The sequence below is a fragment of the Oryzias latipes genome, chromosome 14 (genome assembly GCF_053564925.1).
Source record: "Oryzias latipes strain Hd-rR chromosome 14, Olatipes_Hd-rR_3.1".
Classification (NCBI taxonomy): domain Eukaryota; kingdom Metazoa; phylum Chordata; class Actinopteri; order Beloniformes; family Adrianichthyidae; genus Oryzias; species Oryzias latipes.
Genome location: NC_136250.1, coordinates 8,097,703 through 8,386,060, shown reverse-complemented (window position 1 = coordinate 8,386,060; position 288,358 = coordinate 8,097,703). Strand labels below are relative to the sequence as shown.

At 38.9% G+C, this 288,358-nt stretch overlaps 8 protein-coding genes and 5 long non-coding RNA genes across 22 annotated transcripts; 7 read left to right on the top strand and 6 right to left on the bottom strand.

The window, feature by feature from the left end:
• Positions 1-44,644: 44,644 nt before the first annotated feature.
• On the bottom strand, positions 44,645-52,787 carry LOC144983612 (uncharacterized). Its single transcript, XR_013647339.1, has 4 exons — positions 52,588-52,787; positions 50,786-50,874; positions 44,902-45,033; positions 44,645-44,818 (listed from the first exon to the last, which is right to left on the bottom strand). It is a non-coding gene; the product is annotated as an uncharacterized LOC144983612 (long non-coding RNA).
• Positions 52,788-72,734: 19,947 nt separating this feature from the next.
• On the top strand, positions 72,735-78,781 carry LOC144983754 (uncharacterized). Of its 2 annotated transcripts, XR_013647553.1 has the most exons (3): positions 72,755-73,170; positions 77,067-78,385; positions 78,490-78,781. It is a non-coding gene; the product is annotated as an uncharacterized LOC144983754 (long non-coding RNA). The 2 variants fall into 2 exon arrangements; XR_013647552.1 differs by having other exon boundaries at positions 72,735-78,385.
• Positions 78,782-79,944: 1,163 nt separating this feature from the next.
• On the bottom strand, positions 79,945-85,232 carry LOC111948634 (uncharacterized). Of its 3 annotated transcripts, none has more exons than XR_002874594.2 (5): positions 83,255-85,232; positions 82,290-82,518; positions 81,708-82,161; positions 81,454-81,610; positions 79,945-80,413 (listed from the first exon to the last, which is right to left on the bottom strand). It is a non-coding gene; the product is annotated as an uncharacterized LOC111948634 (long non-coding RNA). The 3 variants fall into 3 exon arrangements; XR_013647551.1 differs by having other exon boundaries at positions 81,454-81,588; XR_013647550.1 differs by lacking the exon at positions 79,945-80,413 and adding an exon at positions 81,262-81,349.
• Positions 85,233-97,146: 11,914 nt separating this feature from the next.
• Positions 97,147-104,100, bottom strand: drd1b (dopamine receptor D1b). Its single transcript, XM_004076133.5, has one exon. The coding sequence runs from the start codon at positions 102,078-102,080 to the stop codon at positions 100,689-100,691; it is 1,392 nt and encodes a 463-aa protein (XP_004076181.1). The 5' UTR covers positions 102,081-104,100; the 3' UTR covers positions 97,147-100,688.
• A 60,738-nt stretch (positions 104,101-164,838) lies between these two features.
• rad50 (RAD50 homolog, double strand break repair protein) lies at positions 164,839-193,140 on the top strand. Of its 2 annotated transcripts, XM_004076132.5 has the most exons (28): positions 164,839-164,919; positions 165,217-165,350; positions 166,184-166,267; positions 166,388-166,539; positions 166,653-166,838; positions 166,987-167,191; positions 167,326-167,454; positions 167,790-167,955; positions 169,118-169,176; positions 169,302-169,436; positions 169,550-169,756; positions 170,532-170,714; positions 170,897-171,054; positions 171,147-171,322; positions 172,009-172,246; positions 173,451-173,640; positions 173,829-173,955; positions 175,338-175,531; positions 177,083-177,193; positions 177,369-177,461; positions 177,640-177,753; positions 178,064-178,191; positions 178,626-178,727; positions 178,936-179,058; positions 190,031-190,116; positions 190,207-190,349; positions 192,124-192,257; positions 192,485-193,140. In XM_004076132.5, the coding sequence occupies exons 2-28, from the start codon at positions 165,222-165,224 to the stop codon at positions 192,666-192,668; spliced, it is 3,936 nt and encodes a 1,311-aa protein (XP_004076180.1). In that variant the 5' UTR covers positions 164,839-164,919; positions 165,217-165,221; the 3' UTR covers positions 192,669-193,140. The 2 variants fall into 2 exon arrangements, with proteins under 2 accessions (XP_004076180.1, XP_078787145.1); XM_078931019.1 differs by lacking the exon at positions 192,485-193,140 and having other exon boundaries at positions 190,207-190,372.
• A 406-nt stretch (positions 193,141-193,546) lies between these two features.
• LOC144983757 (uncharacterized) lies at positions 193,547-194,970 on the top strand. The gene is made up of 4 exons (XM_078931027.1): positions 193,547-193,822; positions 193,929-193,973; positions 194,312-194,425; positions 194,598-194,970. The coding sequence occupies exons 1-4, from the start codon at positions 193,688-193,690 to the stop codon at positions 194,724-194,726; spliced, it is 423 nt and encodes a 140-aa protein (XP_078787153.1). The 5' UTR covers positions 193,547-193,687; the 3' UTR covers positions 194,727-194,970.
• A 7,049-nt stretch (positions 194,971-202,019) lies between these two features.
• On the top strand, positions 202,020-203,548 carry LOC144983789 (uncharacterized). Its single transcript, XR_013647598.1, has 4 exons — positions 202,020-202,223; positions 202,319-202,366; positions 202,784-202,900; positions 203,054-203,548. It is a non-coding gene; the product is annotated as an uncharacterized LOC144983789 (long non-coding RNA).
• A 7,126-nt stretch (positions 203,549-210,674) lies between these two features.
• On the top strand, positions 210,675-211,613 carry LOC100216003 (uncharacterized). Its single transcript, XM_004076236.4, has 4 exons — positions 210,675-210,938; positions 211,043-211,093; positions 211,188-211,307; positions 211,485-211,613. Exons 1-4 carry the CDS (start codon positions 210,807-210,809, stop codon positions 211,599-211,601), a joined length of 420 nt encoding a protein of 139 aa, XP_004076284.1. The 5' UTR covers positions 210,675-210,806; the 3' UTR covers positions 211,602-211,613.
• A 2,214-nt stretch (positions 211,614-213,827) lies between these two features.
• Positions 213,828-223,443, bottom strand: LOC144983758 (uncharacterized). The gene is made up of 3 exons (XR_013647557.1): positions 223,313-223,443; positions 215,217-215,398; positions 213,828-213,921 (listed from the first exon to the last, which is right to left on the bottom strand). It is a non-coding gene; the product is annotated as an uncharacterized LOC144983758 (long non-coding RNA).
• Positions 223,444-223,805: 362 nt separating this feature from the next.
• On the bottom strand, positions 223,806-226,324 carry pou4f3 (POU class 4 homeobox 3). The gene is made up of 2 exons (XM_004076131.5): positions 226,019-226,324; positions 223,806-225,690 (listed from the first exon to the last, which is right to left on the bottom strand). Exons 1-2 carry the CDS (start codon positions 226,169-226,171, stop codon positions 224,761-224,763), a joined length of 1,083 nt encoding a protein of 360 aa, XP_004076179.2. The 5' UTR covers positions 226,172-226,324; the 3' UTR covers positions 223,806-224,760.
• A 4,479-nt stretch (positions 226,325-230,803) lies between these two features.
• rbm27 (RNA binding motif protein 27) lies at positions 230,804-247,959 on the bottom strand. Of its 6 annotated transcripts, none has more exons than XM_078931021.1 (21): positions 247,728-247,959; positions 245,436-245,554; positions 244,184-244,320; positions 243,966-244,045; positions 243,653-243,843; positions 242,952-243,263; positions 242,224-242,448; positions 240,799-240,981; positions 240,217-240,363; positions 239,941-240,094; positions 239,132-239,285; positions 238,700-238,933; positions 238,484-238,615; positions 238,155-238,284; positions 237,949-238,019; positions 237,662-237,838; positions 237,344-237,451; positions 234,152-234,370; positions 233,610-233,693; positions 233,414-233,533; positions 230,804-233,013 (listed from the first exon to the last, which is right to left on the bottom strand). In XM_078931021.1, the coding sequence occupies exons 1-21, from the start codon at positions 247,784-247,786 to the stop codon at positions 232,909-232,911; spliced, it is 3,141 nt and encodes a 1,046-aa protein (XP_078787147.1). In that variant the 5' UTR covers positions 247,787-247,959; the 3' UTR covers positions 230,804-232,908. The 6 variants fall into 6 exon arrangements, with proteins under 6 accessions (XP_078787147.1, XP_078787149.1, XP_078787148.1 ...); XM_078931023.1 differs by having other exon boundaries at positions 230,804-233,010; XM_078931022.1 differs by having other exon boundaries at positions 237,344-237,448.
• lars1b (leucyl-tRNA synthetase 1b) lies at positions 247,899-268,677 on the top strand. The gene is made up of 32 exons (XM_023962133.2): positions 247,899-248,288; positions 248,582-248,703; positions 248,884-248,971; positions 249,393-249,473; positions 249,840-249,977; positions 250,087-250,248; positions 250,913-251,025; positions 251,230-251,293; positions 251,436-251,524; positions 251,675-251,900; positions 252,127-252,214; positions 252,733-252,809; positions 253,027-253,080; positions 253,188-253,328; positions 254,544-254,621; positions 254,756-254,841; positions 255,026-255,091; positions 255,178-255,260; positions 256,525-256,663; positions 256,894-257,106; positions 258,577-258,634; positions 258,815-258,878; positions 259,194-259,377; positions 259,856-259,946; positions 261,352-261,492; positions 262,084-262,224; positions 262,908-263,018; positions 263,172-263,282; positions 264,538-264,642; positions 265,502-265,597; positions 265,826-265,958; positions 267,809-268,677. Exons 1-32 carry the CDS (start codon positions 248,283-248,285, stop codon positions 268,012-268,014), a joined length of 3,555 nt encoding a protein of 1,184 aa, XP_023817901.1. The 5' UTR covers positions 247,899-248,282; the 3' UTR covers positions 268,015-268,677.
• A 3,850-nt stretch (positions 268,678-272,527) lies between these two features.
• On the top strand, positions 272,528-274,666 carry plac8l1 (PLAC8 like 1). Its single transcript, XM_004076233.4, has 4 exons — positions 272,528-272,685; positions 273,062-273,288; positions 274,126-274,262; positions 274,399-274,666. The coding sequence occupies exons 1-4, from the start codon at positions 272,660-272,662 to the stop codon at positions 274,528-274,530; spliced, it is 522 nt and encodes a 173-aa protein (XP_004076281.1). The 5' UTR covers positions 272,528-272,659; the 3' UTR covers positions 274,531-274,666.
• The last annotated feature ends 13,692 nt before the right edge of the window (positions 274,667-288,358 follow it).

Sequence of the window (288,358 nt, the reverse complement as noted above, 5' to 3'; positions counted from 1 at the left end):
AAAACTGCTGATGTTTAAATGAAGATGATCCACCTTGCAGCCTGTTTTTTTTATGCTCATTCAGTCAAAATGGGGAGTAACATAAATAAACCAATGGGGAGGAAAAAATAGATGTTGTCCTCACTTAAGCACAGCAAGCATGAAACTGCTGCGTTGCTGTGCCTCAGACTAACAAGCCTAAATATTCTATTTTCGTGGTAAAAAAAAAGCTCATCTCCTACCGTTTGTTTTGGCTGGCAGATGTTTTCTCACTCGTGGGAACAGCCGGTTCATATTCCTCCTGTTGTGCCTTGAAGAGGAAAGCCACAGCTTCCAAATTTAGACACAATATATCTCAGTAATTGACTATTTGTGTTCTCCATAAGTATTTCTTGTTTCATCCGTGTGCGTGCCGTGCATACGCTGTATAGACTACGATGAGTATCAGAAGCAGTAATTACTGTACAGCATCACTGATTCTGGTTGTTTGGTGCAATTAATGGTTTAATGAAATCAACTTTGAGGACTATATCAATACTTCAATACCTCTAAACTAATTAAAAGAGGATTATTTATTGGTGAAAAATGAATTCCGCTAAAACCCCAAATAATTTTGGAAACAGTTTTGAAAAATGTATGCCTCTTGTCAAAGCACTTAAAAGACTCTGTCAAATGCAGGGGGGTAAACGGGGAACTTTCCATGTTATTTTGTTCCAATTTCACCACAAACAAGTTCTGAAATGAGCAAAATTAGCTTGGCATTTATGTTTTTTTTTCCCCGCTAGAATTTTGGTTTAATGGGGACAAGTTGCTGCAGTTCCGAACCAGAGGCACTCTGTTACACAACGTGTCTTTTGAGTGCTTTTGGTGGCTGTCAAATGAAACAACAGCAAGAAAAACAAACCCACGCTATTCAAAGTGTCTAAGAAACTTTGACAAACTTTGAACTTTAATTTTTTACTTTATAAATAATTAGATTCCTTTGAAAGTATTTTTCTTTCAGGAAAAAAATGAAGGCTTTTATTTTTTTAACTTGTCATAATTGGGGTATTAAATAAGCAGTGAACAGTAACCTTGGAGATCCAACCCCTGCAACGTTTCACTTGGAGCAGTTTGACAGCCTTAGAGTGAAAACCTGGATTGTGGTAACCCAAAGTGGCACTTATCATCATCTCCTCATTCAGCCTTCAATACAACTAGTCTCCTGGAAATAAAACATAGGTGCACTACGATAACCTTATATGGACAATGTTCTTAATAATAACCACTCATTATTTTGCACTTGATCAATACAAGCAGGAGGTTTCCAGGAACATTTTCTTCACAATATTACTCCTTAACAGATCAACATGAAGTTACTCTGGGAAAATGATTCAAGAGGTGAAGAGATGTTGATCAAAATTTAAATCTAAAAAAATAAAAAAACAGTTGACGTACATTACTATACTTTTTTTGTTCTCCAAATTTTGTAATTACTTACTTAGAAAATTGCTTATAGGGACCAATGTTATTGTCCTCAAACGTTTCTAATGTTTTTATTTCCTCATGTTGTTTTCACCCTAAATTTTAGTGTGCAATTTGGACCACAGCACAACTGAGGTCTTTTTTTTTTTAAAGTCTCAGGTTAAATGACAAACCTCTTAAAATAGTTTCATAAATGAAAAGGCACATACCTACATTTTAGCATGCTGCTGGTAGGTGATTTAACCTGGAAGCAAAATCTTGAATAACTGAATTATTTCTGAACTTCTCCAGTGACATCCTGAAGTTTGGAAGAACAATTAAAGAAAAAAAATGGTCAGCTTTAAGACACATGTCAGAAGAAAATTGTGTTTTTGTGTTCTTGTGGCATTTTTCTGATGATGAAGGACATATGTAAAGAAAATTAAGATGAAAATTGCATTTGGGATTATTTATTTATCCAAATCACTGGAAACCAGGAGCAGACGATGCAGTTTGAAAAAAGATTGTAGTTGAAATGTGGAAAACTCAGCAATGGAGAGGTAGGGGGGCAAGGTTATCCCCTACCAACGGTCCCACCCACAACTAACTGAGAGGGAAATTTCTAATGAACTCCTGCCTCTTTGCAGAAACCATGTCCTAGAAAACAAGACCTATTTTTTTGTCTTTGACTAAAAATAACTATAATTAAAAGACCACTGGGAATGCTTTTACAATAGATCAAAATATGATCAGCGTGGGACTTGAAAAAGAAGGATGGAGGACATTAACAAACCCATCTGTAAATGTGTTCCTCCACTGGCTTAATGCTCATAATTTTGTAGTAATGTGATTTATCTTTTCATAGTCATGAATAATTAATCACATTTTAAAGGGGGGGGGCTTCCCTCTTATAGCCATTTTTTGCATTGACAAAATAATTATCGTCAATGCTAAAGAAAAACAATGAATATTTATTAGATGCTGACAACTATTGTTAGTAATATGCTAAAAAATAGCACAGTTTGCAAAAAGGAAGGGCAAAAGACAGTGACAGATCAACAAACACACACACACACACAAAGATACACAAAAAGAACTGATAGAAAAGTTATGGGACAGCCTGCAGGAATCTCAGCACACCGCCTGCTACACTCCCGAGATACAGACAACTGCAGGTCCCATATTGTGCCTCTCCAACCTGTTTGCTCAGTGAACTAAAGAGAAATACACCCTGCAGACTGACTGGAGGCAGACAGAATGGAGAGTAGTGTGGGCTTAAGAGAGAAAGGCTGAAGGAGAGCCAAAAGTGGGATGGGCTAAACTGAGAGGACAGATTGGCTCAAACTAATTTATCCAGGCAGAATGCTTATTTCCAATGGCCAAGGGGGGTTCATCAGATGGTCAAAGCCAAAAAGTAACAATATAAACGATGTCCCCCTCTTTACCCCATCCTAAATGCAAACTTCAGCTGTGCTTTATTAGGCCAAAAAGTCACTGAGTTACCATGAAGAAATGCAGAACAGATTGTTAATGTTCATGAGTTCTTCCACATTGAGCGTATCAGTTATGCCGTGAATGGAAGACAGTTCAGAGCTGCGTGTCAATGTGCCGGATCTAATATGGAGCAGGACTTTGACCTCCTGATGTCTGCAGAGGGAAAATTAAACTCATCCTTCCTCTGACTCTTACGTGAACAGAAATGTGAAAAATGTCTATGGCCACTGTTTGGTTGGAAAAAGATTTTTTTGCTTTTCTTCTGAGTACTTTCCACTTCTGACTAGAGGAGGAGTAAAGATTGTGGTCCTAAAGATCGGCTATGAGATGTTATATACAATCAGAAAACTTCCATTTGTAAACCTAATACTTATATTTTATTGTGAATGGAAAAAAATAATAAAAATGTATGTATAACGAAAGAAGAGGAAACTGAGGCTACAGTTCATACAGGCTCACCAAAATTTGACAATAAAAGATTGTGAAAATTAAACCACAAAACATAGAGCATATTGATGTATCTTTACCTTAGTAGAGAAAAAGAAAGAACATGCAAACAATTTCTTTGCTTTTTACAAATATTAAAGAAGTTATGTCAATTTAGAAAATGTGTCAATGTAAATTAAAATAATATTGAAGGAAATATAAGACTAAAAATGACTTTTATAACCATGTTATGTAGAGAAAAAATAGTTTTTGCATCCATTTTTTTTTCCTGCAGAAAGACAATTTTCTTTTTTTTCAAGATGGCGACTGTTAATTTCACCATGTGCTATGTTCTGCTTAAACTACTAAATGTGATGAGCATTCTGATAGAAACCTACCTGAAATGGACACTTCATTTAGCCACAGTTAAACAATCTTTTGAAATTACAGGAAAAAAACAAGTGACTTTGCAGCTGTACTTAATCCCCCCCTTAATTATAGGTGATGCATGGTGTGTGCAGTAAGAACAGACCATTAAACTGCCAGTGTGTGACAAGTAGATAAGTTGGCTGGCTAAAGGGTGCCCAAAGGGGGCAAGAGATGATGCAAGAAGATTGAGTGGATAATGATAATGCGTTTTCTGAGACAAGGACAAGAGAAGTACAAAGAGTTTCACCATGTCAGCTGAAAAGTGAGCCATCTTTCACTCTGTTATGCTGAACTGAGCTATCAGCTGACCGATCAGGCATAAGAAATCTTATAAATGAACCGTAACCCATGACAAATGTGTGGATCTCTACTTAACCAATTAAGTAAACCACAATGTAAGGCAGAGAGGAGAACAATCACATCTAAACCTACCGTTAAAGGTCAGTAAAAGTTATTAAATAACTGATCCTGTATTTCATTTTGCAATGAAATAAAAAGAAAACAAATGATGCAGTGAAGGCAAACAAACACAATTGCATGTCAGAGCTGCTTAGCGGCACTGATCAGAGTGATCATGATGACATAATGGAAAGAGATGACTTTAATATATTTAAAACTACAGTCAAAACTTAGGACAGGATATTTGGAAACTCAAAGAAAAACCTTTAACTTAAGGCTTGCTCGAAAACAACATTAACTGCAATCAGCTCATTTCACTGTAATGCACATTATCTCTAAAAAGTGTGTAAAGGATACTGATTCATATCAAAAATTCTATTTAGTGTTGACAGTAACAGCAGTATCAGTTGAAAACAACTTAGAGAACAAGATTATGTTGTTAAAATGCATACAACCAGTGGGTGAGTCAATGATAATTTTGTGGCCAACTTTGTCAGTTTCTCTTCCTGTTGTGTCTCTACTCTCTTTCCCTTTTTACCTGTGATGGATGCAAAAAAAGACGTCCAACCACAAGCTTGCTTCTACCACGTTGGGTCAATTACAATTGGCTGAAGGTGAACCACAGCAAGGGATGTGTGTTGTGTGCACTAATGATAACCCCTTTTTTTTCACAGCACTTCAGACATTGCATGGACAAAATAAAATGACACTTTTTTTAGAACGACTGCGCCACACAAGCTCAGAAACATTAAAAACAACAACTAATTAAACTAATTAGTAACAATTAAAGGTAAAAAGTACAAATAAGTGTCTCAAAAACATAAAAACACCAGATAAAAGCAAAGCAAAACAGAAAAATGCACCAGCAGAGTAGCCTCATGTTGTGTCAAAAGCCTGCCGAATGCACAGTGGTACGCAATTCACAGCTTCAGTGCACATAATGAAAATGTTCGCTCTCCTCTGAGCTTCGTCTCGGACATCGGTACCTCCAGGAGAACTTGATCGGCTGATCTGAGGCACAGAGGAAATACAGTGGTGCATGACTGTTGAAAGATTTAAAAACAAATAAAAGAATCTTAAAATGAACACAAATTCACAGGCAGCCCGGAAGAGTTAGGATGGGGGTAATGTGGTCCCTCTTCGGCGCTCCAACCAGAACCCAAAGAACAAAACCGTCTAAAAGACCTGAAATGCCTGGTTTTTATGTTAGAAGCTGTTTTGTCACAGACATTTTGTTATTGTTGCTTATTTTGTTTCCCTGTTAAAATGCATTTTTATTCAAAGTTTTAAATGTCAAATAAATAATATACATATCTAGATTGTATCCAAATAATTGGACTGTATTGTATCATAACAAAGTTAATTTAATCTTTTTATGTATTTGTGGAGTATTTCAAGATGCTTGTGAAATCATGTTAGAGGGAAAAATACACAACCGTGTTGAAAAGGCTCAAGTTTACAACATCAAAACAAATGTTCACACAATTGCAGTGTATATGTAGCTGCATTAACAAGTTAAGGGTAACTTTTTTAATTACTGTAATAACTGTTTTTCATCTTTGTTGTGTGCTGAAAAAATGCTCCTGAAACACAGGTGACTGTTAAATCCTAATTTCCAGATTGGCCATATTTGGTGCGTTTTAATAGCATATGTCAGGTGTTTTAGCCCCAGTAATATTCCTGGATGGATTTCATAATGTCATAGCCAAGATGACACTGACAATCTGGCTCCATATCTGGTCATAACAGACCTCAGCACCCACTTTGTCTATTCTATGTACTTGATCAGAGTATGACCAAAATGCATGAGCAAACTGCAATTATCAGATTCATTTTTTCTAAATTTCTGTTGAGTTTTATTTAATCAACCCTTTCTGGGATATTCCTAACACTTACAGCTATGAGCTTTTGCATGTGTCATCTCAGGATTATCAGTCAAATGTTTTTGAAGATTAAAAAGATGAATCCTAAATTAAGAGACAGGGATTTTGCAGCATGCCCAAATTGTGTGCTTTTCCTCAAGTTGAGACACATCAAATCACGGATTGATTATTTTAAAAAAGTACCTGGAAGAGAAGTAGCAGTACAAGGAACTTGAAAGCCTCTGTAGGATGAAGGTCTGACCTCAGAGCTTGTTCATCAAAACAAATGACATTCCACAACAATCACAGGAATGCAGGAGGCATAATAAGTCTACAAATAGTTCTTTGTGCCAGCCTCATTCATTTTACTAATGAAAAAGACACAAATGTGCAACAAGCAACTGGAAACAAACAGGAGATTATCAACCATTACAACATATTAAAAAGTCTGCTTATCAGTACACTCCACCGGGGTGACAGCAATGTTCTTATTACTGCAGTGTGTTGCTGACAATAGTTGTATTAATAAATACATGGAGGCTGCTGATTGTCTTTTAACAATTTGAAACATTTAATTAAGAAAAATATGCAAGAAGATTTTTTTAAGCCTATATCTTTTTTTAAATTTCTAATAGTGTCAGGTTGGGGAGGGCTGGGGAGCATGAAGGACTCAAAATGCAGAGACGGGAGCACACGGTTCCAAGGCAAGGGGTTTATTCTAAATAACAAAAGGTGCTGCGGAGCAGGAAAACAAAACTAAACTCACTGTGGGCAAAACATGAACATGGCAGAAGGGAAGAGCCGATAAAGACGTTAGAGACATTACATGAGAGACATTAATGGACCAGCACAAGAGGAAGGCAGAGACGAGACTTAAATACAGACAGGACAGACAAGACACAGGTGAACATGATCAGGACAATTGGGACCAAGGAAGTAAAACTCAAGAACATGACAAAACAGGAAACCTTTCAAAATAAAACAGGAAACAGAACTCAAACATGACAGAACAAGATAGAACGCAAAAACCAATACAAAGAAACCCAAACCATGACAAACAGCTGCTTTAAAAAAACACAATATTGAGGGCTTTGTTTTCTTTTTCCATCGATCCATTATTGTGAAAGGTTAGAATTGTAGTCGGTTTTTCTCTATTCACACATATCTAAGTACAAAAACCGACGGAAATTCAAATTGCGCATTGCCGCTGTGCACTTACTAACTCTGCCCTAATTAAGTGCAAACAGTCAGTTACTTTGATAAAAAGTGGCTCCTCTTTGAGCTCCACCATCTGAACAACTTTCTTTTTTCCTTCTCTTAACCCTTGTGCTCTCCTAGGCACTTTAACATTGGGAGTGGGGTCATCTAGACCCACTAGACTTTTTTCTTCAATGATTCGTGATTTTCGCTGGTGTCCATGGATTACATGAAATCCTTTTCACCTTTATCCACCTTTGTCATGGTAGGGAGAACACGTCAATGTAAGGGTGGGGTCATCTGGACCCCATAGGATAGCACAAGGGTTAATCTAGGCCAGTTGGTGACAAATCCAAAATAGGTGGAGTAAACCAACACAATAAAAGATTGAAGAAAATAAAGAAAATTAAGAAAATAAAAGAGTTGTAATCAGTGAGGTGCACATTTAACAGTCAGATTGGGACTAGGCGACAAGACCTTTCTTCTAATGCCGCTGACAAATGCATCCTTGAATTATCAGCAGCATGCAGGGCATTGGGTTTGTGAGATCAGTTTGAACCCAGGTGGTCACAGCCTGGTTGTGTCAGGAACCACCGATGCCTATTCATTTCTTAAGTGTTACATCCATGTTATGCAAAGCAAGTTATTATCCTCTCTAGAAATGAAGTGGCACAGCTGCATTTTAGCAGCAGGGCCTCATGCAAAAGCCCCTACACCCCCATTCCTTATTTTATTGTTTTTATGGATAAATAAAGGGTTATTAACAAACCTGTTTTCAGAATGTTTATAATTTTGCAAAACAAAGGAAGATTATTAGTAACTTCAATAACCACCATTCATGATTGATCATTTTTTTGTACAAACAAAGAAAAGGCTATAATAACTCCTTTAGTTCTTCACAGCGACTTTATTTTTCACGCATTAACTTTGTGAACTGCTTTTAAAGTTGACACATTTATAACCCGACTGAATACAGATCATTCATCACTGGGCACTACTAATCCATTTCATATTGACTTACAGGAGCTACATTTGTTACCAAGATAAATTCCAGGTAAAACATTTTCAATAAAAGACAACAGAGCAACAGAGGCCCTATTTTAAGGCTCTTGGAGAATCTGACAAATCTTCATCAATATCGATGGAGGACAACAAAGTATATAAAAAATCCAACATGTCAATAGATTAATGGTAGTAAAATAATGGTGTAAACAAAGCACTGTGAGAACAAATATTTCATGAAAAGGGCAATTTCAGGAAAGCACAAGGATCGTTACTTTACTTTACTTTAGGCTATTTTTCTTAGATCAACTTAGACTCAGCTAATAAACTGAAGATACACAGAAGTGTTGATGTTACTTGAAAATGATGTTCCTTTTATATAAGGCAGTAAAGTTTGTATTTATTAGTAATTTTTTTTTCTTTTTTGTCAGCTGTTTTTTTTCTTTTTTGAATGAATCCATAATGTTTTTATGTTGACGAAAACGTGTGTGAATTAAGTAACACGTGTGACTTAAACTTAAATCCCCACTTGCTCCTCTAAATATTTATATGCAAGGATAAGATTTATTATTAATAATTCAATTTAATAATTAATAATTAGTAAGTAATACATTTTTACATTGTCATTGAAAATGCCAAAAACAAACAAACAGTAAAGCTAAAATCTATACAGGCAAAAAAAACAAAAATCAAACTCACATTCATGTTAGAGTTTATTTGCAGTTTTGTTGATAGTGATTTTACTTGGCAGTTTTAAAAAAAAAATTAAATTTAGTTTATTATTGAAAAAAAATATTTTGAAAAGCAGGTATTACCACACTATCAAAATTGGGTTTGACATCTTTTTTTTTCCAGTTCTTAACAATGCTGTAAATAACATGCATTTGTGCAGCAGAGCGGGTTATTTTAAACGTATGGGTCTCTCTGACATGAACCTGACTGATCCCACTAGTGTTTAGTGGGTTGTAATTAGTACTTATTTTATCAACTTGCAAATTCTGCCTGTGGTCTGTAGTAAATCATGGTCTAGGAGCGCAACTTTGTTATCTTGAAAGAAGTTGGTCCCAGACTGAGAAAATATGCCCCTGGTTGCAGAATCTTATCGTAATATCTCTTTGCATTTGGTGTTCTTCATTAGATAAGCTTTGTTTTCTTTGCTTGGAGAGGTTGTGGCCCACATTATAACACCTCCTCCATCTAAATATTCTATTCTTTAAGGCTGGCAAAATTAAATACATTTTCAGCTCATGATTTTCCTTTTTTAGAAATGCTTCAATACATTTATGCAATATTTCAGTCAGTGAAATCAATTAAGCCATTCTTAAGCTCTCTCTAAATTTTTACTCATGATATCAGTTAAATAAATGTATGTGTTTCATGTCAGATAGCTACAACGGTCAGATGAGACATATGTGCAACCCCCCATTGGCTGCTTATACTCCTGCTCACTCAGCATGAAGAGCATCTCCTGCAGCCAGAAAGCATGAAGGTATGCGCAAGCTGGTCTGCAGAAGGCACAGAAGGTCAGAGGCTTACAAGCTTGTGAAGGGCCACCAACAGGAGAGACATTCAAATCAGCCAAATATTGTTGTAAGGTGGTGGGAAACTTCAAAAAACAAAACAAACAAGGGAAAGACTGCGACAAGAGGACATTTACAAGAATCCCTTTGGTCAGTCAAAGAGTCAAAGAGAGTTTCAAGGACAAAAGCCAAAGGGTAAAACAAGGAATACATTTTGGCAAAATCTATAGCTAACAGTATTATGAGGCGACAAACCAATGACTTTCCAGTTAAAGCAAATGCTAAAGCAAAAGCAACTGAAACTAGGTCAACAGTTTCTATGGTGATAAATTTAAAAATCCATGAAAACTGCACATAAAAAGTCCATGTTTCCATTTATCTCGCCATATGACATTTTACTTACAAATTGCACTCTAATGAGGGCTTTGATTAACGAGGACTCTTCAATCTTCAATTGTACAACGGTCTGAATAAGCACATTTTAGCAACTGCCCCTGTTGTTTGTTCTTCTTATTATACTATTTTTTAAGGCTTTAGGTTCTTGGGAATTTCCTATAGAGTAAAAAAAAAACAAAATGAAGAATTTACCCCATTAAAATATTTGGTCGTATGACCACATCTTTACTTACATTGTCTTTTGTGGTAATGCTAACTTCTATTTCAAGTATGAACCCTTTAACTGCCTGCTTAACCAAATGGTTGAGCAAACTTTGAGTCACCATATTTTTATGAAAGAAGTTTCTAGCTTAACTCAAACTGTTTCAGCCATCTCAACCAGAGGGTAGAAGCATGCAAAGCTAAAGAAAACCACCAGATGGCGCTGTGTCAGTCAATGGTTGCTCGCCCAACCTCTTTGACTGACAAGCAAGTCACAACTTGAAAATGATCATACACACTTTCTTTCTTTTTATGAAAAGTTGAAAGGTAGGAATACTTTTCTTATTTGGTATTACTAGTAAGGGCTTTAATGAACAAAAATAGGTTCCTACATAGACAAAAATAAACAAATTTCTGTTATAATTCTTTCAAAACATGCTCAACCAAACGGTTGATTTGTCACTTCATGGTATATGCAGTAAAATCAAGCCAATGTTAAATAAAGGGACTGTTTGTCATGAAATCCGTCAAATCAACCTTCTAAATCATCCATTACTGAAGAAATTAATCATTAACACACCATGAATAATAATTTAAAATAACTATTACTGTATAGTTTTTGTCAATTTTTCAGATTATCACAGCTAATTCACTAAGCACTAAGCAAAGATAAAGCTGCAATAAAAATATAACCAACATTTACAATAGTTTTCTTTTATAATCTTTTGCTTTACAACTACCAGATAGACACCAAAACATTCTACAGTGTAAGACCATGAGTTTATCTAGCTCTGGTACCAGAAAGGCCACATGACTCAGATGTAGATCTGTGTGACAGTCATGATGACCCAACAGAGGATCCTGATTATCAGCCCACACATGCAAAGGGTACTGGTGACCGTTCTTTTGAATTCCTGAATGAAGAAGAAACTCTTTCAACAAGCAGATCATCTACACAGCCATAAGAACAACAGAAAAAGCAAACACACGGCTTTCTGCCCCACCAAGAATAGCCTGTCTCCTCCAATTTTGTTGCCAAGAATGCTTTGTGAAATACCATCAGAAGTAAGTCAGTATCTAAAATCTTTGTACCGTCAAACAACTTCCAGGAAAATAGTTCAAAGTTTGCTTTGTTTTTAAAAAAAAAATCATTGTTTTGAGGCATGATAAAAAGAATGGAGACAAATGCCCTTAACATTGACAGTTAATGATGTCTAAATTAATTTGTTTACATGATTTTTTTAGTTATTTGTTGTATCTGTATGAAATTTTGTAGTCTTACCATTAAATGACATCTCAACCATTTGGTAGAGGTCATTATTTAAAAAATTAAAAGGTGAGTTAAAAACCTAAATACTTACCTAAATTAATAAGAAATGCAAGCAAATAATTTTTTAGAGCTTTTTTCTTGGTGGGGTAGTTAAAGTTAGTGAAAAAAATACAATTCTTCCTTCATTATACTAAAATAAACTATCTATTAATTTGTTTTACGTCCCTTAAGACTTTTCAGCGTTACAGTTTAAAGCTGAGGTTTCAAACTCATTTTCACCAAGGGCCACTTCAGTATAGCGGCTGTCCTCAAAGGGCCAGATATAACTTATACATGTAACTAAATGTCATGAAAAATAAACGTAACTACTTCTTAATGTTAAATAACTCATTTATTTATTTATTATAACATTTTAAAGGGACAATTGCTGTTGCATGGAAAACACATGTTTGCTTGTTACTCTAGCATGAATCCTTTTAAATTTGATTCTGTCAGGTTAGGTTATGTGGACAGTGTTCAAGTAATGTATAGTTGACCAATCCGATATTTCAAGTCCGATTCCTGGACTAGGAATAATTACACACCAATTTTTTATTTTTTTTAAACTTTTTTTGCTCTCGCGGGCCACATAATTTGAAATGGAGGGCCACATTTGGCCCCCGGGCCTTGAGTTTGACTCATGTGGTTTAAAGCTTCGGGTCAATTCACAGCACGTTCAGTTGTCATTTCTCTTTTATACAAAATTGAAGAAAAAAGAGGTTATTCCCAAAAGTAGAGAAGAATAATGGGACTGCAGATTACCAGAAAGTTTACCCACCCTCATTCCATCAGTCACAGCAATTATGCATATCACCATGACAGATTGAGCGTTAAGAAGAGGGGAGGAAAAAATGCCCTCTGGATCAGTGTAATTACAAATGGCACTCTTCATCTTCCCATGTGTGCAGGCATCCCACTGTTGCTGAAAGTGTGTATTTATCTCACACAGGCTTTTTTCATTCAAGCAGATGCAAATGCACACACGCATATGCTTTTTATGAAACGATGGTGCTACAAAACATAATGCTGATGGAAATTGCTTTTTCAGGTCAGCCAGAAATTGGAGCAGATGCCACATTTTTGTTGTTTATGCTTCAATCTGTCTGTCTGTCTGTCTGTTTTCGAGTTTCAGAATCAACGTTGAAAGAGTTACGGTAGTTGAGAAAAAAGAGCTAAATCTCTAGTGTTCAGGGGTTAAGTAAAAGTGGGTAAATTAGGCTACGTTCACACTGCAGGGCCTAAAGCTCAATTCCGATTTTTTGAAAAAATCAGATTTTTTTGCAAGGCCATTCACATTTCCAATTAAATGCAAATTTTTGTGATCTCCTGTGTGACCGTGAAATGACCCAGAATTGACCCGCATGCGCAGAAGAGTCTTCAACGGAGAACGACGTCACTCGTTGTTTGCGGAAGTGGGTAAACTCAACAATGGATGTCAAAAACAGTGGTGTCAACAGCGGAGCTCTTTTGCATTATTACATTTATTTTCACAAAGGAGCAAGCACAATTACCATCTTATCATTTTAAGAAGGCATTGGAGCCAGGATTATGAGGTGCCGTGTAGGACATTATTCAGAATTAGCATTCATAAACACGTATGAAATCCTCTCACACTCACTACTCAAAATCCTCTCACACATACTACTAAAAATTTCGATAGAAAAGGAAGGCATTTCAGTAGAAACGGAAGTTGGCTGTTTATCATGAGATTTAACGGCAGTCAAAAGCGTTGCCATGGTGATGTGTATCGGCATACAACTCGGACCAAAGTAACAACTTTAAACTATAATAGACTGGCTAAGGCAGAGAGCCCTGCGCGGGACTATTTTCTTCATCCCGCTCCGGCCCGCCCCCGCAAAACTCTGAGAATTTATTCCCGCACAATAATAGAGATGCATTGATTTTGTATCTTCTCCTGTCCCGCAGGTTAAAAAACAAGGATTTGTTTTGATATTAAGGGTAAGATCTTAAGCCCGAGCCCGAGTCAGAACCTGACCCGGCCCGAAATTCGGGTCGGGTCGGGGACCAAAATGACAATCATTACGTACGGGTCGGGTCGGGCCGGGCTTCTCTCTCGCTGACTTTTTTAATAAATATATTTTAATGGCTGCAAAGAAGCTCCTTAGGCGGGCGGTTGTCAAACAGCTCTTCATTAATCCTGAATGTCAGAACGGTTACCGCACGAACCAAAAGGCACAGCCAGCTTCTTCTCACTCAGAGGGAGAACGTTCACCGAACGCACACACACACACAGGTAGACCCCGCCCCCTCTATCCCACCAGTCACCAGCCCACCGTTGATTGACATACACTGTGGTCCAGCAACTGGCAGGAAGAGGGGGGGGGGCGCCGGCCACCCGCAGCTCTGTCCCAACTCTGGGTCATTACAATATGTTTATAAAATGTATACTAAAATGATGTGTTGATACTAAACTAAGGAATACTTGTTATAAATAAATAATTTGGTTAAAACGGAGAAGCGCATTCATGTTGTGTGTTAGGGAGGAAAGAGAGAAGAAGGCTTCCCCCAGAATAAATGCTATGGACTCTTTATTAACATGAATTCAAGAATCCTGGAGAATGTAAGGGTCCAAACAGGGAAGTGAACCCCGGAGGAGAATCCGCCTTCGGTCCCCCGCGCTTCTGTCCACGGTCGGAAAGGGAGAACAAAAAAAAGTAATCACGGGAAAGGTTCCACACCTGGTGGAACCTTTCCACGCCTGGTTGCGATAAGAGCCCTTGAGTTTGGCCTGAATGGAGCGGTAACCCCAAATATTAATCCAATCGGTGACCTCGCTTCCCTTCCACTGACTGGTCTCAGCAGCATCGTCCGCCATGGTTGATGTTTACGTTCTCGTTCCCGCCTACTTCAACGCAGAATTATGAAGTTTGTAGCGTATCGATGACGCACGGGTCGGATTTATGTGGCCTGGCCGTTCAGACGGCGGGCGCATTTGAAAAGATCCAATACGTATCGGATTCAGGACCACATACCCAAGTGGCCTGGGTCGCATTTGAAAAGATCGGATCTGTGTCGTTCAGACTGTCGTGAAAAGATCAGATACAGGTCGCATACGGGCAAAAAAAAAAATCGGAATTAGGTCGTTTCAGCCTGCGGTGTGAACGTAGCCTTAGTGTTACAGAAGCTGCAAAACTGACAAATTCTCACAACAGAGACACAAAATATAACCAAAACCACCCAGAAAGAAACATATTAGCAAATGAGTCTTTTTAAAGTCCCACTCTGATCATCTTTCGATCTATTGTAACAGTGTTCCCAATGGTCTTTTAAATATGATTATGTTGTTTTTAGCCAAAATAAAAAAGCGTGTCGTTTTCTGGGGCAACGTTTCTGCAGAGCGGCATTAGTTGCCTAAGTAAGTCCGCCCTCATTTCCTATCATCATCTGTTTACACTCTGTTTTTTCTCACTAGCATACAGTCCCTTACATCCCCGAACTAACATTAACTGTGAAACTAAAACCACGAGCAATATTGAAGCTATCCAGGCGTACAGTTTTGAGCCAGATGCCAAGACGAGGAAAACAAAGACGTACTTGGATTTAGTCATCTTTAAGTGGGTGAATCAGAATGAAGTTGGGCAGAGGGCTTGGGGCTCGCAGACTGTAGTACATAGGTCACAGCTGCAAGCTTTTTCCAATGACTTTTCTTTTCTTCTGGTTCTGATTCACAACAATTTGAATATATAAATAACTAGAAATGCAGTTTTAAGCTCAATGTTCCTTACATATGTCCTCTACCATGAGAAAAATGCCACAAGAACATTTTAAGAACGCCATTTTCATTGGAGTAGGTCTTTAATTCTAAGAGAAGAGAAGAAAAAAAGGTTAGATGAGAATAAAGGAAATAAAAACTCATAGATCAGGAAAAAAAATGTTAAAAACAAATGTAAAAGCAATGTGTCTCAAATATTGCATAGAGTTAGCTTACTTTTTTGTTTTTGTATGAAATTCAGCGTGTGTGTGTTTGTTTTATAGAGTAGGTGCTCTTGAGTGCACTGGAATGTCACTGAACACAACGATGGCACACCTGATGCTAGAACAGCCAAATGAGTTTCTCAATAAACTCTGCTGTTTTTAATTACCTGGGTCTTTTATCCTCCAGCCAAGCCTAACCATCCTGCCAATCACAACAACAACTTTTGACGTTCCTTGAATTGTTTCCTTGCTCAGTGATTTCTATTGTGTGAGCTGCCAACATTTGCAGTCGGATTCTTTTTAGCCAAGCACATTTCTCCTTTCATTTGAAGGCCAATCGTGATATTTACTGGATGGTTAACAGAGTTAGAATCAGAATGATTTTGTCAACTTAAAAGGCATCCAGGAGGCTCTCCTGTGTTTGAAATACTTTAAAATATGCGAGAAAAAACAAACAAGCAAAAAAACAAACAGACTCTAAAATGTCAAGATTTCCAAAAACTGATTGTGCGGTATAATGTGGACCCAAAATAGTAACGGTGAATTTACAAAAGAGTGTGGTCACAATGGAAAGTCCCATACTAGGGGTTGTCTGGTAGCTTTATAATAACAGATTCAAAAGAAATATGTATCTCAAGTTTGGGGATGGTGTTCAAACACATTTAGTGATAACACTACAATGCCAAGCTGAATGAATTTTGGTGGAGCCAGTTGCCTAATTAGGCTTAACTGCTGAAAAGAGCAATTGCCCTATAAGACAAATTAGACTCGACTTAAGGGTAAAAGATTTCTTTGTTTAGAGACACCCTAACACGCCATCCAAAAACTAAGTGGTGTGGCTGTTTCAGTGAATACATTTGAAACAAAATATGGTAAAAATAAATAAAAAAATAAATAAACTTAGACAGTTACACAGTTTTACAGCTGAAAGAATGCTGAAAATTATTTGTCATTTGTCAACAGGCCAAGGAGTCTGTAGTTTACTGAGTTATCTTTACTTCACATAAGGGGCAATCCAAGATAGTCAACAGCTTTAGTGAGAAAATGTTTTCCAACTCATGAAAAACTGTTGTTCTTGTAAAGCACACAAAAAGATTTACCAGGTGCACAGCAAAAGCAAAAATGGTTCCTGCATAAGAAGAATCAGGGAAGAATGATGTAAAAAAAAAGCGTTTTAGGCCACTGCATGCTATTTAGCATATTAAAGGAAGGAAGCTTGTTTAAATGTTTATTGGACACTCTGGCCTCTTTACATCCAGCTGCCCACACAGGAGAGCAATCACAAATGTCTAGTTTACATATGTGAGAAGAAACAGAAACATAACATTACTTTTTCCTTAGTTAAGAAGCAGTTTTTTCCAGCCAATAAAGGGTGTTGTGGGTATTAAGCCTTTCATAATGGTAAATATGGCTAAAAGCTGGGAAATGCAGAAGAAACGTGTAAAAATGAGAGTATTAAGTGCAGTACCGTAGTACTGTTGATTGATCAGGGATGTCCCAATCCTCAAAGTGAACACAGACTTTAATGACTCAAAGTTATTGCTGTAGAGTGGTTATTATAGCTCAAACTCAGTCGAAGTGACTTTAGTGTAATGAGGAAGCCCATTATAAAATCCATTGGAGTGGTGCTGTGGAACTTGGCGTAAAATCCCAATGTGTACATATGAGAATTGACCATCCATTTAATTTAAGAAAAGCTTAGTCACGCACATAACTAAGGTTAGCTATGCAGCTCCTGACACACTACACTCCAAACAATAACAAGTGTTTAAAATCTGCCTTTGTTGTCATTAATAAGGTGCTTGTTAAGTGTCTGCAACTTTACAGAAAACAAGGAAGACGGAGATGGTTCCAGGCCCTCAATCTACAATTGAACGGTTAGTTAAAAAGGGGCCCAAGTCCACAATTTTTCAAAATAGAGATATTATATGTTCTATGGTCTTCTTTCTCTTTCGGCTTTTCCCATCAGGGGTCGCCACAGCGAATCATCCTTTTCCACCTCACTCTATCATGAACATCTTCTACCCTAACGTTAGCCAACTTCATGTCCTCTGTTAAGACATCCATGTATCTCCTCTTTGGCCGTCCTCTTGCCCTCCGGCCAGGCAGCTCCATCTCCAACATCCTTCTACCAATATATCCACTATCCCTCCTCTGAACATGTCCAAACCATCTCAGTCTGGCTTCTCTGACTTTGTCGCTAACACAGGCAACATGAGCCGTCCTTCTGATATACTCGTTCCTTATCCTGTCTAACCTGGTCACTCCTAAGGAGAACCTCAACATCTTCATCTCTGCTACCTCCATCTCAGCCTCTTGTCTCTGTCTCACTGCTACCGTCTCTAACCCATAGAGCAGAGCTGGTCTCACCACTGTCTTGTACACCTTTCCTTTGAGTCTTGCTGGCACTCTTCTGTCACACAACACTCCTGACACTTTCCTCCAACCGCTCCAACCTGCCTGCACTCGCCTCTTCACCTCTTTTCCACAATCCCCATCGCACTGAACTGTTGACCCCAAGTACTTAAACTCCTGCACCTTCTTCACCTCAGCCCCCTGTAACCTAACGCTTCTACCTTGATCCCTGTCGTTCAGACACATGTATTCTGTCTTACTACGACTGACCTTCATACCTCTTCTTTCCAGAGCAAACCTCCACCTCTCTAGCTGTTCCTCCACCTGCTCTCTACTCTCACTGCAAATTACAATGTCATCCGCAAACATCATTGTCCAGGGAGATTCCTGTCTTACCTCGTCTGTCAGCCTGTCCATCAGCATAGCAAACAAAAAAGGACTCAAAGCTGATCCTTGGTGTAGTCCCACCTCCACCTTGAACTCCTCTGTCTGACCTACAGCACATCTCACCACCGTCATACTTCTCTCATACATGTCCTGAACTACTCTGACATACTTCTCTGCCACTCCAGACGACCTCATACAGTACCACAGCTCCTCCCTCGGCACCCTGTCATACGCCTTCTCTAAATCTACGAACACACAATGCAGCTCCTTCTGACCTTCTCTGTACTTTTCCATCAACATTCTCAAAGCAAAAATGGCATCAGTGGTGCTCTTACGGGGCATGAAACCATACTGCTGCTCACAAATCTCCACCTTCTTCCTAAGCCTGGCTTCCACTACTCTTTCCCACAGCTTCATTGTGTGGCTCATCAACTTTATTCCTCTATAGTTGCTGCAGTTCTGCATGTCACCCTTGTTTTTAAAGATCGGGACCAGAACGCTTCTCCTCCATTCCTCAGGCATCTTCTCACTCTCTAAAATCCTATTGAACAACCTTGTTAGAAATTCCACTGCTGTCTCTCCTAGGCACTTCCATACCTCCACAGGTACGTCATCAGGACCAACGGCCTTTCCGCTCTTCATCCTTTTCAGAGCCTTCCTAACCTCATCCTTTCCAATCTCTGCTACTTCCTGCTCCACAACAACCACATCTTCCTCCCTTCTTTCCCTGTCATTTTCCACGTTCATCAGCTCCTCAAAATACTCCTTCCATCTTTTCTGTACACTCTCTTGGGTTGTTAGCACCTTTCCATCTCTGTCCTTAATCACCCTTATCTGTTGCACGTCCTTCCCATCTCTGTCTCTCTGTCTGGCTAGCCTGTACAAGTCCTTCTCTCCTTCCTTTGTGTCTAACCTGTCATAAAGCTCATCGTAAGCTTTCTGTTTGGCCTTTGCCACCTCTCTCTTCACTCTACGCTGCGCTTCCTTGTACTCCTGTCTACCTTCCTCAGTCCTTTCTACATCCCACTTCCTTTTAGCCAACCTCTTCCTCTGGACGCATTCCTGTACTTCCTCATTCCACCACCAAGTCTCTTTACCGTCTTTCCTCTTTCCAGATGACACACCTAGCACCTTCCTACCTGTTTCCCTGATAATCTCTGCTGTAGTTTCCCAGTCCTCTGGGAGCTCATCCTGACCACCCAGGACCTGCCTCAACTTCTGCCTAAATTCCTCACAAGTTTCTTCATTCTGTAGCTTCCACCACTTGGTCTTCTTTTCCGTTTTCCCTCTCTTCTTCTTCCTGACCTCCAGAGTCATCTTACACACCACCATGCGGTGCTGTCTGGCTACACTCTCTCCTACCACCACTTTGCAGTCATTAACCTCTCTCAAATGACCTCGTCTACATAGGATGTAGTCCACCTGAGTACTCCTACCTCCACTTCTGTATGTCACTCTATGTTCCTCTCTCTTCTGGAAGTAAGTGTTGACTACAGCCATTTCCATCCTCTTCGCAAAGTCCACCACCATCTGTCCCTCCAGATTCCTTTCCTTCACACCAAACCTGCCCATCACCTCCTCATCACCTCTGTTGCCCTCACCAACATGCCCATTAAAGTCTGCTCCAATAACAACTCTCTCTCCTCTGGGAAAACTCTCTATGACCTCATCCAACTCACTCCAGAATCTCTCCTTCACTTCTAACTCACAGCCAACCTGTGGCGCATACCCACTGACTACATTCACCATCACCCCTTCAATTTCTAACTTTAGGCTCATCATCCTGTCTGAGACTCTTTTCACCTCTAGAACACTGTTTACAAACTCCCCCTTCAGAATCACTCCTACCCCGTTTCTCTTCCTATCAACACCATGATAGAACAGTTTGTATCCTCCTCCAATACTACGTGCCTTGCTGCCCTTCCACCTTGTCTCCTGCACACACAGTACATCTACCTTCCTTCTCTCCATCATGTCTGCCAGCTCTCTGCCTTTCCCTGTCATTGTGCCAACGTTAAGAGTCCCTATTCTCAAACCTATGTTCCTGCCTTTTCCCTTCTCTCTCTGGCAACGGACCCTTCTGCCTCCCCTCTTTCTTCCACCAACAGTAGTCAAATTTCCACCGACACCCTGTAGGTTAACAGCATCGGTGGCGGTCGTTGTTAACCCGGGCCTCGACCGATCCGGTATGTTTAAAGTGTTGTGGATGATTCGCATGGTTATTTTGGCAATTTTTTACGCCGGATGCCCTTCCTGACGCAACCCTCTCTATTTATCCGGGCTTGGGACTGGCACAGAAGTTACTGGCTTGCAACCCCTGTGGCTAGATTATTATATGTTCTATGGTCTTCAAGGGAAAAGGTATCTGATTATGTGCAAAAAAGTACCAAGTCTGTTTTAATGTCTTGACTATGCTTGACATTTAAAATGCATTAAGTGCAAAATTCCTGGACGTGGGCCTCTCTTGCATGGGTTTTGCTTTATCCCATAGATGGCAGCACTAGTTATCCAATATGGCAGTGCCCCTGTTTAATTCAAGAAGGGCCCAAGTCCAGCGACTTTAGTTTGCTAGTCCTCTGAAATTATAAAAGTGAGGTGCTTCATATTACAGCATTTGTAAGCTATGAACTGGTGCTAAGTATTAATCAATAGGTGGAGCCTACCTTTAAGCTATGCAATTAAAATCATTTCCTGGAAAGACAAACCTCTTGGACTTGGGCCCCTTTTGAACCAACCGATTCAATTGATCAATCTGGAAAACCTCTCCTGCACTGTTCTATAACCAGGTATTTATCTCTGAGTCACACTAGTTGAAGTTTTGGCTAAAGATGAACTGGATCGACCTTAGATCAGTGAATCGGATCGAATTGGACTGTTCAACAACCACAATTATTAAACAGTTGTTAAACAGTTGAATCGTTACACCCCTACTAACAAGGTTATAGTTAGCATGGTCCCAGTAACGTTTCATTTAGCAGTATCAGTCTGGTTTTCATTTGTTGCAAACAAGGTTGGAAGTTATAGGCATTGTGAATATTCAACTGTGGCTAGCATTTGAAATGGGGCAAACATTAAGTGTGTGTTCCAATCAGGTTCTAGAATTAAAGTGAACGCAGTTAATAAATTCGGACTGACGGACTTATCTATGACTCTTTTGTCTCGCTCAATGAGGCCTATAGGTCGGTGCATCTCATATATCCATCGATCCATCCAGTCATTGAAAGTGCGCTGTATACAGTAATCCAGTGAGCCCTATGGTGCAGAAAATAGAGTTTTGTTCAATCTTTTTGTAAAACGCTTTTATGAATTGTCAAACACAGATTTTAGCTTTTTATACCCAAAATAGACATTTTAAACATATCTGTTTCTAAAGTGCAAAATTATTTTCCCCGAGTTCCCATCTTAGCGTGAATATTTTAATGCGTTAGTCTTTTAGATCTGCTTTCCAAGACCCAAGACGATGCCGGGCTTTCGTGTACTGTTAAGAGGTGAGTAAATGTGCTTCAGGAAACTCCAGAGTGCTGCCCTCAGTCATCCTGTTTTCTGTCAAATCGGTTTTGTTCATCTTCAGCCAAACCTTACCACTGCACACATCCCCGGGATGAAAGTGGATGAAAAATTCAGTAGAGGGTTCAGATAAAATGTGCATCACATGCATTGACCTCCCGCTATTCCCGGACTTTAAATATAGCACCAGGATGATCACATTGTTCCTAAATATGGATTTAGACATGATCTGTAATTATCCACTTAAACATGTAGTCCCTTGGAAATGTTTTGGTACAATCTCCCTTAGGAGTTTAGTTTCCTTAAACAAATGGGGGCATACAGTGCAATGGGCATTCAGATTTTGCTCAGTACTTCGAGATATAACAACACAAAGTGAGCATCGAGGTACTTGAAGTGTTTTTGTGTCTGTGGATTTCTTTCAAAGCATAGTCAAACACCCGTAGTGGTTGACTGCTATAACATTCTATCAGATTTGTTTGGATTCGCTTTCAGACTGTGTTTGACACTGTAATGTGTAACGTTCACAGGTTTTGCAAAAGACCACGGGAGCTCAGTTGAGAGAAAAAGTCAAGATGTCAGCCAAAAAAGTCACAAATACGTGGATTCTGGCGCTCCAACAGTTTTCATCGCTGTTGGAGCCCTTGTAAAGCCCAGTTGAACAGCTACTGTCTCAAATTATACATAAATAAAACAGGAGGTGCGCAACCAGAGTATCACAATCTAAAAAAAAAGGTCCTTTAATGATGACTGAAAGTTCCAAAGGAGCTACTCCACCACCTTGACCATTACAAATGCCATGCTTTTACAATGATTGCTTGTTTGGATGAAATATGACCTGAATGAAAAAAAGCACAAAAATCAATCTAACAAAGCATAATGAAAACCATCTTTACCTCTTAGATCAGGCCTTGAAGGCTAGCCTCCAGCTGGCTTTCAAAAAATCCTGCCTCATCTGCTGCTGATTACCGGGATCAGGTGTATTTAGCAAAGAATGAGCTTCTACGGCAGGTTGGTCAGAAAACCCGGGATTCTGACACCCCTTTTTAGATACAACACTCCACTCTTTGGGATTTGTGTTTATATATTTATATTCAAAATGCTGAATTTGTGTTACCTTCTTTCTTGTGCTTACTTCCACTCTTTGTTATAAGGATCAGTTTTTCTCAAACTTTATGGTGCAAAACACTGAAACTTCCATTCTTCAGGCTTTTTAGGGATTTCACCAGTTTGGTTTTAAATTAGCATTTATAACTGCCAAACGAAGTGAACTGTTTGAAGAAGCAAAGTGAAAGTGCTTAAATCCAAAAGAAAAAACAAAAGTCCTTTGCAGTAGTTAGACAGGTTAGCTGTAGGAGGTGTAAAGGTATTGTTTTTATGCTTTCTGGCTGTAAAGCTTATCCTCATTCTTTTACTTTTTAAATAGTTTTGTTCTATTTGCCTCAAAAATTGAAATAATCATCAAAATTAGATGCCTCATTTACATGGCCAAAAAACAAAGAAAAAACCCATCATGAATCCAGCAGTTCCTGAAAGTCTGCGGTTTAAACAACAAACGTAAACGCTAATTAGCATCTGCATGACTTCCTCTGTATGATTGTCTCTGAGCATGCTTGAAAAGAAACACTGCAACAGAGGATGCTGCGAAACAAGCGCCTGTGCATGAATGACAAAAAATATCCTACAATCATTCATGCAAAAAAGGTTAATTTCTTTTTTGTTTTGTAGATTTTTAAAGGCTTAGGTAAATGAGGACAAAGAGATTCACATTGGCATAAGATGGGACGCATTCTAGATTGTTTTGTGTGGAGTTGCAGGCTGTCAGTCGTGTTACGCAGTGAGATGTAAAGCTAAAGCCATTAAAGCATGCTTTTAAAGAGCTATACACTGCCATAGCCAGCTGTGGCAATGTACTGGTCAAACAAATACATTTGTCTGCCTTCGGCATGCCATCTTGCATTATTTGTATGTTCAAGCATGACATATTCAGTGAAGCAGTCAATGTACATTATATATTTACTTGTGTGTGTTACAGAAATTGCGGGATGTGGCATTGACCCATTTAAGAAGCACGCTGTGGACGGAAAATGCTGTTTCGTTTTTTTTGTCCATTTAAATACTTTTGTTTTGCATAAGAAATCCCTTTATCTTATTATTTTTCACTGAACAAGTAAACTACAGCATTTTTTTCATAAAATATCTTGCCAACCAATAACAAATCCTTTCACGTGTGTTGAGACAGTTAAGTTTATTTGCCATGTGAATCCATACAGTCCTTGCATTTTTTTTGCCTCCTCTTCACATATCACATGGTGCTGTTGTCACCCCTCTGCCCTCTGCCAGTGCCTGTCCTAATAACTTGCCAACGCTTCAGAAGGAAGGATGATGGCATGCTTCATAGAGCCTGGGGCTCACAGGTCTGCTCCACTCTCAGCGGTAATACTATTGGCAGTTCATCCACGTTAAAGGATAAATGTTTCAGCATAAACACCCTGGAGCATTCAGGTTGTCACAAACACTCTCCTCCAGTCTTTACGCGTGTAAGTGAGTCATAAAAATATTCTTTCTAAAGCTTCATCCTCATCTGTACTTGTAGGAAACAGTTTCTGGTGCTTTATTAATTTGGTTTAGCTTGATGGCCAGAGTTTACTCCAAACCGTTCATGCAAGTTTGGATTATCTGCCAGGGTTACGGAGTGTACTATGCAAATTCATGAAATAAGTTTTGCTTTCCTTGCCCTTCCGTTTAAATTCTGCAACACATCTTCTAAATTTCCTTATCCAAATTTATATTTGTTTATAGTCATAATTCAAGAAATACAAATTCTCAAAGCAAGGCTTTGAGGCATATCCTTTTTAATAGACAAAAAAATGTATTGATCACTCTATTAGTGACATTAATTTGTGAGGAAATATTTTTAAAACTTGGTGAAATTAGAGATGTTTTTCATCATTTCTTCTGATTCTACAAAAGCCTCTGGCACTCAAACAAACCAGAATTTATTAAGTATTGATTATTAAGTGATTTTTTTGGTTCAATGTTTACAAAAAACCTGTTTTAAAAGTTCTAGCCAACCGGTGATCACAAGTAATAAAGTTTACAAAGAACAGCTTTTTGTTGTCACTTTTACTGATGGTAACATGTGCGTGGAGTGGGATGGCGGGTGAGTTTTAAAATAAACTGTTCAAAATTTCAATAAAGCTGATATAAAGCTGAAGAAGTGCTTTTTTTCTTTTTTCTTATTTGTTGATGGGTTCAACACAATCTCTATTTACTATTTTTGTGCAGTTTTCTACTTGTAGAATTTTTTTTTGAGTTGCTCTGACAGTGTTAACAGACATTATTGGTCCACTTTGTATGAGGTCTATAGCAATAAATGACTCATTAGACCTTTATGCTGCTAAGTTTTTACCAAAGCTTTGTGCTGGTTTTTAGGATTTCTATTTTTAACAGCAAACCAAAATAAATTAAGTTATGTACTGGACTACACAACTAGAGCCACAGCTACTTTGCGCTGTTTTCTCCTTTGTCACTTAATCTTTGAAATCCATATCCACTCTTCCACACATTGATTAAAATAATCCACCACAATGAGAAGTATAGTTTAATTTTCAATCACAGGTTCCTTTTTAGAATGCACAGGTATTTACTCTGAATTGGAATATTCCATCTGAGTTTATTGTGGCCACGGAAACAAGAATGTGTCACGATGTCCTTGCTGTTAACTGTGCATATCTGACATTTCCCCTTAACTTACATTTTGGAGGCAGATTCACACCGACAGCAGACACAGGGACACAGCACCGCAGCGCATGGATTGTCAGTGAGCTCATAGCTTCTAGCACCCGTGGACCAATGTCAGTTACTTTAACTGCACATAGCGGTCAACCACTGTGTCTGTGGGAAAAGGGTGCTTGAGCACAAACACCTGCACACATCTCTTTCTCCAGATAGAAAAAGAAAATCCTGTCTGAAGATTTCATTAATAAATGAATATGAAATCAGTGGGGGAGAAGAAGAAAGCGCATCATTTGTTGTGTCTCATATTTATGCACAAATTCTACGTAGCAGAATCCCATGTCCTTTGATGGAAACTCTAATGAGCTACAGAGACCACAGGGGCATTGCTTGCTAAGGCAGAATTTCACCATTCTTGTAACAAAATGATAAAGTTTCTGTAAAAACACAACCAGAAAAAGTAAAGTTGGACAATATTTAATAATAAATAAAAGTACAAACTGTTAAAGTTTAAGGAAACATGAAAAGCAACTTCCTCTTTTGCGTTAACGGGTCATCACATTTACATTATAATTGTTTTATTTTTGATTTAGTCAATTGATTAGCAAGTTTTAAAATTTAACATAGTTTTCAACAAAATTTACATTTATAAAAGACAGTTGAATACCATTTTATTGCATGTTTGTTATTTATAAAACGCAACTTTTCATTGGAAACATGTAGTTCTCCCTTGACTAGGAGTAGATGTAAAACTGGAAGATTGGGCCATCACTAATTAAGTGCTGGCAGTAATAGATGCCCCATTGCGTTTGTGATGATTTATCACCACAATTGGATCCACATTTCGTAGGGACCTGGAGGCCTGCAGGGTGGCTCAAGTAGATGTCAAAACCTCTCAGTAAACATGACAGACTTGTCACAGACAAAACAGTCTGTGGTTCGAGGAGCTGCTGTTAGCCCCGCGTCTCCTTTTAAATTCCTTTTTATTTTTTTTAGCTGTCTTTATATAAATTTTATTGCTTGAAAAATATTTCTACAGTCTGACTGTACTTTCAAATGACATTCATTTGGTTTACATATTTATGTAAAACCAAAAAAGTCAGGAAAGACTTTTATTTCAGAATATGGGATCTGCTTTAGAAACAGATGGTGCACGGTGAAGCGTACGCTCTCCCTTTAAACTCACCTGAGTCTACTTTTCTATTTAAAGCAACCAAAGCTAAGCGCAGATGTCCTTACATGGACATACAAACGCGTCAACACACTTATCCAGGAATATAGTTATGAACAAAGAGTGTGCTATGTCGCTCGTGTTCTTAAAAGAGTGCAGCATGGAAAGAATATGAACCTGGAAATTCACTTTGATGAAGAATCAAACCAACATGTTTTTGAAAGCCTTTTAAAAATGGAAAATCTAGTGTTTTGGGCCTTTTTTTGCTGACTAAAAAATTAATCCATCATTACCTGAAAAAAATTATTTTTTCACCGCTGGTTAGATGATCAAATGAGCAGCTGCTGTGATAAAGTCAAACCCAAATACGAGCCTATGGTTTAAATACTTGTTGGTCTGTGTAATGAGTTTTCCAAAAAGGTTCTGCTCAAGTCACTTTCGCCAGTTTAGCACTTTGCAGCTGACACTTCATTCTATAAGAATCAATACTAAATCCAATGCAGACATTTCAGTGAGGTATCAGACATCATTTAATCACATCATTGATATCAACAGACTTGTTTGGATTTTGCCATAATTTACCTTAGGACTGCCAAAATGATCTATTTAACTTTATTAATGGAAATTAAATTAAGCAGTTTAGTGTTTTTAGAAACCTGCTTTAAAACTGCTACTAGATCTTTTGACTATTGAAAAGGCTTTTATTCTGAAAAAACCTAACCCACAATAAAGGAGTTCTAAGGGTGTAACACACCCAACGAAACGGGTATAGTAAAAATGTGTATTCTTTGCGCAACATTTTTCTTTTGCATCTTTAGTTGAAGTGCACCAATGTATTATTGAAAAAACATCACAAAACTGTTTTTTAAACAAAAGTTTAAAAAAAAGTGATTCCCCTTGACTTCAAGGGATTTTTGGAAATGTTAACAATGTTACAATCACATTTTGCTATGAAACATAATGAAACCTTATGATTAAATGAACATTTAAATGAATACATTAATGAATTGTAGGTTAAGTATAGACAGATTTATTTTTGTTATACATGTAAAGTTAGGGAGTTACAAATATCTAGTTTTCATTGATCTCAGCAGCCCTTTCTTCTATAGATCTAATTATAGTTTTTTGAATATGAGAGCTCAAAATCCAATATGAATGATTTGTTGAAAAAATTACAGTAAAAGCTAAGTTCTTTTAAACAAAACATGTATAGTGAACAATACAACTCATGATGATTTAGACAGTATGTGTAAGCATTTATAGAGATTTTCTTCTGTTTATTTGGATCATTTTAAGTTGTTTATTTAATACATTTACAATCGTGACATGCAAATAATGCAATTTCTGTACCCCAATTGTTTGTTCTTTATTTAGCTGTCTGATAATTCAACGTTTGATCATATCAGCAACTGCTGTGATAAAGTCCAACCATCTGGTGTTTGTAAGTGAACTGGAAAAAACAAAGGATTCTATTAAAATCTCTCTTTGCTCCACGCTTGATTTCCAGTACATGTGGAGCTTGACCTTTAGCATAAAATGCAACTGTGTGTTTTATTTTTTCCTCTTGATTCTCCTGACAGATCACTTTCTAACAACCCAGGCACTTGAACCACCTGTGTCCTGGGAGCTATTCTAATTACAATGGCACAATGTGTCCTGGAAGAGGCATAAATAGAAATGAAACATAAGTGCAGTAAAGATTTATATACCATTTGTTTTAGCCAATGTACATTCTTGACAAATAACTTTTTTATGTCATTATTTCCTCTACACTAAACATGAGAGTGTTGATAAATAAAAAATAATACTGCAAACTAATTTCTGCATTTTCCTGAAAATGGGTATTATAAAAAAAAAAAAGAGCAAATGTTGCTGAAACTTGCTGATGTAGTTTCTTGGCCTAACCCATGCATTTGGAAAATACTGCACTAATTGTTTTAGTGTGCAAACATGCTCCTTTAGTACAGCGACCAAAGGATTACAAATTGGGCAGGCAGCCCTAGAATGAGTTAGAATTTACAATTTATAAAGATATACTTGCCTTTCCACAATCTGCTATTCTTTTGGTCAGTGTCCCACTTTTGGCAACCCTGAGATTACTGCAAATCAGGCCAAATGAAATAAAGTGGGGTCCAATGACACACCCAAGAACATTTCAGCACATGGGTTTGCAGGACAGGAACCAAACATTTGATCTTTAATCCGAGGATGTCTGCTTATTTATGAAGGTAGTCGTATTTCTTTAAACTGCTGTTGGCTTCTGAAACATCTTGTCATGGCTGACAACGAGAACAGACCCAGACGCTGAAACCTGGAAAGATCACGCTCAAAGCCTGTTGGCCATGAAGGATTTTGTCCTAAAGACAGGAATGACAACTTGAGTCAAAAGTTCAGTCGTAATGAGAGGTTCACTAGAAAACGAGGAACATGAGACCAGGTACTTCACCATAGTTGGCAACGAACTGGCGATGAATACTGGAAACCGGCCATCTGATATAGTCCAGGGTTAAAGATGGAAGTGCCAGCAGCTGGGTCCAATCAAGGGAAGGGGAGAGGACTCCCTGGGATACCATGACACATCTTGGTTTATGAAAATTCATAGGTTGCATCTTTGGATGTTTGAGACCTATTTGAAGCAGTAAATTCTAGATGTAAAACTTTGTTTTAAACTTATTTGTTTCTTAAGACACTAGAGCAAAGTATTTCTAAAGACCCACTTCGATCATCTTTTGAGTTATTTTCAAAGCATTCCCAGTGGTCTTTGAATTATGATTATGCCATTTTTTTTTTAGCTCAAATCAATAAACCTGTGCTGTTTTAGAGCAAAGTTTCTCTGCAAAACAACTTAGTTGTGGGCGGGACTGTTGGTGTGAAGTAACCTTGTCCCCATTTTCTATCATCCATCTGCTTATATGTGTTTCTCCCGCTACTTAAAACACCATTTTCATCAGAGTGGGCAAAAAAAAAATGTTTATTTGTATGTCTCTTTTATTTTGTTTTGCAAAATAACGTTTCCAAATAAATTGAATTACAACTAGCCAATTGAGACTTTATGTTTGTGGAGTATATATACATCACAATATATTTCAGTCAGATAACTCATGAATAAAGAATATTTATTCCATATTTCTTTTAGTTATGCATAAGGCTCCGTTCAGATACATAAAACAAAGATCTCCATTGAAAACTTTGGGTATTAAACTACCCCTAACGGAGCTCACAGGTGAAAGCCGGGGAGGAGGGTGGGGTGAAGAACGCAGAGCTCGCAGAAATGGAGGAGGAGGATTGGACCGCACCTGGAGCTTAAATAGGATGTTGAACAAGTGAGTTGATTAGACTGACCCGCCCGCAGGGAGGAGCAACCAGCTAAACGCATTGCTCGACTTGCCTGGGAGTAGGGGTCGCAGGTTCAGAAAGCGATGCATAGGTAAAGACAAAAGCAGTATTTGTCTTGGCAATGAATATATAAATAACTTAGCAGAACTGATAAGTTTTAGAATGCTTGAGAGAAAGGGAATAAAGGTGCTTTTAAAGAACAAATCTGAGAAAGTGAAATCAAGTGAGTTTATAGAGATGGTTCCATTTGTGTATTCACCGCACCATTGAAAGCCATCAGAAGCACAGATTCCAACAGAGAATCGACAGTGAAATATGGAACCTGCACGTAATCTTAACACCAAAATTTTACATGCACCAATGGTAAGAGAAAAGTAACTTTTTGTCATTTCTCGAGGGACGCACCTTGAGAAGGCCATCGAGGAGCAGGCGTATGGAAGAGTATCCAGGACCAAGGAGATTCGTAGATGAGGAAGTTCGACATCTCACATAACAATGGACTGCAGCTCGGCTGGATTTGCTGAATTATACTTGAAATCAGCGGTTCTCAAATAGGTGGACAGCAAAAGCACAGACTACTGACTTATCAATTGGCAAAGGGGTGTCTGGATAATGCAAAGGAAGAACAACTTGAGATCCATGAGGGATCGAAGGTTTTGATAGTATTTTAGCTGGGCTGAACCTCATGCGTTTAGAGGCGGAGTACAACAAGTCTCTAAATCGAGATACTCTTAGTCGAGTGTAATCTGTATGAAAGCAGGCCAGACTGAGGATTGGCTTGTGGACACCAAATTTAACTCTTGGAACTGAAGCTAGAGAGCTTCAGTGATATTGTTTCTTTGCCAGTGATGAAATGTGCTCATAGTGTAAAGTTATTTAAACACTAAACCATGTCAACCGATGACGCATTAAACTATTTATCATCACACTTCTTGAAACAACCTTTGTAATAATCTCCACGGTTGAATTCTCTCAGAACACCATGATCCGTTAATGGACCATTAGAGCTGTGGATTTGGGTTCAACATGTCATGGCTACAGAACAATTTCGAACCAAGACGCTGGAACCCGGAAGAAACACAGAAGCGGACGAGTGTGGCAGGTAAGTAGATTTAATGGACAGGTAAGTTAGCCGAGCGTGAGCAGGATTCGTGGAGATCACTACACGTGAGGCAGACTTCGGTGGCGTCACTGGTGGGCTCCTCCGCAGGTCTTGGAAAATGTTGTCGTCGTCAGTGGAGATCCGGGGTACAGGAGAAACGGCAGAGGCTCGAGGTGTGTCCAGAGGAGTAGGCAGAATGAGGGTTCCAGGCTGAGGCTCATTCAGGCGACCACTTGTGGCTATGGATTCCTGGGGGTAAGTAGACAGAGAGCTTGGTGTAACGAGAGAATATAGAACTTGACTTGGAGACCAAATATGCACCATCAGGGGCAACAGACTGGCGAAGAATACTGATCCAGGAGCTCCTTATGAAGGCAGGTGATGAGATGAGGTAAGTGGTCGCAGCTGGGCTGAATCAGGAGCCAAGCGGAGAGGAAAGGGGGAGGAGTCTGACAGAGGCACCATATCACAACATCCTAAATTTCTGGCGGCCGGACATTCATAAAATTCCCCCCAAAACCAACGGAGGTGCACTAAAACTCAGGTCTGAGTTTTTATTTCTTCTGGAAAAGAGTGGAAGAGTGTAATTTAAATCATTCTGTTATATCCAGCTACATTCTCAACACAATCAAGAGGAAGAAAGGAAACAGTTTGTCTGAAAACAAACTTTTAAAGCTTTTTTTTTAATTATGTTTTTGCTATCAGTGTAAAAGGACAAAAAACAGTTATTATGTCATAACAAAGGATCTTCAATAAGATATACCAGCATGGATGTTAGAATGAACAAAAAAGTAATTAACTCATGAATGGCAGCCAATTAAAGTAAATAAAAAAAACAGGAAAACACTAATTAACAGTGACAACAGGAGCTGAGAAAGAAAGAAATCCTGAAAAGTAAAGCTGAGAGGAATGCAGTGAAGAAACTGACAGATAAACAACAGTTTATTGGAGAATAGAAAATCCATTAACAGTTCCTGTTTGAAAGTCACAAAGTCCTACCTGTATGTATGGTAAGACAACTTTCTTCTCTGTAAAAAAAAAACAAAAGAAATCTTAAGAAACACCATGTCAGAAAAGTAATGTCAGAAAATCAAAACGAAATGTTAAAAAAAACAAAATCCAAAAAAAACAGGATGGCACTACCTCTTTTGGCAAGAGATTTTTCTTTTTAAATCCATCTCCAATGTTTGGTTACTAATAAAAACGTGAAAATATGTATAGAGAATATTCAGTATCTGTTATCATGTTTGGTATTTTAACGTTTTATTTTAATATCTATCTATCTTTAATATTTTAATATCATTTGCAATGTTGATTTCTGAAATAGTTATTTTTACATAATAGTTAAGTAATTCATCTTTGTCATGTGCTTTATTGATACTTTACGATTCTTAATTCTGTCTGATAAAAGTTATGAACCAGATATTGATAAATCATGTAATAAAATGGTTACGGTATAACGGGATGGGATTATATAACTTCAATTTCTTCCACTCCCTTTCAAGCAATATTTATTAATATGCCTAATTATCTTAAGTTTGATTACTTACTGTATGAATGTATAACTGATGATTGTATTGCTTTTGTGTATCATTTCTATTTGATTGCTTGAAATAAACCATTTCAAGTCAAATCAAATATCTGGAAATACCTTTAGTTTCTAAAATGTTTTATTTTCTTTACACTTCATTTTTTAGAGTTGTGTTTTGGTTACTGGAAGATTGTTTTTAATTCTAAAAAGTAATTATTATTTTTGTGGGGTTTTTTGTGTGTCCCTTTTACGTCCGTTTGGAACTTTAAAAAATGTTTTTGCGTCAAGTGATTTTTTTGATGTGATTTGGACTTCAGGGCAACCATACTTTAGGACAGAGGCGGTTTAGTGTCCATAAAAGGAAGTCATTCCAGACAGGAGAGGATTAGAAACGCAGTCGTCAGTGTCAAAATCTTCCCAGATGTGGTCGTGGGAAAGTTGCACGTAAACAGGATGTAGGCAATATTGTACAGATAAACAGACAAACGGCCTGTTTATTTATTTTCGCTTAAAGTGTACATATAAGGAAACCTCTTTTTTTAACATATAAAAGGACCACAGACTTTCCTCTTTAATCAATGAGTTGTGTGCATTAGTAGCACACGTTTTCAGCACACAACTGATTAAGAGTTATAGAAATAATATTATATAATATATGACTATAAATAATATAGTCAAATTTTCTCCAATAATCTAAGTTTTGTAAAAATCAGGACTTTTTCTTAACAGATAGATGTGACAAACTCTATGCTATCAATTAAAAAGGTAATGCAAGGGCTGGACTGTTGGCGCAGAGTCAGCCCGCTCCCATTTCCTGTCACCCATCTGTTTACATGCTATTTTTCTTCAAAGTTTGTGTGCTCATCTTTGATGTGAGAGTGTAACAAGTTATATAATATCAAATTTGCATGTGTGTATCAATATGTGTCACAAAGCAAGCGCAAAAAAAGGAGCTTGCCTTTTTGCATTACTGTCTGTCTCTCTGTGGGGCTCAACCTAACAGTGTGACCAGATTGTGTCACCAGCGACAGTGAGCTTTAACATGTGCTGACAGCTAATCAATAACAAATAGAGTTTTTCAGCTTTTAGAGGGAACTATTTATAACAGACTGCACCATCACTCTCTTGATCAAATCAGATATTTCCATGGCAAGTACTGCACAATTTTGCTTCAAAAAGAGCACATGCATGAGTTTGTGTTTCTCTGTCATTTCAGACGGATCCAAATGAGATGGAATGGAGGAAATGTTTTTAGCATACTATATTTTGCTCAATTACGTATTTTAGGAACTGGAATAGAGCTTCAGAGGGAATATTATTTTAATTACTAAGCTTTTTTGTCATTTTATTCCAGACTTGTCTAATATCTGAATTTATTAGCATTTATTTCAACAGTAAGAGAGAGGCAAAACATGAGCGGGCCCAAGGTTCCTTTTGAACAAACAGCATAAACTGTTCTAAAATTAGAAGCAGCTAATTTCCAGTCCAATTTTGTAAATCTAGTATGGCCATAGTGATCTGCTTGTTTCTGACAATGCAAATATTTTGTCTTTCATTGTTTTTTTTGTTTTTTGGTGACATTAAAAATGGGTTTGTGGGTTTTTTGGTAGAAATGTGTGGTCTTAAAGATCCACTCCTATCAAACATGTTTTTGGTATTTTTAGCATGTTCATGAGGCATTTTTCTGATGATGGAAGACAAAGAATGTTAGGCTTAAAATTGAATTTTTGGGTTTTCCTTCTTTTAAACTGTTGTGAATCAGGAGCTGATGAAAAAAATGCTGTTTGACAAAGCTTGTAGCAGAAGTATAGAAAGTACAATCGTCAGACCACAAGCTCCCTGTTCAGTTTCATACTGATGCATTCATTCACATGCATTAACATCTTCATTTTCCTTGTCTGAGCTGGGCATCTGGCTCATACCTCCAATATTGCTCACCATTTTTGTTGCACCAGTAACATTAAGTTGGGGCTGTGAAGGGCTGTGAGCTAGAGGGAGAGCATGTAAACAGATGGGTGACAGGAAATGGGAGCGGGCTGACTCTGCGCCAACAGTCCAGCCCACAACTCAGATGAATTTCTGATAAACTCATGCTGCTCTGCAGAAACTACTTTATGTCCTAGAAAACGACACAGTTTTTTTAAATTTTTGCCTTAAAATGGAATAACCACAATTGAAAGACCACCTGGAACACTTTCAAAATAAATCAAAAAATGATTGGAGTGAGTTTTTAAACTGGTAGAGTAAAATGCTCCAACCTTAACCCTTGTGCTGTCCTAGGCACTTTAACATTGGGAGTGGGGTCATGTAGACCCACACAAGACTTTTTCTTCAATGATTTGTGATCTTCGCTGGTGTCCATGGATTACATGAAATCCTCTTCACCTTTATCCACCTTTGTCATGGTAGGGAAAACACGTCAATGTGAGGATCAGGTCATCTGGACCCCATAGGATAGCACAAGGGTTAAACAACCTTAAATAAAGATATTTTCTGCCTTATTTCAAACACATGTTTTATCTCTCTGCTGTACTTTATGCACATTTTGATGCACCATATTTATTTTTTCTACATTTAACCTTGACAAGCACCTCACTGGGTTGTTTTTTTGTCATCTTTCTTAGTCCGTTGAAACACTTTGTTTGTCCCAACTCTTAGCTAATTTTTGGAAATACCAAAAATGCAAAATATTTAACTGAGATACTGAAAAGGCATAAACTACGTTCATAGTAGCATTCAAAAAATTAAATGTATAGAAGAAAGAAAAAACAAACAAACATGCAAACTCCACACAGAGTTAGAACCCAGTTGGGATTTGAACCAGGACACTCTTTTGTTGACACTCTTTTCAATTGTTTGTCTATTTTTCCCAGCCCAGTAAAAGTATATAGTTTCCACCGGACACGAATTTAAAATAGACGGATAAAACTAAACTTGAAAAGGAGTGGGTAGGAGAACATTTCTTGTACAGTCCCTTTCTGTCTAATTGATTTTGTTTCAAACTTAATTCTGTATTTCATTTGTTACAGTCTTGTAATGTTTAAGAATCGTCCAGGTTGCAAGGTAGGAATTTCTTTTAAAGAAATGTGTGGTGAATTGGCCAGTGGGAGGGGCTAAGCCTTTAAAAGGGGTGAACTTTTCCCAGCAGGGAGAGAGCCGTCTTGGTTGCAGAAGAGGCCACAAGTTGTAGTCTTTCTTTGATTTATGCGTTAAGAAGAACCCCGTCACACGTTACACCACTGCACATCTTACAGTCCAATATCTAAAATATTTTTAAGTCCAAAAGCAGGCTTGCATTAGGTCTTATCTAGTTAACCCCCCCGTAGCTCTTCCTTCCTACTTCCGTCCCCATCAATCAAGGTTGTAGACACTGTCGTGTCACCCTGTCTCACTTTACAAGTGACCCCCTCTAATTAGTAGGTGCACTAAGCCATGAATTTTTCTTTTCTGACACCTGCAGTGATGACTCTTGACATGAGTTTGTCCAATCAGAGCCATTCGGGGCAGCCAGATGTACGTTTGCTCTTTAATGACCTATTCAGTAACTCAAATTTGGGGTGGGGAAAAGTCATTTGGATGTAATTGCCAGAAATGCTGTCAGATTCAAAGAATGACCCACTTCTGAACAGAATTCCCAAATCGTACAGCTAACATGTTACATTAATAACTGCCAGACATGATTGTTTGCTGTCCACACAGCACAGCTGTTTTTCTTAATAAAGCAACGTCATTTTTCATTATAAGGTTGCCAGAAATTAAAAATTACAATGAAATGACAAATTACATTTGCTCTACTTCTTTCTGTGAATAATTTTTAATACAGCTTGTGTGCTCATGATCTAAAAATAGATTCCTTCTCAGGAAAAACAAAACAAGGAAAAATGATTTTTATGGAGAATGACAGATTATCCATGACACTTGTTAATGTTTTCACATCAGTTTGCAATGTCTTCCAGATAATCATTTGTCTAAATGAAGCACAGTTTTTCTTGATTGTTAGTCGTCTAGTTGTCACTGCTGAACCAACAGGACGGCTGAGCATCAAACATTAATCCAATCATCACTCACGCTGCCTGCCTAATCAAATGGCTCAGACTGATCATGAAGCATGCCACTGCTGTGCATGCTTCAACCCAGAAGTGACATAATATACATTACATAAGTTACACAAGAGTTTGTCATGGATTTGTTTGTTTTCAGTTTCTGTACGGTAACATTTCTCTTAAGTCTAACCGGTTGGACAGCACATTCAACAGGAAGCATTACACTTTTCAAAATAAAACAGTTGGTGTTCAACAGAATTTAATTGAAAATCTGCACAAAGCATGGGCTATACAGGTACACCATTTACCATTTAGTCGGAGTATTACTGCTAAACTGATTCCACTTTAGTTTTCAAAATTCACAATTTGAATCAACTTCTAAATCAGCACAATTCATTTATATTGATTCATTTTTCACTTTTCTATACTGCAACCAATTTCTGGTTTGGTTTAAAAGAACACATGAAAAAAAGTGAATAAAAGTAAAACTAAAATGAATAAAAGCTGTTAATTTTGCTAGAAATAAAACAAGAATTATTATTAATAATAATTATAACAATGTTTGGAATAATTTGAATAATTCTTATCTGATTTTCTATAGGTTTAACTCAATTCTTTTTTGTTTGTTTGTTTGTTTTAAAACAAAGCTATAAGTGTGCAGATTTGACTGGAGTGGTTTGGATGAGAAAATGCCCCTTCAAGACTGAGGGTTGAGTTCTTATTTAAATAGAAAAAGGAATGTGGAATGAGGAACTTTCCCAGGTAAAGGATTATAGGCATCTGGACAGCTCTTTGACAAGTAAGAAAATAAAAAGTAACACAAATTGATGTGTCATCTATCATAATGTGTCGTGGTGAATGCAGTTAACAGGTGGTAAATGATACCATCACACATATGGAAAATGGCTTTTTTTGCAGAGAAGTTTGGGTCCAGAAAAATCAGATATTATGCTAGAAATAGTTATTATGTGGGAAACATTTGGATCCTACATTGAGTTTTTCTTCAGCTCCCGAACCGACAAAAGAAATTTGTGTCATCACCATAACAAGGTAGTGGTGTCACAGTTTTCCCAACTGTCCCAACAAATTGTGAGCCTCATGCGCATCATGGAAACACATAAAGTGGCCAGTCTGGATTAAACACCCTTTTTTATGCAAAAGTCAAACGCAACTACCGAAACAATGTAAAAAATAAAAAAATAAATGGCAAAAGCTGAACTTTTAAAGAAAGCTTTAAAGAAAAAAAACATGACATTTTAAGACAAATATTAAACATAGCAAGATTGTAATCAAATTCCATATTCAAATGTTTTTTTATTTGTCCAGGAACACATTAAAGTGTTTTTCTTTGAAAAAGCTGAAAATGACAAAGTGTATCAAACAAGATCCTAATATGTTTCTACACAACCTGTCCTTTTACAAGGTAATTCAAGATGATCTTGTCAGTCCAAAAATAACCTAATCTGCAATATTACAGGTTTTCCTTCAGTGTGTGTGTGTGCGATCTGGTCCATCCGAAAGTAGTTTATTTTGTTGCACCTGCACAGTTTTCTGAACTTTCCGCTGAGTGTGTGTCTTAAAAATAGCCTCGTCATTATTTCTTGTCAGCTGCACCTGTGATAGGGTCACACAGCTGAAATGAAACCATGTAAAAACATCTCAACGCAGCATTTTTAAACAAATGATGTCTCCTTCTCGACCCATTGTTTCACACTCTGATGACCCTCATGGAGCTTTTCCTTTGAAAAAAATAACACTTCTGGTAGAAGAATTAGTTTTTTTATTGCCAATTATTAAAGTCAAATATGTTCAAAAACTAAAAAAACAAAACAAACAGCATTATTGGTCTAAAGACTTACATTTAAACTGTTTAAAGTTTTTGAATAATGCCTAGATTTGGAGTGAATGCTTTACTCTGTTAGTCAAGCAACTCGCAGCAGATTATTTTTATGTGCTCCAAAAAGTTTCTAAATGTGCACACATCTGCCCACGAAAAGACACCAAGACTCTGAGATTTGTGACTTTCATTAACAGGCAATTCTGTTGAGGAAAGCAGGCAAAGCTGCTTCTAAACCAAGGAATATTGATACGCAGCATGTGGTTTTATAGTTTCTGTTTACAATTTCTGTGCAACACTACTGCTTTCACACTGACATTGGTGGCTCATTTTGTTTTTAATAAAATGGCTCATGCACAATAAAGTATGAACGGATCCATGTGGACTTTTGAATAATCCCATCAAAAGATATGTTTTGAAGAAAAAACGACTTAATAATACAAATGAAATAGAAAAGTTTTAACTTCTTATGTATCAAGGTCAAGGTTTAGAACTGAAAAACGAATTAAAAGTAACTGAAAACAATTGTTCCTTCTGATTAGGGAATTTATGCTAGACAATAAAACCAACTTAAAACAATTTGGAGGAATAAGTCAGCAAAACATACTGTAGTTACCCTTCTTTACTGTTTAAGACAAAGCACATTCAAATGCTCTGGATTTTTTTGCTTGGCTGTAGGCAGCGTTTTTCCTCTGCCATCAGATCCAACATAACTCCAGGTGTGTTCCCGGAGGTGGTGTGCAAAGCAAAAACTTTGCCTGCAAGGCCAAATGTCCTATCGGCTTAAATTCATTGGCAAGGTCTGTGGAGTGAGGTTTGTTTCCCAAAGAAACAAGATTTCATCAATAATATGGCATTAATTTGGAGTAATTAAAACAAATAAAAATGGGTTAGAGATCAACTGTAATTTGTTTGTACTTAGAGCCTTCAGAATGTCTTTCAGAATGCATCTGTTCATAGATGGACAATCCTTTATTTTTTAAATCTGAAATGTCATAATGATTTTGGCTTTAAAGTGCACAAAATCAATACACCCACAAATGCAATGTCTCAAATTCAGAAGAATCCAGAAAAATACAGTAAGGTTTCCCTGGGAGGTAATTTCTATGTTTCATACTTTATTCTAATCACTTACCGTAATTTCCGGATTATAAGGCGCTACTTTTGTCACACGCTTTCAACCCTGCGGCTTATTCAATGATGCAGCTTTTTTTTAATGCATTTTTGCTACTGACCCCTAGGGGCGCTCGAGCAGAAAAGGAAAGAGTGAGACAGGGGAAATACGGCATATGTGTCGAAGAAGACGCAAGTTTAATGTAAATTCCATGCTTCGTGAATGAATAGCACAAACAGACCCTCATCAAAATGCAAGGAGAAATGCATATGACGCAACTTTCAAGTTAAAAGCAATCGTTAAAAGCAGTGTAAAAAATCCACCGTCACCAACGGGTTTGGAAAAGCCGGTCTGTTGCGTGATGGAGAGGACAGCGCAAGCTCAGGAGAGAATTTAACTCAGGATGAGAGTGACACTGAGAGCGACAACAAAGGAGACACTGAGAGAGTGTGTGGCAAAGACTATCTGACGCTATTCCAATCCAACACTAAGAAAGAAGACTTCCATGGTGTCAGTGCACAGAAGGAAGATGAAGAAAGCTCTCAGTGACTTTTACGTTTATGTTTTTTAAACCAGCCCTGCTGGCGCTGGGTTACGGTGTGTCACTGTTGTGAAAGAAAACTTCTGGCGCACGCTCTGAGCAGCGCTTGCCTCTGCGCGGCACGCACCTCTGCGCAGAGGCGCGTGCTACACAGAGGTGCATGCTTTTCTTTTTTTTTTTCTCTCTCAGTGACTCTTACCGGTATGTTTTTTTAACCAGCCCTGTTACTACCATATTGCTGCCGTGTTACTGCTGTGTCACAGGCACTGTTTGAAAAGAAAAGCTCAGGTATGTTATAAAAACGTTGAAAACTCTTTCTGTGTACCGTCTTTCTTTGTAAATACATCATGTGTTGAACCTTTCCTGCAATTACTTTTTTCTTTCTTTCCTCTGCGCCGAAGGCGGATCTTCCTTCGGGGTTTACTTCCACGTTCGGACCCTCAGAGCCTCCAGAGTGGGTTAATAAAGAATCATTCATCTTCTTCTGGGGGAAACCTTTTATCACAGTTCTCCTTCACTCTGTATATCAAACATGAACGCACACCCCCAACACACTTCTGCTGCACGCTCTCACTCCCTCTTGCGCTGCACGCGCTCCCTCCTCTTTCTTACACACGCCCACGGTTTCAGCACACACACATCCTCATTCAACAACACATGTTTTAATGTGGGCACATGCGTCTTATAGACAGGTGCGGCTTATGTATGTACAAAATGATTTATTCTTTAAAAATGTAATGTGCGGCTTGAAATCAGGTGCACTCTACAGTCCGGAAATTACGGTACATTTTTAGATAACAACTGTTTGGAATATTATTATGGAGTTTCAAAGAGGGGCATCATTTTGATGTTTCAGTTCATGCAACCCCGGCGAGGCTGCTGAAGGATTTCGTCAAACCTTGAATTATGGTATTTGTCAGTTTGTTGGAAAAAAAAAATGTGTCTCATATTAATGACAGCAGCTGCTATAAAACCCAATTAGCCTGTATGGAAAAAATACATTTTTTATTGTGAAAAGTCTAAAATCCTGTGATAGAAAATTGCTCCTTACAAAAAGAAGATGAAACATTCAGTTTTTGGAATGATCTCTCAGCCTCTCCGTATTGTGTTTCCCTTGCAAAAAAACAAACAAAAATAAAATAGAAAATTGAATGAAATAAAAAATGAATTTTGCATTTTGAACATAAAAAATGTATATATTTAACTGGAACAAAATTTGATAAAAATATATGTTGAACAGAATTTTGTTTTTCTTTCGACTAAAAGTGCCCTTGATATCCCCTGAAATCACTGTTAAATATTGATTATTGCACAATTAATTAAAGTAATTGAAATTAAAAAAGGTACCTTGATTCAAATGGGGCAAAAAGACTTGCATAAGGAATCCTAACACATCAGGAAGTTCCGATTCAAACTCTGTTATAGTTTATGATTAGAAAAATATATATATAAAAAAAACATGATTGGAAAGCAATATAAATGAGAATTGTTTGAGTGAATCATTAGCAGTTTAGTTACTATTCTTTAAATATATGTTTGCCGCTGGAAGAGCCAAAGAACCTAAATAGTAATATTTGACACGACTGACCTGCTCATACCTGATAAATACTTCATACATCCATCCATCTTACCCCAGCTTATCCGGGACAGCAGTCTAAGCAAGAATACTTGCATAAAATATTTTTAAGAGACTAAAACTAAATAATCTTTAATTGAAATCCTTAATTGGATAAAGATAAATATCCTGCTTGTGAACCTGAAATACAATATACTGTTTTTCATTAAAGCTTTTGATCTGTTCAGTAGCCAACTGCTAAGCGGAGAGCTAATTGCTGCTGAACCATATGGACTCCTGCTAATTTGTGATAGAACAGATGAGTGGAAACACACTGTGCACCAAGCGCAAGGTCCTAATTAAAAACTAACTAACTAACTTGCTCTTATTAAACTAATTATTAATCTTTTACTCATTAAAAGAAATAATGTGCACAGCTTTTGTGGGTGGGAGTCCAGTTCAAAAGGTGATTGCAATTCAGACAAAACTGCAGGGATTATTTGGAAGACTTTCAAATGATGAGCAGAAAAAAAGTAGAAAAGAGCGCAAAAACATCAAAAGAAATTTATTATTGCAGTTATGTAAAGTAGATGTTACAAGATATTAGATATTAATCTAAGAATCTATGCACCACATGCATTTGAGGGATCTGATTGTTTAGTTTATAATTTAAATAGCTTGTGATACGGGAAAAATGTCAGGAAAAAAATGGATTAGCAAGAATTTGTTAAGAAAAAGGTATCAGAGCAAGAATGGTTGCTCTGAAAAACAGAATGCTACCACTGGAGTTAAAAAAATGTATGCACATTTGATTATTGGTTAATTGTCTTAATAATTACCTTATTAGATTTTTTCAAAAAACTCTCACACTTGGTCAGCCTGGATATTTACTTCTTTTGGGATTTGGTGACACCATTTATGGCCATTAAGGCCATAAAGCAGAAAACCGCCTTCAAAGTAGTTCAAAGCAAGCCAGCGGATCCCGTGACCATAAGCTCTGTCCATCTTTTATACAGTTATTTGTCTAACCCTATATGCACTGAGTGTTGACCTTGGTGTCTCCCAATGCCGGCACTCAGGATGTGATGCCACAAATTACTAGTGCCAAACATTGATTACCACTAGCACACAATGCTGCACAGTGCAGTGTAGAAAAAGGACATGGACAGAGATATTGGCTGCTCAGTTAACAATTATTTCCCTGTCTCCATGTCTCTTTGTCTTTCAAGCCATGTGCTATGCAGCTCTTTCCATTCAGACACTATATAGGTTATTAGCAACTCTGTAATTCAGTCAAACCCAATCCTTGCACTTGAGTAAAAGAGACTGCTTTGCTTATGTTTCCCCAAGTGTCCACTGCAAAGTAGTTAAATTGTGATGAAACAGATTTGTTCTGTGGAGACCTGTGCATGAACTTGTAAGTTGATTAGTGCCCTGCATGTGATCCTGATCATTCTGCAGCTATCCACTATCAGTTGAACAAACAGGAAACGACTTAACAAATTCTTTACTTAACACATAAATCTCCAAGTCTCCATCCTTGTTTGTATTTAAGCTCCTGCTGGCACTCATTCTGAGGTCCCCTGCAATGTTTACAGACGTGTCCTCCCTAATTTTAGGAATGCAGGCGAGGCTGTAATGGAAAGTGACACCATCCGGCCAGCACTCTTACTCCCCAGAGGGCATATAAAAGCAGACACTGTAGCTGCCCAGATCCAAAATGCACCCAAAATGTTGATATTTCCTAAATGTACTTCAGTGGTAGCAGGAATATAAACATTCTTTCCTTTTCTTCAGTTTTCCTTTTTATGTCTACTGAAAAAAAAAACAAGAGTTATAGCATAACTAAAACTTAATGCAGTTTTAGTACAATCATTGTCTGGAAAGTTACAGCTCTGTGAGATGAGGGAAACTCAGCACTTCAGTTTTCAAATGGGGAAATAAAATAGGCAGAAATGACGGCCTGAGAAACTAATTAGGAAAATGATGTGGCAGAGCTGTTAAAATACATATGGATTCAGTGGGGAACTTTCTAGTATATACATCTGTTTTTTACTTTTTATTTTAGCATAGGAAGCTAGCAACATTGAAAACTTTCAAAGGGAAGACTATGTATGGGTTGTTTATGGAGACAACAGTCATGGCACTTTTCCAATATGTCATTTTTTAAAATTCCTTTTATGTCTCATCGAAGCATTTTGTCAATTTTCTGACATCATTTGTTTTAGTAACGAAAAGTAACTACAAGAAAAAGTAAAGACCCATAGATTTAGTTTTGTAGGATTAACTGCTGACAGGACAAAGGTGCAGAGGTTTTAATTATATCTAAATGTGTGCACTTGTTAAAAAAATAAAATAAGATAACAAAAACACTTGTCTGCGTCTTTGTGGTTTAATGAGGATAAAAATGATTTTTTTTTTCTTAAGGAAGAGCATTTTGTTTTCTAAAAAAACATTTTTACACTGTGTACATTTTTATATTTTTATATCTGCAGTCTGCATTCTTTAAAGATGCAGACATGTTTACATAAGCAACATCTATTATTTTACAACTGCAAAATACTTATCAAATAATAGTAACTCCATACTAAACCATTTAGGAACAGAATTCTAATATTCTAAAGACCAAAGCAGTCATTTTATGTATAAACAATGGGGTTGTAAGGATTTATCAACTTAATTGGTTAATATGATCCAACCAAATTAATCTGTTTGGGGCGAGTTGGTAATAGAATCAATCTATACCATTATAAAGTAATTTCAAACTGAAATAACTGTCATGATTTCAAGGCGAGCGAACCCAGATGCTGGAACCCAGAAAGAGGACCGGGACGTGGCAGGTAAGAAGGATTTATTATTTTCTTCGAGGCTGGCAAAGAGAGTTGGCGAGAAGTGATCCAGATAGTGATAGGCTGTGGCACGGCTGGAGGTACAGACGCGGCGGTCCTCGGGTTCTCCCGGACAGCAGGCTTTGGTGTCTGCGCTGACGTCACTCTTGAGCAGGATTCCTGGGACAAGGAGACAAGATTTAGAGCCAGAACTATAAACTAGACAAGAAGTGCTAGAACTAAGACAAGACCAGGCTAGTCACCATAATGGGCAACGATCTGGCGTTGATTTCTGGCGTTGGGTCTCCTTTTAAGCAGCAGAGGTTGATGTGTGAAGTGACGGCAGCTGGAGAGTAATCAGGAGCAGAGTGGAGCCAATCTGGAGGGGGAGGAGTCTGACAGAGGCACCATGACAATAACTCAAATATGATAAACAATAGAATATACTATTTGGATTAAGGCAGAGTAGGTTTATTTCAAAGTAAAAACAACTAAGTGCATCATAGCGGACAACACTGATGACAGCAAAAAATGATCAGTCCATCATTAAAGTCCAATGTGTGGAACACTTTGCGTTTTGCAAAGACAAGTGACCATACCATTTGGTAGAATGTTCTAATAATGTTATATTTGTATTATTTTGATATGGAAAAACAACAGTGTTGCCGAACTTTATGAAGTTTTGAGATGTCCTGGATCACTTTTGAGTCAGTGAATCGGATTCTTAAAAATAAACCACCATCGACGATGTATCGTATCAGCAACTGCAAATTATGACATTAATCAAATCATTAAAATGAATTGTAATGCCCTTATATAACAAATAGATTGATGCAATCAAAACCAAGATTCAGTGTACCACCAGGAGTTCATTCCCCCCTTAAGTTCCTCCCCCTTAAACGTATATGTCCAGTTACCAGTCCATTACCTGCACCTTCTTCATCCTCTGTCTGCACTAGTGTACTTATATTTAATGTTCAGAATTTTAAGTTATTTTTTTGCTTACTGTTATTTATTTTTTTATCCTTAAGTGTTGTATGTGGCACTTTGGCACCTGTCACCGGCTGGCCTTTGAGCAGTGGGAGTGTAGGAAGTTTTCAGAGGTCAGGTCAAATTAGTAAAGATCTTTACTAGTATAGCTCTGTTCATAGGTATTTTCCTCTGACTTGGCCCCAACACATTCACAAACCAAAGAGGCGCTCGCCACTAAAATTACAGGTGGTTTAAATACTAATTAAACATTCCATCTCGTCCTTCCTGGAGGGAGGTCTACTAAATTCTTTATTCTAAATTTCATAAATAAATTCTAAAATCCGATTCATCTTTATTACTCTAATTTAAAATATCAAGTAGAAACATTAAAACAACAAATATCGCCCAAATACAATGACTTCCCCCCTCAGGCTTCTGAATAGTTTCACCCGAAACATTAGATATAGCTCTGTTCCTAGGGGAAGTGTTTTGCCGGAGCACTCTGTAACTTTAATAAAGTAACCAAGGAGCTCTTCATTACATTTCCTTCCCCTTCAGTCCTTTAGTCCATCCTTCTTGACAAGCAGTCCGCCACCACATTTGATCTTCCTGGCTTGTAGTGGACCGTGAAGTTGTATGGCTGCAAAGCCAGGTACCATCCTGATATCCGCCCTATCGCATCCTTCATCCGGTTCAGCCACTGCAACGCCCGATGATCCGTCTCCAAAATGAAGTGACGTCCCAACAAGTCATATTTGAGGGTCTCAATAGCCCACTTCATCGCCAGGCACTCCTTCTCCACTGTTGAGTACCTCGCCTCCCGGTCCAACAGCCTTCGGCTTAGGAACACCACCGGTCGTCTCTCCTCATCCACCTCCTGGAGAAGCACCGCTCCAAGGCCCACCCCTGATGTGTCTGTCTGCAGTATAAATGGTTTATATAAGTTGGGAGTATGTAAAAGTGAATGTGCGCAAACCGCTTCCTTTAGTTCCTTAAATGCTCTGTCGCATTCCTCTGTCCAGCACACTTTGTTGGGGGCAGAACTCTTTGTCAAGTCATTTGACACTGCTGCCCTGTCTGAGAAATGGGGAACAAACTTTCTGGACCAGCCCACCAGTCCAAGGAAGCTCCTCACCTTCCTCTTTGCTGTAAGAATGGATGGCCCCCACTTTCCCTATTTGGGGTTTGATTTTCCCAAACCCGATGACAAATACTCCACTTCTTTTTGCGCCACAGCACACTTCCTTGGGTTGATTGTCAGTCCAGCTAACTTAAGTCATTCCAACACCGCTTGAAGATGAGTCACATGGTCCTCCCATAAATGTCTGTACACCACCAAGTCATCCAGATATGCTTCAGAAAACTCAGGAAGAACAAAATTAAAACCAACCTGCTGCTGACCTTCTACCAGTCATCCATCCAGAGCCTGCTCACGTACTGCACAACTGTTTGGTTCGGCAGCTGCACGGCCACGGATAAAAAGAGACTGCAGAGAGTTGTAGAGACAGCTGAGAAAATCATTGGGTGCCCTCTCCCCACCCTGACGGACATCTACTTCGCGCGCTGTCTCACCAGGGCTCAGAACATCATTAAGGACAGTTCACACCCCGGCTCAGACCTGTTCAACCTGATGCCCTCCGGGAGGCGCTACAGAGGCATCAGAAGCAAAACGAACAGACTAAAAAACAGCTTCTTTCCAAAGGCCATAACAATACTCAATTCCCAAATGCACAGATAAGAAAAAAAAAAGAAAAGAAAAAAAACATTCCTGTTAACTCTGTCCACAGTGTCATCTATCTACCTCATTGCCACCTCTGCACTTTGACATGTCTACGCACAATTTTTTCATACGCAATATTTGCACTATTATCTCGGCACTCTCGAATACAGTTTACAGCTTGTATTGCACACTTGTATATACTGTTTGTTTGCTTGTTTGATTTTATTATATTACAATGTTATCTTTACTACTTTTCCCTTCCTTACTGTTCTTGCACTGATGGTGATGCTTAAATCTCATTGTACTATGCACAATGACAATAAAGCCATTCTATTCTATACGTGTTTTTACCAACTTGTTTGGTGATCTCATATAGGCCATGCCATCTCGTCAGCAACTTATTCTCACTGATATGGAGCAAAAGCATAACCTTTTGGCCTGGATTAAGAACTCTGTCTCTGGCTTTTTGGTCATACCAGGTCTTTTGACGTACCTGGGCCACTTTGCCATCTCCTCCAGCAGTCCCTCATCTTGATCACGTATGACAGAACACTCTCACTGTCTTGCCTTGGCTCTTCCCAGAACTCTCAATAGATCCAGTGGTCCCCTCACTTGGTGTCCATACAGCAGTTCAAACGGTTAAAATCCTGTTGACTCCTGCTGCACCTTCCGGTAAGCAAACAGTAAATATGGCACCCACTGGTCCCAGTCAGCCCCTGTTTTGGAGACAAACTAGCGCAGCATGGTTTTAAGAGTCTGGTTGCATCTTTGCACCAACCGGTCCATTTGGGGATGATAAAGGGTTGGTCCCAAGTCCTTTAACCCCTAACAACTTATAAACCTGTTGCAATAAGTTAGACAGAAAATTTGTGCCACAGACAATGAGAATTTCTCTGGGTAGTCCCACCCTTGAAAAAAGTTGCAAAAGACAGCAACATGCTTTGTCTTAATAGAGCGGAGGGCAAAAGCTTCAGGACAACGGGTGGCTTAATCACAAACAATTTATATGTATTGGTTACCTATTGAGCTTTTCTCTAAAGGACCGACAACATCCATTCCTATTCCCTCAAAGGGCGTTTCAATAACTGGCATAGGCTGCAACCATGCTCGAGTTACCCCTTTTCCTGAGGCCAACCGACACACCTCACAAGAATTGCAAAATTCTGGGATTTGCACATACATTCCAGGCCAGACAAAACAGTAACTGATCCTGTGTGATGTCTTTTGAAACCCCATATGACCTGCCCATGGAATAGAATGGCCCATATCCATAACAGTTGCCCTAAACTGCTGTGGAAGTACTAATGCTTTGACTGGTCCCTTTTTCCGATACAAAATGCCTCCCTTCATCACATATTGCACCTCGTCCAGGCAGCTAACCTGTCCTTGTGGTAGGCCATTGGTCTCTGTTATTTTATCCCACCAAGCTTTCAGTGTTGGATCTACTTTTTGGACTGTACCTATATATGAGGGGATATTAAACTCCATTCCATCTATTGGTTTTGACAACTCTGACTGTAACCTCATCCACTGACCTTTGAACTTCTCCCGTTGCTTTTCTAATCGCGTCTTCCTGGGCTTAAACTGGGCCTCAAGCTCCTCATCAAAAAAAATGGCATCTCCCTCGGTGCTTCCTTTACACTCTGGGATCTGGTGACTACAAAACAGGAGTTTTATGACTCCGGTTCTTGACCTGTTTTTATTTCTACCCCAAATGGCTAACTCAGTCTTTCACTCGCACACTCATTGTTACTGGTTCCAGCAGTCAGGTTGGTGTCGGAGTGATGGATAAGATCACACAGAGTAGGAAGATCTTTTCCCAGTATTACTGGATATGGTAGTAGTGGTAACACACCTACTGGCAACACATAAGTCTGACCACCCACTGTCAGGTACACCTCTGCAGTATGATAATCATGCTCATCTCTATGTATGCACCTTATTGTAGTTGTTTGCTGGCTTAGCTTTTCCTCTGAAATCAGCTTGGCAGAGACTAGAGACTGAAAACTTCCTGGGTCAAGTAAGGCTTCACCCCGCCGTCCATTTACCAATACTGGAACCATACAACTATTCTTCTCAACCGGCATTTTGTTTTCATGTCTTAGGACTAGACAGAGAGAAGGTTTGGATTTCAATGCTGGACAAAAGCACTGAGTGTGACCCAAACCATTACAATTGTAACGTCTCACTTCTTTTTTAATTGGCTTGAAGGGCTTAGCGGGTCCCCCGGCTATAAGGATGATGTTGAGTCCCTCTTCTGGCTGATATGAAGAGTTCTGCCAGGCGAGTTGCTTCCTCTTCTGTTTTTGTGTCATGCTCCTGGATCCAGACCTCCAGCTCGGGATGTACCATCCTCAAAAATTGTTCAAGAATTATCTGGTCTGATATTTCCTTGACTGACAATTTTTCTGGTTATATCCATCTCAGTAACAGATCCTTCAAGCGCACGTAGAGTTCTTTTTGTGTTTCTCCTTCCTCGATCATTAAATATCGAAATCGATGGCGATAAGTGTCTGCTGTAATTCCATATTAAGCTAAAATGGAGTCCTTACCTTTTTCATAATCAACTGAGTCAGTAATGTCCATGAGCACATAAGCAGTCCGCACTTTCCCAGTCAGCAGTGGAACCAGTCGAATAGCCCAGTCCTCTTTAGGCCAGCTACACACCTGGGCCACTCTTTCAAACGTAGCCAGACAGTGTTCAATATCATCTTCTGGAGTAAATTGAGAAAGTCTTGGTTCTCTTTGAGGCACCCCACCCAGAGCTACTGGACCGCTCCTTGGCTCTGCATCATCATCATCATCATCATCGTCGTCGTCGTCCTCCATTTCACCATGTTGCATCCCATGTTCTAGTTTCTGCTCTGTTAAGTGATTAACTTGACCCTGAAGTTGTTGAAATTGATGTTGCATACTTTTCTATCTCTGTTCTTGGCGGGAAAAATCTTTGTCAAGTTTCTGATCCCGAGTGGCTTGAGCTTTAATCAGTGACTTTACTAGTCCTTTTAACTCTTCCATTTGCTCTTCAGGGTTAAATGTAAATGTAGTGCTTACAGAACCTCTGGTCTGCCAGTTGGTGAGTGGTCTGCCAATATTAGATATTAGCAACTCTGACAGAGCATATGATTGAAATTCAGAATTCATAATTACATTCCTTCCCTGGATAATTTCTGTGTCCAACATGTTGACAGAACGGTCAAAACTTCTTGTTGAATACATACTGTAACACCGTAGACTGCAAATACAGTTTTGACACAAATAAAATGAAATCTAGTGCTTTCATTTATAAGCTTCCCTCAGGCTGTGACAATGTCAAATTAGCTTCAGACAAGAGAACAATGAGGCCATTTCAAAGCCCATGTAAGGCTCCATTGATCAATATAAGTGTGGACTTATCCAACTTTACACGCTTCAAAAAATCCCATCGTCTTTCTGATGCATTTTATTGCTCTTACCTGTGGCTTTTCATTGTATAAAGAAATGACTGTCGTTTGACTACACGCTGACATTTCCCTTTGTGGCTGATGGACATGCTGCACCTACACTGAAACAAATGAAAAACATGCTGTTATGGCCACTTTTGAGAAACAAAGGCTAAGTTTCTTTTCATTTAAGTTGTTTTTGGTACATCTTTGTGATCACAGGCTTAAGCAGCAGGGCCTGCTTTGCTGAATCATACAGTGGTCGATTTGCTCTCAAATAAAAAAAAAAAATCAGGGGGACTTTTTTGGGAAAGAAATTTTCCTTTTCTTTATTTTAGTTAATTGTTTATAAAGACATCTTTTTGATATTCTCATTTAGTTTTTCTTTTTTTAATTCATGGAACGGAGACCAAAGTTCTATAGAAATTCACTGTAAAAACAGAAATGTAAGAAAAAGCCCCTGCACAAGTGAAAGCTTTAGTCACAACTGCCCTTACAGGTGGATGTGGGCTGTCTGTTGGTGAAACATAGACAAACATGTAGGGGGCACTCAGGAAAAAGCAAGGTGGTTTAGACTGCTCTGTGAGACCATAGAACCACAATATTAATTTACATTTTCCCATAGGCACGCTGCAGACAACACTTACACAACATACAAGGTTAAACTAGGGTAAAGTTGGTGAGACGCAGGCATTTCAATGGATTTTTCTTTTAATTCGACTGTCCCAAAATCCTTTGGACTGCTCAGGGCGCACTATTAGTTGTAGATTTAGATAACTGCTGTAGATTTAGCAGAACTGTATGTGTGCGTTTCTGTTGTACGTCTGATCTGGTATGGGTTGTACTGGAACCTAATATCTCCATCGTGGGATTATTTAAGTAAATTCAATTTAATTCAATGAGAATTCTTTTTTTAACGGTACATCGCCTGCCCGTCCAAGCAGAGCCTCCCTCCTTCATGTGGACATCCCTGAGGTGTCTTCTTTTTTGCCCCCTGGAATCTGTTTTTTTTGTGGGGGGGAGTTTTTCCTTACCGAGAAGGAGGGTGTGTAATAATATTGGGCTATATAAACAAAACTTAATTAAATAGAGTACTGTTCAGAAGTTGGGTGTGTTCCTCTAAAAACCTGCACTCTGAGCTCCAGTCCCTCCCAACCCACGAAAACGAGCGAGTTCTCGTGAGCTGACGTAGACCAGTGAGACACCCCCTTCCTGGAAGAGTCTATGGCTAACAGACACCCATGTTTTTCGCGGAGATAAAGAGCAAAAAAGGTTTCCTTTTATATGCACAAAACATCCTTCTTTATAATCACAAAAGTGATTGTTTTCATGAGCGAAACGCAGACACGCTGTCAACTCTAGGTTGACATCATGAAATGGGCGGTACTCAAACCCAGAGCCTCAGAGATCAAGTCATCTTACTTCCGGGTAGGACAAGAACTTGTGAAAATAACTAATATTTAATAATACAATTTGTTCTTTTGTTTGGCAAAGGTAATATATATCATATACAAGGATACTGTTTACTATAAAAAAGCTTAAGCATGGCATGGGAGGCCCTTTAAGATGTGTTCGCTTCTCCATACCACCCTCCAAGCACCCAGACAACCCCAAAACTCACAGCACCTGTTCATAACTATATGGCCTTAACCACCATAAAACAACCGTTTTGCAAGATTTGAAGTTTTAAAAACCTTTGTCATGTGTGGGGGGTAGCTCGAGAGCCGGTTGGACCCAGAAGCAGAGGCGGAGGATCAGGGACTAGTGGGTTTAATACAAGGAAACAAACAAAAAGTGCTGCAGAGCAGGTTCACAAAACAAAACCAAAAACTTACTTGGCGAGGCATGAAACGTGGACGAAGCAAGAGACAGGACCATGGACTAGACAGGAAATGAACACCATAACAGAGGTAATGAACCAGCACAGGAGGAAGGCAAAGACAAGACTTAAATACAGACAGGGCAGACAAGACACAGGTGGACACGATCAAGGCTGATGGGGACCAAAGGAAGTAAAACTCAAGAAACAAGACAAGACAGGACATTTCAAAATAAAACAGGAAACAGAAAACAAGACAGAACAAGAACTAAGACGAAAAACAAGACAACAAACTCAAAACCATGACAACCTTAGATCTTTATGATTTTTTCTTTTGAAGTTTAAAGTTGTTTTTTATAACAACCTTTATTTTACAGAAGAAAATGTCTAGGAAGCTAAAGTCCTTATTTTTGATATATTCTTTTTTTTTATACACCCTGTATTATTTCAAGAATGTATAATGTTTGATTGACTGTGGTCAAAAATGCTTGTTATAGTTTTTTACAAGCTTCTTTTTTTCACCAAATGTTCGTTTCCTCGAATGTTAACTACAGTAAAACACTTGTACATGCACTGATCAAAAAAATGCTTTGAAATGAAAGCACTGCAACTCTTCATATTTGGAAAGATTCATTATCGGACTGCAAACAATTAGACAGCTTGATTAAATCTACTGAACTTCTGTATATTTTAACTTAATTAAAAGCATATTTGCTTAAGAGTCACACAGAGGAGACATATAATCCTTATACACTCAAAGCACCACATGAACAAGCATAATTTTTCCCATTGAGGATTTGAAAGCAATTAAGATTGGGTCATGGGGAAGTCAGATTCCACCAGTGTGACTGGAAGATTAGGGAAAAGAAATGACATTCTTTGGAAACTAATAATGAAAACACTAATTAAAAAAGGTAAACTCATAACTGTTGGGGGTTCAAACTGACTGCTATAGTTAATAAAAGAAAAGTCCTGAATATTATTATTCCTATTCGACCCTAAACTACAATATCAGCTGTCTGTCAATGGACCAGCCAGTTGCCCAAATGCCTGCATACATCAAAGAGCTCTGCGGCGGCGCTAGTAGTAGCCTAGCAGGAGCTATCGTATGACAAAGCAGCCTAGTTATCATAAATGTTTTGATATTTTTCTTATATTCATTGAGACAGTAATAAAGTGATCATTTTTGTTTTTCATGTTCCTTTTTTAAACGAATATGGGTCACAGAGACACGGAAGTTACCGCTGAAAGCGGCTTTTGCCGGCGTACAGAGAGCATATCCGCGTGTATGACTTATGACGTGAAAAATTATTGCGTTCGAACGGATTAATTATTGCGTTCGAACGACATAATTATTGCGTTTGCACGAGTTAATCATTTCGAGGGAACGGAATAGTATTTTGAGGGAACAAGATAATAATCTGTGGGAAATAGATATATTTTTGATATATTTTTATATCTTAATGTCAGGACACGGGCTCCGTAATATTCAGTTCTACTATCAGTTTATTATTAATTTCCAGAGAGAATGACCAATACATCAAAAAATACTCTGAAGCATTAAGCCAAATTCCTTTGTGCTTATGTGCAGCATGACAATAAAACCACAAAAAAGCCATTAGAAGTAGAATTATTATAAGATGTTTATGAAATACAGAAATGATACAGACTTGCCATCTATTATTGTAATGATATTTTACTTTATTTTAATAAATATGTGTACACAATGCATTTTTTTCTTAATGGTACTTCATTTAGGCCTTGTATCAAAAGTTAAAAGAAGGGGGCAGCGGGGAAAAAACACACAATAACTGTCTGTTGGATGACTGAGTAAAAAACCTTAAGGAACAAACCACTGTGCTGATAACGGCAAATTGAGTTTTTTCTAAAGCTTTTCAGCCACCTTACTGTTACAAATGTTGGAATTCTTATACATTTTCAGTTCTATTCAAAACGACAATGTCCTCTTTAACTGGTTCAGTGATATATAATAAGAAAAAAAAACAGTTAATAAAAACAATTTAAAAATAAATAACTTTAGCCTACCTGGCAGATTTATTATTACAGTATATTCTCATTCTGCATCTGTTTTAGGCAGTTATTTTCTCTATGGCTTAAATCTGTTTCTGTGGGTGTGTATTGTGTGTGCTTGTGTTGATCTTTGTGAAACACAGAAATGCAACTCATTTATCTCAGCTGATGTTTTTCAGCTATTGAATCTAGCCTCTGTCATTAATCTTGGAAAATATAGAAATGAGACAAAAACTTGCAGAAGCCACACACAACGCAATAGATGGGCCAGTTTAACAGGATGCCAGACACGGACCTTTGGGTTTATTCAGTTTATCAGTTAGTTCCGACGTCTGAGAAGCCTGGTAGGTTGAAAGATGGTATATAGATATAAAGCTCACCTGTCAGCTCTTCTTAGTTTACCTAGATGACAAAAAAACATTATGCAAAGGGAGCATCCACCTTAAACTATACTTCATACTTTTTTTTACTGTTTTTAAAGTCAACTTTGGAACTAAGCCTTTGGAGCAGCAGCTGCTAAAGATTTTGTCAGCAAAAATATTTTTTGTGTTTTTTGGGCCATCATCCAAAGCCATGCAGGATAATATTTTGTTTAAGAGAAAACTTAGCATACGTGTTAACAATGACTGTAAAAAAGTTGAGGGGACCTTTTTGTGTTTGTAGGGGGCTGATTTGAAACCACTGTTTTATCTTTAAAATATTGGTGCTTAAAGCAGATGTTTTATTAGTATTTCTATTCAAAATTAGTTTTGCAATGATAAAACATAAGGTATTTCACCCTGAAACACTCAGGAAACCCTTTTTTTGAGAAAGTGGGTTACGCTTTTTTTGTTTTCTGGAAAAATGTAAATCTAACTAACATTTCCTTTTTTCAACGACCTACTTCTTGCATGTAAGCATCATCTTACAGAGAGGACCTCAGACGTATCATTAGAGGGCACGTGCTGGTTGGCTTAAAACGACACGTGACAAATTGATCATGTTAACCATTGTTTAAAATAGAGCTGAATGGAATGGTAACCTTGTGGAATAAATTCTGCTGGGACTGGCTGCCCCAGTCTGGTTCTTGCAGTTGTTTTTCAGGTCAGTAACACCCTTAAGTTCTCATCATCCAGTTTCATACATTTTAATAAGCCTTTCCAGTTTGGCATTGGTTTGGAAATTCCTGACGTGAACGAATATTTGTCCCCAATACCTCATTTTTGAGCAACTAGGAAATCATACAAGTAGGAGTGAAAAAAGTCCATTACATCAAAGAGATTTGTCTATATTCAAATATTAGGTATTTTCAAATGATCATCATCTACATTGTATGGCAAAGAGATTATAGTTTAACATTCTGAGAATGGAGCAAGAAGGGATAATTTATCTTTAATGCAATTACTTTCAAGAAATGATGAAACCCCGGAGAGAGATTTACTTTTTGCTCCTTGTATACCATTACAGCAGGCATCTACCCCTATGTCATAAATTCAGCAAGGACTGAACAAAGACATTTTTTTTGTCTCCTGGGGCTGAGAGATTTTTGTTTTTTCTGGCTGCTCCAATTCTGGAGTTATTGTAGGCTGTTCTCAAGACATCACCTGCTCAGTTTATTTTTCTTTTGCCTTTTTTCTGAAAACAAATGTGTGATAAGGTCTAAAAACTGAAGTAGCTGCTGTTAATATGAAAAGCAGAGTTCTGTGCTGACTGAACATCATGTGTCAGTTGAGAAGGTCGTGGAAACTGATCTATGAAACTGCACCCGCTCAGGAGTCTTCATCCACCTCTGCTTCACTTCTCATACTTGCACTTTTAGCTGCCTTTTTTTTCTCCAATACAGTTTGAAATTGACTGTTAGTTGCTCATTACCATTTTCTGTTTTTACGGGTTCTTTGCTTTGTTTCTTGTTTATCATTCAATTTTTTTTTTAGTCTGTTTACTCAATCTTGCTTTTTGGAGAGTTATGACAATTTTTTGTTTTGGACTAGTTTGGGGATTCTACTTCTACATTACCTTTTTTTTAAATCATCATAGCTCTCAGTATAGGATGTTTAGTATCAGCTTTGTTCAGTGTGACCCATTTTATCCGAAGTCTGATGACACCTCATCTGACAAATAGTCTTCATATCTTAAAATATATATGTATCTATTTATTTATTTTTTATTTTTGGGGAATGGGGGTACAAAATGCTTATGTTTGATCAGCTCTTTCTTTTTTCTGTCTTGGATTAAAAACAAGTATTTCAATTGATGGTTACTGTTAAGAAAATGTATTTCCATAGTCATTATTTTCTATTTGTTCAAAGTCTTTGAGTTTGTTAGTTAAAATCCTACTATGATACCAAACCATAGTTCGTAGGCATGCTGACTGTGCATGGTTTTTCTTTTACTCTTATAGACATAGTGTAACATAGTTGAATTTATTCTTTTATATCATAGAACTGTTAGACACTATATTCTTTGTTTTTATTAAATGACACCCGCATGCTCAGACACCTGTCTGCACCCACTCCCAGCAGCTTTGACTTCACCTCACTGGGAAGTTGGCAGACATGCAGCTGAGGGGAGGCTGAATTCTTGTATGTGTATACAAAACGGTATAACTGACTGTGATTTACGAATGCGCCTCGATGCGTACAGATTGAATGTATCCATTGTCTGTCCGCTCCTTGCTTGCAAGTAAAACTTCAAAAGATACGTTTTTGACTCTCAAGTTTTAATTAATCTTTTTGTATGTCTGGAAATCTGGGCATCCAAACTAACAACATTTCTTTACATTATGTTTTCAAAAAATGTTTTCTGACAGTTAACTGGAAACTAAATGGAATGCCTCACAGGCAGACATTAATAGAAATGGAAAAAAATGCAGATCTTATCAGAGAAATGCAAACTCTTTTCATATTTCTTGGTCATTTTTCCCCCCATTCAGGCTCATCTTTTTTGTTCACCTTTGCTCAACAATCTGCATGGAAAGCTAAAAACACAAACTGTTATAAAAAGCAAGAAAAGTGTTGGCATTGTTTAGAATAATGTTCTATGTTTGTGTAGGTAGATGACGGAAAAAACATAAGGTATTTCGACAGCAGGTTGACACTAATTAAATCAAATTCTGAAGGAGCTTACATAACCAGATTAAAAAACACACACACAAGGAAAGGGATTTGGTTTAAAAGGGTTTCACCTTCAACTTTTGAAAAATACTCAAGGCCAAAGCAATTAGGTGTATCACTTATTTTGGCAGACATTTAGACTTTGTAATATTTTATGCATTTATAAGAGTATTCACACAATAACAGGTAAAAGCATTTAAAAAAAAAAAAGGAACACACTCTTGAAATCATCTTTCAAGAGTGTATTTCAAAATATGTTTGCCATTTTTTTCCGGAAAGGAAACACTTATGCAATGCAATCGTCCAACGATAAAACACAACAGTGTTTTGACTACTGAAAAATATTCTCCTTATGTCGGCGATGCTTCCGGCATAATAGTGTTTGCGTGACTCAACGGCAGATTCAGATTTACTCACATAGCCCACAGTAGTGAGCCAAAAACCACTTGTCTTACTAAACAGCATCCACCAACTCATGAGCAGCACTGAGACATAATGAGGCAGACATCATTAGCAGACCTCACGAGGGAAACCCGTGAGTCACACACAGACCTAACGTGCTTGTCATTCAAAACAGCCGCAGCTGCGCCATGTTTCATTACATCTTCATTCAGGTCTGTACCTAAAAGCAAAAAATGCTCCCTACGGTCAGTGAGAGGATCCTGAATGAAATGACCTCTGTCCGTGAGCATGGATGTTGAGCAGATGGAAAGTGATGGTGTTCTCATAATAACAGTAGCATTAGCCAACCTTGAAAGGATGACTGTCACGTGTTTTGATCTACTGGAGTTTAGACATGTTGAATCTGTCATGACACACATTTAAATAAGGAGAGAGACTTGGTATGCAAATAAAGCTGTATTTGTGTTGCATAAAAATGTGTATAAATAAGTCCAGAGGCGGTTAGGCTCTGGGCAGATGATGTCTTGTGTGCTTGGGATGACCGTTGAAGGAAAGAGAAATCTGTAGCTTTGAGATTTCTTCCATGCGTGTTCTTAAGTTGGGAGAATGACCAGAAAATGTGAACGTAATAAAATTAAGAGTTTTTATTGAGCTCTAAACAAAATAAAACAGATCGATCTGGGTGCCTGAATCCAATGCCTGCAAGACGTAAGAAGTTACATTCGAATTTACATGCAGCTTGTCTGAGAACCACGCTTCTTCCAAAGCATGGCCCTTTTAAGATGTGGTCAGATTCTCCTCCCCCGGAAGCATGATGGAGGCCGAATCTCCGCCTCTGGCCGCTCGGATTGGCTGACAGAGGAGCCCGCCCACTTCCTTCAGCCCATACTTGGAATCACAGCATCTGGTCTCTGCTCCACCTGTGGTCCTCCATAGGTGTCAGGAACTTTCACCGCAGGGAGTCGATCCCAGAGCTTTGTTCTCCACACGTGAACGGATGCCTGAAGTGGTTCCCACAGATTGAATCATTCCCAGAGTCTTCCCAATGGCCTTAGAAGATCAAAGAATCCCTTTCTTTCCCCTGACAGGGGATGAGCGTGGAGCTGCAGTCCTGAAACCTCCTTACATATGCAATTTTAGAATGTCCCTTCAAAGTTCAAAGGACGTAAAAGCCCACACTTCAACACAAGACTAAACTACAATGTAATAAAAAGTAAGACTGAAAACCCTAATGAAATGACCAAAAATATAAATTCCTTCACCGTAGATGAATAAATTCCAGTCTGGTGGTTAGAAGCCAAAAAATGCCAAAGCATCGCTACAGGTTGAGAACGTGGTGGAGGAGGACCAGCTTAATAGATACTGTCTAGAATGGTATATAAAGTGATGTAACAGCCCATCGTACCTTTAAGTGGGTTAGATCTCTTTTGAAATTGCACCAAAACCTCACTACTGTTATGCTATCTCCACACCAGCCTCTGCAACATTCGTTCAAGCGACCACTTCCAATGCAAAGACTATGTAAGTATGCCTATGTGTGCGTTTGGGCTTCCACGTTCAAAGCTATCACATTCATGGATCGCTGCGTAGGCATGTCAATTGAAAGTCAAACCAGTTGAACTTTGACCATGCGTAGCGTCCTTTTTAAGTGTTTTATATTTCGGAATAGAGCTGTGAAAGAGAAAGCCTTGAACAAGATTTATGAGATTTTCTCCGCTTCTACATTTTGCATAAAGCCTCATCAAACTGTGAGTACGTGCGCTATAAGGTAGTGACTGTCCAGGATGAGTCCCAATCGTATTCAAGAACCTGCATTCAGCGCTGTCTTGAATGCGCATCACATGCCCGGTGTGAACGTAGCATAAGATTAAAGGTGGATGTATTCTCAGACGAACCAGAAGAGCCAGTGGAATAATGGTGGTAAAAGTCAACATAGATGACAGTTGTTCCAGCAGAGCTCAGCAGCTCTTTTTTTTTTTTTTTTGCAACTAACAATTTTTTTTTTTTCATCTTAGAACATTACTGTTAATTCAATGACAGAAATTGCACAGGACTACCTCTGGAATAAGAAACATATCCCTGTTGACATTAACATTAAAAATAAATTAAAAAAATCTAACATTTTAGTTAATTAAGTTTTCTAAAAAAACACAGGTTTCTCAGACATCATCTTTATTATATAAATTTCCAAAACCTATTTTCCCAGGGCTTGCTTTAGACTAAAAATGCCAAGCCTTTGTCTTTTCTACTTGGAAATTCCCACCACACCTCATTCCCCAGGGTCACCACCGCCTGTGTCAATGACAACTCTTTTGATGAAGCTTTAGTGGAAGGAAATGCATTTCAGCCAAATCGTAGCCGTTGGATAATCTCTCCTTTGGGAACTGAATGAAGCACAGAAAAGGCACTGTGGGACTAAATCAGCTGCCTGTGCTCTCTCACAGACTGCTCACTGTTTCATCAATCAGGCTTAATCACTTCCAATTAAATTTTTCTGCTTATCTCCTTGGGAGCACTACAAAACTGGGAGTGAAAAAAATCAACACTGATCTTGTGATACCAATACCCATCTGGCCTGTATTCTCTGGATTAAACTATGAATCTGATCTTCAGGTGGGTTCAGACCAGCGTAGACATAATCCAGAAATTGATTGAGGCATTTCCAACGTGCACAGATTTTAAACAGATATTTATAATAGCATTCATATCTCTGCACACAGCCAAAAAGACAACTCGTAATGATTTGTGTTTTAGTGGAATAAAAAAACAATAATTTTAAAATATCTTAATTCAGGCTAATCTTCCATCTTTTCCAGTGTCCTTCATGGTAAAAACGTGAAAGCCTTTATCCATATGCCACATTATGATTTTTGTAAACAAAGCATTAGCTGAAATGAAATATTGACGTGTACAAGTCTTCATTGTGAACGTAAAAACACTGTAAGAGAATAAGAATGTAGAAGTCTGGGATGGAGATCTATGTGATTCAAATTTCTTAAAGCCAGCATAACCTTATTCTTATTTCTCTGGCTTTCTCCATATTTCCCCTGTGAATCCACTCTGAATCCTGCCTCATCGTTCACATTGACGTGTTGATGTTAATTATTTTAGTCCAACATTCTCATGCAGTCCATACAGACAGTACAAATTTGTAGGAGTTTAGGGACTTTGTGGTATTCAAATGCTGTTTATTAAATGGACTGAATTTCCATATGTTCGGATCAAGAACAGCAGAAGACTGGCACATTGCTGGTTTGGGGGATCATTGTATTTTTCAGACAGTTCAGAGAGATCAATCCACTTAAGGAACAATATTTATCCAAAAAGATAAGACATTTGGCAGTCTTTTAAAGGAGTAAATGTAACCAGTGCTTTCTAAAGTGAAAATACTTTCCTGCAACCTAATTTTGGAAACACTTTTTTCCTTAGATTATTTAAATCCTCCAGCGTTATCCTGGTGCTTTCACATGTTAGATACCCTAGTTATGCAGTTAGAAGAAATGGAGGAATGAAAAGCCATTTGCTTCATAGATTCAGGTGACATATAAAAACACAGCAGGAACAGCTTGGGTAGTAGTCTTGTAAACGTTGACCATGTCTGCTAAATGAGTACCTTCTGAAAATAAAAATTCTAAAAATGTGATAGTCCGACTATCAAAAACTCACAATTTATTCATGTATTACTGCAAATATAATGTCATTGATTTCCCGAAGTAATAACCTAATAAATATGAACATTTTACAAAAACTATTTATGTCTGTGTTCTGAAGTTGAAAACTTGTATGGTTTAATTAAAACAAATAAAAATGTGTTTTTTCGCATTAAAATTCATTGAAGCGCTTTGTATTGAGGTCTATTTTCCCCAAATTTGTGAGCATTGATGTTCACTGGTTTTTTATAGAGATTTCTGGAAAATCTCTAGGGCACTAGATTTTGGAATTATAGATTCGGTCAGCCCTACAACACGGCAAACACACTTAATAGTGCACCGAGTAGTGAAGGAATTCAGACACAAGCTTAGTGACATGTATCCCCAAAAGTGAGATCCCTTCTACCCAAAGTGCAATACAACCAACAGTCTACCATTGACAATATAAGAACTGGACTGAGTGCCCCCCTCCCCCACTCACAACCCGAACAGGAAGTACGTGCTGGCTCCAAAAAAGTCAAAATTCCCTAGACTTGGTCAGTTACAAAACTGACCAATCAGAGGGCCTCAATAAACGTGTGGTGTCTGCAGGCCTCTGCTACAGACATTCTAAACGTTTGACAGATTTCCTCGAGATTGCATTTAAGTGGTAAAGGGTGTGGACTTCAAACAGTTGACTCGTGATTGGTCAGAGTGGTTGCCGTAGAAATGTTAAGTCAGACCAACTAGGACCAATCCCTGACAACGTCTGGCTCCAACATGGCGACTGGATTGACTTTGTTTCACTGGATGAAATAGGATGAAATTTCTAATGTGTAAAATAACTTATTTTTTCACTTCTAACTCACTTTAGTTGAGACAGAACAAGCACCCATCCCCTTCTCTGTTTACTCCTTTCAATTCTAACTCCTTTACACATAAAATAGTCATTTTAACTTTTGACAGTAAAAGAAGCAACAAAAATCAGGTAATTTTTAAGTTTAAAACTCTCATTAGATCAAATTAACAACATGTTTTTCATTATATATCACAGCCCAGTATTTTTTATCCATCGCAGCCTCATGAAAACATTACAACCAATATAAAACCTATTTATATGTTGCATATCCCTTTGTTGCTGGGGAATATGACTCCTGAAAATAGAAGTAGCTTGACAAGTTTGATGAAGATGGAAATGTCACTTTATTTTCTGCACCTGAAACTAAAGCTCAAATAATGTTTTTTCTTATCCTATCAAAACTATCTTGGGGTTTTCAATTTATGAAAAAGTATGAAGGAGCGGCTTCAAAATGAACTTGGACAAAGACAAAGATCGAACGGTCAACAACCAACCAATGTGCAAATACCACAAAGAGTTGTAACAATGGGACACAAATAAGGTGTTATGGTGCCGCCAGGGTTCCCCTCCTCCCCCTTCTCTGCAGATTGGATCCAGCTGTCGGCATTCTCCTCATCACACGCACCTGTATTTAAGATGGCTCCGGTTCACTACTCATCGCCAGCTCGTTGCCCTCTATGGTGCATTCATGGTCCACCTAAGCTCTTGCCTAGTTTTGTGTTTGCCTTCGACTTATCCAAACTCTCGCTCTGCCTACAGGGATCACGCTACCTCTGGTGCCGACCTGGATCTAATCATTAGATCCTCTGCCTCAAGTCCTCAAGATTCCAAGCCACTGTTACGACCCCTGGTAGTTGTCTGCTTGTCTTGTGTGTGCGTGTGTGTGTGTATGCATATGTGTTCTCAGCTCCTGTAGAAGTCCAGCGGGGTATTCCAGAAAGCAGGTTATGCTAGCTCTCACGGTAAGTTTGAGGCTAAGGAAGTTGATAACCTCAGTTTTCGGTTCCAAGAATGGATGTATGTTTCAGTCAAGTTGCCATGGCAACGCATGCTCTGAACATAACCTGGTCGGGAGCAGGTTTAGTTGAAGCTTAGTTTGTTTACAGAGAGGTGAAGCAGCATGGCGTGTCCATTTGAAGATGATTTAGTGGATGAAGAAGCTCAGATAATACTTTTTCCACCATGAGAGGGAGATAAGACCACATATGGATGCTGGAAAAATATTGTTTTTTACTTTGATCTAACTTTATTATTTGTTTCTGTTAAAATAAATCATTTTTTTGTAAGTCGGTTTAAAAATTACACGTAGTTTTCAGACAGTTATTTTACTTTCATTCAAAGTAATTCAATTAAGAAGGTGTAACTTTGGTGCTGCTGTTAGAGCGGCACCGCAAAGGATTGTGGGATATCATTCCCTTTGCCTGTCTGGACGGATTCGGGTTTAGGTGTGGGTTTTTGACCAAATGTGTTTAGTTGTTTAGCCGTTTTAATGTGTTTTGCCATGCTTCGCCTAGTTATTTTGCCGTACTGAGCTTACGTCTCTACACCATGAGTGAGAGTGAAGGAGAGGATGGTTAGTTTAAATAGCACCCCTACAGCATGGCATTATAATGACAATCAAAGTAAATTCTTTAACGAATTTTTGCACTCCGTGCATTATTCCCCTCGTCTTTTTTATTGTTATAAAAATGAGTATATCTGCCGGCTCAAACTTAGGCATTTGAGAGTTCAAGAAATGTAATTAATTAAGATGGAAAAAAATATTAATTGAATTGGAGTAATATGGCATTTAGTTAGATAAATACGTAAATTTGAGTTGTATAAACAATTATTGAGTTTTAGACGTAAGAAATTAGGTTGAATAAATTTAACTCAATTTTTTGTTACCAATAGAAGTAATTCATTTAAGTTGGCAAAATTGGATAAGTTATATATGTATGTGCATCACAAGGAAAATGGAAATAAGATCAGAAACTCGTGCGGTTACTTTGTCTGCTCTTTTTCTACACGCAGAGACTCTTTTTTTTGATGATGCAGCCGTGTTACTTTTTTGATGGACGTGTAATCTTCATACGCCGTCATTAAAACCTCAGACTCCGTCTCACTGAAGTACAGCGTTTTCTTTTTTTCACCACGCGTTTCCATGGTGACTCCAGAAATCGGCGATCCATTGAGAATGTCTTTATGTACCTGCCGTGCACGCCCATTAACCCAGGGTTACCAAGTCGAGCGTAATTACGCTAACTCATATCCGGTCTTTTGGAACCGACATACCCCGAGTAAGCAAGTTCAGGCGGATTTCAGCCAGAGTTCAGGCTTAAAGTCAGGCTAGTTTAAACATGCTTCCTGGAATACCCCCCAGCTCCTGCACAGCTGCTGACTCCGCCCCTCTGCAGAGCTGATTGAGGCTGCTACCTATCGTCTGGCTTGGAGGGAAGCTTAAAAGCTCCGAGGATCCTCTGCTCCAGTGGCGGCTGCATTCCTGAGTGGGAATTTGTTCTTCAGCCTGCCCCTGCTGTCTGCCTGGCCTTAGCTTGAGAAAGCCTCTGGTTTCCCCCTTAGCTTTGATTATGGTTTTGTCCTTTTGTTACATTTACTCTTGTGGTCTTTTGTTTGCATTTTGAGTAATTTGGTGCCTTGCTTTAAAGCCTGAGAATTTAAGTTATCCCATTATTTATTGCACATTTGGTGTGGAGTTGATTATTTCTCTTTTAGTCCCCTATGAGTGTTATTTGTCACTGAATAAACGGCTGTGTGGCCAACTTTAACCCCGCCCGGTTATCATAATTTTCTTTATGTTACACATTTCTCCCTCCTCTCTGAAGAGGGACGTAACAGCCACGATCTCGCTCAGACTTCTTCCAGCAACCACGTCAAGCCTGTTCGCCCAACACCGCGACTCGTAAGCCACATCACGCCCGACGAAGGAACCTCCGAAGAAACTCACCTCTCTCTGCGCCTTACGTCTCCGGTGACGGCTCCTCAGCCAGCCTCTCGACTGATCCATAGACTCTGAATTAAATCCCTTAACTCCTCTTCCAGTGTTTGTCTTTCCGGGTTTCAGCACTTGGGTCTGTTCGCATCCTAGCCAAGCATGACATAAGGTTTCCAGTCGCGTAGCTACATTACATGTATCACCTCTATTTAAACTAAATGTTTCCACTCCAGGTAAGCATTTTAATCCCTGCATTTAATCTGACATTAAAGAAGTTTAAAAAGTTAAAAAAAATACATTGAGGTTTTTGTAACTTTCTATTTAAAAGTTTTACTGTGGGGTTTGTTTATTAGCTGAACTATACATGTAAATTAAGGACTAGGTGGTTAGTAGTATAGCCCATTAAACTCATTTTCCCTGTAATTACATCTGATTTGCAATGACAAAACCAACAGGAATATAGAGATCTTACGATGTTAGGCATAATTTGTTACCGTGGTAACATTTGGTCACCATGGTTTTTCTCTATTTCAAGTAAGTCCAAATAAAGGAAAAAATAGTTTTGAACAGAGATTTTGATGCCCATTTGAGTGAATGTATTGAAAACAGTTTAAATTTGCTAAATGTGCTTGGACTTCAGTGGGTATAACTCTCTCCTACAGAGTAGGTCATGGGTTCATCTTCTAGACTCAACATAGATGTCCTTGAGCAAGACACTTACCCATACATTGCTTTAAAACAGGACAAAACATGCAAGTTGCTTAAATATGTGTATTTGTGTAGGTATAAAACCACACAGTGCGTGTGCAAAGACCAAAACATTATCCACAGAGGGCTCAAACAAATATATACGAATATAACTGGTAGCATAAGCTTTTTGCACCTTTAGCAACTCTTTGGCTGGTTGGGTTCAGAGAGTTTGATGTAGCAGCTGCTTCATCCTCTTCAAGTCTGTTTATCTGTAAAATGCGAATCTGCAACTGAGGTTATCTAATGGTGCCATACAAAGAATCCAGGGTGAAGAAACAGTACCTGGTCAAGCTAACATTTCCTCTTAATCATCTTTGAATATAGCCAAAATATCTCAAACTTTTTGTCTCTTTTTCTGATCTTTTTTTTTTATTCCTGGGAGACAGATTTAGCTTTACCACCAAAAGGTCATTTGATGTAATGCCTGACATCTCAACATGCTCACCATGTAAATGCAGGCCAAAAAACCTGAGAAACCACCTTTCTGTTATAGTAAGACGCTGGAAAGCCGGCAAATATAGGTCAATTCCTCTGCTGAGAGCATGGGTCTCTGAAATAATAAATCACCAAGCAGAGAAAAGGTGATCTGCTGGCACTGTCAAGAAAACATTTTCCTGTGCACAGAGGCATTTAACAGTCTTTTTTAGGACTGGACTTGTAATAACTCCTTTATTTTAGATTTTTTTGTTTTTTGTTTAAAAGTTTCAATTCATTTTATTTGGTTTGTACGTGACAACAATTAACCATTTAATAAATGTTAAGTAGATGTGGGAATCAACCCTAGTCATGATAACAATATCATGGTCAAAGCTCTGCATGTATCATAAATCTTTCTTTAATTGTGATATTTTAGCTTTTGTGTTTTTTTAAAGTTTCTACAGTAAAGTCAATCATATGTTGATTTGGCATGAAGTAATAAGATCAAATTGCCTTTTTGGTAAAACCAGACTGACAGTACCCAGTTAAAGCCACCGTTGTAGACATTCTTCTTGTTTTTGTGGCATTTTCAGCTTTAAAATGAAGACATAAACAAGCAAGCAAAAAAAAAAAAACTTTCACGTATAAACATGTAAGGTTATAAGCTCGTTTATATAAAGTCATGTCGTAAAACATTTTTCCATTCAGCACTGTACTAATCACAGCAAAACCATTTATTTTAGTTTTTTAATCTTTAACACAAATGTACCGTTATTTCCGGACTATAAGCCGCTACTTTTTTCCTGCGCTTACAGCCGTGCGGCTTATTCAGTGACGCGGCTAATTTATGGTTTTAAATGACGGCCTCCATGTACGCATTTTCGGACACAGTGATTGGTTTGTATTCTCTAACACCAAACACAAGTCATTTGTTTTTCAACACACCTCTAAGCAGCCAAACAGCATGGACTTGACTTCAGGTCTTAGACACTTCAGTCATGGTTCAACAAAACGAAACACGCATGCCCGGCCGCATCCCAGAATCCTTTGGTGCCATTAGACCCAACGTGCACGTGATCGCCACTACAATATGATGAAGCTTTCAAGTTAAAAGCAATCGTTAAAAACAGCGTGAAAAAATCCACCATCACCATCGGGTTTGGAAAAGCCGGTCAGCTGCGTGACGGAGAGAACAGCGCATGGAGTGAATTTACCTCTGAGTCATAGTGACTCGGCTGGCTGCACGTAAATATGTGAGAATAACATCAGCCTTTATTTTGTCGGGACACGACTGGAAACACAAATTGACGTGGTCGTGTTAACGGTTTCCAAGGACTGAGCGGAGTTTTGCATTGAAACGCTCACAGCCTCCGTGTGAGCTGGAGACTGCGTGTCGTGTGAGCTGCGGGGCCGATGGCAGTCTGATGGCTCCCACACGTAACAACGCATCCGCCCCTCATACACAAAACGTTCAGTATTAAGTCCGATTGCTCTGCACAGACACGATTTGCTCCGTTCACCGGCGCAATGGGGACGAAGCCTCCTCCTTGAAGCCGCCCTGGCCAGAGCTGTCGGAGTAGATAGGAAGGGGAGACAAGGAGCGCGCGGGAGCGCGAGCCATTCTGCAGGCTGCAGCCAGGGCTTACTCGAGGCGTCCGCGGAGCAACAGTGTTTGTTGTGGAAGGAAACTTCTGACCCACGCGCCGCGAGGAGGCGCGCGTATCGCGCTGAGGCGCGCGCTTTTCAGTCGTCGCTGCTTTATTTTACTAGTGTGTTTTTTAACCAGCCCTGTTAGTACCATAACGCTGCCGCGACACAAGCGGAAGGAGAGCTTTACCCGTTCACCCCTCCATGCACTGCTGCTCATTCTTAAACACGTACAACAGAATGGCGAGCCGGGCATTGGCCCCGCCTTTAGCCCCTAAGACTCATGGGAAATGGAGGATCGCGGATGTAAATTTCCTCATCATAACTGAGGGATGTAATGTTGATTATATGGTTACTGTTTGTAATTTTATGTATGATACCTAGATTGTCAATAAGTTAAAAATAAATAAATAAAATAAAAAAATTAAAAAAAACATAACTGAGGAACTTGTGAACAGAATAGAGTTCCATGCTGTTTGGCAGATGTAGGTAAACTCAAGTACATGAGCCTGAGGCAAAGCTGACTCCACCCACTGTGTGCTAATGAATCACACTTACTCTGGGAGTCAGGACGTGATTTGTCAGGATGACAATGTTGCCTAATACATGCAGCTTGTACTCCGACGCGGCTTGTGTATGTATTAAAGTAGTTAAACATGTGAAAATGGGTGGGTGTGGCTAGTAATCGGGTGCGCTTTGTAATCCGGATTTTACTGTATTACAGTTTTTGCTCTGGCTTTGGCTGAACCTTAGGTACCAGTGGGGGCATTTCTGAATTTGAGCTCTTCCAGAGTGGTGTTTTTTAGAGAAAAATTAGATACTGGATTGGATCAATAGTCCAAGACAAAAATATAGGTACGTGTCAATGTGCTGGAGTGCCAGAGTCCGGTGAAAGTTTAATTTTTGAAGTAGAAAACCATAGCATCATTTGTGACACAAAACATCCATTTTGCAAAGACTCAGTGAGGTAGAAGAGTGCATAGGATCAGATTGCCAAAGTCTTGGAAGCTGATGACACAGGGGTGGCAGGACAAACCACATAAAAGCCAGAGGGTGGGGTAGGGGGGATGGACCAATGAGACAATGCAAACTAACTGACAGTCGTGACATGGACCCCCCACGCAATGCAAGGGAGACAACGCCATGGAAAAGTGTAAATCTGGCATTGCAGTTCTCCTTCCTATTGTCTTATATCTGGACTACAAGCTTTTACTGTCCTTCGAGAAGCTGTATGGGCTCACAATGGCCCCACCCACATTAAGCATTGGTAGTCAGTTCTCTTCTGGATGTTGGTCTGCCCTCTCCACCCAGATCAATATTTACCAACACCTTCATGGCCCTTTATTGAGCAGTGACGCTGTGACAGACATACCAGGCCCTTACAAATGTGGTGAAATACATTTGGTTTTTAGAACGCTTTAGGCAAAGATCACTTTCCAACCTCTCCGTTTTTTGTAAAACAGGGATTATCTTTTTTTCCTTTAATTTCATGCACTGCTTCCATGCTTCTATATCATCATTCTGCTGAAACTCCAGGAAATTACTGCCTTTCACCATTCTCCTCTACTCACATAGCATATAAGGATCTCAGAAATTCATCTGACCTAATCTAATCTCAGCCAGCTCTCCAAAAAACCTAGAATTTAAACAAACTATTTTTAGATCCCCCTTTAAATATTCAGAATCCACACTGATATGAGTGGGTGGATTTGTGGATCTGCCTTTGTCCACTCTGACAAACTGGTCATTCAACTCTGCCAGCTAATCTAGATTCCCCAAGATCCTCAACACTTGACCCGTCCTCCACTCTCTTAACATCGTGGCCTCATCAGGGTTTGAGTAAATCTTTGTCTCTCTCTGCTGCACATATCATACTTCACTATGAGAGAGATGCTCTAATACCCTCAAGTTGCCTGTTCTCTTCTTTCAAAGACAAGCCTTGGACGACTGATTCTGTGAGTGTCTAACAGCTCATTTTATCAGGAGCGTTTTCTCTTGGGACAAGTGTCTATGTGGCAAGGCAAAACAAAGCCCTTTGTTCCTCTATTGATCACCTTAGTTTAGAAGCTCTATCATTTTCAGAAGCGTAGCAGCACATTGCACTATGGGAGTTTACCAAGGCTCATCTGTTATTTTGTTTGCACTCTGTACCTTGAAACCGTGCAAAGATTTCCCGCTCAGAGAAGAAGACATCGGCTCACGGATAATGACATGCACCGTGAGTCTTCCAGACGTGGTGCAGCTGCTCTGTGTTTCATTGATTGGCAGCTGCCTGTGAAGATAACGAGATGCTACGCTGTGAGAGAAACAAACATCTTTTTGGCTAGATAACAGATTTTTTTTCCTGTCATTGTTATATTTGGTATAAAAGTGTGACAATTGTGTTGTTCTAAGTTGCTTCGGACACCTAAAAAAGTGACAAGACAATCTTACAAATATCAAATGCTGTGATTATGAAAGTGGGTATTACACAAACAGAACCCCAAGTAGAGACCGAGAGACCTCCTCAGAGCAAGGTCAGTTAAAGCTGCAGGTGATATGGACTTGGTGCAAGAGAGAGTAGAAATGGTGAGAGCTGCTTTAATATAAATGATTTGTTTCCATTTTTAATACTTTCCTTGTTTAAAAAAAAGAAAAAGGAGAAAATCCATGCATTAGGTCATAATGAACGGGTTCTCTTTGCAAAATAATTTTTTTAATGATTTGTTTTTGTCAGTTAACTGAAACAAACCAAACTCTGACATCTGCAGAACAGATTTTTATGAAAGAGGCAACGTGGGCAAAATTGCTCTTCTGTCTCACACTGCCCAGAACGTTCTGTATCATTTACACACATCTTTTGTCTTGTGCAAACCTCAGCTCGAAAATAGGGAAAGACGATTGACAGACAGTGCCAGTGACAGATAGAGTCTTTGTGTCAAGTGGTTCTTAGCTCTATATATTTAGCCTATTAATTTCATTTTTTGCAGCACAGAGAACTTCCACTGAGTCAGCACTGCCCTGTGCTCGCCCATATAGATTACACTTTGTGTTCACAGACAGCCTGACTGAATTACATCTAAAATATGAAAGTTAAATATCAGAACAAGAATGACAGACTCGGCATAATACAAAAAACTTCAATGATTGACTTTTTTCATGAAAACATTGACAAATTTAAATAATTTTTAGGGACAAACTTGAACTGTGATCACCTTCTTGTAGCTCTCAGCTGTTTAACTATTCTGGTATTTAAATCTTTAGCTCCTTTGGCAAATCCCTGCTAATACTTTTGGTTTTTCTCACTTTAATGGTCAGAAACTGGTGTTTCAGATCTCAAAATGCAGTGCACAGGGCTATTGACAAGAACTCCAATGTTAAATAAGGATTTTAAACATAAACAAACTGTGAAATAACAGATAACTGAAAAGCATGACAGATCAGATAACAGGAAAGCACAAATTGCAATTCAGACACTTATACACACCAAGGATGATTACTCAAATCAAGACAGCTGTGGGTAATTAGTAAATGAAACCATTAGACACTGGGGCAGACGGGAAAAACAAGCTTAAAATCAACAGAAAACAGAATAAAACAAGAACCAACAGCAAAGAAAGCAATTGAAGGAAACAAACCAAATCATAAGAACAATCTGGACATTTGTAAGTTAAGCGGTCTTAGTCTCAGTGAAAATAAATCAGAAAAGCTTCAAATCCCCAACAAACTTTGCACTCTTTAAGAGCTAGGAACTTCAGCACACATTTGATTTAGGGAGGATTTGTTTTTTATATCGGTGCTTTACTTTGTCAAAATAAAACATATATTTCCTTATTGCTTATAGGTCTCAAAAGTGTAGTGGTGTCTTGAGCAGAAGCCTATTAACAAAAGCATAGACGTTAAAACAGCTTGTCCAATATTTTGCCAGCTGGTTGGACATGTCTTGAATCAGTATAGCACAAGGACATGCATGGACAACGACTCTGGTGAGAATAATCTCAGAGAAAATCCAGCTTTTATTTTGGTAGTCCATTTCCGCATATCTGCAAGTTAATTTGAATGTTAGCTAAATATTTAGTTTGATGTTAAACACTTAGCTCCAAACTAGATATTTACTTGAAGAGTTAACATTTTAATTTGGACTTACATTTTTATTTAACAAACAAATATTTCCTTATGAAGCTTAAATGTTGAGTTTGGAAAATAAAGATTTAAGTCAGATCTAAATATTTAATTTGCAAACTAAATGTTTAATTTTATAAAATTAAGTATTTAGTATACAAACTAAACATTTAGGTTGTAAAACAAATCTATAAATGTAAAAATAAACAACTTTACATTAAATATTTAGCTTGCAAACTAATTACTTAGTAGTAAATGTAAATTTATAAATGCATGAATAAAAGGTAAAAATATGCATTTAAAAAATGAAACCTATATTTTTCTCCTAAAACAGGCAAAATAACCCAAAATATTGCTGTCAATATTTGACTCTGCCACTTCATAAATGGTGCCATTCTCAACGCCTCACGACTCCATCTTCTGTAACGTCTCCGCTGCCTGCCGATCAGCCACCAAAGACTTTGAATAAATCCTTTCTCACCATCTCCTGTGTTTGTCATTCTGGGTTTCAGCACTTGGGTCTGTTCTCATCCTAGCCAAGCAACGAACTGGCCATACACCTGACCCAGCTGACCCGGAAGGACTACGCTTCGCCGTTTCCCAACAAGGTGTTCTCTTGGATAATCAGGCTGACGCAGTTTAACAGATGGCTTTGGCTCAGCAAGATTTGTTCCGACGTATGGATAACATCTCCCAGGGATTAATGGATCTAACAAGTCACTTGACAGCAACTCCTGTGAGTACCTCTCCACTTCTGCACCCAGGAAACATGGCGGTGGCAGCATCCGCTTCGTCATCAGAGAACTTCCGCTTACAACCGGAACCATTCCACGGATAAGTGGAGAACTGTGGAGGATTTTTGTTACAATGACAACTAATCTTTAAACAAGCACCCAAATATTGTCAGTCAGATCATAGCAAGATAACTCTAATAGTGAACTCCTTACGTAACAAAGCTATGCAATGGACTCATTGCTTAACTTCCAACCCCATTTGTCATTTATCATTTAACAGATTCCTTGAAGAATTTAAACTTGTTTTTGATCAGCCACGCCACGAGGATGAAGCCACACGGAAATTACTGAGCTTGAGATAATAAGTGACCACGTCATAGACTTCTGCATCCTAGTTGTAGAAGCTGGATGGCCGGACAAAGCACTAAAGGGGATTTTCTATCAGTCGCTAAACTAAGTCATTAAGGATTGTTTCTGCTCTCAACCCGAAGCTCAGACTTTTGTAGAATTAGTTTCTGCAGCTCTTCGTTCAGATGCTCGCTTAAAGGAACGACAAATGGAAAAGACATACACCTTACGTAAGCCATCAACCAACTACAAAGATTTTTCAGCCTTGCCTAACATTCTTCCCTCCACGTCAGTACAAGACACCTCCCAGAAAGTTCCGGAGGAACCCATTCAAATCGGCCACTCCAAATTGACTACAGAGGAGGGTCAGAAGAGGAGGGAAGAACGGGCTTGTTTTTACTGCGGAAACGAGGATCATTTTGTCTCACAATGCCCACTTCGTTTAAACTGCAGAACCCCCCCGTTAAAGGGCAGGTCGCGGGGGGGGGTAAGGAAAATAATTCTTCTCAGAAGAATTTTCCGTTTTTACCTGTCAAATTAAACCTACAGACTGAAGTTCACAAGCTGCAAGCCCTGGTGGATTCAGGAGCCGAGCAAAGTTTCATCGATCAAGACCTGGTCAATCGACTGTCCATTCCTACCGAGCCATTGGAAACCCCGGTTAAAGCTGCTGGGCTGGGTGGCCAACTTCTTTCCTGGATCACTCATCCCACCAGATCTATCCACCTTATTACTTCCGTTACACCATGAACACCATGAACATTTACAATTATTCATCACAAATACTCCTCAGACCCCCATCGTTTTGGGCTTCCCCTGGCTTAAATTACACAACCCACAATTAGATAAATTGAGTTTTTTCTGTATGGCTAAATGTCTCCAGTCTGCTGTTCCCACTGTTGCTTCCTCTTCCTACCACTAGGAAGAGGTAGACTTGTCGAAGGTTCCCACCTGTTATCACGATCTTCGAGCCGTATTCACCCCATAGACCCTACGACTGCTCTATCAAACTTCTTGCGGGGGCTGGTTTATCTAAGGGCAGACTATTTAACTTGTCTGTACCCGAAAAGGAGGCGATGTAAAAGTATATTCAGGAAGCTCTCACAAACTGTCACATCCGTCCGTCTTCCTCTCCTGTCGGGGCTGGATTTTTCTTTGTCGAGAAAAAAGACAAAACACTATGTCCTTGTGTGGACTATCAGGAACTCAATCAAATCACTATAAAAGATAAATACTCTTTGCCGCTACTAGATTCAGTTTTTGATTCAGTCCAAGTGGCTCGTGTTTTTTCCAAACTCGACCTTTGTAATGCTTATTATGTCATCTGTATCAAGGAAGAGGATGAATGGAAAACCGGGTTTAACACCCCCCTAGGACATTATGAGTACCTCGCCATGCCCTTTGGTTTAACCAACGCTCCGGCTGTCTTTTAACGTTTAGTCAATGATGTCCTTCGGGATTTTCTAAATTGCTTCGTCTTTGTGTATCTTGACGACATACTCATTTACTCTCCTGATCCTGACCAACATAAGATCCATGTCCGTCGTGCCTTTTGGAAAATAGGCTTTTTGTCAAAGCCTAGAAGTGTGTTTCAACTATTGCCTTTCTGGGTTAAATACTAGAGGGCGGTAGTATTTGGCCAGACCCTACTAAAATCGAAGCTGTCATCAACTGGGAAGCACCTAACAATAGAAAGAAGCTTCAACAGTTTTGGGGATTTGCCAATTTCTACGGGCGCTTTATGCGCAATTACAGTCAAATCGCTTCTCCTCTCACCAAACTCACCTCTGCCTTAAAATCCTTTTGTCGGGACACTGCTGCTCAAGAAGCATTTGACAAACTTAAAGGTCTATTTGTTTCAGCCCCCATACTTATTCAACCTGATCTCTCCCGTCAGTTCGTTGTGGAGGTTGATGCATCTGATTCTGGTGTTGGTGCTGTTCTCTCGCAGAAGGAAGAAGGGTTGGCCAGATATTGGAAATCGTGAACTATTAGCCATTAAACTCGCGCTGGAAGAATGGCGCCATTGGCTGGTGGGAGCTACTCACCCTTTTATTGTTTGGACATACCATAAAAATTTGATTTATTTACGATCCGCCAAATGACTAAACTCTCGTCAAGCTCGTTGGTGTTTATTTTTTGATCGGTTCGATTTCACCATTACTCTTGGACCCGGGAGCTGTAACATCAAACCCGACGCCCTGTCTCGTAAATACTGTACTAACGAAAACAACACTGATACTCCAATTATTCCCGCCACCTGTATAGTCAAGTCAGTCAACTTTCCGTTAATTAATGATGATATTAATTTCGCTATTCTCGCTGAAGAGGAGAGGTCTGTTCTGGCTATTTGTGTGAACAGGGGGCGGGGCTGTAGTTCAGACAGTACGCGGCGCGCACATAAAATTAATTAAATCTGCGCTGGAGCGCCCCGACTATCGTGTCAACCTGCTGCTATTATGACCCATTTTGCGCTCTCTGTGTAGAATACACTGGAGGGGCGCGGGAAAAAACGACTCGCTGCTGCAGAGGATATGAACAAATGAACAGATAGAGAGGAAAAGCAGGTAGAGAGGGGAGAGAGAGGGGCTTTGGCTTCAAACTCTGTCAGAGAGATTGAAACATGGGCGTCAGATTAAGACGCAGCTTTCACTGCGGGGGTTGAAGCAGAGACTTTCTCTGGGATGATCTTATGAACTCAAACATTTATATAATTTGTTCTATATTTACATCATGACAGCTATATGTCAAAACATTGCGGTTTGTTTTTCTTTAAATAACTTATTTTTTCATGTATTTAACTTTTCAAGTTGGAAAAATGTATAAAGTAAAATGTTTTGTTAAAAAAAACAATGTTGCATAATGAGGAAATAAAACACTATGTTCTTAATTTGTTATTTATTTAATTTTTTTCGTCCTCAAAAAGTATCGATAAGAGTATCGTTAAAATACTGGATCGATAAGCAGTATAAATAAGAGTAGAAGTACCATTAAAACCTTAACGATACCCAGCTCTACTTACCCGCGGCCCTCAAGATTCACGCATCGTTCCAGTCCCAGATCAAGCCGGTCAATGACAGTTCTTTTTTTCCGCCTTCTGCTGCCCCGCCCGTATCATTGACGACGCACCCGCCTTCATGGCCAGTCGGATTCTGGATATCCGGCGGCGAGGTCGGGGTTTCCAGTTTTTGGTGGATTGGGAAGGTTATGGGCACGAGGAGTGCTCCTGGTCCCGCTCGCTTATTCTCGACCCCTTCCTCATCAATAAGTTCTACCAGGTCCATCCTGACCGTCGTCCTGGACCACCTGGAGGTGGTCGTTGAGGGGGGGTACTGTCATGGTGCCTCCGGGAGTCCTCTCCTCCCCCCTCCCTTCTCTGCTTCAACTCCATATTGGACCCAGCTGTCGGCATTTACCTCATCACCTGCTCCTGTATTTAAAAAGGCTGCAGTCCAGTATTCATCGCCAGTTCGTTGTCCGCTATGGTGTATATGTGGTCGAACGAAATCTTTTTGCTCTTGACTAATTCAAGCTCTCGATCTGTCTACAGAAAACTTTCATCCACAAGTGCCGACCTGGGTCCAGTTACAAGATCCTCATCCTTAAGATCATCTCCCTGCTCCAAGTTATTACCACGCTCTGACTTCATCCTCCAACCACGTCAAGCCCGTTCTTCCTACACCAAGCTCCGCTTACCTTTACCCCGCCTCTCAACATTACCGCCGAAGAAACTTACCTTCTTCTCAACGCCTCGTGACTCCATCTTCGGTGACTTCTCTGCTGCCTGCCGAATAGCCACCAAAGACTTTGAATAAATCTTTTCTCGCCATCCCCTGTGTTTGTCATTCTGTGTTTCAGCACTTGGGTCTGTTCTCCTCCTAGCCAAGCATGACAGTGTAGACAGAATAGACTTGGAAACAATGGTTTAATATCAACACCTTTTGGAAAATTTAGCATGTTTGTTGAAGTTTTTGAGTAAAAGTTCATGTAAAAAAAAAAGAAAAAGAGTAAAAAATATGGAAACCTATTTTATTTCTCATAACACACTTGTGTATACTAAAACGGGACACACCAGACATATGTCAAGAGGGTCAGACAAAAATTACAATGGAACAGAACACAGCAAACACAGCACCGCTCAGGAGCAGATGAATCACAGCAGCTGCACGTAAACAAACAGCATCTAGGGGTAAAAATCCAGGCACACACATTCACACACCAGTATTTAATGTTTTTCTCAGTCTTTAATAGGCTAAAACAAACCTTCAACCGTCACCAGTTATTATTTAACCCAAACACTGTCTATCAGCTTTGGTTACTCATAAATCGTGTTGGTTAAGTCAAATGTTCCAAAAATAAAGAAAGCAACAAGTAAAAATATAAAAATACGGACACTTGTTTTAAAGAGAGCAGGCAGAAACTTAGCTTATTAATAATTGGGCTCTCGTTGTTGATAAAAAAATAAAAAAAAACAATCTCTATGTTGTGTGGTGAAACCTTTTCCTGTCATTTTTGTTTGCATGCTTTTGTGTTGAAGTTTGTTTTGATGGAGGAAGACTTCTCTGATTTTTGTTTGCATGCTTTTGTGTTGGAGTTGTTTTTTTTTGTGTTTTGTGTTGTTTCACCCCAATGGAGACTGAGTCCCAAATTGGACACCCAGGTGTGTTCAATCAGTAAGTTGATGGCCCCACCCATAAAGCTGTACAAGCAGTAGGAGAAGACAGAGAGAGCAGCTGGAAGCTGTTGAGGGAGATGGCACTGGAGCAAGTGGTGTGGCTGGAACAGCAGTCAGTGTGAGAGTCTTCTCCAGGACAAGGGTGCCACAACGCGACAAACACTCATAGGCAGGGTGAGGAGCCCTGCCGGTGTGTGAGTATCCTCTTCCCTTCCAGTGGCACTGTCACTCGGCATGTAGCCAGGCCAGTCTACCCCTAACAACTAATATACTCGCAGGACCTACCTTTACTTTGCAGGTGGATGTTTGGAGGAACAACCCACTGCGCCTGTAAAGGGTGGACAAGAGGTGGAATAGACGAACAAAGACAAGACTGTGGCTGCCTGCAGGACCTGTCTCCCCGGTGTTTCATGGACTATTTATTTTTATTTTTTGAACAATGTTTTTATGAGGTTCCCCTTTGATAGTTTTTAACTGTTTTTACTACCTTTTAAACGTTGGGTTTTAGTTGATTCTGTTTTAACAATTCTGGCTTTGTCGTATTGGTGCTGCATGTTTTGTTCTATTAAATCATTATTACAGTTCAAAAAGCAATAGTTGCTTGGGTTTTCTGTGTGGTGCCCTTTCCCTGGTCCTGAATCTCTTGGGTGTAGCAATTTAGCCGGACGCCTCCCCCCCCCATACCAAATAATATAATAATTATAGTTTAACATTCTTAGTTTTGTTATTCTTAATAAATATATACAACAATATTAATAATATAATTTATGTATATATTAATGACTACATAATATCAGAGTGTTCAGCTTGGGTTTTTTGTCATAACTAGTTTTATGCTTATTGATGCATAATATCTTGTATTCCTATATTTTTGTGTTTTGCCTAGATCCTTTTTTTAATACTAAATTTAAACTTTGTATAGTTTTTGTTCTATATCCAAGGTGTTCAAAATTTTCTTTTAGTTCCTAATGCAGCCATATTTAAAAATATCAAGACCCTTCTTAAATTGTGCACAAAGTTTGTGACGTTCTGCTTGCTCTCCCACTTTTGGACAATTGACTTTAAAAAATTAAGATTAAAACTTTAAAGGCAAAAGCCCAACCTTCCTTCCCATAGGAAAAACCTGTTGCTCATATGTTGCTTGATCTCATCTCTTGAGATCAGTTTGAGCGTCTCATATTCGTATAATTCTGTGATCATTTGCTTCTTAACTCTTGCTCCTAAGGGTCCCTTAGGAGCAAGAGTTAAGCTATAATGAGAAAAGACATCACTGAGACAAATGAGGTTGAGTTGAGACAACGGTTTGAGCAATAATTAAGAAGTGGGAGAGACGAACCTAAGACGCTCATGAGACAAATCTGAGAAGAATGAGTCCTAAAAGAGATCTCATCATTGTCTGTCTGATGTCTCTTTCATGTCTAAGTCATTTCTCTTAAATGTCTTACCAAAGCCGTTAATGAGAATGATATTTGAGATATATTTGAGAAAGAAAAGAGAATTTAGTTTTATAGCAGTGGTCGCCAATCCTGGTCCTCAAGGGCCACCATCCAGTAGGGTTTAGATGTTTCTTTGCTCCCCAGATGTGAATCAACAGGTGATTAACCACATCCTGCAGAACTTGAGGAGGCAATTCAACCACTGCAGCAGATCTGCTGGAGCAGGAAAACAGCTAAAACATCCAGAACAGTGACCTTCAAGGACCAGGATGGGAGACCACTGATATACAGTAACAGTAAAAACAATACTAAAAATGTAAAAGCTTTACACTTTATTTGGGCAGCACCATCATCAGTACAGCATTTGAATTGTGGTAGCAGTATTACACATTTTTTAAAATATTAAATGCATTAAGTACATGAACTGTGGCGTACTAAATGTGGCTGACATGATGGTAAAGAAAACTTCCTGATTTTAAACAACAAACACACTGACAGCACTGCTGAGGTACAAGGAAAAAAACAAGATTATGTAACCACGTAAAAAAGTACCTGATAAAAACATTCTCTGAAACTTGCAGACTATCAAATCCATGAACCAATTTGAGAACCAAATTAAGATAAAAAATAAGAAAAAAGATGGAAGAGAAACCAGTCCGCATACTGTAGATCATAGCAGTGGCCTTAGAACCTGCACTGCCCTACATTTGCTGACAACGGCTTTCTTGAGCTTGGCCTCTTCAATTTGTTCCCAACCAGGTAGAGTGGCACATCTTAGGACATCAGCTGTAAGACAAGAACATTAAAATCTGGCATGAGTAAATTGATAATAGACCGCACATAACAAACAAAGATAACACTTCAAGCTAGAAGCAAATTGTAGTTTTATAAAAGCAGCTGCATAATGCTACCACAAGATTACGTTTCTGTCATCCCTAAAAGCAGCCACACGTCGCTAGAGATGACATCTGTTTCAGTTAAAAGAATTAAAATGCAGCATTCTATGGGCATTAAATATTTAACAAATAAGGTTCAAATCTGTTTCATTTCATTTTTCATGATACAGTCCAGATCAAACATTTAAGAAATGATCAAGTCTCATTTTGCATGGTTGGCTCTTAACAAGGGAAAAATAATACCCATGTCTTAATTGGGACGCTGAGGGCTGATCGTGTCAGACGGCAAACTGTGGAAGAAGGTATTTCAACACATATATTGTGTTGTGTTATATATATAATTAATAATATGGTCAATATTTTTTGGATTGTTCAGAATATTTCCATTAGTTTTTTAAATTAGAGCACTTTGGCTTAGGCCTTTGTTCTGTTTGAGACTGAAGAATTACCACTTAGTGGTACAAAAGTAAAGGTTGGAAAAAAGTCTGTTACACTAAGAAAACTTCATAAAGCCACCCTTTAAATTGTATTTTATATTTCTTTTACTGTGACACAATCTTACTATTTAAATCAAATTACCCCAAAATAAGGATTTTCAAAGCTAAATTTTAGGTTAGCCAGGGCTGCTCATTCCTGGTCCTTGGGATCTATCACCCTGCCTGTTTTCTAGATCTCCAAGCCCTGCTAGCTGTTGATCAGCTCAACCAGATGTCTCCACATTCTGACTGAATGAACACACCTGGTCCAGGTAATCAGCAGCAAGCAATTCAGGGAGAGTTGGAAAACATTCAGGCTGGTAGATCTCAAGGACCAGGGATGAGCAGCCCTGAGTTAGATTAATACAAGATTAATTAGAATAATTAACTGCAGGTCATGATTAACTAACCACACCCAAAAATGAATCGCATGACAGCACTCATAAATATGTACCTTTGCAGAAACTCCAGGGTTGAAGCCAGCTCAGTTGGATAATGACTGTTAAAGCAGAAGTAGCTTCTGAACATCAGGCACAGTGCTGCAATGTTGTTGTGTACGATGGAGCGGTCCCAACTCAGCATGAACCTCCTTGAGGAAAAGCAAGACTGTCCTAAAGACAGAACAATGGATGATGTAAACATGTCACTCATGTACAGTGTACAAAGACAAAACCTTTAGAATAATTTAACACTGGAAACTTTACTTACCACATAAATAACAGTTGGAGTCAACGGCACCTGCTGCAGCTGGACCTCGTCTGCATCTTCTACAAGAACATGGCATCCTCCTCATTAAAGTAGCAGAGCAGAAGAAAGCGCATCTCTTTAACATCTCATCTCTTCTGAGCAGCCACTCTGCTCTCCCCGCATCATCTGCAGCCTTTTAGAGTCTGGAAAACCGTCTTGCTTTCATCATTTCCGCAACAAGAGTGCAAACCATTTCCTTCCTTAGTCTTGGGCCAGGTCTCTTTCCCCTCTGCACAAATTCCTCAGAAAACTTACTCCATGGAATTTCAAAGCTGTCCTCCCAGTCAATGTATGTACAGTCCTCAGCTTCTGGAAGATGTGGATGACGAACACCTCGGTGACAATAACAAAAGTGATGATGATTGTGTTGGTGAGGTCTCAACAGATGACGATGTGCTGTTCTCTGGCGTTTGGTCTGCAACAAAAAACAAACAAACAGTATAAGTGTATTAAGTTTACACTGTACTGTCAGTGTGTTACCCATTCATATTCATATCCACTTCCGTGCATTACAAAAACTCATTTGTAATGTTTGACACTCACATTTCAATTTCCAGAAAGCAAGACGTTTCCGGGCTTGAACAGGTCTCAAAGCTGGCAGCAAGTCAGCCTCTTCTATGAATCGTAGATCCTCATACAACTCCATTTATTCCAATGGACTGCAAGTGTTCTTCCAGGATGTCTTTTGTGGCTCTGGTAGGACCTCCATAATGGCAGTGTGGAGGAACATGGGTTCTGATTCACTTATTTTCACGTGTAGAATTTAGATCACCTTGAATCAGAGAGGCGAAAAAAAAACGTGTACACACATTTTATACAGCACAAATTAAGATCTGGATAGGTTTTTAAATATGATTTATATGATTCACTAAAATCCTCGTACATATCAGTGTTGACATTTGTTGGCTTAGCTACATCTGTGCTCTCTAAACATCTCCACCACTGACAGAGGGCTGAGAACATGTTTCCCTAATATGCATACTTAAATTTTCAGATTATGCTTTCTAGACATGTGAGCAGTTAATGATGACTTTACTTTAAACACATGTCCATAACCAGTTTCAAAAGATGACGTCACGTGCCAGGCCAAACGTCTGCAAGATGATCTTTCAAACAAGAAAAGGCCTTTAGCGTAAAAATGCATTGAAACTGCACATTTTGAAGTTTGCAATAATGGAAATGGTCTGTGGTGTCGTCACACTGTGAATGGACGAACCCTGCAGACCCTTAACTGAAGAGCAAAATGTCTTCCAACAGTTACTTAGCACTCACGCGTTTGGAAAAATATCGAGGCTCATTCCTGTAAACTCTGCACCGCAAATAACACTTCAATATGTCTATTTTTTATTGCAAAAAGTAAAAGTTATCCTTTTTAAAATTTAATAATTACTTATACAGCCACAGCCACCGCGAGTAGCCCAGACGTCTGCAGTACTGGCGGAGCTAGCTTAAAACACCTTTAGCATTCAACTGAGTTCAGAGTTGGAGGAAAGAAATCACAAACTTACCGTGCAAACTTCAAATATTTTACTTGAATCTTTTCTAGACAAGCAAAAAAAAAGTTGGAGATTCATCCCACGGATTGTTAAAACGCAGAAAAAATACGATAAACGGTCGTCAAAAGTCTCTCGTTCTCTGCACTTCTCCCGCTTGCAGATTCCGGCCCGTTGGTGACGTCAACCACAGAGTTTTCCCTCCCACTGTGATCAACCAATCAGAAATCTGTGTCAAGTGAGGCTGTGATACAGTTTAAAATTCAAATCGGGTTACTCCAGGCTTCTGTTTGTTCAATATGATGCAGACTAAGATCAAGAAAAAAGAAAATATTTTCAGCTTGTAAGGCTGCATGAAGGGGGATTTTTAAAGACAAAGATAAATGAACTCAAACTGAACCCCATAAATCTGTACCGCCCTAAAGTTGATTTATTAATTTGATTATTTTTATTTATGTATTTTATTTGTTTGTTTCAAATCTATTGTTTGTTCACTTTAAGGTGATCCAAATTTGATCCCAAATGTCCTTTATTTAGTTCAGACATCAATGTGTTAAATGTTTTATACCCACCAATATATAAGTGTGCGTATATGCACTTATGCGTGTATGCATGTGTGCCAGTGCATGCGTGTGTTTGTGTTTAACTAAACCTAGCATCATTAACCCAACATACATTCTTCTTCATTTATGTTTATCTAAGCAGTCAAAAGAAAAGTTTATTAAATCGACACTGCAACGTTGTCTTGAAATTTCATGTTTTTTAAAAAGTTTCAAAAATATGTCTTTTGAGGACATGACCGTCTTAATGATTTAACTTTTTTTCTCTTGAAATTGTAATTGAGTTATATAAATGTGTAAGCAATAGACAACTTTTTTAAGTTGAACATAAAATAAATAAATAAATATTATTTTCTAGAGATGAACTATAATGGTGTCATCCTGAGACTCATTTTAGGGCTTGTACTACTCTCATTTTTCTTTTTGCTGAGACAATAAAAAAAAGGCTAAAACAAGATCTAAATTATTGAGCAACGAGAGACAGAACCATTGATGTCTTTCACTGAGACATAACTGAGATAGGAATTTGAAGTAAGGATATCCAATTGAGACATACTTGAGCGCAACATAATATGGCTCATTTTTCTCTTAATTGAGATCTGGAGAAGAGACAGTTGTGAGAGAATTTTGAGATCTCAAACAGTGCTCACTGTGAGACTTATTTCTCAGGAGAAATGTTTGAGAAGAATGAGAAAAGCAGTTTAGTCTCAAACAGTTCTCATTTATGTCTAGGAGACGTAAATGTGACAGAAACGAGATCTCATCTTCAGTTTTGCTTTGCTATGGGTTGGTATACTATAATCTCTGACTCCTCTTCTGTTTTTCTTGTGTTATGGAAATTTTACTTTAAGAAAGGCACAACAAAGGGAACACTGTTTCCATTGTTTATTCTTTAGCAGCTGCTGGGAAACTTTCAGTATTCAGACTGTGTGGCAGAGAATGCAACCCCAGTGTAGAGCATAACAAATTTATAAAAGACAGATAAGAGAGTTTTGTTCTGACATTGCACAATCCTGAGCTATTAAAGCTTATATTTAAGGATTTCTTGAAGGATATGTCTCCAGCTAGGCAGCTCCCACAGCCATCAAAACATTTCACGACATGATTGAGAAGGTTTTAAGTTTTTCTCTTAAAGCAAGGTCAAGCACCTGTTTCTCACTCAGTCACTTTCCACCACAATTGTGACATGGTGCACCGCCGAGCTGAAAAATGTGTCACGAACAGAGGAAATTCGTTGTGTGAGGACCCACAGCACTGTGACAGTAAAAATAATTTATCAAATAAACAGAAACAAATGGTCGAATCTGAACACAGAAAAACAACCTACAGCAGCAAATGACAAGGCAAATTCAGCCTGACTAAACTCAGCCATTACTGAACTGAAACATGATTTATGAAGTGAAGAATTCTCGGAGAGGAGGACGCAGCTGGGGATTGCAAACAGGAACCAGGTGGGGTTGTGAATAGAGCAGAACAAAGACAGAATCTGATTGCAGAAAAAAATAAAATTAAACTAAAACAAGAGGGGAAAAAAACAATTTCTACTAATTTGATGTTTAAGTGTCTGGTTGGGGAAGAATTTTTGAGTTCTGGTGAGCTACGCCAAACATGTATGCTCAGTACACCTCACTGAAAGCTATGGACACACGTGCATTCTATAACATGTTTTTCATTCATGGTGTTCACACTGGACAAGCAGGGAGGGACTTTTATTTCTACGTTTTCTTGGCTCACATTCGTCTCCAACAGTTGCAAGAGTCTTGGTGCAAATTGTTGATGCGGTGCAAATCTCGTGAGATTTTTTCAAGGTTTTTTCTTTCACAGCTCTATTCCGATATGTGAAAGACTTGGTGTCCCACAATTATTAATTATTAATTTCTCCTCCACGTTCAATATTCAAATGGTTGGCACTTACATTGTTAAAAGGGACACTATCCACATGTGACTACCAAATCTAAGTCCCTGATTATTCAAAGTTTGACCTGGTTTAACTGGTAACACGCAGTCAATGGCTACGCGTTTTGTGCACAGAGCCAAACATAGAAGCTGGCGTAGTAAAGCGTGAATACAAGAGTTTAAAACACGGAAGCCTGAAACGTGCATTTTTACCTGTTTACGTAGATATTTGAATGGAACATGCATTGCCAGGGGCGGTGTGAGTAGCTTTAGCATGACTCCAGGCTCTTTACAGTCCTGTGCTCTTCCAGCCCAACTATTAATCTTGGCTTCAAAAGCTAGACAGTTTTGCTCCACTTCACCAACCTCTATTAAAGCCATTCACCTCATATCATTAAATCCTTACTTCCCAAGCTGCTCTCATGAATCTGATTACCTAAACTCTATGGTCTTGACAGCAGCCACATGCTGCCTCAAAACGAATCAATATATGTGGAGCCACATCTGCTAATTTAAAATGAAGCTGGACTCATGTTTAATTCAGCTGAAAGGGACTTCAGCAGACATGAATATCAGCTCTTGGGCTCCTCGCAGGGTGCTCAGCAGGAGGCCGTGTAGTGGTCCCGAGCCCTGTGGTTGAGTGTGTAATCGGGCTGGCAGCAAGTGCCACAATAAGTGAGTAACACAGAGATTGTGGACCGATGCCACTTTTTGAAATCAGACACAACACATGGTTAAACAAATGCAGTGATTGCTAGTAGATGGGAGAGAAAGCCTGGAAGAGTCACTAGCTTGAACTACCTTAAACTGGCAGTTAAACCTCTGAGGAATCATCCTTATCCACATATAAAAAGCCTTTTCCTAAACAGAAATTTATTTAATAGCTAAAGACTTTTCTGGCAGTAAAGCTGGTTGATAAATGGCAATGTTTTTCTTCTTTGACAAAATACAAATAAGAATATTTAGCTTTTTATCTCTGAATTCACTCACCAGATGATTGCGACCTTTGCCTTTCTGCTGTTTAGGCTCAGGCAGGCTGAGAGCAAAAGTGTTTTACCGATTAAAACAGCTGCCTTCTGTGGGGGATAGAGACTAATGCTCAGAGTAAGTTTGGGATCACAAAATATGTGTTTGGCAGGAGCTAACCACAGATAGGAACAGTCACTGTGAATGTCACCAGGATGATCTTCAGAGGACTTTGTCATGATTAAGCCCTTCAAGAATTTCAACTTTTTAACATTAAATGTTTCCTTTTTTCAGGAAACTTTTAGATACAAAGCTGTTAACAATGTAAAGCTCACCATGTCAAAACAGACAGAAAATTCTATATTTCTTTGTAATTGAGATGTTTTTAAACCCTTTGAAGAAATCCACAAAATATGTTTAAAATTTTATTATTTTTATAAGATATAGATTGTACCCGATATGATATCTGGAATGACTTACCAAATCACTAATTGGTGGAAGTTTTTGCTCACAACAGTGCTGACCAAAGATGCAGTAAAAAATGACACGAGTGTTTAAAAAAATACTGTAAGTACCTCATTTATCCACTGCTGATGATGATGCATTATAGAGCAGAAAAGATGGACCAAGATGAGATAAGGGTCTCAGAAATGTGTATATAGGGTACAAATGGATATGCTAGTGAACAGTAAGATTTTCTAATGTTGACGCAAATTGACTTCCGATTTTAGGTGTGACTTTTTCTTCCTATTGTGACTCAACATAACACCTGTTTTGACTTTCTCCTGTTAAAACAATTCTTTAAATAATACTTAATGCATTTAAACTCAAAAGTTATTGCAAGGATATGTTTTTTGATTTACTGCTCCTTTGACAGAGCACCTCACATTACAACTATGAAGTGTTTATTTGAACAACTCTTTTGCTTGTTTTCTTGCGCTGTGCTTCTGTTTCTTTCTTCCTCTGTATAAGTTGTACCAGATGCAGTGTGTCCCCACTGAAGTGGCATAGGTGCATCTTCAGGAGAAACCCTGGAGCGCCCAGCTTGCTCACTCTGCTCCACCTTTCATCCTATCGCTGCGGGAAGCTGCAGCAGCAGCAGCTACCATTGTCTCCAGCTCTCAGTCTTAGCTCTGCTTAGTTATTTTAAGCAAGACGTGTGGTGGTCCTTTTTATAGCTGAGCATTTTTTTAAATTAGGGTCAAATTTTGGTTAGTTATGTAGAATAGTACGCCTGGTAGCTACAGACCAGTGCAAACTAGAGGTGTCGTGATTTACCAAATGATGAAAAACTGTAAGCAGGTTGGCTAAAACTTTATTAAAAAATATAATAACTAGAAAACCAGGAAAAAAACTATAAAACTGAACAGTAACATATCAAAAGTAACATAACTAAACAGAAGCAGCAAAATGTAACCCCTTCATGCCACATACCTATGTCGCTAATTCATAATGTACCATTTCATCCAGGACTCTTCTTCATCTAGCATGACCTTGAACAGAGCAAACACGGAAGAATATATTTATATTTGGAAATAAAGTCAGGCATTAGGGGTTGAACGTGAAATGAGAACAACAAAAGACATGATAGGATCTGATATATTTACCAACAGAAATGACTGACTTTGACCCATTGAGAAACAAGAAACAGCAAAGATATCTTGTAACAAAAACCAGAAAGTAGCAGATCAGAACACAGATAACAGAAGAAAGCAGCATGAACACAGACTCAAACTAAGCTAACTACCTCACATTGACAGCTGGTTCTGATGTTGTATAGCAATAAAGCAAACTGCCATCATTACTGAACCACAGTGTTGCATGGTGTGCAGAAAAAAATACATCCTGCATTTGTGGAGGGCTTTTTCATCCTGGCTTTCATTATTGGATTTTCCAAAGCCAGATGTTGACTCATCGTATATCTGCTGTTTGGGGCCACAGTGATGGCCATCAGTGCATGCTGACTGTTGCAAAAATCAGCGGAGAGCAACTGATATATCAAAAGAATGACTGTGCTTTACAAGAAAACACTGAATTATATATGTGCTAATCTGTCCCATAAATTAAATTCCAGTTCATATTTGTTTGTGTATTCTTATACAGGATAAATGTCACCTCTGTTTGCGGATTGTTGAAATATTTTCTAACATAATTCATTCTCACTGTTTTCTAAATGCATTTATTACAGAGCTGTCGTAGAGAGGTTATAAAATGCATAGGCTGGTGTATAATCTTTGATGATAAAAGACCTCCTGGCAGGTATGGGGAGTCACTCAGCTGAGTTCAGACAGTGGAGCAAAGTAGATTAGTTGAGGAAAAACGATAAGGAGAATGAAAGGCAAAGTCAAACTTATGTTTGAAGAAGAGTAGGAGAGAACAGGTGGGGTATACGTTTTTGTCCTTACATCAAAGCAGTGTTGATTTTAGCAAAATACAGCGGAGGTGAGCAGGATTAACAATGAGTAAATAATGATTCTTGACTCTCATGTGACTACCTTATCAGCCAATTTGTTGTCATTTTAACATTGGTTATTTCCTGAGAAATGTAGGTGTAAACATAAAGGATATTTATGCTTGATCTTTAAGATTCTTTAAATCAGCAGCAGATTTCAGTGGACATCTGAACTGTGACTTTAGTAACCCTTGCCCAGAGTTATATCATTTGGCGGAGACAGCAGATTTGAATACAAGAACATGATAGTTCCTCTAAAAGTCAGAGAATAATGTCATTGTTGCAACTTCTATAACACTCAAACACCTTCAACTCATATTTTCTCTGCAGGAAATATTTTTATCACTTCATCAGAAACCGCAAAAGTGATCAAATAAATTATCTAAATTCCTGTCTCTCATTGAGCTGCTGGGTTTGACACATGAAATATATTCAAGACTTTATCAGGTGGATGCAAAAACAGAACTGCAAAAGACAAAAATCAAATACAGATTTTAAATCTAAACAAACTTTTTATCTATAAAGTAGAGGAAACGAGAAAATTCCCAATACATGTTTTTTAATGCATTTCCACTGGACCATTGGTAGCTAGAAAGTAACTAAAAGAAAGAGTGTGTGATAAAGTTAGGATCCTGCTTGGGAAATATCTACAACATACATTTTAGGGAACATTTTCCTGAAATGCACTTACCTCTGCAACAAAAAAATTACATTATTTTCTGCTAATTTTATTTTGACCTTGTTCTAATGAAAAATTACATTTTTGGATGATTACAAAAGGCAGAAAACACAGCAGTATTTAAACTATAAAGACTCCTTTTTATTGTAATAGAGCTATAAATGATAACTTTTAAAAGGTTCAATAAATACACATTGAGAGCTAAGGCTTGAGATGATTTAAACAATCCTGTAATTTCTACGTTGCAATAGATTTGGATTACGCTTTTGTTCATTTACCGTAATTTCCAGACTACAAGCCGCTACTTTTTTCCTACGTTTCCAGCCCTGCGGCTTATTCATTGACGCGGCCAATTTATGGATTTAATTGGCGGCCGCCATGTAAGTATGGTTCGGACTCAGTGAATGGTTTGAATTTTCTATCTAACACCAAACACAAGTCATTTGATTTTCAACTCACCTCTGAGCAGCCAAACAGCATGGACTTGACTTCAGGTCTTAGACACTTCAGTCATGGTTCAACAAAAAGAAACACGCATGCCCGGCCGCATCCCAGAATCCTTTGGTGCCATTAGACCCAACGTGCACGTGATCGCCGCTACAATATGATGAAGCTTTCAAGTTAAAAGCAATCGTTAAAAGCAGCGTGAAAAAATCCACCATCACCAACGGGTTTGGAAAAGCCGTTCAGCTGCGTGACGCAGAGAACAGCGCATGGAGTGAATTTACCTCTGAGTCATAGTGACTCGTCTGGCTGCACGTAAATATGTGGGAATGACATCCTTTATTTTGCACAGCCTTTATTTTGTCGGGACACGACTGGAAACACAAATCGACGTGATCTTTTTTACGGTTTCAAAGGACTGAGCGGAATTTTGCATTGAAAAGCTCACACCGACCCACAGCCGCCGTGTGAGCTGGAGACATGTTCTGCTGCTCGTTCACATGGCTGCGGGGCCGATGGCAGTCTGATGGCTCCCACACGTAACAACGCATCCTCCCCTCATACACAAAACGTTCAGTATTAAGTCCGATTGCTCTGCACAGACACGATTTGCTCCGTCCATCGCAGAATGGGGACGAAGCGTTCTTCCCTGGGAGACAAGGAGCGCCGAGGCGTCCGCGGAGCAACAGTGTTTGTTGTGGACGGAAACTTCTGACGTATCGCGCTGAGGCGCGCGCTTTTCAGTCGCCGCTGCTTTTCTTTACTGTTGTTACTACTCCGATAACGCTGCCGCGACACAAGCGGAAGGAGAGCTGTTCCCGTTCACCCCTCCATGCACTGCTGATACTTGCTCATTCTTAAACACGTACAACAGTGTGGCGAGGCCGGGCGTTGACCCCGCCTTTAGCCCCTAAGACTCATGGGAAATGGGGAATCGCGGATGTAAATTTCCTCATCATAACTGAGGGATGTAATGTGGATTATATGGTTACTGTTTGTAATTTTATGTATGATACCTAGATTGCCAATAAGTAAAAAAAAAAAAATAAAAAAAAAAAAACATAATTAAGGAACTTGTGAACAGAATAGAGCTCCATGCTGTTTGGCAGATGTAGGAGTATTCAAATACATGATCTTGAGGCAAAGCTGACTCCACCCACAGTGTGCCAACGAAGTACACTTACTCTGGGAGTCAGGATGTGCATTGTCAGGATGACAATGATGCCTAGTAAATGCGACTTGTGCTCCGACGCGGCTTGTGTATGTATAAAAGTAGTTGGGTGCGGCTAGTAATCGGGTGCGCTTTGTAGTCCGGAATTTACAGTAATTTTCATTTTCAATTTTTAACACAACTTCTAAAAGTCAATGTAAGATTGAGTCTTTTATCTTTGTTATCAGCATTGTGCTTTGTTAAACCTCTTTCTCGTTTTTTTTTTTTTTTTTTTTTTTTTTGGCATTAGTTTGGCGTAACAGTTTTAGTAGGTCAGACTTGTTAACATTTAGGGATGATCTTCAGCAGAGCTCGGGGCTGAACTGTTGCAGACCCATTAAGAGATAGACATGTACAGTAGCAGTGGGTCTTAATTTTTCATGTGATCTGCTTTCAGAGTAATCTGACAGATCACGTCATTAAATACAAGCTCTGAGCCAAGTTTCCATCAGAGCAATTTGTTGTGCTTCCTGTGTGGATGCATTCGTCTTGTAACTTGAAAATTTCATGTGCGTAATGTAGTCAATTTGGGGCATTGTCATCGGAAAACAGAGCCATTACAAAGAAGTATGTAGTTTACTAACAATTCCATGTAATAATATTCATTTAGACTTCACTTTGTTAATCCTTTTGGGATGACTCACTCTGAGAAAGTGGTCATAACAAATTGGATTATAATAATATGAAACCATGGCTTACTTTGGGATGTTTTCTGTACCAAATCTAATAAACATTTTAATCTATGAAGCAAACACAGCCACTATAAATAAAAAAATAATCAACAAATACAAAAATATATATAAAAAAATGTAATCATCAATATAATGGTATGTTTTGCATTTATTTTGTAAATATATGGAGAGGAACATGAATGGAGGCCCGGCACAGTTTAATGAGGGAATGCCGTTTAAAGAAAAGGTCAGAAGTGGGATTAAATGATAGGAGCAAAAGAGTGTTGAGAGAAATGGAGCAAGTAGAAAGATTGTCTTTAATCTGTTGCTAATCCTTTGGCTGCTCCTCCCAGTTTGACCATGACCATGTTGCTTCCACTTACACAACGACTTGACTTGTTTTCATTTGCGGCTGTTTATTTTTGCAACATGAAAATCAGACTTGTACATTTGTAGCTAGGATTACAGACACTAAGTAGTGAACATATTGTAGAAATTGTAATCTGTACACAGACTTGACCCGATTATTGAGCAGAAATAAATTTGCTGCTTCAGCTGTTTGGCATTTTGGCTCCGCTTTTGTTAATTGTTTTAGTTAATGTGAGCAGCTCCTGCACTCAGGATGCTGTTGCTGCTTCTGCTAAATTGAGACTGAGCAAAGAAGCTGAATGACTGATGGTGCCATTACATAAGCACATTACAGCTCTGTGCACGCATGCACACGCTCTTGCACATACACATTCGAGAACAGCTCCGTGTTGGATTTTGCTGCCTGCAGTCTATCATTAACCTTGAGTGTATTTCCACTGTGACCCCACTTCTGCCCATTGCTCCCTCTCAGGCTAATTCAGGTTATGTGTCAATACAAATGGCCGATGGTGTCAGTGTGTCTGAAGTGCTGACATGTAAAATTAATGGTGCTTTTTCATTTAGGTTTCCAATTCACGTCTTATTGACATCTTGCATCATGCATTGCTGCACAACCAGACTAACAGTTTCAGAATGGTCTGGAGAAGCACAGTGGCCTTCAACGCAGTCTGCCACAGAAACCACTCAACCTTATAACACAAAGTCTCACACATCAAGTCGAATCAAAACAAGGTGAGGAAAACTAAATTGTGAAATGGCAATATATTGTTGGGTCTATTTTTAGCACAAATGTCAGTGTACTGGCATTAGATTCTGGTATTGATATTTTAAATAGTAAAATAGGATGCTCTGGAGTCTAAACAAGTTTCTTCTTCTATATAGACTGCTGCTTCATGGCTTCCTTGATTTAGAGTAAGAAATAAAATAAAGTGAACAAAAAGAAAGAAAATCAAACATTTATAGTAGAATGACTATAATTTTCAGTGAATAGTAGGAATGCCACAATTCTCAGTTTAAAACTGAACTGTATGTCACACCATCAAACTGAATCGTGGGCATAGTTGCATCCCTACCGCAGACCAGTATGTCTATGTTAAAAGTGTTGAAAGAAACAATAAGAATGAATTCATTGATTTGTTATGAGAAATTTAAATAAGATGTTTAAGGAAGATTTCACCTCCAAAAAAGTTGTTTTAATTTTCTTCATTTCGTAATACCATAAATAGTGGAGGCTTGAAATGTATCTGAAAGAGTCCTTTGTCCACAGTCACATCATTTATGTTGCTCTGGGTTTTTCTGCAACACGTATAAACCATTTATGACATATATAAATATTTAATATTTTCAAACAGGACCTTCTGTTTTACTGTGATGGTTGTAAGCTATGGATTTCTTAGAAAGCCCATCTTCAACCACTTCTTCAGTGAATGTTTCTGACCATTGTAGCAAGACAAATTCAATTGTATGAGAGGCTCCAGTCCATAAAAAAGATCAAGGTCAAATGTATTGACATTAAGTATAAAAATCTTTAGAATGTATGGTTTTGGCTTTGGAAATTACCTCAAATAAATAACAGGATCTTTGATTGGATTTACAGAATTCTCATTAACATTAAATGTAAGCAATGTGAACATTAATATTTAAGGACAACAATGTGATTATAAGAGTCCGGATGGGTTGCCAGGAGTGAGCCTGACAGGTGGGAAAAGCCTGAGGAGTCAGAAACAGGAACAGCAGAGTGTTGTGAAAGAGTTAAAACCGACAAGCTCAGAAAGTCTAATTTGGTTTATTTTGGTCCTATTTTTGCTCTTAATACACAGTAAAGAGGTTCCCTCTCTTACTTTTTTCTCATCATATTTTAATGTATTCTCTTTTATGAAATATTTGTGATATGTTTTAACTATGTAACGTATGCATTTCTTTGTACGCTTTTAATCTATTTTATTCATGTCTATACGTTTTTATCTCTCTTTCAATGTACATTTGTATGGAAAATTGAAGGGCTTTATATAGTAAAGTTTATTGTTATTGTTCACTTCACCTCTAATGAACTGCTTTAACTATAAGAGGATTGATGAGCTATTAGAAGTTTTTGCGTGTTTTGTCTGTGACACTGTACAAAACAAATGAGCATTCATGACTGTGTTATATTTATTCTTGAAACATTCTTTATTGATGTGTCTATTAACTGTATTACTTTAGAAAATGTGGCTGATAAAGAATTCAAAAAGTATGAATGACAAATACCCAGTTCTGTGTAAGAATTTTTCTGTCTGTGTTTGTGAAAATCTCCCCTATTTGGATACAGACTGAGGAAAACCTTAGCTAGAACATGATCAGTGACTGTCTGGAACAAAGCAGTGACAGATACAATATTGTATAAGGCCTGTTGCATGTTTCATATGTAACTACAGAGTCCTGCAACTGCCTATACCTTTCAAAACAGCATCTGTTTGCAACGCAGCACAGTGACACCTCTGTAGACATAATAGAGATGGAATGCAATATTCTTTCCTGAGATGATGGCTGTAAGAGATTGGTTTTTGTAAAAAACTGCAGCTCTAGGGAGTTTTTGTCATAAAGACATGCAAGTTTACCATGGTACGGTTATAGCAGGTACACAAGTCCATTGGATTGTGAGAACTGAAATGGGTGGTCACATTGGTCATAGTGTAGCAACAACAGTTATGTGATCATTACTTTAAAAATTAATTGGAGCAAAAGTTTGAGCAAAATGATTGAAATCACTAAAGTGGATGATGCGCTCATGTTATTTTGATGGCAAAATATAAACTATTTTCGCCCCTAATTGTAGACTTAAAACTCCAAAATTAATTAGAGAAGAATAAAACACAATACTTCTTAAAGGTGTTTAGTAAGGGATAATAGCCACCAAAGTGTGCGTTATCAGAAATGATACCATGGTCTGGGTGAATACTTCTGCTTGGCTGCTGGGTGTGCATTAAAAAGTGATAACACACAGTCATAACCGCACGCCCCAAAAAGAAGTTCCGGTCACCTATCTTAAATCTTCTGTATCACTGCGCCGGCTTCTTTAAAACAAACGTTAGCTTCATCATTTGGACAAAAACAAGCGGTAAAAGGTGAACTTTCTCTATGGACTGATGCTTTATTCAACCCACCATGACTGCAGCGCCTTAACACGTTACCATGACAAGGCAGCGTAACAAGTAACAAATAGTCTGCTTTTTGTGAAAAAAGCAATCCAAATTTGGAAAAAAATCAAGAATTAAGGACTGAAAACTGGTAAATATTTATTCATTTTGTAAGTGACCATGGTATAAGCTTCGGTCGGACGGCTCAGGCTTCCACTGCGGGCATCAATTCTGATAATGCACGCTTCGAAAGCCATTATCTCTCATATATATCATGGTCACTTACAAAAGAAATAAATATTCACCTGTTTTTAGTACTTTACTTCTGTTATTTTTTTGGTTTACGTGCTGCCTAGTCAGCTGAGCCTTCACCGGCTTCAACTGCAACGGCAAAGGAAAGATATATTCTGGTCGATGGGTTAAAGCATCAGTTCAGAGAGAAAGTTCACCTCTTACTGCTTGTTTTTGTCCAGATGATGAAGCTAAAGTTTGTTTAAAAAAGCCAGCGCAGCGATACAGGAAATTTAAGCTATGTGACCGGAACTTCTTTTTTTGGTGTATATTATCACTGTGGATTATCACTTTTTAATCCACACCCAGCAGCCAATCAGAATCAAATATTCACCCGGACCATGGTTTAAAGTAAAAATAATCTAATGTTAAAACACTTAAGCTTCTTACAGGCTGGTCCATGGAAACATTGTATTGTATTTCTGAATCATCAGGAGAAAAACGATTCATCAACACTCACATTGTTGTTAGTAATGTTTTTACATTGAAATGGTGGCTAATTTCTGTAATTTTAAGTAAGTTGTAAATTCCTTAAACTGCTCCTTTCCTCTCATGACCTTCTTGTACTGTATCTCTATCTAAAAAATTGCAATTTGAATTTTACATTTTTTTTCTTTCTAATTTGTGGAACTCACACGATTTACATTTGTGATTTTAGAATTTAAGAGATAGATTTGATAGATAATTCTTCTGAGATAATGTTTGAGATTTACATTTTTAAACAATTTCCAGTCAAATAAGATGAAGACACTGTATTAATTATGGTTTCAAATTTGACAAAAATTTGATTTTTCACCATTCAGTTGTTTGTACTTTACACATAAAGGGATTTTGAACATTATTTTGAGATATTACAAATTTCACATCCACACAAAACTATCCATCTGTTATAAAAGACAAAATTGATATATTCTTTCTTTTTTCACCTTTTACAAAATGCCACGGTGGATTGGGGTTTGCATGTGTTTGCCCTTATGTTTTGAGGTCACAAATGAGCATGAGAAGGTGTGGAGAAAAAGGGCAAGTCGACTGTCAGGTGGCCATCAGGTTATGTAAACGTAGGAACACAGAGAGGACACTGCGCTCAGGGAGCTGGAAAAAAATATCCATCAATGTTCAGAATCAATCTTCATTGATCCTCTGCACTGACATGATCTTCGATACCCGCTAAGAGCCAAAGGTACTTTACACGCCCATATCTTAGCACCTTTATGCAAATGACACATCAAACAAAGACGGAAAAGAAAACAACATACATACAACTTTTTATTTTACAAGAAGGGCACATTTTCTTTTGTACAAACTGTAAACTAAAAGACTCTGAGGGCCAAACTCTTTGACATCAAGTTCATGGATGAACATCAGAGACATGTCAATCAAACCTCATCTAAAGAATTTTGAACTTTTCTGTATACTTTTTAAAATCCCACATTGAAAGGAAAAAAACGTACATCATGTAAGTCTGCTACAAATGTTAAGGATTCTGAAAGATAAAAAGCACTTGTGTTAATCTTCACTACATTTTGAACATCACTGTACAACACTCCGTCCCTGCCATCCCCAACCCTTGACGTTGTCACTGACTTTATGTTTTTACATGGCATTCTGTCACAGAACTGAGAATGAGGTAGGGTCTATGTCACTTTGAAATGAAAAATAATAGGAGACGTTGCCGTCGAAATGGCTGCATGTTCCCAAAGCTGGCTACTCACCAGAGTAGGAGGAGGAAGAGAAGAGACTCCTCACTTTCTGATTTGTTTAAGTTGTCATGTTCCTGCACTTATTGAGGCTTATGCATTGTCAACGTAGCTCCCCAGAGGAGCTTTTAGGCAGCCTAGAGGGGAAAACCTCTGAATCAAACGAAACATTTTGCCTCTGGAACTGCAGCCCGACATGTCCCTTCTCCAAAATCAAAGCAGTGGCAGCTGAAAAAGATGACTGACTGAGTTGACATGGTGAAGGCTACTGAGTCTCGGTAGGGGGGTGGGGGTGGCAAAAGGGTGCAGAGCCATACATAATACACCAGAGAGCCTTTCAATTCTCTGCTCAATAAATTGACACAAAGAGCAAATACGTAGTGCTAGTTATATATAGCAAACCTGTGAATGCAGATGACGTCACAAAAATGACTGATAAAGCTCATTGTTCCCAATTTTCACCTTAATAAACATTGTTAAGATCACAGCATCAACAACCGTAAAGCCATGCTTATGCCAAATAAAACGAATGGTTTTGGCAGCAGCAGTAACAATACAGAGTCCAATACTGTAATGGCCAGGTGGGGATTCAGCAATTCCATAACGAGAAAGGAGACAGTAGGCTCCGCCTGTTTAATATTAAATTCAATCTTTGTTAACATCAGGAACCCTCATCAAGTCGACAGAGGCAGCCGAGAGAAAAGAGTAAAATACAGAAGGAAGGAGAGATGGGGGGGGGGTGAGTGGAGGAGCAATCCTCCCCAAGGCAGTCTCCTTTCATGTCCAATTCTGACGGATTATACACACATCGTGTTTTATTGCATGTTTGAGCTGGCAAGTGATTGGAAATAACTGGATGAACTGGTGCAGAGGGAGAGGTGAGGTTTGTTAAGCTGATATGGCTGATCATTAGAAACCCCATGGTGGGGGGATGGGGGGGGGGGGGGGGCTTACAATATGTGGCACTTGTTGTACCAAACTTGAGCACTTGTAGAATTAAATGAAACCATACCATGGACGGGGTCGCCAATTCCAGCTGCCCTGAACAAAACATTGGATTCCACGCTGTAAGAGCAGGCGGAATGTTGTGGGGAGGCAAAGAGGACAATGAGGTGCTTTTTCTGACACAAGCCAAGCCACATATCGAACTGAAAGCTTTGCCCTGCTGCCGTCTGGATAGCATTGGATTTTCCAACGCAGGAAAATCAAATGCTTCATTCAAGACCAATTGCCTTCTATCCGATCTGCTCTCCTTTTCTCTGATGCGCAGAGGTTTCACGCCTTCGTGGGCACCAACCACGTGCAGGCAGCGCTCAGCATACAGAGCAACAGTACCGCCAAAAAAAATAAAAAATAAAAAAATAATACTAAAAGGGTTGGCACACAGGCTTCCACTTCAGTGCTTATTATGTCTGACTCTGATGATTATTTATGTCACACACAATGCATGTCACTATACAGGGTTGAAAATCACTTCCACAACATTTCCTGTTCTCCTGTGGATTTTTTCCATTTTAAAACATAAAAAAACAAGACTCAAACATAAAGAAACTTGTAATTTTGGGGGACTTTTAACACTTAGGACTTTTCACGGCACTTAAAACAGCACATTAGATCGGGCTGATTTGTAACGCAGTGGGTCAAATGTCACTAAAAACTACCAACAGCACATCCTTTTTAAAAAAAGTTGTGGAGCAGTAGCAGCATATTTAAAGAATTAAAGATTAAAGACCCCCCTGCTATAGAATAAATCAATCAAAACAACTGTTTAAATCAGAATACTACTGATTTAAACAGTAGCATTGTTTTTATTTTCCAAAACATTTGTGCAGAAAAGAAAATCTTCAGGACGTTCATCACAACACCTACTCAAACTGACTGACTGTCACACAGTGTGAGAACATACATTTGAAAAAGGTTACTCAGTGTGTTTTCATCCATGTGTCTTTTGCATGAACTCCAACGTGTTTCTTTTTTTAAATTAATATTATCATTATGAACTGGTAGTATTTGCCAAGAGGAGAATCATCAAGCAAGTAAAGTGGGCAAAAGAAAGACATAAAATGGATGGCTGCCAAATGAGATGGTGTGGGGGAGGATTAAACTTTAAAGAAAGTGAGGATGGAAAGAAGCCTGATGAGTGTGAGAATGGTGGGGATAATGGGAGGAAGGAGAGCAAATTAAAAAAAAAGTCGTTTTTTTTTTCTTTTTTTTTGTAAGATAAGAGAGCCGGGAGGATAGAGATATCAAGAAATCTAGAAATGTTCTTTTGCTCCCAGGTGACCGAGGATCGATCAGAAACTGAATACGCAACAGAAAGCCGATCATGGCAGAGCCTTTGTCTTTTGTCCTCTCCTTTTAGTCTGTCACAAAAAGATAAGCTGGACCTCTCAGTAAGGTTTGAAAAGATTCCCCACAGGCACAGAAAGATTATGGTGGATGGGTGCAAATATCAAATATGTATACCCAAACAGAATCCAATAACATTTTCCCCTGTCTCACAGCATTTGCTTTGGTATTTAACGTTTTTTTTTTAATTAAAATGAATTACCACAGCAAAAAGGGAGGTTGTTTTTTTTTTTTTTTTTGCAATAATACTGCTTTTACGTTAAAGAAATAACTGCAATAAGGAACTATTTTTACTGCATTGATTCAGCCACGTTGTCCTTTCATTTAACACAAACAAGCACCTACTGTACCTACATGATATTTCACTAATGCTACATTTTCCCCCCACTGTATATACTCTTTCCAAATGAGTGACATTGCTGTACATCATACATATGCAGATGTATGCATCATACGTCTGCACTGGTGTTCTGTTTTATCATACATATCATCAACATTTATCATCAAATGAAGTAATTTCATCAATAAATGTTGACTGTATTTTGCAGATAGTTATTTTCAAGATAAAGTGCCTTTACATTAAAACATTCTGTAGGTTTTTTTCCACGTCTGCTCGTCCTGCCACTGGGTTCCTGTCAGAGATGTTTGTCTCTAATGTTTCCTTTTCTGCTCCCCTGTGTGAGTCTTGCCTGCTGTGGTCCACACACAGAAGCATTGCTGCATTTATATCCATTTTTGCTGACATTCTCTCAACATGACACAGCTTTATGTTGCCCATTCTGGGTTATGGGATTGATCTTTTCCAGCGTGACCTCTGCATCACTGTCTAAATTCCCAGAGATCGCTGGGGAGGGTTTCTCTAGGGTGTTGCTTACCATTCCCACCTCATTCTCCCCTCTACATCCTTCTTTCTTTTGTAACTCCTCCTCCTGACATAAGATGCTGTGGGGAATCACATAGCTGGCTGAATTGTTGCCCTCCTTCGGGATGTGGCTCTTGGGTTGATACAGGCAGTTGGGGTTCGAGGTAGCGCCGCCCATGTTGTTGTTGATGCTGACGATCTCGATGGAGTTGCTCCCCGGACAGAGTCTGTGGCAACCCAAGAGGATGGAGAAGGCCTTGCGGAAGTCAGCATTGAAGGCATAGATGATGGGGTTCAGTGAGGAGTTTGCCCAGCCAAACCACACAAACACATCAAAAGTGGTGGAGCTGATGCAGGGGAAGTCCGTGGATCCATCCGGCATGTTTGTTTCGCAGAACGGAACCATGCAGTTCAGGATGAAGAAGGGCAACCAGCAACACACAAACACGCCCATGATGACTGAGAGCGTCTTTAACACTTTGGTTTCTCGTTTAAAAGACATTTTGAAGGAGCTCTCGCTTTCCATGCTTGAACTATTCCCCATGCTACTGTGGCGGTTTTTGGCACTCTCTGCAGCTCTTTCCAAGGCAGATATCCTTCGGATCTGTTTCTGGGCAATGCGGTAAATTCGCGTGTAGGTGACCAGCATAATCGCCACAGGGATGTAGAAGCTGATGAGGGAGGATGAGATGGCATATGTCCTGTTAAGGCTGGAGTCGCAGTTGTCAGGGGGCAGATCTAAGAGGTATGTCCCGTTTAGTTCTGCATAGGTGGTGGTCTGAGCTTTGTGCCAGTTAAGCTGGACAGGAATGAAGGAGATGAGTACAGATAAAGTCCAGGCTGCACTTATCATTAGACATGCCACCTTAGGAGTCATCTTGCGTTCATAGCGGAACGGACTGGAGATGGCCCAGTAACGATCAACGCTGATCACACAAAGATTCAGGATGGAGGCTGTGGAGCACATGATGTCAAAGGCCACCCAGACATTGCAGAAAGCTCCAAACGGCCAAAACCCCATGATCTCTGTGGCTGCCTTCCACGGCATCACTAAAATAGCAACCAGAAGGTCAGAGATGGCCAGCGAGATGACAAAGTAGTTGGTGACCTTCGTCCTCAGGTGTCGGAACTTGGTGACGGCAGCACACACGAGGGTGTTGCCTAGTAGCGTTGTGAAAATGAGCAGGGACAGGAAGCATCCTGTCAGAACCCGCTTTGACGAGTCTCTCTCTGCCGTGAGCTGCCTGCCATCTCGTACTGTTGAGAAATTCTGATCCATTGTTTATATTATTGTGCTAACAACGTGAGAGACAGGGGGTTGGGTGAGGGGGTTGTCAGCACTCACCCCATCACATCTCCAGCCCGCAGTCGCTGATGTGCCGCTGTGAGAGAGAGCATCAGACAAACAGCGCTGCTGCTGGAGAGCTAAACTGTCTTGGCACCAGCTCTCCCACAGTCTGGGTCATCCGCAGGCTCCTCGGCACAAACACCATGTTTGCACAAATGATGTTAAAAGTGTTTCAAAACCTTGCCCTCAAGAATTCCTCCCCAAAAATAGTCGTTGATTCCTGCAGCAGCAACACAGACGGCCGACATTCTACTTTGTTGAGGGACAAAAAGGTTCCAGCTGTTGTTTGCATTTGCTCTTCTGGTCAGCTCATTCCTTATAAAGTTTCCTCTCTTTGAGCGAAAGTTCTTCCTCTCAGTTCACTCTGAAACTATCAAACCTTTCAGAAAAGTTCCACAGTATAGTGTTGCCTCGTTTTTGAGTGAATGGAAGTTTGGCCAATCATTAGCCTTATATACCACCTCATCAATAACTTCTATTGATGGTTTCTGCACTGCGTTTATCTGATTTGTTTAATGATCTTCGAGGCGTGTCCCTGTGATGATATTGGTCCCTGGGCTGACAGAAATCCACCCTGGCAGCTCTTTTATTTCTTTATTTTTTTCATTTTAACTCACTCACCTAGAAACAATCGGTAGTTCAGCAGATGATTCGTTACAATCCAGGTTTCAAGAAGCAGGGACGCACTTTAACAGGAAATCACACGTGTGTTCATTCATCTCCTGCTGTTGTAATCCAAATGCGCTTTTGTTTGGATCAGCTTGCTTTCCTTTTTTCCACTCAACTCTCCACTCAAAAAAACATTCGACATATGCTGGCCGTTCATCTAAGCGATTTCTTGATCGGTTGACGTCCTTGAAACAGCGGTGCTGTTCCTTTCCATCACTGTAGGTGAGGACAGGGCGCGCTACGGTGCAGCTCCAGAAGCGCAGCGGGGAATTGGACTAATTTCAATATATATGTAAATATATATATATATAATCCAAAATTAAAGAAGACTTATTTAAAGAAGTGGCGGACATTCCCCAGCATACATCCAAACTTGAAATCTTGACAGGAAATGCAAGAGCTCACCCCCTATGTTACCCTCTGTTCCATCATGGGAAGTCTGGTGCGCTCTCAGATGAAGTCCTCGCGTGTTCTGCTAGTCTCCTTCCTTTACTTTTATTTTTAGTCATTTTTTGTAGTGCAACATTCATTGAGATTACCCTGGGATGGCTCTGCAGTCTGACTGCGCGCGGAGAGTGACGGGAATGACTCTCAGCTCTCCAAGAGCATGTTTAATGCGCGCTCCTCTCTCTCCGCTCTGCTGCTGCTGCTGCGCGCCACGGTCTCCACTACAACCGCTCCAGCCAGAGGAAAACCGACAGAAAAAACACAAACTACTGGCATGTCAACTATTTTAGTCTAGAAATTGTAATAAGATGTCCGTTAAAGCATCAATCAAAACCCTTTACGCGCACTTCTGCCGAACCTAGAGCCACATTCCACTGACATAAATGTTTAAGTTTAGTAGTTTATGCTCTCTAATTACTTCCACTTACATCAAATTTTACTGCCATGAGGGTGTTGAGGTTAAGGATGAGCTACAAATCGACGTCCTGGCTTGAACTTGTTGCCAACAAGCACGCAATGGTGCCATCTACAGGAAACGTGAATTCAGAAAGAAACGTGCGAATAATCTGAAAGAGATTGGTTTGGTCACTTGATTAATGGATTATAAATACTGAAGTAAAAAAAGAGCCTCTGCAGTAGAACGATCTTTGCTGGAAATATAGGTACACAGTGGCTCCACACTTGAATAAATTAAAGGAGGTGGACACCCAATCAATAAAAGAATGTTTAAATTATTTGAAGGTGAGGTAAACTTTTTGCTGATGGAAATGTGTGTGAGTCAGTGGCACACACACAGAGCCACCCAGAGTGCTGGATGTGAATTATAGAATCTGCTGCTATCATGACACTGGCTCCCTGGCATGCTCAGCCGGTCTGACTATTAACTATTTAGCAAAATGAAATCTTCAATGCCACCCCCCACCCCCAACCCCCCTGTGTGCGTTTCTGTGACTGCAGTTATTTTTGTAAGTGTGTCTGTGTGCATGTTCCTGGCTGTGTACACATGTATGTGTTTGCGAATGTGTCTATGTGTGTGAGTAATGCATGTAGACAAGCCAAGTGTAAGAGGCCTGGCAGACATGACGCCCACATTTCCCTGTAGCTCTGAGTCGGGGTGTGCGTGCAGCTGACAAAGTTCAAACCGAGACCACGTCACATACAAACACACTCGGCCTGGCCCATGCACACACGCACGCACACTGGCACACACAACCAGCCATGCAGGGTAATTCATGTCTGCTCCAAAAAGCAAACAAAACAAAATAGAATAGAATAATGCTATTGCAGGCTTTGACCATTTGTGTCTATTTTAACTGTTTTGTTGACACAAAGTCATTTTAACATTTGAAAAAAGTCAGTCCAGACTCCCATCTGCAACTCCAACATCACTTGCAAACAGCCCTTTTTTCTGTCCCCCAAACTCCCACAACGCTGACATTTTGACCTCCGCCTGCATCCTTGCATGATATCATAATGCAACTCTGTCTGCTATTTTTTTTTTTTGAGGGGTCATTGGGTGGTGTGTGTGTTTAGATTATGTCAGAGCTTAAGACTGTTTGCCAAAATCCAACATGACAGTTTTGAAGACCATCTAATGTGGTATAATTATGTGTCTGTCATTTGTGATGCTATTGTCATGTTTAGTTAGGGCTAAATCCTTCAGACTGTCAATGAATTCGCTTGAAACAGTACACTAATTAAAAAAAAACCCCTCTGTTTTATTTTCTAAATCTATTCATTCCTGTATGTACTTTTACCATGTTCTGCTACATTATTAATGATTTCAAAAACAGGTCTGAAAATTGTTGCTTAGTGTGGAAATTTGTTTTGTTAAATGTCTCATAATTTTTAAATAAAATACCTATTGTAAAATAGAACTTATTGTGACAAGCTATTGAGTTGATAACATACATGATATATTTTTTCAGTTTAAAATAAGCAATCGAAAAAAATATTCTTCTGAAAATTGAAAATTGTGATTTTTTTTAATGGCATAACTATTTCTGGGAGAGTATGTTTTCAAATGTGCACCATAAGTTAAATTTGGCCAAGACTGATTAATCTGTGGCAACGAGTCCCTTAAAATCAAACAAAAACAAAGAAATTCTTAGTTTGTGCAGATACAAATTCTCTCCCCTTAATCCATTTTGCAAACATGCTTAATCCCTGTCAGGGTCATGGGGTTGCTGGAGCCTATCCCAGCCAATAGTAGGCGAAGGTGGGGTGCATCCTGGATTTTTTGCTGATCAGTTGGAAGGCCACATAGAGACACACACACTGAAATTCACACCTAGCGGAAATTTTAATTGTGTTTTTTCCCTTCTTCTAAACTATTGTAGCTGAACTTGATAATAATAAAAAAACAGAACATGTCCCATCTCAAAGGTTTGCCAGCTGACTTATTCATAGAAACGTTGAATATTTGAAATAATTCACATTTATTGACTGTACAGCTCAGTCAATAAATTATATTTATATATATTATATTTATATGTATTTGTGTTTGACAATGACCTTGTACTGGCTCCCTTGTTGCCAAGCAAGTTCAAGTACAAGTAGTTCTATAGAAAATATATACATATATATTTTAAGTTAAAAAAATGTTTTTTGTGCTCATTTTAACCCATGCAATATTCTGACATGTAGTGCAATTCTCGATTATTTCTGTTAGATTGTGTAAATGTGTGATACATTTTATTATTTTGAACTGTACATACTTTTTCCCGCTCTTTATCTGTCAACTGTAATGATGCACCATTGTGGGAAGAATAAAGGGTTATCCTATCTTATCTTATTTTTAACTGTGCATGCTTGTCAACACATGATCGGTTAGGACTTCTTCTGCTACTCCTCCCATCATTCTGATGTCCCCTTCCTCCATATCTCGGGATAAACATCTCAATACAGTTGATATTTTGACCATCTGCCTGCATTTTAATATGGCAAAGTAGGTTAATAAAGAAGTGGTACACTGGTCACGCTAAAGGTTAATCTCTTAGCATTTTGCTCAACACGCGTCTTTGTCTTTCTATCTTTGGGAGGACGCTTGTTGATTTAATGCATTCCATGTGGCTTGGTGCCATGATTTGGAGATGGAAAACACAACATTACAGGACACAACACTGAGCACACTATGAGGGTCACAAAATCTGCACAGCTAAGGGAATTTATGAGGAGTTGCTACTTAACCTTTCAGTAAGTAATGAGTATGATGACTGTTAAGTAGTTTGGGACAATTAGTAGTGAGGTTCAAACAGAACAAATGAATGACAAAATTAACCTACACCTGATGATGAATCACACACAGAAAGTCATGCACAAACCTACATTTTATGTATTGTAAGGTATGTTGCGCTCCACTGTCTACATTTTCTTTTCTTTTCAGTGAAGGAAATCTTCCACAATATGTATGAAACATATAGGGGATCAACTTTGTGGTGGAGGTCAGGATGTTGCTTCTGAAATCAGAAGGAAATCAAAACTTAATGGATATTAATTAAGCAGAACTACAATTGCAGTTAACCAAAGATAGCTTCAGTTTTCTTATCTTTCTAGGTCCTCGCAGTCATGCGACACACCGGGAATGTGACGCAAATTTAACAACTATATATATATATATATATATATATGAATATACACAGTGTATATTGAAGACCAGGTGTCATTTAATTCCAGCCAAACACATGTCATAATTATTAATTTCACCTCTATGATCAGTTTTCAAACAGTTTGCACTTCTGTGGGAATAAAAGGGAGACCATTATTTTGTCACTACCAAATCAGAGTCCCTGATTGGTCAGAGTTTGACTTGGTATACACTTTGTCACATATATGTATGTAGAGCCCAAAAACAGTCGCAGAATCTTGCGAAACATGCTAATTCTAGAAACACGTTTTGAAGTTTTGAATCCAATTCATTGGAAGTGGTTGCTTGAACGCCCATTGCTGAGGGCAGTGTGAATATAGGTTTACATGACCTCGTAATTTATTTCAACTGTTTACTGCAGTTTATGTTTTTACAGAATCACTTCTAAGTCCATCATAGTTACTTTCCTAGTAACTACTCTAACTTTTGTTGTTTACAGTTTTCTTTATACGTCAGCAATGTGGAAATGCCCCCCCCCCCTTTTTATTTTGTTGCATTCTTCTCCATAAATGGAGCAAACTCATATTTGGAGAACTTTATGTAGACACTCATGCTCTACTTTTCCTACCTGTGGGCTGCACAGCACAACCACAAATCCATCTGTGAGGGCCAAGCAGCTCCACTGGCACGAGCAGTCATGCCAGTGGAGCTGCTTAGAGCTGCTGGGGTTAAAGACATTGCTCACCCACCCAGGTTTGTTCCTGCTGACCCCAAGACTTAAACCACTAAAGCGGTTTAGGAAGGTGGCACACAACACAGCATACCTCTACTCTCCTTAATGGTTTCATAGTTCTTTGGCAGACTCGGAAAAAAACGCTGGAGGCTGCGCAGAGACCAGACTCCTAAAGTTCAGAAGGAGTTGCAAAAACAGGGAGAAACAAGAAGAAAAATGACCTTTTTTCACCAATGAATAAAAAGTGAGGCGAATATTGGCTTTTATGGATTCAAACTGAGCTTTTTTGTCTTTGAAAAAAAAATCATTTCATGTCATTCATGTCATCAGATCATCTTGTTGTCCGAAGAAATACGCTATAGCATGTCACATGAAAAAAGATTCATGTGTACTTTTGATTTGTCTTTGCATATGTTTGCCAGGGTTTGGGTTTCCAGCCGACTCCTCCCAAAGCATTGTAGCTTTTTCTTTTAAAGATTTTGCAGATCAGCTTAACAGAGGATTGCTTTAGATCCAAGTCAACGCAGCTTACATCCTGAACTGATCAAAAGACGTCTGACCCCTTTAAACTGCGAGCTGGGGACGTGCTGCTTTAAGTGGTGATTTGCACTTATGGATGAGACAAGGACGGGGCGGAGTGACACGGGGGAATTACACAAATGCAAATATGGGTGAGGCATCTTGACAGTTTAATCTGTTGAAGGATTTGCTTGGCAGATTTAATATGCTTATTTTAAGAGAGGATGCTGCATTGTTGCAGGAAACTACAAGGGAGAAAAAGGGAAAAGATAGAAACATAGTGTTCAGCAGGCAAAATGTGAGATCATGTGATTATCATGTTTGTCATTACAGTTTTGTCTTTAAATTTATAATTTAGGCAAAATGTAAACTCCCAACTAAGCAGGAGAAACTATTTAAAATAGAGATTAAATGAAATCCATTTTTATTACAATTTAAACACAACAACAAGTCAACCATAAGAAAAAAAAGGTAAAACAATCCTTATCAGTATAAAAGAAAGCAGTATATTTGGAAAAAAAAGTATTCTCCGTTGGGTCATATAGACATTTGTTACAAAGTGGTCAAGGATGCATCTGGTTTAAAATATATCTGGTAACTTCAAATAATTTTTGTGAGACAGTTGAGTAAAGTCAGTTTTTATTGCTTAAGCCATTTAAAAAAGCTATGTGATTTTTTTCAAAGGATTTTTAAAGAAAAGAGTTATTCTAGACTTTAAGCATAGACAGAAATATAAAAACTGAGATTGCAATTGTTTGATTTTTTTAAGATTTGTCCTTCTATTTTAATAGCAGTGGCAACACATTTTTTGTCATGCTATTCAAAAAAATAAAAAAACTCTCAACAGAATGCATTTCCACAAGCACACATCAAAAAAATGTTATTTCGCCTGTTTGGTTTGCAGCCACCTGGAGCTAAAATAGCCCGTGTGCAGATCGCAGGGATGTGTCACCTTGTTTTATTTGCAGTTTATCAAACTGTGTCAGTGGAGAATCAGATGTTGCAGTTTCTGCGCAAGGATATAACACTCCTATTGTGCAAATGTCAACTTAAAGCCCAGCTACACATCACTGGAGACACAATTTTATAATCATACTGTTTTTGTAGCATACCTTTTCTTCACCAAAAACAGAATGGAATAGAATAGAATAGAATAGAATAGAATAGAATAGATTGGAACAGAACGGAACAGAACAGAACAGAACAGAACAGAACAGAACAGAACAGAATAGAATAGAATAGAATAGAATAGAATTCCTGGAAATTCAAAGTCAGCATGGTGGATCTTAATGCATACTTTGGTTCCATCTGAACAACAAAAATGCTCCCATGATGCAACTTATTTTTAAAGTTTAGACAAAGTGTTGCGCTAAAAAGTAAGCCAGAGATTTCTTTCTAGAGTGTTCTCCAAACAGAATTGACATGATGCTGTGTGCTTCACACTGAGCTGTCACAGGAACTCCACTTTCATAGCTAAACCCCTGCCAAGTCTGAAGCCTCTGCAAGACGTTTTTTTTTTTTAAGAGCTAGTTTGCTGGTTTGTGCAACACTGCTTGTGCAGTGTAGTTTCAGCAGGATACTTCTGATTAGTGGCAGAATGGCTCGTTTTGCACTTCCTCATTACTGCTTTGTGTTGTTGGTATCCAGCTTTCCTGAACTGTTTTGTGATTTTGCTATTTTCAAAACTTTGTGTAAGTCTTTAATGTGTGGAGACACCCTGAGTTACACAATCTGAGATTGAGCTTTACTGCAATGGGGTGCTTTTAATGATTAAAATGATCAAAAAAGCTTTAATTTGGAAATATTTTAAGAAAGGTTTTGTTTAGAAACTAAATAAATGAAACACGACAATGCCTTAATCACCTAAAGATCCTCTTTTGTCAAACAAACCTGTCAGATTCTTTGGTCCAGTTTCCAGTTTAATTATTTTAGTACACTTGATTTCAGACAAAACTAACTTACAGTAACTCCTTAGTAAGATATGACTTGTTTTAAGATATTTTAAATTTTTGATTTCTTGTTGAGTCATTTGATTTTGAAAATATCTTAAGCAATATCTAATTAAACTAGTTTTTTGACAAAAATTACATATAATTTTATATTTCTTTTAAAATGTGAAATTATTTTCTTAGAATTGGCCTGATAATAAGCATATTAGACAGTTATACTACTTAATATAGGGTATTTTTTGAGGAAAAAGTATTAACATGTTTGGAAATGTATCTACTTTAAAGATCTATACTTTTTTAATAATACACAGTTGTTTTAGAACATAATATTTCAAAAGAATTTTGAGTTTTATTAGCTAATTTTGAGATTATATTGTTACAATATTTAAAAGAGCAGGACAATACAACTTATTTAAAGAAATCTCACCAAGATAGTTCCATTAGTAGAGTTATTCACCTGTAACAAGGGAATTATTATATATTATCATATACGTGTTAACTTGTTTTGAGAAGGACATTTTTTCTAGTGTTATTTCAATCCCTACTTACTTTTACCCTACTCGTTCATGTCTCTATCCCTCTCTCCTACCTGCTTTCAATCTTAATCCATTCCTTCTTTGACCCATTTCCTTTTCCTCTATCTGCACACTTTACTCCTATGTTTTCCTTTTTTCAAGTCTCTGATAACCAACCAGCATTCCTGATCTATCAGTGACCAATATTTCCTCTACATTAGCGACCTCTTTATACAATCCACTTTATGGATGAGTCCATACATTATTTCCATATTGACTCTCATTTGTCCAGCTGACAATCCCTTAGCCTTTTCTTTCCTCTTTCCGTCTCCATTCAAACATTCAGTACTTCTGTTGGAACACTGTCCTCATTCATTCATCCTTCACCCATTTCTGTTTAACAAATTGTTGTTATTGTCTACTGCGTCGTCGTGATAATATGTGCTTTTTGTGTTTAGACGGTGTACTTTTTTTCTTGTATCTACACATTGTAACAACAGTGTTGAGATACGACTTTTTTTCTGTCACCAATGACCCAGACCCTCCCCATTGGTAACCCATCTACACCCATCCTAGTAAGGCAGCGCATTTATTGCTGCAGCCTCAGTCAACTCTGAACTGTATATGTGTATCTGTTGTATGTCTGATCTTGTTCAGGTTGTACTGGAACTAATTTCGCATGTCAGTGTAAGCTGTGCATATGACAATAAACGAATTCTGATTCTGAATTCTGATTCTGATTCTGAAAATGGCACGCAGGGGTGAAAAGTCAGCGGGGTACCCGAAATCAAACATGCCCCTCGAGTAAACAACAATACACCATCATTCAGCCAGTGATGAGAAAATCAGAGTTTCATCAGTGTTTTTTTTCCTTTATTGCCTGTCAAACGCCGTCAAAGAGAATCACTTTTGTGGAAGCCTCACATGAGCTGTCAGCACCTACATGCTGAGTAAAATCACTGTGAACAGCACTTTCACATCCCTGAGAAATTACTAAAAATGACAGACAGCAGGGGAATTCTGAGAGAAATTTCTCTTCATGTTGTTGTAACATGTCAGATTTTATCTGAAACATTTGCATTTTGGATTACTATATGTTATCATATGTATGGTATATATGGTATCATATAGTCAAATCTGTTTAGGTTTTGAATAGTGAAAAAGAAAATCTCAGAAATGCAAATAAATAGAAAATAGGAATACATCCAAGTCAACTTCTTAATACTTTTTGAGCAAATTCTTTGGGTAGGTGTGACATATGTGATAAAATATATAATGATTAAGAAAACAAAACGTCAAGGTTTCTCTTAAGAGAATTGAGTCATTAATATTCTGCACACAACAATCAAATCAATAAAAAAAGTTTAAAGTGTAGTTTGGCTGTGTTTTTTGGGAAAAAAATTATCATCTTGCAAAGATAAATTCTTTTGAAGCCCAAAATGAATAACTTTTCCCCATAATAATAAAAAACAACAAAAAAGTGTACAGAATACTTTTATGCTGCATATACAGTGTTTATTGCTAAATTGTGGTGGGTAATTATATTGCACCAATATCTCATAATACCCCATCCTGAATTTGTATTTTTTCGTTCTCTCAATTGAAACTTACTGAAATCAGGAGAAATACACAAAAAAACAACAACATGTATTTATAGTTTTTAGCTACTTTCGACATTTTTTTCATAGGAGTCAAGACCAAAATTAAACTTCCACTATTGTCAAATAAACTTTAAAATTCCTTGCAACACAAATTATATTAAAAATAAGACCACAAAGGAATAGATCTGCAACTTTACAAGAAATTTCGACAATACTTTCATCATTAGCTCTCATTCATTGCTTTCCTTCTTGCTATCTGTTCTAAGTATTCACTTGGCATTGCCTCCTCAAACATTATACAGTTACTCCTTTGTCATACAAAATGTTTTGACGCAAAGCCTGCTGCTCTCAGATCACAGAAGGAATATAGCAGCACAACCTTAACTACAGTCTATTGGCTCAAAGTGACTGTAGCATACGTTCTAAAGACAAGGAGCATTTTTGTAAAAAAAAGCATTTGACACATAGCCTAAAGAAGCTTATGCAGCATCAACCTATCAATTGGGTTTTACACTGATCAAATGCTTCTCCAAACTGGAACTGCTATTAGATTATTTAGAAATGAAATTCTGTCATGCAAACATTTATAGTAGAACAAAAAAGTACAAACCTGTCAATAGTTATATAAAGTTTTTTTTAAATCAGATCTGCAGTAAAAGTAGTTAAAGTAATCTTTGGTGGTGTGGACATTTCCCATTGACTGAATATGTAAGTGACTCCTCCCCCGTGGCGTTACAAATAGAAAGTACCTGCTGGCTATAAAATGCCAAATAGACTTCCTTAGAGAAATAAACAGTTATTTCCGTTTTTCAGTTTCTTTCTTTGGCAGCGCCATAGATTGGCCAATCAGATGCCTTGATAAAATGATGTGTTCTCACTTACATTTCAAATGTTTGGTTGACTGATTTTGTGTAGCCAGAAGTAATGGGTGATGTCACACTCACTCAGACCATTTCTCATATGGAGTCAATGGCATTTCCTTTTGTGCAGTCTGTCATCAACAATTTGTGAAAATAATGTCCTAGTTTCATTTTTCTGTTCACTGCTGAGTCTCTGAACATGTTTGTCTTCTTCCCTCCGTCTCTGAAAAAGGATCTTAACTCATATTTAATTAAAAAACACGCACGCCGTGCCGCATGTGTGTTCACGCTTGCGTGAGTGGATTCATCTCCAAAAATCTTCCTGCCAGAACACCGGCCACGCAATTTTGCGTCTTCGTGTGAGTCTGGGGATGAAGTCGCAAACAAATGGAATTGTTTTACTATTGCTTTATCTGTTTCTGTCAAGCCTGAGTGGTGTGAACAAATTTACCACACTGAGCACGCACATTTCAATCAGAAGAAAATATCCACCAAGCCAGAGGGTGTTATGAGTCCCTCCTCCCACAAAATTTGAAATGAATGAAAAATATTCCACCAAAGTGAGCTCAAAGGACGTTTCATGCAACTATTTTCTAAATTATCTATAGAATGAGGAATCTATCCAGGATTATCTTCCAAAGTTTGTTGCCAGCTGTTGTGAAACATTTTAAGATGAAATTTGGGTTGTATGGTTGTAAAAAACAATTCGTCACATGTTAATATGTACTGTTGAGCTATTTCACAGGAAGTTCGGTCAAGGCAAAAAAAAAGACTGCCAGCCCAGGTTGAGAAGCAAAAATGTTGAATAATCCATGTTTTATTAAGCTGTCAAGATCCTCTCTTGGGGAACTGGCCCGTTGCCACAGCTCACAAGGCCACCACTATCTCTATCCTCAGGATTTATCCTCTTTGACAAACCTTGAAGTTAAGACTCGCCCAGGTGACCTTAAGCTGTGCTTTTCGTAATACGGTGCGACCGATTGCTGAATAAAGTAAAGTCCCATCAGTTGTCACACACCTGGGTGTGTGGAATTTGTTTTCCACATTTCACCCATTCCCAGGGGAAGCAGTGAGCTACAAACACAGCCATGCTCGGGAACCATTTGGTGGTTTAACAACCACAAACCAACCGCTTGAGCCAGGCTACTGAGCTGGTTTACAGGAAGCCCCGCAGCATTTTCCTTTAAGACCATGTTGCACAGCCACTACGTACATTTTGGCAATTTTTCACTTTTACATTTGGGTCTTTGGTTATACATGTGTGATATGTGTAATTCATAAATGAATCAATTAAATTAAACCGTCACTATGTGCATATACATATGCACATATTTTATTTTTATTTTATTCTCCACATGTGCAATAATACTATGTGCAGGATTAGAGTTTTAAAACCCTTTCAATTACTCTGTCTTTTATCATTATTATGGCCCGCAGCACTCACAGAGTGCAAGGACCATATTGTAACTGGTACGAGGGCCGAACACTCAAAAAGTCCAAAACGTCAAAAAAAAGCGTCAAAACGCCAAAAAATGGGGTCAAAAGTCGCCCAAAGCACAAAACAACACGACAATTGTGTAACGCAACAAAAATACACACACACACGCACAACACCAACGCAAAAACGTAAAAATTGTAGTCGCAAAAATGACGACAAAAACACAAAAAAGCCCCAAAAAGCCCTCAAAAGACAGGTTTAAAGCCAAAAAGACATGACCAGCCTATAGTAAAAGACAGGCCGCATTGAAATACATAGGAAATCCTAACCGCAAAAACTTCTATATTGTTTTTCGAATGTTTATTATTATGGCCCGCAGCACTCACAGAGTGCAAGGACCATATTGTAACTGGTACGAGGGTCGAACACTCAAAAAGGTCCAAAACGTCAAAAAAACGCGTCAAAACGCCAAAAAATGGGGTCAAAAGTCGCCCAAAGCACACAACGACACGACAATTGTGTAACGCAACAAAAATACACACACACACGCACAACACCAACGCAAAAACGTAAAAATTGTAGTCGCAAAAATGACGACAAAAGCCCAAAAAAGCCCAAAAAAGCGCTCAAAAGACAGGTTTAAAGCCAAAAAGACATGCCCAGCCTATAGTAAAAGACAGGCCGCATTGAAATACATAGGCCACCTGACTGCAAAAACTTCTATATTGTTTCTGCTTTGTTTCATTATTATTATTATTGTTATTATGGCCCGCAGCAGTCATAGACTGCAAGGACCATATTGTAACTGGTACGAGGGTCGAACACTCAAAAAGTCCAAAACGTCAAAAAAACGCGTCAAAACGCCAAAAAATGGGGTCAAAAGTCGCCCAAAGCACAAAACGACACGACAATTGTGTAACACAACAAAAATACACACACACACGCACAACACCAACGCACAAACGTCAAAATTGTAGTCGCAAAAATGACGACAAAAAACCAAAAAAGCCCCAAAAAGCCCTCAAAGAACGGGTTTAAAGCCAAAAAGACATGCCCAGCCTATAGTAAAAGACAGGCCGCATTGAAATACATAGGCCGCCTGACTGCAAAAACTTCTATATTGTTTTTGCTTCGTTTTTTTATTATGGCCCGCAGCAGTCATAGACTGCAAGGACCATATTGTAACTGGTACGAGGGCCGAACACTCAAAAAGTCCAAAACGTCAAAAAAACGCGTCAAAACGCCAAAAAATGGGGTCAAAAGTCGCCCAAAGCACACAACGACACGACAATTGTGTAACGCAACAAAAATAGACACACACACGCACAACACCTCCGCACAAACGACAAAATTGTAGTCGCAAAAATGATGACAAAAACCCAAAAAAGCCCAAAAAAGCCCTCAAAAGACGGGTTTAAAGCCCAGAAGACATGCCCAGCCTATAGTAAAAGACAGGCCGCATTGAAATACATAGGCCGCCTGACTGCAAAAACTTCTATATTGTTTTTGCTTCGTTTTTTTATTATGGCCCGCAGCAGTCATAGACTGCAAGGACCATATTGTAACTGGTACGAGGGTCGAACACTCAAAAAGTCCAAAACGTCAAAAAAACGCGTCAAAACGCCCAAAAATGGGGTCAAAAGTCGCCCAAAGCACAAAACGACACGACAATTGTGTAACGCAACAAAAATAGACACACACACGCACAACAACACCGCACAAACGACAAAATTGTAGTCGCAAAAATGACGACAAAAACACGAAAACGCCTCAAAAAGCCCTCAAACGACGGGTTTAAAGCCAAAAAGACATGCCCAGCCTATAGTAAAAGACAGGCCGCATTGAAATACATAGGCCACCTGACTGCAAAAACTTCTATATTGTTTCTGCTTCGTTTCATTATTATGGCCCGCAGCAGTCATAGACTGCAAGGACCATATTGTAACTGGTACGAGGGTCGAACACTCAAAAAGGTCCAAAACGTCAAAAAAACGCGTCAAAACGCCAAAAAATGGGGTCAAAAGTCGCCCAAAGCACACAACGACACGACAATTGTGTAACGCAACAAAAATACACACACACACGCACAACACCAACGCAAAAACGTAAAAATTGTAGTCGCAAAAATGACGACAAAAGCACAAAAAAGCCCCAAAAAGCCCTCAAAAGACAGGTATAAAGCCCAAAAGACATGCCCAGCCTATAGTAAAAGACAGGCCGCATTGAAATACATAGGCCACCTGACTGCAAAAACTTCTATATTGTTTCTGCTTCGTTTCATTATGGCCCGCAGCAGTCATAGACTGCAAGGACCATATTGTAACTGGTACGAGGGTCGAACACTCAAAAAGTCCAAAACGTCAAAAAAACGCGTCAAAACGCCAAAAAATGGGGTCAAAAGTCGCCCAAAGCACAAAACGACACGACAATTGTGTAACGCAACAAAAATACACACACACACGCACAACACCAACGCAAAAACGACAAAATTGTAGTCGCAAAAATGACGACAAAAACACAAAAAAGCCCCAAAAAGCCCTCAAAGAACGGGTTTAAAGCCAAAAAGACATGCCCAGCCTATAGTAAAAGACAGGCCGCATTGAAATACATAGGCCACCTGACTGCAAAAACTTCTATATTGTTTTTGCTTCGTTTCATTATTATTATGGCCCGCAGCAGTCATAGACTGCAAGGACCATATTGTAACTGGTACGAGGGTCGAACACTCAAAAAGTCCAAAACGTCGAAAAAACGCGTCAAAACGCCAAAAAATGGAGTCAAAAGTCGCCCAAAGCACACAACGACACGACAATTGTGTAACGGAACAAAAATAAACACACACACGCACAACACCAACGCAAAAACGACAAAATTGTAGTCGCAAAAATGACGACAAAAACACAAAAAAGCCCCAAAAAGCCCTCAAAAGACGGGTTTAAAGCCAAAAAGACATGCCCAGCCTATAGTAAAAGACAGGCCGCATTGAAATACATAGGCCACCTGACTGCAAAAACTTCTATATTGTTTTTGCTTCGTTTCATTATTATTATGGCCCGCAGCAGTCATAGACTGCAAGGACCATATTGTAACTGGTACGAGGGTCGAACACTCAAAAAGTCCAAAACGTCGAAAAAACGCGTCAAAACGCCAAAAAATGGAGTCAAAAGTCGCCCAAAGCACACAACGACACGACAATTGTGTAACGGAACAAAAATAAACACACACACGCACAACACCAACGCAAAAACGACAAAATTGTAGTCGCAAAAATGACGACAAAAACACAAAAAAGCCCCAAAAAGCCCTCAAAAGACGGGTTTAAAGCCAAAAAGACATGCCCAGCCTATAGTAAAAGACAGGCCGCATTGAAATACATAGGCCACCTGACTGCAAAAACTTCTATATTGTTTCTGCTTCGTTTCATTATTATTCTTCTTCTTTCTTTCTTCCACTTTGAGCCAAAATTTGACCCCCACCACATACCCGAAAACTCACGAAAATTGGCACACACCTAGGATAAATTGAAAATGAATTTTCGGCAAAGAAAAAGTCACCCCCCCCACGATGATGACATCACGGCGAGCAATCCCGTCAAAAAAATGAATGGGCCGAAAATCGCTTATGGGGCCAAAAAAAAATATTTCAAAATACAGTTACGAAACCAAAACAGGCGTGTTGGAGATATCCCAAAGAAGTTATGAAATTATTATGGGATGGCCACACGACCTGCGGCTTGGCGGCCATTTTGTGGCGAACTCAGAGAAATGGCGATTTTCGTGTTTTTTGACAATATGGGAAAATGACACTTTTGTTTAAGCGATTGTCACGAAATTGCACACACATGCCAAGACCCTGATTCTACAATAACCAAAGAAGTTTCGTTGACCTTTGACCTTGGGAAGGGGCGGCCATGTTGAATTTTCTTAAAAAAGCACCTTTAGTAACGTATACAAACGAAAACTCGTCCTAGGGATTTTTATCGATCTTTTTGAAACTTCTCGGGCATCAATGGCAAGCTACTGTGGACAAAATGTTGGAATTAGAAGTTGTAGAATTTGAAACGCGTGCGCGTGGCGAATTCGCAACCGTCGCCATTTTAGCTAGCTCGCACATATTTTATCGGAATAGCCTGAAACTGAAATATGCGATACCCTGGCCCACACTGAACAAAACGATGTCACATACGACAAAATCGATAAAGGAATGTGGCCGTGGTAAACAAAAAACCGTCGCAAAAAAAAGTGCTGAATCGGCAAAAAAAAAATTTTTCGGATTTTATTTTTAAGAATCGGCTAACGAAACCCAGATAACTTTGTCGGGTATATCCAAAGAAAGTTTTGGAATCATTGCGTGATGGCGACACGACCTACGGTTTGGCGGCCATTTTGTGCCAAAATATGCCATTTTGCGTTTTTCGCGTTTTTACACGATATGGAAAAATGAACTTTTTTTCGAGCGATTTTCACGAAATTTGACGCACATGTCCTTAGCGTAAGTCTACAATCACCTTTGGAGTTTCGTCGACCTTTGACCTCGGGAAAAGGCGGCCATCTTGAATTTTCTATAAAAAACACCTTAACCACCAGATTCAAACGTAAACTTGTCGTTGGAATTTTCTTCGATCGTCTCAAAACTTTTTGGGCATCAATGGCAAGCTACTGTGTAAACAATGTTGGAATTAGAAGTTGTAGATTTTGAACGGCGTGCGCGTGGCAAGCTAGCAAAGTGGCGCACTGTTATAACTCCCATGCATTTCAATACAATACAGTGAAAATTGAATGCATGCATTAATGCCTGAAACTGAATACATTGAAAAACACTGGATATGGACATATAAGGAATGTGGGCGTGGTTAGCATAAAACCACTGTTGCTAAGGACAACAAAAAGTTTACTTTTACCGATTTGTCCGAAACTGACGTCAATCTGTTCATCATCCCGAGGGGACCAAAACATAAAATGGTTGCTATGGAGATAAAATCAACAGAAAAGCCGCCATTTTGGAAAAAGTGGGTTTTTTATCAACTTATGACACATAGCTCTCACCAATGGAGGAATGTGTTTTTCTGAGTCAGTTGATGATGCAGATCGCTATGCTAGCACTTTCAGCCACATTAGCATAGTTAGCATAGTTAGCATAATTAGCATTTTAGGTAATGTATTTTTCTGAGTCAGTTGATGATGCTGATCGCTATGCTAGCACTTTTAGCCACATTAGCATAGCTAGCATAGTTAGCATAATTAGCATTTTAGGTAATGTGTTTTTCTTAGTCAGTTGATGATGCTGATCGCTATGCTAGCACTTTTAGCCACATTAGCATAGTTAGCATAGTTAGCATAATTAGCATTTTAGGTAATGTATTTTTCTGAGTCAGTTGATGATGCTGATCGCTATGCTAGCACTTTTAGCCACATTAGCATAGCTAGCATAGTTAGCATAATTAGCATTTTAGGTAATGTGTTTTTCTGAGTCAGTTGATGATGCTGATCGCTATGCTAGCACTTTTAGCCACATTAGCATAGCTAGCATAGTTAGCATAATTAGCATTTTAGGTAATGTGTTTTTCTGAGTCAGTTGATGATGCTGATCGCTATGCTAGCACTTTTAGCCACATTAGCATAGCTAACATAGTTAGCATAATTAGCATTTTAGGTAATGTGTTTTTCTGAGTCAGTTGATGATGTTGATCGCTATGCTAGCACTTTTAGCCACATTAGCATAGTTAGCATTGTTAGCATAATTAGCAAATCCAGCCTTGACTAGCTTTTAATTTGCAGGGCTGTGAGGGCCGTGAGGTCAGCATAATTAGCATAATTAGCATAATTAGAGTTGGGCGTGGAAGGCGGGTTGCGTCTGCGGGCCATACAACGCCGCTTGCGGCTTTAATTATTATTATTATTCTTCTTGTCCTATAACGGCGTCTTTGAGCTTAATTTTGACCCCCGCCACATACCCGAAAACTCACCAAAATTGGCACACACCTGGGATAAATTGAAAATGAATTTTTGGCAAAGAGAACGCCACCCCCCCGAAGTCGATGACATCACGGCGAGCGATCCCGTAAAAAAAATGAATGGGCCGAAAATCGCTTATGGGGCCAAAAAAAAAAATTTTGAAATACAGTTACGAAACCAAAACACGCGTGTTGGAGATATCCCAAAGAAGTTATGAAATCATTATGGGATGCCCACACGACCTACGGCTTGGCGGCCATTTTGTGGCGAACTCAGAGAAATGGCGATTTTCGTGTTTTTTCACAATATGGGAAAACGACACTTTTGTTCAAGCGATTTTCACGAAATTACATACACGTGCCACAAACACGATTCTACAACTGCCAAAAAAGTTTTGTTGACCTTTGACCTTGGGAAGCGGCGGCCATCTTGAATTTTCATAAAAAAGCACCTTTAGTAACGGATACAAACGAAAACTCGTCCTAGGGATTTTTATCGATCTTTTTGAAACTTCTCGGGCATCAATGGCAAGCTACTGTGGACAAAATGTTGGAATTAGAAGTTGTAGAATTTGAAACGCGTGCGCGTGGCGAATTCGCAACTGTCGCCATTTTAGCTAGCTTGCTCATATTATATCGGAATAGCCTGAAACTGAAATATGCGATTCCCTGGCCCACACTGAACAAAATGATGTCACATACGACAAAATCGATAAAGGAATGTGGCCGTGGTAATCAAAAAACGATCGCAAAAAAAAGTGCTGACTCGGCTAAAAAAAAAAATTTCTGATTTTTTTTTTAAGAATTGGCTAACGAAACCCAGATAACTTTGTCGGGTATATCCAAACAAAGTTTTAAAATCATTACGTGATGGCGACCCGACCTACAGTTTGGCGGCCATTTTGTGCCAAAATCTGCCGTTTTGAGTTTTTCGCGTTTTTACAGAATATGGAAAAATGAACTTTTTTTCGAGCGATTTCACGAAATTTGACGCGCATGTCCGTAGCGTAAGTTTACAATCACCTCTGGAGTTTCGTCGACCTTTGACCTCGGGAAAAGGCGGCCATCTTGAATTTTCTATAAAAAACACCTTTACCACCAGATTCAAACGTAAACTTGTCGTTGGAATTTTCATCGATTGTCTCAAAACTTTTTGGGCATCAATGGCAAGCTACTGTGGAAAAAATGTTGGAATTAGAAGTTGTAGATTTTGAACGCCGTGCGCGTGGCGAGCTAGCAAAGTGGCGCACTGTTATAACTCCCATGCATTTCAATACAATACAGTGAAAATTGAATGCATGCATAAATGCCTGAAACTGAATACATTGAAAAACACTGGATATGGACATATAAGGAATCTGGGCGTGGTTAGCATAAAACCCCTGTTGCTAAGGACAACAAAAATTTTACTTTTACCGATTTGTCCGAAACTGACGTCAATCTGTTCGTCTTCTCAAGGGGACCAAAACATAAAATGGTTGCTATGGAGATAAAATCAACAGAAAAGCCGCCATTTTGGAAAAAGTGGGTTTTTTATCAACTTATGACATATAGGTCTCAGCAATGGAGGAATGTGTTTTTCTGAGTCAGTTGATAATGCTTATCGCTATGCTAGCACTTTTAGCTATGTTAGCATAACTTGCATAGTTAGCATAATTAGCATTTTAGGTAATGTGTTTTTCTGAGTCAGTTGATGATGCTGATCGCTATGCTAGCAATTTTAGCCACATAAGCATAGCTAGCATAGTTAGCATAATTAGCATTTTAGGTAATGTGTTTTTCTGAGTCAGTTGATGATGCTGATCGCAATACTAGCACTTTTAGCCACATTAGCATAGTTAGCATAGTTAGCATTATTAGCAAATCCAGCCTTGACTAGCTTTTAATTGGTGGTCGGTGAGGTAGGTGGGGGCGGCGGTGGTGCGTAGAGTTAGGCGTGGAAGGCGGGTTGCGTCTGCGGGCCATACAACGCCGCTTGCGGCTTTAATTATTTTTCTTCTTTCTAACGGATCCGTTGAGCTCAAATTTGACCCCCGCCACATACCCGAAAACTCACCAAAATTGGCACACACCTAGGATAAATTGAAAATGAATTTTCGGCAAGGAGAACGTCACCCCCCCGAAATCGATGACATCACAGCGAGCGATCCCGTAAAAAAAATGAATGGGCCAAAATCTGTTTATGGGGCCAAAAAAAAATATTTTGAAATACAGTTACGAAACCAAAACATGCATGTTGGAGATATCCCAAAGAAGTTATGAAATCATTATGGGATGGCCACACGACCTACGGCTTGGCGGCCATTTTGTGGCGAACTCGGAGAAATGGCGATTTTTGTGTTTTTTGACAATATGGGAAAACAACACTTTTGTTCAAGCGATTTTCACGAAATCGGACACACATGCCACTAACACGATTCTACAATAACCAAAGAAGTTTCGTTGACCTTTGACCTTGGGAAGGGGCGGCCATCTTGAATTTTCAAAAAAAAAGCACCTTTAGTAAGGTATTCAAACGAAAACTCGTCCTAGGAATTTTCATCGATCTTTTTGAAACTTCTTGGGCATCAATGGCAATCAATTGTGGACAAAATGTTGGAATTAGAAGTTGTAGATTTTGAAACGCGTGCGCGTGGCGAATTCGCAACCGTCGCCATTTTAGCTAGCTTGCACATATTTTATCGGAATGTCGTGAAAATGAAATATACGATTCCCTGGCCCACACTGAACAAAACGATGTCAGATACGACAAAATCGATAAAGAAATGTGGCCGTGGTAAACAAAAAACGATCGCAAAAAAAGTGCTGACTCGGCTAAAAAAAAAAATTTATGATTTTTTTTTTATGAATCGGCTAGCGAAACCCAGATAACTTTGTCGGGTATATCCAAACAAAGTTTTAAAATCATTACGTGATGGCGACCCGACCTACAGTTTGGCGGCCATTTTGTGCCAAAATCTGCCGTTTTGAGTTTTTCGCGTTTTTACAGAATATGGAAAAATGAACTTTTTTTCGAGCGATTTTCACGAAATTTGACGCGCATGTCCGTAGCGTAAGTTTACAATCACCTCTGGAGTTTCGTCGACCTTTGACCTCGGGAAAAGGCGGCCATCTTGAATTTTCTATAAAAAACACCTTTACCACCAGATTCAAACGTAAACTTGTCGTTGGAATTTTCATCGATTGTCTCAAAACTTTTTGGGCATCAATGGCAAGCTACTGTGGAAAAAATGTTGGAATTAGAAGTTGTAGATCTTGAACGCCGTGCGCGTGGCGAGCTAGCAAAGTGGCGCACTGTTATAACTCCCATGCATTTCAATACAATACAGTGAAAATTGAATGCATGCATAAATGCCTGAAACTGAATACATTGAAAAACACTGGATATGGACATATAAGGAATCTGGGCGTGGTTAGCATAAAACCCCTGTTGCTAAGGACAACAAAAATTTTACTTTTACCGATTTGTCCGAAACTGACGTCAATCTGTTCGTCTTCTCAAGGGGACCAAAACATAAAATGGTTGCTATGGAGATAAAATCAACAGAAAAGCCGCCATTTTGGAAAAAGTGGGTTTTTTATCAACTTATGACATATAGGTCTCAGCAATGGAGGAATGTGTTTTTCTGAGTCAGTTGATAATGCTTATCGCTATGCTAGCACTTTTAGCTATGTTAGCATAACTTGCATAGTTAGCATAATTAGCATTTTAGGTAATGTGTTTTTCTGAGTCAGTTGATGATGCTGATCGCTATGCTAGCAATTTTAGCCACATAAGCATAGCTAGCATAGTTAGCATAATTAGCATTTTAGGTAATGTGTTTTTCTGAGTCAGTTGATGATGCTGATCGCAATACTAGCACTTTTAGCCACATTAGCATAGTTAGCATAGTTAGCATTATTAGCAAATCCAGCCTTGACTAGCTTTTAATTGGTGGTCGGTGAGGTAGGTGGGGGCGGCGGTGGTGCGTAGAGTTAGGCGTGGAAGGCGGGTTGCGTCTGCGGGCCATACAACGCCGCTTGCGGCTTTAATTATGGCCCGCAGCAGTCATAGACTGCAAGGACCATATTGTAACTGGTACGAGGGTCGAACACTCAAAAAGTCCAAAACGTCGAAAAAACGCGTCAAAACGCCAAAAAATGGAGTCAAAAGTCGCCCAAAGCACACAACGACACGACAATTGTGTAACGGAACAAAAATAAACACACACACGCACAACACCCCCGCACAAACGACAAAATTGTAGTCGCAAAAATGACGACAAAAACACAAAAAAGCCCCAAAAAGCCCTCAAAAGACGGGTTTAAAGCCAAAAAGACATGCCCAGCCTATAGTAAAAGACAGGCCGCATTGAAATACATAGGCCACCTGACTGCAAAAACTTCTATATTGTTTCTGCTTCGTTTCATTATTATTCTTCTTCTTTCTTTCTTCCACTTTGAGCCAAAATTTGACCCCCACCACATACCCGAAAACTCACGAAAATTGGCACACACCTAGGATAAATTGAAAATGAATTTTCGGCAAAGAAAAAGTCACCCCCCCCACGATGATGACATCACGGCGAGCAATCCCGTCAAAAAAATGAATGGGCCGAAAATCGCTTATGGGGCCAAAAAAAAATATTTCAAAATACAGTTACGAAACCAAAACAGGCGTGTTGGAGATATCCCAAAGAAGTTATGAAATTATTATGGGATGGCCACACGACCTGCGGCTTGGCGGCCATTTTGTGGCGAACTCAGAGAAATGGCGATTTTCGTGTTTTTTGACAATATGGGAAAATGACACTTTTGTTTAAGCGATTGTCACGAAATTGCACACACATGCCAAGACCCTGATTCTACAATAACCAAAGAAGTTTCGTTGACCTTTGACCTTGGGAAGGGGCGGCCATGTTGAATTTTCTTAAAAAAGCACCTTTAGTAACGTATACAAACGAAAACTCGTCCTAGGGATTTTTATCGATCTTTTTGAAACTTCTCGGGCATCAATGGCAAGCTACTGTGGACAAAATGTTGGAATTAGAAGTTGTAGAATTTGAAACGCGTGCGCGTGGCGAATTCGCAACCGTCGCCATTTTAGCTAGCTCGCACATATTTTATCGGAATAGCCTGAAACTGAAATATGCGATACCCTGGCCCACACTGAACAAAACGATGTCACATACGACAAAATCGATAAAGGAATGTGGCCGTGGTAAACAAAAAACCGTCGCAAAAAAAAGTGCTGAATCGGCAAAAAAAAAATTTTTCGGATTTTATTTTTAAGAATCGGCTAACGAAACCCAGATAACTTTGTCGGGTATATCCAAAGAAAGTTTTGGAATCATTGCGTGATGGCGACACGACCTACGGTTTGGCGGCCATTTTGTGCCAAAATATGCCATTTTGCGTTTTTCGCGTTTTTACACGATATGGAAAAATGAACTTTTTTTCGAGCGATTTTCACGAAATTTGACGCACATGTCCTTAGCGTAAGTCTACAATCACCTTTGGAGTTTCGTCGACCTTTGACCTCGGGAAAAGGCGGCCATCTTGAATTTTCTATAAAAAACACCTTAACCACCAGATTCAAACGTAAACTTGTCGTTGGAATTTTCTTCGATCGTCTCAAAACTTTTTGGGCATCAATGGCAAGCTACTGTGTAAACAATGTTGGAATTAGAAGTTGTAGATTTTGAACGGCGTGCGCGTGGCAAGCTAGCAAAGTGGCGCACTGTTATAACTCCCATGCATTTCAATACAATACAGTGAAAATTGAATGCATGCATTAATGCCTGAAACTGAATACATTGAAAAACACTGGATATGGACATATAAGGAATGTGGGCGTGGTTAGCATAAAACCACTGTTGCTAAGGACAACAAAAAGTTTACTTTTACCGATTTGTCCGAAACTGACGTCAATCTGTTCATCATCCCGAGGGGACCAAAACATAAAATGGTTGCTATGGAGATAAAATCAACAGAAAAGCCGCCATTTTGGAAAAAGTGGGTTTTTTATCAACTTATGACACATAGCTCTCACCAATGGAGGAATGTGTTTTTCTGAGTCAGTTGATGATGCAGATCGCTATGCTAGCACTTTTAGCTATGTTAGCATAACTAGCATAGTTAGCATAATTAGCATTTTAGCTAATGTGTTTTTCTGAGTCAATTGATGAAAATGATTGCTATGCTAGCACTTTAGCCACATTAGCATAGCTAGCATAGTTAGCATTATTAGCATTTTAGGTAATGTATTTTCTGAGTCAATTGATGATGCTGATCACAATGCTAGCACTTTCAGCCACATTAGCATAGCTAGCATAGTTAGCATAATTAGCATTTTAGATAATGTGTTTTTCTGAGTCAGTTAATGATGCTGATCGCTATGCTAGCACTTTTAGCCACATTAGCATAGCTAGCATAGATAGCATAATTAGCATTTTAGGTGATGTATTTTTTTGAGTCAGTTAATGTTGCTGATCGCTATGCTAGCACGTTTAGCCACATTAGCATAGCTAGCATAGTTAGCATAATTAGCATTTTAGGTAATGTGTTTTTCTGAGTCAGTTGATGATGCTGATCGCTATGCTAGCACTTTTAGCCACATTAGCATAGCTAGCATAGTTAGCATTATTAGCATTTTAGATAATGTGTTTTTCTGAGTCAGTTAAAGATGCTGATCGCAATGCTAGCACTTTTAGCCACATTAGCATAGCTAGCATAGTTAGCATAATTAGCATTTTAGGTAATGTGTTTTTCTGAGTCAGTTGATGATGCTGATCGCTATGCTAGCACTTTTAGCCACATTAGCATAGCTAGCATAGCTAGCATAGTTAGCATAATTAGCATATGCAGTTTTGACTAGCCTTCATCAAAAGTGTGCGGTGAGGGCGGTGAGGGCGGTGGTGCGTAGAGTTGGGCGTGGAAGGCGGGTTGCGTCTGCGGGCCATACAACGCCGCTTGCGGCTTTAATTTTTCTTCTACTTTCTTTCTTCCACTTTGAGCTCGAATTTGACCCCCGCCACATACCCGAAAACTCACCAAAATTGGCACAGACCTAGGATAAATTGAAAATGAATTTTCAGCAAAGAGAACGTCACCCCCCCCACGATGATGACATCACAGCGAGCGTTCCCGTCAAAAAAATGAATGGGCCGAAAATCGCTTATGGGGCCAAAAAAAAATATTTCGGAATACAGTTACGAAACCAAAACACGCGTGTTGGAGATATCCCCAAGAAGTTTTGAAATCATTATGGGATGGCCACACGACCTACGGCTTGGCAGCCATTTTGTGGCGAACTCTGAGAAATGGCGATTTTTGTGTTTTTTGACAATATGGTAAAACAACACTTTTGTTCAAGCGATTTTCACGAAATCGGACACACATGCCACTAGCAGGATTCTACAATAACCAAAGAAGTTTCGTTGACCTTTGACCTTGGCAAGGGGCGGCCATCTTGAATTTTCATAAAAAAGCACTTTTAGTAACGGATACAAACGAAAACTCGTCCTAGGGATTTTTTCCGAGCTTTTTGAAACTTCTCGGGCATCAATGGCAAGCTACTGTGGACAAAATGTTGGAATTAGAAGTTGTAGAATTTGAAACGCGTGCGCGTGGCGAATTCGGAACCGTCGCCATTTAAGCTAGCTCGCACATATTTTATCGGAATGTCGTGAAAATGAAATATACGATTCCCTGGCCCACACTGAACAAAACGATGTCAGATACGACAAAATCGATAAAGGAATGTGGCCGTGGTAAACAAAAAACCGTCGCAAAAAAAAGTGCTGACTCGGCAAAAAAAAATTTTTTCGGATTTTATTTTTAAGAATCGGCTAACGAAACCCACATAACTTTGTCGGGTATATCCAAAGAAAGTTTTGAAATCATTACGTGATGGCGACACGACCTACGGTTTGGCGGCCATTTTGTGCCAAAATCTGCCATTTTGAGTTTTTCGCGTTTTTACACAATATGGAAAAATGAACTTTTTTTCGAGCGATTTTCACGAAATTTGACTCGCATGTCCCTAGCGTAAGTCTACAATCACCTTTGGAGTTTCGTCGACCCTTGACCTCGGGAAAAGGCGGCCATCTTGAATTTTCTATAAAAAACACATTAACCACCAGATTCAAACGTAAACTTGTCGTTGGAATTTTCATCGATCGTCTCAAAACTTTTTGGGCATCAATGGCAAGCTACTGTGTAAAAAATGTTGGAATTAGAAGTTGTAGATTTTGAACGGCGTGCGCGTGGCAAGCTAGCAAAGTGGCGCACTGTTATAACTCCCATGCATTTCAATACAATACAGTGAAAATTGAATGCATGCATTAATGCCTGAAACTGAATACATTGAAAAACACTGGATATGGACATATAAGGAATGTGGGCGTGGTTAGCATAAAACCACTGTTGCTAAGGACGACAAAAAGTTTACTTTTACCGATTTGTCCGAAACTGACGTCAATCTGTTCGTCCTCCCGAGGGGACCAAAACATAAAATGGTTGCTATGGAGATAAAATCAACAAAAAAGCCGCCATTTTGGAAAAAGTGGGTTTTTTAGCAACTTATGACATATAACTCTCACCAATGGAGGAATGTGTTTTTCTGAGTCAGTTGATGATGCTGATCGCTATGCTAGCACTTTTAGCTATGTTAGCATAACTAGCATAGTTAGCATAATTAGCATTTTAGGTAATGTGTTTTTCTGAGTCAGTTGATGATGCTGATCGCTATGCTAGCACTTTCAGCCACATTAGCATAGTTAGCATAGTTAGCATAATTAGCATTTTAGGTAATGTATTTTTCTGAGTCAGTTGATGATGCTGATCGCTATGCTAGCACTTTTAGCCACATTAGCATAGCTAGCATAGTTAGCATAATTAGCATTTTAGGTAATGTGTTTTTCTTAGTCAGTTGATGATGCTGATCGCTATGCTAGCACTTTTAGCCACATTAGCATAGTTAGCATAGTTAGCATAATTAGCATTTTAGGTAATGTATTTTTCTGAGTCAGTTGATGATGCTGATCGCTATGCTAGCACTTTTAGCCACATTAGCATAGCTAGCATAGTTAGCATAATTAGCATTTTAGGTAATGTGTTTTTCTGAGTCAGTTGATGATGCTGATCGCTATGCTAGCACTTTTAGCCACATTAGCATAGCTAGCATAGTTAGCATAATTAGCATTTTAGGTAATGTGTTTTTCTGAGTCAGTTGATGATGCTGATCGCTATGCTAGCACTTTTAGCCACATTAGCATAGCTAACATAGTTAGCATAATTAGCATTTTAGGTAATGTGTTTTTCTGAGTCAGTTGATGATGTTGATCGCTATGCTAGCACTTTTAGCCACATTAGCATAGTTAGCATTGTTAGCATAATTAGCAAATCCAGCCTTGACTAGCTTTTAATTTGCAGGGCTGTGAGGGCCGTGAGGTCAGCGGTGGTGCGTAGAGTTGGGCGTGGAAGGCGGGTTGCGTCTGCGGGCCATACAACGCCGCTTGCGGCTTTAATTATGGCCCGCAGCAGTCATAGACTGCAAGGACCATATTGTAACTGGTACGAGGGTCGAACACTCAAAAAGTCCAAAACGTCGAAAAAACGCGTCAAAACGCCAAAAAATGGAGTCAAAAGTCGCCCAAAGCACACAACGACACGACAATTGTGTAACGGAACAAAAATAAACACACACACGCACAACACCCCCGCACAAACGACAAAATTGTAGTCGCAAAAATGACGACAAAAACACAAAAAAGCCCCAAAAAGCCCTCAAAAGACGGGTTTAAAGCCAAAAAGACATGCCCAGCCTATAGTAAAAGACAGGCCGCATTGAAATACATAGGCCACCTGACTGCAAAAACTTCTATATTGTTTCTGCTTCGTTTCATTATTATTCTTCTTCTTTCTTTCTTCCACTTTGAGCCAAAATTTGACCCCCACCACATACCCGAAAACTCACGAAAATTGGCACACACCTAGGATAAATTGAAAATGAATTTTCGGCAAAGAAAAAGTCACCCCCCCCACGATGATGACATCACGGCGAGCAATCCCGTCAAAAAAATGAATGGGCCGAAAATCGCTTATGGGGCCAAAAAAAAATATTTCAAAATACAGTTACGAAACCAAAACAGGCGTGTTGGAGATATCCCAAAGAAGTTATGAAATTATTATGGGATGGCCACACGACCTGCGGCTTGGCGGCCATTTTGTGGCGAACTCAGAGAAATGGCGATTTTCGTGTTTTTTGACAATATGGGAAAATGACACTTTTGTTTAAGCGATTGTCACGAAATTGCACACACATGCCAAGACCCTGATTCTACAATAACCAAAGAAGTTTCGTTGACCTTTGACCTTGGGAAGGGGCGGCCATGTTGAATTTTCTTAAAAAAGCACCTTTAGTAACGTATACAAACGAAAACTCGTCCTAGGGATTTTTATCGATCTTTTTGAAACTTCTCGGGCATCAATGGCAAGCTACTGTGGACAAAATGTTGGAATTAGAAGTTGTAGAATTTGAAACGCGTGCGCGTGGCGAATTCGCAACCGTCGCCATTTTAGCTAGCTCGCACATATTTTATCGGAATAGCCTGAAACTGAAATATGCGATACCCTGGCCCACACTGAACAAAACGATGTCACATACGACAAAATCGATAAAGGAATGTGGCCGTGGTAAACAAAAAACCGTCGCAAAAAAAAGTGCTGAATCGGCAAAAAAAAAATTTTTCGGATTTTATTTTTAAGAATCGGCTAACGAAACCCAGATAACTTTGTCGGGTATATCCAAAGAAAGTTTTGGAATCATTGCGTGATGGCGACACGACCTACGGTTTGGCGGCCATTTTGTGCCAAAATATGCCATTTTGCGTTTTTCGCGTTTTTACACGATATGGAAAAATGAACTTTTTTTCGAGCGATTTTCACGAAATTTGACGCACATGTCCTTAGCGTAAGTCTACAATCACCTTTGGAGTTTCGTCGACCTTTGACCTCGGGAAAAGGCGGCCATCTTGAATTTTCTATAAAAAACACCTTAACCACCAGATTCAAACGTAAACTTGTCGTTGGAATTTTCTTCGATCGTCTCAAAACTTTTTGGGCATCAATGGCAAGCTACTGTGTAAACAATGTTGGAATTAGAAGTTGTAGATTTTGAACGGCGTGCGCGTGGCAAGCTAGCAAAGTGGCGCACTGTTATAACTCCCATGCATTTCAATACAATACAGTGAAAATTGAATGCATGCATTAATGCCTGAAACTGAATACATTGAAAAACACTGGATATGGACATATAAGGAATGTGGGCGTGGTTAGCATAAAACCACTGTTGCTAAGGACAACAAAAAGTTTACTTTTACCGATTTGTCCGAAACTGACGTCAATCTGTTCATCATCCCGAGGGGACCAAAACATAAAATGGTTGCTATGGAGATAAAATCAACAGAAAAGCCGCCATTTTGGAAAAAGTGGTTTTTTTATCAACTTATGACACATAGCTCTCACCAATGGAGGAATGTGTTTTTCTGAGTCAGTTGATGATGCAGATCGCTATGCTAGCACTTTTAGCTATGTTAGCATAACTAGCATAGTTAGCATAATTAGCATTTTAGCTAATGTGTTTTTCTGAGTCAATTGATGAAAATGATTGCTATGCTAGCACTTTAGCCACATTAGCATAGCTAGCATAGTTAGCATTATTAGCATTTTAGGTAATGTATTTTCTGAGTCAATTGATGATGCTGATCACAATGCTAGCACTTTCAGCCACATTAGCATAGCTAGCATAGTTAGCATAATTAGCATTTTAGATAATGTGTTTTTCTGAGTCAGTTAATGATGCTGATCGCTATGCTAGCACTTTTAGCCACATTAGCATAGCTAGCATAGATAGCATAATTAGCATTTTAGGTGATGTATTTTTTTGAGTCAGTTAATGTTGCTGATCGCTATGCTAGCACGTTTAGCCACATTAGCATAGCTAGCATAGTTAGCATAATTAGCATTTTAGGTAATGTGTTTTTCTGAGTCAGTTGATGATGCTGATCGCTATGCTAGCACTTTTAGCCACATTAGCATAGCTAGCATAGTTAGCATTATTAGCATTTTAGATAATGTGTTTTTCTGAGTCAGTTAAAGATGCTGATCGCAATGCTAGCACTTTTAGCCACATTAGCATAGCTAGCATAGTTAGCATAATTAGCATTTTAGGTAATGTGTTTTTCTGAGTCAGTTGATGATGCTGATCGCTATGCTAGCACTTTTAGCCACATTAGCATAGCTAGCATAGCTAGCATAGTTAGCATAATTAGCATATGCAGTTTTGACTAGCCTTCATCAAAAGTGTGCGGTGAGGGCGGTGAGGGCGGTGGTGCGTAGAGTTGGGCGTGGAAGGCGGGTTGCGTCTGCGGGCCATACAACGCCGCTTGCGGCTTTAATTATTATTATTATTCTTCTTGTCCTATAACGGCGTCTTTGAGCTTAATTTTGACCCCCGCCACATACCCGAAAACTCACCAAAATTGGCACACACCTGGGATAAATTGAAAATGAATTTTTGGCAAAGAGAACGCCACCCCCCCGAAGTCGATGACATCACGGCGAGCGATCCCGTAAAAAAAATGAATGGGCCGAAAATCGCTTATGGGGCCAAAAAAAAAAATTTTGAAATACAGTTACGAAACCAAAACACGCGTGTTGGAGATATCCCAAAGAAGTTATGAAATCATTATGGGATGCCCACACGACCTACGGCTTGGCGGCCATTTTGTGGCGAACTCAGAGAAATGGCGATTTTCGTGTTTTTTCACAATATGGGAAAACGACACTTTTGTTCAAGCGATTTTCACGAAATTACATACACGTGCCACAAACACGATTCTACAACTGCCAAAAAAGTTTTGTTGACCTTTGACCTTGGGAAGCGGCGGCCATCTTGAATTTTCATAAAAAAGCACCTTTAGTAACGGATACAAACGAAAACTCGTCCTAGGGATTTTTATCGATCTTTTTGAAACTTCTCGGGCATCAATGGCAAGCTACTGTGGACAAAATGTTGGAATTAGAAGTTGTAGAATTTGAAACGCGTGCGCGTGGCGAATTCGCAACTGTCGCCATTTTAGCTAGCTTGCTCATATTATATCGGAATAGCCTGAAACTGAAATATGCGATTCCCTGGCCCACACTGAACAAAATGATGTCACATACGACAAAATCGATAAAGGAATGTGGCCGTGGTAATCAAAAAACGATCGCAAAAAAAAGTGCTGACTCGGCTAAAAAAAAAAATTTCTGATTTTTTTTTTAAGAATTGGCTAACGAAACCCAGATAACTTTGTCGGGTATATCCAAACAAAGTTTTAAAATCATTACGTGATGGCGACCCGACCTACAGTTTGGCGGCCATTTTGTGCCAAAATCTGCCGTTTTGAGTTTTTCGCGTTTTTACAGAATATGGAAAAATGAACTTTTTTTCGAGCGATTTCACGAAATTTGACGCGCATGTCCGTAGCGTAAGTTTACAATCACCTCTGGAGTTTCGTCGACCTTTGACCTCGGGAAAAGGCGGCCATCTTGAATTTTCTATAAAAAACACCTTTACCACCAGATTCAAACGTAAACTTGTCGTTGGAATTTTCATCGATTGTCTCAAAACTTTTTGGGCATCAATGGCAAGCTACTGTGGAAAAAATGTTGGAATTAGAAGTTGTAGATTTTGAACGCCGTGCGCGTGGCGAGCTAGCAAAGTGGCGCACTGTTATAACTCCCATGCATTTCAATACAATACAGTGAAAATTGAATGCATGCATAAATGCCTGAAACTGAATACATTGAAAAACACTGGATATGGACATATAAGGAATCTGGGCGTGGTTAGCATAAAACCCCTGTTGCTAAGGACAACAAAAATTTTACTTTTACCGATTTGTCCGAAACTGACGTCAATCTGTTCGTCTTCTCAAGGGGACCAAAACATAAAATGGTTGCTATGGAGATAAAATCAACAGAAAAGCCGCCATTTTGGAAAAAGTGGGTTTTTTATCAACTTATGACATATAGGTCTCAGCAATGGAGGAATGTGTTTTTCTGAGTCAGTTGATAATGCTTATCGCTATGCTAGCACTTTTAGCTATGTTAGCATAACTTGCATAGTTAGCATAATTAGCATTTTAGGTAATGTGTTTTTCTGAGTCAGTTGATGATGCTGATCGCTATGCTAGCAATTTTAGCCACATAAGCATAGCTAGCATAGTTAGCATAATTAGCATTTTAGGTAATGTGTTTTTCTGAGTCAGTTGATGATGCTGATCGCAATACTAGCACTTTTAGCCACATTAGCATAGTTAGCATAGTTAGCATTATTAGCAAATCCAGCCTTGACTAGCTTTTAATTGGTGGTCGGTGAGGTAGGTGGGGGCGGCGGTGGTGCGTAGAGTTAGGCGTGGAAGGCGGGTTGCGTCTGCGGGCCATACAACGCCGCTTGCGGCTTTAATTATTTTTCTTCTTTCTAACGGATCCGTTGAGCTCAAATTTGACCCCCGCCACATACCCGAAAACTCACCAAAATTGGCACACACCTAGGATAAATTGAAAATGAATTTTCGGCAAGGAGAACGTCACCCCCCCGAAATCGATGACATCACAGCGAGCGATCCCGTAAAAAAAATGAATGGGCCAAAATCTGTTTATGGGGCCAAAAAAAAATATTTTGAAATACAGTTACGAAACCAAAACATGCATGTTGGAGATATCCCAAAGAAGTTATGAAATCATTATGGGATGGCCACACGACCTACGGCTTGGCGGCCATTTTGTGGCGAACTCGGAGAAATGGCGATTTTTGTGTTTTTTGACAATATGGGAAAACAACACTTTTGTTCAAGCGATTTTCACGAAATCGGACACACATGCCACTAACACGATTCTACAATAACCAAAGAAGTTTCGTTGACCTTTGACCTTGGGAAGGGGCGGCCATCTTGAATTTTCAAAAAAAAAGCACCTTTAGTAAGGTATTCAAACGAAAACTCGTCCTAGGAATTTTCATCGATCTTTTTGAAACTTCTTGGGCATCAATGGCAATCAATTGTGGACAAAATGTTGGAATTAGAAGTTGTAGATTTTGAAACGCGTGCGCGTGGCGAATTCGCAACCGTCGCCATTTTAGCTAGCTTGCACATATTTTATCGGAATGTCGTGAAAATGAAATATACGATTCCCTGGCCCACACTGAACAAAACGATGTCAGATACGACAAAATCGATAAAGAAATGTGGCCGTGGTAAACAAAAAACGATCGCAAAAAAAGTGCTGACTCGGCTAAAAAAAAAAATTTATGATTTTTTTTTTATGAATCGGCTAGCGAAACCCAGATAACTTTGTCGGGTATATCCAAACAAAGTTTTGAAATCATTACGTGATGGCAACACGACCTACGGTTTGGCGGCCATTTCGTGCCAAAATCGGCCATTTTGAGTTTTTCGCGTTTTTACACAATATGGAAAAAGGAACTTTTTTTTGAGCGATTTTCACGAAATTTGACTCGCATGTCCGTAGCATAAGTCTACAATTACCTCTGGAGTTTCGTCGACCTTTGACCTCGGGAAAAGGCGGCCATCTTGAATTTTCTATAAAAAACACCTTTGCGATTGGATTCAAACGTAAACTTGTCGTTGGAATTTTTATCGATCGTCTCGAAACTTTTTGGGCTTCAATGGCAAGCTACTGTGGAAAAAATGTTGGAATTAGAAGTTGTAGATTTTGAACGGCGTGCGTGTGGCAAGCTAGCAAAGTGGCGCACTGTTATAACTCCCATGTCTTCCAATACAATACAGTGAAAATTGAATGCATGCATTCATGCCTGAAACTGAATACATTGAAAAACACTGGATATGGACATATAAGGAAAGTGGGCGTGGTTAGCATAAACCACTGTTGCTAAGGACGACAAAAACTTTACTTTTACCGATTTGTCCGAAACGGACGTCAATCTGTTCGTCTACTCAAGGGGACCAAAACATAAAATGGTTGCTATGGAGATAAAATAAACAAAAAAGCCGCCATTTTGGAAAACTGGTTTTATTTTATCAACTTATGGCATATAGCTCTCACCAATGGAGGAATGTGTTTTTCTGAGTCAGTTGATGATGCTGATCGCTATGCTAGCACTTTTAGCCACATTAGCATAGCTAGCATAGTTAGCATAATTAGCATTTTAGGTAATGTGTTTTTCTGAGTCAGTTGATGATGCTGATCGCTATGCTAGCACTTTTAGCTGTGTTAGCATAACTAGCATAGTTAGCATAATTAGCATTTTTAAAAATGTGTTTTCCTGAGTCAGTTGATGATGCTGATCGCTATGCTTGCACTTTTAGCCACATTAGGATAGTTAGCATAGTTAGCATAATTAGCAAATGGCGTTTTGATTAGCCTTTATCAAAAGTGGGCAGTGAGGGCGGTGAGGGAGGCGGTGGTGCGTAGATTTGGGCATGGAGGCGGTGGTGCGTAGAGTTGGGCGTGGAAGGCGGGTTGCGTCTGCGGGCCATACAACGCCGCTTGCGGCTTTAATTATTATTATTATTACGTTTCTTGTTTGTTACGGACGTTTTGAGCGAAAATTTGACCCCCGCCACATACCCGAAAACTCACCAAAATTGGCACACACCTAGGATAAATTAAAAATGAATTTTCGGCAAAGAGAACGTCACCCCCCCGAGGTCGATGACATCACGGCGAGCGTTCCCGGAAAAAAAATGAATGGGCCGAAAATTGCTTATGGGGCCAAAAAAAAATATTTTGAAATACAGTTACGAAACCAAAACATACGTGTTGGAGATATCCCAAAGAAGTTATCAAATCATTATGGGATGGCCACACGACCTACGGGTTGGCGGCCATTTTGTGGCGAACTCAGAGAAATGGCGATTTTCGTGTTTTTTCACAATATGGGAAAACGACACTTTTGTTTAAGCGATTTTCACGAAATTGCATACACATGCCACAAACACGATTCTACAATAACCAAAGAAGTTTTGTTGACCTTTGACCTTGGCAAGGGGCGGCCATCTTGAATTTTCAAAAAAAAGCACCTTTAGTAACGGATACAAACGAAAACTCGTCCTAGGGATTTTTATCGATCTTTTTGAAACTTCTCGGGCATCAATGGTAAGCTACTGTAGACAAAATGATGGAATTATAAGTTGTAGAATTTGAAACGCGTGCGCGTGGCGAATTCGCAACCGTCGCCGTTTTAGCTAGCTCGCACATATTTTATCGGAATGTCCTGAAACTGAAATATGCGATACCCTGGCCCACACTGAACAAAACAATGTCACATACGACAAAATCGATAAAGGAATGTGGCCGTGGTAAACAAAAAACGATCACAAAAAAAAGTGCTGACTCGGCTAAAAAAAATTTTTTGGGATTTTATTTTTGAGAATCGGCTAACGAAACCCAGATAACTTTGTAGGGTATATCCAAACAAAGTTTTGATATTATTACATGGTGGCGATATTACCTACGGTTTGGCGGCCATTTTGTGCCAAATTCTGCCATTTTGCGTTTTTCGCGATTTTACACAATATAGAAAAAAGAACTTTTTTTCGAGCGATTTTCACGAAATTTGACTCGCATGTCCCTAGCGTAAGTCTACAATGACCTCTGGAGTTTCGTCGACTTTTGACCTCAGGAAAAGGCGGCCATCTTGAATTTTCCATAAAAAACTCCTATGCCATTGGATTCAAACGTAAACTCGTCGTTGGAATTTTTATCGATCGTCTCAACACTTTTTGGGCATCAATGGCAAGCTACTGTGGAAAAAATGTTGGAATTAGAAGTTGTAGATTTTGAACGGCGTGCGCGTGGCAAGCTAGCAAAGTGGCGCAGTGTTATAACTCCCATGCCTTTCAACACAATACAGTGAAAATTGAATGCATGCATTCATGCCTGAAACAAATTACATTGAAAAACACTGGATATGGACATATAAGGAATGTGGGCGTGGTTAGCATAAAACCACTGTTGCTAAGGACGACAAAAAGTTTACTTTTACCGATTTGTCCGAAACTGACGTCAATCTGTTCGTCTTCTCAAGGGGACCAAAACATAAAATGGTTGCTATGGAGATAAAATAAACAAAAAAGCCGCCATTTTGGAAAAATTGGGTTTTTTATCAACTTATGGCACATAGCTCTCACCAATGGAGGAATGTTTTTCTGAGTCAGTTGATGATGCTGATCGCTATGCTAGCACTTTTAGCTATGTTAGCATAACTAGCATAGTTAGCATAATTAGCATTTTAGGTAATGTGTTTTTCTGAGTCAGTTGATGATGCTGATCGCTATGCTAGCACTTTTAGCCACATTAGCATAGCTAGCATAGTTAGCGTAATTAGCATTTTAGGTAATCTGTTTTTTTGAGTCAGTTGATGATGCTGATCGCAATGCTAGCACTTTTAGCCACACAAGCATAGCTAGCATAGTTAGCATAATTAGCATATGCAGTTTTGACTAGCCATTATCAAAAGTGGGCGGTGAGGGCGGTGAGGGCGGTGAGGGCGGTGACGGCGGTGGTGCGTAGAATTGGGCGTGGAAAGCGGGTTGCGTCTGCGGGCCATACAACGCCGCTTGCGGCTTTAATTATTTTTCTTCTTTCTAACGGATCCGTTGAGCTCAAATTTGACCCCCGCCACATACCCGAAAACTCACCAAAATTGGCACACACCTAGGATAAATTGAAAATGAATTTTCGGCAAGGAGAACGTCACCCCCCCGAAATCGATGACATCACAGCGAGCGATCCCGTAAAAAAAATGAATGGGCCAAAATCTGTTTATGGGGCCAAAAAAAAATATTTTGAAATACAGTTACGAAACCAAAACATGCATGTTGGAGATATCCCAAAGAAGTTATGAAATCATTATGGGATGGCCACACGACCTACGGCTTGGCGGCCATTTTGTGGCGAACTCGGAGAAATGGCGATTTTTGTGTTTTTTGACAATATGGGAAAACAACACTTTTGTTCAAGCGATTTTCACGAAATCGGACACACATGCCACTAACACGATTCTACAATAACCAAAGAAGTTTCGTTGACCTTTGACCTTGGGAAGGGGCGGCCATCTTGAATTTTCAAAAAAAAAGCACCTTTAGTAAGGTATTCAAACGAAAACTCGTCCTAGGAATTTTCATCGATCTTTTTGAAACTTCTTGGGCATCAATGGCAATCAATTGTGGACAAAATGTTGGAATTAGAAGTTGTAGATTTTGAAACGCGTGCGCGTGGCGAATTCGCAACCGTCGCCATTTTAGCTAGCTTGCACATATTTTATCGGAATGTCGTGAAAATGAAATATACGATTCCCTGGCCCACACTGAACAAAACGATGTCAGATACGACAAAATCGATAAAGAAATGTGGCCGTGGTAAACAAAAAACGATCGCAAAAAAAGTGCTGACTCGGCTAAAAAAAAAAATTTATGATTTTTTTTTTATGAATCGGCTAGCGAAACCCAGATAACTTTGTCGGGTATATCCAAACAAAGTTTTGAAATCATTACGTGATGGCGACACGACCTACGGTTTGGCGGCCATTTCGTGCCAAAATCGGCCATTTTGAGTTTTTCGCGTTTTTACACAATATGGAAAAAGGAACTTTTTTTTGAGCGATTTTCACGAAATTTGACTCGCATGTCCGTAGCATAAGTCTACAATTACCTCTGGAGTTTCGTCGACCTTTGACCTCGGGAAAAGGCGGCCATCTTGAATTTTCTATAAAAAACACCTTTGCGATTGGATTCAAACGTAAACTTGTCGTTGGAATTTTTATCGATCGTCTCGAAACTTTTTGGGCTTCAATGGCAAGCTACTGTGGAAAAAATGTTGGAATTAGAAGTTGTAGATTTTGAACGGCGTGCGTGTGGCAAGCTAGCAAAGTGGCGCACTGTTATAACTCCCATGTCTTCCAATACAATACAGTGAAAATTGAATGCATGCATTCATGCCTGAAACTGAATACATTGAAAAACACTGGATATGGACATATAAGGAAAGTGGGCGTGGTTAGCATAAACCACTGTTGCTAAGGACGACAAAAACTTTACTTTTACCGATTTGTCCGAAACGGACGTCAATCTGTTCGTCTACTCATGGGGACCAAAACATAAAATGGTTGCTATGGAGATAAAATAAACAAAAAAGCCGCCATTTTGGAAAACTGGTTTTATTTTATCAACTTATGGCATATAGCTCTCACCAATGGAGGAATGTGTTTTTCTGAGTCAGTTGATGATGCTGATCGCTATGCTAGCACTTTTAGCCACATTAGCATAGCTAGCATAGTTAGCATAATTAGCATTTTAGGTAATGTGTTTTTCTGAGTCAGTTGATGATGCTGATCGCTATGCTAGCACTTTTAGCTGTGTTAGCATAACTAGCATAGTTAGCATAATTAGCATTTTTAAAAATGTGTTTTCCTGAGTCAGTTGATGATGCTGATCGCTATGCTTGCACTTTTAGCCACATTAGGATAGTTAGCATAGTTAGCATAATTAGCAAATGGCGTTTTGATTAGCCTTTATCAAAAGTGGGCAGTGAGGGCGGTGAGGGAGGCGGTGGTGCGTAGATTTGGGCATGGAGGCGGTGGTGCGTAGAGTTGGGCGTGGAAGGCGGGTTGCGTCTGCGGGCCATACAACGCCGCTTGCGGCTTTAATTATTATTATTATTACGTTTCTTGTTTGTTACGGACGTTTTGAGCGAAAATTTGACCCCCGCCACATACCCGAAAACTCACCAAAATTGGCACACACCTAGGATAAATTAAAAATGAATTTTCGGCAAAGAGAACGTCACCCCCCCGAGGTCGATGACATCACGGCGAGCGTTCCCGGAAAAAAAATGAATGGGCCGAAAATTGCTTATGGGGCCAAAAAAAAATATTTTGAAATACAGTTACGAAACCAAAACATACGTGTTGGAGATATCCCAAAGAAGTTATCAAATCATTATGGGATGGCCACACGACCTACGGGTTGGCGGCCATTTTGTGGCGAACTCAGAGAAATGGCGATTTTCGTGTTTTTTCACAATATGGGAAAACGACACTTTTGTTTAAGCGATTTTCACGAAATTGCATACACATGCCACAAACACGATTCTACAATAACCAAAGAAGTTTTGTTGACCTTTGACCTTGGCAAGGGGCGGCCATCTTGAATTTTCAAAAAAAAGCACCTTTAGTAACGGATACAAACGAAAACTCGTCCTAGGGATTTTTATCGATCTTTTTGAAACTTCTCGGGCATCAATGGTAAGCTACTGTAGACAAAATGATGGAATTATAAGTTGTAGAATTTGAAACGCGTGCGCGTGGCGAATTCGCAACCGTCGCCGTTTTAGCTAGCTCGCACATATTTTATCGGAATGTCCTGAAACTGAAATATGCGATACCCTGGCCCACACTGAACAAAACAATGTCACATACGACAAAATCGATAAAGGAATGTGGCCGTGGTAAACAAAAAACGATCACAAAAAAAAGTGCTGACTCGGCTAAAAAAAATTTTTTGGGATTTTATTTTTGAGAATCGGCTAACGAAACCCAGATAACTTTGTAGGGTATATCCAAACAAAGTTTTGATATTATTACATGGTGGCGATATTACCTACGGTTTGGCGGCCATTTTGTGCCAAATTCTGCCATTTTGCGTTTTTCGCGATTTTACACAATATAGAAAAAAGAACTTTTTTTCGAGCGATTTTCACGAAATTTGACTCGCATGTCCCTAGCGTAAGTCTACAATGACCTCTGGAGTTTCGTCGACTTTTGACCTCAGGAAAAGGCGGCCATCTTGAATTTTCCATAAAAAACTCCTATGCCATTGGATTCAAACGTAAACTCGTCGTTGGAATTTTTATCGATCGTCTCAACACTTTTTGGGCATCAATGGCAAGCTACTGTGGAAAAAATGTTGGAATTAGAAGTTGTAGATTTTGAACGGCGTGCGCGTGGCAAGCTAGCAAAGTGGCGCAGTGTTATAACTCCCATGCCTTTCAACACAATACAGTGAAAATTGAATGCATGCATTCATGCCTGAAACAAATTACATTGAAAAACACTGGATATGGACATATAAGGAATGTGGGCGTGGTTAGCATAAAACCACTGTTGCTAAGGACGACAAAAAGTTTACTTTTACCGATTTGTCCGAAACTGACGTCAATCTGTTCGTCTTCTCAAGGGGACCAAAACATAAAATGGTTGCTATGGAGATAAAATAAACAAAAAAGCCGCCATTTTGGAAAAATTGGGTTTTTTATCAACTTATGGCACATAGCTCTCACCAATGGAGGAATGTTTTTCTGAGTCAGTTGATGATGCTGATCGCTATGCTAGCACTTTTAGCTATGTTAGCATAACTAGCATAGTTAGCATAATTAGCATTTTAGGTAATGTGTTTTTCTGAGTCAGTTGATGATGCTGATCGCTATGCTAGCACTTTTAGCCACATTAGCATAGCTAGCATAGTTAGCGTAATTAGCATTTTAGGTAATCTGTTTTTTTGAGTCAGTTGATGATGCTGATCGCAATGCTAGCACTTTTAGCCACACAAGCATAGCTAGCATAGTTAGCATAATTAGCATATGCAGTTTTGACTAGCCATTATCAAAAGTGGGCGGTGAGGGCGGTGAGGGCGGTGAGGGCGGTGACGGCGGTGGTGCGTAGAATTGGGCGTGGAAAGCGGGTTGCGTCTGCGGGCCATACAACGCCGCTTGCGGCTTTAATTATTTTTCTTCTTTCTAACGGATCCGTTGAGCTCAAATTTGACCCCCGCCACATACCCGAAAACTCACCAAAATTGGCACACACCTAGGATAAATTGAAAATGAATTTTCGGCAAGGAGAACGTCACCCCCCCGAAATCGATGACATCACAGCGAGCGATCCCGTAAAAAAAATGAATGGGCCAAAATCTGTTTATGGGGCCAAAAAAAAATATTTTGAAATACAGTTACGAAACCAAAACATGCATGTTGGAGATATCCCAAAGAAGTTATGAAATCATTATGGGATGGCCACACGACCTACGGCTTGGCGGCCATTTTGTGGCGAACTCGGAGAAATGGCGATTTTTGTGTTTTTTGACAATATGGGAAAACAACACTTTTGTTCAAGCGATTTTCACGAAATCGGACACACATGCCACTAACACGATTCTACAATAACCAAAGAAGTTTCGTTGACCTTTGACCTTGGGAAGGGGCGGCCATCTTGAATTTTCAAAAAAAAAGCACCTTTAGTAAGGTATTCAAACGAAAACTCGTCCTAGGAATTTTCATCGATCTTTTTGAAACTTCTTGGGCATCAATGGCAATCAATTGTGGACAAAATGTTGGAATTAGAAGTTGTAGATTTTGAAACGCGTGCGCGTGGCGAATTCGCAACCGTCGCCATTTTAGCTAGCTTGCACATATTTTATCGGAATGTCGTGAAAATGAAATATACGATTCCCTGGCCCACACTGAACAAAACGATGTCAGATACGACAAAATCGATAAAGAAATGTGGCCGTGGTAAACAAAAAACGATCGCAAAAAAAGTGCTGACTCGGCTAAAAAAAAAAATTTATGATTTTTTTTTTATGAATCGGCTAGCGAAACCCAGATAACTTTGTCGGGTATATCCAAACAAAGTTTTGAAATCATTACGTGATGGCGACACGACCTACGGTTTGGCGGCCATTTCGTGCCAAAATCGGCCATTTTGAGTTTTTCGCGTTTTTACACAATATGGAAAAAGGAACTTTTTTTTGAGCGATTTTCACGAAATTTGACTCGCATGTCCGTAGCATAAGTCTACAATTACCTCTGGAGTTTCGTCGACCTTTGACCTCGGGAAAAGGCGGCCATCTTGAATTTTCTATAAAAAACACCTTTGCGATTGGATTCAAACGTAAACTTGTCGTTGGAATTTTTATCGATCGTCTCGAAACTTTTTGGGCTTCAATGGCAAGCTACTGTGGAAAAAATGTTGGAATTAGAAGTTGTAGATTTTGAACGGCGTGCGTGTGGCAAGCTAGCAAAGTGGCGCACTGTTATAACTCCCATGTCTTCCAATACAATACAGTGAAAATTGAATGCATGCATTCATGCCTGAAACTGAATACATTGAAAAACACTGGATATGGACATATAAGGAAAGTGGGCGTGGTTAGCATAAACCACTGTTGCTAAGGACGACAAAAACTTTACTTTTACCGATTTGTCCGAAACGGACGTCAATCTGTTCGTCTACTCATGGGGACCAAAACATAAAATGGTTGCTATGGAGATAAAATAAACAAAAAAGCCGCCATTTTGGAAAACTGGTTTTATTTTATCAACTTATGGCATATAGCTCTCACCAATGGAGGAATGTGTTTTTCTGAGTCAGTTGATGATGCTGATCGCTATGCTAGCACTTTTAGCCACATTAGCATAGCTAGCATAGTTAGCATAATTAGCATTTTAGGTAATGTGTTTTTCTGAGTCAGTTGATGATGCTGATCGCTATGCTAGCACTTTTAGCTGTGTTAGCATAACTAGCATAGTTAGCATAATTAGCATTTTTAAAAATGTGTTTTCCTGAGTCAGTTGATGATGCTGATCGCTATGCTTGCACTTTTAGCCACATTAGGATAGTTAGCATAGTTAGCATAATTAGCAAATGGCGTTTTGATTAGCCTTTATCAAAAGTGGGCAGTGAGGGCGGTGAGGGAGGCGGTGGTGCGTAGATTTGGGCATGGAGGCGGTGGTGCGTAGAGTTGGGCGTGGAAGGCGGGTTGCGTCTGCGGGCCATACAACGCCGCTTGCGGCTTTAATTATTATTATTATTACGTTTCTTGTTTGTTACGGACGTTTTGAGCGAAAATTTGACCCCCGCCACATACCCGAAAACTCACCAAAATTGGCACACACCTAGGTTAAATTAAAAATGAATTTTCGGCAAAGAGAACGTCACCCCCCCGAGGTCGATGACATCACGGCGAGCGTTCCCGGAAAAAAAATGAATGGGCCGAAAATTGCTTATGGGGCCAAAAAAAAATATTTTGAAATACAGTTACGAAACCAAAACATACGTGTTGGAGATATCCCAAAGAAGTTATCAAATCATTATGGGATGGCCACACGACCTACGGGTTGGCGGCCATTTTGTGGCGAACTCAGAGAAATGGCGATTTTCGTGTTTTTTCACAATATGGGAAAACGACACTTTTGTTTAAGCGATTTTCACGAAATTGCATACACATGCCACAAACACGATTCTACAATAACCAAAGAAGTTTTGTTGACCTTTGACCTTGGCAAGGGGCGGCCATCTTGAATTTTCAAAAAAAAGCACCTTTAGTAACGGATACAAACGAAAACTCGTCCTAGGGATTTTTATCGATCTTTTTGAAACTTCTCGGGCATCAATGGTAAGCTACTGTAGACAAAATGATGGAATTATAAGTTGTAGAATTTGAAACGCGTGCGCGTGGCGAATTCGCAACCGTCGCCGTTTTAGCTAGCTCGCACATATTTTATCGGAATGTCCTGAAACTGAAATATGCGATACCCTGGCCCACACTGAACAAAACAATGTCACATACGACAAAATCGATAAAGGAATGTGGCCGTGGTAAACAAAAAACGATCACAAAAAAAAGTGCTGACTCGGCTAAAAAAAATTTTTTGGGATTTTATTTTTGAGAATCGGCTAACGAAACCCAGATAACTTTGTAGGGTATATCCAAACAAAGTTTTGATATTATTACATGGTGGCGATATTACCTACGGTTTGGCGGCCATTTTGTGCCAAATTCTGCCATTTTGCGTTTTTCGCGATTTTACACAATATAGAAAAAAGAACTTTTTTTCGAGCGATTTTCACGAAATTTGACTCGCATGTCCCTAGCGTAAGTCTACAATGACCTCTGGAGTTTCGTCGACTTTTGACCTCAGGAAAAGGCGGCCATCTTGAATTTTCCATAAAAAACTCCTATGCCATTGGATTCAAACGTAAACTCGTCGTTGGAATTTTTATCGATCGTCTCAACACTTTTTGGGCATCAATGGCAAGCTACTGTGGAAAAAATGTTGGAATTAGAAGTTGTAGATTTTGAACGGCGTGCGCGTGGCAAGCTAGCAAAGTGGCGCAGTGTTATAACTCCCATGCCTTTCAACACAATACAGTGAAAATTGAATGCATGCATTCATGCCTGAAACAAATTACATTGAAAAACACTGGATATGGACATATAAGGAATGTGGGCGTGGTTAGCATAAAACCACTGTTGCTAAGGACGACAAAAAGTTTACTTTTACCGATTTGTCCGAAACTGACGTCAATCTGTTCGTCTTCTCAAGGGGACCAAAACATAAAATGGTTGCTATGGAGATAAAATAAACAAAAAAGCCGCCATTTTGGAAAAATTGGGTTTTTTATCAACTTATGGCACATAGCTCTCACCAATGGAGGAATGTTTTTCTGAGTCAGTTGATGATGCTGATCGCTATGCTAGCACTTTTAGCTATGTTAGCATAACTAGCATAGTTAGCATAATTAGCATTTTAGGTAATGTGTTTTTCTGAGTCAGTTGATGATGCTGATCGCTATGCTAGCACTTTTAGCCACATTAGCATAGCTAGCATAGTTAGCGTAATTAGCATTTTAGGTAATCTGTTTTTTTGAGTCAGTTGATGATGCTGATCGCAATGCTAGCACTTTTAGCCACACAAGCATAGCTAGCATAGTTAGCATAATTAGCATATGCAGTTTTGACTAGCCATTATCAAAAGTGGGCGGTGAGGGCGGTGAGGGCGGTGAGGGCGGTGACGGCGGTGGTGCGTAGAATTGGGCGTGGAAAGCGGGTTGCGTCTGCGGGCCATACAACGCCGCTTGCGGCTTTAATTATTATTATGGCCCGCAGCAGTCATAGACTGCAAGGACCATATTTATGGCCCGCAGCAGTCATAGACTGCAAGGACCATATTGTAACTGGTACGAGGGTCGAACACTCAAAAAGTCCAAAACGTCAAAAAAACGCGTCAAAACGCCAAAAAATGGGGTCAAAAGTCGCCCAAAGCACACAACGAGACGACAATTGTGTAACGCAACAAAAATACACACACACACGCACAACACCCCCACACAAACGACAAATTTGTAGTCGCAAAAATGACGACAAAAACACAAAAAAGCCCCAAAAAGCCCTCAAAGAACGGGTTTAAAGCCAAAAAGACATGCCCAGCCTATAGTAAAAGACAGGCCGCAATGAAATACATAGGAAATCCTAACCGCAAAAACTTCTATATTGTTTCTGCTTTGTTTCATTATTATTATTATTATTCCGCTTTCTTATCGCGCCTTTGAGCTCAAATTTGACCCCCGCCACATACCCGAAAACTCACCAAAATTGGAACACACCTGGGATAAATTGAAAATGAATTTTCGGCAAAGAGAACGTCACCCCCCCCCACGAAGTCGATGACATCACGGCGAGCGTTCCCATCAAAAAAATGAATGGGCCGAAAATCGCTTATGGGGCCAAAAAAAAATATTTTGAAATACAGTTACAAAACCAAAACACGCGTGTTGGAGATATCCCAAAGAAGTTATAAAATCATTATGGGATGGCCACACGACCTACGGCTTGGCGGCCATTTTGTGGCAAACTCAGAGAAATGGCGATTTTCGTGTTTTTTCACAACATGGGAAAACGACACTTTTGTTCAAGCGATTTTCACGAAATCGGACACACATGCCACGACCTTGATTCTACAATAACCTAAGAAGTTTCGTTGACCTTTGACCTTGGCAAGGGGCGGCCATCTTAAATTTTAAAAAAAAATCACCTATAGTAACGTATACAAACGAAAACTCGTCCTAGGGATTTTTATCGATCTTTTTGAAATTTCTCGGGCATCAATGGCAAGCTACTGTGGACAAAATGTTGGAATTAGAAGTTGTAGAATTTGAAACGCGTGCGCGTGGCGAATTCGCAACCGTCGCCATTTTAGCTAGCTCGCACATATTTTATCGGAATAGCCTGAAACTGAAATATGCGATACCCTGGCCCACACTGAACAAAACGATGTCACATACGACAAAATCGGTAAAGGAATGTGGCCGTGGTAAACAAAAAACGATCGCAAAAAAAAGTGCTGACTCGGCAAAAAAAAAAAATTTCGGATTTTATTTTTAAGAATCGGCTAACGAAACCCAGATAACTTTGTCAGGTATATCCAAAGAAAGTTTTGAAATAATTACGTGATGGCGACACGACCTACGGTTTGGCGGCCATTTTGTGCCAAAATCGGCCATTTTGAGTTTTTCGCGTTTTTACACAATATGGAAAAATGAACTTTTTTTTGAGCGATTTTCACGAAATTTGACTCGCATGTCCGTAGCATAAGTCTACAATTACCTCTGGAGTTTCGTCGACCTTGAACCTCGGGAAAAGGCGGCCATCTTGAATTTTCTATAAAAAACACCTTTGCCACTGGATTCAAACGTAAACTTGTCATTGGAATTTTTATCGATCGTCTCGAAACTTTTTGGGCATCAATGGCAAGCTACTGTGGAAAGAATGTTGGAATTAGAAGTTGTAGATTTTGAACGGCGTGCGCGTGGCAAGCTAGCAAAGTGGCGCACTGTTATAACTCCCATGCCTTTCAATACAATACAGTGAAAATTGATTGCATGCATTCATGCCTGAAACAGAATACATTGAAAAACACTGGATATGGACATATAAGGAATGTGGGCGTGGTAAGCATAAAACCACTGTTGCTAAGGACGACAAAAAGTTTACTTTTAACGATTTGTCCGAAACTGACATCAATCTGTCCGTCTTCTCAAGGGGAACAAAACATAAAATGGTTGCTATGGAGATAAAATAAACAAAAAAGCCGCCATTTTGGAAAAAGTGGGTTTTTTAGCAACTTATGGCATATAGCTCTCACCAAAGGAGGAATGTGTTTTTCTGAGTCAGTTGATAATGCTTATCGCTATGCTAGCACTTTTAGCCACATTAGCATAGCTAGCATAGTTAGCATAATTAGCATTTTAGGTAATGTGTTTTTCTGAGTCAGTTGATGATGCTGATCGCAATGCTAGCACTTTTAGCCACATTAGCATAGCTAGCATAGTTAGCATAATTAGCATATGCAGTTTTGACTAGCCTTCATCAAAAGTGGGCGGTGACGGCGGTGAGGGCGGTGGTGCGTAGAGTTGGGCGTGGAAGGCGGGTTGCGTCTGCGGGCCATACAACGCCGCTTGCGGCTTTAATTACGTTTCTTCTTTCTTACGGATCCGTTGATCGCAAATTTGACCCCGGCCACATACCCGAAAACTCACCAAAATTGCCACACAGCTGGGATAAATTGAAAATGAATTTTCGACAAAGAGAACGTCCCCCCCCCCTACGATGATGACATCACGGCGAGCGTCCCCGTAAAAAAAATGAATGGGCCGAAAATCGTTTATGGGGCCAAAAAAAAATATTTTGAAATACAGTAACGAAACCAAAACACATGTATTGGAGATATCCCAAAGATGTTATGAAATCATTATGGGATGGCCACACAACCTTCGGCTTGGCGGCCATTTTGTGGCGAACTCAGAGAAATGGCGATTTTCGTGTTTTTTCACAATATGGGAAAACAACACTTTTGCTTAAGCGATTTTCACGAAATTGCACACACATGCCAAGACCCTGATTCTACAATAACCAAAGAAGTTTGGTTGACCTTTGACCTTGGGAAGGGGCGGCCATCTTGAATTTTCATAAAAAAGCACCTTTAGTAACGTATACAAACGAAAACTCGTCCTAGGGATTTTTATCGATCTTTTTGAAACTTTTCGGGCATCAATGGCAAGCTACTGTGGACAAAATGTTGGAATTAAAAGTTGTAGAATTTGAAACGCGTGCGCGTGGCGAATTCGCAACCGTCGCCATTTTAGCTAGCTCGCACATATTTTATCGGAATAGCCTGAAACTGAAATATGCGATACCCTGGCCCACACTGAACAAAACGATGTCACATACGACAAAATCGATGAAGGAATGTGGCCGTGGTAAACAAAAAACGATCGCAAAAAAAAGTGCTGACTCGGCAAAAAAACTTTTTTTCGGATTTTATTTTTAAGAATCGGCTAGCGAAACCCAGATAACTTTGTCGGGTATATCCAAAGAAAGTTTTGAAATCATTACGTGATGGCGACACGACCTACGGTTTGGCGGCCATTTTGTGCCAAAATCTGCCATTTTGAGTTTTTCGCGTTTTTACACAATATGGAAAAATGAACTTTTTTTCGAGCGATTTTCACGAAATTTGACGCACATGTCCCTAGCGTAAGCCTACAATCACCTCTGGAGTTTCGTCGACCTTTGACCTCGGGAAAAGGCGGCCATCTTGAATTTTTTATAAAAAACACCTTTACCACCAGATTCAAACGTAAACTTGTCGTTGGAATTTTCATCGATTGGGTCGAAACTTTTTGGGCATCAATGGTAAGCTACTGTGGAAAAAATGTTGGAATTAAAAGTTGTAGATTTTGAACGGCGTGCGCGTGGCGAGCTAGCAAAGTGGCGCACTGTTATAACTCCCATGCATTTCAATACAATACAGTGAAAATTGAATGCATGCATTAATGCCTGAAACAGAATACATTGAAAAACACTGGATATGGACATATAAGGAATGTGGGCGTGGTTAGCATAAAACCACTGTTGCTAAGGACAACAAAAAGTTTGCTTTTACCGATTTGTCCGAAACTGACGTCAATCTGTTCGTCCTCCAGAGGGGACCAAAACATAAAATGGTTGCTATGGAGATAAAATCAACAGAAAAGCCGCCATTTTGGAAAAAGTGGGTTTTTTATCAACTTATGACATGTAGCTCTCGCCAATGGAGGAATGTGTTTTTCTGAGTCAGTTGATGATGCTAATCGCTATGCTAGCACTTTAAGCTATGTTAGCATAGCTAGCATAGTTAGAATAATTAGCATTTCAGGTATTGTGTTTTTCTGAGTCAGTTGATGATGCTGATCGCTATGCTAGCAATTTTAGCGACATTAGCATAGCTAGCATAGTTAGCATAATTAGCATTTTAGGTATTGGGTTTTTCTGAGTCAGTTGATGATGCTGATCGCTATGCTAGCACTTTTAGCCACATTAGCATAGCTAGCATAGTTAGCATAATTAGCATTTTAGGTAATGTGTTTTTCTGAGTTAGTTGATGATGCTGATTGCAATGCTAGCACTTTTAGCCACATTAGCATAGTTAGTATTGTTAGCATAATTAGCAAATCCAGCCTTGACTAGCTTTTAATTTGCGGGCTGTGAGGGCGGTGAGGTCAGCGGTGGTGCGTAGAGTTGGGCGTGGAAGGCGGGTTGCGTCTGCGGGCCATACAACGCCGCTTGCGGCTTTAATTATGGCCCGCAGCAGTCATAGACTGCAAGGACCATATTGTAACTGCTACGAGGGTCGAACACTCAAAAAGTCCAAAACGTCAAAAAAACGCGTCAAAACGCCAAAAAATGGGGTCAAAAGTCGCCCAAAACACAAAACAACACGACAATTGTGTAACGCAACAAAAATAGACACACACACGCACAACACCAACGCAAAAACGTAAAAATTGTAGTCGCAAAAATGACGACAAAAACACAAAAAAGCCTCAAAAAGCCCTCAAAAGACGGCTTTAAAGCCAAATAGACATGCCCAGCCTATAGTAAAAGACAGGCCGCATTGAAATACATAGGCCACCTGACTGCAAAAACTTCTATATTGTTTCTGCTTTGTTTCATTATTATTATTATTATTATTCCGCTTTCTATCTGCGCCTTTGAGCTCAAATTTGACCCCCGCCACATACCCGAAAACTCACCAAAATTGGCACACACCTAGGATAAATTGAAAATGAATTTTCGGCAAAGAGAACGTCAACCCCCCGAAGTCGATGACATCACGGCGAGCGTTCCCGTAAAAAAAATGAATGGGCCGAAAATCGCTTATGGGGCCAAAAAAAAATATTTTGAAATACAGGTACAAAACCAAAACAGGCGTGTTGGAAATATCCCAAAGAAGTTATGAAATTGTTATGGGATGGCCACACGACCTACGGCTTGGCGGCCATTTTGTGGCGAATTCTGAGAAATGGCGATTTTCGTGTTTTATCACAATATGGGAAAACGAGACTTTTGTTTAAGCGATTTTCACGAAATTGCATACACATGCCACATACACGATTCTACAACTACCAAAGAAGTTTTGTTGACCTTTGACCCTGGGAAAAGGCGGCCATCTTGAATTTTCATAAAAAAGCACCTTTAGTAAAGGATACAAACGAGAACTCGTCCTAGGGATTTTTTTCGATCTTTTTGAAACTTCTCGGGCATCAATGGCAAGTTACTGTGGACAAAATGTTGGAATTAGAAGTTGTAGAATTTGAAACGCGTGCGCGTGGCGAATTCGCAACCGTCGCCATCTTAGCTAGCTCGCACATATTTTATCGGAATAGCCTGAAACTGAAATATGCGATACCCTGGCCCACACTGAACAAAACGATGTCACATACGACAAAATCGATAAAGGAATGTGGCCGTGGTAAACAAAAAACCGTCGCAAAAAAAAGTGCTGACTCGGCAAAAAAAAATTTTTTCGGATTTTATTTTTAAGAATCGGCTAACGAAACCCAGATAACTTTGTCGGGTATATCCAAAGAAAGTTTTGAAATCATTATGAGATGGCCACACGACCTACGGTTTGGCGGCCATTTTGTGCCAAAATCTGTCATTTTGAGTTTTTCGCGTTTTTACACGATATGGAAAAATGAACTTTTTTTCGAGCGATTTTCACAAAATTTGACTCGCGTGTCCCTAGCGTAAGTCTACAATCACCTTTGGAGTTTCGTCGACCTTTGACCTCGGGAAAAGGCGGCCATCTTGAATTTTCTATAAAAAACACCTTAACCACCAGATTCAAACGTAAACTTGTTGTTGGAATTTTCTTCGATCGTCTCGAAACTTTTTGGGCATCAATGGCAAGCTACTGTGTAAAAAATGTTGGAATTAGAAGTTGTAGATTTTGAACGGCGTGCGCGTGGCAAGCTAGCAAAGTGGCGCACTGTTATAACTCCCATGCATTTCAATACAATACAGTGAAAATTGAATGCATGCATTAATGCCTGAAACTGAATACATTGAAAAACACTGGATATGGACATATAAGGAATGTGGGCGTGGTTAGCATAAAACCACTGTTGCTAAGGATGACAAAAAGTTTACTTTTACCGATTTGTCCGAAACTGACGTCAATCTGTTCGTCCTCCCGAGGGGACCAAAACATAAAATGGTTGCTATGGAGATAAAATCAACAGAAAAGCCGCCATTTTGGAAAAAGTGGGCTTTTTAGCAACTTATGACATATAACTCTCACCAATGGAGGAATGTGTTTTTCTGAGTCAGTTGATGATGCTGATGGCTATGCTAGCAATTTTAGCCACATTAGCATAGCTAGCATAGTTAGCATAATTAGCATTTTAGGAAATGTGTTTTTTTGAGTCAGTTGATGATGCTGATCGCTATGCTAGCACTTTTAGCCACATTAGCATAGTTAGCATAATTAGCATTTTAGGTAATGTGTTTTTCTGAGTCAGTTGAAGATGCTGATTGCTATGCTAGCACTTTTAGCCACATTAGCATAGTTAGCATAGTTAGCATAATTAGCATTTTAGGTAATGTGTTTTTCTGAGTCAGTTGATGATGCTGATCGCTATGCTAGCACTTTTAGCCACATTAGCATAGCTAGCATAGTTAGCATAATTAGCATTTTAGGAAATGTGTTTTTTTGAGTCAGTTGATGATGCTAATCGCTTTGCTAGCTCATTTAGGCACATTAGCATAGCTAGCATAGTTAGCATAATTAGCATTTTAGGAAATGTGTTTTTCTGAGAGAGTTGATGATGCTGATCGCTATGCTAGGACTTTTAGTCACATTAGCATAGTTAGCATAGTTAGCATTATGAGCAAATCCAGCCTTAATTAGCTTTTAATTTGTGGGCGGTGAGGGCGGAGAGGGCCCGGTAGTGCGTAGAGTTGGGCGTGGAAGGCGGGTTGCGTCTGCGGGCCATACAACGCCGCTTGCGGCTTTATTACGTTTCTTCTTTCTTACGGATCCGTTGATCGCAAATTTGACCCCCGCCACATACCCGAAAACTCACCAAAATTGCCACACAGCTGGGATAAATTGAAAATGAATTTTCGACAAAGAGAACGTCCCCCCCCCCCTACGATGATGACATCACGGCGAGCGTCCCCGTAAAAAAAATGAATGGGCCGAAAATCGTTTATGGGGCCAAAAAAAAATATTTTGAAATACAGTAACGAAACCAAAACACATGTATTGGAGATATCCCAAAGATGTTATGAAATCATTATGGGATGGCCACACAACCTTCGGCTTGGCGGCCATTTTGTGGCGAACTCAGAGAAATGGCGATTTTCGTGTTTTTTCACAATATGGGAAAACAACACTTTTGTTCAAGCGATTTTCACGAAATTGCACACACATGCCACAAACACGATTCTACAACTACCAAAGATGTTTTGTTGACCTTTGACCTTGGGAAGGGGCGGCCATCTTGAATTTTCATAAAAAAGCACCTTTAGTAAGGTATTCAAACGAAAACTCGTCCTAGGAATTTTCATCGATCTTTTTGAAACTTCTCGGGCATCAATGGCAATCAATTATGGACAAAATGTTGGAATTAGAAGTTGTAGATTTTGAAACGCGTGCGCGTGGCGAATTCGCAACCGTCGCCATTTTAGCTAGCTTGCACATATTTTATCGGAATGTCGTGAAAATGAAATATACGATTCCCTGGCCCACACTGAACAAAACGATGTCAGATACGACAAAATCGATAAAGGAATGTGGCCTTGGTAAACAAAAAACGATCGCAAAAAAAAGTGCTGACTTGGCAAAAAAAAAAAATTTCGGATTTTATTTTTAAGAATCGGCTAACGAAACCCAGATAACTTTGTCGGGTATATCCAAAGAAAGTTTTGAAATCATTACGTGATGGCCACACGACCTACGGTTTGGCGGCCATTTTGTGCCAAAATATGCCATTTTGAGTTTTTCGCATTTTTACACAATATGGAAAAATGAACTTTTTTTCGAGCGATTTTCACGAAATTTGACGCGCATGTCCCTAGCATAAGTCTACAATCACCTCTGGAGTTTCGTCGACCTTTGACCTCGGGAAAAGGCGGCCATGTTGAATTTTCTATAAAAAACACCTTTACCACCAGATTCAAACGTAAACTTGTCGTTGGAATTTTCAGCGATCGTCTCGAAACTTTTTGGGCATCAATGGCAAGCTACTGTGGAAAAAATGTTGGAATTAGAAGTTGTAGATTTTAAACGGCGTGCGCGTGGCGAGCTAGCAAAGTGGCGCACTGTTATACCTCCTATGTTTTTCAATGGACTACTGTGAAATATGAATGCATGCAATAATGCCTGAAACTGCATACATTGAAAACCACTGGATATGGACATATAAGGAATGTGGGCGTGGTTAGCATAAAACCACTGTTGCTAGGGACGACAAAAAGTTTACTTTTACCGATTTGTCCGAAACTGACGTCAATCTGTTTGTCCTCCCGAGGGGACCAAAACATAAAATGGTTGCTATGGAGATAAAATCAACAGAAAAGCCGCCATTTTGAAAAAAGTGGTTTTTTTTACTAACTTATGACGTATAGCTCTCACCAATGGAGAAATGTGTTTTTCTGAGTCAGTTGATGATGCTGCTTGCTATGCTAGCACTTTTAGCCACATTAGCATAGCTAGCATTGTTAGCATAATTAGCATTTTAGGTAATGTGTTTTTCTGAATCAGTTGATGATGCTGATCGCTATGCTAGCACTTTTAGCCACATTAGCATAGTTAGCATTGTTAGCATAATTAGCAAATCCAGCCTTGACTAGCTTTTAATTTGCGGGCTGTGAGGGCGGTGAGGTCAGCGGTGGTGCGTAGAGTTGGGCGTGGAAGGCGGGTTGCGTCTGCGGGCCATACAACGCCGCTTGCGGCTTTAATTGATATTTGATTTTTATTTCCTTTTGTACAGTGTGTTTTTTCATAGGAAGCTTGACTCAGGGGGGAAACGCACAAGAATTCCAGTGTATGTGTTCTGCGATATATCTGTGCAAATTGCAAACTCTACTCTATTCTACTCTAAATGTCTTTTGTGTTTGCCATTGGCTCAGATGTCCGTCGAGGGTTTTGGTTAATGCTTCCTGCTTTGAGCTGTTGTTGAGAATTACGCAGCTATGCGCATTACTGTAGTCTATGCGCGATTATTTTATCAATCTTACGCAAATGTGCATAATTTTTGCAATATACATGCATATTTGCAGCGTTCCACAACTGTTCCACGTATGTCCACATATGTCCAACCTACTTTTTCATGTATCACCGACGTATAAATTTTATATCATGTATATGTGGCACATATCGCATCAAAATTACACAATTGATGCATGAATTAATTGCATTAATACAGTGCAATGCTCACGCACGGTTCATGTTCTACGTGGATATACGTGTTCTTTGTGTGGTTTATTCGTACTCCCGTGGTTAATAACATTGATCATTTTGTGAAAATTTACAGAAAGACCACAACTTTTCTCACTTTTTCCACGTATATTCACATATGACAAATTTTCATCCACGCAATATGCGAAAAATGTACACAGCGGCTGAGTGATATGGCCTTTACTTCTTCACTATAGATCTGACCTATAAGCTCTTTTTCTGCCTTAGAGATTTGTGTATCATTTTTGTCTTTTAACACATGCTTTTGTAATATGTGTCTTTCTGTCTTTTTCCTGTTTTCTCTGTCCAGCTGGTCTTGGCGTTTTGTCAACATTTCTAAGGCTGGGACTTTCCTCGTGTTAATGTAATTTTGAATCACCAAAATCACCCAACTTCAATCTCAGAACAAAAGTTTTTAAAGATTTTGTTTTCTTTCTTTTTTTTAGATTACTTGAGAAATATTAAATAATAACAATAATAAATAAAAATCATGGATTGGATTTGTCTGCGCTTTTCCAAATGCTCAAAGCGTTTAAATTGTGTCCATTATTCATTCACTTATTCATACTTGGTGATGGTAGCTACTGATGTAGATACAGCTGCCCAGGTACAGACTGGCAGAGGCGTGGCTGCCAGTACGCGCCTACAGCCCCTCTGACCATCACCGGGGCAGGGGTCTTGCCCAAGGACACAACAACGGTTGGCTGGGGGGAGGTGGGGATCGAGCCGCCAACACATTGATCATTGGCCGACCTGCTCAACTGCCTGAGCCACTGCCACCCTAAATACGGTATTATTAAAATACCGTTTAACCCTTGTGCTATCCTAGGCACTTTAACATTGGGAGTTGGGTCATCTAGACCCATTAGACAGTGCGCTGAACCTTTTTTCTTCAATGATTCGTGATCTTCACTGGTGTCCATGGATCACATGAAATCTTTCCACCTTTATCCACCTTGGTCATGGTGGGGAGAACATGTCAAAGTAAGGGTGGGGTCATCTAAGAAAGCACAAGGGTTAAATGGTTTAATCTTTATAGAATGACATGGATGAAACCTTGTGGATTTGTTAATGATTTAGAGCGATTGGATTATACTACCTTAAAAAAAAACAAGATTTCCTTGATTTGACCTTGAAGACATAGTTAGTTTTTGAATTGGTGCTTTATAAGAAAAATGAATTTAAAATCAAAATAATCCAATCTGGGATCATTTTTGTAGTATAGTGGCTGTTTTGTTACTTTATGGATGTACATTGATAACTCTATTGCAGTCAGATTTTGCAACACTGTTTATATGAAACACATTTTAACTGGAGCCTTCTCAAAGAAATCAAATTTATTATGACGGTGCATCCGAACAAAACTTCTCTCTTTTTGAAAGGATCAACTATTTTACAGAAATCTGCTTGAGATGATTTCTCCATTTAAAGAAAATTAGTGAAGCACATCAGGAATTTTCTGTAACCAGATCATGGAGAGCAAAAAAAGAGCTGGATCTTTTCTCACAGTGATCGAAAATCTTGTCTGTTTAAATGGTTGACAAGTTTAAAAAAATGAATACACTTTTTTGTATTTCGGAGCAGCTGCAGTTTTCACTGCTTATCTGTTAATATGCTGTGAATTAAACTTGGCAGGTTTGAATGTAAACTAACAGAAAATATAGTCAGAACTGTTTTCTAAGTACTCCATTTCACACTGTCAGGGGAATTGTGTTGTGGCTGTCCATAAAAATGTAACTGCTTTAAATAAAAGCTGTTTAACTGTTGTTTATGAGTCTGACTTCATCTGTAGCACAATAATAAAATTAATGGCTGTAAAATAGCTCACCACAAGCACCTTTTCAGCAAAACATCAATGTCATAGTTTATTATTTAAAAAACTGCTGTTCCAGTCACTAAACAAATATGAAAACCAGAGTTAGACAATGTGTCTTAGCCTCCCGAAAGTATTTGAAATATAAAAATGGAAGAAAAAAATGACAAAGCTGAAAGGAAATGGTTCCCATTGAAGGTCAAAGACCAAAAAAGCACTTTAATGCTTTTTCAATGACTCAACAGATTGGCTCTAAGCAGAGAAACTTTTTTTTTTCCAACAAGAGAGAATACATAGAAAAGGTGAATTTGCTTCCACACCACTACCGTATCAAATCCAATAAAAATCTGTGTCTGTGTGACATGCTGCCCTTCAGGGGGCAAACATGAGCCCCATCTGGACCTCAGCTGATCATTGGTGCTGTTCCACAATAACCATACAGCTGTTTTAGTGTACTGACTCATTAGGGCTCGACACTGTGAGTACAGGGGCACACCAAGATGACAGAGGAAACACAGTGAGGGCAGATTAATCAACACTTTTATATCAATGAAAAAACCTTTACAAATTTTAAAACAGTCATTTAGAGACATTTCTTTCAAGTACACAAGAGCAGAAATAGGAGAAAAATGTGACTCAATTTTACAAAAAAAGCCCCTTGATTTTATTGGCTCATTAATTACACCTCATAGAGGTGCCCCTGAGCCCCCAGAATGCCCATTCAAATAGCCTTCTTTTGCTGCTAGAACACTAACAGAACAAAAACGTTTATTACTGCAATAAAAAGCCTGAACGGTTTTCTAAACCAGCAACTCTATTTTCATCCATTTGACTCAGTTTGTCCTTTGTTCTCATTTGTCATGTGGCCAAAGGACGGGTTTTCTTAAGTTTGCAAACTCTTAGTTGAGATTGCCAACACGAGATCAATATTTTAGTTTAAAAAATTTAATATTTGCAGTAATCAACTTAAGTGTGTTATAGACAATTTAACACAATATTAAGTATTTAGCATAATTTATTGTTGTCTCTGATTTAAATGTACCATCATTGATCTGTTTATCAACTTATTCTATTTCTTTTGCCAATTTGATCCTGTCACTTGTCATTTTTTGATTACTTGTGAGCGATCTGAGAACATTTGGGTGAACTGAATTTAATTTTTTTTTTTTTCTTTGTTGCTTTGATTTATCCTCTTTTCATGTCTCTGCATCTGTGCACATGAATTTAACTCTTTGTCAATAGTCACAGTTGTTTGTTTTTCATTCAGAGGTGGCTGAATTTAAAAGCATAAATACAGAAACAATGATTAAATAACTCCTTTCCTCCAATATACTTGTGGGAAAATGTGTCTTCTTCAAAGAACAGATGAGACCTCTCTGTATCCTATACTCCTGTTTTAAGTCATGTCCTCTTGAAACTAAAGAATAATCATGCATCCATGTGTAAAGTCATTGTGGTGTCTTTATTGAAGGACACATTAAAAGTAGTGATGGATCCTACTGTGCCAGAGGAACATTTTAGGTCACGTTAATTTACGAGTGTAGTTTAAAAGCAAAGTTCTTTATCCTGTGAATACCATAAATTTACAAAAGTTTCTTTTTAATTTAATATTGTGAGAAAAATACTCAAGAACGATCTGTTCCTGTTGAATTTATTTGCTGCAGCTTTGAACTGAAAAATGTCAAATCCTTTCATTAGGAGAAAAAACCCTGACTGTGGGATAGATGCTGCACAACAGCCTGCATGTACGTCAAAAGAGAGAAGGACGTTTCACACGGAAAAGCCCAGAGGGTCATGTGAACTCAAGAGCCAAAAATGTCACTGTATCAAAGTCAAATTCTCCTGAAAAATAGTTTCTACTGTAGAAATTTTAGTTATAGACTGGTGTCTTTACTTAAGGTGTGCAATGAAAAATAGATTTTACATTGTTTGCACTCAATTCTTCAGTTACAAAGTGTCGTCTTTCAGCATTTACCCATTACACAAAGTGCATGTTTTTAGAAACAAGCAGCGCCAATGACGAAAAAGAAGAGTTTGGAATAGTATTGATGCTTGAAAGGGTATGAATTCTGTAAAATGCATACAATTTGACACATTTGGATGAACACTGACTCACCATTGAGCTTTGGTTCTTTTTATATCAGCCCTCTTTTCTCAAGACACATTCCAGTGAGCGAGCAGCACTACAGCTGATCTGCCATCCAAACAGCCCTTTGGGACTTCACATAACATCAGCTCTCCAAGTTTTTTTGTGAGAAGGCTTCAAGAAATGTCAAAAAGCAGACAGCTCTGCGGAAGGTAGGACTGTCAGTTGGCTTTGTGTGTCTCCTGACTGACTATTGATTGAGTTGGGCGAATTATCCAAAATACCCAACTCAATCATTTAAAAAAAGACCGACCTCATATCCTTTTTTTTCCCCATCACGTTTCCTTTTTTTTGAATGTGTTAAGGCTGTCAAAAAAAGTAAAAGCAGCTTTTAAAAAGGAGCGGTGACAGCGAGCATGTGCGAGTAAGCATTAACTCTAACACATATGATAACACACATGCATCCAACAGATCGACACAAACACACAAGGTCATGGCATTTTCCTTTCAGGATAGGACGAAAATAGAAAGAAGGCCACGAGCTGGACAGGCTGAGGCACGATGAGTCAGTGGACTGATAACGCAGACCAACTAAATCAGTGGGCTGAAAGCAGGAGGCAGTTTGTGGGAATTTGTGTGTCTGTGAGTGTGCGCAATGTGCAAATTTTTCAGGGAGGGGAGATAGACTGGAGAGAACATCAGAGAACTGACGCTATGGGGTTTTAGGGGGGTCGCTGCAGGTGGGGAACACCAGACCTGCAGGTCCCAGGGGATTGTGTGATGTTTTTCAGTCCCACACACAAGCTAAAAATAACTCTTTCTTTATTCCAGCTGAATTCTCCCTTTTTTTGGCTTGCACAGACGCACACACACACACACACAAATGCACATACTTTGCCTCCACACTCTCTTATGCGTGCTGTTGCTATTCTATCTTTTACAATAAGCCTATTGTATAAGACGCCATAATTAAAAAAGAAATTTCCTAAAAGATTTTTTGTATGTTTTTAATGAAAAGAAAACTAATATTAACATTTCAAATGCTAGTACAACAAATGCTGTGTTAAATTGAGTTCCACACATGATTCATTCAGCCTCATCACACACAGAGAGAGGACTTCTATCTGTAGCACCATTTCCTCTACCATAAAAAAAACATTCTGTTGTGTTGGATCCAGCACTGCTAAAATGAAATCCCAGTGTCCCCACATGCATATTCTGGAGAGGATTATTTCATCACACACAGTTCTCTGTTTTTAACCTTCCGCCCCGCGCAGTGGATCTCTGCTTGGTTAGTTAGAGATAAATGAGGGGAAAAAAATGCATGATGGTTGTTGTGTTGAAGCAGTATTTACAGTGAGATGTGCCTGTCAGCGCACTTAACCTATGGCCCATTAGGACCATCAGTCTGGGTGCAGGTTTTCAGCTGCAATCCAGCTGCAGAGCTATGGGGCAGGCATTTTTTAATGGAAAATTGCTGCTAATGATCAGTCATAAGAAACAAGGACTACAAGAAATCTTCAATAGTGTGTACTGATAGCATAACTGATCTGCATTTGCCATGTTGATTTCTAAAAGAGTTATTTTTTACATAATTTAAGTAATTTATCTTTTTCATGTGCTTTATTGATACTTCAGGATTCTTAATTCTGTCTGATAAAAGTTATGAACCGGACAATGATAAATTATGTCATAAAATGGTTACGGTATAATTGTGCTTCTTTCCACTCCCTTTCAAGCATTTTTTAGTTATATGTCTAATTATCCTAAGTTTAATGTGTCATTGTATGAATGTGAAACTGATGATTGTATTGTTTTTGTGTATTATTCCTATTTGATTGCTTGAAATAAACCATTTCAAATAAAAAAATAAAAATAAAAAAACAATGTGTCAATATCACATTTTTTCACCAGTAATACAACTAACTCACAAAGTGACATCAGTTTTGTCCCAGAGCTTGATTTCCTGCAATTAAATCTTTCCAGTACAACATGATGGAATACCACAAAACTCAAGCGTGTGCAGTGAAGGGTGAGACAATCCAGATGTTTAGGTTGAAGAAATAAGGTTACTTATTTTTTGGGCCATTGGGCACACTTTAGCCGCTTTAATGTTCTGGAAAATTGACAGAGCACCTTTGTTACTACAAAGACTTACCAACTGATGTTAATGTTGGAGCATTAAGGTGACCGTGGATTAATACATACATAGGCGTGTAACGACCCCAAAATCGCACGTGTTCTGAAACATGCCCATGAAGTGGATTTTAAACTCAGGGCTTTCAGTTATGCAGTAAAACGTGGGAATAGAGCCGCTGCGAGACAATTCAGCATCAATGAATTGATGATGCGAGAGCGGAAGACGCAAGAAATTAACCTGTATCAAGCCAAGAAGACCCAACGGAGTTTGAGACAGAACTAAGTGAAATGAACAGAGGATAGTCTCGACTCAGGGAAAGAGTGGAAGCACATGACATTCAGATGGGCGACTTTCAAGGAGGTCCTTGGTGCTTCTGTTTTATGGAAAGGTGTAACTTCTCCATCCACACAAGAACGACCCGCAGCAACTGCCAGATCATGAGGAAAAGCTGGCCATGAAAATAACTTTAAGACACAGATGCTGTGGTTCTGAAAGTTGATTTTAGTGGGTTATTAAATTGAAAAATAAAAAATGCAACATTTTTTTGAGGTAAAATTAATAAGTTGTTGATCCCTTCTCCAAATATAGGATGCAACACCCCCCATTGGAACATCTGGATTGTTTCAAAACAGCGTGAGGGATTTTATAGTGGAGAGGACAGATGCTGGGATCATTCCAGGTTTGGCAGCACAGGTTTTTCAGCAAGAAAACACGGCCCTCTTGTGGGTAGTAAATGCATTAAAATGAAAGACATTCAACCTGAATAAGAACAGAGCATTTTCAAAGCTGTGGGATTAGTCCTGGATTTTGCAAATAGTGAGTGTTGGATTTTTTTCACATGAAATGATTTGTGTAAATAAGAGAAGGAGTTGCAATGTGAAAGGAATATACTTTTTAACTGAACAAATTCAGTATCAAAGGAGACCTGGGCTTTGTATTATTACTCACACCTCATCAATCAAAACCTGAATTTGATTGTATTGAACCACATCTAAGTCCTTAAAAGCTTGTTTTCTTTTTCAGCATTGCTAAAATTCTTCACTGAAGACTTAAAAAACGAGTTAATGAAACTGATAAAAACATGTTTTTTCCCCCAGTTTTTGTTCAAAAGGTGTAAACAATTAAACATGTTAAAAATAATTTTACATGGCTATTACATGGAGAAATAATAAAAACAGATAAAAAAATTTGCTTTACTTTTCTATAGACGTTTAGAAATGTCTGGATACAATCAAAAAGAAATTATTTGATTGGCAGATTAAAATGAATTGAAAGTCAAGTAAGACATGAAAACGTAATAAGCATAAAGGCTCTAAAGCTGTGGTGTGAAAAACAATAATCAGCTATCAAATAACGGGAAAGTAGTGCAAATCTGAAACACATCTAATTTTTACAGCTTTATAGTTCATCATTTATAGAAGCTAGTGTGCGTTTTATTTTAAAATGACCACTTAATGTTGTTTAATAAAAGTGATCAAAACCTTCATTTTCAAACAACTTTATTAAAAAAGAAATAGCAAATTAAAATAGCGACCGACATCGACCAAAAACACAAATTTAAGTTACAGTGGAGTTACGTAAATAAATAAATAAATAAATAAATAAATAAATAAATAAATAAATAAATAAATAAATAAATATCTACATGACAAAATACTTTAACTTTATTCATAGTACAACAAATTACGAGCGAGCGTGGCGAAAAAAGAGGTAAATTTATATTTCTTGTTCTTTTTTAAAGTACCGGAAGTGGGCTGTGACATACGTCACTTTCCTCCAACAGCGCGAAAACTTGGGTTTCATGTTAGCGAAAACGGAACCACTAACATAGGTGAGTTGAGTGGATAATATGATTCTCCAAACCCAATCTGTCACCGAAAGTCATTTTAAGTAACTTTACAGTAGCTCGGTCTCATGGGGAGGGCAAATAAAGGAGCCGAGCTACAAAACCAACAGTAGTTGTTAGCTAGCAAGAAGAAGCAAGCAAGTTGCAACGCATTTCGTGTCCGACCAGCGTAAAGGTCAAAAGCAACCTTTACGCTTCTGGCTCATCTCACATTGAATTGTTTAGCTCTACTTTTGTGGCTTTTGTTGTAATTTGTGTTTTCTCTCTGCCTTTGTCTGAAAGCAAACATGTCAAAAATCGACAAAATGAGCATCCTTGGAGTGAGGAGTTTTGGGATTGAGGATAAGGACAAGCAAGTCATAGCTTTCTTCAGTCCTCTAACTGTTTTGGTTGGACCCAATGGAGCAGGAAAAACGGTATGAAAGCATTCAGAGGGGAATGAACATGCAAGCTGCAGGTCAACATAAACAATCAAGTCATTACAGACTGAGCAGCATGAATAACATTTATACACTATCTCTGCAAATGAATCATACAGATGGGAAGAATACAGATTTCATCTCATGTTTTCTGTTGAGTTTTTGTTTACAGTTAATTTTTTGTTAGAATTTCTGTGCCTATGAATAATAGTGAGAGCCAGTCAACTCTTGGGAGAAACAAGAAAACTACATTTATTGGTTTCAACAAATGGGGGCAGATAAAGAACCAATCTCTGTTAGCGGCATTACAGCTCTGACTATTTAAACATCCTTCTTAGACAATTAATGTACCGCTGGGTGTTTGTTTTCATGCCTTCTAAAGATTTTGAGTTTGGTGTTGCGCAGAATTTAATGAAGTTTAGCCTCCATCCTTGTCTCTGCAACATGCAAGAAAGCTACACAAATGAGAGAAATTAAAAACACTGGCTCTTAAATTTTCGTGCAACTGCAAAACCAAACTATTTCTCTGCTCTTATACTGTTTATAAAACCACAACACGCCCTTTTTTCCCCTTTAAAACAGTTTCGTATCTACCCTGTCTTGTGTTCTGACCCTTCTGGGCCACCGTAGTCTTTAGTGTATGATAAAACAACACAGAAAAAATATTTTTAAACTGACTTTATTACTTAACTTTAAATAGCATAACCATAACGTTGCTTTTTATTATTAGAAAATCGAATATTGAAAATAATTGTAACAAAGAATTAAAAACCAGAAGAAAAAAAAAATCTCCTGTATTCAATTTTCAGGAATGTGAATTTTGCTTTCAGACTATTATCGAGTGCCTGAAGTATGCAACATCAGGAGAACTTCCTCCCGGGTCCAAAGGAGGTGCTTTTGTTCACGATCCAAGGGTCAGTTTTGTGAAAATCTCAACAGATGTCTGGAACGAACTTGTTTGAGAGGTTTCTTTTAATAACATGTGTGAACCTAACATTAAGAAGAATTCTAGAAGTGATCTTGTGTCATTTCAGGATGCCCATGAGACAGATGTACGAGCTCAGATTAAACTCCTTTTCACAGATGTTAATGGAGAGAAAGTTAGCATCCAGCGCTCCATGTCCTGCACTCAGAAAGCAAAAAACAACACCTTTAAAAGTTTAGAGCAGGTCATCACCAGAATGAAGTAAGCCACTATGAAGTTCCATTATCAAACATTTTGTGTAATTTCAATTTAAGGGATTGTTGTTAATGTTTTAAGATGCTTTAATTCATATGTCACTCTTTGTAATCGCTCAGAGACGGAGAGAGAGTTAGCTTGTCCTCAAAGTGTGGTGAGCTGGACCGAGAAATGATTTCTTCACTGGGTGTATCAAAGCCAGTGCTGAATAACGTCATCTTCTGTCACCAAGAAGAGTCGAACTGGCCACTTAGCGAGGGCAAGGCCCTGAAAGACAAATTTGACTCCATCTTTGCTGCAACAAAGTAAATTCCTCTTTCTTTCTAGTGTAATAAATCAATCATCTTGTCTCTTGTTACTTAAAGTCAAATTTCTGCATAAGTAAGAAATGGCAGCAGAGCTTGAAGACATTTCCGGAGTAGCTCTTTTATTGCAATGTGTCTTTTTTTCCAGATATATCAAAGCTCTGGAAACAATGCGCCAGCTGCGGCTCAAGCAGAGTGTGACGGTGAAAGAGTGTCAGGTGGAGCTGCGCTACCTGAAGGAGAACAAGGAAAAGGCTCAGCAAATCCGAGAGACCGTGGCGAAAAAGGAAGCTCAGCTGATGGCGTCTAAAGACAGCATTCAGCTCATCGATGGCCAGATTGAGCCACTTGAGGTGGGTTGATTGCATACGTTTTTAGTGACGGTACTAGTGGTGGGTATTAACTCTAAAAAAAAGGAGCACAAGAAAACCTTTCACTCTTATTGTTTGTTGTTTATAATTACCTGACATTTATGCGATTATTGCAGAATCGCTTGATTGAAATTGACACCAAGCTTGGGAAAGTATTAAGACTGGATAATGACATAAGGTTGCTGGAGAGCAGAAAAAAACAAATGGAACAGGACAACAAGGAGCTGCTGGAAACAATGGAGCAGGTAACACAAGAACCATTTTAAGTCTTAACCCAAACCTTTTTTTCCCCTCACTGCAATTTATAGACTAGAGATTTCAGTACCATCAACGGATCAGGTGACTGAAAATATTTCAAACCACTTTGTTACAGGAGAAAAATAATAATAAACAGATCTGAAATTCGGAAATGTGCTTGATTTGCTGCTCTGTGCTAAATCATATGAATTCAGCTCTTTTTGTTGAGCTGGACTTAAATTGCCATAAAGAAGACATATTTTGTTTCTCTTCAGAAATGATCAGTTTGGTGTCAGACTTTTAGAATAGTGTGTGTCTGTGTGCTTTCCCATGTGTGCTGCAGGTGTTTCAGGGTTCAGATCAGGAGCTTCAGGATGTTTACCAGAACCACCAGAGGACTGTGAAGGACAAAGAGCGAAGGCTTGCAGACTGTCAGAAAGAGCTGGAAAGAGCTGGCAGAGAGTGTCAGAGACTCAACAGAGTCAAAGCGGATCTCCTGGTGGAACAAGGTAGACTGAACACCAGAAAGAAAGATGTTTATGATGGATCTATTTCTGTAAGTAAATGATCACTTGTGTAGTTTTTTTTATGGTTCAATGAAATGTTTTTTTTCCCTGTTGTTCTTAATTTAAAACTTTGTACCCAGTTTATCTATCTTCTCTCTATTCTGTGCTGTGATTGGCTGATTTAACTGAAGCATTTTACAGATTTATGAAATACACTCATTTATGTTTTTTTTCATATTAACTAGATTTTCTTCTAACATGAGAGCATTGCAAGAATAAGCAAATTAAAACTTATTGAAGTTTTAGAATTTGAAAAGTTTATAGCTTTAGAGGAAGTCAAGTCAGATGCCTTTTTTTTCCGCAATTTACACGTTGAAGCCAGACGTCGTCATAAAGCAGTGATAGATCCGAGTCACTATTTCTTTGGCAACCACTCTCACCAATCAGGAGTGAGCTTGTTTGAAGTTCACCCCCTGAGCACTTGAAAGTGGGCTCATCATTGATTAGCAAGGACATTCTAAAAAGTTATCAGACCAAGAAAGGTTACTCTGACAAATAGTATGATTGAGTAAAAGCGGTTTAGTTCACACTTGTAGTCTATGGGGTTTTGGCTTCTTGGATCCAGTATGAGGCAGGAGTCACTCAGTCCAGTTCTCATAAATGGTTAATGATAGGCCTGCACAATATACAGCAAATTTATCGTTATCGCGACATTAAGCTGTGCAATATGCATACCGCAAAAGACGGCGAAAATCGCAATAAATGGTTACCTTAAATGTGCTAAAACAATCTCATGGCAGCTTGAAATATTGAACAAATGAAATAAATCCCTTTATGCATTTAACCAATCGGAAGGACCCGTTTACCTTGTTGATCAATCAGATGGAGCCCTTTTATGTTTGATGTTTGCCTCCTACGTCGACAAGGGTCATTTGGAGTATAATTTTTAAACTGTTGCAGTGAACACGGAAATTATGTTTTTGGTTGTTTTGCTATTTGTTTCTATACCGCAAATTATATCGTTATCGCAATATTAATCACCAATATCGCATATCGCGAGTTTTCCTTATATCGTGCAGCCATAGTTAATGATCTAGAGTTGCCAATGTGTCGTTATTGAAACATTTCCTTGTCAAAGTAAACAAAAAGTTAACATGATTTTTAGGTCGCCTTCAGCTGGAAGCCGATCGCCAAATGCAGTGCATCAAGAACCGTGACACTCAGGTGAGACTAGAGAGAGGGGGCAAAAAGGACAAGATATCAGACATACATGAAGCTACTGAGGTTTACAATGTGAGCCCATAGCTAAATCTTCTACAATGTTCCTTTGGTTCCTTCTTGTTGTGCAGGTTCGCTCTTTGTCATCGTATCTGGAGATGGAGGGGTACGACCGATCCCCCTTTACCGCTCTGCAGCTTGAGAGTTTCCACCGTCACGTCACTCAGAGACTGGAGCAGGAGAAGGAGACGTTCAGTCAGGCTATGGTAAGAAGCAAATTCTGTAAGTGGAAATAATGATCAATATAAAGAAGACAGAGAGAAAGACTGCACATGTCTGTAAAGTGACAATGCTGTCATTTGTTTCTATGTTTGGGAAGGCTGACTTGCAGGAAAAGGAGCAACAAAAGCAGCAATCGATCGATGAAATGAGGGACAAGAAGACCGGCCTGGAGCGAACCGTGGAGTTGAAGAGAGACATGCAGGGCAAGAAGCAACAAGAACTGAGGAGCATCAGGGCAGACCTGCAGAGGCTTGAGGGTTCGTCCACGCGGCTGCAGGAACTGGATAATGAATTAACTAAAGCGGTAAGTAGATGATTAACCTGCACGACTACAAAGTCTTTGTTTTTAGTGTCTGTTTTCAGCATTGGGGGGAGAAAGTCACAAAATAACATCTGGAGCTAAATTATTAAGCAAACGATCGTCAGCTGTTAGTTTGAAGTCTTATTTTAAAGTTGCAGTTTTATTAATCATAGCAACAGCAAATGGTTCTGTGCTAACAGTAAAAAACATGTTTTTTGTTTTTTTAATACTCGGAAACTTTAAATAACACCTTAAAAAACCCACTCGGATAAAAATTTAGTTTTTGATGTTTTTAACTTGTTTGTGTGGCAAATTTCTGGTAATGGATGATATATATTAAAAAATATATTTAAAAAAAAACTAAGTTCTCCATATTTGTGGATTCACAGATGTCTCTGATCCCTAACCCTGTAAGGGGTCCACTGTATTGCTGCTCTGCAGATACTATGTTCTCAAAAACAAAAATATTTTTTGCTTTTGGCTAATAACAGCATATTTATGTATAAAAGACCAGTGGGACTTTTATTTTAGATAAAAGATTATCGGAGTGGGATTTTAAACTCAACTTCTATGAAATCTTATGAAATCTCCTTTTTACTTAAGGTGTAAAATAAATAAAATAAAATAAAATAAAAAATAGCTTTTTTAATCTGTAAATTGTTACAATGAGGATCTAAATGAAATGTTTTACTCTGTTTGGTAAGTTGATTACATTTAGTGATTGATCCCTTTTAGAAAAGACCTTGTGATCTATTTATTTTTTATTCTGAATTATCAGGAGCACGATCTGCAGAGTGCAGTTCAGAGCTCCAATGTGGAGGAGCTGAAGGTGGAGGTGGAGGAACTGCAGAAGGAGAAGAGTGAGCTGGATCGCACACAGAGGCAGCTCGACCAGGAGATGCAGACTCTTAATGTGCACACGACTGCTCGCACACAGATGGAGATGTTAAAAAAGGACAAGGTATGAATAAATGTTACTTTAAATACATTTTGATATCAAAGACTGTCACATGAACTCAAACTACAGTTGTCTCACTGATAGTCTTATTTCCTCAAAATAAACCATTAAAAAGCTTTAACCTTTGTCATTGTTTCTTTGTGTTTTCTTTTTCTGATTCTTCTTTTTTGCCTTTTTTTTTCCAGCTGGACAAAGAGGAGCAGATACGGAAAATCAAATCTCGCCACAATGAGGATCTCGTGACACTTCTGGGTCACTTTCCCAACAAGAGAGAGCTGGAGGACTGGCTCTATTCCAAGTCAAAGGAAATCAACGGCACCAGAGACAGACTGGCAAAACTCAAGTCAGTTAGATCCAAGTAAACACGAGTCTTATGTAGTTTTTCATATCTCTGCCAATGACCTCTCTTTTTGTTTTTTGATTCTCAAACCTCAGTAAGGATTTAGCATCAAATGAGCAGAACAAAAGCCACACTGCTGCAGAGCTGCGTAAGAAGGAGCAGCAGCTGACCAGCGATGAGGAGAAGTTCTTTAATGTGTGTGGCAGCCAGGATCTGGAGCAGGACCTGGGAAAACTGCAGGAAGATCTGGAGAAGGCTTCCAAGCAGAGAGGTAATCTACCCAAATCCAGAAGGAAGGGCCTTTGGTGTTTTCTAATAGTATTGAAGACTTTTAAATCCCACTCTGATCCTCTTTTGAGCTATTGTAAATGTGTTCCCAGTGGTCTTTTATTTGTGATCATGCTGTTTTTAGCCAAAATGAGAAAAACAAAAAACTGTTGTTTTCTATGACAGTTGCTGCAGAACGGCAGTAGTTCATTAGAAATCCACCTCTTGAGTATTGAGCGGCAGCAGTGATGCAGAGTAAGCCCGCCCCTACTTTCCTGTCATCTATCTGCATACACTTTCCCGCTAGCTTACAGCCCCCCACACCCTAAACTAAAAACGGCGAGCATTATTGGAGCTATCCAGCCGTACAGTTATGAGCCAGATGCCAACTCAGACGAGGAAAATGGGGACGTACATGAATCCATTTGTCTGCAATTGGATGCATCAGAATGGAACGGAGCAGGAAACCTTTGGGTTTTTTTAATACGTGCCTCCATCGTGAGAAAAATGTTATAAAACACAAATTCTCATTGGAGCAGGTCTTTAAACAGAGAACTGAGATAACGTTTTTAAAAACACAAAAAAAACATCTGAGGTAAAGCTGTGAAACTTACTGCTTTGGTACATGTAGAGGTGTAGAGCCGACTGACTCTTGGTGTTGTTTTCCCTTTTCTACCTTTGCTTGCACAGCCATGTTAGCTGGAGCAACAGCGGTCTACACCCAATTCATCAGCCAGTTGACAGAGGAGAGGGAGCCCTGCTGCCCCGTCTGCCAGCGAACGTTTCCCTCTGAGTCCGATCTCCAGGACGTCATCAACGACATGCAGTCCAAGCTTCGTTTGGTGCCGGACAAACTGAAAAACACAGAGCAGGACCTGAAGAGAAAGGAAAGGAAGAGAGATGAGATGATGGCCCTCAGGCCTGTGCGGTGCGTTCCACGTTTCTTAAGGGTGTCATTCGAGCTCAAAGGCTTTTTGTCTTTTTCTTATTCAATCTGTGTAAAGTTGTGTTTGGTTTAAAGTATTTATTTTAATCGTTTTTGGTACTAAATCCCTAAAACGTCAAACACTTAAGTGGAAAAGTGAAATTTAATTAAAACATTGTTAAAACGTTTAGTTTACAGTCATAGAAAAAAGAGAAGCAAAAATAAAAATCACAAGTATTTTAAAAGTTTTCACACAATTAACATTTCTGAATAATATTAGGGTCTAAAAACCTTATTTTTTTTGCAGGCACATTTTCAAACATGCAGAATAGGAGGGGGAGGCAGAAAAAAGTGACATTTTTATTTATTTTACTCAACAATAGCACGTGATCCAAAAATGAATGTTCTGCTCATTCAAACAGGAACTTTGACAAAAGCCACAATATAGACGAGTTCTTTGTGGTTTTGAAGCACATAACTGTTTTTCTGAATTGAATTTACAAAAGTAAAATCATTTCTGTAATTTGAAATGATGACAGAAGTTACATTTCAGAGTTTCTTAACCTCTGTTAGCAAGTAAATTATACATTTATACATACTTTTTTATTAGTATTTCGTTAGTTGTTACCTAACAAAATAAAAGGAGGAAAAAAAGTAATTTTATTTTGTAAGACGTTTGAAACAATATAAATATCTATATATATAATTAAGTGTAAAATATGTCTAATAATGATTTTAGAATATTTCATATAAATGAGTCTAAGATTTTTTCCTCTGTACTTTTTCTTTCAATTTCTTTATGTGAAGCTGTGACTCTCTGGTTCCACTAGATGGCGCTACACATCTGTAGGACCCTCAGTCATTCAGGATGGTTCCATAGCAAAAACCGGTTCTAAAAGGGTCATCCAGGCTCAATTTTTAGGGTTTTTTTTTGTTGCAGATGTTTCACCTCTTGTTCAAGAGACTTAATCAGTTCTGCTCCTTCTCAGAGTTAACCAAGTCTCTGAAAAACTAACTGAAAAGTTTCAGATAATCAAACACAATTAAATAATTAACAGAATCAAACAAGTTAACACATATAACAGTTTTTAAGCAAAGATATTTCTTTTTCAGTCAAAAAGGCATGTATGTCACTCCACATAAAGTGAGTCATACATGCTCCCTATAAACTACTCTCCATTGATAATCCTCCTTTAATGTCTTTCAGGCAGTCGATTGTACAAGTGCAGGAAAAGGAGCTTCCTGAGTTAAGAAATCGTCTGCAGACTGTGAACAGAGACATTGAGAGGCTCAAGGCAGACGTGGAGAAACAGGAGACGCTGCTCAGTAGATTGATGTCTGAGGAGGACACGGCCAAGTCCTGCCTTCAGGACATCTCTCTTATGGACAGATACATGGTACCGCCTTCCTGTCGGCATGATCTGCACCCCTGAATCCTCTCCAATCTCTATTTCCTTAAATGCACTGGATTTTCTGAACTTTACTGCTAAAGAAATTACAGTTTTTCTGAGACACATCCTGGCCTGTAATCATTTTTTTTCTTCTCTTCTGTCCCGTTTTCTCCACAAATGTCTTCTATTCCCAGATGGATCTTAGAGAAGTAGAGAGAAAAATAGCTCAGCAAGCAGCCAAGCTCCATGGGGTCGACCTGAACAGAACCATCCAGCAAGTCAGTCAGGAGAAACAGGAGACCCAACACAAGCTTGACACCAGTAAGATTCATAAAACACAACTTGCCACACTCAGAATTACAGATGTGTAGCTGAAACGACAACCAAATCCAATCGCACATTGTTGGCGTTCGTTGAATATTTGATTAGTTTCACGTTTACACTCGTTTTTAAAACTTAACTCAACCAATCAGATTATTTTTCAAGTGTGAACAGAAAAAACTGATGCCTTTCATCCAAAAACCAGATATCAGATTAACACATCGATTTTTGCCCATGAAATCGATGTTTTGCGACATGTATCCTCATGTAATTGATTTTATTTTGTCGTTTTATGTCTAAAAAGTAACACACGAAACAACAGCCCCATGTTAAAAAGATAATCCACTTCCTTGGGTAGGAAGTGCTGTACATCCAAATGTGAAATGTTCTTTTCTCCTGTTGACAAAATGATTGTGTACAGCTGCATTGTGGTGACTATTTTACAGACATTCGTTCCTACATTAGTAAAGGTAACGTTATGACTATGGGCGCAAGGTATTACCAAGAACAGACCCATTGTATAAGTCAGAGGAATTTTTGAACTTGCGTCATTGCGTATCTTCTCCATATTAAATCAGATAATGGACTAAACCACATAACTGGATTTTTGAAGTCTATTTGCTAATATCTGATTTCTGTGGGCAGTTTAAAAGGTCTCACTGCAACAGTTATTTGTCACGACTGTTCTTTATCTTAATGCATTTTTCTCTTGATGGAGGAAACATGTAAAGAAAATTCTAATGAAAACGGCATTCCTGAGTATTTCTAGATTCAAAGTGTGGTGAATCAGGAGCAGATGAAAATAGCAGCTTGAAAAAGATTGTAGTTGTTACGTACAAACTACAACCGGCATGCCACCAGCACCCTGCTCTGCTCGATTCAGATGCATCCACTTGTAGACAAATAGATCCATGTTCGCTTTCATTTTCCCCGTTGGAGCTGACATCCGGCTCAGAACTGAACGGCTGGATGGCTCTGATGTTGATCGCTGTTTTTGTTGCATCACCAATGTTAGCTTGGGATCATGAGGGGCTGTAAAATAGCAGAAGATAGTGTAAACAAAGGGATCATGGGAAATGCTGATAATCAAGCTGACTCTGCACCTACAGTTCCCTCCACAATTCAGAGGCTTTTCTGTTTCTGTTGAACTCCTGTAGCTCTGCAGAAACTATGTCCTAGGACACAACAGTTTTTTTTTGTCTAAAAACAGCAGAATCATCATTTAAAGACCACTGGAAATGCTTTTAAAATTGATCAAAATGGGATTGGAGTGGGACTTTAAGCTTTTACTTTCACAGGATTTTTCCCAGCTCTGCCAAAGAAGAATGATCATTCTTACAGACCACACCCTTACCTAGCCTTTTCCCTCTTCATCTTTTCAGTTTCCAGCAAGATGGATCTGAAGCGTAACCTCATCCAGAGTCAACAGGACCAGATTCAGATGCTGAAGAGTGAAGTCAATGAGAGGAAGGCAGAGAAGCTGCAGCTGAGCAGTGACATGCAGAAACAGCAGCAGCTGGAGGAGCAGTGTGTGGAGTTCACCACAGAGATACAGGCTCTGACCAGAGACATCAGGGTACATTTAGACATTTAGACATTTCTCTTGTTGATTTGAATGTTTTTCATCTATATAACAATGTTTAGTCATTACAGTTTTTTCCTATTGCTAAAACACTAAGCGCCATTCTCCAAACCAGTCGATCAGCTGCTTTAACTCTTTTCTCCAAAACATCACTCTTTGGTCTGAACCTAAAACACAATTTGCAAAACTCTCATCTACTCTTTGCACAACACATGACACATAGTTGGCATTCACCACACAAGATGCAAAAAGTTAACACAAGGCAAGAAAACAGTTCACACAACCATCATCGTCACCATAACAAGCAACTGATCAAAACTGAACTGCAGTGAATCTGAGGACAGTTCTGGAACAATTGAGCAGCTTTTTAAAGATGGATAATGGAGGAAGACCCAAACCTGCACCAAGACCTGGACTAGAGCTGCACGATATGAGGAAAAACGTGCAATATGCGATATTAATGATCAGTATTGCGATAACAATAAAACTTGCGGTATGTGAACAAATAGCAAATCTACCAAAACAATCATTCCCCTTTTTATTGCAACAGTTTAAAAATTATACTCTTATTGACCCTCGTCAACATAAGAGACGAACATCTAAGATAAAAGAGCCCCATCTGATTGGTCAACAACGTGAAGGTGTCCATCTGATTGGTCAGATGCATAAATGTATTTATTTGATTCATTAAATACTTCAATTTGCCATAAGACTTATTTAGCACATTTAAGGTAACTATTTATTGCAATTTTCACAGTCTTTTGCGATATCCACATTGCACAGCTTGATGTCGCGATAACGATAAATTTGCGACATATTGTGCAGGCCTAACCTGGACCCAGACAAAGAACCAGAATTTCTGATGAGATCCAGATCAAAGTTATTGAAAATATTTTTGTTTCTGAAATAATGACCATGGGAAAAGCAGGTCAAAAGGTAAACCCTCAGTTCAGCAGGCTAAGGTGTTAATTTTCATAATTCAGATGGACATTCAACAAGAAAATGACAGAAGATTCTTGTTTTTTTTCTGGAACAATCTTGTCAAGGCTGGATCAGCCACACAAGATGATTGTTTCCCTGTTGTGTGGCTGGGGGTAAACGTTGCCTGTGATGTGGATGAAGTTCTTTGGTCGTACAGAGATACCATGGTTAAGTACAGTAAATGTGAACCAAGGCTTACAGTAAAAGTCCTGAATGTTATTGTTCTCTAATTTATGGGGGGTGGGGGTATGGTTTTCCATTCTTTACAAACTTTTTGTAAAACGGTGTCAAGTATTTTGTCGTGTATCGTGTTGCGTTTGCTGTGTGTTTGTTAGTTTTGATGACAGTCTTCATTGTGACCTCAAAGTGAGCTTTTGACTCAAGTGTTTTGTATATCTAGTCTATCATTAGAATATTGTGTTTGGTGGTTTAATGTTTCAGAAAATGTGTTTTGGCAATTGGAAAAAACTGCAACAAATTGCTCTTCTGTTTGTGGATTTTAAAAGTATGTTGTGTTTTAGATAAATATTAAGTAGAAATTCATACTTTTCTTTGTTGACTCAGGAGGCAAAAGAGCAGTTGGCTCCTCTGACTGCTGCTTTGGAAAAACTGCAGCAGGAAAAACAAAGTTTGATGGAACTCAAAAAGCAGAAACAGGAGGAAGGACGTGAGAAGGTAAAACATCACTCCTTTGTTAACCCGGTTTCTGTCTGCGCTCGTGTCAGTTTAACACTAAATATTATTTATGGTTTGAGTGTCTGGACGTTAACGGTGTGGCTGTAATTTATTAAGCTGTACTTCTGCAGTTTCTGTTTCTCTGTAGTTCTTGAACCTTTTCTGGTGTTGACAGATCAATGGTATTAATGAGAGAGTAAAGGCAATCACCACTTTGGAACGAGAGATCCATAAGTACGTCAGTGATGGGAAAGATCAATACAAAGAGGTAATGTAATCTCACTCTTTTGCCACTTTTTGAATTCAAAATTCCTTTTTTTTATCTTGTGATGTGTAAATGTTTTCTACAAAAGCATTTATTTTTCCCAAATCAGACATTCTTGACACATTCTTGACATCTTTCATGCTTAATTTGTTATTTAAAAAACTTTCTAAACTCTTCGCAGCAAAAAGAGTCTGAGCTTCAAGAAACAACCACTCAACTTCATGAGGCGGAGAAGCAGAAAGAGAAAATAAACAAAGAAATGGGGAACATTCGCCAAGATATTGACACTCAAAAGGTACTCGCTCTGTTAACTCTTTCAAATCCAGAGCTCTGCAGTTGTCCTTCTAGAAAAGGTCACATTTCATTGAAGAAATTATGGATTTTTAGTGTTTTTGACCTACAGAGAGGAGATATAGAGATCTATAAAATCAAATGAATATTTTTTTAATTAGATTTTTTCACATTATATAAATTAAATAAAGTGAGTCCCTGACACATGTTGGCTTTTGATCGGTTGGTTAAGATTCAGCATATAGGAAATGATTTCATAGAACCAAAACACAATTTTAGTTAGTTTTTTTCTTAACGTACTGAACATTTCTCAGGTCCAAGAGCGTCTGCTTCAGGACAATCTGACTCTCAGGAAGCGTGAAGAGGAGCTGCGGGAGGTTGTGGCAAAACATGAGGCTCTTCTTAAAGACATCGGCAACATGCAGGTCCTACAACTGCGCCAGTAAGAGTTTTCTTCTGCTACTCTCATAAAGCTATCCTGACTCTTTCTTTGTCTCCTAATGTGACATCAGTGGTCCTAACTGGGTTTAACCTTAAACACTGAAAAGTTTGCTAGCATCACCCAGATATAGTCTTTCATGTACCGTAAGTCTTCGACCGTGTACACGATCAGCGGGATTTCAAGTGATTCTGGCGCTGAGAAGAGGATTTTCATATTGGCACTTTGATACAACACATTACAAATTACATTACAAAACTGCTTTTCTTCACGAAAGAATCGGCTTATTTACACTGATGGCGTGAATAACACAGTGAAGTGTAGCATATCAGTTCAAAGCTGCTTTTCTGCTGAAAAAACGCTAATTCTGTAAACAGTTGAAGAGTAGTCGAAAGAATTTAAAAGGGTTCAAATATCACGCCTTTGGTGTTTCACAGAGAACGTCGTGACGTGGAACGCAAATTGGAGGATTTAAAGAAGAACCGCAGTATTGCACTGGGCCGCCAGAAAGGCTTCGAGGATGAGATACTTCATCACAGGTGAGACGCTCTCGCACAGGAATGTTTTCACTAACGGCATCGTCATTACTCTGTGCAAACAAAACACACAACTGAATTGTGTTGTTGTGAAAAATAAAAGATAGAAATGGACAATTTTGTTATTCAGATCAACAACTGTTCATTCGGATTGTTTTACAGTGCTGTGAAAAAAATTCAAATAAAGTAACAAAGCTTCGTCTTTTTGCAGAAAAGAGCTGCGAGAAGACCAATACGACAAAGCTGAGGAGCGATACAAAAATAAGATGATCACTATGAGGACTACAGAGCTGGTGATCAATGACCTGAACCTTTATTACAAAGCCCTGGATCAGTAAGTTTGGAACCTCACACGCTTTTCTGGTGCAGCAGAAACTATCAGTCCAGCAGTGCTTAGCTCTCTGCGTCCACAGGTGGAGCTGCTGCACAGAGCAGCTCCCAGCTAAGAACATAGACCTGCTTGAGTGTGAACAGGTCTGAGTTTCAATGACAAACATTTGTATGAAAAACATTCAGTGTTACCAATGTTTTTATATTCCAGTCTAAAAATATGTTCATTTGCACATTTACTTTTGAATGTGGCCATCCATGGAACAACATGTCGGTTTTTAAGCTTAAAATCATTTACAGCAACAGTTTATACAGCCAACAGCCAGTTTATACTCAGATTGAGTCCATATTTGGATCTTTTGCACTTTTCATAGATTTGCATGAAAGTCGTGTTGATTATATCAACCTCAAAAATCTAACGCTTCCCTGTGTCTGCTTGATCACCATCATCTGTCTCAGTTTGTGACCCGGTGGATCTTTTACTTGTAAACTATGACCAACTGAAGTTTTTCCACCTTGATGCAGAAAAAATTTTTTTTTATTAGTTTTTCTTTGCCAGTGGAATAAAATGGCAGCCCAACATGAAAGCTCAATAGAAGTCAACCTGTCATTCTATGTTGATTAAAAACACAACAGTTTAGAACGCACAGTAGCATAAGCACAATTTCACTGTGTAATTGCTTTAAATAACTGCCAAAAAAGCTGAAACATCGTCTCACATTATAATTCTGTAACTGTAAAGCTATCAATGCCAGGAAAGCATTAGCGTTGCCATAGTAACCTATCGTTTGCATTGTACTAAAGATTCTTCCTCTAAATCCTCACCGCCTTCAACATGTACCAGATGCTGACCTTGTGGTGTTTGACCAAAACCATCATTTTTCCTTTGGTGGAGATCTGCTTAAAAAAAGTTCCTCAACTAAAACATTTGATCTGCACTTTAAGAAATGAAGACAAATGAGTTTGATGTTGTTAGTTTTCTCTTTGGCAGAGATCAAAGCCATGTCACTAAATCCAAAATCCTCTCTCGAGGCGTCATTGCACCTTTAATGACCTAAAAGTTTGAACTCTTTCAAGCAAGATGTGGCCCAGGTGCAGCACGGTAATCTGCAAGATCTGGCTGAAAACCATTTTTATGTCACACTTTCATGAGCTCTGTGTGTGTGTGTGTTTGTGTGGGAAACTTAGATTTCCTCTGTAGTGCTTTTCTCATAAGCGCTAGAGGGAGGCCACAGCACAAACACAGAAGCCCTTATTTGGAAGCACGGCAGGAGTGACACAAACTGAAAGTATTTTTTTTTACTGTTGACACATGATAGATGCTTCATCTCAAGAACCTGTCAGGCAGTTGGAACATGTTAAATATGAAATGGTGTTTCTTCACCTTTCCGCACACCCGTGCAGGTGTTGCCACAGCAACAGCTTTCACTGATTCACACAGGTGGTTGTGCTGTGTATTTCCTAAAAAATCCCCAATATAAGTACTTCTTAAAATATCTTTGCTCCGATTGATTTTCTGCATTTATTTGGCTAAAACATTGCATTGCATAGAACTAACACGACCCAAATCTGTATTTTATTCTGAATAAAAATCTAAACAGCTTTTTTGAAGAAAAAAGCTGATCATGCTTTTCATCGTAGTATTTGTCACTCATTTCTCCTTAGCTTGAGTATTAAAAAGCGACTTGTCACCACAACCTTTTTATCCATTTTAGATTATGGAGACCTTTTGTATATGAATGCAACAGCTCAATGTTTGAGTAAGATTTATCCTGTGAATCACGCCGCTTCAAGGTTTGTAACAAACTGTAAGGCCTCGGCTGACCATTGTGAACTGTACTCTGGAGTGGGATGGTCTTCTCTGTCCACCAGGAGGCTCACACTCATTTTTATTTACTAGTCTTGGACTTTTACCTTCCTACATTTGCAGCCTGATCAAGCTGAGGACTGGAATCATAAGGACTGCGTTCCAATGACCATGTGTTGCTTAATGTTCCATTTGCCTGTACAGATCTGGAAAAAAGGCTTTTGTCTTTTCTGCCCCCTCCACACGGAACACGCTACAAAAAAGTTGGAAATTAAAAGAACTCATTCCTCTGAATATTTTCCAGGCTGAGATGGGAGGAGAAAATCACTTTTAACTGTACCTGTTTTACATAAGCTTTCATTTTTATTTATGTTATCTTTTTAATGTTGACATTTTTATTATAAATTAAATTTATTGTCCGTCCCCCACCCCCCCCAGCCAGGACTCCCTTAAAAAAGATATTCTTAATCTCAATGGGACAATTCCTGGGTAAATAAAGATTAAATCAAAATTACTAGATTTTCAGAGCGGCGAAAAGTCTGTGATGGATCCAGATTAATGCTTTGTTCATAACTTCTCAGCCTAAAAAACATTTAAAAAATGTTGCAAATACTAAACATTTTACTGTCCATATTCAGCATGTCAAAAGTACTCTTTTTTTTTATTTTTTATTATTTAGGAAGGAGGCGTGGCACAAAAGAGCCATTTAAGATGAGAATTTTAACAGCTGCTCAATTGCTTTTAAAAGTCTCAGACTTTTGACTTTTCATTTTTATTTTGGGTTAACCATCCATCTGCGTTCCCAAAGTCCCACTCCAGTCCTATTTTGATCTATTTTTGATTCTCCGTGGTCTTTTAATTGTGATTATGTCGTCTAAGCCCAAATCTAAAAACCTGCTTCGTTTTCTAGGACACAAGTTACTGCAGAGTGACAAAAGTTCATTCGAAATGTGTCACTATGTTGTGGGCGGGAATGTTGGTGTGTGGTAAGCCCACACTGATTTCCCATCATCCCTTTGTTTACATGCTTTCCTGATAGCTTACCATCCGTCACACACCCCTAACATTACCGGTGCAACAAAAATGCCAATCAATATTGTAGCTTTTCTGTTGTCTAGTTGTCTAATTTTGCCAGCTCAAAGTCGTACATGGATCTAGTCGTCTAGAAGTGAATGCATCTGAATGGAGTGGAGCAGCGAGCTTGTGGCTTTGCTAATAGCTTCTACGTCACACCTACGAGCTTTTTTAAACGGCATTTATGTGTCTGCTCCTGGTTCGCCACAATTTGAATAAAGGAATACTCAGAAATGCAATTTCAAACTTAATTTATGTCTTACATCGAGTGAAAACTGCCACAAGAAGATGATCAATAACATGTTAGTCATCAGAGGAGACTTTTTTAAATGAAGGGCCCAAACTTGATGTAACTATTGAAAGACAAACTTCCCCTAAATTAGGGGGGAGTAAAGGCTCCCCTTTATTTTCAGGTGTGGGAAAAATCAATAATTTCACATCTTAGTTTTTGTGTGTGAACTGCATGTCAAGTCCAGTTTATGGGATTCATTTATAGATTTCAGTTTTAAGTCTTGTAGTCACAGCTTTATATGTTAAATGTGGAAAACACCTGCACAGTTTGAATTTATGACAGATTTCTTTATCAAAGCAAATTATATTGCTTATAAGTGTCTGGAATACATTTGCTTTGTGCATTTTACTTCTAAACATCTTCAGTGCTTTTCCTGTAGCTGCTTGTAATTGTGTGGCTTTACTTCAAAGGGTCCAGATAAGACTTTGCTATGACATCTTCTAGCGTCATCTGGAGAAAAGGGGTCATTTCTTAGACTCGGTAGTCAAATCTAAATATTTCAATCAGATGTATTTGTGTTTTAAGTAACTCAACGCCACTTTTTGTTGCAAATTTAAAGACTTTGTTTTCAAAGGCGTCTTTATAGCACATGACTTCTTAGTTTTGGCAGAAAATTACCAATGCACAAAATGTGTTCAATATATTTTTATAGCACATTTCATACATCTTTTAATGGCCCAAAGTGTTTTTCTACACCTGAAAAACCTAACAAAAAATAGGTCAAATTAAAATACCACAGAACTCACCTATTTATTACATTACACAGTACATCAATGTTTCATGCCAGTTCAATGGCAAATGCATTGTTCTCACAGATTGACAGTCTGCTGACAAATGATAAAACTGACTATTCACAGATGCTATCATCTGTGAATAGAGCTGAAACATCATTTACCCACTTTATGCAGTTATCAAGATAAAAAAAAGCCTTCCAGCCGTTCACCACACATCTGTGTCAGTGTTTCTACCAGAATACACAGAAATGCTCTTCAGGGTTAAGATTTCTTGATCAGAGAGTTGAGCGAAAACCTCAAATGAAGCGGTGTCTCTGGAAAGAAACCAAAATGCTAAAGTGTTGGTACTGATTGAAAGGGTCAGAAAGTGAAACGATGTCAAAGGTCAACTTATTAGTGCATGCAACTTTTGGTCCTTTGCTTTTTTTCCCCAGAGTTTCCTAAATATTTAAAGATTTTGCAGCGTTTTCAAAAACGTTGTTTATTGGGGGAAAAAGACATTTTATAGCCACGCCTGTCCATTGATTTGAATGGCTAAACGTATCCACACTTTGGAATTGTCTCGTACTTGAAATATTTTCATTCTGTATAGTTTACAGAAACATGTTTCAACAACAAATTAGTCTTATTTTAATGCAGTTTTCTCTCTAATGTCAACTATTAATTTTCTGCAGTACACTACACGTATGTTGAATCATTTTGCTTGCGCTTTTACTTAAGACTTTCTCTTTCCGGACGGCATTTGAACATATCAAATATCAAACCCTAGTTGTTAGAAACAGGAAAAATTGGAATGGACTAAAATGACTTCTAGGCAACTTGGGTGTAGCATCTCCAGACCGACAGCTTTAATGGGGTCTTCCAGGTTATGGCGAAGTCACAGCTGCTGTCCGTCTAAATGGGAGCTATCTGCAGGCAGAACACGGGCAAACCTGAACAGGGTATACAGGTGGCCCACACAAAAGAGCAAAGCTGTAAACGTCTCTCTAAGCTTGTAGAGTGAAAATCATCATTCCACCCAAACAGTTTGCAGTTTGTGTGGGAATCCTACAAACTTCCTATGGGCACTTGTATATCACTGGAACACCCCATGCATGCATCATTCACATGCAGTCAGTAAGGGACTAGTACTGGCACCTCACTAACGACTATAGTGTCATGTTAGCACGTTATGACAGCATCACCTGAACATGAGTGTGTGCAACTTCCATTAACCTTACAAATACTTATCTGTACATTTACCACACGCATGACAATTGTACGTTTTCATGACATCCCTTGAGGTGACCGTACCAGCATTAAAGGAACTGGAAGACACATGTGTGCGCCTCCTTGTGGCCACTCCTCTCTACTAACCTCTGTAGTCCAAGGACAAACTAAGGCTGCATTTACACTGCAGGTCTTGATGCCAAATCCGATTTTTTGACTATATCCAATTTTTTTGACGACCCGCTTACATCATCTTTTAAAAGTGACCCGTACCTCTCTCTTCTTCCCCTCTTTCCTTTTCCGTCCGGTCCAACACCAAAGATCTTCAAACATGTTTGAAATTAATAAAGTTTGGCCTCAATTACAAAAGGGGTTTATTCAGACATACCTTTGGTTTGTCTGAAGATTAATAACCCCTCTTGTTAAAGTAAAATATGTCCAACACAAGAGGCCCTCAGCTCTCATCTGTTTGCCCAGCTGTTGGACAGGACAAGGTAAAAAAAAAAAAAAAAAAAAAAAAAAAAAAAAAAAGTGACCCGTATCCGATTTTTGCATTTACACTATACAATGTTGAAACTATCAAACATAGACGTTCTGAGGACTACGTAGAAGCATTTCCGCCTTCCGCGGACCTCCTTTGGACTTTTGTGTGACTGCGGTTGTCATGGAGGCAAGGCAGCGACTGAAGGAGACGTTGCCTTGGGCGCTCCAGGATGAGGCAGGTGTACGAGAGGGGATGCGCGGGAGAAAAAAAAAGGAGGGCTGCTCGGCCGGCTTATGTGCTCTCGCTGAGTTTTAAATGAGTAAGTGTTTGAAGACGTTGTGCTGTACTAACAGTTTGATCCACGCAAAGAAACAAACGGCTTCTAGCCTGTTCCAGAGCAACGGTGCCCCGCTTGGTTAGTTACCCGACCGGGACCGGACCAGAAATAATGAAGTTTGAGGCTGAAAGGTAACACGCTGATGGGGCTCCAGCTGTCCTCGAACAGCAAAATCAGTGCACAAAAGCACCTTAATAAGTCATGTGATCTCAGTTGGTGGTGTCCTGAGTTGACGTCACTGATGTACGACTCGCATTTTTTATTTATTTTTATTTTATTTAACCTTTATTTAACCAGGAAAGTCCCGTTGAGATTAAAAACATCTTTTTCAAGGGAGTCCTGGCCAAGCGGCAGCAGCGACTAAAATGCAGTTACATAATTACAAAGAGCAAAATAACAGGAAATAACAAACCGATTATAAAAAACAAGTGCATGTTAAGGAGTCAGCCTCGAGACCTCTCAGTTTAACTTTAAAAGCATTCAAGGAAATCAACTCTGTCAACTTCCAGTCCTTCTGCAACATGTTCCATGCATAAGGTGCAGAGTGGATTTACTGGGGAATAACCGATTTGTCTGCTTACATGGCACACGCAAATGCACATATCTGATTTGTATCCAATTTATTTCCACATGTGAGTCAGGCCTGAATCCGATCTGAGAAAAATGGAATCCATGCGTTTTTTTTCCTGCTTACGCGTTCACCGGTCAAATCCAATCTGTGCCACATTAGAGGAAAAAATCGTTATTGGGCCACTTGAACCATGCAGTGTCAATGGGGCCTAAAAGTATGCTGCACCCGTACGGGTCAACCACCATATGGTTGCATGTTACTACACCATCAGTGGTGGTCAGTATCCCCCCAAAAGTGACTACAGAAAGGAACATTGTTTAACCTGCAACAGTGTCATTCAATTCCCCACTTTTATTAAAGCCTTGGCCTTAAGATGGCTGCAAAAGCTAAAAAGCAGACAGTGGAGATCGAAAGTTTGGGCACCCCAGGTAAAACATTAGATTATTGTCCATAAATGTATAAATTCATACATGTATTTATTTAATGTGAATGTCATTTGTGAATGTCGTTTTTGCTGCCACAGATACGTGAATTTCCCCATCGTGAGATAAATAAAGACATCTAATCTAATAAAGAAGCCAAGGATTGAAAACTCTTCAAAAGGCATCAGATTACAGATGAGACATTCTTGTAAGATGTCAAAAAGGGCTTTATTTCCATCATTTACCCTTTCACAATAACAGAAAACAAACTAATGCCAGGTGCAAAAGTGTGGGCACCCTGCAGAATTTACAGAATGCACCAACACTCTTTGAAAAGCTGAGACCTGATCGTGTCATGGATCATTCACAGTCGTCAGGAAAAAACAGCTTATTTCAATTTCAAAGATTTTTAAATAAAATGAGTCATCCGACCTCGCCCCAACCATCAGCATCATGGGTTCTTCCAAGCAGTTGTCTAGAACACTGAAAATCAAAATAGTTGACGCTCACAAAGCAGAAGAAGGCTGTAAGAAGATAGCAAAGCCTTTTCTGATGCCAATAACCCCATGTTCGGAAAATAATTGCATATGGCAGTCCACAAGAACAAGATCTGGGAACCCCAGGTATCAGTGCAAAAGCATAAACCGTGATCAGAATTATTGTGTGAATAATTGTGTTTAAATTCAGACATGGATTGGAAGACCATGAAAAATCTCAGACAGAGCAGCTCGCAGAAACTGGCGGTGTCTGCGGGTTAAAGTTTTATTGAGTAGTCCACCTGCTAATCAAAAAAAAGGAAGAAAATCCTACCCCTAATAATGCGCTGATTAAAAATAAAACACCTCTTTTTACCTTAAAATCAATAAACATTTTATAAGCTATTGAAACCAGGTTTCTATATGTATACACATGTATATATATATATATATATATATATATATATAGTTTTTTTTTTTTTTGAGTGAAATTCGACTTTTTAACATGCTAGTTGAAGGTAGATTACTTTCTGAACTGCATTACCTCTGGGTTTGCATCTAAATTAGGAAAGGTAGGTGCGAAACAAAAAAAGCCAACAACAACAACTTCATGTTACCTCCAGAGAAGCCTCTGGGTTATAATAATAATAATAATAATAATAATAATAATAATAATAATAATGGATTGGATTTATCTGCGCTTTTCAAGACACCCAAAGCGCTTACATTATCAAATCAAATCAAACTTTATTTATAAAGCACTTATATATAAATATAACTCAAAGTGCTTTACATTAAAACACAACAAAATATAAAAACAAGCATTGACGATTTAAAAATAAATAAAATAAAAATAAATAAATAAATAGGGCCCCCCTCCCCGTACCTAGCCCCCCACTCCTTTCACACCTCCCACCCCCTAAGTGATGGCCAAGGACAATGAGAAATAGGCTGAGCACAAAAAGAGGATGCTGGAAACGCTAATAATTGGAACCTCCCCCTCTGTGAACAGCCGCATAGACAGCCAAATGCAGCATCACAGGTGGGGACCGCTCCACCACAGCTAAGTGGTGATGCAGGTCCCCATCCAGAGCCGCAGTGGCTGAACAGCAGCCGACCCAGAAGGAGAGGTTCCATCTGAGGAAGCACCGGAAATAAAAATGAATAAAAACGAGAATAAACAAGTAAACATATTGATAAAAACAATAAAACATTAAAATAAGGTAAATTAAAATAACGCGTTAAAATCAGATTCAAGTTCATAAAACAAGATAAAATGGATGAATGAAAAAAAATAAAAGTGCATATAAATAAATAACTGAATAAATACATAAAAGTAGTAAAAAATTAGCTAAAAGCCAGGTTAAAAAGATGGGCCTTGAGCCTTTTCTTAAAAGCGTTAAAGCTCTGTGCGGCCCTCAGGTCCTCCGGCAGACTGTTCCATAAACGGGGACCATAGTGCTGAAATGCAGCTTCTCCATAGGTTTTAGTTTTTACAGTTGGAATGGTTAACAGACCAGTGCTAGAGGAGCTCAGGGTCCGCGAGGGTTCATATCTTACTAAAAGATCTGATAAATAAGAAGGCGCAAGACCGTTAAGACATTTAAAAACGGTTAAAAGTATCTTAAAATCAATCCTGAAGCATATGGGGAGCCAATGCAGGGATTTTAAAATTGGGGTGATGTGAGCTCGCCTCCTGGTCTTTGTAAGAACTCGTGCAGCAGAGTTCTGGAGAAGCTGAAGGTTCCTAATGTTGGTTTTTGGAAGACCAGAAAGCAGAGCGTTACAGTAATCAACTTTACTCATGATAAAAGCATGCATTAGCATCTCCATATTAGCAAGAGAGAGTAGTGGGCGGACTCTAGCCAGATTTTTGAGATGATAAAAACCAGTTTTAACCACCTGTTTTATATGGGGGATTAAAGTCAGCTTAGAGTCGAAGATAACGCCCAGGTTTCTGACTGTTTCTGAATGACTTAATGAAAGTTCCTGTAGCTTCAGAAACTGTTTCTCCCTCTTGGCTTCAGGACCGATAACTAAAATTTCCGTTTTGTCCTGGTTGAGCTGCAGAAAATTATTTGCCATCCATAATTTTTACATCTAAAATACAGTTAAAAAGGGCTTCTATTGGTCTTGTGTCATCAGGAGACATAGCTATTATGTCCATTATTCATTCACTCCTCATTCATACTTGGTGACGGTAAGCTACGGTTGTAGCCACAGCTGCCCTGGGGCAGACTGACAGAGGCGTGGCTGTCATTTCGCGCCTACGGCCCCTCTGACCATCACCGGGAGCATTCATGCACATTCACACACCAGTGGAGCCACACTGGAGGCAAGGAGGGTGAAGTGTCTTGCCCAAGGACACAACGACATTTTGGCTGGTGGGAGCGGGGATCGAACCGCCAACCCTTCGATCACCTTCGACGACCCGCTCAACCACCTGAGCCACTGTCGCCCGTTATGGGGCTTGATCCAAAATCTACTACGGTAGTTTAGTTGGTGTGTAGGAATAAAGAAACGCGGTTTATCCTGGAGAGCTGATAAATGAACCACTAATTATTGTTTCGCCAAAACAGAACAAAAAATGAAAGTCACATTGTTCAGTAAATGTTGTCCACAACACTAAAAGATTCTTTAAAGCTTGCCCTGTCAGAATGTATACACTACAATCATTCACGCAAGAATTACGGTTTAGTTTATTCGTTTGTACTAAACTCCTTGAGTTACATTCTTTAATATAGTGTTTATATAGTGATTATTAAATCAAACTATTATTCCACTTTCGCTTTTTGCTCTTTTCATTACAAATAATAAATAATCCAATGGAAGTTTCATTTTTAACTTTACTGTTAAGACTAAATGAAATGCATTCAAACTGCAAAAGCTTCTCACATATAGACTGACTAGTGTTGAGGATGGCGACGTTTTCATTTGTTAGAATATTATATGTGATGAAAACATATTAACGGATGTTGAAAATCCTAACGCCTTTCATGCACAGAGCTAAATGCTGTTGGTTTTGTAATATTAACAAATGTTTGGTTTTTTGGAAAGCGCGCCTTAGCGCTGTGGAGGTCTAGTCATTCCTCGCATCTGTTAAGTAAGCATTTGCGCAAAGAAGACGCACTTTGTCTGATTGATGGATAACGGCTGCATTTCTCCATCTGTCTTTGTGGTGCAGCATCCTCCATGTAAGCCTAGTACGATTAGACTTCTTGCATTTCTAACCACATTAGCTTTTTTTTTTCCCCCTTTGGCTAGATTTGAGACAAAATGCTTCTTAGAAAACAGGAAATTCATTTCAGTGTCTTGTCCATACATCTTGCATAGCCGCATATCTTGTCAATAATCAGAGTTCAGTGGATTAAGCAAAGCCAGATTTGCTTCCGTTTTATTTTTATTTTTTTTATAAGGCTGAAAATTGGAGCACATTCTTATTTAAACTAATGCTTTTTATGCTATATAAAGTTTCAGATTTTATTGGAAAGATGAGAAACAGGATGCCACCTATATGCATAGGGAGGATTTAAACAAAAACAATCAAGGATTTCTTTTTGTTTTCCACAGAACCATCATGAAATTCCACAGCATGAAGATGGATGAGATCAATAAGATAATAAGAGATCTGTGGCGCAGCACCTACAGGGGCCAAGGTGCTCCTCTAAAAATTACACCTATTTTACTGATTTTGCAAATGAATATTTTTACTTTCTATTTACTTTCCCATGTCTCCTGCGTTTCAGACATTGAGTATGTGGAGATCAGGTCTGATGTGGATGAAAATGCCTCTGCCGGAGTCAAGAGAAGGGTCTACAACTACAGAGTGGTGATGGTGAAAGGAGACACGGCCCTGGACATGAGAGGCCGCTGCAGTGCCGGACAGAAGGTGCTGCATTCAGCGTCTGTCGGGTTTGCTAAACAAAAACACAAAAATATCTGTTTTAAAAGAATACCTGTGCATCAGTCCAGAAAACCTGAACGTTTTGAATGCTGGAAATGTTTGGAAATGTGATGTCGAAAGTCAGACTTTTGTGAGTCAATGCAGCAAAGCTGCAGAAACCACGGAGGAGTTTGACCTTTTGGCCTCTAAGCTCAAAATGTGAAGTAGAGAAAACCTGAAGAAGCAGCTTTGCATAATGGCCTTTTCTTATCAAGGCAGCTATTCACAATAAGACTAATTTTGAATCTTTTCTAAAGTCCCTAATTGCATGCATATATTTAAAGTCCCAATAATCATCTGTCGATCTGTTGTAAAGGCGTTCCCAGCAGTCTTTTAATTATGAGTATCCCCATTTTAGCCACAAAAAAAGGTGTCACTTTCTAGAAATGTTTTTGCAGAGCACCAGTAGTTGGTCAGAAATGCGTCTCTTGAGTCGTGGATGGGACTGTAGGTGTGGAGTAAGCCCGCCCCTACTTCCCAACATCTATGTTTTTACACTCTTTCTTACTAGCTTACAGCCTCCTGTTTTTCTGCCTAACATTAGCGGTGCAACAAAAATGTTGAGCAATATTGGAGCTATCCTGTCATGGTTTGAGTTTGTTGTGTCTTGTTTTTCGTTTTAGTTCTTGTTCTGTCTTGTTTGGTTCTGTTTCCTGTTTTATTTTGAAAGGTTTCCTGTCTTGTCTTGTTTCTTGCGTTTTACTTCCTTTGGTCCCCATCAGCCCTGATCGTGTTCACCTGTGTCTTGTCTGCCCTGTCTGTATTTAAGTCTTGTCTCTGCCTTCCTCCTGTGCTGGTCCATTAACCCTTGTCATGGTGTTCATGTCTCCATGTTTCTAGTCACGCTCACGTTCCATGTTTCTAGCCATGCCACAGTAAGTTTTGTTTTTGTTTTGTAATCCTGCTCTGAACCGTGTGCCTCCGCATCTGCATCTGGGTCCTACCGGCTCTCGAGCCACCCCTGCATCTTGACATGCTTTGAGCCAGATGTCAGCTCAGACGAGGAAAACAAAGATGAACATGGATTTATCTGGTCATAAGTGGACGCATCAGAATGGAGCGGAGCAGGAAGCTTGTGGCTTATATTCAATTTTATTTGGATAGCCCAAATTCACAACAACAGTCGCCTCGATGGGCTTCGAGAAAGACTGGAACATAAACTCAAAAGGATCATGAACACAAAGAGTTCAATATGAAAATACTAAATTGAACTAACAAACTGACTAAGCTAAACTGGCATCCCTGCCCTTAGACCCCCCCTCGCGGTAAGGTGTGAAGAGTTTATTTACAATCTTAATTTTTGATGGGACAATTTTTACGAAAGAGGCTTTTTATATTCTTAGTTAAAGTTAATAAACCATAAAACATCTTCAGCTTTTCTGCTTTGGATCCTGGATGAATGAAAGTCTTCACAGATCACTTTATAACTTTATTTATACCTTTATTTACTCTGATTTAAAATAAAACATTGCATTCATAGATCTATTCTTTTTAGGTGCATTAATTCAGGATATAAGTGCTTCTCTGACTTCTCTACAGATCATTATTACCCTTTTCAAAAATATGTGCTACACGCTGTTGGTTTTAATACTTAGGGTCAACATTTTAACATTTTAACAGTTCACAAAGGCAAGTTCTACTAACAGGAGAGCTAACAAATCACAGCAAAGTTCTAGTTTTGTTGTCTTTAACTGTTTTAATTGTATTTGAACCTGTGCAGGTTTTAGCCTCGCTGATTATCCGCCTGGCTCTGGCAGAGACGTTGTGCCTAAACTGTGGGATCTTGGCTCTGGATGAGCCCACCACCAACCTGGACAGGGAGAACATCGAGTCACTGGCACTGGCACTGGTGGAGTGAGTACACTCTCAAGGGTCAATGACTGTGTTTACTACATGCTTTTATTCTGAGCTAATTCCAATAAACACTTTTTTACTTTCCTTTTATATTTAAGTTTTAATTGGGGCAAAAACGCAGTAGTTAAAATAATGTTTTTCACACCTTTTATTGAAGGTAAAATACTGTGTGATGATGTTAAACATCAAGTCTTTATTCTTTGTCATTTCCAACTCTGCGTTTTCAGCATCATCAAGAGTCGCTCGCGTCAGCGGAACTTCCAGCTGCTCATCATCACTCACGATGAGGACTTTGTGGAGCTGCTGGGACGCTCCAGCTACATCGAACATTTCTACCGCATCCGCAAGAACCAGGACCAGAACTCTGAGATCGCCAAGTGCAGCATTTCTTCACTGAGTGAACAGCCGTGATTCTGTGCTCTTCCTCAGAAATGCACTGCAGTTCTGTGATGAAGGGCCGGACGTTTAGGATCAGATTAGTTTTCAAAAGGTTTTGTCACCAAACGTTCTCTATGTTTAAAGTGTTTCTGAAAGAGAGTTTGATTTTCTTTAAGCACAAGGAACCCTTTCTGTTAGTGAACTAGTGAAGAGTTTCAATAAAATTATTGCAAATCATTTTTTCTTCTGACTGTTGAACCACTTAAGAAAAGTTATAAAAACTAGAACATTATATTTACACTAATTATTTGTTACAAATTAAATGTTTACTCAAGTATACTTAGTAAGCTTTGATTATTCCTTATACTGTAAGTGTCATAATTATGGCCCATATTTAATATCTCATTTAATATAATACAACAAGTTACATCATAATGAAGGTGGTTTATCAGAATACGTTGATGTCTGTGTTTCACTATCAAATAAAATGTTTGATTTCTGAAAATGAGGAAGATATCATTATTGGTTTATAAATATCCGCAAAGTCAGAAAGCCAAAAGTGACAAAAACCCAAGTGTTTGTGTTGTGGATTGTATACTTGCCCTATATTAATAGATTATTCATTCATTTGGGGTCACGGGGGCTACTGGAGCCTATCCCGGTCACTTACAGGTTAAGGCAGGGGACACCCTGGACGGGTCGCCAGTCTGTCACATGGCTATTAATAGATTATGTTGTTATTAAATGCATTTCTTTAAGCATCAAGCCTCATATTTTAACGTCAGAACTTACTTAACCTGACAGCTCACTTCACTAGGTTACTGATTTTGATGTAAACTTGCCCTATCTTTTTTTTTTCTTTTCTTTTTTTTCTGTTTTTGTGGTTTTGCACACCCAGACTTTTTTTTTTTTGGTCTGTGGTGAGTAAAAAAGGCGTGAACATGCAGAGTATAAATGTACTCTCGCTCAGGGCTTTAGTGCAAACTGATAGCTGATCACCGAGCTCTTGAAGATCTTCACCGGCTTCCTCGACCACCAACGAAGCAAAAGTTATGGAGATCGTTTCACTTCTGCTGGTTGCTGGGATGGCGCAGCTCTTCAGCCTGACAGCCTGTAGTCCAACAATTCAGCCAAACCTCAAGGACATCATCAACGAAATCCCTAAATTAAATGAGAGCATCCATAAGGTAAGAACCTTATCAACGGACGAAAAATACATTTTAAGTCTTCTTTTTTTAACGTTTTTAAACCTTTTTAAAAAAAGCTTTGTAATTGTTTTTTTTTTTTTGTTAGGAGTACTTTGTGGAAGATGTGCAGGACCTGGCTGATAATTGCATGGTAGGAAGAAGCATACATTATGGTAGACCTGAGTATTGCATCAGAAGGTGCACCACAATTATATAGTTACCTTCTTTTTTTATTTAGATTTTGAGGCAGAGCTTTACATTTACTGGAGAATGATTTTTATTACTTAATCGTACAAATCACATCATGTAATCCAGTGCAGTTCTGCCATGTTTTTGGTAACACATTAAACAAGTAGCATTTTTATTTGTTATTCAAACCCAAATACTTAAATATATATAATAATAATAAGCTTCAAACCAGATAATACGTTGAACTCCCTGTATTTGTGTATGAGAGTATTCATTCATGTTTCTTTTTTTTTTCCATAGGATGACTTTTTCTGCAAAGTCTTGCACATCCTGAAGAACCATCAACACTTTTCCAAAGCAGACCAACAGCAAGAACACAAAATTGTGAAAAATCTTCTCCAATTTACCAAAAACGTAAGTTTGTCCAAAGGACAAGAAAAAGTCTAAATTTCACGTCAATGACTAAGAACACAAACAAACTGCAATGTTTCATTTTCTGTCTGAGGCGTTAAGCTTGCATGGAGCAACATGAAGTCAACAGCAGTCATCCTGCATCTAATGTATTTTTTTTTTGTCCTTTCATCAGATGAAGTGTGAAGAGAAACCAAAGAAAGAAAGCGGTGTCAAAACGGCAATCACAGTGCTGCTGGAGAACCTCAAGAAGTGTAGTCAACATAGAAACACTTTTCAAACAACAACAACTGTTGCCAACTGATGATTACTACTGTTATCTATTTCCAATAACATTTTATTTGTATTATCAGTATTTTAAAGTAATATTCACTGGGGAGTTCAATTTGAGAATGACATGATTCTCGTGTTTTCATTATTGATGTTATTTAAATACATGTTCATATACATGTTACAAATGTTTTATACCTATATTTGAACATTATTTACTGTAATTTTTACACAATGAAATCATGTAGTAAAACAATAAATCTTAGTGCCCATTATAATATCTGTGCTGCTTTTTTTGTTTTTGTTTTTACTCATTTTGACCTTTAATGACCCCGTAGTTTTAACTGCCTGGTCATTTTGGTTTCCAAAATATGATAGCTTTTAAAACTTTTGATTAAAAAAAAAAAGTTTTAGCCTCAGAATATCTTAAACCGCTTAATGATTATCAGGGCTACCGAATGTAAAAAGACCTTTGCACTCTGTGCTTAGAAACTAATTATTTATGCAGGACATTTCTTCATTTGATTTAATTTAAATCATCTACGCACTTCTTGATCTGTTATGCTACAAAGGACTTTAAATATGTAAAAGAAATTTGCAATCAGTGTACAATTCTATTTAAAACCTATCACTGGCTAAAACGGAAAACTAACTTATTTTTATTGATGTTTTGAGTCGTCGTGCCATTAAAGCAAAGAAATGTAAAGACATCATAGTTTCTAAATTTTGTGAAATTTTATAATGTGAAATTGTTTATTTTTTATCATGAGCAATTTTTTAAACTTAGTTTCTCAGAAAATTAAAATGAAACGACTGAATGTTGCAAACTCAGGTGTCCCATCCTAATCAGCTGATTGACTCAAAACACCTGCAAAAGATTTCTGAGCTTGAAAATAGTCTCAGTTTGAAGCAATGGGCTAAACGGTTTGTTTCCATAAGACGGGTACATAGTATTGGCATCAACATTCTTCACAAAAATGTGATCTACAAAGTGCCTTTGCTAAATGAGCTGGTTGTTTATAGAGTGCTGTATGAAAATGTTTTAACAGAAGATTGTTGGGGATAACCGCAGCCTTAAGGGGTTCATCAAGAAAAAGGATGTGGTGGGGGGGCATCTATCGGCTGTATCTGAGAACTGGAGTGTGACCTTACTCACAGACATGACTTACTTCTGGATCCAACGAAATGAAGGCAAATCAATCACCATTTTTTTATGGTAGGGATGTCACCATGTTGGAGCCAGATGATGTCAGTAAGGACTAATTTGTCTGAGTTGGTCTTACTCATCATTTCTATGGTAACCACTCTTGACAATCTGCAGTGAGGTTACTGGTTGTCACTGCTGGAAGCAAAAAAAAAAGAAGAATCCAGAAAACACTGGATGGGGTCTTTTTTATCTCTTGATCTAAGTCTTTTACCGTTGTTTGTTTTTGTTCCGATTTGAAGTCCTGCAGGTCATAGCCCTTAGCGACCAATGTAACAAGTTCTTCCTTTAGGAATTCTTTGTTTGGTGGATAAGTTGAATATGGGTGACAGTGGCTCAGGCGGTTGGCCAATGATCGGAGGATCGGCGGCTCGATCACCCCCCCTGACAACCGTGCCCCCAGGTGTGGCATCTGGAAAAGCGTAGACAAACCCAATCCATTATTATTATTAATATTAATATGAATATTATCTAGAATCCAGTTCAAGATGCTCCTGCTAACCTATAAGGCCTTACATGTTATGACCCCATCCCATAATTAAGATCTCGTAATACCATCCAAACAGAACACTTTGCTCCCAAAATGCAGAAATGCTTGTGGTTCCTAGAATTAGTAAAAGTACAGTTGGAGGTAGAGCGTTTAGTCAACAAGCCCCTGTTTTATGGAATAAACTCCCAGCTCATGTAAGAGAGGCCAACACAGTTTCTACATTCAAAGTTAGACTGAAAACATTCCTCTTTGGACAGACTTCAATTTAAATTCAATTCAATTTTATTTGTATAGCCCAAATTCACAACAACAGTCGTCTCAATGGGCTTCGCACCGGTAATTGTAAGGTAAACATACAATCAAAAGTATCATAAATGCATAGAATTCAATAGGAGAATACTAAACTTTAACTAAACAGACTAAACTAAACTGGCATCCCTTCCCTTAGACCCTCCTTCGCGGTAAAGAAAAAACCCTAAAAAAACGGATTCCGGAAAAAACGAAGAAACCTCAGGGGTGCCCACATGAAGGAGGGATCCTCCCCCAGGACGCACAGGCGATTTACCAGAACTCAGAGAAGAATTAACTTATCTAACACTACAACTACATATTAAAAGTCCAGCAAATGATCTTCATCCAGATGGAGTTGGTGGACGGCTGGTGGCGCGAGACGAGCCAGAGACAGGATCCACAACCAGGTGTATTCAATTCAATTCAATTTTATCTGTATAGCCCAGATTCACAGTGTAGGAGCAGTAGTTGAGGCAAGCCAGAGACGAGGTTCTTGGTCAGGTACAGGAACACGGAAGAGCCAATTGGAATCAAGCTTATTGCCTCCAGTCGTGCCCCAACTCCATCTGGTTTTAGTGTATTCATACTTGTGCAACACTTTGGATGTCTGGCAGATTTTAAAGCGCTATATAAAGATTGATTGATTGATTGATTGATTGATTGATTGATTGATTGATGCCCAGTTTAGCCTAGTCTGTTTAGTTTATGTCTCTGTTTAAATTCTATGACCTGATGTTTTTTATGATTTCATATTTATTATACAATGAAGCCCACTGAGACGACTATTGTAATATTGGGCTATATAAAAAAAATTGAATTAAATTAAGAGCTTGAAAGATTTAGGGCTTCAAAGTGTTGTGCAGCAAACAGCGTAAAAAACAAACTAACGAAAAAAATACAGGAAAACTTGTAATTCTTCAACAAATAAGCTTAACCACCAATACTTATGACTTTTCCAAAATAAGAATTTCCTCTTGCCAAAGCCTGGAAACAGTGCAGATTTTGGCTAAAGTCAGGGTGCTGACGGCCTAGATAGGCCATCAGGCTTACACAATACAGAGGCAAAGCAAATAATTTGAGGGTGTCCGTCAAGAATATTGCTCTTGTTAATGTGAGAAATGAAAGGGCAGCTGGCCCCCTTTGTCCCCTTGTAGTGTTGCCTGTGGACTATAAAAAAGTGATAGTAGAAAGTTTAAATAGAATCTATGAATTAAATGATAGTATTGAAATTAAAGCAGAACTGTTGGGACAATCTATAAAATTTGAAGCCCATATTTGTTTCTTTGTTTTTTCACTGTGCATATTTTGCCTCACATAATCAACAGGGCCTTTTTTTTTAACCCAACCTCTCTCAGAATGTTGTCTTGAAGTTGAGTCGTGGGATCTGGACTTAGAGTCCTCATTATTGAAATGTTTCACCACTCATTGAAGTGGTTTCTGTAATGGTTTTCAGTTTCTCTGCCTTTGTGTTTGGTTCCTTGTTGTTCTGTAGAGGTCTGAGTTCATTTCCTGTTTTATTTTGTAGGGTTTCCTGTTTTGCTGTTATAGTGAGCTTTACTTTGGGTCCCCATCTGTCCTGAGTGTTTCCACCCGTGTCTCGTTGTCTTGCATGTATTTAATTCTTGTCTTTGCCTTCCTCCAGTGTTGGTCCATAGTTTGTAGTTTATGATGCTGTTCCCCTATCTTGGTGTAGTTTTGATGTTTCCCTTTTTGAGTATTTCGAGTTTCGAGTTTTCTAAACTGTGTAAGCAGTGGTTTTGGTTTTGTAGTTTTGTTTATTAAAGCCACCGTTCACCTGGCACTCTAGCGTCTTCCTCTCTGCATCTGGGTACTCTCGCCAACCCCGCGCCGTAACATTATGGACCAGCCATACCAGGACCCAGCAGAGAGGACCTGTTTTCGGTGGGTCCCTGATACACAGGTCCTGGACCAGGACCTGTGGCTCTAGGACACATATTTCAAACTCAAGGCCCGGGGGTCCTTCATGTCATTTTATGTGGACCGTGAGAGCATAAACGTTTTTAATTTCTTAAAATAAAAATAAAAATTGGTATGTATTTATATCTTGAAGGAATCACACTTCAAATATCGAATTGGGCAACTATACATTAGGATTTAAACACTGTCCATATAACCATAACTGAGAGAATCACATTTAAAAGAATTTATGCTAGGGTGACAAGCAAACATGTTTGTTTGTTTTTTCATTACATTTAGTTACATGTATAAGTTATATCTGGCCCTTTGAGGACAGCTACTACGTTGATGTGGCCCTCTGTGAAAATGAGTTTGACACCCCTGCTCTAGGAAGAATTTTGCGAGGGGGGGGGGGGGGGGGGGGGGTCGAAACCCAGTGGGCTTTGGACTGTTTCCAGCTCCCCACCTCCATCTTCGATGGGACTCGTCTGGCTCTGAGGGGGGGGGGGGGACGCCGTCGCCGCCGCCACCCTACTCGACATTCAATCTTAGCTCCGGAGGTGGTCCTCGACACAGCCCAACCCATTCCTGTTTCCAGAAGGGTGCTGGAAGCACCTCGACCTGTCCCTGCTCCAAATGCCTAGTCCGAGCCGACTGCCGCAGACGCCGAGCCCGAGCCCCCAGCTACAGGCGCCTGGCCCCAGGCCCCTGCCCCAGACGCCTGGTCCGAGCTCCCTGCCCCAGACGCCTGGCCCGAGCCCCCTGCTCCAGACGCCTGGTCTGAGCCCCCTGCCCCAGACGCCGAGCCACAGCCCCCTGTCGCAGACTCCGACCCCGAGCCGGCCTTCCCCGACTCCGAGCCCGAGCCGGCCTTCCCCGACTTTGAGCCCGAGCCACCTGCCGTTTGCCGGCTGGACACACCAGACTGGACGGCATGGCCTCCCGGCCGTCCTCCAGACCCGCCTCGCCAGGCCGCGCGGCCTCCCTGCCGGGCTCGCTCGCCTCAAGTTCAGAATCTGAACTCTGTTGGCCTTGGACCGTTCATCTTTCGGGCCCCCTCCTCCTTGGCTCTATGTGGAACCTTGGTCCGGTTATTTGAGGGGGGTTATGTAACAGTTGTCAGTTTCTTTGCCTTTGTGTTTGGTTTCTTGTTGCTCTGTAAAGGTCTGAGTTCATGTTTCCACCCGTGTCTCGTTGTCTTGCATGTATTTAAGTCTTGTCTTTGCCTTCCTCCAGTGCTGGTCCATAGTTTGTAGTTTATGATGCTGTTCCCCCGTCTTGGTGTAGTTTTGATGTTTCCCTTTTTGAGTATTTCGAGTTTCGAGTTTTCTAGCCTGTTTAAGCAGTGGTTTTGGTTTTGTAGTTTTGTTTATTAAAGCCACCGTTCACCTGCAACTCCAGCGTCCTCCTCTCTGCATCTGGGTACTTAGGGGTGCTGGGTAGTTTATGATGCTGTTCCCCTGTCTTGGTGTAGTTTTGATGTTTCCCTTTTACTCTTGCCAACCCTGCGCCGTAACAGCTTCAGCAGTCTGTGTGGTGCTGGGTTCAAGCCCTACATACTGTATATCCTGCAGGCATTTTTAATGGTCTTGTTCAGAATGTTCAGAATTTTATATGTAAAACCAAACTGGAATGACATCTAATCTGCTTCTGACAGTGTGCTTAGTGAATGTCTCAGGCAACGGAGAGCAGAGGAAGCAGTGCTGGAGGACAGATCCTCATGGGAAGACAAACCCCTGCATGGGATGTACCACCGGACCATAACTGAAGTGGCTGATATCAAGAAGTCCTACCAATGGCTAGAAAGGGCTGGCCTACAGGACAGCACTGAAGCACTCATTATGGCAGCTCAGTAACAAGCCCTGAGCACCAGAGTGATAGAGGTTCAGATCTACCACACCAGACAAGTCCCAAGGTGTAGGCTGTGTAAAGAGGCGCCTAAAACAATCCAGCACATAACTGCAGGGTGTAAGATGCTGGCAGGTAAAGCATACATGGAGCGCCACAATCAAGTGGCTGGAATAATATACAGGAACATGTGTGCAGAATATGAACTGGAAACCCCAAGGTCAAAATGGGAAACACCTCCAAAGGTGGTAGAGAATGAAAGGGCAAAGATCCTGTGGGACTTCCAGATCCAGACTGATAGGATGGTAATGGTGAACCAACAGACATTGTAGTGGTGGATAAAGAAGAGGAAAGCCGTTGTGGTGGATGTGGCAGTGCCAAGCGATGGAAACATCAGGAAGAAGGAACATGAGAAACTGGAGAAATACCAGGGACTCAGAGAAGAACTGGAGAAAGCCTGGAAAGTGAAGGTGACAGTGGTGCCTGTGGTAATTGGAGCACTCGGGGCAGTAACCCCCAAGCTGGAGGAGTGGCTACAACAGATACCTGGAAAGACCTCAGACCTCTCAGTCCAGAAAAGCGCAGTGCTAGGAACAGCTAAGATACTGCAGGACCCTCAAGCTCCCAGGCCTCTGGCAGAGGACCCGAGCTTGGAGGAGAAACCACCCGCGCAGGGTGAGAAGGGCGTTTTTTTCATGAGAAATTAGATAGACTATCTCAACATAAAAGAAGAATGTGACATAGATCAGTAGAAAGAGAGGTTGTGACGTAGGTAAGGGAGTCAATTGTGTAAAATGTTTGTGTTATCTTTGGGTTAGTAGTGCAAAGCAGCCAAACTCAGAGGGTTTGACTTCCTGTCTGTGGTTGAATAGATTTTTGTTGTTCCTTTGAGCTTTTACTTTGTATAAATTTGGGTGCATTTTGTGGTATGACACATTTCTCACAAGTTTTTCTCTGGAAACAAAAGCACAGAAATGTAAAGGTGTGCTTTTTGATTAAAGAAATAAATCTTTAAATGATTTACACATTTCCAAAACAGGTAAAAGATAACTAGAGGTAAGGAAAACTGTTAGGTGTTTCTTTCATTTGGAGTAAGATTTTGTTTCATTGAAACACATGAGGTAAGATGTTTAAATTAACATTAAAAGTAATTCATTTTTCGCCTCTAACAACAGCCTTCATGATACACAATATTGTCAACATGCTTCTCAGTTTCCAGAACAGCAACATTTAGTCTCACAGGTTGGTCATATAAAGTTCTGCCTTTGTCTTACACGTCACTGTTGCATTACCAGAAGTCAAATGTGGTTTTGTCAAGTGGTTTAGAATCAGAAAACTGTTTTAATGAAGTTAAAAACAGAATCTTCCAACCCATGTTCAACCGTGTTTGCACAAACAGGTGCAATGCAACACTTTGTCTCTGAGTTCTGTATTAAATGTAGCGAATTGGCAAACTCCTAGTTTTCAGAGAAAAGTTGGCTAATTTGCATAAATTTCCTCCTTAACCACATTTGAGGTCAAAGAGGATGTGTGTGAAAACGGTATAAATATGCTTTAAGCAAAGGTTTCAGAGCATTTGAAAGGGGGTGAGGAAGACTTCAAAGACTCTCTTTGGACAAATCTTCAGTTGGAAACAGACTAAGATGGAGATGATTGCACTTCTGCTCGTTTGTACTGCGTCCCAGCTGATCAGCCCAGCTGCTTGTGCTTCATCCAAACTTCATCCAAACCTTAACAACATTATTATAGAGGTGGAAACATACAATAACACTTTGGCTAAGGTAGGAGTTTGTTTAAGAAATTGCTTTTGGCAACCCTTTTTTTCTATTAATATGCAAAAGATGTGACATTTAATGATCTTTTTTTTTATATACAGGACTATTTTGTTGAAGATGTGCAGGACTTGGCTGAAGCTGGATGTAAGGTAGCTACAGAATTATTACATTTGAAAAAAAAAAAAAAACTAAACTAAACAGGGTGAAGGTACTTTTACCAAATTTCTTACACACAGATGCAACAAGCCTCTTAGTGAGTTTAATCATGCACCAACTTCCTCCACTTTTAAAGATCTAGACTTTATTGATATTGAGCCACATTTTTGGTCTCTACTATCACAAGAATACTACGGGGGAAAAAAAACTACAGGTACTTCATTTGTAGTGACATTACTGTATTCTGCCTGTTCAATTTCTGTTTCGTTTCCTTTTTTTTTGGTCTGTTTTTTACTATTTATGTTATTTATCTTTTTAGCTTAAACACTTTTTGTGAGGCTGTTTTTAATGATTATAATGCATCAAAAGCCTGTTTAAAAAAAAACAAAAATGGGTTATTTTCCACACAGGACGACTTCTTCTGCAGAGTCTTGGATATCCTGAAGACCCACACTAATACTGCACGTCTTGACACAAATACCAAGGAGCAGAGAATATTGAGAAACCTTGAGGCATTCACCGCAGAAGTAAGAATGTCTTCAACAACTTTCAGAATGATGTTTTCATGATTCACCATCATATTTTGCTTCTGACATTTTTCTGGACGTTAACATGATGTGACAAGTAAATTGTAAAAACGTTAAGTAACCGTTGAGCATTTTATGTTTTTTTTTCTTTAGATGAAATGTGAGGAGAAACCAAAGATGGAGGTAAATACAGTCAAGAAGTCAATCACAGCTCTACTGGACTTCCTTAAAAAATGTAGTAGAGGAAGAAACACATTTGGCTTGAATTAGGGAATTTCTTTTTGCTTTATGAGTTTAATATTTTATTTATTTAAACATTTACATTTTTTTTCTGTCGTACTTTTGTTTACCACATTTCATGGATTGCATTAATTTATCTTGATCAACAAGTTGTAGCTGTACATGTTTTTCAATGTACCATTGTGACCAGCTAAACTTAAATATTTATTTGATCAAAATGTTTAATCTGCACAAAAACGATATTTGTTAGAGATGGAATACAAAAAAGTTTTAGTTTTTAGAGGCAATAAACCTTTTCATTCATAAATCAAGATTGTGTGAAATTATTTTGTTCAAAAACTGGGAAGTTGTTCTGATATTTTTTTAAACTGTCTCAACTCTGCACTTCTTTATTATGCATGCAGTTTGGTGTCAATAACTAATACAATGTTCTGCAAATATCAGTAAAATTTTAAACTTTATCAAATGTATGCAGATTTTAGATTGTCCTTGAATTCTATATTTTTTCTACTTTTCTTAGATAAATGTACTGATTTAATTTAGTCATTTTCATTTCCTAGAATTTTATTTAAAACATGTTTGGAAACCTTTTTTATATTCACGTTTCTCAAGATAATAACTGAAATAATAATAGATTTAATGGTATATATTTAAGCTGTAGATGATCAAAAACTCACATTTGGTTCTCAGAACCGTAACATACACTGGTCCGCAGAGCGCAATGACCTAAGGGGAGAATGTTTTAAAGCAGACTACAAAAGTAAGAAGGTGCAGTACAATGAGTCAATGAGTTAAAAACAAAAATAATTTTCATAAAATTAAATATTGCACAGGCAGCCAGTTTAAAGAGACTTCTTGGTATCACAAATAAATCTGGCTGCTGCATTTTGAACCAGCTGCAGTCTCGCTATTCAAGCCTTGAGCAACCCGGCATATAAGGAGCTGCAATGATATAGTCATGACAACACAAAAGCATGCGTCACAATTTCAAAATTTTGACTTAGATATATAAAAAACAGACTTAATCCTGGCCAGAACTGACCCCTGAGGAACTCCCCACCTCAGGGGGTAACACTTGGATGAGTGACTGAAAAACCTGTATGTGAGATAAGACCTCATCCACTGCAGGGCTTCGCCAGAAAACCTCACACAGTGTTCCAGCCGCCCAATCAGGATCTCGTCAACAATTGTGTCAGAAGTTGACGATAGATCAAACATCAAAGGAACCACCAAATCACCTGCATCTATTGCCAGCAAAACATCATTAAAACCTTTTAAAGGGCAGTCTCTGTGTTATGTCCAGGCCTGAACCCCAACTGGAAAGGTTCAAGGATCATATGTGCATTTCAAAATGTAACCAACTTTTTATGCACAATGTTCTCAAGGACTTTTGCACAGAAAAGAAGGTTAGAAATTGGTCTTTAGTTTGAAGCATCCAGACCACTTGTTTTTTAAACAGTGGTTTCATTACTGCCTGTTTAAAATAAGTGGAACCTGACTGGAAGCAAGACTAGTATTCATTATGGTTGAAACAGCTGGAGCTGTCACTGCAAAGGCTTTCTGAAAAAAACAGGCTGGCAAAACATCACGAGAAGAATAGGCTAGTTTCAGATTTGATACCAACCTTTCTAGTTCAGTCAGGGACGCCAATGAAAAGGATTAAGGCTTAGCTACTGGTGTCGGTGGAGATGGTGGAGAATAAATGGAGCATTGAGTAAGAGAGCACCTAATACTAGCAACTTTGTCCATGGAAAATCTTTTCCCAGAACTTTCAAGATTTTCATTTCGATTTGAGTCCATTACTGAGCCTGATGTCTTAAAAAGGATGCCTTGATCAAGCAGAAGAAATATAATCAGAAAAAACAGTCTTCTAGCTTTTCTGACAGCCTCATTATACAGGTAGAGTTTGTCTCTAAGAAGATGGTGGGAAATTTGGAGTCTATCCTTTATCAATTTTCTTCCAGCTTTCCTGCAATCCCATCTCAAGGAGTGTATTTCCTCCAAGATCCAGCGTTAGGTGAAAAGGAAAATCTCATCCCAGATTTGAGCACACAGCAGTTTAAACTACAGGAGTTCCGAAAGAGTCTGTAGTGATCTGGGATGAGTATAAGCTCGGCTTTTCCAACGAAAATAAAACGGAGAATTCAGCAGCTTTTTCTTCATCCAAACAGCATATCTGTCAAGACCAGGTTTGGGGACAATTCTAAGTGCCGAGGTAAAGTCGAATAATACTGCTGATCAGAAATGGCAGTCTTCACAGTCTCAACCGAGGCTGTAGGAGACCCTAAAGAAAGGGCTAAGTCTAGCATATGACTATGCGTTGGGTCAGAAACCCACTGCACACGTTAAAAGAATCCATTCCGATAAAAAGGTCTTTGACAAATGGTTTGTTAAGACTGCATACATGAATATTAATATCACCTGAAAACAACACATGTTCATCTGTTAAAAACTTAGCATTAAACTTAGGGGAGCGATATAGTAAAAGTCCTTAAAAGTAGAGGAAGGGCCCAGGTCAAAGAGACAAAACTCAAGAGTCATACAATAATGGTGGTGTAAGGTGTCTAAAATTAAAATGTGACTTAAAAACACAGATCAGTCCACCGCCTCCGCCTACAGATCTTTGGACACTAAAACACAAACAGTCATCAGGAAAAAGTTCCAGCAGAACACCTGATTGACCAGCTGGAATCCAGCTTTCCACAATGCCCAGAAAGTCCAGCCTCTGGGCGTTTAAAAAGTATTTCCAAATAAACGCTTTGTTCATGACAGATCTGGCGTTTATTAATCCAAACCTCTTTGGAGTCTAGTCCACATTCTCTGGTGATGAATCAGCAGCAGAACGTGTCATCCTTGGAACCTCCACAAAATTTGAAGGGTCGCTCTTCCTCCAACAAATTTGAAAACGTTTTGTCCTGGCGAGCCAGACTCTGGGTTACCCCACAGGGATCAGTCACAACTTAGGACACAAAAGAAGCCTCTACAGGGTAAACAGGCGATTTCAGGGGGCGGAGGCACCAAACACGTCAGCTCAAAAATGGGGACAGCAGGCATGAAGCCAAACTACTCTCCCGCTTCATCTCCCCCCGGCGCCGCTGATGCTTGGCGCTGCATGGAAGCCCAGTTGCAGACTAGCCAATGCAGACTAGCGGATCCAATGACTTACAATCCAGTCAATCAATCAAAGAAGCCGGGTGGAGAAAAAATGTATATCCAGATAGTGTGCCTCGGTCGTACGAGAGGAGCGCGCCAGTATTTTGCCCTAACCAGAATAAAAATAATAAAATAATAAAAAGGCACATATAAAAGGCTGGGCTGCACAGTGGCAAAAACACAACATCAATGGGGAACCTTTCTGTGTGGAGTTTGCATGTTCTCCCCATGCATGCGTGGGTTTTCTCCGGGATCTCCGGCTTCCTCCCACCGTCCAAAAACATGCTTCATAGGTTGATTGGCAACTCTAAATTGTCCATAGGTGTGAGTGTGAGAGTGAATGGATGTGTGATTGAGGATATTCTACCCTGCGACAGACTGGCGACCAGTCCAGGGCATCCCTTGCCTACGCCCAAGTGGCCGGGATAGGCTCCGGCAACCCCGTGACCCCGAAAGGGAATAAACGGTTAAGAAGATGAATGAATGAAATAATAAAAAGTTGAACAACAGACAGATGGCGTGCCATGAACATCGCCGCCATCTTGGTCCTCAATCATTATTTGTATTAAAACAACAGTTCTTTGAGCTGAGGTGCTATTACTGATGTAAAGCAGTAACAATTTATTTTAATGAGTTGAACTTCTTGAAAGATAAATATGGCATTCAATTATGCTTGTATTGATGATTTATTGGGGGCAAGTGGGGTGTCAAAGCCTTTTGTGGGGAGGGCTAGTTGAACACTCCGCCCTGTAGCTTCACCTCTGTTTTTTTGGATTACAGACTGATGGAATTTTGTTTTGTGTGATGGATTAAAAGAGCACAGATTTGATAAGTGATCTGGATTAATGAAGAGGAGCTGGTTGTGCATTATCAGAAATCAGAATCAAAATCCTTTGATATCATTGTACACAAGAAGCTTGTTACAACCAAATTGTTCAACTAAATTTAATGAGGAGATTCACACACAGAGGAGAAGAGGAGAATAGGAGGACATTTTTAGTAACATCAAACAAGAATGAATATCTCATTTCGTCTTCATGGAGTCCTACTTGACAATGGTCTTGTGCAAATCACCTCAAAAACCAAGATGATCATTGACTTTAGTAGGAAGCCCTCCCACCAACCAGTGATCATCGATGGAGGGAGAATCGAGGTGGTTGACTCCCATAAGTACTTGGGTGTGCACCTTGACCACAAACTGGACTGGTCAGAGCAGGCTCACGCTCTGTATAAGAAAGGGCAGAATAGGCTGTTCTTCCTGAGAAACCTATGTTCCTTTGATGTGTGTGCCAACATGTTGCTCCTCTTTTATAAGTCGGTTTGCGGTGAGTGCTGTCTTCTATGGGGTTATATGCTGGGGTGGTAGCAGGACCACAAGGGATTGCAATCGATTGGACAAACTCATTAAGGGGTGTGCATCTGTGATCGGGAGGAGGGTGGACTCTGTGGGATCTGTGCTGCAGAAGAGGATGAGGGCCTTGACTCAGAGCATCCTGGACAATCCCAGACATCCCTTGTACAACACGATGTCTGGTCAGAGGAGCTCACGGAGTAATAGGCTCCTTTCACTGCGCTGCAGGACAGAGCGCTTTAAGAACTGGGAGATTAATAAAGTTTCTGTCTGTCTGTCCGTCCGTCCGTCCGTTCGTCCCATTTTTATGCAATGTTTTTGTTCAACCCAAGGAATAAAAGCTGAAAGTCTGCACTTCAATGGCATCTGAGTTGCTTTATTTAAAATTCCCTGTGGTAATGTACAGAAAAAAAATTAGAAAGAATGTGTTTCTGTCCAAATATTTATGGTCCTGACTGTATACTAATCAAAATAAGTGTGACTTGATGATAAGAGAAGTATTTATTTTATATTTTTAAAGTTTAATTTTTTTATGCTTTACAAAATTTATATTTTTTTAATTGTAAATTAATTTTAAATTAATCTTGGTTTGATAAAACACTGACAAACTTCAGTAAAGCTGATGAGGTCACAGGCGAAATTGACATGTCACCATTTCCAGTGTTCCACTAAAAACCACAAGATAAGATCAACAAATTCAAGAAAAGGCAACATTTCCCTTTGCTTTGAGAATGACACAAATATTAGTTTTCACAAAGTTTGCTGCTAAACAGCTTTTAGATCTTTGTTTCAGTTGTTTCTGTGATGTTCTTAAATATAATCACAAGCACTTCTTATCAAAGGCTTTTATTGACAATTACATGACATTTATGCAGAGAGTCAGTGTTTGCAGTGTTGGCCCTTCTTTTTCAGGACCTCTGCAATTCAACTTGGCATGCTGTCAATCAACTTCTGTGCCAAAGCCGGACTGGTAGCGACACATTCTTTCATAATCACTTCTTGGAGTTTGTCAGAATTGGTGGGTGTTTGTTTGTCCACCCGCCTATTAAGGATTGACCACAAGTTCTCAATTCAAATCTGGGGAGTTTCCAGGCCATAACCCCAAAATTTAAACGTTTTGGTCCCCAAGCCACTAAGGCTGTATTTACACTGCAAGGCTTGATGCCCTAATCCGATTTTTTGACTATATCCGATTTTTTTGACGACCCGCTTACATCATCTTTTAAAAGTGACCCGTATCCGATTTTTTCATTTACGCTATACAATGCTGAAACTATCAAACGTAGATGTTCTGAGGACTACGTAGCAGCATTTCCGCCTTCTGCGGACCTCCTTCAGACTTTTGTGTGACTGCGGCAAAGCAGCGACAGAAGGAGGCGTTGCCTTGGGCGCTCCAGGATGAGGCAGGCGCACTACAGGGGATGTGTCCCACAGTCCTCAGCAGTCCGTTTGCCATACTTCTTGCAGAAGACAAACCTGTCCCTGATGCTTTTTTTGGATAGAACTGGTTTCTTTGCTGCCTTTCTTGACACCAAGCCATCTTCCAAAAGTCTTCGCCTCGCTGTGCGTGCAGATGCACTCACACCTGCCTGCCGCCATTCCTGAGCAAGCTCTGCGCTGGTGGCACTCTGATCCCGCAGCTGAATCCTCTTTAGAAGATGATCCTGGCGCTTGCTGGTCTTCCTTGAAGCCTTCTTAACAAGAATTGAACCTCTCTCCTTGAAGTTCTTGATGATCATATAAATTGTTGATTTAGATGCAACCTTAGTCACAATATTCTTACCGGTCAAGCCATTTTTATTGACTGATTGATTTTATTTCGAGCATTGTAGTAAAATCAATATAGAATGCAGACATTTGTCAAACTCATTACAGAAATGATGAAATGCATATATAAAAAAACAGAAAATAAAACAAAAAAAGACCCTTAAATCACATTATCTTAATCAAATACTCTAGCGTTAATGAACTTAAAGTTTATGCAACGCGATGGCTGCGCTGCACGTGTTTCTTTGCAGGTCACCATAGTTAACAACGGAAGAACAATGATTTCAAGCTTCATCCTCATTTTTAAAAACTTAGGCTGCAACTTTGCCGATTTCCAATATTTATGTATTTCTCAAAACTTTTAGCCACGAGTGTACGTAAGAATTTTTTTGCTTTTATCTCTGTGTCACTGCAGAATCAGTAGAAGTTCATTAAAATTACTGGTGGTTTGAATCAGGTAAGAAACCGTTGAACCCTTAACCCACAAGTATAGTCTGCTTCCTGTCAGGTTGATCTCAGTGGGAAAAAAAACACAGAAAAGTGACGTTATTAGAAGCATTGTTGAGAAAAAGAAGGGGATATTTGAAGATTACGGTCTTAAACTTTATCCACAAGTTTCCTTCACTTTCGTCATCTTTTTTTGACCCACATTCCTATGAGATACGCTGTACTGATTCAGTTTTTAACGTTTTTTAAACCGTAACGAGTCCAGAAAGTAAAAGCCTGTCTATTAAATAAAACCTTTCTGTCTACATTAGAGGAAAACATCTTCAATTTAAAAAATTATAAAAAGTACAAAAAGAAGTTTAAATCTAAATGCATTTAGTTTAAATGTCATTTGTAATTACATTTTAGCGACAGGCTGACATCTACTGGTATCTTCTTCTGCATTCGTTTGTTTGTTCTGACTCCTAAAGTCCTCCATTAAGTGTTTTAATGTGGTTAATAAAACTTTAAAGACTCGTCACCTCTTTTTGATTTCATAGGGGGATTTTTGTTTTGCTGTATGTGAGATTTACAAAGTCACTGGATGTTATCAGATGACCAGTAACCGAAGTTACTGTTTGGTGTTTGAGGTTTGCATTTTCCTTTGGTAAGCTTTCAGAATGAAGCACTCTCATATTTCCTCTTAAACATCAAAGGAACTGCCCTATCAGAGATATTGTACAATACTTTACCTTTGGCTTTCATTGTATACGTAATTAAACAGCAAAGTCATACTTTTCACAGAAAAGTGAGGTGTAAATTTCCATATTTGAAAAGGCGCAGCCACGTGGGTAAACGGAGTATAAATGTCCTGCTCTCGCAAAACGTTTCAAAGCAAACTGAAAGGTTGCAATCTAGATTACAAAGGATCCTCTAAAGAGTTCCTTCAATCGTCAACAAGTCAAAAGTATGGATCATTCTGCACTTGTGCTGGTTTCTGCGGTGCTCTATCTGTGTAACTTGACTGCTTGTGCTCCACGGGGGCATCAGCCAAACCTCAAGGACATTATTTCAGTGATTGACAAATACAATGACACTACGGTAAGAGCTTGTTTGCATTTTACAACAGCTTTTACAAAATGATGAAAGAATTTCGTCCTTTGAATGAAACCTTTGACGTCTCATTTGTTTGTTTTGTATGACAGAGCCAGTTTGTAGAAGATGTGCAGGACTTGGCTGATGCTGATGGATGTAAGGTAAGAAGAATTAGAAATAAACTAAAGCTTTAAGAAATATGAATGAGTTCCTATCTATGGACTTCTGTTTTCTCATGTTTACTTATCCACACAGGATGAATTCTTCTGCACGGTTCATGGCGTTCTAAAAAACAGGGGTAACCTTAAACCTAAAAAATCTGAGCAGGAGCAAATAGTGATAAGGAACCTCGCAGTATTCATTAAAACATCAGAGGTAAGAATTCTCCTCGAGAACTTTCCAAAGTAAACTCTTAACGGTGTGCAGTGAAGTAGAAGGCTTTTAGTTTCTACAATTATTCTGCAATTCTACAATCATTCTCAACGACAGACAACGAATAAGGGTAAAATGGAATGAATACCTTTAAAGTCTTGTGCATTTGTGTTTCTTTAGATGAAATGTGAAAATAAACCAAAGACAAATGGAAATAAGGTCCCCATCACAACTCTGCTGGGATTCCTCCAAGACTGCTGTAAGAGAAGACTCTCCTTCGGGAAACCAAATGCTTGAGACACTTGTTTGTTGCTGCCTTCCTCCTAGATACTCACATTTAGTAAATGTTTAGTTGTTGACAGAAAAATGTTTTGACAGTTTATTTAAAATATGGAATATTTATATAGTTATTTATTACTTAAATTTTCAATGTGCTATTTGTGCATCTTCTGAAGTGACACGAGTGTTGTGCAGTGACTAAATGCCTAATGCTTTGTGGGTCATTTTTCATTCGGATCTCACTGATTTGTTGTGGTATGTCCCAATCATTGTGTTTAAAAAGCACTTTTATGTTTATAACTACTCGATCTGTTGCTAACACGCAATGCCTACATATTTATTTACATATTTATTTCCCCCTCCAGTAAAAATAATGTTTTTTCAGTGTTTTTCCAAGTACATGTGAAATTCTTCTTATTAAAGAGATCAAATGTAATGAGAAATCCTTTCATTTTTTCATTTCTGAGTATTTCTCCTTTTAAACCATGGTCAGTTAAACTGTCAGAAAGATGCTTGGTTTGAATTATTGAGCCATTGAGATGTCACAACGGCCCAGGAACGCATGCACATAGCGCAAAACTCCTAAAAACAATACATATTGCTTTGAATGACTTTGAATGAAAATTGTGTAGATGATTTTGTTTGATGATAAATGCTAAAAAAAAAAAATTGCCACTGGTCAGCTGGCTAGTTTTATGGTGTGAAGATAATCCTGTCATTCTGTTGTATTTGGTAAAACTAAGTTTAACATTTGGATTTTACAGATTCATTTTAAGATTTATGCCATGTAGCAAGGTTTATCTTAGTTTAAACTACATAGATTAATAATTTATTAAACCTAAATTTTATCAGTTTAAATATTTTTTTGAGCCTGTGCATTAAAAATAATTTGGTGAAGGCATCTCTTTAAGCAAATAAAAAAAACATGTAAATGCATTAATGTGACAGTGTTGCACATTTATAGCATTTTATAAGTAAAAATAAAACTCAAAAACTTAAATACAATCAGGAAGACACAGTAAGAACAGTTAAAGCAGGAATTTCTTTTTTTTTTTTTAAAGTCTTAACACATGTCCTGTAATACCACATCCACATCAAGTTTCCAATCTGACCCAATCATTTGTTCTGAGGGCTAACCTTACATCATAGTGCAAAAACATTTAAAAGTTTAGATAATCACTCAAAGATTAATGATTCTGTAAATCATTTAGCCCCCAGCGAACTTCCCGAGAACCCTGTTTTCGTGCAGCGCACTAAGCTAATCGGAGTGACCCAGAAATCCAAACGTGTAAATGCTCCACTCGGCTCTAGTGAGCTGGTTTCCGCTCTGAGAGAAACATGTTTCACCACTCTTTTCCCTCTTGCCTTGGACAATGTACCCATCACTCAGTGATTTGATGCAATGTGAGAGCTAAGGGGGGTTGCTCTAGGTGGTGGCTGGATCTCCATGTGGCATACAGCTGTGTGTCTTTGTGCTACTGAACCGTGGCTCCCTCATTACTTAATAAAGACAATCACTCTCTCCTTCTGAAGGGCTTTTTATAGAACTGCTGAAATATTCCTGATACTTTCTGCAATCTTTTTCCGTATTTTTTCTTGAAGGACATAGAGGGCAAAGAAGCTCTGAAAAGTTTGACATCATTTAGGGAGAGGATAGACTTCTGTATGGACAGCAGATCAATCCAGAACCATGTCTTTTGTTTGATATTCATCATAAGAGTCCTATATTTACAACATCATTAAAAAAAACTACAAGGTTGAGCGTGAAAACATCAGCATTTTTAGTGCAACTCTATCAATTATAAATAATTAATAATGTATTTTGAACAGGAACCTATCCCAGATGTGATGATGTGGGGGACAGAATGGTCTGCAACAGGGTCACACAGATTGAAACATTACAATTCAACATTACTAAGCACTAATTACTGACAAGTTGCTTTTTCACTGAGAAAGTGTACTAGGAAAGAATCATTTTAAAGATAAATGCTGCTGTCACACAGTGCAATGATTTTAGGGGTTTTAAATTTTTGGATTGGGTTTTTTCATCTGATTATATTCAATACACTTTTTCTTGTTCTTGTAACCTCTTTCCTTCCTTTCTCAAAAGGTCTTGCCTTTTGCCAGGCCACAGTTGTAAATAACAATGTTGTTCTTAATCTGTCCTCCCCGAATAAATAAAGGTTCAATTAAAAAAAAAAACAATAAAACAAAATAACATTTTCGAACAGGAAGAACTACTTACAGAAACCCTCTAGCTAGGACTGTCCGTTCTATTTCTGCTTTTTCCTGTCTAGGGTCACCGGGGCAGCCCGGGTCAACTAACCCAAATTAAGACCTGAGAAGAGGAACACAAAGTAGATATGTACTTTGGATGTCCGAATAAAAGTGTTTGTAAAATTAAAACCTAGAACTGATGGCCAGGTCACAGGACAATTGAGTCAACACCAACCCAAGCAAAAATTTGCATTCATTGATAGATTGTTTGGAGTTGTTGGTGAGGCAAAAGTCCAGCAGACTTTGATTTAAGGCAGTCCTTGATTTTAAAAAAAGTCTCCTGTTCTTCGGCTCAGGCATGACTTCAGCATGACAGGCTTACATCTGAGGATGAGCACAGCCCTGAGTTTAGTGACCACTTTATCTTGGTGTTTGCCTTCATTTCTGAAGGGATTTCATGTTAGCTTATGTGTAAAAATTCAAATTGTGCAAATCAAATATGTAATAAAATAATAATAATAATAAAAAATCATAACTATGACAAACCACTGTCAATAACACGGTCTCCTTCATTTTATAAATGACAATGATGTCCCATAGATCAATGTCTGTCTTTGTATTCTTCCACATTTTTGAACCAATTATTAAAAATATTTTTTGAATAGTTTTTACGCTAGTAGTAACGGCAGAAATGTTGTGTAATGAACATATTTTTAAATTCATTGTTGCACATACTTTTACCCAATTTTTGACCACTTGTTCATGTTTTTTTGGTTGTTTTTTTCAGCTCCACAACTTTAGAAGTTCAACATTCTTGTGTGACACGTCAATTTTTGTTTGATACTCATTGCAGGTTCAGTCATTTTCTCAGATGTGTCAGTGCATGTCTTTTTCAGTGGAGGTAATGACAGAAACTCAAGATTAATAATTTATCCTAATGTATTTTTAATGATTATAGAAAATAATAATCTTTATGGTGCATGTTTTTTAATTAAATCAGTTTGTGGAAAGTGATTAATCATATTTTTCTTTGATCGTGTTTTTGTTCAGATGTAATTTAAATCATTGGATTGTATTACTGTGTGTGTGTATTACTGACATCATTGTCAGTAACACACACACACACATACACACAAACATACATACATACATACATACATATATACATACATACATATATATATATATATATATTAATGTAAAACAAAAGCTTTTTTAAAAGCTTCTCTTATTTGATTTAGCAGATATGATGGCATTTAACACACTTTCCTGCAATGTTTCACAACAACGGCAATGATCAGACTCAAAGTAAACGTTGCTCCAAGTCTTCAAAGTTCTTACAAGCTGGTTAGTGGGAATTACATTTTATCTGTCTAAATATTGTTTTGTTGTGTTCTTCCCTTGATCTGTACGCACATGGTCCTGCTGGCCGCCTCTGCATGGTGTTCCTGGTTGCTTAGCCTCAGGGCTGTCTTCAGGGCCTGGAGCTTATGGGAGCAGACAAGGGGGAGGGCGGGTGACTGCATCTGCTTGGGGACCTCCTTCAGGGGCCCCTCTGCGGCCTGGCTCAGTTTATGTCTATCTTCAAAGACTCAGCTCTGTGGAGGGAGGTACAGAGAAAGTCTGTCCTTAAAGAGCCGCACTGCCATTGTGATTTTTCCACATGGCCTCTATTGGAATATGTCCCTACCCGATCTGTAACAGCTACCCATTCAGTCTGCGCATGCGCAAATATTACGTCACTTCCTCTAAAGTGGTTTACGGTCAGGGTATGTCTTCAGATGTTAATAACAAAAATTACCTCTTGGAATGGTAAGAACAATGAAAAAAACGTTTACTTTAATGTTGAAAAAGACGAAAGAAAAAGAAATGACAAGGCTCTAGAATGCGCCGTTCTTCTAAGGACTGCAAATGTTTTCTTCTTCTGTTTTGTTTGATGGCGGCTTACGTAACCTGGTAAGAGGACACGATGCCAATTACAGACACTTTAATAACTCCAAAACATAAACCCAATATGAAAAGCAAAAGCAGCTGCAGCAGGCCGTCACGTCCCCTCAGAGTGAAACGTGCTCTCTTCTCCTCTTTTCCTGTTGCCAACATATTAATAATGAAAACGATCAGACAGAGCAAAGGCCTTGTGGCAGTCATTCTATCACATATCATTGAGATTTTTATTTTCTGTGATGATAACAATGTACGATTATACACTGTTGCACTTAAGCAATGTTTTTTCTGAGCTGTAATCCAGTCAAGAATTCTGTTGTTGAGAAAAACATAAATTGTGATCACAAGGTTATCCGCTGATTCAAAGACTCTGACAGCAGGAAAGGAGTCAGAGCTGTCAGGAAATGCTCCTGGCAGCTGATCTTTTTAAAATGTTTTTATTTTTATTTTAATCTTTTTGATAATGAATTACAAGGTTTACAGTCTTGAAACAACAAACATGTAAAAATTATTCAAGTTACACGCTAATAGATATGTAAATGTAAATCAAATTAGCTAACTGTCCTAATTATATAGGAAGTGTTGTAATACGTGTGCATGCGCAGACTGATCGGCTGGCCGTTACTGACCTGGTAATGACAGTATACAATAACTTGGTTGATGGTCATGGCGACCCTGTGCTGCTGTTCACCCTAGAGGGAGAAGAATGACCAAAGTAACAAAAATAAATATGAAAAAGCAATTTGTGGTTCTCAGAAAGACAAACACTCAGCATGTGTCAAATTTGACTTGTTCTCAGTAATTTCCTAAAAAGAAACATCTACATCTAAAAGGTTCATTCACAAAAACACACATTTAGAAAGATAATTGTCAGCAAACAAATGCATTTTCTTCTAAACTGAAAATAAGGTAGTATTAATAAGTTGTTCTTTTGACGATAATAGTGGTAAAAGTTTTATTTATCATAACTATACACTTTTCCACTATGCTGTAAATATTCATGTTTCATCAATTTGGGCTTTGTATAATATTAATCTCATACATTAAGGTATAGACTTATGCGAGTTTTAACCTCTTAATGCCTTTTCAGTGTTAAAAGAGGTTTTCAATTAGATGTTTAAAAATCCACTCTGATGAAAATCGAGTTTTTAATATGTTCTTGTGGCATTTTTCTAATGATGGAAGATATAAATAAATAAATTACAATTCAAACTATTTATTTTCTCAAACTGTCGTGAATCAGGAGCAGTTGTAAAAAAAATTCCTTTGGAAAAAGTTTGTAGCTATGACGTAAGTGCTACAATTGGCAGGCCACAAGCTCCGGTCCATTTTGATGCATCCACTTGCAGATAAATAGATCCGTGTACATCTTCCTTTCCTCATCTGGCTCCAAACTGTACGGCTGGATACCTCAGACATTGTGTGCCATTTTGTTGCATTGACAATGTTAGCTTGAGAGTGTGAGGGGCTGTAAGCTAATAGGAGAGCGTGTCAAAAAAAAAAAAACAATGACAGAAAAGGGGGAGGGGCTTACTCTGTGCTAACAGTTCCACCCACAACTCAGAGAGGAATTACTAATAATCGCCCATCGCTCTGCAAAAACTACTGTATGTTCAAGAAAACAACAGGTTTTCTGATTTTGGCTCAAAACAGCATAAAGTTTTGAAAAAGGTTTAAAAGATGAACTTGATCTTATCAGATATATTTTTTTATTTTTGTCTCCCATTTCTTTGCCTTTTAAACTCCTATTAATTTCTGATTTATTTGCATCATCTTTTAAACTGTTTAATATTAAATCTAAACTAGTAAGTGGTTTTAGTTTGAATTTTTAAAAGTGTTTTTATTAATTGATGCAAATGAGGAAAGCCTCAATTAGTGACCTCAAAAAAACATTTGCTCTACTTCAAGAATTCTTACAGCTATTTTCAAACAGTTTACAGTCACTATTCTAAAATGAGAAAGATTTTTCACACACTTAAAAGATGTCCCTGTGAATTTAAATCAAGGTCAGACTGTGCAGTGCTTCAGGAAAATACAAAAAGATCCTTAAAAAAGGAACTGCCTCTCAGCTTCTGCATGCCTCAGTTAGGTTGTTAAATGTAGAAGTTCATGGTAGTAGGCAACTTTTTTAAAGACAATCTTATTCAAGCAGTTTTTAAGAACAGTCTCTCCTCTATGAACAAGCAATGATAAGGTGGTAAAACCCTGAAGATCTAAAAAAGTACAAAACTATGGGGCAAGTTAACACAATGAGTGTTGTTCAAAGTAAATTCAATTTCAAAGCCATTAATTAATTTTTTTACTGCATGTTTTTATCTTTCCGTGAGTTTGTAGACCTTTTTTTTTCTTCTAGTTGATGATGGAACTATAGCACTATGTGGATGGAAGAGCTATTGTCAGGCCCTGAAAACACACGGACAGAAGTGTAAAACTTATGAAGCTTCTGCTCTGCAGGATTTTGCAGCCGGTCCTTTGGGTGCTCCTGCTGTCACGAGGGTTTAGTGTCAGACTATCCGAGCCAGCGGGGATGCACTCACCTTGACGAGTTCAACGTGAAAATGAAAGAACTGAACGCAGACAGTCAGGATAACAGAAAGACCAGTCATTGGAGATTCCTTTTCCCTTATCCCTTTATCAGTTCCACTTTTTGGTCGTTTTTTATTTTTAGTTTAGACGTTCACAATACATATTTAAAACAACCAAAACACTTTATTTGTCATTAATCTGAAAACAGACTAAAACTCTGGAATAGGTAGAAGCCTGGGCTCATAACAGTCACCTCTCTATTTTATTTTTACACATTCCTCTTATTTTAAAAACCAGAATGTACATGAATAACAGAATTACAAATTAGTATTTAAATTTTTAAAACAAAAACTTTTAAGAATACAATAAAATAGTCAAAAACAGCTATTAGTCATCTTTTGGCTTTTCAACTAAATTCACATCCTGTTTTATTAAAGAGCCTAAATCCTAAAGCCTAATATATTACCCTTGGCACATTACAGAATGATTTTTTAATAAAATTTTACTTATTTTCACAACGGATTTTCTTATTCGGAATTAAGATGACCCAATCCCTGAGGCACCAACTCTTGCTTTGTGGGTGACTGCCGGCCATATCATGACATCAACCTGGAGTCAGCCTCGGCAGCATGTCGGCGTTTCTGCCTCTAATACAAACAACATCCAAACTTTTGCAAAGGTGGATGTGCATATTGTGCTATAGAATGAAAGCGTTTAGCTGATCACCGCTAGCCCCGTGGAGAAAGTATGTCTGTGTGTTAGCTTGGGGGCGGCGCTGTATGGGTAGACTGATTGGATTGGGAGGGGCTGGTGCTCATAGGTTTCAGAGGAATGCTCAGAAATGCTTGAATGGATCAAAGTAACACTTTGTTTTGTTTTTTTGTGAATTAACATTATAATACACTCAAACAGTTGATTTTGCATGATATAGGCCCATTTAAATCCTTCTAAACATATTTATAACTTGCATCTAGTTGTTTGCTTTTTTGGATATCAAAAAATGTCATAAAAAAAAACCACTAGGCTGCTTTTTTTATAAAATAAACATTTTCTGAAAGGTTGTATGAACTTCTTTACTTCTGAAACAAATTCCCACCCATTCAGGTACGTCGACATTCACCATCCTGCCATGAATTCTGCTGTTTTGGTCACAATAAAACCATTTTACTTTAGTTTATTTAACTTCATTTAAAAATGGGCTTATATATTCTCAACTAAATACGTTATTTAGTAAAATGTTCAGGAACTTTGTTTTCTTTGCACTATATATATTTTTTTACTTTTGCTTCTCCACATTCTACTTAATACTTCATGCGATGTTTTGTAATATTTTATTCCCTTCTTCCCTAAAACAGCCTTTCTCATTTACACCACATTTTTTCGACAAATACCCCCCCCCCCCCCCCCATTTAACTGTTGCTACACCCCCACCCCCATTTTCCCAGATCTGATTATGATGGGGAGATGGTTTGGTCACTGAATGTTCACATATTCAAACTTGAGATTGTGTGCAGACCTGCACTTGACCAGCTAAGTGCTTTGTAGGAATGAAACAGAAAAATCACGCCACAGTGAGTTATTTCTGGCTGGGTTAGCCTTATTTCTCTGGGCGCTTTGATAATGGAGAGGACTTGAATAATGAATGGGGTGTATAATACTGTTTTTCAGACCCACAGAATGAATTAGGCGAGTGCACGTAAGTGAATTTGCTGTAAGTGTCTCCAATAGACAGCATGACCCAACTTTGTCTTTTTAGTTTCAAGATTTGACTTTAGAATTTTTGGGAACGGAAATATTTGATAAACACATGAATAAACTATACGGAGTTAGTTTCCTGAAACATTTTTGGGGGGTTCTATTAAAGATGAAGCTTTTGTCATGGCTGCTTTGCATCTTAAGTGCATCTCATTTTTTCTGCCTCCTGCTTGTTAAAAGACAAAATGACCACAAGCTCCAAATCCGAATACACTATAAAGTGTGCATGGTCTCTTCAGACATGGTATAACACTAAATAAATGGACTTTGAAATTATTTATTAGGGGTGTAACAATTTATTTTAACAATGATTCAATTCACAGCATTATTTGTGGTTGCTGATATGATTCATATTCGATATCGGTTCATTATGAACGATCCTGAAATCAATCCAGGACATCTTTAGCCAAGAATTCAACCAGTGTGACTGAGATAAATAGCTGGTACTGAACAGAGCAGGTGAGGTTTTCCAGCTTCCTTCCATTTCTTGCAAGATAATCAAGTGTAAATCAAATATATGTATGTGGGCACCCCTGAGGTTTCTTTGTTTTTTCTGGAATCCGTTTTTTTGTAGGAATTTTTTCTTCCCGCGAAGGGGGGTCTAAGGGCAGGGATGTCCAGTTTGGTTTAGTCCGTTTAGTTAGTTCAATTTAGTGTTTTCCTATTGATATCTATGTATTAATGATCCTTTTGATTTTATGTTTTACTTTTTCAATTACCGATACGAAGCCCATCGAGACGACTATTGTGATTTTGGGCTTTAGAGATAAAATTGAATTGAGTTACTGACACATTTTAGTTTAATACAATTCAGCCCACTGTTGTTTTTCCACATCAAAAGAACCCAAACGGAACATTATTAGAGCCTTCTACCACACTGTGTTGTCACATGTCTGTAAAATTCAGTCTTTCGTCTTTCCCCACATTGGACAGTAATAATGGACTGTTCATTTTATTGCTGCCATGACGTGTTTGTTGTCAGCTGTGATGCACTTAGCTGTTTTTACATTATAGTGAAATAAACCTATCGTGTCGCAATTCAGATGGTATTTTCCAAGACCGATATAGTTCTTTTTTCATACTACTTTATAATGGTCTAAGTCAATTTGATTAACAATTTGACTCAGACAGATCAATAGATGGATCGTAGGAATATAACTTGATCCATATGTTATCCCGCATCAGCGAGATAACAGAAATACTTAAGAGTATCCAGATTAAAGTTGTAGTCATCCAAATTCCTAACTCAACCTTTCTTTTTTTATGACTAAACACTTATTTAGATGTTGCTAACTGTATTAACAGGGTAAAAAGAGAATCCGACAAATAGTTTTAAAATTATGACTTTTCCTTTGTAAAAGAAAAAAATAAAATAATAATAGCTACATTTAAACAAAGAATTTGGATTAATTTGGACAACAGACAAATAATTGCATCTAGTTAGAAAACTGAGAAATCACAATGTAATTATAATAAAGTCTGTCTTTTTTTATATAAATGTTCAGCAAACTAAGTTATTTTTTGTACATCATTTTCTAAATTTTCCAATTAGCTTTTCTCAAGGTTGATCTGTAATTGACTTCTGTTTCAGTTTTCCCATTACGAGACAATGTAAAAGTTTGTGGGGTTTACGGTTTGTTGTTGTGAAAAGTCATTCTGCTCGTATTTTGTACTGCTTTGTGTACTTTTTGTAGAGTTTTAGTGTCTTGATTTGTAAAAGTGCAGAACGACTGTCGGTCAAAAGTCTGGAAAAAAAGTTGTTGTTTGCACTGAGTGAACAAAAGCTGGGGACAAACAAGAACTTCATCCCGTCGGCCTCAGGTTTCTACTGGGAAACCCAATCTTCTTGTGTGTGTGTGTGTGTGTGTGTGTGTGTGTGTGTGTGTGTGTGTGTGTGTGTGTGTGCGCATTCTGAACACAGGTATGTGTGCAGAATCCAGCAGGATCCGGGCTGCTCCTGTGCTGGTTTGGCTTCTGATGATAACCGAAGGTGACTAATAGAGAGGTAGCTGTCTTCTTTCACTTTGGTCACATTTCCATTTGTTGCTACTGGCGTTGAATGAATTATTGAGTTGGGGTGTCTTGGCTCCCACTCTTTCCCTCACCTCACATTCCCCCCTTCTGCTCAGTGGATGACATCCGCCCCTGTGTGTATGTGTTAAATCTGATGTGTGCAGGCCAGTAAAAAAAAAAAAAAAAAAGTGCAAGCATTTTTCGGTAATTAAACGGCACTTCTATCCTCATTCTGTCAAAAATGGTCTTCCTGCATGAAGAAACATCAACAAAACATTGACTTTCTCATTCCTCTCCCCCTGCTTTGCTTTTCTTGACTTTTTTTAAACTGTTGTATTTCATTCTATCACAAATTATCTTTAGACATACGAAAGTTGGACTCAAAATGAGTTTGCTGATGTGAAAAAAAGGCCAGCCTGGCCCCTGAACACACCTCGATTACTGCACTAGAAACAGCAATATACCTTTCAGCTGCTGCTGAATAATTCAGGCACCCTCAGTCGTCACGCGCCGCTAAGGTTCACGGGCCTTCAGCTCAACTTACCGTGGAGCCAGGACGTTATGATAGCTGCCCTGGTATTACAAAAATTAATTATTCACAGCGCCATAACCTAGCATTTAGAAACTACTGAGAAAGAAACAGGGGCATATCGACTCAGTTGATCTCAAATGTGGCAGAATGGAGAAACCACCACCGCTCCGGTGTCTCGCCACTAAAAAAGAATTATTTAGCTAACATTATGAATTATTGACGGGAGTTAAGCGCCTCTTATCATCAAAGAGAATATTCATTAGGAGTCACAAACGTTTCCCCGTCGCATAAAAAGTATTGATGCCCTGCAACTATCGGGAGCCGAAGTCTCACGGGAATACACGAGCGCCCACCGAGATGACGAAGAGGATTCCCGTCATATTACCAGCACATTTTCACTAGCCAAAAAACAAGAAATATTAGACTTTTATCAGACTGTTGTTTTTTTCCTTACGCTCGTATTCATCATTTTAAATTTTCACATTTAATATATCTAGATATTTCGAGCGTCGGTTGACGTCGGTTAACTCTGAAAAAGAGAGACGTGAAGAAAAAATAAAGCTTTTTCCAAGCATTTGTCCGAATGCATGAATAGGCTGATAAAAAATTGTAATTATAACAATTAATTAAAATAATTCGTATAAAAATTTCATACCAGTTATTTACAAAAAAAGGTACACACAAAATTTTCCAAAACAAAACAAAAAAAAAGTAAATTGACGAATTGATAAAAGGTAGCTACTTCCTGTTGAACGTGTCCATCCGAGTCACTTCGCTGTCTGTCCCGTCAGACTTCTGCTCCCAGCTCCTCCGCTTCACGTGGTTTTATACCAATTTATAATCAATAATACATCGTACGTACTTAATAATTTCAAGCCTCATGCACGACAACCAGATAACACGAAGGCATCCATAATTGAAGCCGCAGGTCTACTAATTACACAGATGGAGGCCATCCGCGTGGCGCGTGAAGGACGCTCCTCTGCGGAGTGAGAAATAGTACCATCTACCTTTTCCTTCTTTGACTGTATCATACACCAAAAAATGCATTTTTAATCACGATGGAGATCCTGAGATCTATTAATAATACAGCTCATAAAAACAGCGTGTTTGCTGTGTCCCAAAACACCGCGATAAGCAGTTTAGACAGTTGCTCAGCAGGTACTTGGGCCCCGCACGCGCCTCACCTAAAACAATTAAACCAACACATTCTTATAAAACACAATAAATAAATGGAGATTTTTTTTAGTTTATTTTTTTTTAGAAAATAATCAATAATTTATTTCTTTTTAATCACACGTTATTCCAAGTGAATTCAGAAGTGAAGAAAAACACTTTCAATGTGGTGATCTGAGCTTATTTACCATATATAGCTGCGCTATATATAATAAATAATTAGACCCACAGATTACCAGCAGTTCTTTAAATCATGACATCAAAATTTTAAAATATTGCATCAGCCACAGCCAAATGGACGTGTCCCATAAAGACGGTGCCGTTTCATATTTCTTAACAATTCAAGATAAACAGTGTCAAATAGTGTGATGAGAGGTATACTGTTTAAATAATCACTTCTGTGTGCAGAAATCACGAACACACGGTTAACAAAGAGAACGGATTGGTTTGCAAAAGCAGTGATAGAAAGAAGTGAACTCTTTAAAAACATTTTCATTCCTAAAGCTCAGAAGTTTGACATAGAGAGTGGAATAATAGTGTATATTTGTGCATATAGGAGGTGGGGCACGTGGTCTGATCTCCACCAGTTTTTACAACAACAAAAAAAGAAAAAGAAAAAAGGTCTTCCGTTAAATAAAAGAAAAAAAAAACATCTTATGCTTTGCGCATTGAAGCAGCCAATAGATGTGATTTCTAAACAACAAATAATAAAAAAAAAAGATCCCTGAATGTGACAAACTGTCCTGGTGAATTTTATGAAAATGTGTGCAATAGAGCCATCCATCGACAACCTTCCCACGAATTAGTAACACTTGTAAATTCCCAGATCAACAAATGTAAAATGTGCAACAATGAAGTGCGTAACACCACATGGAAAACGAGAGGAAGTCTGTTTGGAAACGATCCCAGATGACACGCCAAGATTTGTTGATAAATCCCTGTTAGGCTACTCAGGCTATTATTAATCACTCGATCAAAAATGTAGCAGGCTATTTTATTCATGATGTGTCAAACTCAGTGCACGGCGGAGTACTTCATCCGTTTCTGTTTTTGCCTCTGGTTGCAAAACCACACTCGAACCACGTTCTTTTTCAGGTCCAGCTTCTCGGCTATAGCTGCAATTTTTTCCGAGGAAGGCCGGGGCTGGATGGCAAAGTATGCCTCTAAAGAGCGCTTCTCCGGCGCGGCGATGGATGTGCGCTTTCTTTTCCTCTCGTTTCCGTTGAAAAGGTCCGGCTTGTTGCTTTTCTCTCGGTATGCAGCCTCGGCTTCTTCCAGCCACGCCTGAAGAACGGGCTTGAGCGCGATCATGTTGTTGTGGGACAAGGTGAGCGACTCAAACCTGCAGATGGTGCTCTGGCTCAAGGACCCCACTCCGGGGATTTTAAGGTTTGCCAGCGCAGAGCCGACATCCGCCTGGGTCACGCCAAGTTTGATCCTCCTCTGCTTGAAGCGCTCGGCAAAGGCTTCCAGTTCCCTCGGATCCGACTCCACGTCGTTGGCGCACGCCATGCCGCCGTGCACCGACAGGGAATGAGGATGGCCCATGCTGGCCATCGCCTGGTGCAGTTGCCCCATGGTCTGTAGGTGGTGGTGCGGGTGCTGGTGGTGGTGCGCCGAGCTGGTCATCCCTGGAGGCTCTGGAGCACCCATCCCTGTCACAGCTAGGCTGGTGGAGAGGTGGTCCAGGAGGTCTCCGGCCTCCAGGGTTTGTCCGAGGTGGTGGTGGTGAGAGCCGAGGGTGGAGGGGACGTGGGAGATGGGCACGGTGGTGGAGGAAGAAGAGGAGGCTGAGGTGCAGGGGGCACTGCTCATGGTATGGTAAGTCACGTCTGGTTTGAACGGGTGGCTCTTGCCGTGAGAGACAATGCTGTCAGCAGCCGCCAGAGCCTCTGCCCGCGCCAGCAGGCTCTCATCAAAGCCTCCGAATATATTGCCCTGGAGCTGCAAGCAAGAGTGCGCATACTGGAGTCAGTGGGGAATTCTGTCAGGCAGCTCTCAGGATCTAAAAAACATTTTCCAAAAGCAAGCAGCGCCGAGGAGAGGCGAGAACCCTCCTCAAAGCACAGGTCATAAAAATTAATATGAAAGCTAGAGCATTGCTTGAACAGACATGTGGAAGGGGGGTGGGGTGGCAGAGAGGAGCGGGAGGGGGAGACAGTGGGGTAGAACAAAGTCCTGTCACATCAACTTTACAGACATTTTCCACAGTTACATATTTCCCCCCCTTCACCTGCGCTTCCCAGCCCTTCTCCCCTGACCTGAAACGTACCTGTGGGGCGGGCAGACAGACTCTGCGCATGCCCTCCGTGCCTGAGTGCAGGCCGGGATACTTGGGCTCGTGCAGGGCCGGGTGCATGGAGAAATGCTGCTTGCTGTTCATGGTCATCATCATCCTCCCCGCAAGCAATGTGGCCCCTGACATGAAAGCCGAGGGAGGCGGACAGACAGGGTTCCTGCTGCTCCTCACCACCAGACTGAACTCGTCACGTCGGATGCGCCTCCCGGCTTCCCTCTGCTCCCCCCCTACTCCTCCTCTTCTTTCAGTCCTCTTCTTCCTCCTCCCCTCCTAACTGCACCTCTGCTCAACTTACAGGTTAAGAATGTGTGGCCTGTGTGCGCAAGCGTGTAAAAAAATCTTTGCTAAAATCAATATCACAAATTCAGTCAAATATAAATCTATTAAACGTCATTCCTTTAATTGGTTCTGACCCCCTTTAGACGTTAAAACGTCATAGCTTTTAAATGTGGTGCTACTTTCATATTTAGAAACTTTTTAACACAGAAATGAAGTTTTTGGACAATTGTTTGTCACATGAAGCAGAAATTCCCGCCTGCATCTACAGAGTGGGTTCAGCACCATGGACAGCGCAGCTCAGACTGGGCCCGCGCGCGTTCCCTCCATCTGAAGGCCCCTGCTCTCTGCTCTCTTCAGTAGACTTCTCACGTGGCTGCCTGGTCGACAGTCTCAAGAACCTTGGGTGGACGGGACCCGAAAGAGGAGCCGTGCGGACCAAAGCGGGCTGATGACACAGCGGGTCCATCCGATCCCGCCGTCCACCTCTCTGGTTCCCCAGGCTGTGAATAATTCATCAGCACGGTGGGCATCCATTACCGCAGAGGCATGCTTCTGTTCATTACACAAATTAAAACAGCCAAGACCTTTTCTCAACAGGCAAACCTGTTGCAGCCAAACTCTGAGTGATGCATCCTCTGGTTGGTTGCATGCAGACACATAGTGCAGGAATCTTTCCTGATTCTGGGCTTTTCTGGTGAATCTCCAGAATTATCAATGCCTAAATTGTTTTAAATAATAATAATAAATACAACCATAAAAACGTATATTAAGAGAAAACATTAAAAAAAACTTTGGATTCTTCTTTAGAGATACTTTGATTATTTCCTTCTTGGTTCAGTCATGTTCAAATATCTTTTGGGTTACTTTTTTGGAGCAAGACAACTTTTTTGGGTTATGTTGATTTGATTTTACTCCCTTTATGTTTTTTTCCCCCCCGAGTTTTTCTTTTTCTTTACTAAATTAACCCAGAAGAAAATTAGTCCCCTTTTAAACTCAAAGTTGGGTTAAAATCAACCCAACCTTGGTCATTTATATCTATGGAGTTTTTAGTGTGTGGGACGTCTTAAGTGCTGTTATCAGATACCCCAGCTTGTATTTTAACAGTCAGTTTTAACAGTCTTACCGAAATTTCACTTTCTACAGAGGAAAAAGAAAAAAAAGAAAAACCTGCAATTCTCTAACAGAACAACAAAAACAAATCTGACTAAAGATGACTTCAGTTAAAAAAAAGGTTATAGGTAATGTTTCAAAATAGCTGTGTTTACCTTCAAACTGTTTCATTTTTATTAAAGAAAATCTGTGGTCTCATATTCATCTGTGTTTTTTGAGACAAGATTTTCTGCTTTAAAGCTTTTACTATCCTATATTGGTCAGCTCTTCATACAGTGGGGGCTTGAACCTTTTAGTTTGAGTCACTTTTACAGTTTTATTTAAAATATAAAGCTGTTTTATTTTGAGATAAAATGAAAAGCAAAAGCATCAGACCTATTCTGTTGGTCTCAATCAAGAAAAAGTTATAGAAAACCCTTCTGTTGTCTAGAAATTAAAAGTTTCTCACAGAATAAAGAGTTTTTTTATACTTCAAAGGCATGACACTTAGATCTGTCACTTTTACTTTAAAATATTCTCTATGGATGTTGATTCCAACAGGATTCCATTTACAAAAATATTGATAATTTTTCATTAAGGACATTTTGAACGATATAGGTTAGCCCTTATCATAACAACCAGATTTAGCATTCTTTAGTTTACAAATATTTATATCAAAACTTGTAGTATGAGTCATTTTAGACTTTTAAAATTCTTAATTTTAAATAAAGCCTATTGGCATCTTTGTATTCTGTCAGCATTCACACATGAATTTTTAAAGGACAATGCAGACTCAGTTTTTAAAATCCAAAGGGTTTTTAACCATCATACACAAAAGGTAAGACGGACTCTTAGCAAAGAACTATATATGAAGTAAAGGAAAAGTAATGCGCAGTTTTGGAGGAATACGACTGCATAACTGAGGGCCGGCAATGAAAAAGCAGTCATCCCAATGTTTCTGACATGACTCAGGCACATGTATATAAGCGAGGTAATTGTAATTGCATTATACATATATATATATACATATATATACATATATATATATATATATATATATATATATATATATATATATATATATATATATATATATATATATATATATATATATATATATATACTTTTGAACTTACTTTGAATATTCTACTAGTTAGTAGACATAAACAATATATCATAACTTTATGTGTAAATTTGTACACGGGTTTTTATTGATGATCTTTGACAACAGAGGCTTATCAACTTCTGCAGTCAATAAAATGTGTAAAAAGTTCTGTTATCTTCACTGTGGCAGCTGAGCTGGAAAAATGTTTCAAAACGAGCTTCCCTGCCTCTCTGAGGTTTGATGTAATATGTGAGATGGATCATCCAAGATGTCCTACAGGCTAGAACACCTCCATAAATTTATTGTTCAGTGACTTGTCCAACCTCTGAATTGGTTTGTTAGTCCATAGGTAGTCCTTTTCAAACCACAGTGATGTACAGAGCTTCAGCAAACACAGACTGGAAGATATCATAGCATCCAGCTGCAAACACACTAAGCAGATGTCTGATTTATTTTTTTATTTTACCCATAAAATATTTTAGCAAAGCATATTTCAGAGACATGTGTCATGGTTTTGTATGCAGTAAATGAAAACTGATTTTACTGAAGGAACTTTGCTTTTTATATTCCTCTGACTACTCTTCTTTAGAATGGCTTCGCCATTCGTTCTTATTTTAACCCTTGTGCTATCTTAGATGACCCCACCCTTCCATTGACGTGTTCTCCCTACCATGACAAAGGTGGATAAAGGTGGAAAGATTTCATGTAATCCATGGACACCAGTGAAGATCACAAATCATAGAAGAAAAACGGTTCAGCGCACTGTCTAGTGGGTCTAGATGACTCAACTCCCAATGTTAAAGTGCCTAGGATAGCACAAGGGTTACCCACCTTTGTCATGGTAGGAATAACACGTCAATGTAACGGTGGGGTCATCTAAGATAGCACAAGAGTTAAAATAAGAACCCCATGATATGTTTTTTTTTTTGGTTATGTAAAGAAAATCTATTGGAAGAATAATTCTTGACTTATTTCTAAGGGATCTGTTTTTGGATTATGTTTTTACAATCTGTCTTAAAACCATCATATATATCTATGCTTGTCCTAACTTTGGTTTTGCACATAAAAAGTATATTTTGTGTAGGAACACCTCCATCATGTAATGAAGATCATTTTTGCACCCAAGAAGAATTAGTTAGATTAATATTTTAGTTTTTCTGCCTAAAAAAGATGGGAAAATCAAACTTCAATGGTATTTTTGGTCATAGTATTAAGAAAACAGAAAATAAACAAAAAGAAAATGAATACAGATACCATGATGTAAAATATGTACATTGAAGTATAACAATATCCCACCAGTAAAATACACAAATTGGATGCCCTTGAGAAAGTGAGGATCTCAGCTGCTCCTCTAAAGCTGTTTGAAGGATGGATGTGTGGTTGCCCTGGATCTAAATGGGAATTTGACATATTTACAAAGTGTTTCCACTTTTTGTGCTTTCCCACTATTACTAAAAGTGGAAAATAGCAACATTTGAAACTGTACTCACAAAATGTCTCCTTACGACTTCTGGACAATTTTATATATTTAGCCTGAAGTAAATGCCACATTGATACCGGTATATATGAAGTTTACTTCATTTCTTTCTTCATTTATATTTTTTCCTCAAAACTTTATGGTTGTTAAGTAGCAGGTTTCCCACAGGAAAACATTGTACATTTTGTGTAAATGTTTTATAAAGACTATTAGAATTGACAAGAACAAGTACAGGTGTAAAGAAAATAAATTATTTTTGTTTTATATTGAGACATTTGTGAAATACTCTTTTCCCTTTTCCTACTTTTACTAAAACACTGGCTGGATTAAATGGATTACAATATCTCTGTTGGTATGTAAGCTCGCAAATGTGAAAGTTGAAATCCATACATAACTTTGTCTTTTGCTATTATACAGTATGTTTGGAATAAAATGTGATTTTTAAGGAAAGAAATTATTTATACAAACTTTTTTTATGTAATTGAATTTTGAGGAGTGTATTTTGTCTGAAAAGCATAAGGTGTGGACTTCAACACCTGCTTAAACTTCTATGTTACTGGAAATAATTGTCATTATTTGATAAAGCTCTGTTATTTCTTTTATTGTGGCTTTGCATGTAAAATAAATTAAATAATAAAAAATCTGCTACAAAAGCAATAAATGTAACCTTTTCTGTAAAGAAAAAAAAATCCAAATAGTTGTTGAATGGTCACCGTCTTTCAGGAATTGCCCTACGGTGACTTTTAAAATAAGCTGCTGATGGAAAATGAAGCATAAAAACATGAAAAATAAAGGAGACCACACATCATTTTATACAATGGTTTGTGGAATGCTTTTGCTTGCATTTTTTTTTTCTCTCATCTGTAATCTTTTTACCTTTTTTCTTTCAAATTTAGCTCTTTTCTTCTCTTTCCATGATCCAATTAGAATTTTTTTTTTCATCTTACAAGCACCCCATTCCTCTGTCTTTATTGGCAAAAGCAAACATGCTAGTAAATTAGAAATCCATTTTTACAAACAAAATAACATCAAGAAAATACATCCACATCCTGCAAATATAAACAGTAACAAATCCAAAAACTATTATCCAATAAACATTTTATACATTTGGAACTATTGTGTCATAGTAGCATACAGAGGACAGTACAAAAAGGTGGAAATGAGACGCTCCAAGTCCTGACTTGTAAGAAAAAACAACACATCCTAGGTTTGTCACTTAAACCTGCCTATGACTTTTATTAAAAACCAAGTTCTATATTTTAAAGATGAGTTAGAGGAGTTGATTAACCCTTAAAAAAACTTGGAAAAAGGAATTGTTCATATCTACAGGTGTGCTCAGAAGTAAAAGGAAACCAATTAGAAATGTGGGTTTGTGGGTTGTGTACATCACTCCTGTCTGCTCATCAACACAAAGGAAAGACTGCTACAGACTTGACTGAAAATCTATTGGCATCTTTTCATTTACCAGTAAACAAATAACTATTGATAAGGGGGGCAAGTCTGTACAAGGTTTTGTAAAGCTCTAATTGAATTTGGGACTTAAAATAAACAAGACAAAAGTGGATCTTTCAATCTTTTCAGTTGAAATGTGATTGTACTGATTGTGTCTAAACAGTTTAATAACATTCAAAGTGGCAAAAAGCTGCACCAGTGTTATACGAAGATGGTTAATTAAATCTCAGGTTTTTTGTTTTTTTTTAACAGTGTTCTCCACAACTTGGAGCAGCAGTCTTTAAAACAAATCAAAGTAAAGTTAGGGGAATTAAAAAAAAAAAAAGACTGTTCAACATAAATACTACACTTTGCAAAAAATAAAAAAAAATAAAGTAGTTAAGCATTCATGCTTGACCTCATCGACCTGAAACAACCATTTCTGAGAAATGACAGAAACACAACGTTAAGGGAGAAAAAGAATAACAGCAATTTCTCTTTCAAGCATTTACAAAATTTACAAAAGTAAATCACAAAATCCTGTAAAAACTCAGCAATCTGCTGACTGAGTAAGGCAAAGAAATGTTTATACATATTAAGGTTTATATTAAAATCCACTGTCCAGTATTACATTCAAACACCTGTCTATGGATGCTAATATTTTTTTTCTTAAGAAGCTCTGATCTTTGTCCTGCCGGGCCCCTTGCAGAACCACACCACAGATCAAAAGTGTTGCAAAATCCTAGAACACTGTCGCGCGCGTTTGGGTGATTATTCAGAGCGACGCCAGACTGAAGCAGATGCAAACGGAGATCCGTAAGCATCGCTTGTCCACCTATTGCACTGCATCCTTCTGTGCCAGTGTTGGCTTTGACGATACACTGTTTGGTAAACGCACGCCGTGGTGCCGCTAGAAGGGAAACATAAGTGTATCTTTCAACAATTTAGGGTCCGAAAAAAGAAAACTAAATGTGAAGAGAAGGAGCGTGATGAACTCTGCCAATATAGATCCAGCACGGATGCAGTGGAAAAATAAATCTCTCTTGAGGCTAAAGAGAATGATTTACTGATGATGGAATGGTTGTCCCTGAATGGAGATCTTTAGTCTTTTTACAAAAACTTGTGAGAAAAGAGCTTCAATACAGTATTTGTATAAAAATACCTATTCACAGTAGACACAAATGTTGTGCATTACTGATATTATTCATCTGGTAAGCACACTAAAACTTACATAGATTTTTTCCATCTATAAGAACAACTTAACATTTATTTTTCTCATCAAAAGTGAGATGCTTTTTGTGTTGATGAAGGGTTATTGACCTCCTCCAAGCTTTTTTTTTTTTTTTTGTGATGAACCATAAAGTAAAGCATTCTGCCTTCGACTTGTGTGGAAATTTACTGTAAAAAGGAAAATGTGAGTTCCTTTGCTCTTCCGTTCTTCTCAGTAGAGCAATGGAGTGAATCCGATTTTTTTCTCTCTCTCTATCGTCTCCAAGATCGACTCTCATTCTCGTCGTCTTCATCGTCGTCCTCTTCCTCTTCCTCCTCGTCTCTGTCCTCGCCTGGCAAATATGAGCTGGCGTCCTTCTGTTCAAATGACACTTGTATTTATTTCTGAGTGCTAAAAAGACGACAAAAAACTCATTTTTCGGCTTCACCTAAGAGAAATCCTAACATTAAAACCTCAGAAAAAATATTAAAGTAGCTTTAAAGTCTCCAAACGGGTCTAAGGACTTCACCTGACTGCAATACCGCTTCACTCGTGGGGCTAAGAAGCTCTTAGTACTTAGAGGCTCAGCTTGATTTTCCACTGGGAGTCACGCTAAAAGATTTAGCAGAGCTAGAAAGAAGAGTACCAGTAAAATAAAAAAAAAACCTACAAATTCAATTAAAACTCTCACTGGTTAAATATTCTGCTTTTACCGTCTTCTGCCCCGAGTGTTGCTAAATGAGTGAAGCTGTCTAGCAGCTGTGTGACCTCTCCTACCGTGCTGTCCTCGTCCTTAGCTTCTTCCTCCTCTGGCTCTGTTGTGACTGAGGGCGTCTTAGGTTTGTACCAGGATATTTGGAGCATCCGACCTTTGAACTTAGCTCCTTGATTGGCCGCCTGGAAAGCAAGAAACATGAATAAATACCAGCTTAAAAAGAAGAAGAGTGAAGTGGTATGGTCCATTTTCATTTACGTTCTCTGCTTCGCTTCTTGTCCTAAAGGTCAGGATGAGACTGTTGGCATCTTGATCTCCGAGTTCTTCAACTTCCCCAAATTTCTGGACACAACAGGACAAAGATCATCAGTTAGATGCACATCCTCAAAATGTCTGCAAGTTAACCGCGTTTACAGTCTTTTGACTATACAGTAATTCTGCAATTAACAGAATTCCAGTGGATTCTGAAGCGGAGAAAAGCAGCTTTGCGCTGCTATGAAACACTTTACAGCAGCGAAGTGCTTAGCCAATCGATGTAGATCTGCTGATTCTGTCCCAGAGAAAAGGGGATTTGTGCCATTATGAAGCACTTTACACTAGCTATGTGTTGCATATCCGATTTGAAAAGCCGCTCGTCTCTGTGGATTGTGTAAACAGTGGATTCGTTCCAGTATGTCAAAGAGCTTGTATTACTGAGGTGTCGCCAGTGTTAAAGAGTCCACAACAAAAAAACAACAACAACCACCACATTTTAGCAAAGTTTACAGGCCTTTTGAGCAAAAACAAACAAGAATCCTCACCACAAAATGCAGCCTTAGTTCCTCCTTCTCTTCCTGTGTGACCCCCAGAATGACCAAAGCTCTGGGTCTGTGGTCGATCACCATGCGGTTCACCAACCCGCCCCGCGCCGCCATGTCCCTTCGGCCCCGGCCTCCGTGTATCGCACCGGGCCCCTGTAGCATTTTTCCACGGCCCCGGCCTCGACCTGCTGGGGGCCGAATTAAACCCAACCGTGTCGCCTAAAAGAAAGACAAAAAGGACAGATGTGGAGTTGGAGTGTCATACTATTCACTGTACTGACGTTAACGCCTGTTGCAGTAAAACTTTTGATCTGGTTTGAATATTTCTATTAGCTGCAAACTTATGTGAGAAGTTGAAACCTTCTCTACATGTTCAGCTGCCATCTTTTGATCTGCCAGTCTCTTTGGTTGTCACTCCTTCAATTTTTGAAGCAACATCGCACCTCTTAACGACTCGACACCCTCCCAGCCGCCCTCTCCTCCATTTGTCCCTCAGTCGCCTCGCTCTTTAATCGTCATTCTGTGACTCTCCAACGCAGGGCGGCGGCTCAAACTTTAATGAGAGGGGGGGTTTCATCAGCGCCACGACTGATGTCTCTGATTCGGCTTCCTCAGCAGCTGCTCCTCTGGGTTTCCCTAAGTGGCTGCAGTTTAATGTGCAGAATGAGAGCGGGGATGGAGAAGTGGAAGAAGCGCTGGGCCTTTAATTTTTTAACAACAAGCTAATTAAGGACCCTGGGGCTAAAAGCGGAGAAAAGTTTAAATAACGTTCCTCACAAACGCAACACTGTGGTCATCATGCTTTCAAAGAAAAATACTTATTTACCGCGTGTCAATTAAGAAAAGCGATCTATGAGTGTCGATGTTTTTTCACCCACAAGTCAAGGGGATAGTCATTTCTGACTCGATAACTCAAAAATATGCAATTTGCAATTTAGAATACGATATGCAAAATAAAAAAATAAAATCAAATAAAAACAAAATCAATTGCATTTGAAATTTTTATGGGGTTTTGGTGTCATAATTTGACAGAAAATACATTTTGCAACTTAAAATGTATTTCATTCTAATTTTCTAGTGTTTTAGTGTCAACTTTCAATAGAAAATGCAAAGCAGCCCACTGTTTTATTCAAATAGAACATTATACAGAGACTATATGAAATTATTTTGACAATTTTTGCGATTAAAATTAACTGTGGCCAATATTAATAACCTGAATTTAACAGTACAGAGCCAATACTAGAAGAAAAAAATCAATAACGCTGTTCCCTCATTCATCCCAGGGATCCGTTCCAAAGATAACCTGAGATACGTGAAATCCACAAAAGACAACAATGGATGTTTTAAGGCTGTAAGCTCCTCACTACACACCTGATGCACTTTTCTCAGACATACATGAATATTTTCACACTTTCCTCTCTTGTTTAAACTTTCGTAGAAGGAAATCAAACATCTGCTAGTGATTGAAGATTTATGTGGATTTGGCCAAGTGAACACATTCTGTGCAGCAGACACGGCACAGAGATGTGGAAAGCAGAACACAATGCAATGCTTAAGAAAAAAACAATGCAATAAAAAATAGAAATAAAGGATGGCGGAAGGAGAACCGCCATATAGCGAGGGACCACCGTACACAAAGCATGCCCCCCCCCCCACCAACACCCCGGCCTCTTCTGATGCACAGCACGTTTTCAGTCCCACGGCTGCCTGTCAAATGGGTTTAAACCTGGACTTTGATTAAGACACAGCAAACCGTAAGCATTCAGGAATGTGGTACACTTTGTTTTGTGTGCCCCTAAAACAAAAGTGACTAAAGTCAGGTATGGCGTATCTAGAAACCACTAAGGGCAACTCACATTGGTTCTAAACTAAAACAATAATAAAAAAAAGACTGGCTCCCAAACCTACCATTTTCCTGGTCAGAGTTAACATTTTTGACATATCTAATGTGGTGAAGTTTTATCAAACTCTTTTAAAACCTAAAAAAAGTTAAAAACGAGAGATTTCTCCTTTAGATTGACAGAAGCCTCACCTCCACTGAGTGTATAGTGACTCTAATGTTTTAAAACAAACAGTAAATACCTAAAAATCAGACTCAGTGAACTGGTTCCTGGTTACTGTTACACTGTAAAAACGTCAAGTCTAAGACCAAAGCCTTGCAAATCTCACATTATTAGGAAGGCGGGTTCTGTCATCAGTTGCAAACTGGAAACCTTGGAAGCAGTGATGGAGAGCAGGTCGCTGAACGAGCTCTTATCCATCATGGACAACCCAGACCATCCTCTCCAGCCTGTTCTGGACAAACAGCGCAGCTCCTTCTCTAGGAGGCCAGACAGTTCCGCTCCAAAACTGCCCGGTACCGGAAATCCTTCCTACCCAACACCATAACACTGTACAATAAGTCACAGTGTAACAGATGACTTTTGCACATTGTTACCTATTTGTAAATAGTCTTTCAATTATACCACCCTATTTGTTTAAATTTATGCTACATTTTTGTTTTTTATATTATTCTATTTTCTCTTGTGTTTACTTGCCATGGTAACGCACAAATTATCCACGTGTGGGATCAACAAAGTACTTCTGATTCTAAATCATTTACCATACCAACAAGATAATGACCAATACTTAGCATAACAAGAGATTCCCAGTTAAAATCTTGAGAGGAACAGGTTGCAAAACGTTTTACAATTAGACTGAAATGCATGACGCCAAATAATGCAAATATACATCTATAATCAACCAACAAACCTTATTGTTTTTGGGTTTCTTGTCCCTAGAAATTTTTTTTCATCGCTCGATTAATATTATTTGCAATCGTTTCCACTAACTCTGTTTAGTCGTCTTCCCTCTCAGCAGAAAAAACAAACAAACTGCAACAACAATCTGATCTGCAAACTTCCTCAGCCATTTCTTGGTATCACCTCCTTCAATTTGGCTCTCAAGAAAAGTGCTGAACCTGCAAGATGCTGTCAGAATAACTCTGTGGCGCTTTTTTAGAGACGTGGTTTCAGTGCAGGGCATCTCTTCAGATCATAAGTCATTGATAAGAATTTTGCACACACATAAATGCAGCAGATTTTGGCTCAAAGCCGCTGCTGTGAAAGTGGCATTTACGGGCAACCGGAGTGAGTGGGTGGGTGGGTGGGGTGCATGGTTGGTGTGTGTGTCTGAAAATGTGGGGGGTTTTACCTCCACCTGCAGTTGCCCCAGTTTCCTCTTGAGGTCCGTGGTATCTTCTCCAGAGCTCATCTTTTTGTGAATTTCCAGCTCAGCATCCAGCAATTCCTTGTGGGTCTGCTGAAAAACAGGACAAAGTCTTAACATAATATTTGGGAAAGCTTACATTAAATTATTTATTTATATTAGAACTTAAGTTTTTTCACAAAGGTTTAGGGACACAATACATTTTAGAAAATGTCGTGCCACTTTAACCCACAAACAATTTTCCCAACAATCTCAGGGGGGGCTTATAGATTTTTACTCAGAAACTTTCATTTGTAAACTCACATCTGTTTTGGTCTTGGGCTGGTTGGGGCTGGTCTTAACTCCTGAGACCTGGGAGGCGGCGTTCATTTCATTCTGCAGCTGGCTGATCTTCTCTGTTAGCTCCTTCAGGGTTTTCATTATGTTGGCTCTCTCCTCAGGCTTCATGCTTCGGTTCTTCTCCAGCCGGTTTATCAGTGCCTAATAGAAACAAAAGCAAAAAATAAAAAAATTCCCCAAGAAGTCAGGGGTAAGACATGGGCAGGAAACAATTCAAACATCAGGAAGACCCAGAAGAAAAACCTCCTTACTTTCTGACACTCAATTTGTGTCTTTAACATCTCTTGTTTCTTCTTTCTCATGTCCTGTTGGAGTTTTAAAGCTTCCTAAAAAAAAGGAAAGACAAATCTGTCAAAATTTGCAGTCAAAAAGTAAAATCCTTTTATCTCTTTTTTCAACAAAACCTTCATTCTCTCTCTTTCTAAAGCAGCCAAAACATTGAAATCAGTAAAGAAACATGCCTGCTTCTTCTTGAGAGCTTCCTGTGCTTCCAGAGCTTTTCCTGTTTGCCCAAGGCTCTTTGAGGACGGCTTCAGAGCTGTGGATGTGTAGGGCCCCTTCTGGGTGTTTGTGTGTCCAGGCGCCACCTAAGGGTTAAACAGAGGAGGTGAAAAATAAAATAAAAAATGAAGCTCACCGAAACTAGAGTGCAGACGGCAGCAAACTTTGGTTGACACTAAAATATACTGTTAACCAAAGTTTGCTGGCATCTAAAAACGGTTTGAAGCTGAATAAAGGTATTCTGATTATGCTGTGAGCGTCTGATGGTTTAAAACTGAAACATACGGTGGCGGTGTCAGAGGTCGGAGTCAGGTTGTCTGTCTTTGATGGGTTTGTGGGTCCAGCTGTGGCGTTCTGCTGATGCTTGGGTGGGATGTTGTTCAACACATAAGTAGCTGCATTGTGCTGCTTAATACCCTGCAGTGACATGAAATGATAAAACTGTGTAAAGTGCAAAAAAAAAAAGCATGTTTTCTGTGTGTTTGAGCCGTTTATGCTAACCTTATGCATGTTGATGTGCTGCAGCCCTTGGCCAGGTGTGGCCCCAGGCCCCTGGTTTCCTAAACTCTGCTCCTGCTGCTGGAGACCTGCAGAGTTGGTGTCTGGCTCGCGGTGCCAATACACACAAATAAAGCGATTGTCCAGGACCGCCTCGATGCTGGATATGGCCCGCCTGGCTTCTTCGTTCTTTGTGTACTGGATCAGCGCGGCTCTTGGATCTCCACCATACACAACCTTGATTTGTATAACAAAAAAAATAATGACAATATTGAAGATTTGCAGGGGGAAAATATATTCCTTAAGTGAAGATGCTGCATTGTTCAATGCAAAAGAACAGTTCTTTAAAACACAGTTTATGGTGACGTTCTAACCACAGGTCACATCCTCCTCCTGACCTGCGTCAAACACTTTGTAAATGAGGCCGGGATCTACCTGGATGTTGACGATGGTTCCAAACTTGCTGAAGTGCTCGTTGAGCTTGGTGATGTTGTTAAGCTCCGGGGGGATCCGCCGAACCTCCAGCTTTGTATTCATGTAGTAATTTCTCTTGGGAAAAATCCCCTTGTGCCGGTTATTGAAGTTTGACCTGAAACAACAAACGATGTGGATGTTTTATGCTTTCAATAATACTTTTACTGTCAGAAGAAAAGAAAAAAAAAAAAGTATAAAAGATGAATCCATCGTCATCAAAAGAAAAAATAAATTTAGGCATTTTGAACTTAGTGCTTCCGCTTGTCATGATAAATGCATAAAAGTACAAACCTTAAATTTTGTGTTTAAAGACAGAAAAAAAATCTTACTGTGATGAAGCTTTAAATAATCTCAATTTGTAATCTATCAAAGTACTTAGATCATGAGAGGGACAAGGAAAGTCACATAAGATAACACTCTCAAATAGGAGAGATTCAGGGTCAAAGGAAGCTCAAGTTCCATACGGAAACCAGAGTTCCTCTGAAGACTTACTGTGAAGTTTCCTGAAAATACCTCAGGCTTAGGTGACCTTTAAAGACCCACTGATGAAATTTGTGTTTTTAAACATGTTCTTATGGCATTTTTCTCATGATGGAGGACAACATTTATGAAAAAAAAGCTTAAAATTGCCAGAGTATTTCTTTATTCAAAGTGTTGTGAATTAGGAGCAGATGCGGTTTGACAACGAACGCAGCTTTGTAGACGACATTTGAAGTAGCAGTTTCTGACATTTTTCCTATAGGTAGTTTCTATTGGTCCCCACTCCTTACTTTTCCATCCAAGGTTTTTTCATCACTGGTCCTTCAGCTGTGATGGCCCCCATGGACCTCTTCCTGCTGTCCTGTTCTGTGTTGAAACGTGACGCGTTAGCCCCAGGGGCACCGACTCCGGTTGCCGGCTCCGTCTGGATCACTATGTTGGCGGCTAAACATTCCACACAACACAAAGACGGACAATTGTGAACTCCTTCATGAATCTGGACAAAAGCCCAACTGAAAAGCCTGACTCTCTAAACAGCTTTAGGCTCAAATGACTGCAGTTGTTACCTCTGGAGACCTGCCCTTCGCTCGATGTCAGACCAATAAGGTTGGAGCGCTGGCTCTGCACCCGGGGAATAAACTGCCGATATGAATTGGGACCGGGAGCAGTCAGGCCTGGAGATTCGGGGTTGTAGCCTTCAGGATCATAATTATCTAATAAGCAAAACAAATAGAGGCACCGGCACATACATTTTACAATAATAATAATAATAATAATAATAATAATATATCTTTGATATATATATTTAGACTGAAACTTTTCAAATTAAAATGTCTAAAATAAAATTAAAAAAAATGTGTCAATACAAGACGCATCTCTCCAAAAATTAGGTTAAATGATTATAAATGTTAGGGACTCCAACATTGGGTGACTTCACATCAACTCCACAAATACTCCTGTTAACAAATAGCACCACCTGCTGGTGCACAACTGTAACTACATCCTAAAACTTCCACATCACGTCACACATAGCTAACAAACACACACACACACACACACACACACACACACACACACACACAAACAACAAAGATTTAAGAAAAAATGTCTTCTACTGAAGCGGCTCAAAAAACATCCCCTCTGCTTACATTCAGACTGAATATATTGTGGACGAAGAGACACGGTTGAGGATGAAGGGGGAGGCTGAGGAGGAGGATGAGGAGGAAGAGTAGGTCGAAGCCCAACCAAAGGTGGTCTAATGAGAGGAGAAGGCGTGACTGCAGACTGGTGATTGGGGGAGTCGATCCCACTCGTCGGTATTAGTGGGGGTCCTGAGGGAGACAAAACCTCCAGGTAATACTTCAGGTACAATCAGAAGAATGGCACAGAGCGTCTGGGACATCTAAACTGTAAACAGGATTCATCCAATACAGAACATAACACTATATGAGGACAAACATTTTGTAAATCATCTTCTTAAAAAACCAACACTTAGCAACAATTGCATGGTTATTTTTTTAGGGATGGTACACATAACCGACATTTCCCCTGCAACTGTGGCTGATAGCCAATATTTGCCGATACTTAAGTGTCTACTACAGTAACACAAAGTTTAGATTTCCTTTTTGTTTCTGTTTTAGAAATGCACAACTTTTCTTTACTGGACAATAATCTTGTACCTGACCTTTTTAACATAAAGCAAAGGATCTTATAGGAACAAGTATCACTTTAAAACTTTCATATAAATATATCTGTAAGCATTCAGACCATTTATTTCATTTTAGACTGTAAACCAGAAGCTCCCAATTGCCAGGGTAAGAACAACATGTATCCCTATCAAAAACAACAGATACTTGAAAACAGTTAATTACTGACTATGACTGTAAACATAAGCTTCCCAATCTTTTAGAAACAAATATTTATTACAATAATAAAGTGTTTCTGAAAACAGTCGGTAGAATATTGGTAGATTTTTTTATATAATACTGATAAACTCAAATGATGCAAATATCAGCCAATACCAATACTGGCACCAATATATCGTCCATCCTTAATTTCTTTGGGTTTTCTAAGAAGTTAAGGGAAGATTTTTGCTCTATTAAAGTTCAACTGGAAGTTCACTTTTGCATAAAACTACGTACAGAATTAAGGGATGTTAATTTTAAAAAAACAATGCTCGTATCACCAAAAAAAAGCCTCAGAATATAAATCATAAAATTCATTGATCCATGTCTTCTTAAAACAAGATTTTGTACTGTTTTAAGAAATAAAACTGATTCTTAAATGTAAAAATGTCTGATTATATTATTGAAAGCTCTGCATTTAAACAATTCAAGACTCCTAGCAGTAGTAGTTTAGTAGCAGTAGTTTAGTAGCAGTAGCAGTAGTCAACAGTTTTGATGACCAAAAATGTGTTTTTGAATGAGATCTAAAAAAAAAGGATCCATCCATATATAATCAAAGTGGCTCAAACTGTAAACAGAGTCAAGAATGTGGGAAACTATTTTGCATTGTTTCAATATTTTGTCGGTGCAAAGCATCCTTTTAACATTCAGGGTAACATTTCTACTCACTGGCCATTGGGAAGACGCCGGGTGGCGGATGGCCGTAGGGTGGCATCGATGGCATTCTGAGGGAGGGGGGTGGCTCTGGGATTGGCGGCATGGGTAGTCCAGGGGGAGGCATGACCGGCGGCGGCGGGAACGGAATCATATTGGGTAAATTGACATCGTCGACGATAAGGGGGTCGTTGCCGTGGTCGAAGAGACAGAGGTCACCGCGGACACAAAATCCTTTTTCTGTTTGGGAAAAAAAGACAGGATAGATAAGACATTGGGTTACTAAAACACTTTGATTAAAGTTATTTTTTATACATTTGCATTTCTTTGTATTTAGAAAAACAGGAAAGAAAAGGTAGAAAGGGGCTGGAATGACACATTTAGCATGAACGATAAAAAGAATCTCACAGGTTCTGCATTTACCCAACTGCCTCATTAAGACACACAACCTCCAGTGAAGCAGAGGGCTTCAGGGATGGGGGGGGGGGGAGTAAACTCTCTTGTGTGTCTGTTGTACAGGTCTGCTTGCTTTGCTGCCTTCCAGTGGGGACATGGGACTGACTACTTAACAGTGGTCATTAGTGAAGACACTAAACAAGGCAGTAAACTCTCGTGGGAGCAAAACAAATAAAGCTGAGAACGCCTCATCATGATCACGTTATCAAACACAAAGTCACCAACTGCCCTTTGAATTGAACCAACTTGAACTTAATTTCCCCCCCAAACTGCAGGCGAGCTCCTACCGTCGTAATCCCTGCAGCGCTGCTTGAGCGAGGCCCCCTTGTTGCCAAAGGCCTTGCTGACCCCATCCTTCCTCTGAGCGGCGTAGTAGCCCGACCAGCTGTCTGTGGTGCTGTCAGGGAGGTGAGCAGACGTCGCCACGGAAACACCTCCGGCTCCTGTGGCTCCAGCTGAGGATGAGGGAGGGAAGGGGTGTGGAGGTGTAGGAAGAGGCAAGAGAGGCGAGGCGTGCTGCTGCTGCTGGGATCCAGATGTGGCCGATGAGTTGTAGCCGTCCTGATCCTTTCGTTCCACCTCGAACTTTGACTTGAAGTCTGTCCAAGAGAAGCAAACAGAGTTTTAGAAGGTAAACTTATAAATGTTTGTAACAGATTTTTTTGTTCTTCTTCTAATGCGATGTAGATTAACCTTGTGGATAGTAAGGCCAATTCCAACCCTGGTTGTTAAATCCCCAATGATGCGGTGGCAAAGCTGTCCACATTGTTTCTTTATTTAAAAAAAAAATTCTGATAAATACTGACTACAATTGAACCAGAAAATGACACAAAGACAGTTTCCTCTGATCTCCTTCAAACAAAAAGCAGCAGGTTGTCTCCAGCAGCTCTGGTGCATCTCTAAAGCACAGAGGAGCTTCAGCAGCTCGTACACCTGGGTGTATGACCTGTCCTGTTCTGATTGGCTGTGAGGAGAGCTGCCTTCTTACCTCTGCCTCCTCTGTGCTCCCTGTCCCTGCTTTTTCCTCGGCTCCCGCTCCTGCTCCGGCTGTAGCTCCTCCCACGGGGGCTGCCCCTGCGCCGCTCGTGCCGCTCTCGATCGCGGTGGGAGTCGCCGCCTTTGCCTTGCCGCTCAAAGTCGCGGCGTTTGCGCTCATCTCGCCTCCGGTCGTCACGGCTCCTGTGTTTCAAACAGTTTGAAAAATGTGATCAATTTGATTACTTTTTTGATTACATTTCACTAAATGAAGACAGTGAACACAGGTAGTGATAAGGTCAGACTGAATGTCAGATATTTCGAACCTGGAATCGTTGAATTCTGGGCGGTTTCTCAAAGGGCTTCTTCTGCGCCGGTTCTCTCTCTCCTCCTCTGGACCTTCAGTCTGAAGGAAAACAGGAATCACAATCAACTAGACAGAAAATACTTGAATGAAATGCTAAAAGCAAATCCTCTTGTAGTGATTTATACAGTAAAGACCGTTTGAATGTACTTTTGTCCTAGTTTGAATAAGGATACATACCACTGCTCCCTCCTCTCCTTCAGTCTTTACAGCAGGAGCTTGAACCTCCTCTTTTGGAGCCTCTTTGGGTGCCGTATTTCCCAGGTAGATTTTGGTTGTCAGGCATTCAAAGAGTTTATCAACAAATCCAACCGTCTCTGCAACAACAACATCAAAAAACACGTCAACAAAAGGAATTTTGGTACAAATTAAGAATGAGAGTCCCACTCCCATCAACTTCACAGTGTTCCCAGTGGTCTTTTATATGCGATTATGCTGTTTTTAGGCAAAAAAAAACAACAAAAAACTTTGGCTTTTTCAAGGACAGTTTCTGCAGCTCATCAAAAATTCACCGCTGAGCTGTGGGCAGAACTGTGGGTGTTCAGCAAGCCTGTCCTCATTTCCCATCATCCCTCCGTTTACATGCTTCCCTTCCAGCTTACAGCCCCTCACACTTCCAACCTAACATTAGCGGTGAAACGAAAAAGGCGAGAAATATTGGAGCTATCCGGCCGTACACTTTTGAGTCAGGTGTCTGCAAAATGAGGATCTAGTCGTCTACAAGGATGCATCAAAATGGAGCGGAGCGGGGAGCTAGTGGCCTGCCGATTATATCCCCCAAGAAAAGAGGGTCCAACCCTTTTTTATTATGTGACAAAACTATATTCTTAAGTTATTACTCAGCACTTCCAGACCGTGATGCTGCCAATTCAGATTTGAAGAAAAAAAGAAAACCATCATCTACCACAAACTTAGAGAAGACATCTGACTGGAAACATTGAGGGAACTCAAGATCTTCTCTGTCCATTGTTTAAGTCAGTTTCATTCCTACATTTAGGGTCCAATAAGTTGCACCACCTTCCCCTACACTGCAGAGATGAAGATAATGTTTCCGTTTTGCTTAATCCTCTTAAAAAATGCAATCATCTACTCTGACTTGTTGCATAAAAAACTTCAAGTCCTCCTCCTCCTCCTCATTTCAAGAGAAAATGCAAATTTCGTCTGGCAACAGACCAGCTGAGCATGAATATCCCCACAGTAACACAATTCCTGTGGCAGAGAGTGGCTAGCTACCGTACTATGTTCAAAATGAATAAAACACAACTTTACTAAGTTTAAACCACTCAACTCTAACACTGTAACGCTTAAAGAATAGCCTGGTTTTCCACATCTGTGTCTGAGAGACTTGTGTGTCTGCAATGCCTTTCGGAGTGAACCTGCTTTGCTAAAACATTCATCAAAGCGTCATAATCGTCTTCTGTGAACGACGTACCCTTTTGTAGAAAGACATCGAGTTGATCAGCACAAAGGGCTTTCAGCTCCTTCTCGGGTTTGTCCTTCTTCACGAGAGCCACCACGTAATTCGCCAGCGCAGACGGGTCAGCATCACATCTGCAGGGAATGATGAAACACGACAGCTGTCTGAGTTTATGCAGGGAAACTTCAATGACAAAATAAAAGCTCAAACACATTTTTTTTAATGGAAAGATAAATAAACAAATAGACAAAATGGAGAGACGGAAGCAAAACTTCGTAAAACCAAAGACAAATATGTGTAAGAAGAGTGGAAGTAAAGAAACAAGGTGTGCTTTCTAGACTAGTAAAAAGAAGAACATTTTTAATAGATTTCTTTATGAGACTGACACAAATAACAATTCTGAAAAAGGTAAACAGTATATTCAGCGTGACAATGAAAATGTAGCACCACTGTCAAAGCTACATTTGGTGCGACAAATAAAAATTAGTACAGATAAAGACAAAGATAAAGTGACAAAAAACAGCAGAGCATAAAATAAACCATAAAGAAATATTAAAAAAAGATTATCCATTTCATTTATAGCTGCAGAATGCATCATGTCACATAGACTTGTGAGGAAGCTGTTAATGTCACAACTGGAAGGTGTCATAGTTTCTTTCCCTTCTCTTTTCAATTTAATTTCTTTTTTTGCTGGGACAGGACAGCTGTGGTGGTTAAAATCAAAGCAAAAGAAGGATATTTGGAGATTTAGAAGGCAACATAGCAAACATTTAAACTAAGTTTACATGCTTAAAAAATACCACTTTCTAATATTTTTTAGAGCTTTACATAACTTCATTTATTTTTCAGTCACTGCATAGACAACGAATTCAATGGTTCCACATAGGAACAAAAACAAAGCAGAATTTTATTATTTAAAAATATTTATATTGGTAAATATATTATACACTGCCATTTTGGGCCTGCACAATAAATCGCAAATTTATGGTTATCGCAATATCAAGCTGTGCAATATGCATATCGCAAAAGATGGCGAAAATTGCAGTAATTGCAATAATAATTGCAATTTATGGTTACCATAAATGTGATAAAACAATCTTCTGGCAGCTTGAAGTATTTAACAAATCAAATAAATCCATTTATGCATTTGACCAATCGGATGAAGCCCTTTTATATTAGATTTTCGCCTCCTATGTAGACTAGGGTTAACTGTTATTTAAATGAAGCAGTTGCAGTGAAATGATGTTTCTGTTTGTTTTTCTATTTGTTCATGTATCGCAAGTTATACCGTTATCGCAATATTCATCACTAAGATCGGGATTTTCTTTATATCAGGAGCTCATGTTAAAATGTTTCTTCATATCGTTCAGCCCTATGCCATATTAATAATTGTTACTGAAAAAGCATTTTACAACCCAAACCAGGCAGTTTAGAGTCTATATTGATCAAGAAAAGATACATTGCAAAACAACTTATGCAGTTACTGATAACATTAAGCTAAAACACACTTATTTTTGCTCATCAAAGGGCAGTTTTGACAGCGGTTGCAAAAAACAAAAAAACAAAGTAAAAATAACTTTCTTTCCTCTAAAAATTTTACTAATCTCTAATTCAATCCCTTAATTTAATCTCGACTTGATTTTAAACTCAGAGATTAAATCTTAACAAGATTTCATTTCATTTCATTTGTGTTGGTCAGTAAAATAGGAAAAACGAGAAAAATGAAAATGATTCCGCAGAGTTTTTAAATCTCCAGGCGGGTTTATTCTCTGTTTCATGTAAAACTATACGTTTCATTGTGTATTTTACACCCTCTCCCCCATCATTTAACACATTTTTATTATAAATCCGATTCATAATCACCCCGATGATGACTGGGGGAGGAAAAAAATCGTGTAATAATTTGACTTTTGTAATGTGTTCTTTAAAAGTGACATTTTTAAACGTGTTCAAGCACAGTAACGATGCGTCACTACGGAAACCAGCCAACAACAGTAACGTTTAAATATAATTTTGTTCAAAGTTGAATTTAACGCTCAATAATTTGATGTGAGCCGCAACAAAGTTGTGCGCCAAGTAGTAAATCGCGGGGAGCTGCTCTACAATAGCAGTGAAAAGAAGGCACGCTAATAATAATTCTGTTTTCATAGAACTACAGTAATAAGCACTATACAAAGGCCAGCTCGTGCCAATGGTGGCTTGCTAACTCGTGCATATATTTGCTATCCGAGTCCCACCACGGACCCATTGATGCCGAGCTAACCCGGCTAACGTATAAGCTAAATGTCATTTCATTTCAGCACTCACATAGGCTCCAGGAGTTTTGCCAGCCATGACTTCAAGGCATCCACATTTTCAATGATCATCTTGAGGAAGACTGAAGTACTGTCTATAATACGAAAGCGCCTTTTATCAACTCTATTTTCATCGTCTATATGTATTTATAAGCCTTAAGGCCTTATGTCTCTCTTCTCTGCCAGGTCGGACAAAACGGTTTACGGCTTTAGCGACACAAACAGATCTGTGTCGTAACGCATTGCCTGGCAGCGCGCGTTTATCTGTTTTCTTTTTTGCAGTAAAATCAACAACAGTGGCTCTAAAAATACGAAGAGACCAAATACAACGTTTAAAACTAGAAAAAATAATGCAATTAATTAGCTTTATAATAATAATAAAACAATCAATTTTCAGCTTTTTGATCGACTAACTACATTTCCCAAGAAACCCCGCGAAAAGCTGATTGTGGGTGTCATCATTCAGACACCGGTGGCGTGGTTTTTCTCTTGTCAAATTTGTAGAGTATTACCGTCTTTTCTTTTTCACCAACAGCAGAGTGACGAAGAGCAGATACATTTGCCGAAAATGACGGTAAGTTTAAGTTAACAAATTTTCAGAAATTCCTAATGGTTGGTCATTTTAGAAGAAACCAACTAAGTACATCAACTTGTGCGACTGTTAGCTAAGTTAGCTAACATCATGAGCTGTCGAACCAGCTGCAGGAATGGAAATGTAACCGGTATTAATATAGCATCATTCTGCACGTTCCTCTTTTATAGAGATAAATAATGCATATGAGCTTTTATTACAGTTCCGTGTTTGGCTATAATAGCTTTACAAATATCGTTTTAGATTTTTGTCACATTCATATATTTTATATATAGGAGCGAAAAGGAACAGCAAAGTTGGACTACCTCAGAAAGATTGAATTAGATATTCAGGAGAAATGGGAGAAGGAGAAAACATTTGAGAGGGATGCACCAACAACAGTTGGAGAAAGTTCAAAGTGAGTACATTCATTGTCAGGAGTGTCAATCTGAATATTCATTTTTCTTGTATGTAATGTTCCGAATCCTATTACCCAAGACTTGCAATTTTTACCCCTTTAGCTAAGAATAAAGTGGAATACAAAGTCTTCCTGCCCGTTCTTACCCATTACTTTTATTTATTTTTTATTTGTTTTTAGCAAAAACAAGTACTTCGTCACCTTTCCCTATCCTTATATGAATGGCCGTTTACATCTTGGTCATACATTCAGCTTGTCCAAGTGTGAGGTGAGTTTTTAATTACAAAGGTGTGTGTGTGTGTGTGTGTGTGTGTGTGTGTGTGTGTATATATATATATATATATATATATATATATATATATATATATATATATATATATATATATATATATATATATATATAAGCCTGAGATGTACATTTGCATTCATTGACCAATTATGTCTGTTGAGCTAAAAGGTCATAAATAATTCTCAAGTAATATTTATAGATTTGATTATCCTATTGTTATTTGAGGCTGGATTTAAGAAAAAAAAATATTTTTTTAAAGAGAAGCATTCTAACATCACATGAAGAACAGAGCAAGGCTTCTTGGAAAACTGATCTCTATGATTTCACTGATCTATCAATAGTTTGATATTTATATCCAGATCTTATTTTCTTTTTAACTCACTGATCTTTGTTTTTGTAGTTTGCTGTTGGTTATCAGTCTCTCAAGGGGAGGAAATGCCTTTTCCCATTTGGGCTGCACTGCACAGGAATGCCAATCAAGGTCAGTTTATTCCTGTGTTTTGCATTTTTTCCAGGTCTGAAATATGTTTCTTCATTTATGACTTGCGAAATAAAAGGAAAATTAGTTTGGAAGATTTTCATTGTTCAATAGCCATGTACCAAGAAAGACTGTTTTACATTGATAATGTCTAAATAAATAAAATATGAAGAAACAATCTAAGCAAAATACAGTCTCTGCTTAATGTGGATAGCTACAATAGTATTCAGGATGTTGCCAATATGCCATAAAAAAGTTAAAGCTCCAAACAGAATGTTATATTTTAATTGCTTTTTTCATTTCTGAAACATTGTTCTTCTTCTGATTAATGCAACAGCAAATCTCTAAACTCCACATTTTTTCAACCAGGCTTGTGCAGACAAACTGAAGAGAGAGATGGAGCTGTATGGGACACCTCCACAGTTTCCTGACGATGAGGAAGAAGAGAAGGAAAAACCAAAAGCATCTGATGAAATCATCATCAAGGACAAAGCAAAGGGCAAGAAGGTGAGAATCTGCAATTTATTTTGTAAACTAATTATCAACACTCCAGCAGGAATTGTTTTTGTTACCAATACCAACAATTATTTTTAACATCTTCTTATTTCTTTGTCAGAGTAAAGCAGTGGCCAAAGCTGGATCCTCCAGCTTCCAGTGGGACATCATGAGATCTTTGGGCCTTAATGACAAGGAAATTGTTAGGTTTGCGAATGCAGAACACTGGCTGGAGTACTTCCCACCCTTGGCTATTAAAGATCTTAAAAAAATGGGAGTCAAGGTAATTGTAATTTTTTATGACTTTTTCTCCTTCAGTTAAGCTTACACCAGAAGTTACCAAAATTATATGCAGAAAAATAAAATAAAAATGAAAAACATTGTTTGCGGCCACCTTGTGGAAGGAACTCGCATTGGCAAAAACACTCGTTGGCTTCCTCTTTCTAAAAAAGCCTTTTATTTTACTCGAACAAGAGTTATGGGGACAGAAGTTATGAGGATTTGTGGTTTCAAAAAATCTTTTCCTCCTCCCTCTCACTGACCCCTAAATACTAAGAGCTACTCCTAAGGATTAAGGTGAGCACAGATGGTGTGGGAGGAGTCATGAACCGACAAACCCACATTCAATTTCTGATTGATTGATTGATTGATTGATTGATGCTCATTAACCTTAACTAAAGGTAAGACTTGTCTTCCTGGGGTCTGCTTTAAAAGAATACATGCCTCATTACACACCATCATAAAAATACATACATCATTAAAACCTACATATGTGCATATTGATAAAATATATGCAAATAGAAATAATTTATTTAAAAATATAATGTGGTCTTAGCATTAGAAATTGAACATCTGGCTGAATCTGACTTCAGCAAGCATCTCCAGCTTCGTTGGTCCTAATTTACTGAACCTTTATTTCAAAGTTTTTTCCTTCCATCTCTTTAAAGGTGGACTGGAGACGTTCTTTCATCACCACAGATGTGAACCCCTTCTATGACTCTTTTGTGAGGTGGCAGTTTGTCACACTAAAGGAGAGAAAGAAGATCAAGTTTGGCAAAAGGTGAGTTTCAAATCTATAAATTTAAAAAATAAAAAAGCAATGCATTTGACTATTTTAGCTGTATTGGTTTTTTTTTTTTTTTACTGGAGGAAAGAAGAATATTTTTGCATCATAGAAGAACTAGATGGTGAATGATATGTTCAGCTGATGTACATTTTACTTTCATTTTTTATGGATATATGTTGTTTCTGCAATCTTTTGCAGGTATACCATCTACTCTCCTAAGGACGGACAGCCATGCATGGACCATGACAGACAGACTGGAGAGGTAGACCTCCTGCTCTTTGATTTAGAAAAACATAATTTACCTCAGTAAATCTACAACCACCACTGCTTAAAATAAAAGTGTTACCGATATGATATGAGAAAGATGTTTTTATTTAGAACTTGTGTTTCTTCCCTGCATGCAGGGTGTCGGACCTCAAGAATACACTCTCATCAAGATGAAGATAGTTGAACCATATACGGCAAAATTCAAATCCAAAGTATTTTACAGCAGGTAACAAGTCCAAAACTGTTGCACTTCTAACTCATTTAGTTTTAACCTGATTTTTCTAAACTATTTGTTTGAAGCCTACATTTATTTTGAAAGGCATTGACTTTATATTTGCTCCTACTTGACATTAAATGAACGTTATTCTCCTTACAGTGGCATGAAGGGAAAAAACCTCTTCCTCGTGGCCGCCACTCTGAGACCAGAAACCATGTTTGGTCAGACGAACTGCTGGGTGAGGCCCGACATGAAGTACGTGGCGTTTGAAACAGCCAGCGGAGACGTCTTCATCTCCACCAGGAGGTCTGCCAGGAACATGTCCTTTCAGGGCTTCACCAAGGAGAACGGAGTGGTGCCCGTGATCATGGAAATCCTGGGGCAGGTGCTTAAAAAACCCCCAAATCTTTTTATTTTTTTTATGCAGTCTGTGGTCATTTTAGGCAATTTGCTTTACTATGATTTAAAATTTTATAGCAACACGTTTTATAGCTTTTCTTATCCGTTTAAAGCAAATATTACAGTAAAACATTTTCCAGACGCAATAAAGGAGATCGTTGTCTGGGTGTGGGAAATGAAATGAGGCTTTTTTTCAAATTTCTATTTTGTAGGATCTCCTTGGTTGTGCCCTAAGTGCTCCTCTGACTTCCTACAAGATAATCTACGCTCTTCCCATGCTCACCATCAAGGAGGACAAAGGTACACGCATTAGACCTTTTTGTCTTTGTTTTTGTGATTCAACTTGAGTTTTGATCTTTTGTTTTCTCAAAGTTTTGAGAACAGACAGGAGCAGATAGGTTCCCATAGCACCGCCAGAGGAAAACGTAATGAAGAATTTTCTTATGGAATTGGACAATTAGCCAAAAACATCTTTTTCTGCTCCAAACTTTGTCTATTCTTCTGCTTAAACAGGCTTCAGGGGGGTTATTACCCATAATTCAATTGTTCTGTTGATGAATATCTGCAAAGCCATGTAACAGGAATTTCCAAATCATTAAGCTGAACCTTTTTTTAAGAGAATTTAAATAATAATGAATCTCCAAGGCTTGGTGTGTCACCACTTCTAATGGTTATGAAGTGGAGTAATTACCAGTAAAGCACATAATAGGTCGTTGTGTGTCTCTTCTCACAGCTGCTCTGTTTGCAGTCAGTGCGACTTTTAGAGGTTAGCTTTCTGCATTTAATGTGGTGTTTTGAACCGTGTTTACTCTCCCCAGGTACGGGAGTGGTTACCAGTGTTCCATCTGACGCTCCTGACGATATCGCTGCTCTCAGGGACATCAAGAAGAAACAGGTGATGTTTCAAAACTTTAAAAAACAGAGTGACAATAAATCCACTTTTATTCAGTTGGTTTCACCAACATGTGATGGAATTTAAGTTTTTATGAACTAAATTTGGTTGTCTGTTGTGTTATCATGTCGGCAAAACCCCCCTTTTTGTAAGACTTGAATGATTATTCAGCATTTTTTATTTATTAGTAACACCAGAACTTCTTTTGCATTTCCAAAAGGCTTTACGGGAAAAGTACGGAATCGAGGACAAGATGGTATTGCCTTTTGAGCCGGTAAGCAAATCCTATTTAAAAAAAACAAAACAATAACAACAATATTCAATTTAAGTTCACATATTGATCTGAATTTGCTGATTGGCTGTGTTTTGTATGCACGTCAGATCCCAATCATTGAGATCCCAGGCTATGGGAACCTGTCTGCTCCTCTGGTTTGTGATGAGCTGAAGATCCAGAGCCAGAATGACAAAGAAAAGCTGGTTGAAGCCAAAGAGAAGGTTTACCTGAAGGGCTTTTATGAGGGGGTGAGTGCGAACAGCTTCATGGGTCCAGCACACTGCTGCTTCTTTGTAAACCCACTGTGGAATTCAGGTTTGGAGCCTATTATCTGTACAAGTCTAAGTATGCAAATATTCAACTGTTTGCCATGTCTTTCCCTCAGATTATTAAATCCAGTCTGCCACTGAAAAACACACAAACAGGCTAAATTTCTATTCCATACTCCCTACTCATTGGCTGTAGGATTCAAATGCCCTTAAATGATTTACTTTTATATTTGAAGACACAATTTTAACCCAGAAAATCAACCTAATCAGTGCAGTTATACCCCTGAGTTGAGAATTTTTCCTAGACAATTTTTAGGATGTCCTGTAACATTTACTTGGCCCCCTTACTTTCTGTCAGTATCATTGGCTCATCCTTTGGACAATGAGATTTGAGTGTACTCAGAATGTGCAAGAAAAATGTCTCCACATAGTAACAGAGCTGTTATGAGTGTCTTAACGATCTTTAAACCTGTCTGGACTGCTCTGCGTTAAATTTGTGTCATCAAAAAATGTGAGAAAATTATCTGTGGAAAGAAGTTGTGACTGATTAGAGATGAGAATTTGATAGTCCCAGCATACAAGTCTGGTAGAGCTCCTATGTGAAGCGCCAGCAGATTTTACTCTTCGATTTTACTCGGAACATTCATACAATATAGGTTTAGTAGAATTCCAGGAGAAAATGTTATTTTTGTTCCTTGAAATTTTTTTTTTTAACTTTTGGGGCTTTATTTTATTATTTTAAACAACCTGCATTAAGTGAAACTGGAGAAGTAGAACTACAGATATTTTAAGGGCTGTAAAACCTCTCAGTACACACTTTATAGACAGACATGAACATTTTGACTCTTTTTCTCTCTTGCTTAAACTCTAAAGCCTTCATAGAAAAATAAAATAAATCCAGTATTATAGAATGAAAATAAACATCTGAACCCTATTGAGATTTATGTAAGCGTCTCTGTACAGAAGACATGGCACAGAAGAGATTTATTGACAAGATCAATCAGGAGGCAGAGCACAATGCATACATAAAAAAGCATGCAAAGCTGGGCTCAAAAAAATCTCAGCAAAGCAACGAGCCAGCGAAAGGTGAACCATGATGTAGGGAGGGATCACTCTATTACAGAGCTGAAGTATCAACGAATGAAAGAAGGGAATCCACTTGAATGTTCATTTGTAAATAAATCTCTGTCTCAGATTATGCTGGTTGATGGCTACAAAGGCCAGAAAGTCCAGGATGTTAAGAAGCCCATCCAGAAGATGATGGTCGAGAAGGTAAAACTCAAAGATTCTTCGAAATATTTCAACTCTCTTCATATTTTAGTTCGTCTCTTTCTTACACCTGTGCACATTTGAAAGAATTGTAATTGTACATCTACAATAAAAAATGAAAATGATTTCTGTCAAAGGGTGAGGCCATGATCTACATGGAGCCAGAGAAACAGGTCATGTCTCGTTCTGCTGACGAATGTGTGGTGGCTCTCTGTGACCAGTGGTGAGCAGCTCTAAAACCTCTCTTTCACTGTTCCTAATACAGTAATATTTCCAAAGTAGTAGTGATGATTTATTTCTACTGCGCCTAATCGGATTGTGGTTCAGTCTTTGTCAAGCATCACTTAAAAATGTGTGTTTGGGCTTTTTTAAGTTGTATTTTTGAGCCCTATGTTCTTATCTGAAAGGTATTTGGACTATGGGGATGCCGAGTGGAAGAAGCAGGCCACTGAGGCCCTCAAGTCTTTGGAGACGTAGGAAAACTTCCCAGCAGTTTTCTTGACTTTGAAACTTTGTTCCTTTGTTGTTTTATTTACTGTACAATCGTGCAAAATTACAGATTTTGTGAAGAAACAAGGAGAAACTTTGAGGCCACCTTAGCCTGGCTGCAGGAACACGCTTGCTCTCGTACCTATGGCCTCGGTAAGTCTTCTTCTGCAGGTGGAGTTGATCGTACAAACTTTTTTTCTTTCCCGCCTCAGCAGGACTGGGTCGTTATAGTCTGTGGATTATGTTTGCTGGTCTATAGGTGGAGGCAGAGGACCGATGATGAAGCTCCTAGCAACAGTCTGCTTGTGTTCATATAAGAACAGATGCAGAATAAAGGCCAGTTGCAATGCAGGACAGCCCTTTGCTGGACAAGCCGAACTTGTTGTAGAGTCTTAAATCTGTTCAAATATTTGTAAAAATTAAAGCAACTTCCATCAGAAACTTTAAACAAATGTGTCTGGTTCACGCTTTTTGTTTAGTTTGAACCAAACTAGTTTAATATTCAGATTATAAACAAGTAACATTTTATTTTGTACTTATTTTAACTTTTTTTTTAACATTTTGGGGTTAAAATGGTTGCCAAGTTTATGTTGATGGGGGTATTCTTTTGGAGACTATTGATTTCCTGTGATTTTGGTTGAGAGCTGCAGTTATTTTAACTTTTTCTGACTCTTAGCCAAAAAACGTTTTTGATCAAAAACAGTTAAAGTACCTCAGTGAAGTATTTTAATCAGCTGCTACTAAGGAATGTTTGAAGTCCCACTACGATCGTCTTTTGATGGATTGTAAAAGCATTTCCAGTTGTCTTTCAGGTTTGATTATGCGGTTTTTAGCCAAAATGAGGAAAAACTGTTGTTTTTTAGGTCGTCGTTTCTGCGGAGCAACACTCGTTCAATAGAACTACTGCCCCGCCCCCTTTTCCTTCCCCTTTGTGGAGCGGATTGAAGCAAGGAGCTTGTGGCCTTCCCAGCATATTTTCCATGTCACAAATACCGGCACTTTTTCCTCTGCTCCTGATTAGCAGTTATTTAAATAAAGAAATACTCAAATATGCAATTTTGAGCAAAATTTTCTTAAATGATGACAAGAAAAATGCCACAAGAAGTGTTAAAACACCAAAGACACGATTTTCTTTGGAGTGGATCTTTAAGGCTTTAAAGCTGGCTCAGGTTTCACATGCATAGACAGGAATTACAGTTAGTAACTTCTAAATCTTGTTGAGTGTTATTTGGTATTTGTTAACATATTAACACAAATGGCAAACCAAGTTTTTTTTTTTTTTTTTTTTTTTTAAGTAAACATGACTATTGACATGTTTTACTGATGTGGTAGATGTTAAACGATCTGCTGTTTGTGTGTGTATCTCTGCCTGAATGTGTGTTAATGTCTCTGGTTGCCTGTCCTTCGGTTACCATAGGAACACGACTGCCTTGGGACGAACAGTGGCTGATTGAGTCTCTATCGGACTCCACCATCTACATGGCTTACTACACAGTAGCCCACCTCCTTCAGGGAGGAGTGCTCAACGGACGGGGAGACTCGCCGCTGGGCATCAAGTATGAGCACGCACTTGCACACAAAAACAAGTGCTTGTCTTGAAGCAATGCATGGAGTTCTGCTTCAACTGTTGTTTAATCATTTCTGTAAAGGAAAATTGTTGTTAAAAGCAGGAGTTAAGTGACTTTACAGAAGTTAGATTCGGTTTGTTCTTGAACCCACCACAGCTCTTTTTCCTAATTGTGATCATTTCCATGATTTCTTGTCCCTCCTCCTCCTCTTTACCCAGGCCAGAGCAGATGACCAGGGAGGTGTGGGACTTTATCTTTTTTAAGACGGCTCCTTTCCCAAAGACAGACATTCCTAAAGAGCACCTACAGAAGCTGAGGAGAGAGTTTGAGTACTGGTACCCTGTGGATGTCCGTGTGTCCGGCAAAGATTTGGTGCCCAACCACCTGTCCTACTTTCTATACAACCACGTGGCTGTGTGGCCCAAAGACAAGTGAGTTTGACTAACAATTACACAATAAACACATCAAATCCACAATTTTTATTTATACATCTCTTTCCATACATGGTAACACAAAGTGCTGTACACCAACACATGCATACATTTATAAAAACAAACATCAACATTCCTCCTCTCGTCTCTCACCTCTTTAACCCGTGGAGGTAAGAACTGGACATCAGGCTGACAAAAGTTGGTAGGTTGAAATGCTAATAGTTTAAACCCGCTCTTCTGTGGATGAAAGCGTAGCCAGCCTGCCAGCCAAGTCCAGCATCCCAGAGGGGGGAGGGGGGCAGCCTCGCCACAGCAAGGCGGCGATTCAGATCTCCACCTAGAGCTGCAGTGACTGATCAGCAGTGACTGATCAGCAGCCGACCTAGAGGGAGAGAATCCAACTAAGGAAGCACTGGAAATAAAACTATTTTAAAAGTGGGTCTTTAAGCCTTTTCTTAGAAACATACCCTCTTTCTGTGGCCCTCAGGTCTTGTGGCTGAAAATTCATTTTTTACAATGGGAACAGGTGGCAAATCAGTGCCAGAGGATCTCTGGGTCTTTACAAAAAAGATCTTTACAAAAAAGATCAGTACGATAAGAAAGCACAAGACCATTAAGAAATTTAAAAGCTATTTAACCTTCAAATCAATCTTAAAGCAGAGGCATATGTTCTAGTTCTTACATAACGGACATTTTGCATGTTTATAGCCTAAAAACCAATGAAATGCTTTTAAGCAAGATGCATAGAAATCAGTAATAATAATCAACATGTATTTCACTTATGTAGAGAGTAGTTTTTTGTATGCAAGTCAACATTTTAGTGTTTTTTTCCAGTTGACTGTGACTTAGTTTGATTTACTTACAGCTTTGTTTTTACACCTCTTTGTACGTTTTAAGATCCAAACCTTCCTCTTTTTTTATTTATATAAACACAACTACTATTTAGGAACACAATAATGTCTCTAAACGGACAATTTCGCAGACACAACCAACCCACCTATTGTCCTTTTGTTTTTGGATTCAGAAAAAGGGTCACTGCAAATAAATCCAGAGTTATTTCTTGTTGTGAAACATGTCTATCCTGGTGGGAAATTTCTCTCTGAGAAATATGGGACTGTTATGCAGGACATACTTGAGATTCCTGAAAGGTTTGAAATTAAAATCATCAAGGCCTTTGCACTCATCAGTTCACAACTTGGAGGTTTAAGATGGATGTGATTGACAGCTCTCTCTACCACTGACATCCAAAATGCTAAATTTACAGAACAGGAACATTTTTCAGTTTTTCCAAATGCATCTTAGCTAAGAGCCCAGAAGGAGCTCAGAGAGGGACCCAATATCTGCGATTTCTGAAGCAATTCTTCATAGATTGTCAACAGTATGGAGCGTCAGACTCAAACAAGACATTTTTAGAAAAAATGCTATTATTGTGATTGGTGTTTTTAAACATTAAAGTTCTGTTGTTTGCAGTAAGAAGTGGCCTCAAGCAGTTCGAGCCAATGGACATCTGCTCCTCAACTCTGAAAAGGTAATTAATGAATGTCAAGTAAAGATTAAAGAATGTAACACAATCAAATGCAAATTGTTTTGAAGTTTATTTTGGGGCAGTTTTAATGCGATTATTCTTGAAAGATGAGATTTTCTTCTCCTGCAAATAGCATCCTGCCTTGTAAAATCTGTGGGTTTTTTTTCTTCTTTTTCCCACCAGATGTCCAAATCAACCGGAAACTTCCTCACTCTTAGCCAAGCTGTTGAAAAGTTTTCAGCAGATGGTAAAATCACTTTATTTCTGATTTATTCTTTGTCTACCATCTACTTTTTTCTGACTATTGTATATGCTTTTTATTTATTTGCAAAATTTAATATATTTTCTGTCTACTGGCGATGTTAAGATGGTTTATAGCATCAGAAACTTGTCATTAATTTACCTTGTTTTTACTAAACTGTCAAGAAAACATTGCACTCAGATGTTGTATCTCGTCTAAAGTCTCTGAAGGAAAACCTGTTAGGACATGTCTATGAACAAAGATATAAATAAAACAATCAGGACCTTCACGGTGCGTCTGATGTTTGTTTTTTTATCACAGGGATGCGCTTGGCTCTGGCTGACGCCGGGGACACGGTGGAGGATGCAAACTTTGTGGAGACCATGGCTGATGCAGGCATCCTACGCCTCTACACCTGGGTGGAATGGGTAAAGGAGATGATTGCCAACCAGAACAACCTTAGAACCGGACCTGCGGATACCTTTAATGATCGGGTCTTTGCCAGGTAGTTAAGTTGATGAAATTGTAAATGGATTGGCAAAATCAGGTTTTGTAATTTGATTGTTTGAATAATTAGTTTTTTTATCCAATACTATTTGCACATATTTATGTGTGACCAAGTACAAAACTGATGAAAATGGATGTTGTCCACTCGTAATTCATGCGGTCAAAACGCACATTGCTGCAGTGCCCGCACATCTTTTAACCCTAACAGTAACCCAGCCCTAATTACGTGTAAATGGTCTCTTCCTGTTTTGTTTATCCATTTGTTTATTCACAATAAAAAAAAAACTCTAAAGTAGGGGACTGCCGGTTAAATGTCTTTGCTAAGGATCCTTATGTGACCAACTGAAACAAGCCATAAATGTGTTTAAGGATGACCGCTATTTCCTGAGCTTCAACCTACACAACAGTTTGTTTGTTTGTTTGCTTGTTTGCTTGCATGATCTCCTTATTTGATGGTTTTTCTCTGTCTTCTTCAGCGAAATGAACGCAGGAATCATAAAGACGGAGCAGCACTATGAAAGAATGATGTACAAGGAGGCTCTGAAGAGCGGCTTTTTCGAGTTTCAGGTACAAATGGGAGCTAGATTAAAGCAGGGAGTACGTGGAAAAATGTAAAAGGTCCTAAAAATAATTGAAATATTTGTGTACAAAACTTTAATTTTGCCCTAAAAGTAAGTAATGCTGACCACAAAATTAGTCACAAATTAGGTTAAATTTTTGTGCATCCTTTTATGTCTTTATTCTTTGCTCTGAAAAAGTTCAACTGCACTGCAATATTTTATTTGTATATTTGGTCTCTTTACGTAGTTCCAGAATGTCTAGAGTTCTTTTAGACATTGACGTGTTTTTTATTCTTTTTTAACTTTTTAACACAGAACCACAAAATCAGTAAAATTAAAGAAAGGTATATTACTCAAAAGATGCAAGAGTTTCATGTCTGCATACGGTGGCTTTAGGTTTCATTTTTCAGACATGTCCTTGTTTTACTTTTATTTGTGTCCTTTTTTCACATTTCTGTCGTTCTAAAAATGCTTGGCAACAAAGTCTGTCTCCTTCAAATTAAGATCATGTTAAAAAAATTCAAATCTGTTAATATATACAATATATATACATACAACAAAAAAGAGGATCATGTAACAAGTGTTTTGATTCAAAAAGAGAGTGCAAGAGATTTGGAGCATCTATAACCAAGTGTCGGCTCTTTTGGATTAAGACATTTTCGTTTTATTTTTTTGGGAAGGGTAAAAGCTTTGAGACATCGGCTATGTCCGAATTCCCACCCTAAGCCCTAACTACTAAAAACTATATAGTGTGGGACTATCTGGTGCCCTGTATTTTAAAAGCGATTCGGACAGCATGTTCACCACTGTTTTTTTTTTTTTTTTATGGCAAATATGACATCCTAGATTTCACAAAATGAAAATCTAATTTATATGAGCGTTTTGCTGCAACCATTTATGAATCCAATGATTTAGAAGATAAAAACGTTGAAGGTTTATTAAAAAAATAAATGTAGATACAATTTTTTTCACAAAAATTGTTTAAACGCAATGCATTGTGGTCTATATTCGCCAATCTAGTGAGCATTGATGCACACTGGTTTTTCTTCTAGGGAACTTGATTTTGAAATTGTAGTTTCGGACAGCACTACAAAACGGTGAACACACTACATAGTGCACTATGTAGTGACTAGGGAAGGTATTCGGACATAGCCCTCATCTGTTAAAAACAAGTGATGCCATGACGGCGAGGAAATGTGAAATATATGTGAGGAAATATTGGGACAAGTCCATGTGCACTAGATAGTTTATTGTGACTCTAGTATGTGTAAGTATGATTTTTTTTTAAACAGTTCTAAATCCTTAAATCTTTTATTACAGCATTTTATCTAGTAAGAATAGTTAACTCAAAAGTGGAACAGGCCTTTATTTCTATAGATGAATGTTAAAAAGGCATGAATGTGTGTTTCTAGGCTGCCAAAGACAAGTACCGTGAGCTGGCCATTGAAGGCATGCACCGGGATCTGGTTTTCCAGTTCATCGAGAGACAAACTCTGTTGCTGGCCCCCATCTGTCCACACCTCTGCGAATACACATGGGGGCTGCTGGTCAAAGTAAGTGGTGATCAGACTTGCAACCACCCTGCCACACAGATATTACTGAGTCATATCTGTGCTGGAATGTGTTTCCAAGTTTTTCTTGCATCTTGGGATGGACTCTTTGCCTTGAGATTCATGAGGGGCCCGGGGTAGTGCCGGTCCCGCTGCTGCTTAACCCGTGTATGCCGGTTGATAACACTTTCCCAGAGTCTGCTGGGAGCCCGCCTTCAAACCGAGCTGTTGTCTCTGCAGCGTGAAGCAAATGCACACGCTGTTGCACACTTCCAGCAATGACAGCCCAGAATATTTTTACACTCAAATTTATGAATATAAAAGAGTGCTGCTGTGCTGGTAATGGCCTCCTCAGTTGTCGCTTAGCAACAACAAAGCCCCACAATCTTTTTTCGAAGCATTACTGTGTTTTGTAAAATTGTCATAATTGCCAAATGGCAAAGACACTCCTGACTTTCCTTTTTTTTTTTGTCTAATATTAATGCAACCTCTTGCTGTGTGTGAATGTGATTGTAAAGCTTTGATCGGCCTTATACCTGGCTTTTTTGTTGTTGTTTTTTTACACCTCCCTCCTTATCCTTTTCCTCATGACAGACGACTTCCCTGATGAAGGCATCATGGCCTGCAGCAGGTCCAGTCGATGAGATTCTGGTCCGCTCCTCCCAGTATTTAATGGAAACTGCACATGACCTCCGTTTGCGGTTGAAAGCATACATGCTTCCTCCTAAAAACAAGGTAACTTAACTGCTCTGTAATGCTGCATGGTTAACTTCACATGGCAGTGTTTCTTGTAATGCACACGGAAAGAACAAAAATACCTGAAAGCCGTCTGAATCGATCCTTCCCTTTTAAGACTTTGTGTATTTTTCTCTTCTTTTGTGGCCCAAACCTGCACACTCTCAATGTGGATCTATTGATGTCAAACTCTGTGATTTCCTCACGATATTCTCTATTCTGTAAGACTCGCATAAAGACTGGAGGGATGGTTGTGTTCACAGCAGGAATCCGGTCTATTGTTTGCTGACAAGTTTGTGCAGTTCAATACATGGCTGAAGGCAGCTGAGAGAGGAAAGCACAACCCATTATTGACAAGTTCATAGTCAGGTGATAAGTTGGGCTTTCAGCACACAAATATAGATTTTTGTGTTTTTTGCTGCTCTTCTGCTGTCAAGGCGTAACTGAAGAACTGCATACAAGTCCTTTCCATTCTGGCATTTATATTTTCAGTGATATTTCTCTATTTTTGTTCTTTCTACAAGAAAACACATTTTGAGTCGACTTAATAGCTGTCATGCAGACTTAAGTTTAGAGATTGTGACATTTTTTACACAGAAGCATCTTGAATAAACCACTTTCTTTTGTTATTCTAAATGAACATTTTAAATCTAAAATGTTTCTCAATCCTGTTTCTCCAACAGAAAGGTGACACAAAGCCCCCAGTCAAGCCCTCCCACTGCAACATCTACGTGGCCAAGAGTTATCCTCCCTGGCAGCACAGTGCCTTATGCCTGCTTGGCAAGCACTACAGGGTAGGGAAGCAAATCCACAATCTGACATGTACACAGAATGTAGTCTGCGAATTGAAACACAAATCAACAAAGACAGATTGAATGCTGTTATTTTTCAGCGAAATTTTCTGGAGCATCTTCTCCTGATTGTCACTTCTTTTGGGGTCTTTTCAGAGCAATAACGGAGTTCTTCCAGACAACAAGGTGATAGCAGGCGAGTTGGGAGCCCTGCCTGAGCTGAAGAAGTACATGAAGAGAGTCATGCCGTTTGTAGCCATGATCAAGGTAAACCATCCAACCAAACACCAACGGGCAGCTTTATCCTGGTATGATGTATTTTTTGTGTCTGGAGACCAACAGATACAAAAATAAGATGATTTGCGTTAAACTCCATATTGTGATTCTCAGGCTTTTGGGAAATTACAATAGAATACTTTTTTTTGAAGTCCCACTCTGATCATCTTTTGATGTATTTTCATAGGGTTCCCGGTGGTCTTTTACTTATGGTTATGCTGTTTTTAGCCAAACCTGTGTGTTTTTCTTGGACATAGTTTCTGCAGAGCTCAGAATTCATTTAAGAATTTGCCTCTGGGTTGTAGGCCCGACCCTTGGTAACTGAGCAAGCCTTCCCCCACTTCCCATCATCCATCTATGAACACTCGCTCCTGCTAACTTACATACGCGCACAACCCCAACCTAACATTACCGGTGCAACAAAAGTGGCGAAATTTATTGAAGCTATTCAGCCGACAATTTTTAGCCGGATACCGGCTCATACGATCTAGTTGTCTGCAAGCGAATGAATCAGAATGGAGCGGAGCACCGAGCTTGTGACCTGTCCATTGTAGCATCTGCGTCACAACAACAAGCTCTTTCAAACTGCAATTTTTTCATCTGCTCCTGATTCACAAAGACTTGAATAAAGAAATAGTCAGAAAGGCAATTTTAAGGTTTATTTTGTTGATATACGTCCTCCATCGTAAGAAAAATGCCACAAAAACGTGTTAAAAATACGGTTTTCATCGGAGTGCGTCTTTGAATGTTTAGACATGTTTTATTTTTCCTAGAGTTCTGAAAGACAACTTTTGCCTGAAATGCATTTTTTTGTCTGTTTTGTTTTGTGAGCTTAGGTGCAGGTTTGTTTTGACACTTCGACACCTCTATGGCTGCATTTCACACTTGCAGTTATGGTGTTATATCAGACACTGCTTCCTTTTTTTTATCATCACAAGAGAATCGTCAGTTTAGGCTGAAATTTTATGTTTTTCTGTCAAATGAAACATATATGCTGAAGCTGCTGAATTAGAACAGGCATTAATTTAAATGTGATAAATTCAATCTGTTAGATTATGTTTTTATTTCTCAGACATATTTTTTCATTTACATCTGAGACTGATTTTAATGCCAAGTCATTGAATTTGATAGAAAACATATTTTCTTAATTTTGTTTTAATGTTTCAGTTCAGCAGTTCATTTCAAATGAATGGCATGATTTAGTCTCAGTCAGTTATCTTTGATCATTCTATGTCTTGTTCATTAGGAGAACTTGGAGAAGAATGGACCCAGGGTCTTGGATCTGGAGCTGGAGTTTGATGAGAGGACCGTTCTCATGGAGAACCTGGTCTACCTTACAAATTCTCTGGAGGTTTGTTGTTCACCATCAGTCAACAGATGTAACCCTCAGCAGAAAGATTCCAGCCGTTCATCCCTATAAGAATCTTGGAGCTTAGCGTTGAACAGTGTTTGTTTCATTCTTAGTGAAAAACTCTAAACTTGACCAGCCTCTGTTCATTTAAGCATAAATGTAAAACTATGACATAATTCTGTTTCAGAGCTTCATCCCAGTCTGAGCTAAACTGTCATTTGAGAAATCCCTTAATACTTTTGTCTGCACAAAAGCTCAGACTTGTCAGGAAATAAAACTCAGAGTCCAGAAAATACTTTGGGGAAACGCGCTCAGAATGGAAGGCTTGACAGAAAGCACATCAGAGGGGAAAGCCTGAACCTTAATTCCCTGGTTTTTGATAAATCTTAGGCAAAGACAGGTTTAGAGCAGAAAAAGAGCTCATGAAAGTGAATTAATGCTGTTCTGTCAAGTCCCCATCAAAGGATATCGCTTTACGTTCTTCAAAATAAAATATTGAAGAGGTTTTTTTTCTTTCAGTCCAAAACAGTGATTTGAGCCATTGTTAGTTGGTTCAGTCCTTGCTACCACATGTTTTTTACTTTTAAGAAATCATGAAAATCTGCTAAAGTGTGTAAAGGAACAAATGTTTTTCTTCTTCTTCAAATAGAATCCCTTTGAACAGGATTGTTCTCTCTGGTACTCTCCCCTCATGTTCTAGATCCACATTCACAGGCTGCTGCAAAGCAGATCCAGATCAATCCCTCAGCCTGGTTAATGCCACCTGCATGGGCCGGTGTGCATACCAAACACACCCCTCACTCGTGGATTATGCAGCTAACAGAGCACTAATATATTTCCCATCATTCCTCCATGACAGCTGGAGCAGATCGATGTCTTATTTGCAACTGAGGCTGATGACAAAGTGAAGGAAGACTGTTGCCCCGGGAAACCGTTTAGTGTTTTCAGATCAGAGGTAAATGTTTCTGGATCTGTGTCTGCTGTACTGATAGACTGTATGTGTGTTCCTTTTTTTTGGTTTTTCCTCTTGGTCTTTAAATATTTTATGAGTGTGTCCACATTTTAATCCCTTCAACTACTTGTTTTTATACGTACCAACCTTATTTAGCAGTAGTTCTCTTTACCAATGAGCAAAAGATAAATCTATTTAATGCCTTTTATTCTATGACTGTCTTGTTCTTAGCCCGGAGTGTGCGTGTCCCTGGTAAACCCTCAACCGTCCAATGGCCTGTTCTCAACAAAGGTCGACATCCGACAGGGAGACAGCAAAGACAATGTCATCCGGCGACTGGCCAAAGTCAACAGACTCATCAAAGGTTAGTTAAAGACTGTAAGACCAAAAAATAATAATAATATTCAGTTCAGTGGATCAAAGTGTTTTTGTTTTTTAATGATCTGAGCAGAATTCTGGCACATATTTCTTGTGCCAAACGTTGCATCACGCATCTCCAAGGTTCAGCCGAGATGTACAAATGCTTCATTTGCCCTTTTTTTCACCCCCATCTTGCCCCACTTTGCTGTTCCTCACCATCTGTCATCCAAAAATGTTTGAGAATAATGAGAATATGCAGAGAGAGTAAATCCATCATGTACAACAATAGAGAAATTCTTTTTTAGCCGCTTCTGTGAAACAATTACATACGGATCAACTTTTGGGTCAGTTTTTATTTATCTTAAGACACGTCTATGAAGACTCATTCATCCAGGTTGATTCCATCATAGTAGTAGGTTTAGGGGATGTCATCTGGACTTTGTTTTAAAGTTAGAAGACGTTTCACCTCTTATCCAAGAGGCTTTGTCAATTCTGAATTAGCCTGTCGAAGAGCTGGTATATACCGTATTTTCCGGACTATAAGTCGCCCTTTTTTTCATAGTTTGGCAAGGGGTGTGACTTATACTCCGCAGCGACTTATATTAGAAATAAATTGAAATAAATACATTGTTAACCCTCCTGTTATGTTCATTTGTGAGGAACAGAGATGATGTTCCTGGGTCAATTTGATGTATGAGGTATGTTAAGTGTTAAGAGTATGTCAAGTGACTCAGAGAATCAGTAAACTTTTTTTTACAATAAGATCTTGAAGGCTAAAAACATGATATTCTATTTTCCAATGATTTCATAGATTCAGAAATGCAGTAAAAATGACAACTGTTTCTACAAATACAGGATGAAAACAGAGTATTAGTTGGCCAATGATGCTTCATGAAAGGAATAAATAAGTATGAGAAAGAATTACTGTGAAATTATGAGATAAACAGTCTGCTATGATTGTGTCATATGAGTTTGTGCAAGTTATTAGTTCTTGGTCTCATATTTTGTCAAATAAATTTCCTGTCAAAATGCGACTTATAGTCCAGTGCGACTTATCTGTGTTTTTTTCTACTTTATAATGCATTTTTGGGCTGGTGCGACTTTTACTCCGCAGCGACTTATAGTCCGGAAAATACGGTATGCGCTCATGGGGGAGGAGTCAGACCTTTGTCAGAATTGACAAAGCCTTTTGGATAAGAGGTGAAACGTCTTCTAACTTTAAAAACTAAGTCCAGATGACAGCCCCTAAACCTACTACTATGATCTATCTTAAGACGCATTTTTATTTTAAGGAAAAGGTTCTCCATGAAGACGTTTAAGTGTGATGATGGTTGGTCCTTTCAACATTACAGTGATACAAACCCAGCAAATCGTCTTCTCAGAAGAAAACTTACAAGGTTTTAGAATGAAAATGACCCTCAGAGGTGTGTGTGGGTGCAGTTAGCAAACTCCATATTTGGGAGCGTTCTGCTGGAACCTTCTAATGAAGCTCTTTAAACGACTTTGACAGAAAAACACAAATCCTTCAGCTTACAAAACCATTGGGAACCGACTTACAAAATAAGAGCCTTCAACTCTGCTGAAAGATTATGAAGTTAAAAAATAATAATTCAATCATAAAAATATATTTATAAACTGCAACAAATGATCCAATTTTCTTAGTCACCTGTCAGTCATTTCTGCCTTTTGCACATCTCACCCCTTTTTTTATTTTTAATCCTTACTGCTCCCTTGATCTAATTCATCCACTTTTCTCTTGCTTGCTCACACTTAAAAGCTCTTCATCACCATCTTTTCCTCTCAAGGTACACTTTTCATCATCAATGCCTTCTTTATACTTCTGCCCCCCTCCAGATTTGTCCCAGGTGAAGCTCATGAGGTACGAGGACCCTGTTTTGGGGCCTCGCCGGGTGCCTGTCCTGGGACAGGAAGAAAAAGGCAAACTACCCATCTCTGAAAAATCCGTCTTCCACGTAAACCTGGAGGAGAAGAGGGTAACTCTAGCCGACAACAGCCTCACCGTGGACATCGGGGACACTCTGGTTTATCTGATCCATTAGGGAAGCATTTGCTTTCATGTAGGCACACAGGAGCCAGTTGCAATGATCATTCTGTAAATGCATTCACGTCACGGTAAAACAGACGTTAGATCATATAACAAATGTCAGGGTTTTTTAATCTTTGTTTTGGACATTACATATTACTGACACCTGGATAATTAGTGTTGTTCAAATAAGAAGCAACCTAGTTGTGAATGTATAATGTTCAGTCCCACATAAAATCTCTCTAATGTAATTGTTCAGCTCTGAAAGCAGGGATAACACCACAATCTGTGGTTTGTTTCTTCTAAAAAAAAGTTCAGCTTGTAACTTTTTCTTTGTAATCCTACTATTTTCCTTCCCGACACGATGAAAAATAAAGAAATTTGCTTAATGAAGTTTTGAAGAACTTTGGTCCTCAGAGAGGAAATTCAGCATATGTCTCTCTTCAACCACTCATGTTGTGTTTTTGCATTGCAAGCCTGCTCCTGCGCCATCCTGAATGCCTGATGTCTTTCATATAGATGGTAATGTGTCTGTTGTATTCTTTTATACATCAAAGATGTGGCATATTGTTCCCTTATGGCTTGTCAGCCTGTCAGCCAGCAAGCGTTCCTATTTTCTAGCTGTCAATCACAGTCGTCTGGTTTTTGTAAAAGAATAAAATGTAAAAAAAAAAAAAAAGTGGAGATGTTTTTTTCTTTTATTCCCCTTTAAACATAGTAAAATAAGAGACGTGTTGCTGTAGTGAGACTGGTGTCAAAAGTGCCCTGGAGATTAACTTTTCCTATTTTTTCACCAGGATTTTCGGCTCGTCAGTAAAAAAAAAAACTCCTGTTGTGTTACATTTTAGAATATGTTCTGTTTAGTTAGGTATTAGAAAAATATCACTCTGACTTCTATCTGCACACAAGACGAAACATGGTACGTTTATGGTCGGGACATAACGATACACTGCAAACTGCTGGATACTGGATAACATTTAAAACCTTGTTTTTAGCTGTTTTACCTGCTTTTAAGTTACATTTGCTCTTTGATATTTTTGTCTCATTAAAAGCTAGGATCTAGAAATATGGAAATTGTTTTTAAAATGAATCAAAATCCTTTTGCTCCAAACTCTTGGCAAAAGAAAAATGTGATTTAGACTAAAAAGAAAAAATCAAATTGTACGTTTATTTTGTGGTTCAATCTTAAGATTGTTGTTTTAAAGTTTAACAAATGAAAAAAAGTTTGACTGGCACTCAGTGTCATTATTTTTGGAAACAAAAATGTAGATTTATGTTCAAAGAATAAGTGACACTTCTACAATCTGAGGATTTATTTAGATTTGCCAACTTGTACTTAGATCATCTTCAAACTAGTGATTTCCATTGATTACACCAGTGATCTTATCACCGTAATCAAAACAAACCACAACTGTGTGCATAAAAACTCAAAAGTTCCAAACCATTTTCTAGCAAAAAACTAGAACTAGCAATAAATACCTACTTTTGGACTGTATAACATTCAAATTGAAGTATTCCTTTTTTTTAGCCTATTTTTCCTTTTTAAATACTCATTTCTAGATTTGAGTATTTTATAAGATTGCTTTTTAAGTTAAACTGACTGGCTGTATGGACAAAATTTTACTACTTTCTAGTGATTTTCTTAAGATTAGTGTTCTTTTTCTTCCAAAGGATTAATTCCTTTAAAAGTACACTGTACTCTCAAACTGTTCTAACACGCGGAGGAGTTGATGGCCAAAAGCAAATCCCAACAGCTATTTCAATAAATCAGTTCAGCCGCTTTAGCTGTCGACAAAGGGGGTTTTCATGAATGCGGGCTCACAGAGATGTCTTCCTCCTCCTTATTGACTGCGATGTCATGTTCTCGACTCAGCTGTGGGTCGCTGCTCATCTTGTAGCTGCTCCATCTGTCAGACCAAACAAAATCCGTCTTCACAAGATAAGCTGGAAGAAACCGCGCATTTAACTTTGCAGCTTTGTGTTTGACAACACTAACAAAAATCACAGATAAAGACATGTCCATTCAGGTCTTAGTGTTAAGGAGACTGGTTGCCTGGTAACCAGGCTGAATATTTTCCTCTCAAATTGAGGAAGTTTCACTGCAGAAAAAATAGGTGAAGTAAACGCATTTTTTTAAAGTTTTATTGGACCTCAAATTTGTGCGTCTAAGTGCTCTGACAAGTTTGTGCTACTTCCCAATATGAGGATCACTTTTTTAAATCCAAATTCTTTGCTTCCATTGGTTTTTTTAGACCTGAAGGAAACAAAGCGGTTTGCAAGTTTGTCCTGAATGCAGGCAGCCAGACGTTTCTGCCTTCTCTAAAACCCCCTTTAAGTCGAATAGTGACTTTTCAGGCTCATAAGCAAAGGCATACATAATCAAATACATATTTATATAAACAATTCTCATGTCAAGGGCTGTGGAGATTTAATGGTGATTCATTCTAGCTTAACCTTTTACCAGTAAACAGACTATGACATTTTTACAACACGCAAGAGTCCCAGCGGTACTGGAGCTTTTCCCAGCTGGGATTAGCCAGAGGCAGAAAAGGCTTACACTCTGGACCAAGCTTCACTGAGACTAATGACACAATCAACCATGCACGCTCACATCCAATTTAGACCTACGAATTCAACTGAAAGTGCCTACTCATAAATTGTAGAGATTTCCACAGCACAGAGAAAAAACATCAATGGAAAAACTTGCAAATCCTCTCAAGACAATACAAATGATGCACTTGCTTTGCCACTTGGAACAGGTTTTTAAAAGGGGACATTTTTAAAATTTGTTCCCATTAAACATTTAATGTTGGATTCATGGCAACGTCTGCAATAACCCCTAAAATTCAAAAATTGCACTTCAAATAAAAGCAAACTTTATTCACAAAGCACTTTGTTATACATATGTAACATAAAGTACTTTACATAAAAAAAAACTAAAAGCAAAAACAAAAACCTTCATACACAAAAAAAGTTAACCACACACAATGCCCCCACACAAACAGCATAATGAAACATAAAATCGTATATCAACAAAACGCAAAGTAGAAATCTGGCTTTATACTGAGGTGTCCACCAGCGACCCCCGTAACGCACATTCACAGAGGATGCTACCACAGGACCCCCCCCCCCCCCCCATTCAAAGCAAGGAGCGAGACTCAGGAGGTCCTACTGCAGGACGTGTCCACGTCTTTTTCAAGGAGAGCTGGATTTGGTGGGGTGAAAAGGTTTGAGGGACAACCAATCGTCCTGCATCCTGTCAACCTTTAGAATAACATTAAATGCAAAACGAACTGCAATGGGATACTTTTCATTTCTTTACATAAAATCTTGATAAACATCTTAATGCGTTTTTATCAAAATTACTGCGAATTTCACATTTATACACCAGAATTAAAATAAAGTAAAAGTCTGTGAAAAAAACAACATTTGCCAACACTAAATATGGATTCAGATGAAATGTTACATGCTCATTGTGAACTTCTAAAATAAAATCATGTTAACAGGAAAATAAAAAAAACAAATAGTTATCTTAGTCAGAATTACAAACTGTGGTTCTGATCACAGAAACAAATCTGTTCGTTTCATTTGGCCCTTGAGGCACTGAAGGCCACATGTTTTTGCCACAGGTTTACAATGCCTTATAATGTAATTTAGCCAATCATAATCAATAAACAATACTTTTTAGAAAGTGCTGGGGGCCACATATTATTGATTATATGACAGGAACCTGAGGGCCGGTGGAAATTTGAACGCGGGCTGGATGTTGGACATGCCTGTCCTCCTGCAACGACCCTGACTGGTATTGATAATCCTTCTGAGGAAAAGACTGGAGTTGAAGCAAAATGTAAAAGGAATGAGGTACATAATAGTTATAACAGGGGTTAATAACCAGATAAATATAATTTATCATTAGTGCCTAATACATGAACCTGTTGTCCCTGTCTTAAGGTGAAATGTGTCATGTTTATTTATGCAGACTTCTTTTTGAGGTAAGTGAACGTGAGTTTGATTTAAGCTTTCAAACCTGTCATGGTTTCATTACGTGTCCTTGCACCATGCATGAAGCAACCACTGCATCCCTTTTCCTGTTTTTCACAGGGTTGTGCAAAAAAAGTCACTGTAGACACACAAAATGAGCCCCCTCTCAAACAGAAACCACACGTCTTTCATTCTTTTTCAAATGATTTCCGCCGTTCCCCAACAAGCCCGTTTTATTTCATTTTAGTTAAAATAAATCGTTTTATGCTTTTACTTTTTGATTCTTAGATTGCCAAGCTTGAGTGGGTAAATATGAAGTGATTGCAATCATTTCACATCAAATTTCCCGACCTGCTGTGGCACGTGTGTGTTTAAAGTCAGCAGCCACCTTATTTCATCCCCTTCTGCACCCTGATGTGCATCTGCCCTTTCGTCATTTGCTGTTTTTAGCAGGCAGTGAAAGAAGGTCTCAAACACAAGACAACTGCGAGACTTATCTCGGCCACGCAGCTTCTGGCCGAGCCATCTGACTGCTGACTTATCTGCGCCGACACACACCCTCACACGGGGAGAGTGTCACTCCACCCCCTCCACCTCCTCCTCACTGCTGCTGACTCCGTTGCTCACTCTCCTCTTGCCTCCCTGTCTCACTCGTCTTCGGATGCCAGTGGCTCCTAGTCATGGAGGAGACAACAGTCACAGACCAGTAAGTGTTTTTGTCCCTACCAACACACACAGTTGTCAGCACCGAACACAATCGAATTACAGCAAACAGCTATTTTTTTTGTGTGTAACTCAGCTTTTTCCTCACAGCTACTTCATTCTTCTGTGCCTCTGTGATAAATTATGATTGGAAGACAATAGATGGCCTTTTTTAATTGAAAACTCCTGCAGTAAATCTCTTACATTCAGTTATTATTAAACTTTATATAAGTTTGATTTCTGTAAATTAAAATTAAAATGAATGAAGGAAATAAAGTCACAGAATTAATTAGAAATGCAAAGATTTTCGAGGTCTTGCTCTTGTTTCAAAGCAGAACTTCACACACAGAGCACCTATCTTTTTTATTAACTTATTTCAGGCCAGAGGCATCAATCAGGAAAACGTCTGCCGGTGAAGATGAGGAAGTGAAGAGTTCCACTGCAGGAAGTGAAGATGGCTGCAAATTCAGCAAACTCCCTGCAGTTGAGGACGTCGTGCTCACGCAGCCCGGCCTCGGCGTCACCACCACGACCATCACCACCATCACCCAGACGGGAGGAAACTGGAGCACTGGCCTGTTCAACATCTGGGGAGACAAGACGACATGTAACACGAGCGCGCTGCATCGCATGAACACAGTTGGAACCCATCTGATCAGCACCACATGTGAAATTTAAAGCTCTCGATCAATACGTGAGGCTTGGACAGTGACCTCACAAATTATTTCCCTCGACAGCCAAGGACTCGGTGTTGTGGATGAAGTGGTATCTTGTTCCGCATGATAATTTGTTTTGCCATGGCTCGAATGTTCATTTTTAAACCTGACATGTCTTGCAGAGGTCATGTTGACAACCTGAGTGATTGCAGAGGATCATGCTTCTTAATTTCTCTATTTTTTTTGCCCAGAGCACCTCTCACACGATGTTGTAGTCTTATTAGAGGTTTCGATTCACCAGTCAGAAGTCCATCCATCTCAGTTCAGCACGCCATCCTTCTCTGAATTAAACAGCGTGAGAATTGGCGTCCATGTGCGTCAAAGCTTGATGCAAAATGCATCACTGTGAAGCGACAGGCTCCAGCGACAGCTGCAGTTTTATATTTCCCTTTATCACACGCTTACTGCAATCGCTGTAATTTTGACAGCACTAATTTGTGTTGTGGAAACACAACTAGGCATCAATCCATTGTATTTTTATGCTCCACAGCCGTGGCATTAGTTTTTTTTAAATCAAAAATTTCTGGACAAAAGACTGAATCACTTTTAAAAATACAAAAATGACTCAGAAAAACTTTTCTTATAACATTGACTTTTTATCACACAAAGCGTGATGATACCCGCTTACTAGTTTGACATCCTTTTCCTGGTTTTGTAGTTTGTTTTGATGCAAGACTATGTGGATCTGACAAGAAATCATTTTGCTTCCCCACTGGCTGCACTTGCAGGCCTTCTCGGGGCTCTGGTGCCATGCTGCTTGGACCTCAGTTTGGCTCACCAGTATGGAGAGTGCCTCTGCTTGCCTCTCCTACCAGGATCCACTTTTGCCATTCGGGTGGGGATCAGGGAGCGTTACAAGATACAGGTGAGCGTACAAATAAATATTTCACAGTGGGGGCAAAGATGTCTACTGGCTGTCCTTGAACACACTGACAGGCAGAATTTTTTATTAGACCGGATTTAAAAAACAAAATTTAGTGTCTTGCATTTTTTGTCTACAGGGAAGTGTGTGTGAGGACTGGACTGCTGTGTACTGCTGCTACCCTCTGGCTGTGTGTCAGATGATAAGAGAGATGAAGCAGAGGATGAAGACCCAGACCTATCATGTGTCCACGGCTCTGGAATGCTCCTGAAGACCCGGAGACCTTTCCTTTAACAGTGAAATAGAGATTAACCCGATGAATCAATACTGTAACTCTTGAACTTGCTTTAAAATGCCTCCAAGGATCCTTTGGGAAATAAATTAAGTCTATTGCTTGTCATTCAAAAGGACTTTGATTAATGGCTTGTACAAGTAAATCACAGCTTTAAACAGTATAAACCACTGCGCTGGGATTAAATCCCCCTTAAATGTTGCTGCTTATTAGCAGCTCATTTAATGTGTCAACCTCAGCCTTAGTTATCTTCTGGGACCAGTGCAATATGACTGGGGTAATTGTGCTTTTTAAAACAGAAGAAATAATAGAAGATGTACACTCACTGGCCATTTTATTAGGCACACCTTTCTAGTACAGGGTTGAACCCCATTTTTCCTTCAGAGCTGCCGTAATTCTTTGTGGCATAGTTTCAACAAGGTACTGGAAACATTCCTCAGAGAGTTTGATCCGTATTGACATGATAGCATCACACATTTGCTTCAGATTTGTCGGCTGCACATCCATGATGCCAATCTACTGTTCCACCACATCCCAAGGAACCACATCTGGTGACTGTGGAGGCCATTTGAGTCCAGTGAACTCATTGACATGTTCAAGAAAGCAGTCTGAGATGATTCTAGTTTTATGACATGGCACGTTGTATAGATAGATAGAATTATCGGTAGCCAGTCTCCTCTTTGATTTTCCTTGAGCTGTTCTCTCCATTTGGGAAGTAGCCATCAGAAGATGGTACACTGGGGTCAGATAGAAATGGACATGAACAGCAACAACACTCAGATAGGTTATGGTGTTGTAGCCATACTCAGTTTGTACTAAAAGGCCCAAAGTGTGACAAGAAAACATTCCCCACCCCTTTACACCACCACCACCAACATAAAACGTGGACATAAGGCATGATGGATCCATGCTTTAATGCTTTATGTCTAACCCTACTATCCAATTTTTGCAGCAGAAATCATGACTCATTGGACCAGGAAACGTTTTTCCAAACTTCTTTTGTCCCCTTTTAATGAGCCTGTGTGAATTGCAGCCTCGGTTTCCTGTTCTTAGCTGACAGGAGTGGCAACAGTGTGGTCTTCTGCCTCTGTAGTCCATCTGCCTCGAGGTATCCGAGTAACTGTTGTCTTTCTATCAGCTGGAACCATTCTGGCCATTCTCCCCTGACCTTTAACAAGGCATTTCCGCCCACAAAACCTTCTCTTTTTTTTTTGGGACCATTATCTGTAAACTCTAGAGATGGTTGTGGGTGAAAATCCCAGTAGATTAGCAGTTTCTGAAATCCTCAGACCAGCCCGTCTGGCACCAACAACCATGCCACGTTCAAAGTCACTTCAATCACATTTCTTCCCCATTCTGATGCTCAGTTTTAACTGCAGCAGATCGTCTTACATGACCAAACGCATTGAGCTGCTGCCATGTAATTGGCTGATTAGAAATTGTGTTAACCGACACTTGGACAGGTGTGCCTAGGTGACCAGTGAGCGTGTTTTCCAGGTTCGCTTTGCTTTTTCCCGTCCAGACAGAGAAGCCAATTAATAGAATGTGCACTGAAGAAAGTCCAGGAGTTCGTAAATTATTTATCCAGACTTAAAGCTGTTCTTTTGCACATAATCATGCTAAATGTCACCACATAAATGCATGTGAGATATTGGAGCAATTACATTGGAGCATTACCGATCCAGATCTCATTTAAATGTCACATTTTAGACTGGTGCAAATCTAGTAAAGGAAGCACAAATAGCCACATGCCCCTTTAGATTGATCTAAGAACTAGTTTGGCTTCCAAGGAACGGGCTATCACAAGGTCTTAAACAAAGTTCATTAGGCAAAACCACCTGCCCAAGTTAACCAGGGAATGGGCCAAAACCTGGCTTCTCAGTATTTGTAGAGTTGGGGGATAATAGATCTGATTTCCGTGTTCCAGTTATTCTTTCAGCCATTTTTCTCAGTTCTCCTCGAGGCCTTCATATCATTAATTCTGTCCTGATTGCCACAGTTCCTTGAACCTGAAATGCCAACCGGGCTGAGCGGATATGAAAATGATTATTTATTCGCAAACGGAGATGGATCCTCAAAGGGCAAACAAGTAATTTGTTAACTCATACAGATGTGCAGTCAAAGAAAGGAAACCCCAGAGATGGGGAAAATTTGGTTTGAAATCAAAATGAACAGAGATGTGATTAATAAAATCTGACCAAATTCTGTGGAATGAACTTCCCATTTCAGGGCGAGTGTCATTTAAGGAACATAACTGATGAATGTGAGTTAAATCTGTTTTAACTAAACAGAAAAGGGTTGGAGAACTGCTCCAGACTTGTGGCAGGTAGGTGGAGGGGAAGACTGAGTCACAGTTGGGATTTTTTTAGAAAGATTTTTAGGAAGCAGAGCTAAACGGAATAGGTTTTATTAGGTATTTCCAAAGTTCAGGAAGCAACACAAGGTCAAGGTGTTTGGTAGCAAGCCAATATCCCTTAATGAAATGATACTAATAAAAATAATAAAAACTATGCTCTAAACGTGTCTTAAAGGATCCTAACAGAGACAATAACACAGGACGTGAGACTAGTGCTGAGTTTGAACTCCTAACTGGCTGCAGGTGGTGGCGCTCTAACACCTGTTTCCTTTTCTGCAATCATGCTGCTCAAAGAGTTCGTGGCAGATGTTAACATTCAGGTAATGTGGTTAGAATTGCAATATTGCTCCTCTTTTAGATAAGTTTAAGATTTCCAGATAAGGGAAAAAAGATCTCAATTGTCCTTTTTACTCCAAGTTGTGGAGTTGTCCTGTTTCTGTCATTGTTGTAGCTGGAACGTTTGTAGCTTTCAGCAAAATTTAAATGAGCTCTGTTTTTGTCCAAAGTTTACTCTGTTTAAACTTCGTTTTAAGGGATTTTTTATTTTTATAATTGAAAACTGTTCTTTTTTGTTATAGTTCTACTGAAGTGAGCAGTGCTTTCTTCTGCTCTCCGTTGAGGCATTTTTAATATTCAGTAACTGTATTGATATGTTTGCATCCACCACGTTTGTTTGAACGTATGTTTTTGGTTTATACTATGTAAATAATACATCTGACATTTCTCTGCATTTGCAAAACTTGTAAATGAAATATTTTGGGTTGCAGCTTATTTTTTGTCAGCTAACCTGAATAAAGAGCACAGCCTCAGCATCAGCTTTCTAACTCTATCCCAATAAAGGTTTTCAACGTTTGAGTAAATTACTCAGTAAAAAATATTTTTTCATTGTTATTGCTTAACAATTTTAACTTGTGATAGGAAACATTTTATTTTCACATTTCTTAATAAAAGCCTTAAAAAAGATGCTGTTGTTGAAAATGAGGCTTTGTCTTGGCTTTACTATTTCTTCTTGAGGAGTGACGATGATTAAAACAGGTTTTTTTTTCATTGTTTTTGAAATTTAGAAAAATAATGTTCTTTCTGAAATGTATTCCTTTTAATTTTGGGATTTTGAGGTTTTCATTTCTCTTTCTTCCAGTTAGGTTTTTTTAGAGACCAATGTTTCAAAACAATGCAAACTAAATATGGTTTAATAGTTTTTCCTGGTCTTTCTAATGTTTCTGAATAAATTGAACAGAAGTCCACAGTGTGAAAATGTTCCATTCCAAATGCTGTGTTGTCTTGAAATTTAACATTTCATTTATTTAAAAAAATAGTATATGGTACATAATTTTCCCATTGTTTTAAATTGTAAAAAAAATAAAATAAAAAAAATAATCAGGACATCTTTCAAGGCTTTAACTGAACTGGCAATCTCCCCTTACGTCATCCCCACCAGCTTTACATTCACAGCTGAACCGTTAGGGGGCAGTGTTGTTCCAAATTCTTCTTTTTTTCACCCCTGCTTCCAAATTACTGTCTGGGGTGACATCAGCTTTAAGTGCTGATGTGGTGTTAGAGTTGGGATTTCCACAGCAGTTGTAGAGGTCAAGATCTGGAAGAGAGAAGCCTGTCAGCAGTCAGACATGCAGTATTATTATATTTTTTCTTTAGCACTTTTTTTTTTTTTTTGCAGCTTCAGCATGGAGATGCAAGAACCCTCACACAGACATCAGATGGAGTGTACACGCGGACAAAGGCCCTTCAATGAGGTATTTTTGTCTAATATATACAGGCCTTTCTAAAACTGCTTATGCCATAATTGTGCTCATAAACATGAATCGAACACAATTTGAAATCCATCCAAAGTCCTCTGTCCACGTCTTATATCAGCCGATTTTCTTTGCCTCACAGAGGAATTACCGGCATTTCCAATTCTTCAATGCTCTCTTCTACTACCCACAGTCCAGCTCGTCAATGTAGTAGTTCATCCGTGCTTGTAACCTGCCTGTGCTCATCATCCTCTTTCCTTTCTGAATCCTGGTGGTTCCATATTGTGAGGAAAAGGAAATGAATAAAAGAAGTGTGGAGAGACCTGCTAAGCGGGAACAGTCATCGTCCCTGGTGAATTCTGTGCAACTACGACACGGGGTTTATATAACTCATAGAACCACACACTTCCTTGCCCTCATATTTTTTCTAAGATGCAGTAAAATCATATATATTTTTCTTGTAGTCAAGTTTCCATTTCAGCTATTCAGCCTAAAGCTAGGAGACTTGGCGATTTATATTCTCTGGTTTAAAAAACTGTTTGTGTTATGCATTTGAATGTCCAGATAAGCATTAATTGGTCTTTTCTAGCAAAAGTTTGGCCATAATTTTAACCAAATCATGTTAAAGCAATTTGGACAACTGCACTTTGGTTTTGCACCATCTTTTATCTCCAGATTCTCCTTGGATGTATTCAGTAGTTAGTCTTATCTTTCCTGTCTTGAAACTACAAAACCTTCTATGTTTATCTCTGACTCCTGCATTGTTTCCCACAAATTCTAAATTATGATCTAATCTAAAGGTGTTTTTATTGTGTAAGTGGAAATACATTTTTTCTTTGGAAGTGAAAACTTGGCATATGAGAGCAGGGTCCAAACTTTCTTAGACATTTTTCTACTGCAAATGAACTGAGGATTTCCAAGTCCAGACCATTAACATTCATTCTCCATCAGAAAATCCCTTGAAATATCTACTTCTTCAGAAGTAACGAGTACTTTTATCTGTGATGAGCTGAAGGGGAAAAGTCTGTCCTTTGTCTGCAGTAAGAATATGTTCAGCCATTTTCCAGAGCACCTGTGCCTTGGCCCTAGGGCTGTTTTTCATCGATCTACAGTACCAACCAGGTTTAAGCCTGAATCCACCTGGGTGTTTCTTCTGAATGACACCCATGAAGTATGTAAGCAGGTTTTAACATTCCATTTAAATCACATCTAAATGGGTGAAAAGAGTCCCCATAATAATAAACAAACTCATTTATCATCTGATATATTTAAATTTCCACTAATGTCTCAAAACCACAAAAATCCCAGTTATCTAAAGACTCAAAAATGTCTTAATTTTAATAATTTCTAAATCTATATAATCAAAGCACTCCATACAACTCACACTAAATAAATTACCAGTTCAACCCATTTTTCAAGCATGTCTTGCTTTGAAAGGAAGCAAAAGGTGCCAGTTACACAAGTAGTGAGCGTTCTCCCAGGAGAGCAGAGTTCACTTATCAAACCCATGCAGATCTTTTTCTATTGCAACTTTCCATACCTTTTTTTGGTGTTTTGGAAGAAGAATGTATTTGAAACAAATCCTATAGATTAGTACAAGTGGTCCATCTGTTTTTCTTTTTAAATTGTTTGTAATGAGTCCCACTGCATCTGTAAACTTTCAATAGTCATGTGAATAGGATCTCACTGAAACTCTCAGCTTTAAAAAGATGTCCATGTCCATATAGCACTAGTTACAGCAATTTTATTTTCAGTTGTGTCATCAGCATAGAGGCATACAGGAATTCTGGGACATTTTTAGGTCAAGTGGACACATTTATAGGATGGTTACGAATGTTTTTAATGGTAAAGACAAACTTCTGCCTCACATGGATGTCAACATGCCTTTTATTCAAGAATTCCTCTTTTGAAAGTTGAACATCAAAATGTTTTGTTTTGCCAACTTTTAGGCAAAATCTAGCAATGAATACCAGGAATTTTTCAAATAATGTGGATGGATGTCTAAAAGCTCTATATAGGATGAAGGAACTTGGCATATGTCCAAATATATTTATATTTTGAGTCACCCGTGTGATCCAATCATGGTTTTTTTTGTCCTGTGACAATGTATTCATTCATCTTCTAAACCAGTTTTGTCCCTTTCGGGATCACAGGGCTGCTGGAGCCTATCCCGGCCACTCTTGGGCAAAGGGAGTGGACATCCTCGACAGGTCATGTTTAGTTTTTAGTACTGTATGTAGACTTAAAGGATCAAAACAATTGCTGCAAAATGCCCTGCAGGGCTTTGTTCTGTTCTGTGTCAGTTTTCTTCACTAGAAATACTAGATGTTTATCTATCCTGAAAAGCCTAATGTAACCTGTGACCATGTGACCCATTTGTGTGCATTGGAGACAGAATGTGTCACCACTGACATAACATGAAGCGATGTTGCAAGCTGGTATGAGTTACATAAGGTTTTCATCTCGACGGCGCACATGCTTCTGCAGTCCTGGCTTTGATGTAGGTGTGCCTTCATCTGCCAGCATCTCAAAAGTCTGTGTGTGCGTACATGTGGTACTACAAGATGCCAAAAGGCTGCAGCACAGTGAAATGTGTGGGCGTGCACTGCAAAGACAGTTGTAATCATGCAGAGAGGAAAGGGGTGTGAATGAACTGAGGTCTTTGCTTTTCATCTCCTCAAACATTTCTAATCTTTTCCCCTTTATCTTTTGTCTGCCATTGTTCGTTACATTCCAGTCAATATGATCATCACCATAAATGGGTGCAGGACACTAATGAATAGACTAGAAAAGCCATCATCTGGAATTTCATGATGATTCTGTCTGAAGTACCAAAAATCCATCAAACTAAAAGGAAATCAACTTCATAAACTTAAAAAAAAAGCCATTTTGACAATTTTGCAGTTGGGAAATTATTATATCAACAGTTGATGCAAAATTAAAAGTTACATCTGCTCATACAAATTCTGTACATTAACAATGAAATACATATGAAATATTGAACAAAAAAATTAGTTTAGTTTATTTTTAAAGCACCAAGGTTGTTTTAAGCGCTACACAAAAAGCAAAAACATCAGAGCTTCAGCAATTAGATATAAAATCTAATTTAATCAATAATTCCAATTAAACCATGATTATTTTAATTGTATGCTAATAGGTGTCTAACAGATTAAATGGAGGGGTTTTCAATTATCCCTGTTCTAAGCAAGCAAAAGACGACAGTGGAGAGAAAAGTCCTCTAAATGAAGACTAGGACAAAGTATTTCCACTAATTACACAGAGGGATACATATGGTTTTACTGTTAAACTTTGGTTTTTATTTAGCAAAATTTGTTTCAAAATTCGAATCCATTTACTGGTTAAAACGGAAAGTAATCATTAAATATTACTTAATACAGGTCCACGTCATGTTTATTTAGTTCTGTTTATTCTCCATGATGAAAATCAGTCTCTAACCAGCCCATTTGCCACTTTTTTTTAATGTTTTTAATGGACTTTTTTTTTCTTTACAAGAAAGAAGATTCAAATGTAACTTGGACATGGTTCAATGAAGCTAGTCTCTAAACTTTAATAACTAGTTTTTTAAATAGTAATGACATTTATAATCATAGTAGCAATAAATGTGGTGCTAGTGCAGGTTTACTTTTGCATAGATACAAAGCAGAAAAAGGAATCTTTGTGAATGCTCCCAAATGCACCAGATTTCAAAAGAACAACCGAATAAAACATCAAAACAGGCTGCTCTGTGGAGATCATTAAGCTACACACACACACACAGATGAATGTGCACAATTTCAACACTTTAGAAAAAGAAAAAAATGTGAGGTCCCTTTTTTGTGACGCATTTGCATGTACCACACAGTGAGTTTGTGTGCTGTACTGTAGTGCCACACATGTATTTCTGTCTCTAGCTCTAAAGCTGTCCACCTCTGGACATAACGGAACCTTAATTTCCAACAGTTTGAAAGTAAGTGATCTGTTGAGCTACGGACACACTGGACATGTGACGGTCGTTCACAAACGAACAGGGAGGGGCTTTGTCTTTGTCTACTTTTTCCTCACTAGTCCATGTCCGCCACCTACTGTGTGAAAAGGCTCGGTGTGAAATGTCGAAGCGGTGTAAATCTCGCTAATCTTGCTCCAGGCTTTTTCTTTCACAGTTTCATTAGAATATATGAAAGACTTGGTGTCATACAATTCCTTTCAGGAACAAACCACAAGTATTATTTTCCCCCTCATGATCACTTTTAAAGTAGTTGGCACTTTAATGAATTAAAAGGGACGCTATCCATAAGTCACTACAAAACCCTGATTGGTCAAAGTTCCACCTGGTTTAATTTTCAAAATGCTTTCACTGGCTGCGTGTTTTGAGTCCCAAACGGTCATAGAAACTTGGGTAGCTACACATGAAAGCAAGGGTTTTGAAAGCGAAGGCCCAAAATGCGTGTTTACATAGACATTTAAACGGAAGTGGTCACCGAACACGCTTTTCTGAGGGCGGTGTGAACCCAGCTTACAACAAACCAGTGTGTAAAAACGACATTTTACCTCACCAATGGCTCAAGTGTAAACATTACTCCATTTATCTAGATGAGCTCAAGTTTATCTCCTTGCCACTTACAAAATTGTTACAAAAGATTTATCTGTGAAAAGATAGAATGCATGTGTCTTACTGTTAGACAGGTACAGGAGATGGAGGGGTGGTTGGAGGATGACAGCTGTTTCCATCACCCGCATAATGATGGCATGGCACTAGTCATGACCAGTGAGTGGATTACCTTATCACAGACCGGTCGATGACTGTGGGTGTTTGCTTTTCACAGTTTGTCACTCAAATTACAGCAGCTTTCATTCAGGTTGGTGCTTAAAAAAACAACTCTCTTCCACCTGTCAGATCCAATAATCCAAATTAAAAATCTGTATTCCTATATATATATATATATATATATATATATATATATGTTTAAGGGCTCAAATTGTGAGAATGTATTCACATGTAGATGACTTATTTTATTGCCCATTTATAACTTTAAATGGATGTAGCAACTGTTTCACCAAAGTTATTTACATTTATGGGCCTTTTTTTCCAGGAACAGAACTAATCTGCTATAAATTCAGGACAAAGGATTCAAAGGTTGTAAAAGAAGATGTAAACAAGATTGCCTCCAAAAAGTAAATCAGCTTAAACAAGGAAGGCCTGGGGGCTTTACTCGGCTTCATAAGCAACAAGCATTGATTGATTCAGCCGTTTGTGCTTAGGAGGGACATGCCATGTTGAATTACACTAGTACGGTAAGTCTACAGGATTTCTCCCTACACTGTATTTCAACAAAGAGCCAAACCTTTTTGTCAAGTGCAATATTTCTCTATGATTTTAGACTGATCAGGCGCTCAGTGGAAGACAGCGTTGCCTTGGAAAAGAAGCTACTTAAGTTTAAAAAGCCTTGTAGTTAGGAAAAAAAAATCAGGATTAAATGCCATTAAATGGCAAAACTTTAAGTGATGCATTAAAGTAGAAGAAGACTAAAGAACAACTAGAACAAGAACAATGAGAAAAGATGAATCAAAGCCAAACAAATCGTTAAAAAAAAACAGTGTGCCCCCCCCCCCCCCCCCATTCATGTTTCAATCTTCGCAGTTTGACGCATTCGCAGATTTTTTTCAGTCACAAGACTCCTCTGGTTCATCACAAAAACTCGGCTCAAGATGCTTGTATGAGACTTTTATGTCCAAAGGAGGTGCTGAGGGGGAGAAGGGGGGCGGAGATGAAAAGCATGCCGGCCCGTCGCTTCCCGTATCGGCTGCTAAGTAATATTTCACATCTATTTCCACCACTTCCTGAATCCTGATTATCAAGAACATGTTAAAAAATATAAGGAAGCAGAGCAAGAATGTTATTCTGATAATTATGAATGAGTGATTATTCAATAGAGGTCCATAGGATTTTAGCTTCATGGAGCCAGCGGGTACTTCCTGTTTGGACCGCAAGGGTTACTCTGCCTAGTTCTCTTATACAGTCAATGGGCCTAACCCAAACTACCAAAACCAAAAGAAAAATTAAAGCCAGCAAATTATGACAACCAAGGCCCAACCTCAAACTATATCAAACGGCAGAGTTTCAGTTATTGATGTTGTTGTCTGTATTTAACGTTAAAACCGGTAAAACATGCATGCTGGTGTGTGTTTTATAAAGGCAGAGAGAGCAAAACTGAGTTAGTTGTGATTTATTTTTTCAGTCATCAATCAGCATACAAAAATCCATCAAAGTCCTCATGTTTTGTATCTGAAATGAAGCTGGGCTACATTTCTATCAAACACACCAGCTTCCCTTTCGTCATCGTGTCTCTTTGCATTTCCAGGGTTTCCAAAACAAAGTTTTTCTGCATTATGCACATATGTGCACCTTTGTACTATGGGGGGGTGTCTTCTTTCACGTCCTCACCTCTCTCCTTACCGTTCTCATGCTGTTCTCTCCTAGATCCTCTTTTGAAGTCAAACAACAACATGGCCGCTCTGTACATTTTGATGAAAATTTAAGACGCAGGAGTGAAGTGAGAGGGGAGGATCACCGCTCAGTTAGGATGTCAGTTTTAAAAAGCGGGGTCGCTCAGTTAGAATTGCGCCTTCCCGGTTGTAAGTTTCGTTCACTCAGTTCCTGAATACACCCACTCAGTTGTCTTTGCACTCGTTCAAATCTGTCCTACTCCCCCTGTGAATTTTTTTCCTACCCTGCTGTTCTTCCGAGCTAACATCAAAATGGTGCGTTCGTTCATATAAATTAGGTATTGAGTACTGGTAAGAACCAGCCCACTTAAAGCATTGCTATGAGTCCCTAAAGTCAATTTATAAAAGATCTTTATCAGTCATTTGAGCCAGTGGGCTTTTCTCACATGCTTTTAACCCTTTCACACAAATACTTTAGCTCCACTGTTTGTATTCTTTTGACTACCGTAACTCTTTGACCGTTTAAGCGGCTAACATAATTCCAGCGGATTCTGAAGCAAAGAAAAGCCAACGCTGGCTGATATGAAACAACTTACAGCCATTGAGTGCTAATACAATCCAAGTAAATCAGCTGATTCTGTTGCAAAGAAAAGCTGAGTCACGTTGATCGCGTAAATGGTTGAAGAGTTACGGCAAGTCAAAGAGCGTGTGTTATTTAGGCATCACCGGCAACCTCTTCGGTGTTGAAGGGTTAAGTAACTAGGGGCCTTATGCCTAAAACTGTGTGGATTTCAGTGTAGAACTTGGCATTTTCCCAAATCCAAAAATGTGTGAATGCAAGAAAATGTTCTGAATGAAAGAACTGTGCAGTGCATGTTTATATGCAGGTGTTTCTCTAAAATACCAGGCTGCTGTCAGCTGTGCTTTTTGACATTACCATTCATTTGATTTCTACAAATGTTTAACTTACTTAGTATTGACAAAATGAACACACCATTAGACAAACCAGTTGTCATAGCTGTATATGTGATCCCAGTCCTGTGACATGCAGTTTTTGGCTTTTTACCCTCAAGTCTTCAATTATTCTGTGAAAACCTTGCTGTGTCTCATGTGTGACTCCATTTTGATCTGTATGCAAATAAGGTTTTTATTTTTAATGAAGATAGACCTTTGAGTCAAAGATTGTGAACAGTTCACCCCTGGTATAACTTTCTTGAGGAAGCGGGTGTCATAACCACTTATTTAAAATAATGAATGAGGTTAAGTAAACTGGCTTAGTTAGGTATATTTCTGCCTTTTATTATTTATTTTTTGTACTTTTTTTCTACTCATTTGCATCTGGACTCCCTCATGGTCCAGCTTACATGTTTTAACCCCCAGATTATTATTCTCTTCTTGTAGTGACATTCAAAAGGTCTCCACCTCACAGCTGGTCATCCTCACATAACTAGGCCTTGAACTACTACATAAAAATATAAATATGCATAGTGTGAATAATACATCCACGCTGTTGAGGACATTCTATGCACACAATAACACTATTTTGCAGGGCATTGGAGCATCACTCAATCTTTGAGAGAACTATTTGCTGCCAATTGTCTTCAATACTCCAGTTATACTCAATACTCCTCTCATTCAGAGTTTACAACAATTTTTACAATGTGTGCAAATAAACACATCTTCCTCTGAATATTTTTTCTTTTTATTAATATTGAAAGTTTAGTTCAGGTTACTCACACTTCCACTGTCTTTACCTAGCTTTTTGCTCGCAAACACCTCTTTAACTAAGGCTCCTGATCTATTCTCTAAGCAAATTTTACATCTCCACTAATTTATAGATTTGAGGTTTTATGATATTATATCGGAGAGAAATTACTCTCATAAACTGTCCAGAAGAAAAAGATAGAATCGTGCTGAGTGAAGTTACAAGAGCAGTTTTTGCACGATGGTGAAAGATCTCTTTAATTACCTCACAAATTTGTAAGATAAACGGCTGCAATTTCTTCTTGCAAGAATTAGGTTAATCACTTTCCCTTACGTTCGTACTGCAATATTCCAACCAAATGACTCATCCAGTCAAGTTAAACTTATATATGATGGGACCCATTTCCTATGACATTATTGACACAAAATCCAATTTTTGACATGTACAATTATATTCATATTGCAAAAAGTTCAACAAACTCAAACATTTTGAAAGAGTAATATTTTACTCCACATTTTGGTCATTTATAGGTACACCCTTTGTACTCTGACTTGGATCTGTCTCTGCTTCCTTTTTTTGTTTGAAATTACAACAATAATTAAAATCACCAGCAGCCATGTATGGCGCACATGCAGGTGCTACCCTTTGACTCACTCTCACTTGCTGGGCGGCTGCTTACTACGCCGTTTTCTTCTCCTCTTCCCCGTGCCCATGTGACACATTCATATAGAAAACAAACAAAAAAAATATATATTTTTTTCAGAATTTTGTTGTTTATATTTCCATAGCAACCAACTTTTTTATTGGTCACCTGGGGAGATGAACAGGTTTATCGTGTTATTCCAAATATGTTTACATTGTATGTAATATTGTTTTTTTCAGCTTGAGCCAAGGATTCATGTCTTAAAATGTTCATTATACTTAGATAAAACATGTGCGAGCAACTGGAGAAAATCACATTTGCTGTCCTGCTACACTAATACTGTAAAAATATATATATTTGGAAGAAATCAGAAAAAAAAATGAATTCTGAAAAAAGTCCTAGCATATTCAGAAGAAATTATACCGTAGTTGACAAAGTTGGCCACACCCAAAACGTGAGTGCCCGCAGGTCATCCAAGGACAAACAAAATAAATGAACAGTTCATACTGGTCAATATTTATTACTTTCACAATGTTTTGCTCTTTAATGTTTGTGAATAAAGTAAGAAGAAAGAACAAAACAGACTGGAGATATTGTGATGAGAACATTTACAATATGGACTGTGTCTGACACTTTAAATTGTGGGACATCTTATGGTTTTCTTGAGCAGATGAGGTTAGAGCCCAGCCTGTTTGTAGTTCTTTGCTTTTGTAGTTTGGAAAAGAAAAGATAAAAAATATAAACAAAGATCACCTGTTTTTTTTCCTATATGAAAAAAAAAACAAGAATGAAGATCATCTGTTTCTTTTTTTCTTTTTCTTTTTTCTTTTTTTTTGTGGTTGCAGATTTAACCCTGTGGCATGTGTTTGAAATTCTGTGAAGATCACTCAAGCAAAAGTTGTCTTTCC

Coding starts and splice junctions, on each gene's coding strand:
- lars1b (XM_023962133.2), top strand. Junction 261,493..262,083: donor CATGGGGGCTGCTGGTCAAA/GTAAGTGGTGAT, acceptor TCCTCATGACAG/ACGACTTCCCTGATGAAGGC. Junction 262,225..262,907: donor TGCTTCCTCCTAAAAACAAG/GTAACTTAACTG, acceptor TTTCTCCAACAG/AAAGGTGACACAAAGCCCCC.
- plac8l1 (XM_004076233.4), top strand. CDS start 272,660: ATGGAGGAGACAACAGTCACAGACCA. Junction 272,686..273,061: donor GAGACAACAGTCACAGACCA/GTAAGTGTTTTT, acceptor AACTTATTTCAG/GCCAGAGGCATCAATCAGGA. Junction 273,289..274,125: donor CTGGGGAGACAAGACGACAT/GTAACACGAGCG, acceptor CTGCACTTGCAG/GCCTTCTCGGGGCTCTGGTG.
- LOC144983757 (XM_078931027.1), top strand. CDS start 193,688: ATGGAGATCGTTTCACTTCTGCTGGTTGCTGGGATGGCGCAGCTCTTC. Junction 193,823..193,928: donor TAAATGAGAGCATCCATAAG/GTAAGAACCTTA, acceptor TTTTTTTGTTAG/GAGTACTTTGTGGAAGATGT. Junction 193,974..194,311: donor ACCTGGCTGATAATTGCATG/GTAGGAAGAAGC, acceptor TTTTTTCCATAG/GATGACTTTTTCTGCAAAGT.
- rbm27 (XM_078931021.1), bottom strand. CDS start 247,786: ATGATCATTGAAAATGTGGATGCCTTGAAGTCATGGCTGGCAAAACTC. Junction 238,616..238,699: donor AGCACATCAACATGCATAAG/GTTAGCATAAAC, acceptor ATGTCACTGCAG/GGTATTAAGCAGCACAATGC. Junction 237,839..237,948: donor CACAAATTGAGTGTCAGAAA/GTAAGGAGGTTT, acceptor TGTTTCTATTAG/GCACTGATAAACCGGCTGGA.
- LOC100216003 (XM_004076236.4), top strand. CDS start 210,807: ATGGATCATTCTGCACTTGTGCTGGTTTCTGCGGTGCTCTATCTGTGT. Junction 211,094..211,187: donor CTGATGCTGATGGATGTAAG/GTAAGAAGAATT, acceptor TTATCCACACAG/GATGAATTCTTCTGCACGGT. Junction 211,308..211,484: donor TATTCATTAAAACATCAGAG/GTAAGAATTCTC, acceptor GTGTTTCTTTAG/ATGAAATGTGAAAATAAACC.
- rad50 (XM_004076132.5), top strand. CDS start 165,222: ATGTCAAAAATCGACAAAATGAGCATCCTTGGAGTGAGGAGTTTTGGG. Junction 173,956..175,337: donor CCAACACAAGCTTGACACCA/GTAAGATTCATA, acceptor TCATCTTTTCAG/TTTCCAGCAAGATGGATCTG. Junction 190,117..190,206: donor CAGCACCTACAGGGGCCAAG/GTGCTCCTCTAA, acceptor CCTGCGTTTCAG/ACATTGAGTATGTGGAGATC.
- pou4f3 (XM_004076131.5), bottom strand. CDS start 226,171: ATGTCAGGGGCCACATTGCTTGCGGGGAGGATGATGATGACCATGAAC. Junction 225,691..226,018: donor TCTGTCTGCCCGCCCCACAG/GTACGTTTCAGG, acceptor TCTTGCTTGCAG/CTCCAGGGCAATATATTCGG.
- drd1b (XM_004076133.5), bottom strand. CDS start 102,080: ATGGATCAGAATTTCTCAACAGTACGAGATGGCAGGCAGCTCACGGCA.